At 41.2% G+C, this 288358-nt stretch overlaps 5 protein-coding genes, 3 long non-coding RNA genes and 1 pseudogene across 13 annotated transcripts; 4 read left to right on the top strand and 5 right to left on the bottom strand.

The window, feature by feature from the left end:
• The first annotated feature begins 162185 nt into the window (after positions 1-162185).
• LOC146491679 (uncharacterized) lies at positions 162186-164245 on the top strand. The gene is made up of 2 exons (XR_014872344.1): positions 162186-163056; positions 163407-164245. It is a non-coding gene; the product is annotated as an uncharacterized LOC146491679 (long non-coding RNA).
• A 1314-nt stretch (positions 164246-165559) lies between these two features.
• kynu (kynureninase) lies at positions 165560-179400 on the bottom strand. Its single transcript, XM_085151161.1, has 14 exons — positions 179269-179400; positions 175852-176046; positions 175648-175768; positions 175490-175572; positions 174354-174415; positions 174167-174238; positions 171988-172062; positions 171547-171693; positions 170262-170360; positions 168995-169068; positions 168641-168693; positions 168332-168417; positions 167273-167503; positions 165560-166772 (listed from the first exon to the last, which is right to left on the bottom strand). The coding sequence occupies exons 2-14, from the start codon at positions 176018-176020 to the stop codon at positions 166638-166640; spliced, it is 1407 nt and encodes a 468-aa protein (XP_085007287.1). The 5' UTR covers positions 176021-176046; positions 179269-179400; the 3' UTR covers positions 165560-166637.
• A 1100-nt stretch (positions 179401-180500) lies between these two features.
• On the bottom strand, positions 180501-184292 carry LOC146491677 (uncharacterized). The gene is made up of 2 exons (XR_014872345.1): positions 181961-184292; positions 180501-181198 (listed from the first exon to the last, which is right to left on the bottom strand). It is a non-coding gene; the product is annotated as an uncharacterized LOC146491677 (long non-coding RNA).
• A 1548-nt stretch (positions 184293-185840) lies between these two features.
• Positions 185841-224982, top strand: LOC146491676 (von Willebrand factor D and EGF domain-containing protein). Of its 2 annotated transcripts, XM_085151160.1 has the most exons (33): positions 185842-186574; positions 190736-190920; positions 191138-191366; positions 191631-191696; positions 191818-192050; positions 194907-194996; positions 195082-195223; positions 195659-195876; positions 196889-196962; positions 197067-197343; positions 197511-197713; positions 197835-198739; positions 198889-199025; positions 199097-199258; positions 199366-199470; positions 201427-201541; positions 202715-202986; positions 203111-203330; positions 203531-203668; positions 207589-208059; positions 209460-209630; positions 212639-212964; positions 213052-213553; positions 218355-218450; positions 218526-218621; positions 219455-219550; positions 219845-219940; positions 220024-220119; positions 220540-220635; positions 220810-220905; positions 221815-221910; positions 223001-223098; positions 224331-224982. In XM_085151160.1, exons 1-33 carry the CDS (start codon positions 186472-186474, stop codon positions 224349-224351), a joined length of 6231 nt encoding a protein of 2076 aa, XP_085007286.1. In that variant the 5' UTR covers positions 185842-186471; the 3' UTR covers positions 224352-224982. The 2 variants fall into 2 exon arrangements, with proteins under 2 accessions (XP_085007284.1, XP_085007286.1); XM_085151158.1 differs by having other exon boundaries at positions 185841-186574; positions 223001-224982.
• Positions 224983-225086: 104 nt separating this feature from the next.
• On the top strand, positions 225087-231677 carry LOC146491675 (transcription factor 15). Of its 2 annotated transcripts, none has more exons than XM_085151163.1 (2): positions 225087-228315; positions 229975-231677. In XM_085151163.1, exons 1-2 carry the CDS (start codon positions 227806-227808, stop codon positions 230179-230181), a joined length of 717 nt encoding a protein of 238 aa, XP_085007289.1. In that variant the 5' UTR covers positions 225087-227805; the 3' UTR covers positions 230182-231677. The 2 variants fall into 2 exon arrangements, with proteins under 2 accessions (XP_085007289.1, XP_085007288.1); XM_085151162.1 differs by having other exon boundaries at positions 229998-230160.
• A 504-nt stretch (positions 231678-232181) lies between these two features.
• Positions 232182-234962, top strand: LOC146491674 (uncharacterized). Its single transcript, XR_014872439.1, has 2 exons — positions 232182-232392; positions 232425-234962. It is a non-coding gene; the product is annotated as an uncharacterized LOC146491674 (long non-coding RNA).
• Positions 234714-244555, bottom strand: bzw1a (basic leucine zipper and W2 domains 1a). The gene is made up of 12 exons (XM_085151793.1): positions 244406-244555; positions 241902-241975; positions 241632-241808; positions 241451-241545; positions 241290-241355; positions 240195-240330; positions 239834-239943; positions 239574-239744; positions 239238-239384; positions 237613-237751; positions 236485-236607; positions 234714-235349 (listed from the first exon to the last, which is right to left on the bottom strand). The coding sequence occupies exons 2-12, from the start codon at positions 241963-241965 to the stop codon at positions 235318-235320; spliced, it is 1260 nt and encodes a 419-aa protein (XP_085007919.1). The 5' UTR covers positions 241966-241975; positions 244406-244555; the 3' UTR covers positions 234714-235317.
• A 4704-nt stretch (positions 244556-249259) lies between these two features.
• On the bottom strand, positions 249260-255097 carry LOC146491672 (xanthine dehydrogenase/oxidase-like). Of its 3 annotated transcripts, XM_085151695.1 has the most exons (11): positions 254975-255096; positions 254699-254890; positions 254389-254616; positions 253874-253969; positions 252615-252818; positions 252492-252544; positions 252300-252414; positions 252116-252181; positions 250453-250641; positions 250187-250354; positions 249260-249909 (listed from the first exon to the last, which is right to left on the bottom strand). In XM_085151695.1, the coding sequence occupies exons 1-11, from the start codon at positions 255050-255052 to the stop codon at positions 249859-249861; spliced, it is 1440 nt and encodes a 479-aa protein (XP_085007821.1). In that variant the 5' UTR covers positions 255053-255096; the 3' UTR covers positions 249260-249858. The 3 variants fall into 3 exon arrangements, with proteins under 3 accessions (XP_085007821.1, XP_085007823.1, XP_085007822.1); XM_085151697.1 differs by lacking the exon at positions 254975-255096; XM_085151696.1 differs by lacking the exons at positions 249260-249909; positions 250187-250354; positions 250453-250641 and adding an exon at positions 250819-250971 and having other exon boundaries at positions 254975-255097.
• A 3809-nt stretch (positions 255098-258906) lies between these two features.
• Positions 258907-275083, bottom strand: LOC146491671 (aldehyde oxidase 1-like; annotated as a pseudogene). Its single transcript, XR_014872254.1, has 23 exons — positions 274991-275083; positions 270819-270876; positions 270319-270415; positions 269023-269131; positions 268661-268787; positions 266496-266557; positions 266296-266374; positions 265421-265501; positions 265150-265295; positions 264876-264968; positions 264604-264755; positions 263113-263206; positions 262905-263014; positions 262573-262757; positions 262328-262490; positions 262174-262251; positions 261920-262077; positions 260277-260403; positions 260073-260195; positions 259785-259881; positions 259587-259711; positions 259320-259453; positions 258907-258994 (listed from the first exon to the last, which is right to left on the bottom strand). The product of XR_014872254.1 is annotated as an aldehyde oxidase 1-like (transcript).
• Positions 275084-288358: the final 13275 nt, after the last annotated feature.

The raw sequence follows: 288358 nt of genomic DNA, 5'->3' as shown, positions 1-288358 counted from the left end.
AAAATCCAAATGATGTATCTGTAGACAAAACATAAACAGATGTTTCAGTGGCTGTTAGGTGTCCTCACCGGGGATGTGGACAAGCAGGAGGAGAAGGAGGAGGCGGAGGAGGGGGTGATCAGTCGACATGTGTGGGGACAATGCCGCTTTAAAAGGTGTTATTATGGTTTTCGTGGCGTGTGCACCGGTAATGACGGCGGGGCCGGATTTTAGAGTGCTGTCACATCGGGAGAGAGGGAGCAGGGGCCGCGGACCGAGGCTAATGGAGGCAAAACAACCTCCAGCTCCTGCCCCTGCTGTCCAAAAATCGGCTTTTAGAGGGAAAAACAGGCCACCTCTCGGCGCTCGCGCAACACGATACATCAATACAAGAAGCAATTTAACCCCCCCCCCCTCCTCCTCATTTTAATATGCATCCTAAAAAAAATAAAAATACAAACCTCTCTTCTTCCTCCTCCTTCCTCTTCAGAGTTTTGAACCCCAACCAGATTTCAGCAGCACGGGGTTGTTTTTTTTCTTTTTTTCTTTTTTTTTTTTTTTGGGGGGGGGGGGGGGGGGGGGGGGGGTGCAGGAGGAAATTGTTGTACATTTCCTGACAAATTGAGTTAAACGGACATTAAGTAGGGCTTTAAGAAAACAAATGGTCGTCTTTATCACAGGTGGACACTGATGGCTTAATGGGGGCCTGTGAGCTGATCGTATCACCGCTTAATGGCTTGACAGGATGCATTAAGGTTTTTGTGTAAAGAACCGGGCGAGTGGGGGCCAGGCGGGATGGCGAAAATGCAGACCTGTCAAGTGCTGCGTGTGTGCCCCCTCACTCTTCCTCACCCTCCTTTTTTTTTCTGTGTGTGCAGGGAAGCAGATGTTTGTGTATATACGGTGGACTGGCAGAGGGAGGCCGGCAGCAGATGCCTGTACCGGTGCCAAGGTTCAGGATTGTACAGACGGTACATGTTCAGCGAGAGAAAGCTGCCCTCCCTCTGCCATAGGTGCCCCCCACCCCAGCTGAACGCCACCCCCTCCCCCTCCTGCTGCTTAACCACCACACAGTCCGACCCCTTTTATTTATTCATCTATTTGTTGAATTATTTACTCATTCCATCGTTTGTATGGCCATTTAACGACCCGCCCGGAGGCGCGGGAGAGCATTTACTTTGGGGACAGATGACCATTCGCTTCATTTATTGGGGAAAATAAAAACAAATGCTCGAACACTATGGGCCTTTATGGTGTGTGCTAAAGAGGTGAAGAGCCCCGGCCCAAATTATGACCCTCGGTTGTATTAATGAAATCCCCCCGAATTACAGTCCAAACCGCTGCTGCGACTGGATATTTAATATGAAATAACCAAAAATCAGAGAGGAGGGACACCTCTTTAGTCAGTTTTGGTGACTTTAAATGAATATTTTTCAACTCGATGCATTAAAAACACTAAAGAAGTGTCCTCTTTCTCTCAGTTTCTTTAAAAACACTTTAAGATTTTGCGTTTTTACGTGTTATTTCGTGAACTTTAACTCATTATCAGTCTGAGTACAGCATGTTATTCAAATCTGGATGTTATCAGCTCCATTTAATGTCCACATATCAGCTGTTATCCATCCCATACATCTTGCCATTAGGAGCCTTCCTCTACCTATTATCCTATCAATTCGCACACTCTCACACTTAACCCATACTAACCACGATGCCAGTGTCAGATTAACAAAGAATTTAAATCTGGTGACCTGATTGCTTCCATTTTCATACCCAGATCTGGGTTGAAGAGGGCAATGGTCTCAGGAGAGACGTCAAGGCCTCCTTCTTAGTCACCAGCTCTTCTGTGGGGACACTGAGGTGCTCCCAGGGACTATCTTAGGGTCTCCTTACAAAATCAAATTAAAAAGCTTTTGTAATTATTTCTTGTAACCACCCTTTCAGGGCCTTACCTATGTCCTATGTTCTCTGATGCACTCATGTCTGATCATGTCCAGCCTGGTCACTCCAAACCAAAATCTTAACATCATCAACTTCACATCCATCACACTCATCTCCACCCACTGCAACCTGCTGCACTGTCTTCTGCACTCTCATTACATTGGACGGTTGACCCCAGGTATTTAAACTCACCTCTTTGAACACCTTCCCGATTAGTTTATGGGCTCAGTCACTCGTTTTGGGCCTTATTGCTATTTTGTTCCTAAGGAGGACGTAGTATACTCTCTATGTGAGATGCTGTAGATATCTAATGTTCTTTGAATAAGTGCATACAAATCTCCATTGGTAAACATCATTATATCCTAGTTCACACAGCTCTGTGGTTTGTCTGGTGAGGTTTTTCTGACAAGCTTGATGCTTAAATGTAATCCAACAGCATGTGAAAAGGTAGGAAAGTCCAAAAAACACTAGTGTTGATTATATTACACAACTACAGCCTCCTAATGTGGACTTTTGTTGCCCTTTTTAACCTGGAAAAACACCATGTAGGTAGATCAGCTTGGATTGAATCAGGTGATGAACTAGCTGACAGTAACTGGAGGAGGCCTCATATCAACTGATAGCAGCCATTTAAAGCGTATAGAGGCAGCTCCTTTATTTGAAAGTATTTATGGTTTGTAGGGAGAACATAATATAAATCAAGCACGCTGGAATAAAGCTTTTGTTCGGGTCTGGCGTTCACCTTCACCCACACAAGCATCTTCCACTGCGGCGAGGTTCATCTCGTCTCCTTATTCTTTTGTTATTGTCATCTGTTGAATGAAAGCACCAAAGTGTCAGCGCAATAAAAAGAACACCTCAGCCTTTCATTACGAGACGCTCCTGCACGTGTAAAGGTGGCGATGCGTTTTGTCGACACTGATAATCCCTCTGAGCGCCTCTTGCTCGCTCTTACACGCCATTTCCCAACACGGCGGAGGATCACAGCCTCTCCTCAGACGCCTCCCTGTAGTTTTGACTTGAAGGAAGAACTTTCTTTTTTTCCTTCTCTGGCTTCCCTCCCCTCGTCTTCCTCTTCCTCTCCCCCTCCCGTCCTTCACTCATTTTGCTTGCCTGCTTTGGAAGGAGAGCGAAGGTACAGCTTGTTTTATTAACATCAAAAGCGCCTGTGGGAGACGGTGGTGATCAAATTCCCCTCTAATTAAAATGAACCTTGGTTGAGAATGTTGCGCTGTTTAATATGTACAGAATGGTGCTGATTGCACAAAGCGGCTCCTCCTTTTGTTGGCGCAGATAATGCGGGCCCCTTCGAGACGCCGACGTGGGCGGAATGAGCGTACCTAGCGCATCCTCTCAATATGGGTGATGTCCTCATCGCAGCGTGATGTGAGTCTGATGTCAAATCGGGCCGGTGAAGCCTGAGCCTCACCTCGCCTTTAATTTGCAGGGTGATTGATGGACCTGGAGGCAATGTTGCAGAGCGATCAACTCTCGTCTAAGGTTGCCTCCTCGCCCTTTTACTGAGCCAGCGCTGCTTGGCAGCCTTCCCCTTGTCCTTCGCTCCCAGGATGCTTCCAGAGTTTCAGAGAGTTCAAGTTCACTTTGCACTTTGTTCTTGTCTTGTGATGTGAACATCGCCACAAAGGGTGAAGTTGTACTCCTGAAAGCTTGCATCGTTTGAGCTCAAAGACTAGGCATGCCGTTGTCTGAATTCAGGAGTAGGCCGCGTGTTTTAGAGAGCATTAAAAGAACAAAACTAATCTACAGGAGGTCGAGAAATGCTGGCCATCCTCTAGAATTTCAAGTGATGGCTTGAGGAGCTGTCATTTCCTGTTGTCGTGCTGACATTCTGAATGTTTGAACTCTTAGCTACGGACAACAGAAATCGAGCACTGAAAAGGCCACAGAGTCAACAGATCCGCTGAACTCGGTGCCAAACCACATGTGACAGCTAAGTTAATCTGATTGTAGGTGATGTCATCCAAACTCAGAAAAGCAAAGAGGTTAAAAATCCATATCATTTCAGCTCCAGTAAAATGATCAGTGTGGCTGTTCTCTCAGGTGTTTCAATGAAAATATTCATGGAAATGAGGATTTACAAGTTTAGCAGTAGGCTAACTAGGTAGCTACAATCTAGAGGTGATATAGCACATTATGACTGACTTCTCTGAGAGTGACCGGAGTGGACATGATTAGAAATGAGTGCCTCAGAGGGACAGCTCAGGTTCAGCAGTTTGTAGACAAAGCAAGACTGAGATGGTTATACAGTGGGGCAAAAAAGTATTTAGTCAGCCACCGATTGTGCAAGTTCCCCCACTTAAAATGATGACAGAGGTCAGTAATTTGCACCAGAGGTACACTTCAACTGTGAGAGACAGAATGTGAAAAAAAAATCCATGAACTCACATGGTAGGATTTGTAAAGAATTTATTCGTAAATCAGGGTGGAAAATTGGCCCCATTCATTCTGTCCTTAACACGGATCAGTCGTCCTGTCCCCTTGGCAGAAAAACAGCCCCATAGCATGATGTTTCCACCCCCATGCTTCACAGTAGGTATGGTGTTCTTGGGATGCAACTCAGTATTCTTCTTCCTCCAAACACGACGAGTTGAGTTTATACCAAAAAGTTCTACTTTGGTTTCATCTGACCACATGACATTCTCCCAATCCTCTGCTGTATCATCCATGTGCTCTCTGGCAAACTTCAGACGGGCCTGGACATGCACTGGCTTCAGCAGCGGAACACGTCTGGCACTGCGGGATTTGATTCCCTGCCGTTGTAGTGTGTTACTGATGGTGACCTTTGTTACTTTGGTCCCAGCTCTCTGCAGGTCATTCACCAGGTCCCCCCGTGTGGTTCTGGGATCTTTGCTCACCGTTCTCATGATCATTTTGACCCCACGGGATGAGATCTTGCGTGGAGCCCCAGATCGAGGGAGATTATCAGTGGTCTTGTATGTCTTCCATTTTCTGATGATTGCTCCCACAGTTGATTTTTTCACACCAAGCTGCTTGCCTATTGTAGATTCACTCTTCCCAGTCTGGTGCAGGTCTACAGTTCTTTTCCTGGTGTCCTTCGAAAGCTCTTTGGTCTTGGCCATGGCGGAGTTTGGAGTCTGACTGGTTGAGGCTGTGGACAGGTGTCTTTTATACAGATGATGAGGTCAAACAGGTGCCATTCATACAGGTAACGAGTGGGGGACAGAAAAGCTTCTTACAGAAGACGTTACAGGTCTGTGAGAGCCAGGGATTTTCCTTGTTTGAGGTGACCAAATACTTATTTTCCACCCTGATTTACGAATAAATTCTTTACAAATCCTACCATGTGAATTCATGGATTTTTTTTTCACATTCTGTCTCTCACAGTTGAAGTGTACCTCTGGTGCAAATTACTGACCTCTGTCATCATTTTAAGTGGGGGAACTTGCACAATCGGTGGCTGACTAAATACTTTTTTGCCCCACTGTATGTATGTATACTGGACAAAGAGTGATTAAGATGGGGATGCCAGGCAGGAGGAAAAGAGGAAAACCTCCGAAAAGGTTCATGGATGTAGTAGGAGCACATATTGAGGGTTGGAAGATACTAGGGATAGGGTGAGATGGATGCCTGATGATCCGCTATGCCGGACTGTAAAGGGAACAGCTCAAAGAAGAAGATACACGTTTAGACTTCTCGAGCTTGCCTACATTTAGCCCATGGTCAGCATAAATTTCATATGTTCATGTTCGTGAACACAAACTGAGATGCTTTTTTTCAACTGACTGTAATTTTTCTATAGGAAGTATATTTTGCATCTTTATCCCGTCTGTTGTCCAGATTCTGAAGCTGGCACGTGGCACCATGGTAACCGAGAAAACTGAGTTGGAAACTGAGTCGAAAAAGTGGCAGTCACTTTGTTTTAACCTAAACCATGATGCCTTTTCTAAACTTAAAGAAGTAGTTTTAAAGGTGTTTATAATGTTTCTGTTATGTGGAAGACTCAAACTCAGTCTGTGGTATAAGCTCGGACACAATACGTTTCCGTGTCAACCTCTCAAACACCCAGATTGGGACATTTTCACTGGAAAGTATTAATTTTGTGTCCAGTCACACCGATCAGTAGATTAGAGGTCAGTCGCACAAATTTCCATGATGCAAGACTGCAAGCTGCTTTGCAACCCAGTTCCTGCTTTTCATGCATAAAACTCAATCTTTGTCATGCTTTCTGCAATTGATGTCTGCTTTGTTCTGTGCTGGGGTCGATCTGCTCTTCAACTCCTAAACAGGACAGAGCCAACCACCCAGATATTTTGACTAAAGTAGGCTTGCCTGAACAGTACTATGAGTATGAAACCAGTTTGATGATAAGCCTTGCAAACCTCTCTGCATCATTAATTAGGAGTCGTCATCATTACATCATACAGTCCTGCTCAACTGTGGAGATTTTGATCTTGCTTGTCCATTAAAGTCAGTAATTGTGATGAGTCACTTTGGGTCTCAAGGAGTTTCTTCTACGCCTGCAGTTTGCTCTACGTTCACACAGTTTAGCCGCTCCTTGTGACAAGAAAGTTAGATTTTTTTTTGGACTGAATATCGATGCTCCTTCGTCTTTCTGGACGTCACCTCCCGCTCAGGGGCTTAAGATTCAAGTTTGGGGCTCTAGTTATGATGGTGCAGGGTTTGGAAAGGGGTGAGACGAGGGATACAAATTCAATTTAGGTGTTGCTGCCGATCAATGACAGCAATCCAACCTTGATCTCAGGTTATGAATACCTGAGCAGATGTTGCATGTGACGCATACAGATGACGCGCACAACAAGTCAAAGAAATCCAACTCCTGGTTTGGAGATTTAGTTGGAAAGCATCGAATTAAAGTATTTTGTTATGTAAAGTTAAAGGCACAGCGTGGCCTTTGACCCTTACGCTGGCAACAAAAAACACAAGAGGGGACACTGAGAGTATATGTATATAGATATATATCTGTGACCTGCAGGTTGCTGTCAACCGATATTGATCAATCATCTGATCATTTGCACACATATCAAGGTTAATTATTCCAACAAGTAACAGAAAATGATTCTACTTTCTTGGCAAGTCCTTGTTTATAAGTAAAAAAAAAAGTTACAACTAGGCCCGAGAGTTAGAAACAAGTCTAAAAAACATGAACTGATAGGAATACCAATATAATCTGACAGATGTTTACTTTACCCACATCATTTTAGGCACCATTTTCACAACTGGTATGATCGAAAGCCTTAGAGGACTCTGACAAGCATGTAAACACACACATGGTGATTTACACAATTTGAAGTCAGAATTATTTGAATTTTAAACATAATTAGCCTAAAAACTCCACTAGAACCTCCACAGACACCTTCATCGGGTGTTTACATTGTTTTTTTTTTTTGTTTTCTTTCTTTTTTTTTTACAGAAAGACAAATAATTAAAGATGCCACACAACTTTCAAAAATAAATAAAAAATGTACAGAAAAAAAGTGTAATAGAGGAAAAAGCAACACCAATGACAGTCTGATGTGTTAGTGTTTACAAACTAAGACCCTCATGGAAATCTATCGTGACAACTGAGGCAATACTAATCTGCAGCATAGACTGTAAATAAAATATGGACAGACACTATGAGTCACTCACTGGTCGAACACCTGCTCCAAAGCTTCAAAGTTAGCATACTGGGTACCTCTAAGTTGGTTTACTGGATCCAAAATGGCCACATGTGGACTTGATGGTGCTGCACTGAGTTATCAGCTAGTGCTACCCACCACATGGCCCTCACCAGATCAGGGTTGGCATCCATGTGGCATGGGTTCCAAGCTTTTATATGCTAAAGTAAGCATCTTCCTCCACGCTTTGCGCCTGCTGAGGTCTTGGTTGGATTGCTCTTCGTCAGGCTCCTCCCCTTTGACCTTACTGCCATGGTTAACTCTACCAGGAAGACTGTATTCCTCCTGGGATTTCAGGACCACACAAGCTTCTCCTACACAACAATTAGCACACACTATTAAAATGCTGGACTTTTTCGCACTTTAAAGTACAAAACTTTTTCGAAGCCACAATTGGAGCCAGAATCGACCGTCCCTAACCCTAACCGGTTGAGTGCTACCATTATTTGACAGATATTGCTATTACTACTATTAAAATTGTCCAGAATGCACCAACACCACGAACATGGTCATAAGGTCCAGTTAAGTGACAATCAAAATCAATCAAAGCCACACCAAGAACAAAGTCCACTCCATGTAGTGCTGATTACTAGTAGTACTACTACTACTTTGGTACTACAGAGCAGATTAACTACAGAGACTCTACTGTAATGTGGGACATTTTTTGGATGTGGAGTTTTGGAGCCAGCCTCAGCTAGACACTGGAGGAGCTGCAGTTTTTGGCATTTACCAGGCCCTAGAGGCCCACATAGAGGTCAATCCACAGCACCTGGGCTCCGTTGCACGAGGAAAATTCAGTGGCTTGCTCTAAAACCCAGAAGGCTATAGACTCAAAGGGATCCATCGTGAAACTGCAGAGAATTTTAATGTCAGAAACCAGCAGCACAGCTATCCAAGACACAGATTGGACATTCTGTATTTGATTAGAAATGAAGGATAATTTCCAGGTCATCCAGAATCATTCTGGAAGAAAACTCTTTGTTTGTGTTTGTGAACATTTGTTAAATGTGCAGCACATAATCGGCACACATTCAGCCTGAGTGGATTCCTGCAGCCTCAAATCCAGGCTTTGCTTTTTCTTTTTTTCTTTTTTTTTACAGCCGTCTCACCCTGCTGTCAGACTCTGGAGCAGGTAGCCTGCACTCCATTAAACAAACACTGTGGCCCCTCACTTTTATTTGACATTTTATTTGGCTGTGACAAACGAGCAGCAGTTGGATTATAACATAATTTGTCTCCTCTTTATTACCGGCACAAAGGACACCATTCATTAATTATTCTGCCGTTGCCGCTCAACACTAACTGGAAAGGTCCCTCTTTGGACAGATGGCGAGGACAATGTTATTTATATCAATCAGTCCAAAATGTTCAGCGAGGATTACTATTCCTTGGACCGCTTTGATTTATGTCTCTGCACCTCACCCCATACCCAACCTCACCGGCTCCTGCAGGGACACTTTAATCGAATGGGAATTGAAAACAGACTCGCGAGGCAGCAGTGTGTTTCGCCATGTTTATTTATACATTTCCCTTTTCTGGTTTTTTGCAGCACAAATCTTCTAAACTAAACTAGCCTTTCTGTGGTTTCTTATCAGGGAAGAGGTACTTTCAACCTGCACAGACTCAGCGAGTCCGTCACTAGCACCTGCATGGGGATGAATAGCAGCTGTAGGTAAGTGCTTTTTATTCATGCAGAGGCGTTTGTTTATTTTAAAAGATATCACAATGCCTGTCACAAAAGAATAATTCAATTTAAATAAGACTGACTTCCAGGGCCATACTAACTAAATTCAGGGCCCTAAATGGCCCCCGCACCCACCACACCCGAATCTGGAAAGAAACAAGGGAAAAAAGAAACCCAAAAAACAGGATACAGTAAATTTAAAAAGTTATTGTTGAAATAATATAGAAATGCCTGAGGTTGCATTTTCTTTAATAGAACCGTTATCTCTCTGCTATGCTTCACATTTGCTAAATAAAGCCTTCTCTAGCTTTTCATGTAGCGCTGGTGCCTTTTGGACATTTTAATGTATTTTACATTTAATATGTTATGATTAATAACATAAGTGAAGGTAATTGTGCTAATAGAAAGTCCAAGAAGTCTGAGTTTCAGTTTTACTGAGCGCTTTTTCTTTGGACATCTGGAAACTGCAGTTCCTCTAACGGTCACTTGAAGCTGCTTCCAAAAGTGACGCGATCCCCACAAACCCCCATTTTAAAATGTTCACACTTACAGTAGAAATAAATACGTTTGCAAACTGTTGTTGTAAATGTTTTTGGCCTTTACAGCTAAATTTATGACAGTTGTACTGTGGGTCGATTTTGTTAACGATTAAAGTTAAGTGTGTAGCCTGCTCATGGAAGCTAATGGATGCTAACCAGACTTAGCATTCCAGCATTTCTTCCAAATATAGTTGCTTCTGAAAAAAAAAAAATTGGTGGCAGCCAAAATGCTAAATAGATCTGACTTTGTTACATGAGTGATAAGAGAGATAAGATAAACCTTTATTAGTCGCACATGTGGGAAAATTTTTGGTCACAGCAGAAAGTGGACAGTACAGTAAGTTAAGAGCAGCAAAAATTAAGAAAAAAAACAATAGAATAGAGTAAGATAAAATAGAATAACATACTATACAAAACAGAATAAAATAAAATACTATATAGAGTAGAATAAAGTACTATGCAAAATAGAATAAAATACTATGTTGTACCAGAAAAACTGCACTTGATAATATTGCACATCAGGGAGACGGGGTGAAGGTTATCTTTGTGTATTAGATATGTGTGTGTGTCTGTCTGCACATGTGTGGTCATTTGCAAAGTCTTTGTTGTAGAGTCTGACAGCAGACTCTATAGTGACATCATGATACGGTGATGTCGCCGTAGTTATGTCCATCTTTTATATACAGCCTATGTTATTGTGTCAAGAGTGTGTGTTTTGTATTCTCAAAGAGATGAGGATTACCCACATTGCAATACTTCACGCTCTCACTTTGATAAATCCCATTTACACTGACATCTTTTGGATGGTTTGCGTTTCCAGGCAGCATTTTGGCGGGTTTTCACTTGGAAACGCACCACTCACAGAGATTCACAGAAATGCTATCCTGATGATTGTTGTGCGTTTAGAGTACCTTGTTTTGTGTGCTTGTGCATGCAGTCGTAGCAGCTGTCATTATGGTTTCTCGTACCAGATTCACAAATTCTTGTTTTTGCGCTGTTGACCTTTTCTTGCATTTGTCAGGTAGCTGTATCTGATTCTGATGAGTTGAAATGTAAACCCACACTCAGCAGCTTGTAGCAGTTAGAATAATAAATCTCGGCTGAATAACGTGCTCGTCGAGTACAAACAGAGACAGCCAGGTCTGGCACTGACACCGCCTCCAACAACTCATCATTACCTTTCTTCTCTGCATGCAAACCAGTCCCAGAGCAACACTTGGTAGCTGGGCGCCACGATTTACGTGTCTGTGTGGAAAGAGAGGAGAGAAAAAAACTATATTTTGTAATGAATACCATTTACGGAGTAATTAGTTTTATGCAAACTAGTGAAGATGAAAGCAAAAATCTTTATAAATTATGAATCATGTTATAACTTATCAGGGGTGCTTATCATCGAGTTAACGCACCTCCCCGTTAATTAAAAATGTTCACACAGAGTCAAAGGAGGGAGATAGTTTGCCGGCAGACTCATCAGGTAGCTGCATCTCCCAGAAAACCAATTCTGAAGGAAGTCTTTGTTCTTGCTGCCTTTCAAATCTCAGATGAGGGCCAGCGCTGGGCCGAGAGAGGTAAACAACACAAGGCTGCAAGACGGGAAGACCATCGCCGAACGCTGGCGAAACGTGGGCAAAATTTCAGCCTGACAGAAGCCATGAGCTCTAGGTAAAAACCACCCATTTTCCTTCCCTCCTCCCCCCCACGCCGCCTCCCCGAATCGACATTCTTCCAAACATTTGCCCATTGACTAGAAAAATCTCCCCGGGCCCCTGATGGTCCCTGGCTCGGTGTGAGGATGCCCAGGCGCTACAGCAACGCTCATAAAAACTCAATTCATCAAGACGAGTGTAATTTGCTCCGAACGGAAAGCGCCACAAAAGGGGGCGAGCTTGTCAGCGAGACAGGTGGCTGGAGATCTCGCTCTGATACTGAGCGATATGAATAATAGATTCTGCTAAATGTACGCCAGGACCCGGGCTGTAAACACAGCTGCCTCCTTTCCCTTCCAAAAGAACAGCTTGGCTGGATGAGAAGCCCGAGCGCTCTGCCTCCACCTGAGGACTGGGAGGTGGTGGTGGGGAGAAAGGGGGGCGATTAACTAATCAAATGCATGGGCTAAATAGGAGGCAAGGAGAGAAAAGAGGAGACAGACAAAGGGAGGAGGTCGGGGGGGAGAGAGGTGTAAGTCAGAAGGTTTGGCCTCGCCGGTTTTGTTCGAGCACCGAGGAGCACAAAGGATGCTGATTAGTGGGAAATTGATGTCAGTCTAAACATTTAAAGTATGAACACTGTGTGAGTGAACAATGGACTGTTTTACTTTAAAAACTAGACTTTTAATATGAGCTGTCAGACCCCTGCAGTGTCCCGTCTGATGTCAGCTTTGTAGCTTTCTTGATTAATCCCAAACTTCTGCCACACAGAGATCCACAAACTGTCGAGTAAACATCTACTATTAAGTCATAAAGTCAGATAATGAGCAGGAATCCTCCTCCACATTCAGTAGGTCTGCGTACCTTACAGAAGCGGCAGAAACTAGTGGGTCATTAGTGCCATTCACTGAGGAAAATACAAAAATAAAACAGGTGGGAGAGGCTGTAACATTCAGAGAATAAGAGAAATTGTCAAGATTAAAATGATAAATTGAAGAAGAGACAACTCAAATGTGTGAGGACAAACTTGAATATTTTGCTAAATTATAACAAAATATTTCCAGAAAAAAGGGGAAAAAAACCACACTTTACAATTTGTTTTAATCACATTAGAGTGCAACGAGGAAAACTGAGGGTTGCCCGAGGATTGTGTTACATTTCTTTACATTTGACAAATGATTACAAAAGTGTCAAAGAGATGACTCAGTTTAGTTTTATTAATATAGCACAAAATCGCAACAATAGTCAACTCAAGGTGCTCTATAATGTAAGGTAGAGAGAAAACAGTGGTGAGGGAAAACCCCCTTTTAACAGGAAGAACCAGCCGCAGAGATGGTCCCAGGATTGGTTGCTTGGGGTGGGGTGGGGGGGGGGGGATAAAAGGCACACTGTGGAAAAGAGAGGTGATTACTAATGATTAAATGCAGTACTGATGTATAAAACACACAGAGAGTGAAAAGAGATCCATGGAGAAGAAACAGTGCATCATTGGAAGCACCCCAGCAATTAAAGTTTAAAAACTTTATGATATTTATATTTCCTGTCATTAGTCTATCGCAGGGAAATAGACCATTCACATCTATGAGCAATGACTGCATGTACCCAGAGAGACACAAACAGGGAGAACATGCAAACTGCACAAAGAAATAGTTTATATATATATATATATATATATATATATATATATATATATATATATATATATATATATAAGACATTACATCTCTGTGTTATGGGCAAAGACACAGGAGTTTAGACCAGGGATGACAAACTCATTTTGCATTGTGAGTCATGTTGATCATATGTGGGCCAGACCAGCAAAACTCCTCTTTCTGTTAGTGTAAAGAAGTTTAACTACATACTTGATCTGTGAAAAAATATAATGTAAGGAGAAAAAAAAGTGCAATTTCAGTAATACATGTCAGTTTTTTTCTGCATGCTGCTTTGGGCTTAATTATAAGAAAAAAATGTGTAAAGTTACAGAGAAACTTCTGTTATTGTAATTATAAAATGTATTTTTCGTTAACTGACAAAAAGCCTTTTTCTTAGATACTGTAAAAATCATATATTTATACATTATACGGTGAAAAAATTGGAACTTTCTGTTATTTCATTGTTTGTCTGTGCTGATTCTGGACCTAGGGCCTTATGTTTGACACCTGTGGTATAGCCCCATGCACAGCATGATTAATCGTGTTTTTATACACCTGCAGCACATTTACACATTAACTCTAACTGTTTGTGGAAATCACTTCAGTGTAGAAAGACTAAAACAGACAACTGACAGTATTTAAATGTAAACTTTATATCCAAATGGCCAGGCCCTGCAATATTTTACACTAAGAAACTGTTTATGTGTCATGACACCAGTTTACAGAGTGTAAGGCAGAACTAAAGACTTGACAGTTCAGACTCTGCAAAGGTTTTTTTGCACAGACTTAAGAGTGACAAGAGAAACTTGGAACAGCGGAAGCTTGGGGAAATTGGTCAGGCCTCTCAAGCGGGCAACTCTGGGAGAGAGGAGAGGATTAGTCTGGGCCAAGTTTTGAGATGCTTAATTGTACTGGTGAGAAGTGTTACTAAGAAGGAGTTGAGATGGAGATGATGGGGGAGGAAACTGGTCAGGTTTCTGTGTGAAGTTGGCACCGTTGGAAGAGGAACAGACATGTGAGTCGGTGAGTATCATCCAGATAAAATGGACCAGCTCAACAGAAACAGGTATGTGGGTCTAGGAGGGAGTGTGCTCTTCAGCCGTACAGAAATCACTGGAAAACAAGAGAACAAGGACAACAGCACTGAGTGAACTCCCAAAAGCACTAAAGCCATGGAGAAGCTTGATTACCTCTCTATTCCCACATAGCAAGCAGGTCTGGCCTATTTATGTTCTATTAGGAATATACAAACACTATTTATGTTCCTATTTTCCTATTTTAGTCAGAAGACCCAAATGCCATGTTGCAATACTATACTGCTATGGTAGCCAATGTTTCAAATGCAGGTTTAACAGGTTTGTGAGTGTACACTTTATCCAAAACCTAGTGAGGGTTTACTCATGTTTCCTGCTGGGTGGCTGTAGCTCAGGGGGTAGAGCAGGTTACCTACTTATTAGAAGGTTAGTGGTTCGATCTCTGGCTACTCCAGTTTGCATGTCACGAGTATGAATGTAGTTAGGAAGCACTTAGTTTAGAGAAAGTGTGTGATTGGGTCAATGTGGGCATGCTGTATAGAGCATCCAGGAGAGTAGAAAAGTGCTACATAAGAATCAGTCCATTCACTGTCTGAGAAGAGTTTTGTCATGTTGCTTTTGCACTATTATGTTCCGGCACCTTTTGTTACTACATTGCTTGATTAAGGTACACATTAGGCAGACATCTGGGGCCAGAGCTGAAACTGTTCTGGGCCAGCACAGGGCCAGCAGTGTGTCTGCAACTGCCCCGTGGGTGCACACAACTTACACATGGCCCCCATACTGCAAAGAATGATGGCCCTTTGGTGGCCCAGATCAGGTTTGCCAGAGGTAATCCACGCATGGGCCAGCACTGGACCACCAGTGTGTCTGCAACTGGCCTTGTGCTGGCGTGATGCTGTCACGTCAAAATCTCTAAAGGTTTCTAGCAACTTGTTGAATCTGTGCAAAGAAGAATTAAGGCAGCTCTGAAGGCAAAAGGGGGTCCAACACAGTACTAGCAAAGTGTACTTTAAAAAATGACCTTTGCTCCTTTAATCTTGCTGATCTTAAAGTGTCAGTTCAGCTACGTTAGAACAAGGAGAGATTTATCTTTACAAGATAAACAAGCAGACACATTCCAATAGGAAAATAGTGAGATGAATGATTTAGGTGAGCTAACTCTTTACAGGTCTGTCCTTTAAGCTGGTAACATGAGAGAAAAAGGAGGTATTAAGTGTACTGCTGTAAGGACTCCTGTCTTATGTTGGGGATTGTTTACACAGATTAAAGGATGATTACGGCATTTATTCAAGAGGAGAAAGTAAATCTTGACTTTTTCCCTCCTGTCCTTGTGTTTCATGTCAAACGCTGTGAATAATGCGGCGGCGGCGGCTGCTATGAATGGTGTTTGTTTTGGCAGGGACTTTGCGAGCCACAGTTCTGCGGGTTGAATTCGCACGTTGTGAGGAACATCGTAGCGGTTTACTCACCGACGTGTTTACTCATGAATTATCATGTGCGTCTCGCCATTGACTCACTCGGTGGACTACATTTTGCTGCTGATGTAATTTTCCTGCGCCAACCACCACCACCCACTCGCTGACACTTCATCGACGGCTGCTCCTCTGCACATTTGATGACTCCCCAGATGAAATTTAGGAGGATTTTGCCCAGCTGAAGGTAATTAATTCTTCAATTAAAATGTTGTTAAACATTTTTAATGAGTAATTGGCACTGGGGAATCGGATACAAAACTATGTTTAACTAGAGACGTGCAGACAACACGGATGTTTCAAAGTTGGATTCTGCAAATCTGTTCATTGACCCACTTCTTTTTCCTCCCCGAGTATCGCGCGGCGCAGAAATATAAATAAAAAATCAAATGTGAAGCGTCTCCTGGCACAGAGGATGTGTCCTTCATCTCAGGTGACTACTGCTTCATTTGGCTGTCTCTCACTCTTTCTTTTTTTTTCTCTAATTAGGACACGAGACGGCACACAACAACCTGAGATACAGAAATATGGCATCACAGAGCAGGAACATGATCCACTTAACCTGATTTCTCTTCAGTGTGAACAAAGACAAGGACACGCAGGAGGAACAGAGCATGTTTCATTCATCACTAGCAAATGACACAAATAAAAACCACGTTTTAAGGATCTTTTTTTCTTTCTTGGAAGCACTTGAATATGACTTTATTACATTTTTGTGTGAGCTATTTGAAAACGAGCCCTCTGATTTTTGCAATAACACTTACTCAAACTGATAGTGAAGGTACTTGTGAATCACTGTCTCTTTCATCATTTGTGCAACTAAATTTAAACTTAAAATCATATAATGCCATGATGGGATAACGATACGCAAATCTTCTCACAACAGCAGATGCTTTGTAGAGTGAGGTACATCTCCAGTGATCAGTGGCCTGTAGAGGCTTAAATGGATAAGGTCATGAAGGTGGCCAACTTTTTATGCTGCATATCCACCTGCTCTGAGATGAGATATCCACACATGTATCACCACACTATACTGACCAATCAGCTCTCTCAGTGTGCAGATAGTAAGAGACTCTGAAGTCTTTGTCCGAATGTGAAAAAAATCAGTCCAATCACCAGGCAACCACTGATTTTCCCTCATCACAATCCTAGTTTTTACTCTGGTGTGTCATAAAGATATTCTGGCTATGTTAAACGTCATAGTATAGATGACCCCTTAAGAGCAACAATTGGTGATGGTGCCGAGGAAGTGACGTCCAGGAGAATCAGGCTCTGGGAGGGGCAGCCAGCAGCAGTGATGGGTATGAGGGGAACGAGGAGATAGAAAAGAGTAGCATAGATTTAGGACTGCATTGTTTCCTGGTATCAAGAATTAGCTTGTTGTGTTTGTATCAGTGATGTGATTTTAGCAGGAATCAACGTCAGGCAAAATACATACTGCCCCAAAAAAGGCTTTTATTTAAAATAAGCATATTTGTGGCAACTTTTATTTGTAAAAATGTTGTTAGCTTGCTTCAGATCCTGTTTTAGCTTCAGTCTAAAAGTTGCAATGCTGACACTGACTTAAGAAAAAGGTGTTCATTATTGGACTATCGATTATCCTTTGGCTCCAAATAAACTGTTTCTAGTTCATATTTGCTTAGTTAGAGTCGTTTTTGAAACATCTCATTGCACCTGCTCAATTTGTTGTTTTCAAACTACTAGAGCTTAAAAAGCAAGAGGCCCAAGAAATGAGCCTTGTGGAACGCCACTTTATTCTTTTTTATTTTGCCATGGAAAAATCTATCCAGTTGTCTAGTATTTTTTTATCATTATACTCTTACATCTAATAATACCGAGACTGGAAGAGCCTTAAAGATGCATTTAGCCAGAAGAGGGCGACTTGTCTAGTTGCAAACTGAAGACATTTAGAAACACAGTTCTCTACAGAATAATGTATCTATTTCTTGTCTAATTATGACCTCTGTAAATTCTTTCCTGATTAGCTTATGGCTTCAATCACAAGTTTGAGGCAATCATTTATATACAGTGTGTGTTTCCCTCCCTAAACCTTTTTCACAAAGATGCTCTACATTCTTCTAAGATTTCATTTTTAACATTGATTTTGCTTAAAAATTACAAGCTGATAAAAATGTGATTCCCAAACCATCACTTTAAACTATTTACATCATATTAAACATCGTATTAAACATGCATCCTGTAGCATCTGATGTGTTTATTCTTTAACATACAGAGTGACATTATTAAGCACATTCTGCCAAATTAGACTGAAAATGACACATCCTGTTTCAGCTGCTTGAATAAATCCACTTAACTGGAATCTACAGCAGTTTTTCCTTCAGCCCTCCACTTCAGCCTGCTGCTGTCTGCTTTCCATAATCCTCTGTAAATCAACACAAGCACATCTGTATCTCGAGGAGTCCCTCTTCCTCCGCAGCCAGAGTGTTTTGTTGCGTATTCACGAGCCGCAACGTTAGCTAATCATGAAGCTAGTTCAGGGAGCCTCAGTTCATTACAGCTCCGCACTCTCTAGGTTCCTGGCATTGTTCTCTCAATTAGAGACTTGTAAATGTGTTGCTTGCTTAATCACCCAAAAACTGGCCCCTAGGACTTCCCCCTAATGCAACCCCATTAAGAGGGGCCATCAAAACAAAAGATCTGCCTCTAATGGCAATAATCCCTCACTGCTGTCACTCCGGAGCCAAACTTGTATCTTAAATGAGCGATGATGGATGAGAGCAGGCCCTTGTGTCAGAGAGCTTTATTGCTGGTGATGGATGTGCCGGGCATGCCGCACACCAAAACTCGACCGGGCCCTGTCGCCGTCAAAGCCGGCCCATCCCAAGTGTGTCCATCCCGGCGTCTCTGGAAGTCAGATGGTCGCTTGTGTCGCTGAGGGGTAATGGTGGAAGGAGTAAGCGCTTATCCAAACAAACTCATTAGCACAATTAGCGCTCGTTTCCTGCCGATGGACCCCTGGAGCTCTCCTAAAGTTTGACGAGTGCAGGGCCGGGTTGGAGTGTTGAGCCCCTGATTTTACAAGCCACAGATATGTGATCTTGAAGAGTTTGGAGAATATTTTAATTTAATGGCAGTGCGTTTGGGTCAAGTGGTATTTATGTGTTTTGCTGGTGTATTTACTGGCTTTGGCTTAAATGCTGGCATGTTTCCAGACAGGCAGTCTGAGCATAATTGGACCACATCAAATCAGAGTTAATCAGAAGTGATTCAATTAAATCTGTCATTCATTTTGTTATGTTCTCTGCTTTCAGTGTTTCAGATCTGAAATGCACCTTTTTAAAAAAGTCTGCTGTTATACAGTTCCAGATGCAAAAAAGTAAAACCAGTCAGACGGCAAAAATGGAGCCATAGACAGAGAAGTGATGCCATGATTTACACACAGAACAGAGTTCTAGTCAGACCATTTGAGAAATACCGACTGTATTACTGTAATGAGGGGATTAAATACATCTGTCTTTTTTTTTTTTTAAACAAAACAAAAGAAGGTGTTCAGAAATTTAAATGACATCTTATTTAGTTACAAAGTGGTTGAGAACCAACAGTCAGAGGACGTCCAATCCACAAGCACAGACATGTATAATAATAATTATTAATACAAACAACAATTTTAAGTTATTTACATTCAGTGTTTGGTCAACTTATATGGTCAAATGGGATTGTACAGGTTGCCTGGTAACAGAGAACCTTTCTCCAAATAATTGCAGTGGGGCTCAGACTAACTGCAACCACTCTCAGACAGATGGGTGAAAGTTTGCAAGTATTTGCCCTTTAATTTATAGTCAATCTGAGTCAGTCTGCACTGGTTAGAACAACTTGTCTGTGACACATGTCTTTGCAATAAGGGATTTGACTCAACTTTTTGCCAACTGGTTTTTGCCAACAAATTTGCATTGATTTGCACAAACAGATTGCACATAATTTCTAACTTGATGGTTAAATCACAGTCCGTCTTGTTTTATCACTGTCTTGATGTGCCAAAGTTGGGTTGAAGATGGCATCTGACTCCAAGTGGTTGCAGCCATTTCAAATGCAACAAGATTGGAAGTTCATTACACACGGTCATTCTAATTTTGGTTGTACTGCAACCTCCAGCCACTGTTTTACCTAACATGACCCTTACAACCTGCAGTGGTTTGAGAGGTGTAGTCAACCTTGTGACGTAGCCTTTTCTTTCTTGCTAGAAAACAAAAACGTCAAGGTGACCCCCAAGTGCTTCTGTCTTTGATTTAGAATCTGTTTTTCAAACATGACTACACATTGAAAAAATACTTACAGCTGATGGTTGGTTGTTAACCATTGAAAAGTTTGCTGGATTTTTTCCACCTGCCACTCATCAGTCATACCAGGCCTATTTCAGTGTTTTCCTTACTTTAATCCTTATCTGGGACTTTTTGGAGGCTCTCCTGACTTTTTTTCTTTCGTCTCATCCCTGCTGATGACCTCTGCATATAGATGCTCATCTCCATGCTCCTGCTTTTGGGTCCTCTTTTTGTGTTGTTGTGGCCACTCCTGTCTCTTTAGGTTACCTTTCTTTTGATTAGCTGCTCTTTACAAACAAGGTTTTGTCGCCACGGTCAGAAAGAGCTTCCACAGTTGGATAGACAATAATGAAAAGCATAACTGGCCTACTTTAGCAAAATTTAAAAAGACACACACATCAAAAAAAAAAATCTTGACCTTATTAATTTGTTGTGCTTCTCTTTTCTTCTGTCTTAAACCTTCTTGTGTTCTCTATGACCTTTGACCTTTGCTGTATTCACCACTGGGCCTTTTAACCTTGTCTGTCTATGAACTGGATCTTCCCTCTGCGGTTGCACTCCATGTTCTCATCCTGTAAGAAAACAATCTTAAATGTAAATGTTGCCCGTGTTGAACACTTCTAAAGAAAGCCTCCTCTTTCCCCGTGCGTCGTACACCAAGCCGCCACCGCATTAAGGTGCAGCACAAAGACACATAAGGCCTCTAACGTTGTATTCTTCTTAATTATATATGGAAGCCATTATATTCCCCAGATGGCCCGGTATATTTAAAGAAACCAGAGTCCTTCCAACACTTCTCCTCTCAGGGATCTCATACTTAACAGGAGATCTGCTCTTAAGGGAGCCTCCTCTGGGTATGCAGGCTGCAAAAAGCCAATCACAACCCCGGCACTGCTACACTGTGCCAACGCCGCCCCAGCACTCAGGCTCATTACATATATTTGAAGAGCGACTTCTGCAGATGTGCAGAGAGAGCTTTCTGTTAACATTCAAGGCAGCGGAGGATAAATTGCTATTTGAATTGCTAAAATGCCCAAAAAAACATGATCGGTTTGAGGTGTTCATTACTTTAAGGATGGCATTCAGTACTTCTGAATGTACTTTAAAAGCTGCCACTCGCCAAATTAGCTTGACTTGGCTACTGGCCAAATTAAAAAATTAAAAAATTCACAATAAATTCAGTTGATTTGAGGCCTTGCAAATGAGATTATCCTGACTTCTGCTGCATATTTGGGATATTACACCAAACACAAGTTCACAGTGTTGTTTCAGCTCTTTATATTTTGAGTTTTACACAAGAAATATCTAAAACTCTTGGGAATAATAAGCAGAGCCTACACTGTGTGCTATGCTTTAGCTTTGGCGCATAGTTTCTTATTCTTAGATCGCAGGAGCTGCACTTTGTGTGTGTGCTGATCTGCTGAAACGGTCAGAGATGCTCTTCTGCATACCGTGGTTGCAGCAGTTCTTTGAGCTACTGTTGCCTTCTTTTCAGCTTGAAGAAATTTAGCAATTCTCTTCAAACCTCTGAGCAACTTGTAATTTTCTCTCAGAGAACTGCTGCTCTGAATAATTTCTACATTTTTAGACCATTCTCTGTAAACCCTAGAGATGATTATGTGGAAAAATCAGTAGATCAGCTATTTCTGTTCTAGTCAGGAATCACGCCACTTTCGGAGTCGCTTAAACCTCCATTCTGGTGTTTTGCTTGAGCTTCATTCATCTATACATGCCTAAATGCATCTAGCTGCCATGTGATTAGCTGATTAGATATTTGCATTAAGAAGCAGCTGAACTGGTTTACCTGATAAAGTGCCCATGAATTTTGGAGCAGACAGAATTTAAATTCTCAGATTTTAAGTGACCAAAATGTGCACTTCTTGTCTCAGTTGTTTCGCCTCAACCTGACATGGAAGATGGCTGCAGGCCTCTTCCTGTTAAAAGGCAGTTCCTCTATACTGTCACCAAGATACGCTCATAGTGGATCACTGGATTGCCTGGTTTCTATCATTAATGTTTCAGGCCTTTTACTTTATAATATAGAGCACCTTGACATAACCAGTGTTGTGATTTTGAGCTGTGCAAGTCAAATTTAACTGAACTGGATATCAGCTGGTGATGCCGGAAGCTTTGAAATATTGGCTGTCGCCCCCAGAGGCCAAGTCATCAGACGATCTGGGTTCCCAGTTTGGCACCAACATAATACCAGAGAGACCGGAACGCAAAAGTCCTGGCGACAAAAAAACTCAGACATCCTGTTCTGACCCACTTTGATGTGTTCAAAGTCATAAAGAAAGTTAGACCATCTTTGTCTTTATCAACACGAGTATAGTGACACATTTCGGAGCGAAACGGGACATGAGGAAGGACTTTTAACTAGATCGTCCAAAATGCAGATCTACAGGTCATAAATTAGAACTAACACTTTGAAAATGCAACGTTTTTGATTACTGGGATCCAAATAAACACTTCCTGTTATGATGGAGGTGAACAGTCACCCCAAATTGCATTCATTTTAATATAAATTAAACACATTTACCATGTGTTCTCTAGAAATCCAGAGACTCTGAGCTCAACTGTGGAGTTTCACTTGTAATTGATGTAAGAATTCGTTCTAATACGCAGCTTCGTGTGAGCCAAGATAAACTGTTTTCCCTTTTCACCTTTAAAATCAGCCGAGAGTTGGTTCAGATCCGAACTTCTCAGGAAGACAGACACCGGATGAAAGGTAGGAAACCCCTCTCCTTCCAGCAGGAAGTGCCTCCACACCTCTCCCACTGTAATTAAAGACGTCGCAGAGCGGGGCTTTCAGCCGCATTAGCAAGCAGTGACAGGTAATAAAGCACATCGGTTAATTGCAAATGAGCGCACACACCCCAGTTCCATTAGGCATAAATAATTTGGCCACTTGGGTATGTGCCTCCCAAATTACTTATTCTTTTTGTGTCTCAAATTACCTATTCTTTCTGATGTTGCCTTTTAGTTGATTAGCGAGCTACGCGCGCGCACCACTCGCCATTGGCTTTTTCCAGGTTTTCAGCCCGTTTTTCATTTTTCATAAGGTGAAGAAGAGCTCAGATCGGTCCGCCATGGATTTGTTTCTGCTTTTGTTTGTGCACACACGCTTATATTACCGGCGCAGATGATAATTTATGCAGTTATTCCCAACTTTTGCACTTGTGGTGTGATTCTGTGGCGGGCCTTTCTTCTCACACCTTGCACAGTTCTTGCTCGGGGACGTAGGATGAATATTAAATACAATGGCGGTGGGTTTATTGCTTTGTTTTCATCTAGCACACACATATAGGCGCATTTCACATTCATGAAAGATTTATTTTTCATGCATGTCTCTGGTATACATAAACATTTTCAGGACAAAGGGAAGTGCTTGTTTTTGTTACTTGCAGTTGATCCTGGTCATCTTAAAGCCAGAGTTTATGCTTCTCTCGATGTCATTAGATGTTTTTTATGAGATAATGAATGTTTAATTTTAAACAACTCTGCTTTTGAAACTCATAGATATTCATGGTTTGTATAGACGTTGGGGGGAAAAAAGGACCTTATGAGTTCCATTTTCTAAACTCTTGTCCTTTCCTCTCTGGCATTTTAGGGCAGATCTCATGTTATTTTATGAGTTTTGTCCACTTTTCATAGTTTTTTAATCACTTGACTTCACAATATGCAAATGGCTTCTAATAACCTGCAGGCATGGCAGAAAACTCTGAAGTCTGGAACATGCTGCGTGTCAGCAATGTGCATGCTTGTCATTCAGAGATGTTAGCCATCTCCTCTACATTCATGTGCAAAGGCCTGTTTTTCCACCTTTTGATACCACAGGGGTCATTCCAGGAAATAAAATAATCTGTGGCTCCCACCTGACCCTTTTTATGTACAATTACTTTCATGAAGCCATGCAAAATTGTACCTTGATGCTATGACTGTTTTCCAAGTTACTGTCCCTTAAACTGCAGAGAGATGCATTAAATTTGGTGTTTTTAACTACTTTTTTCCCAGCACTTTTATGCCTTCATAACTTCATGACAGGGTTAAGTCTGATTTACCATCTGACAGACGCGGTTCAGCTTGTGGCCCACATAATGCATGCTGCAGACATTTCAAGTAGCATGGGTAAAGAATTGAAAAAAATATACACCCACCAATGAGGCACTATCAGTAATGTGCTTTTGCATGTTGGTCATGTGGTTGCAGCACCATGTGATTCTCTCTCATCCTTTCAGACACTAGCTGTTGACTAGCACTAAATCCCTGGAGCCCAAAAGATGATTTGGGGAACAGTCCTGAATGTCCCATGAGACTGATGTTGAGCAGCAGTCTCTGTGTGGCTTGAGGCACCTGTATTGCTTGGAATGCCATTTTAGACATTATTGCAGGGCTGGTTTTCATAAAAACCCTGTCATATTTATGGTTTGGATGTTGACATGAGTGGTATTTACATGTCAAAAATCGGGAACTAGGGTAACTGCCTGAAATGCATCACAGCTGGACTTTGTCCTGGTTGGCTCGTCTCGCTAACGGCTGACTGAAATCGCTCCAGCCAGGTCAGTGTGTAGCTTTTGAACTGGAGAGCCTCCACTCAGCACGTTCAACTAATTTGGACTGGAGCAAGTGCTCCCCAAACACCCGATGAGCATTGTGATGACTTAACATTCGTTTACTTTGCACTGCTCCTATTTTAAAGAGGGAATTATTAAGAAAAGTTCAGTGTGTGATCCGCCGTATTAGAGCCTTCTGTGCAGATTTAATTTCCCCCCCTAAATATGCAGCGAGACTTTCACCAGTCAAACTCCCAGGAGGTGTGATGGTGACCAGGCCACCCTCCCATCCTCCCACTCGCCCCCCGCCGTGTGAGCCCGCATGCCGTCCCCAGGTTGCGACAGCCCTAATTAAAATGTCCTTCCTCATTATCATCGATTGCCCCGTGCATTTTGGAAAACAACTGCAGCGCTGAGCTCTGGCAGTGGCGGTGACGCCGGCCAAATATAGACATGTGACACTGGTCTTTAGCCCCGTCAGATGGTCCCGGTCCGACATGAGAGCGAGGAAAGTGGGGCAGCAGCCGAGTCTCCCCAGTGGACGCTGGACTACAGCTCACACACACATACACACACACACACACATAAGACCACAGATGGCCAGTGCCCCATTCCAAGGTTCATCAGCCACAGGAAGAAAAAACACGCACAAGAAAAACAAAACTTGCAGTCATTAACGGTATGATTTATTCATTAACAAGTGTGTGTGGACTAGAAAGTTTGTCAAATCTGTAACGGTATTTAAAAATGTTGCTGAAAGCAGAAACAGTCATGGGTCAGTATCACTCCCTTGTGTTAAAGTGCTTTGTTTTAAATCTTTAAATGACTGAGTAAAAATGTTGTTAGTGAAGAATTCTTCCTTATTTTAAAAACTGAAAGATAGCTTAGATAAATTCCCATATAGACATAAGAGCTTTTTTTTTAAAGAGAGAATTTAAGGTTTGTCTGTCCATCTGTCAGCAAAACAAAAAACTTGCCAAGCTGAATTTCAGAAAACTTGGTGGAGTTGTACTGCACAGGCAAAGGATGAACCTGTTAAAACTCGGCGCAGACTGAGATCACCTTCTTAAAAACTATGAAACGAGGGTTTGGGATTGGCAGAGAAGTGTACCAATTTACATATAGAGCACATTTAACCCGCTATACCCATATTGAATTCTATTACAAAGAACTACAAAGTCATATATATATAATATACATATAAACATTCTACACAAAATAGCTTTTAAAAAAAACTGCTGCACAGTGTTAATTATAAGTTTTAACTTAAAGATCACCCTCCCAGACAGCTGACAATGAGCCAGCTAAACAACAACAGCTGGTTATAAGCTAATGTTATGGTGGATAATGTTTGGCAGGTGTGTCCTAAAAATCATACTTTCCCTCTGATAAACAGTTTGATTACATTCTCACATTGTATGAAAGTTTATTCGCAAAGTGTCCAACAATCCTAGATCTACTTTAAAGACAGTTTCAGTAATGGAGTCTAACAGAAGCTGACAGTAGCTGACAGAGGCTAACACTAGCTAACAGCAGCAAAAACAGCAATGCTTACTGATAGAAAAGTTCCGGAAATCCGCAACAACTCACCTTATTCTGGCTGTCCTTCATCAGAAGTGTGCTTCCTTGTGTGGTGTAAACTTGTGATTTCATTGTTTCCGAAATGGTTGTTTCGAAGACGATGACCGAGGTTGCGACCACTAGTACTCAGATGCCATCTTCAAAGGAACTATGGTACATGCAAGACTATAAAATAGCAATATTAGCTTGTGATTGAATAAGTTGGCAATTACATGCAATCCGTCTGTTAAGTAATTCAGTGCCACTGGAACCAATACTAATGAAATGCAGATTCTGAACTAAAACAGTCAAGTTATAGATCAGAAACCCAAAACACTCAGCTGGAAGGCACGAAAACCTCTACCCTTTGCAATTTTCTGTACATGAAGCTCATTACATATTTCTTAAATGTCATTTAACCCCTTTATGTAAAAAATGTGAGCTTTAAAATTAATTGGGGTTTCTAATTGACCCGTACATTCAGGTCTTAAAATATCCAGAAACTGTAGAAAGGCTCAGAACAGCAACATGTTGCCATCAATCATTCATCAGCCAACGTGGGCACTAAAACACGTCACCCAATAAATGATTCATGGGAACATATTGCTTTCCATGGACAGTTTCCTCGTTAATTTTAGATATTAGTCCTATATTAAGAGACTGCATGTTGTTTAAGAGAACAAATACCTCACTGCCCCTTTAAAAACCAGTGTCCATTTTTATAACTGAGGCTTTGGGCTTCTCCTGCTTGACGGACAGATGGACGGACGAATGGACAGACTGCGATGGGCAGACAGACACACAGGCATGTCAGAGGAGGCACGATGCCGGCTGGCGAGGCAGGAGAGAGGGAGCATCTGCCGGCGGGTTTGAGGAGCAGCCATGGCTTCTGTGAATCAGGATCTCCCCTGACGCCGGTGGCGGGCCAAGAATGACCGCATGAGTGCCAGTGGGTCAAGGGAATCACAAATGGTTCAAAATATCATCACCTAAAAGGGATGAATTATTGAGACCCTCTGACATACATTTAACAAAATAGTTTCCTTTAACTTTTAAGTTACCCAAATTACATTTTTTTATTCATAAAATACACCATCATTTAAAGGCATTTCCTACTTGGTCTGTCTAGACAAATCATTTCAGATTTTGAAAAAGAAAATAGTTCTAAAAATCTAAATGAATAGAAAATTGTATTAGTGCTTTGTATTAGTTGTTATAAGTTATCTTATTAACCAAAAAATGTTTGCCATTAATGCTACAGTTCCTACACATGACCACTTTAAATGCTTTCTATCATAAAAAAGTCTCATTCAGGTGATTTGACCTTAGAATCAAGGCAACCTGAAGGTCCAAACTCTGTACTACAGTGAGATAAACCAGGTCTGACAGCCTTACCCTGCATTCTACCTGATGACCAGCAGGGGGCAACTCCTGCGGTTGTCTTGGTCTATAGAAATCTATGGAAAAATGACCCTATTTGTCACTTGATGTACAGCCTCTGAAAATGCTTTTCTGATTAGGTAATGGTCTTAATCACTAGTTTCAAGTCTTAAGTAATACAAGTTAATGTTTATTTTCTAAACTATGTCCCTATCAGAACTAAAATAGACAATAAAGCAGGACTTGCCTGAATGGCCAGTGTTGCTGATTTCTGAGACATAGTCATTCCTTCCTATTTGTGACTGGAAGAATTATAGTGCTATATAAGTCTGTATTCATATCATACTTTAACCTTGTTACCTGGTTAAACTTGTTAACTAGTCATAGTTCCTTTAAATTTAACCCTTTATTACTTTTGTATCATAACCAGCAATGCAAGATATGGTCTAAGTGTTAAACGGCCCAAGCACTGACTAAAATACAGTGGTTAAGTTGCCACATTTGATTTAACAATATAAACAGACCGTATAAGAACTGCATGGAAGAGCATTCAGCTTGCATGCTTTTTACCACCATGGGGCAATAGCTGTGGTCACAAAAAGTTCAATAAAAGTGTGAGCTAATGGGTTCAGTCATAGATTTTGGATCAGATTGAATTTTGTTCATTTTCACCTATTTCTTTGCTCTTTGTGCTTCGTTTTATAGTTAATAATTGGTTGCCAGCGGTCTTTCCGGGCTCTGGTCACCTAGGCTAGGTCAAAGGCCTGAGTTCAAGTTGACTACAAATCATTTCCTGTATGTTTTTCCCTGCTTTTCTATCAAATCTCTCTCATTAAAAAAAAATTGTAACTCAGGCCCTGCCCACTTTACATCACCAGCAAATATTTTAACTGTAGTCGCTTTACAATTTAAAACTGTGCAGGCTGCAACAAAGTCCACGTCAGGTTACATAGCTTCAACACAGATTATAAATAAAAAAGTATAAATCCAGGTCAAGGTCCTGAAGCAGCAAAGCCTTAACCTTAACTGAGACAAGCGAGGGCTGAAGTTCTTTAGATGTTGTTCTGGGGTTTTTTTCCCACTGGGATGAATCTTCAATGCGCTCTTGGAGTCATTTTTTGTAGGCCGGCCACACAGACTGATAGATGTAAATTACTTTGTTTCTCAGTTTTTTCTTTAGATCTGTGGAATGATGTGTTAATTTTTTAGATCTTTTAGGCTACATCACTTTGTCAGACAGCTTCTACTCAAAGCTGCATCCAGACATAATCTGGTATTTTAGGCTTTGAAAAACTCCTATCAGGGTGAATGTTATCGAAAACTCAGTTTCTGTATTTACACCTGGTCAAGGGAAACAGAGATTTTGTCTCACAACGTTGTGCATCTTTATCTTTATAGCTCTTGAGATAGTTTTTTTAAAAAATGTTCACATGGATAGTTTTCAAAATGAATTTGGGAAAATCCCAAGATTCACAAACAATACCCATGTACATGCGGAAGTAGCCTGATTTCTTGATTCAGCAGGTCTGACACAAATCAGGCCTGGGTGTTGAACTCCCCTCTATTTTCCAAAGAAAAGCTGCAATTAAGCCCAACAAATGAATGATTAACAATATTTAACAATTACCTTTTCACACAGGCACAGGTAGATCTGGATAGCCTTTTTCCCCCTTAATACATAAAATATTTTTTTAAAGCTGTGTTTTGTCACTCGGGTTATCTCATTTATCAAAAAGTCTTATCATTATTTTTTTATGAAACATGTAAACGTGACAAATATGCAAAAAACTAAGAAATACATAAATACGTATACGGTATTTGTTCCAGCTTCCCCATGCACCTTTAACAGGTACTCACGATGCCCTTCAGAGGCAATAAAAAGATCTCTCACACTTCCTCTTTAACTGAGGAGACTTTCTAAAAAGAAGCCTTTAAGGACAGAGTGCACACTCGTCTGAATTCCCCACACCCGATTGCCATAGCTTGCCCGAGTGCATCTCCTCCTCCCTGCTGGTTATCTACGGAGAGCTACAGAAACCAGAGCAGTGGGGGCTTACCAACCAAACACAGCCTCAGCCCATTTGACCACAGGGGAGGCCTGTCAATGGCCCAGATAGTTCTGGTAATTTCCCAGCGTTGACTTCTGCTTCTGCTTTTACATATTCAGAGAGGGAATCAAATATGGAGGGACTCCCTTTGTTCTGGCATGTTTGTGTGTGTTGGATCGCCGGGGCAGGGGCCGTACTCTCCTCCGTGGAAATGCCTTGAAGTGGAGAAAGGCGTTAGGTGTATTTGAAATACTGAGGAGACAGGGAAAAGAGAAGTAAACAGGATTAGTGTTATCAGGCGCACTTGCGAGGGGACACGCTCACAAACACACACGTATCCGTATATGTTTGCAAATGCACACGCTCACACAAGGAATTGCAAATGAAACATGAATAAGTAAAGCAATAAAGCATCGTCTTGATACGCTGGCCTCAGCCGGAGAAATATTACCCCTCTCGGACCGTGTGGGCAAATAAGTGTTTTTCTTAATCTAAGTAGTCGAGGGGTGATTTCTGAATGGAAGGATAATTGACCTAAATGGTCCCCCTTTCTGAGCGCGGCGACATCGACTCATGGCTCATAATGGCATGAAAGCGCAGGAGGGGAATATGAGGGAGGCGCCGATGCTTCAATTGCAACCAAACAAGCGATCGGTTAAAATAAAAAAGTGCGCTCGCCACTCCAAATGTCAGGAAAATGAGTGGGGTGGAGGGGTGGGGGGAGTGCGTGTGCGCACGCCTTCCCCCCACGGCGCGCTGAAGAATGAACGTGATTTCCTGAAACTTGTTTCTGCGTGCTCTCTGAATATCACATATTAGCCGGGCCGTTATTTTGAAAATCTGCCCTTCCTCCCCCTCCTCCTCCTTTTTCTCCCTCTCCTCTCCAGTGCAGTACAAGCGGCGGATGGTGCTAATTTCAAAAACATCATCTCCTCCACGCCGAGTTCAGGAAGTTGATTTATAGACGGTGCTCGCGGAGTTAATTGCGGTGCGCGACACCAATCAGTCTTTGGGGAGATTTCTTAGGCGAGCGGGGATTAAATCGACACCCAGCACAAATAAACAAACAAACAAACAAACATATTCATATGCCCCGTATTTATTTATCAATGTTTTAGATTGCACTCTGCCTCCGAGATTGCCCCCTTTTTTCTGTCACAGATTCAATAAGTTGACAGAAACATTGTCAGCACCGGGGTGTCGCTTTATATCGCCGCTGCCAACAAATCTGTCTTTGGGAAAATGGAAATGTATGTGTTAAGCACGCCCAAGTGATACAGGAGGGGCCCGCCACTGCCACCACCACCACCGCTGCCGCCGCCACCCTCCCAGCACCCCTCCCTTGTTGGATCCTCGAGAGTTGCTCCTCCACAAAATGATCGTCGTTGTGCTCGGAAGCATTCATCTTGATTATACAGACAGAAATGCTTTGATAATGATCTGCGGGAGACGGTCGTCAGAAGTTTGTCAAAAAACACTAAATGTCAAATCCCCGGCGGTGGTATCTAACTATCTGTTGGTGTGACACAGCCTGTCACGCACACACACACACACCTTCTCCTCCCCTCGCAGCCTTAGCCAATGAGACGTATGCCTCTTATTGCCTCCCATGCCTCCTCACTGTATTGCACTGCCATGGAGTGGAGAGCACACAGCTGCAAACCAACAGCAGCAGCATGTTGGTTTGCAGCAGAGAGTGTGCATGCATGTGTTCACATGTGTGAGGTCATCTGGCAGAACACGCGTGTTCAATGACTCAAAAACACTGCAGGAAAACCAAATCTGAGGCATTAGTTTGCGAAGCCGTCAGAGCTGTTTGTGTGGTTATTGTTAACATTTGTTAGCTGTATTTCTGTCACGGTTTAGTGTGGTAAACGTGACAGTGGTGGAAAACGGCTTTTGAAAGGACTACATTCAACAGTATATGAGCTAACGTTTCAGCTGTTTATCCATGCCTTTAGCTTGCTGTGAAACTAGAACTGAATTATATTGCTAGCTAACAAAGCTGCACATAATTTACCGCTAAGAATTTCCAACATTCTTTATAATAATTCTAAATATTGAAACATTTTTCAGCTCCTATATCCACTCATCCATTTTACATTAACAATTAAACACTATCTATACTTTTTATAAGTAATTTAAGTTAGCTAACCTGCCACTTTTAACAAAAAGCTAACAGTTTCTATTCTACTGGATAACATTTTAATAATTTAATTTGAGTTTTAAATTCACAGTTTTAGCTAGCTATTAGTTTCTTCTTCTTATTAGTTTTTTCTAATAATTTAAACAGCTTATCAGTACTTTTAACAACATTTATAGTTTCCATAGCTAGCAAGCTAATTTTAACAATGTATCTACATTATTTGCTAACAAATTAGCTTCCTAACGAGTTTCAGCAAAATTTGACGCCTTTATAAGTAGCAGTTACTGCTAAACAAATTTTAACAGTGTATCTGCAGCGTTAACTAATGACTTGAACTGTCATGGCTGGGGACATGAGGGAGGGGGGGAGGTTATAGTTTCCATAGAATTAGCTAAAATTTAACTGCTAGTTATACATTAAGCTAGTTACTTTCGGATTTTATTCTCAATTTTAAGTATTTTAATCATCGGCCACTTTTTAGAATTTTTTTTAAGAATTTTGAAAAATCCATATTTATTTTAACTCTTAATTCAAAACGTTTAGAATTAGTTTTATTTTAGTTTTATTTGTTGGACTGTATATACTTTAGTTTTAATTAGCAAGCAAGTTCATATTCATATCACATTTATAAATCCATATTAATTCTGTTTATGTTTAGGATATCCACACTTCAAAAAAATTGTTCTGAAAAGTGCCATTACTATTTTCTTATTGTCTTTCTATTATCATTACTACTGATCATGTTGAGTTGTTTGGAGACAAAGTTAGAGAGGCAAAGCTGAGATGGTTGGGAGAGGTTAACAATTATGTTAACAATTTGATTTATCTATCTGTGTTTATAGATTTCAAATGCCAGCTATCACTTTAGAGAATAATCTATTTTATTTAGAATAATCTTTCTCCATAGGCTATCCCCCAGTCACTGCAGACAAACCCCAAGGGATCGCTACTTGCACCCTTAACTGGGACTCACTGATTGACAGTTACTGATCTAAACTTTCTGCATTAAGACAAACTGAGAAAAAAAATGTATCCAAAGGTTTATATATATTCATACATGTAAAATACAGCTCCATCAGCTTTTGTCTGTCTACAGAATCACTTTGTCACACACACACACACAACACACACCGTGGAGCAGCTTTATAATTTAAATGTTAATGGCATCACAGGTTTCACTACCTCCGTCAGTGGCTTTAGAAAGAGGCGATCGCACTCACAAATGCCGACTGGCAGGTACTAAACGGTAAACGAGTGGAATTCCTCTTTAAAATGCTAATCAGTGCCAGCTCAGATCTGAGCGTGTGTGTGAGAGAGAGAGAATGAATGCACTTCACAGTCAGGCAGCCACTGTATATGCATGAGTGCTTGTGTATGCATTTGCAGCTCTAAATGAACTGCCAGCTTTCAATACTATTATTCCTTGTGACCTTTTACAGCGACTGGCATAACGCACAGGATTCAGTTCATTACTGAGCACCTCCACACGACCCGTGCTCTTATTGTTGACAAGCGAGATCTCAAGAAACCGCAAACAAACCTGTCGAGTCAAGTCGAAGTTACAAATCTGTGCAGTTTCCTACGCTACTGTGAATTTGTTATCATGATACCCGCCTTCCCCCCCCCCCCGTGTTTGTTTTGCCGTGCCTGCCGCCATGCCCGCTGCCGCCGCTGACAGCCTCCCTGGTTTCCCGGTGAGCAGGCAAACATCTTGAGCGGGTACAGACGTGGACCGACCCTCCCTTTGGCTGACGTCCAAACTCTGTCTTGCGTCTTCTGGGAGAACAAGAGGAGAAATGGAACAACTGGTTTTAATGAAACAATTACAAGACACTAATTATTATGTTAATGTTTTGCTACTATCATCAGCCACCGCTAACAGCCTCCTGCACCTAGAGGTTCAGAGCCTGCCGTGTGTGAGTGTGCATGTGTGTGTGTGTTTTCTTTTCAGCTAGGTGGGAAGATGAACATTTTTCAATAGGCAGCGGCAGGAATGTGTTGAAATGTAAAAAGGGCCACAAAGCGCCGGCTGTTGTCATTGAATGTCAGGTACATTAATTCCCATAATGCTCAGCGCAAATAAATTAGCAGCAGGGTTGCCAGTGATTCAAAGCCATCAGTTTTAGGTGTGTGTGTGTGTGTGTGTCTGTGTGTGTGTGGTTGTGTGTGTGTGGTTGTGTGTGTGTAAGAGAGAGAGAGATGAAGAGGAGGAGGAGGGCTCAGGAGACAGGCCTGGAGGCGAGAACACACACATGTGAAGCACAAAACACACACACACACAGAGACGTAAATAAACACATGCATCATGCAGACGCATGAATACACACATGTAAACACATGCATCACAGGCTCCCTCTCCCTCCACACACATGATAAGCAGCAGCGTGCTGCCGAGGCCATTGTTAATGCAACAGCAGTGGTACATGTGTCGTGCATTAAAGGATAAATCCGCCTTCCTGCTGTTCAGATAATCAGGTAAAAAAAAATCTTCATATAGCATGTTTAGATCTGCATAGTAACATTCATTTTAAATAAAAAGTGATTAATTTAGTAAAAGTTTTCCTTTTTCTCTCTTAAGGATGATGAGAAGTTCCTATGTGATGTCCTGAAAAAACAGTAGAAGTCCAGCATGGGGGTCTGATATGCTAAGACTCTGCAACAAGTCAGAGAAAAGGTTTATATTGGTAATGTACTCACCTCTAGTGCCATCTGGCAATTGATACCCCAAAAAAGCATCCACTGCCATACTCCCAAAGTTGGGGGGTCATTTGTTTTGCCAGGTTGTTATGATAAGTCATCCTCCATCTAAGACACCCATAAAAAGGCTTTTTAAATTTGTAAATATTTGTTTAGTAAGATGTGCAGCCTTGTGCTAGATAATAATTAAATGCAACTTGATATGATAGTTCACAACCTCCCAAATGCCTGCATCAGTACTACTGAGCTATTTATCAGTCATGCCTAGTTTACTTCCCCAAGCGTTGATCAATTAGAGTAGATCTGTCCTTTTTGCTTTGCACAAGCGTATTAACGTCCTTTTTGATTATGGGAAATTTGAGGTGTTTCACTTCACCATGTCCTTTTCACATCCAATAGTTCCTTGTGCTTGGATCAGTACTAAACTGAACTTCATTGTAATCTTTGTTCTTTGCTTTTAAGATTTACATGACATGGTGTCATTCAAGGTTTTTCAGCAGTAAAGAAATGTGCACCATGTCTGACAGAATACAGTTGCTGACTGGGTGACTAAGTGATTGGATAACTGTTTTTTCAAATGGTTTATGAGGCTATTCCTATTAAATTGTAGGCTCCTCTGTTATTATTGCTGTTTACAATTGTGCTTCAAATCGATAACTTCTATGAGGCAATGCAAACATTTCAAAGTGAACTAAATGTACTTGCCCATATGGAAAAGAAATAGTAAAAACTTATATGATTTACTCATGAAAGTGGCCACTTTCACATTACTTTCATATATTGTTTTATTAAGTATCCAAAACATACAAGTTTCATTTATATAACTTTTCAAAGGATCTTATATCTGTTTTCACTCTTGTATGCTTTTCATACAAGTTTCACACAAGACAGATACAAACTTTATAAGATTTATATATATCTTTTCCATATGGGTGGTTTAGCCTTTAGCTTACTATTACAACCACTCGTCCGTTTGTGTAGCTTTTATTACATTTATAGCTACTCATTATGTTTTGTGGCCAATTTAAAGAATTTATTCGTTATTTGTTGTTAGCTAACATTTTAACTATTTGTCCACTCATTAAGCTAGCTGTCCCAGTTGTTAATCAGAAATATGTCTAGCATTAAATTGTTAGCCAAAGTTTTAACAGTTGTCATGTTATTAACTCACTTAGTATATGGCTAGCAGTTTAACTAGCCATACTTTAAGCTAATAACTGTACTTTTAACTGTTAATCTATACTTTGAGCTAACAGTTTAAACTGTTAGCCTTACTATTGGAGAAATAACCTTTAATGCTCTATTTATAATTTTAGCTAGATCATTTACAATGTTCCTCTAGTACGTGTAGATAATTATTTATTTCTTTTTTAATCCTTTCTTATAGCTAATAATATGTTAATAAGTGTGAGCTATTGTTTTAGTAAATGAAATCACTAAATGTTTTACTTAAAATTTTAGTTAATTGATCAATTATTTTTCCTAGCTAATAATTTAAACAGTTTGGCAATACCATCAGCCAACAATTCAAATTGCTAAACAGACTAATCAAGCAATATTTAATTTGTTTCCATACTTTTAGCTAACAATGTGTTATAACTTAATTGAATATAAAATAGTTAATAACATACCACTAAATATTTTGATCCATAATTTTATTAATCATTTTTACCAAGCAAGTTTAAATGTTTAGTTGATATTGTCAGCTAATAGTTCCATTGCTTTAAATTCAGTGGAACTACTTAGTTAAACTGTGGCTAATCAAACTGCTAACCACATTAAAGGGAATTTTTAGTTAATTTGTAGCTAAATGAGCGGTTTAATGTTCAACTGTCTGTCCATTGAATTTAGCAATTTTTTTCCTTTATGGTGTATTGTATATTTCTATTTGACTTTTAATATCTGCTGAAATACCCTCTTTACTTCTTGTACCCCAAGATAATCAGTTGTTTAAGGCATTCAGAGTCTTAATTGTGAGAATTTACTACTAAATTTCATTTTGTTCATTTTGTAAAATACATCTGTTTCTTACTTCATGAAGTACAATTTTCTTTAAAGTTTACCATATAAAAGCAGTTGTTTCTGAATTTATCTTTATTGCTAAGGGTAGGTGAGAGAAAGTTTTTGTATTAGTGGTGACCCTTTAATTACATTATTTAACTTGTGAGACGTACATTGTTTGTTGCAGTGGTTGCGCTCTGAGCCAGGTCTCCCTTTGAAAACTGTTTCTTATTCTCGGTGGGACTACCTGGCTGAATGATGGGTCCATGAAAGGAGTAACAATATCCCAGACTGTTTGCCATAAGTCAGTGAAAGAGGTGATTCATGAACAGTGGGCAATAGGTCTTGGCTCAGACTCTGTGATTGAAACCTGTTTAGTAACAACTGCTAATTTCATTACATGGTGTCAGCGCACACTGAGCGGCTCCGAAAAGGCCCGCTTTGAACTCTCAAGGCCCAAACAATGACACGGGGCAGTCAGGGGGCCTGACGGGAGTGTGACAGGTCGGTGGTGGGTGTAAAAACAAAACATACCCCCTCCTTAAAAGAAAAAAAAGAGAGCGAAGGTTTTTCATAATGCTGAAGTCTGTCAAATATTTTGATATGTCCCACACACCATGGTGCAGCTCCTCCTGGGCTTTTTGCCTTTCAGTGGGGGAACAATTGACTTTCTTCACGATCAAGTCGTTCGCCTCCCCGCCTCCAGGCGAAACCTTTCATGAGGAGCCATGGCTTGCCGTTGCAGCTGTTCCGCTGGGGTTCTTCCCATGGACACCGGGGATAAAAACTCTTTGAGGAAGCTACTTCAGTTGTGTGGCCTCGCAGGTTTCTCTTTTTTCCCCCCATCAAAATGTTGGCTCGCTAGAAAGTTTTGGGTTGTTTTGTCTTTCTTGGGCTGGGGTTGGACTGGGGTGAGCTTTTTTTTTTTTTCTTTTCCTTTGTCTTTGTCTTTTCTTTCCAGATATGTTCTCACCATTAGCTCTGTCATGTTTTTTTTTTCCATTTGACATATCTTTAGTTAAGCAAAATCTTGCTCCAGGTGTTTTCTAGAAATGAGGGTTTCCAGAAAAGGCCAGAAAGACGGCTTCCAGTTTTAAGGATGAACCATTTTTTTTTGCAGTGTGCACAGCTTTTTACAGTGATTGAACTCAGAGCTGCAGACTTTCAGAACATGCACCATGAAGGTAACTTTGTAAAGTTCACTGCGGATAGAGGAGACGTATGAATATTCATGAAAAATTACCCCAGCTCGCCGTCCCTGATAGCGGGCCCTTTTCTGCCATGGTATTAGGCCTGTAAAAGAGATGAAAGGCTTGTGAACCATCCCCACTTCCTTGGCCTTATACTGGGACACAATGGCCAACCAGCCGCTCAATTAGTCTGCCATCTTAGACTGACTGTTTGACAGGTCTAGCTAATTGTTAATCCCGCCATAACTGTTGCTTAGAGTAATTAATCATGTAACAAAAGGGCTCTCAGTGAGGCAACCCCACCAGTGCGGATGTGTCAAACCAAGAAGCGCGCACTAAGAGGGAGAAAAGGCATCCGTAAAGGTTGTCCAATTTACAGCTGAGGTTGATTAACAAATATTTAATCTTCATTTGCGGCACCTTCGCGGCAACGAGCACCCGCGCCCTTGTTTTTCCCGGATGTAAACAGTCGAAAGCGTGAGATCTCCTGGCTTTATGTAAATGCCGTGCCGTGTGAGCCCCACAGGAACAGGTTCCAGGGGTCAAGTACCATTCATCATGAGATGGAGTGTCATTTTCTCCACTTCATACGCAGGCAGCTGCTTAAGAGGAGGAAGAGAAAAGGAGGTATTCTTTGAGGGGGAAAGAAAAGGCAGAGCCGAGCACAATCCAGGCTTCAGAGACAGGGGGTGGTGGTGGTCGGGGTGGGGTGAATAGAAACACAAGGTGCCACTGTGTCAGAATTCAAATGTGAACACAACCGGTGATGTCATTCACCTCCCCAACCCCACCTCGAGTCATAAGACGAGCCACATTCCTGGGAACGGGAAGTGGACACAAAGAGCCACCGTGTTTTGCAGTTTTGCAATTCTAAATCATTTTGCTGTGACCCATGAGTGATTTTTTTTTCTTTTCCCCTCGGTGTGTCCAAATGATGATTAATATCCGTTTTCTATCTCTGTGCCGAATGGTTCCAGCAACAAACAAGAGCATCTCTTGTTCAGATGAAAAAGGAATTTTAGGCTCCCGGGCTATGGGAGCTCATAAAGGGCAAATTGGATAATTTCAGGGGAAAATCGACAGAGGTCAGAGCTCATCTCCATCTTTTTTTTTTAAGAGAGGGAAAAACTTAAACATAGTCACGCAAGAGATATAAGGTTCTGACACCTTTTGTAGGCCTTGAATTAGAAGATCAAGCACCAGGAACAAAAAAAAAATCAGAAGTCAAGGCCGATTATTTGCCTGATTTTTTCTCTCACAATCAGCAGTCCAGCACATGAAAAAGGAGAAAACCTGACGATTCAAGGAACAAAACAAAAGCCTCCGGGGAGACCCTGGCTGTCCCGCCGGCCGGCCGACCCACCTCCGCCGCCACAGAGGACCAAAGCACAATACCGCACACAAAAACCTGCAGACAATAAACAGAAACAGTAGGAATCCTTCCCTAATTTGACTTGCTCCACAGGTGGTCACCAGCTGCTTGCGAACAGGTTACTGCGGGCCCCAACGGAGGAGCTGGGATTTTCATTTTAAGTGGAACAATGGGCAACTGCACAGGTCCCCAAAACCAAGAGGTCGTTTCTTTCCCTTTCTTTCTTTCTTTCTTTCTTTTTTTTTTTATTTGGCAGTGCCTGGAGGTAAGTCGGAGCTCCACGGCAGCAGACAGTGAGGTCTTTTGTCTCAACGTCTGCGAACAGAAATGGGGGCTATCAGAAATTCCCCCTGTCTTAGTTCACATGATTCAATGAGAGCCCTGTGTGCCACTCGGAGGGCTGTTCTTTTCTTGTCTATTCATGTCGTACACCGGAGGGAAAGACCCGGCTACACTGACGGCTGAAGGCCTGCTTTTACTCATTCGACAAGACAACACCCTCTGCAGAACTCCGAATTCATTTAACTCATAATTACACGGCTCTTCACACAGAACGGCCCTTCAGTTCAGCCAGATATGTCTGAAATGGACATTGGTCATGCACGAATCCTTGAAATGTCTTAATGTGCGGCCAAATCCTTTCGTGCAGATTGCTCTTATTACCTCCAGTGTCCACAAAAACAGATAAAATAAAAGCCTTCTGTCTGTGGGCTTAAAATGAAGATTCAGAGGCAGGCACGTGGTCAGATTTAGAAACCCCAATCCTCACAAATGAAAGATGAATGTGGGCTGAGGATGTCTTGGAGGCAGAAAGGGGTTTTTCCCAATATTCTTTGACTAGATCCTCCTGAGGCGAAGCAGAAGTCTGACCACCAAATAAGAGAAAGCAAGTTAACATAAGTAATTGTAATTTGAGTGCAACTTCAACTAACAACATGGGAAAATGCTGGAAGGAGAAAAACAAATACAAAGAGATTTTTTTTCTGAGGATGCTGATTTTTAAATTCACAGCATTAAATACAACACATCCAAACTAAATCTACTCTCAACTTCTGGTATTGCAGAACCAGTACATATCTGGCGCTTGAGTGAAACAGACAAAAATTTGTTATATGCAAATTAGAGCTGATATTGTCCAAAATTAGAGGGACAATTGTTGAATTTGTCATTGAAACAGCCTTGGAAAGAAACTGTTTCTGCTGGCAGGAACAAAAACGGTGGTTGCTGGCACTCGGGGGACTCTTCTAATACCCATTCTGCTTGATTTAGAGCAAAGTTTCTGTCTGATCAAACCACACATCTTTAAAGAGTGAAGGAAAACAAAGGGGAAACCAAAGATGGCATTCCTTAAGCTGAATGAATTTTATTCACACAAGTTGTCTTACTCTGTCTTACATGTGAAAGGGTGTTATTATATTTTCCTAAACCTAACCAAGCAGTTCTGGCACCCAGTACCACAGAAAATCAAGAGATATCAATGGCACATAGGACTCAAACCATCATTCTCTTGTATAAAAGTCCAGAATTTGACTTTTGCCACCATTTTCACCATTCTCCACCAAGTCTGAACTTTGGTTGTATAAAAGATGGATATAGTCTCTGTGATGCCACCAATCAGTTCATGATGTCCCAATTTGATGCTTCAAACTCATTTGACCAGGTGTCATAATATTTTCCTAAACCTAACCAAGGAGTTTTGGTGCCTAGTACCAGCCATGGTCTGGAGATATTAATCCCACATAGAACGGGAACCCAATTGTCTTGGTTTAAAGTCTAGGATTTGACCTTTGTTTCCACCACTTTCATCATTCTCCACCAAATCTGAACTTTGGTTTTATAAAAGATAGATATAGCAACAGGATTTGAAGTTTCAAATTAAGTATTTTGGTCCAGCCATCTTATCCTTTTTTTAAATTGGACGGGAAACCAAGAAAACTGGATGTAAAATTGTGACAACCACTCAGTCGATGTTTCTTTAAAGTAGAACTCAGTTTTGTTTTAAAGCAAATAAGCAACAACAGTTCGGAGGCCAGTAGCTACTTTAAACATACAACAGAGTCAATAGGGACACCAATGTGAAGGTGTCCCACAATAACTGTTTGTTCTGTTTTTCCCATAAAGGTAACATTAAGATTTATAAATGCTTTTTAAATATTTCAGTTCTTTTGTTGTAAAAGGCTTTTAAAGTGTAGAATTGGCTAACAGAACAGCTGAGCAGTTTCAGTTGTAGTTTAATGTGACCGATAGGCTTTTTTCCAAACTTCACATTGCCACAACAACTTTAAGGCCTAGATTACGCTCTATCGTGGACTTGGACAGCTGGAGGCACCACAACCAAGTAGTGAAAACTTCTTTGTCCAGCACTGGGGTGCATGCATAGTTGGTGCATTGTAATAAGGTCTCTGCAGGCGAGTCCATGTGGTTACGCAGATTAAATTCGCATCACTCGTGCCTAAGTGGACCTGCAGAAACCTTAAATACCCTTTTAAGTAATCAAAATGATGGTTTTCACCAAAGAATCCAGTTTGTTCTCTACTGGTAATGTAGTCATTAGTTACTCCAGTTGTGGAAAATTTAACATTATCTGTGGATGTTGTAGAGCCATTAAAATATTATTGCTTCAGAACTTTAGGCTTCTTGGGTAAAATTCACATTTGCTTGACCACAAGACCTCAACTTTTTAATATTTAATTAGTCAAGTCCATTCACACATGGCTGTTATGATCTTTGGAGGTAGTGAACAAAAGTTAGTCTGGATGGAGATTTTTTAATAAGACAAACTTTGTTTATTAAGTGTTTTTGCTTGTAGATAACACAGACTGTTTGTAACGTAGGAGGAGGGGTGTATGACTGTTCATCTGCATTATTTGGATTACTTGTGTTACATGCTGGAGAATAACCAAGACATCTCAAAGCAATCAGCATGAGACCTCAATGTAAAAGATCTATGATTATGCATGTTCCCTAAAAACGCATGGTTTAAACTCTTAATTTATGTATTTCGTTTTAATGCACTTTTATTAGCGCCTGTGCTCTTGGCGCCCTAAAATAAAACTTTCATCTCCCTCGTCATTGCATCCTGAACTTGCCCCCGCGTCCCTTCATTTACATTCACACAGCTGATGTTTGTTGTGAACAGGCGCTGTCAGAGAGGATAAAGAAAGGTTACCTGGTGGCTGGGATGCTTTACACCAGCAGATTTATCCACACTGATGTTTTGATGTCACCACCGGCCGCTCCGGGCGCTTTGCTGTTGCAACGAACCAAACCCAATCAAATCTTTGAAGTAGTCATGTATGCATAAGCGCCGTCTACCTTAATGCTAAATAATTAGCAAACGAGCGCGTGGCTCACTGGGATTGCTACCTCAGGGCTAAACTTGCTTTTCCTGCTTTGATCATTACGTTAATTAAATCTGGCTCCCTTGACAGGTCGAGGGCTAAAAAACAGGTAGGTGTCATAGGCACCTCGGCGCAGACAGAAGCACCTGGTGTGTGTGAGTGCTCCAGCTGTCAGCGGCGATGCCTTGAGAGTCAGATGGCGCTGGCGTTAATTTGAACCGATGTCCCAAAAGGGAAGGGAGGGGAACAACTCAATCGTAAGACACCCCGATTCTCCGGTCTGGAGGCGGGCGAGGCTGCAGCTTTGCGGCAGCTTTGGCCAGAGGAGGAAAGAAGTCATGTTGTCAGACCTCAGTGTCAGCTCGCGTCATAACCAGCGCCTAGGGGACAAATTAGAAGTGTGTTTCGAGAAATGTGTCAAAAGTGTTCTCGGTCCACATCACAGCAGAGGAATCGTGCGAAGAGGGACCTAAACCAAAGTCAAACGCCAAAGGGAGTCAGAGGAGGGACTCACCTATGATTTATTTAAATCAAAATGGCTCCAAACTATGAATAATTACACATCGGTGGATTCATGTGCAGTCTCTTAATGCAATTATTCATGAAAAGCTCTGCTGGCAGGTCAAGACAGACTGTAAGCACCTCATGGAAGAGCACTAATCACTGTTAGTGCACAAGCAGGGCAAGAAAGGTCAAAGGTTTAATGCAGTATTTTAAGTCAAACTCAACTATTTTCAAGCAATTTTCTGCACATTCACATGTGTTTCCATATGATTGTGGCCATGTCTAACAAAATAACTGTTGTACACCTGCCTGACCTTCACTTTTATCTTTCAATTCAATTTTTTTTATATAGCACCAAATCACAACAACAGTTGTCTTAAGGTGCTTTATATTTTAAGGTAAAGACCCTAAAATAATACAGAGAAAACCCCAAAAATCAAATGACCTCCTTTGAGCAAGCACTTGGCGACAGTGGGAAGGAAAAAAAACCCTTTTAATAGGAAGAAACCTCCTCCAGCAGAACCAGGCTCAGGGAGGTGCGGCCATCTGCTGTGACAGGTTGGGTTGAGAGGACGAAGACAGGACGAAGACAGGCTGTGGAAAAGAGCCAGAGATTAATAATAGGTAAAGATTAAATGCAGAGAGGTGTATAAACACACACAGAGGGTGAAGAAGGTGATTAAAGAAGCAACACTCAGTGCATGTGGTAAGCAGCCATGATGCACTGAGTGTTGACCTATTGCAGGAGGAGTCACCTGATCCTGCCCTAACTATAAGTGAACTATAAATGTACATGTATGTACTCACAGCAACAGATGACATTTGTAACTATTAAGGCCTTGCAAAACACAACACAAAATTCCAAAGTTTTCAACGCAAACTGTAACGTATACACACAACAAACACGTTGTGTTTTTGTGGAAATTGTCGTTAAAACGTGCACCATGAAGAAAATGGAGTCGACATCAAGCAATGATGAGCTGGTCCTGATGTTTCTAAGCAAGAAAAGGAAGAAATTAAGATTTTGATTTTATCCAGTTCTCGCGAGAAGGCAGCAGCAGGGAGAATTTCATAGTTTGATCCAGGAGCAGAAGCTGTATCACAGTTTTCAGAATGTCAGTGTAGAAATTTTGGCTGTTGTTAGCAGAGTTGGGACAACATCTGATGAGACAGACAAATAACGTGACGCACAAACAATCGTTTCGACTCGATCAGCGATATAAAACAACTCGGTTGTTAGCTAGCAAGTTTTTGCAGACAGATCCATGTAAACTATGGGCAACCATGACCATCTGCTAGAGACCAAAGAAATCACAAGGAGGCTGTTGGTGCAGCACCCTCTTTGCAACCTTTGTTCACCTGTGAACCTCCAGGAGCCACATTTTTCCCTAGCAACTTGAGACCAATCTCTATGCCTGTATGACTGAGGCCAAAGATTTAAAATTAGTTATTGAGACCATAAATTCATTTAAAAGGGGATGACTGAGATGACAGGGCAAGGAAGTCTCAGGGTCTTTTTTTCCCTTAGACCACTATATAACTGGACTTCTATGTACATCCAAAGATCCCCCCACCTCGTTGGCCAGTAAAAAGAATGCAGGTTTACAAGCGCAGACGATTCCACATGAATTCAGCCTATTGTAATAGCTTGAAGCATTTTTATCACTTGGACTCATCTAAAACATGACATCAGATTAAATCTGCTTCATATTTTAAATGCTGAAAGCCATAAAAAGGCATTTATTCAAAGTAAAATAAGCTTTAAACTGGATGTGGTTCTCCCTGTCAGTGGCTGCAGGGGAGAAAAGACTCCCCATCCTTGATGAAAATAAGGCAGATGACATTAATTTCTTATGAAATAATCTAGATTGTGTTTGTTGGATCTGCTCAGATTTTTAAAAACCACAAAAAGAAAACACTTTCTGCCTGAGCCCAGCGGCCTTTCCTCCACATCCTCATCCAGCGCCCCACACCACAGAGCGTTCAGTAGTAATTAGTGTCTTCAATATGTTTAACCATCCCACATACCTGTTTAATCAAACCATTTTCTGGGCATGTATTCAACCTTCAAAGGCAACGTTTGAAAAGGACTCGGGAAACACAAAAGCGACTCGTCTCTGAAGCTCCTTTTGATCTAGATCATTAACGTTTTGGAATCAGAAGTTGACATAAGGCCCGGTTTTGTTGCCGCACTCCTGGATCCGTTTCTGTGCAGTGGAAGTTGAAGATGTTTGGAAAATTGCTCCGATTATAGTGTTCATGTGCCATTTGATACTGGTTCCAAGAACAAGGGGAACTGCAGCCAAACCAGACTACACCAATAAGAGCTGGCGGAACTGGCCGTCCTTTCATAGACCACATGGTCTCTTTACCGAGTGGACACATTTTATTATCATGGTAATCGACTTTGTAATTCCAGTGTGAGCAGCCCCACCCTGCTGCATTTACAACTGAGAGATCTCAACACCGATGAAAGCGGAGTGCATCAAGCAACAATGGTTTACTAGAAAGGACAAATGGAGTGGAGTGATTGTTTTTAAAGGCTGCGAGTTCATCAAAAACTTCACATCGCAGAGATTTAAAGGGTCAGTTCGGTGCATTTGAGCTCGAGTAAACCTTTAAATTACACTGAAAATCCTTCTAGCGTTGGCTGTGCGCATCAGAGACCGATTCCACAGTGGAAGTTGTTGCATCGAGGGATGCATTCAAAGCAAGCCGATGGGAGTTCTTCATCACTCTCCAATGGGGGAACATCAAATGACAACACAATACGTTCTTGGACTTCGCGAACAGACAGGGACGGGCCACCCTCCATCTCCAGAACCCTTTAAAAGTGAGCCCGTCCTCATCCAACCCTCTTTTTAAAGAAAAGCACTCATCATCTCATCATCACATCATCACGGACTCTCCTGCTCTCTCTCTTTCCCAGAGCATCGAAGCGGCGATGCCTGCACCCGCGGGCAGCGTTTCTGAAGAATCACAAGAAATTAATTTCCTCCCTGGATGGAAAATAACAAAGGCATTCCTCATGACAGGCCTCTCTTCCTGTCATCTGCCGGCCACAAGTCTAGTGATCTATTATTAGAACACCCCCACCCCCTGCCTCTTCTTCTTCCCTTCTTTATCACAACCAGACTGCAGAAGTCTCATCAGGTGATTTGATTAACAAATTACAGTCGGACAGGAAGTCTGAGGGTTTGGGCAAAGGTAAAAAACAGACAGGGTACAATCAGTGTGGTTTTTGGGGGGGAGGTGGGGGATTTTGTGGAAGTATACACCATTAAATATTCAGTTTGATTACTCTTTACTCAGTAGCACATTTCTGACCTAGTTCAGAGTAATTAGGTTTACACTGTTCAGCCACTTTGGTAAACAGGGATATTTTCCTGGTGAGATAACTTCGCAGCAGCTCTCTGTATCATGGTGCACGGTCCCAGCAGGGATTATCTTCGATCTGAAGGAGATACCTATCTGCTGTGTTGATATTCCAGTCTTAATATGAGCAGTCTGTCCCACCAGAGGAGCACAGAGCACGCTCGCTTGAGTGAGATTTTTCACCGTTTTCACTCTGCATAAACTTTATATGGTGGAGCAGGTGCTAATTTCACCTCTTTGACTCAGTTATACCATCACAAAAACCGAAATGTCAAGCATTAATTAAGCACTTTATTATGTTCCCTTGTGCATTATGTGTCTTTTGGTTGGTTTCAGGGTTTGTTAGCCCATTGAATGGCAGTTATTGGTTGGTTTGGGGCACCCTCCTCTATTTTCTGGCAGGCCCGGTAGGCTGTTATCATCCATTATACTTACTGCAGGTTTTTGCACATCAGTTCTGGACAATAACGGGAGAATCAGTCTGGGTTCAAGCGGAAACGTCTTACAAAGGAAAATTAAGAAATACCAAAAACTGCAGTTCCTCTAGTGGCCACTTGAGGCATGCTTCAAAGGGGAGTCAATCTCCATACTTTCATGTTAAAATGTGTGACTTTAACGGCAGAAATTAACACATTTGCAGCCTGCCATAAAAAATGTTTTTGGCTTTAATGTGTAGTTTTCCTCCATGTGGAAACTCTTGGCTGGGTCATTTAAAAACAAAGTCATCCATCGTGATACTGCAACTGTGGAGAGACTGGTATCCAATGGGCCTCATGTCTCCTAATTAGACCCCCTGAACTGGACCTCTGCACCATTTTTGAGGTATTGATACCGTTCGGAGTGTTATTACCAGTGTTGGGTAAGTTACTTTAAATTAGTAACTTAGTTACATTACTAGTTACTTCTATCAAAAGTAACTCAGTTACTTCAAGTTACTTGTTACTTTCAAAGTAACTAGTTACTAGGGAAAGTAACTTTGGTTTTACTCAGAATTCTCTTGTTAATGTGTTGCTTCCGTAACTGGACACCCAGCAAGACTGCCAGTCTTCTAGCTTGCTTACATGTTAGCACTATCCTGCCACAAGTGCACTGTGCCACCTACCAACAGAAAGGAAAAGATAATGTGCATATTTCCACGAGAGAAATCCCACGCCTGGACCATCGTTGACCGCCACCATGATTCTAGCCTACGTCACAGCGTCATGTGCGCTTTTTACATCCAACACAAAAACTGCAGTCGTGGTGCTTTCAATTGTACTCAGAACTCGAAAATTCTGCCTTCCGAGTAGGAAGATGTAGGTAACACCAGACTACAGATGAGCTGCATACAGGGCTGGACTGGGACAAAAAAATCGGCCCGGGCATTTTGACTAGAGACCGGCCATTATAGGAAAAATCATAAAGCCTTTGAATGAAAACAAACGCTGTTGTGACAGTGATGTACACTGTCTTGATGGTATATATGCATCAATGTATCAATCGTTTGTCCAACAAACATCAGCTGATACTAGAAGGTAATATAAAATGAATTCTAAAAACAGCTGATCAAGCTTAAATGTGCTGCTGTTGTTTAACGCGACCTCCGCTGGTTTCTTCTTTCTGGCGCAAAGTGGGCAATAAACAAACAAGAGAGAAAAGCCGATCAGCTGATCATTGATCAGTTTCATGATTGAAGTAGCAACAGAAGAGGGGTGGGGGGTGAGAGAAGAGGCAGCTGTGCAGCATAAAGACAGAATAACTCCAGCTTTGTGTCTTTTTCATTGTAGCTGAAGTCCGGGACAAACTGTTCCTTTTCACTTCAATACAAAAATGCGTAATATTTTCTCTGAATATGAGACCATTCCATTTTTTAGGGGACGTTGGCAACTCTAATAATTAACCTTATGAACAAACTAAAGTTCAACATCATTAACATTATAGCACCCACCCAGCTGTATAGAAACTCCGTCATGCTAGTACCCAGTACGAAAAAGTCAGCATAACGAAAATAAACTCCACCTAAACTTGGTTTATATCTGACCCAGATAGACTGCAGGTCATAACTTCTTACCTGAAGTTCAGTTCACCTGACACTTGGACTGGCGGCTGCCTTGGGTCTCTGCTCCTCCTCCTGCCTCCGCTTTCCCTCATCCACCTGCTGGCCTCCAATGCTTGCTAATGTTACTGAATCTGTGGAAGCTCCGCGATAGCCACCACAGGAAGTAATGAGTAATGAGCCTATCTAAATCCCAGTAACGATTAACGCCTTCCTGATTTTGGCATAATAACTAGTTACCGTGCTCGTTACCACAATAATAACGTTACTGTAACGCGTTACTTAATAACGCGTTAGTCCCAACACTGGTTATTACTGAAATTTCCTGACCTATTATGAGCCTACTATGTGGTACAGCCCATTTAAGAACTTTGTGCTTCAGTTCTGATAGGGGAAGGTTTCAATTTTCTAATATTTAGCAATGGCATGCAACTGTCAGCTTGACCACATTCAGCAGACAGAAGATTGCAGCTGACCGAGTGGTTGCAGACACGGTCCCCATCTTCAAAGCAACCATCTCAAGGAGCCGGCAGGTTAACGGCAATCAGAATGATTTCAGGTCTCACATGTCTGAAAAAGGTGTGAAAATGACCACCGAGAAACAAAAAACAGAGCGATTATGTAGCTGTGTCACAGTGTAATCTCAGAGGGTTATTGTTGTTGTAAGCCAGATGTGCCTCATGTTGTCAACGTGTGTATTTTCATCCAACCTGTGACCTACAGTAAGTGTTTTTGGTGCTTAGATCAAACCAAACATCTTGCGAAAATGAGAGAACCGCAGTAAAGTAGACATAACAAATTTGTCTCAAACTCTTTGTGTACACAGTCGAGAACTGAATGGATTAATTCACAATTCAAACCTCTAAATGTGGATTTGATAACAGTCATTCAGTGGGCTGATAACTTGCGATCTGATTTGATAGTTGCCTGTAGTGATATCTAACCGTGCATGAGTTACATCAGAGGGAAAAAAGTGCGGGTTATTCTCAGAAACAAGAGCATGTGGTTGGATTTTTAAAGCATTATTTCCGTCGCTAACAGCAGTTTTATATTATATTACAGGAAATTGAGGTATTTTTTGATTTAATTTAGGTGAAACAACCTTTTTGCCAGTCAAATCAAAGCCAATTAAGGAAATCTGATTGACTGCATAACCCAATATGTGTGTGTGTGTTGTGTGTGTGTCCAAAAAAAAAGTTCAGGGACGGCAAACAGAGATTTAGTATTCATATCCAAATGTGAAATTAACCAAGCTCAGCAGAGTGTGTGTGCTCTAATTTAAAGTCTTCACTTGATAAACGACAAATCCAATCTGTCTTTTTCATGAGAAAAATGTCTGGGTGTTTTCCTGTGCAAACACACGTGAACATGACAGAGTCTGTGCTGCGAGATGCTGCATTGCACCCATCACCCTCAGACATACAGACAGACAGACAGTCAGTCAGTCAGTCAGGTCCATCACAACAGAATATTGTGCACTAATATCTCGGGGCATCGACAGCTATTCCAGAAGCATAACTAACAAGTTAAGCCCAAACATTGGGTTTGCATGGAAGCGGAGTTGGGAGGGGGGGTGTTAATGAATGTCTGTGTATTTGTGGCAGGAGGGTTTGGGGTGGGGGGGGGCGCATGCATACATCAAACAGAGATGGTTGGTCAATATTGGGGTATGGAGAATCAACACGCTTTTTTTAAAGGAGAGGCTTATGCTCAAACATCAACAGTGCCAGTTGCTGGGCCCGAGCATTTCCTGAGGCCCGGATCGCCGTTTCTCATTTGTTGCATTAGCGGGAAAGATGGTGTACAAATAAAAAATTTCCCTAAGCAAAAAGGAAAAGGTGGGGGGGGGGGGGGGGGGTATCTTTGCATACAAACAAGGCTGTGTGTAATTTTCAACGGGGGGAAATGGAAGCAAAAGAGCAAGAGGGGAGAAATATTCACCGTCGGCGAACAAAACCGGGAAAACAACATTTAGGAAATAATTTTAAGACGCAAACTGTTTTCCGGGTTAAAAGTAGACACGAGAAACCTTTCTGGTTTAACTTCAAGTTAAAAGCCATTTTTTGTGCTTGATTTTATTCAATTAATTGTATTAAATTTATTTAACTCATTAACACTTTTAGGAGAATTTGGACCAGACATTGGAATTTTTCTACTAATTTTCTAATGCTACAACTGTAATTCAGTGAATTAGGACTGTGACTTTTGTTTTAGCAAAGAGTCTAAATACTTGCATCACCACTGTAGAACAGTTACCGATACAGAGCAATTTTCATTCCCCCACCTTATTTTACACCCCCCCCCCCCCTTATGCCACCTGATTTTAGAGATTCTGGAGACGCCCCTGCTCATAATTAATTCAGAAGTGCACACATCAGTCGGTACCATTCAGTTTCCTACAGCAGAATAAAATGGCTCATCCAATCATCCCTCAGCCATCTGAAACAGACTCTGCTTTAACTCACACTTCATTTTTAGAAGCCCAGTTGAGCTTTATTGGCCATTCCCAGAAGCGCAAATGTACACAAACAGCCATGTCTCTTTGAAATATTAGGACTCTGCTCTGATTGCCACCACCTGCGTTATTACAAAGGCTACCAAACAGATGCAGGAGAACGATCTTGGTGTAGAAATCACAGCTGAGACGTGGCATGAAATCTGGCAAAATGCTAAAAGAATCTGTTTGAGCAGCAGCACAGAGAAATATTTCCGCACTGACTACACACAGTTGAAGACATGAAAATGCATCTCTCTCTGTCTCTGCCTGCAGTGTAAGATGACAGCAGGCATCTACGTCCATTGCATGTGGTCCAGCCACAGAAACGCACACTGCTGCTCAAATATAGTGCAGGATATGGAGTGTTTTTGGTGTCAGTTGTGGCGTGAATCATATCGGTCTTGTAAATACAAGATAAAATTAACATTTTTAGATATGTAGCATGGTTTCATGTTACACTGAGGTACAGTCACTGTGGTCAAGCTGCGTGTAACCAAATTGTTCCAGTCTTACTTCTGAACCATAGACTGTATATAAAAGATGGTCATAGCGACCCACTGGGCTTTGGACTCTTCAAATTGCAGTTTCAAATTGGACATTTTGGCTGCACCATCTTGTTTTGGAGCCATAAGTGTTCATATTTGAATGAGATGTTGGCGTTCTAAGCTATCAGATAATGCTAGCTAGCTTAGTTAGCAAGCTAACTAGCAAGCTACGTCAGACGTCTCCGAAAACATCCGAGCACGTTTGGAAACAAGTGATGTCTTGATAAATCGAGCAGATATTTGAAGTTTACAGAGCTACATTCCCGCCTGAAAATATCTTAAAAGTTTCTTTTGTGACCCAGAAAGAGTAATATGAGTAATATTAAAACTAAGTAGCTGCCGCAATTGTTTGAAACTGGAATTTGCTGGGATAGGTTGGCCCACGAAGGATACACCCGGCCCATCCTTCAAATCTGGGGAAAAGGAGGACACATTTGGAGGAGTCTACGAATTTGGAAAGCCTTCGTCGCGTCGCTGTTACGTAATCGGCCTACAAATGCGGCCTCAGGAGGATACAGCCTCTGAATTTGGACACAGCTACAGTGCTAATGAGTGCTAATTCTTGTATAAATAAACAGATAACGAAAACTAGAGTGCAGACATAATGAACAGTCTGCTAATAGAAAATTGCATAAGGATAATGGGAAATGGTAAAATAGTGATATTTGAAGGGGATAATGATATTACTGAGCACTGTTTTATCGGGAAATGCAGTCTGCAAGCAGCAGCATTTCATAGTGCAAACAAAATGAAAGTCACTGATGACGGACTACATAGTTTGAGGTGTGAATCTATTGACACACGTTGGCAACAGCAGTTTTTGAATCAGTTGCTAAACAATATTTAATCATGGCACTAGTTGCTCTTTCTGTCATGTGGGTGTAACTAAGAGTGTTCCAAATGAGTAATTATCTTTCGCTGTTGGGTTTGACTAACAGCCAGCATCTCCTCCTTCTGCCCCCTAGTCTGGTTTATCTTCACCCGCTCCACCCTGCCTACACGTTCTTCTTCACCTCTCTTGTGCTTTGTCCTTTGCTTTCAATAGTTGACCCGGATATTTAAACTCGTCTACCTACACCTGTCACCTTGTCATTCACACATTCACATTTATTCTGTCTCTACTGACTTCCATTTGTCTTCTATTCAAGGCAAGCCTACACCTCTCCAGGCTCTCCCCCACCTGTTCCCTACGCTCACTACAGATCACCATGTCATCTGCAAACATAATTAATCTACAGAGACTACTGCCTGACTACTGCCCGACCTCATCTGTCAGCCTATCCATCACCATTACAATCAAGAAGGGGCTCAGAGACAACCTCTGATCTAATCCCACCATCATCTTGAGCCCAGTAGTCATTTCTACCTCACACCTCGTCCATGACTTGTTCTTGATGATCTGCATGTTTGATTTGGCAAAAGATTTTATGCCAGATGCCCTTCTTGACGTAACCCTAACCGCTTAAGGAGGCGTGGGTCTGGCAGTGGCTTCTGTTGTAAAGTTGGACATTGAACATCACTTTTTGGAGGCAGCACAGTACCTTGATCAATACCTACTCAAGGCTTTTTTAGGGTAAATCTGAGGAACTGAAATTTGAACTCACCCTTTCAACAAGCATGGTTTTAATGACACATTGAAATAAAACTGGACTTTTTTTCTGATTCTATATAAATTATATGTAACCTACGCCAGGTGCTTGCAAGCATTAGATTGGGATTCATCTGGGGTGCTACGGGTTGTTTAGCTAAGAGATTATTTTCCCTCATATCTGCATCTTGCAAACGGAGAAAAACCCAAAGACAGGAATGCAGGATGCATTGTCTTCAAAGAAAGCGTGGTTTTGGTTATTTGCAGATCAAAACCGAGCCTGATTAAACACGTGGAGTAGGTAGGACTTGTTTCATCAGGAAATAAAGTCATTCAGCTGCTTTTGAAACTGATGATTTTGACGTGACTCACAAGCAAACAGTGCATTCTTCTGCTAATTTTCTTCATTTGTCTTTTTCCTTCTCTGAGCATTTCTCTTTGAGTATTTTCCACCTTTCCAGCCTCAAATGAAAAAAGCACAAAACAGCTCACAGCTACAACCTGTGGTGAGGTGACGAAATTATGAGTGCAGCGCACAAAGTTTGGCAACCACCTGATTATGTTCCCGCTGATGTTCAGCCAAGTTGAGCTAGTTTTCCTTGGATGTGATTTGACCTACAAGCCATCAAAGCCTCAGCGCGTAGCACACTGAGACGTAGGACTGATGCTCTTGTCCTACGTCTTCACCTCCTCTGTAACTCACCTTGCAGTCAGCTTTGGACACATAAAAGAGGAAAAAGTGACTCCTCGCTGTAGATCTGTGCCGCTCGGAGCTCCACTGCCCGTCTGAAAGGCAGCACGCTGCCATGAGTGAAACACTCTTCCTCCACCTCTCCCTCTTGTCGTGCCAAATTGTGTTTTACAGCATCTGTTCATTATAGATGGCCGACATGATGGATATGGTCATAATATTAATGTAAGACTGACACAGCAGAGACATGAATCATGGCTGACTTTATTTCAAAGCCGCCGTTTCATTGGACCACCACTAAAAAGTGATATATAAATGTCAGCGAATGGCAGCTGTAAAGCATTATGAAGTACATTTGATGGTGCATTTTCACCGTTATCAACCCACTGTTATTTACTAATGTGTCTTTTTCATGTGACAGCCGCTGTGTCGGCGTCATTTAGCGCTTCTGTGCTTAAAGAGACTACCTTTTGTCTCCCTCAGGTGCTGTCTCAGCAGGGAGGAGATGAAAAGGTGAGTGCCGACTGGGATGCTCTCATATGCAGCGCTGGCCTTTGGCTACGGAAGTCAGGGGTGGCTTTAAATTGAAAGTGTTCAATCAAATAGAAATTTCATTTCCCGTATGTGCATGTGTGATATATGGCAAGTAGACATTATTCCTTTAATGTATATCTTTTTGCTGCTTTTTAAAATTGAAGGTGCCGGTTTTAAAAATGCAGTAAAACAGATAAAAGGTGAAAAATGTGATGTAAATAAACATTATTTGGGCCAGAAACTGTAGGTAGTTTAAGCAGTATTTATTTATATAGCTTAATTTGCATTTCTATTATTAGAAGCATGTATAATGAGCTGTGCTGGTTGCAAGTGGAGCTTGTTTTGCTCTTAAAGGAAACATGACATTTACAAAATATGGATACATTTCCAGATGTCTTTTCTCCATCGTTCCACCGTCCTCCATCTATAAAACCAAAAAACAATCCCAAGATGTACATATTTTTTTTAAACATAATAATAAATAATAAAATCCATAAATAGAGAATTCTGCATCAAACTGCCAAAATGTATTTGAATTGAGCTATTCAAATGCTAATACATAAAGATAATATATTTTCTTGTTGCATTTATGTAAGTCATTACCTTTTAGGAATTTACCAAACCAAATTCAACTTGTGTTAGCAGTTTCAATATAATTTCTTCTCTTGTCACTGCTGGACTTCTATATATGGGCTTCATATTTATGAGCTCCCCAGTGCTGGGCAGTGAGCACGAGGTCCACTAGAGGACGTAGGGCCGCAGGCCCCCTTCACAAAGTCTGTTTGGTCAGGGACATTCACACCAGGTTGTTTTGTAGCTCTGGCAGTCCTCATCCTATTCCTCCTTGCACAAAGGAGCAGATACTGGTTCTGATTATTGGTTGATGTCCTTCTACCGCCCTGTCCAGGTTTCCTACAGTAACTACCGGTCTCCTGGTATCTCCTCCATGCTCTGGTGACTGTGCTGGAAAACACAGCAAACCTTCTTGGATGGATGTCCCATCCTGGAAGAGCTCGACTTCCTGTGCAACCTACATGGGCTGTGAGTTTCATACTTTTAGCAGTTAAAATTTCACAAACTTTGTGTTGTGACACTTGATGATCGACCGTTAACTTAAGTTTTTTAAGCATTTTCAGTTTGGAGTCTATAGCAAGGCACCTTAGGCACCATTGCTGCACGTTATCTTTCTTTTATTTGAAGCCATCCACTGTAAACACTCTGCCAAATCAAACATGTAGAGCTACCCACTGTGGTGGCTACTTCTTCCTTTTTTTGGACCACACTCTATCAATAACAGCAACAACAAGAAACACAATCCAGAGAACTATATTTTAAATTTAAGGTGGGTAGATCCAAATATCAATAGTATCGATACCAACACTAGTATTGGCTTTGGATCAATACTTAGCACAATAGGGTCAATACTTTGTTTCTATCCTCTAAGTTCTGTATGTAGCACACTGAGTTGTGTTAAATACATTATTTCTTCTGTCAGGTCTATTTTGTTTATTGCCTGTAGCACGTTTGCAGCAGAAGTTGACTCAAAGTGTTTTAGAGACAAACACATTTACATTCCAGCTCCCCAAAAAACTCAGTTTCTAAATACATGAAAAGGTGAAAGGTGTGTTTTTATTGTGTTAACTAATTATTGTGTAAAGTAAAAATCACAGTGATTTAGTGGTCATTAAAATGTGTTGAGAATTAGAAAATTGATGATGTCTCATCTCATAAATCACGACACACTGCTCTCCCCTACATAAGCGACTTTTATAGGTTAAAAGTATCGGTGTAGGTATCAGTACGATACCAAAATTTGCAGTATTGCACCCCACTATTTTCAATAGCATCTTTTAAAGAGAAAAAAAGTGTATTTAATTATATTTTTTAAAAAGTCCAAATGTAACAATAGAGTCAAATAACCCAGCATTCAGTGTTAAATTGCTCACTCACTGATTAGCATTTGATTCCTACTAATCAAATGTAAATTAAACCTCTTTTTGAGGAATTTAAAACCCCAAATAAACCTTGTGAGAAAACCTAAAAAAGTAGGCCTTTAATGTTGTTGTTGCTTTTTCTTTATAAATCAGGTTTAAATAATTGTCAAACAAATTTCTCTCGTCACTTTTGGACTTCCGTACAGGGCTGTCGGTGGTAGCAAAAAAGGAGTTGTTTTATGGGCTGAAGCATGCCAGGGGTAACTGTGTGAATCAGTGTCAGTGTGACTTTGCATTTCAACAACACTGAGGATGGTCTGTGCGTTGCAGATTTCCGCCTGCATGCTTTCAGCTTTAACAATCTGGACGCTTCACCTCTGTGCGGCAGCAGATGCTCGAACAGCTTCAGCTCCAATATTTGACACAGACTTTCCCTCGAGCCCACTTAAACTTTGCACCTTTGCTAATTTGAACCGATTGTTTACCTCACTGGAAAGGCTGACTCCTGTACCTTCTCCACCTCGCGAGCCTTGCCTGGCTGCGTGAGTGCGCCTCTTTCTGAACAAATCTGCACAGATTAGCGACTACCTGCATGTAATTGTAAGCAGGCATGTAATCCTCTGAAATAGTGACAGAGCCGTGGAATGCGATTACTTTCATACAGTTTTCGTTTATTCTCCTCGGAAAAACAATCGGTTAGAAATGCAAGTTTGATTAATTCACAGAAACCCCCAAAAAAATGCTTGATGTAGAGTCTTCAGATCAATTTGAATATGAAAAAACTGAAGACAAAAGGAAAGAGAACTCTTTGTATAGCATCTAACTGGTGCTGAAATGATTAATTGATTAAGTGATTTAATTAACTTACGGAAAGATGAGAAATGTAATGATTCTGGTTTATTTTAGTTGATTATTTAGGAATAATTCTGTTTTTTTGCACTATGAATTGCAAATCTTATGAAACATGCATTTTAAACAAATCACTTTACACCTTTTTTTGCATTTTTTTTTTTGATATTTAATAAATTAAACAGTGAAGCAAACTGGTGCTAGTAAAGTTCCTGCTGCGCTACCTTTAACCCTGAAGTATTTCAATAATCTGCTCTGAGGAATTCGCAGCGATAGTGTGGTCAAACTTTTCCCGCTTTCCCCACCCTCATGTAATGACAGATCTGGGGAATTACTGAGCACACAGGCAAAATTGAAGCCATATGAAGAGGTTACATACATCCCAACACCTATTTTTGCTTATTTTATGGTAATAAGACCACGAGGAATGGCTGAAAGTCTTCACATGGATGCTGACTGCAGATATGGGTAAATTAAAACAGGATTTCTTGTCCCGGTTTCATTCAGAATTGTCCGTCTCCCCGCTCGTGATTGGCTGCCTGTGCGTGACGCTGAGAATTGGCTGAAGGTTCATGTCAGTTAATGGCATAATCATTGCAACTTAAGCGGTCAAGTGGCTTGTGAGATATGTATGTGTATGTTTCTGTGTGTGTGTGTGAGAATTCCCTTCATCCTGTTACTGACTGTGGATAACAACAATCTTCATCTAATATTTTTCCATGACATCAAGTAATGTAAATTACAGCGGGGTGTTGGTATGTAGTCTGTAATTACACATCACCCCCCCCGACCCTCCTTCTTTCTCTCCTCCTCCTCTTCTTCACTCCGGAGCGTTTGTGGATCTTGTGTTCGGGCCTCCTCGGTCTGCTCTGCCTCCTCCAACCTCCAGCTCTCTCCTCGGCTCTGGCTCGTCCTGTTTGAAAGACGACTGCTGCACCCTACAGTTTAAAAAACGTCTCTCACCGTGGCTGCTCAGCCTCCAAACGCTGCTCGCACTCTCTGCTGTTTAAGATTAAACTGACACATGTTGACTCCCTATAATAAAAAAAAAAATCACACATAAAGGCGCCTCCTCGAGCACCACAGCGGGATAAAAACATAACAAACCCGGGATTTTTGATTCGATCTTAAACACGGATATGACTGAATACACAGCGTCACTGTTATTCTGTAGCTTTACAGTCCTTCCAACTCTTAAATAATTTCACCCGTGGAGGATTTTTAGTGTCCGACGATGGTATAAATTAAATATCAAAGCTTTTTCTGTCTTGATGAGGAAGAAAAACTGGGCTAAACAGTGAATACTTGGAATATTTTGATGAAATTTAACAGAGCTCATAATATGTGAACTAAAAATGAACTAACACCAACCTTAAAAGATGTGTTTTTTATCACCATTAAGATCTATTATTATAAGGATTATCTTTATATTTTTAAATAATAACTAAATACTATGATAATGACTTTATTAATGCTGTTGAGCACCTTAGAAATAATTTTAAGGTGCTTTGAGAGACAAGCAGAAGAAGGATAAGGTCATCAATACAAACTAGACGAAATGTAAACAACTGTCAATAAAAATACCAATACAATAGAAATAACAAGCATTGAAAAGTGACACACAGAAAGTCTGCAAAAGTTTTGAGATGGCAAATTAAATTAAAACATCCAGAAAAAAAATCTCAATGTGTTCATTAAATACCAATAAAATAACAGAAGCAATAAAACAGTCAAAATTTTAAAAACAACAACAACAACACAGCGCCAGTCAGACATTTGGACACACTCAGTAGAGTGGATTTTGTTGTTTTGCACATTTTACAGTAACAATGAAATGACATCAACCCTCCAGAGTTCTTCAGTGACCGCTGATGGCAAAAGAGAAGATTAAGTTGAGGGAAAACATGAAATAAATATCAATATTGATTAAAAAAAATCAAAATGATAGTGACAGTAAAAAATAAAAAAGACAACTGAGAAAGAAAAAAACAGTAAGAAGATGTTAAAAGATAAAAACATGTTAAAAAAAAGGCAAGAGGTAAGATTAAGTTAAAGCAATGCCAAGAAAACAATAACATCAGTGGAAAAGAAAATGTCAACACAAGTCACAGTAACAGTCAGAGACCTTTAAAAAAAAACACTAAAACTATAAAAACTCGATCCTAAAACACAACATCAAGCAAAACATGTCTAAATTTGTTTTATGATGGCCGAGGGTAAAAGTATGCAGCACAGGTACAAATAAAAAATAAGAAAAACAGTTAAAGGAGGGAAAAAAAAGACTTGCAAGGAAAAAAAACTAAAATTCTGCAAATTAAAAACAAAGCTAAAGAAAAGATAAATAAAGACAAAAAGCTATTTTTTTAAAGAAACAACAATAAATAAATAAAAGTAATAGCAGCATTCGAAGAAGCGAAACAACAGAACAGTAAAAAGTAAAACGACATTTGAGGGGAAAAAAGCTGCTAACATAAGACATGTGACCTAAACGCAAGTCTATAAGAATTTTTTAAAATTGGCAAAAAGGTAAGATTGTGTTAAAGCAACAACAAGGAAGAATAAAAGCAATAGTGGTAATAAAACAAAAGATAAACAAGACATATAAACATAAATAAAAGGTAAAACCTGCTAAAAGACAACATCGGAAGCTTATAAAAATGTATTTTAAGGAGGTTGAGGTCATCCTCGGTGAGATCACCTTCTGATTTAAGCCCCCTGGGGCCACACCTGAGGCTCTAAAGCTGCAAGTTGGTTCACTTGGGGTCAATATTGCTGCTCTGTAGCTTGGAGCCAAACCTGGACGTGCTTTAAAAGTGATCAGTGAAATGTTCAAATCAATACAGGGAGCCAATGGAGAGAAGCCAGGAGGATTGTGGTAGTGATGCGAAGCCGTCTGCTGAAAACCAGTAAGAAGCCTCGCTGCTGCCTCGTGAACTGGTTGGAGGAGGTAGAGCGATTATGCACCACCACAGACTCGCAAAATTTCACTCTCGTCATCATCTGAGTGAAAATCCACAGCCTTGCAAACATGTTTCCATATTCATAAGTGTACATAAGGATATTTACAGTAATAGAGTTTAATATAGACGTGTTTCCTTCTCAGAGATATGTATATTATTTTATCTAAAAGTTTGTCGTCCCATACGATAGAGCCACGTGGCTCTACGCTGATTTTCATGGAAAGTATACACCACTTCTGAGGTGCAGTTATCAATAAATACAACAATTTTTAAAGTGAGGAATACCAACTTTAGCTTTGGGTTATATAATATTGTGATAAATGATGCTTTACAGGGGAATTGCACAATAAAAGCAGCCATAAAACAACTACTAATTGTTATTTTTTCTCGTATTTTCTTTTATGCGCACTCATTAGAGGTGCATACGAGTGCAATTTGGGGTTATATGATGCATGAATGCTGCCTCTGGGGAAACAACGGGACTCGCTTCTGACGTTTCAGGTGTAAGAAACCCAAACGCTGCCTCTTTGCACTCGTGCCGGTCAGTCTGTACGGTCTGGATCTCCTCCCAGCAGTGGCAGCGTCAACCAGGGGGCTTTGCCTCATAAATCCCACTTGAGGTAGCTGCCCCCCTCCTCCACACACACACACACACACACACGCACACACACACACAGACTCTTCCTGACAGCCAAGTCTGCTCTGAGCTGAATTTCCCCCAAAAAACCTTAATTGTACAGTTAGACCATCAAAATACAAAGCAGTGCAGGAGAGGAAGCAGCTTTAATTACCACAAAACCCTTCAGTGGTGGAATATTTGAGCTTTTATTTATTTTTGAAGGGGAGCTGTGACCTTAGTAGTAATAAAAATAAAAAGTAATAAAGTAATAAAAAGCATCAAAGGTTTTGTAAAATGTCAGATTAAAGCAGGTACTTTGTGTCAGTTTTGCCTGTTCAGTGGCGCAGGGATAATCAGTGCTTCTACACAGATTATATTTCACTTTATACAACCTTAAAATATTCTGAAGGAAGTGCTGAGTATTTCCACCTGGATTGTCTTCTCAGATTTGAACCTTTTAGCCCATTTTTGTCACTCTTTAACTTAATTGTACATTAACTCATCAGCAGAGGCTTTAAACACCTAATCAATGAGCTAAAATGACTAAAACATAACTGGAAACATGGAGGAAATACACATTCAGACCTTTGGACTATACACCCACCTGTCAAACAAAGCAAAACATTTATTTCCAATGTTATATTTATTTCCAAGTTATTATTTTTTAAATGTACTTTTAGGTCCAAAAACGCATCATATTCAAAACTATAAGCACATAATCCATAAAAGCTACATCTAATTGCACATATATATTTAAAAACATAATTTAATATTCAAATCAGTGACACAAATTTATTAACATATCGGATTATGAGTCATCTGCATGCATAATACGCACACATTATATCACTATTAACATACATATGTAGAGTATGCACTCATATGTCTGCCTGTGTTTATGCAACGTCATTTATGTTTTGTTTTTTTTCACGCGAGATTGCAGCGTGTTTGCTTTCCTAGTTTATTTTTATTTTTTCAAACTAGCCTCCTACCTGATGTCGGGCTTACGCCAGGGCTGAGACTCGGATTGAAACGTTGACGGGAGACGGGGTCAGGACGGAGAGGTTGCCACGACTGCTGCTGATACGGAAAATTCCAGAAAACAGAGAAAACAGCGTTTATTGATGTTTTGCTGCTGGGTTTAGGTCGAGCACATAATTAGAAATCAATTGTATGTGAAAAACAAATTAAATAACATACATTTCAAGAATTCACCAATTAGCAGCAGACTGTGTTTAGGAGTTCAGTCGTGTAAAATCAAGGAAAAATCTAGTTTTAAAGATTTAATATTTACCTCTAATCATGACATTATAGTTGCATTATAAACAGTGTAGATGGTTTTTTGCATGCTGCCCCCGAGGTCAAATAAATTACTGAGGGTTAGCTCAGTTTTACAGATCTCTGACTTCATCTTACACCAGGATTCAGTACCAGTCTTAGGATGGTTTGTGGTTTAAATTTATTATTTTGGTCCCTGCAGACTCTGGTTGTATTTAGTTTGAGTAAAAAAACAAACAAACAAGATTGTATCAGTGTGTTATAAATTCTCAAGAAAGGAGATCATGCCTCCAACAGTTTGTTCTTTTCAACCTTTAACAAGGAATAAAAAAAGGATGCAAAGTGAATTTTATTGAAGTAAAGTTCTGCAGAAATCTCTCTTTTGTTGAATTTTCCGTTCGTAACTCACATTAATTCAACTTTCTTTCACTCTGGCGACTTCACAGACTTAATCTCCGGCATGTTACCTGCTAAATTGCCTCCGTAGGGCTGTTTTTATCTAAAATCACACATTTTTCAAGTGCTAAAGTAGCAAATACGAACTGAAAGATGCATTTATATGAGTGAGCTTCCTCCAAAATAAAAGCAGCAGCTTGTGCACATTCCCAGCCCCCGCAAAATGTGCTCTTATTTTGTTGATTCAATCACTGAGCCTTCATTTTTTGTTCTTTACTAAGCAGCTTCCTGTGATTACCTGTCAGCTTGGAGGAGTTTGGGGTTAAAACATGATCGTCTGCTTGTGCTCAAGTTTGAGTTTAATCCAGCCTCAGTGTCTGAGGGAAGTAGGGGAGGAGGTCGTTGAAGCACCAGGATGGAGACGCTTTGACTTATCTGCGGCCGCCTTAAGTGAAGCCGTTTGGAGATAGACAGAGTAAATAGAAAACGGCGATTGTCGTCTCGCTCTGCCTCCCTCTCCATAATCTGATTGGGCACGTTCCCCCGAATCGAGGGCAACGCCAAAACAAAAGATCACCAATCAGATAGAAGGGGCTCCCACTGAACTTCTTGGCATGCTATGAATGCTTTGCCCTCTCATGTGCGCTAGTATCTAGCAGCGAGATTCCCCGTGTCGCTTTTATGTGTTAATCGTCACCGCTCAGTGAGACCATTGTGCTGTCTGCATCGCTGGGGGAGGAAACCGCAAAAAAAAAAAAAAAAGAAGAAGAGTTTATATGGGAATGAATGCGAGCAGCAGATACTGCCAGCACCGTTTCACACGAGCACAGAATCGCCTCATCCCCCTGTTGACGAAGGTCCAAGAGTGCAATGTGGTGCTCTGCCACCACAGACATCTCTAATTGGTGGGAAAGAAAATGCAGAAGGAGTGAAGAGTTCATTTATACGTTGAGGAAGGAAGGGCAATTATCACCTGAAGTGCTCCCCCCCCCTCCATGTGTAGATGTAGAACAGTCAGATGTGAACACCGCTGACTCAACTTACCTCTAGAAGTGCCCTCGATCTCACAAATTTATACTTTAATGTCCTGTGAATGTCGTCAATTCCCCAACTGCTCAGCAGACCCTCAAATCAGCTGTTAAAGTTATGTTCCATTGCAGGAGCTTATAGTACTAAAATATCTTAAAACTGCCAGTCTGGGCCACACTTACACAGGCCTACATACCATGGGGATTGCAGCAATCACGCGCAGTTTGCACGGAAGCCACTGGCTTGTCTGCAAACACTTGTTAGCTGCTTAATTCAGACTTTTACTTTGAAGGCACGCCGTCTCCACCTCTGATTATTATCACATTTTTTACAGTTTCCCTATAACTTGCCAAGAAGTTAGTGAATGTTTGTATCAAAGCTGGAACTCAACATCAGTGGGTGACCGAGGCAGTCTGCTAGCAAACTCAGCAACCAGCTTTACCTACTGACGGCAAACTTTTTGGGGAATACGTGTTTCTTCTTAGCAACCTGTGGTTGCTGGGGAGCCACTGACCAGGCCTATGTGCCCGAGGACTAAGGTACCGTAACCTCACAGTAGTAAGATGCAGTATTTTATTATATTATATAATTATTTTTCCATGGACAAATTTACCACATGTAGAAGTGCTTCCTGTTCAAAAGGACTAAAATAGTCTGCTTAAGGTGGCGGACTTCGAACTAAGGTTCAAATCCAATCCAGAGTTTTGTTTTCAGGCACTGTTTGGTGAGATTAGGAACAGCATAATTTTATTAAAACAGCAGATAAAGGTTTTCAAGTATGAGATTTGCTGCACAGTTTAAGACTGCAGTAATGGATCTATTGAAGGGTCAAAGAAGTTGAAAAGGTTAAGGAGAATTTAAGTTAAGTGCTTTAGCTGCTAAAAACAGAACAAACACACAGAAAGCTGCTCGGTTGCAGCTCTGCTCTGAATGCTAATATCTCAGCTGCGTGCGTGTGTGTAATGTCTGTGTGGGTGTGTAAAGCAGATGCCATTCTGCTGATCTCAGTCCACATCCATCCGTCTATAGCTTAAATCTTCCCGAAGGCCGGTTGGTTCGAGCCGTCTGTCCTCGCAGCCTTTTGTCCCCCCCTCTGCAGGTTGAGCAGCGTCTGAACCTTTTCATCTCGTCTTGCAGGTTGACGGCCGCGTGACAAAAAAAACATCTGCCCACCAAAAATTCACAAGCTGCCGCAGACACAAACGACAACAGTCGGTTTGTGTTCCTGCTGCCACACGGTGTCGTTGACAGCGTAGAGTGTAGACGGATCTGTTGTGCTGCTGAGTTAGCTGCACTTCTGTGTGATCTGCTGGGATTAAACAACAACAAATGGGGTTCATTAAAAAATAATGTTGTGTAATATACACTGTATTTATACAGTGTATAAATACAAGAGTATAATTTGTATGAATACAATGAGATACATTGTGTAAATTTAAAGAGATACATTGTAAACATCAAAGAAGATTCACTATATAAATACAGGGGCTATATTGTATAAATACAGTTTACAATACAGTTTACAATATTACATATTATATATATATATATTATATATAAATATACTGTTTTAATACAGTGTGTCCTGTCATACTTGTTACATAGTTGTTGAAACTGTAATTTCTTTTGTTTTTGTTTTTTTTGATAATTTTGAATACATGAAAATAAATTCTGAAAATGTCATAATTAATTAGTAAAATTAATAAAATATTAATATAACAAAGAAGAATAAAATGTGTAATTGGTGTTAAATAATAATATAAATGTAAGAAGAAATTTAATATATTCAAACTGAATATGTTTTATTAATAAAAGTTCAATATAACAAAATATGGAAAAACACCGCTTGTTCGTTTTTTTAAAATGCAGTTTTTTTTCTCATATTTTTTGCAAGCTAATACTACAATACAAACTGTATTCATTTTGACTTTTTTTTCCTCCACAACTTTTTTAAAAAACTAAAACAAAAGAGCTCTTTAACCCTGATCCGCTGTGTCTGATAAACCTAATGATGATTTGGGTTTCTCAAAGCACCACCATGTTTTGGAAATGAGCTCTAAAAGCAGGATCTGCAGAAGCAGAACAAAGACAAGTTTGGAAAGGTTTAAAGGTTGCCTGGACTGTTCGGAAAAGCGCAGCTCGTTACGGCTCTAGCGGCGAGCGCGCTCATTTGCAGAAACAACTGTGTGGAGGGTTTAAAGGTTGCATACATCGAAGCAGAGATGTAGCGAGAACATTTGACTTTCCTGGATCAGTACAGTCAATATTGTGAGAGGCTTTAATGGTCAAACATATGCATAGTTTCTGCTCGAGTCCTTCTGCTGTGGTAAAGCCTCAAATACATTCGGTATCATCTATCAAACGCAGGGAGGGGAGGGGGAGGAGGAGGGGTGAGGAGGCTGGAGAACAGAAGTTGGGTTTTGCCACGGTACCGAGCAGTTATTTTATTGACGTGGGAAGACACAGGAAACGAGCTGCTTTCACTCTTGCATGTCGAGTCCTTCTGTTGGCGCGTGAATCCAAAACAATTTCAGATTTTGAGAAATACGGGGGCAGCTGGCGTTCCCACAGCCGTGCTGGAATTAGCCGTTTATGCGCTGCAACCCTATCTGCTCTGCACCTGGGCGGCTAGCATAGCTGCACCTTTGACTAGAGAGCACAGGCCACCACGGCGCATGAGAGACAGACAACATGTGCTGCGAAGGAAGGGGAAACCTTGGCCAGCACCCTTCCAGCATGTTTTCCCACTTTCTTTTTACTAGCTGGGCGGTGCGTTTGGTGTCATTTAAGGTGGGTGTGCATGATTATAGGGCCTCAAAAATTGCTCCCCAAGCACAAATAATCTGGCAAAATCATACAGAAGGTTTAGATTCCCAGTGAACACATGCACATTTGCAATATATATAGTTGAGATTGTGACATTGTGTGAGCAGGAATTACAAATTCAACAAGTGAAAGGAAAAGAAAAATTGGTAAAACAAACATTTAATGCACTATTTTTTTTTTTTTAAGAAAAAGCTGTTACAAATGTTCAAACACGCAATGCATAGCCACACATTTTCATCATGACCGACTACAGCTACACTGGAAGTCTTTAAAATCTCCGCTGAATGACTGTTTAATTAGCAGGACTTCATTAGTTTGAGCTCCTGTGGAATGGATTTGGGGCTGTTATACCGAAATCATTCCCTTTATTGTACCTTTCCCGAGCTCGTACCGCCGGGCCGGCGGCGTTAACAGGCAGGCGCGGCAAAACAGCGGTGAGGAGTGAACATGTTGTCGCCTGTGTTGAACATCTGACCTGGCTGGAACCTGCGGCGAGCGTCACAGCTGAACAGGAGGCCGTCTGGATGGGAGAGGATGGAGAGGGAAGGGGGGGAAGGTTTGGCTGTACATGCTTGGCTCCTTGCCCCGGTCCCATTGACCAGACAGCTGAACTAGCGAAGGGAAAGGGGGGAGGAAGGGAGAGAAGGCAGGAAATGGATAAAGCTTCTGTTTTTTTTTTAGACGTGAGAAAATAATAATCTGTGCATGCTGCTTCTATCGTAGATGAAGGTGTACCTGCACCTGTCAATCAGAAGATGCCTCGACTGAAGGACCCAAGACCTGCTAACCCTGACATATTTAAGTCACATGAAAACTTTACAGTAAAGTGAGGAAAAGAAGTCCACAGGTCTGGATTTCTCAAAAATCGCGCACTACTAACCTGCTGTGAGAACCAAACACCTCTAACCAGACCTCAAAAATACACTTTGATAACTCTGTAGGACACTCATCAACAGCGCGGCCCAAACATACAAGTTTATGTGTGTTTTGTAAGTGGCATAAACATCCTTTTACAAGTTTCTGTTTCACAGATGAAGATTAAAGAGTCCAAATGAGCTTAAATCTTAAACTGTGACATTTCTGATTCTGCTTCATGGCTTTGGCTTCATTTTACCCTTGCTAAGTAGACAGCAAAAACACATCAGCCCTGCAGAATGGTTACTGACCCCGTGGCAACCAGTGATTGCTGAACTCAGCCACAAACTCTGATCAAAGTGCACTGACATGAGTGGAAGGAGCCTTTGACGAGGATGGGATTTGAACCCTTGTGTATTTTTTACACACATTTGGTGTTTCAAAGCTTCTGATAGTAGAAGTGCGAGTTTCTTTTCAGATCACGTGACTTGGAGGGACAAACTGCAAGCTGATTGCTGATGTATCGACACCACAGCGCTCATTTGGTTTTCTGCTGAAGAGGGACTGTACATCTTTTCCGACCTGGGACCCCCGAGGTGGAGCTGGAAAATGTTGCTGATATATATTTCGTACCTTGTAACCATTATTAATCCCAGTGGGGGAATTGCTTTACCACAGTCAATTAAAATATAAATATAAGTGGTGCTAACCTTGATTTGGTTGCCATCAGGTTGAATTAAAGCTACACTTTTTATTGTTAATTAGTGTCTCTTCAGAGATACAGACTAATAAAAATATGATTGGTGTAACTTTTGCAGTACCAACAAAATAACATTAAATAAAAATGATATTTTTTATCTTAGTTATTTTAATAAACCGTTGGTTCGTGTATCACAAAATTAGCCATATAGAATGTTGTTGTGCCAAAACAGAATATATTTGGACTTTTATTGTGAAAAGAAAGAACAAGCAGTATCCCTTTTGACCCACGAAACACTGAGACAAAACAAAACAACAATAAAACTGTCATGATCCTGGGTCTTTCACCCAGCGTTTTGTGTTTTCTATTGTTGTGATATATTTTGGTTCTGTTCTTCCTCAGTTTAATGTTGAGCCATTGCTGTCTCTGTTTTCTTCTGTGTAAAGTCCGTGTTCCTTAGTCTGTGTCTTTGCATGTGTGAGTTCCTGTTTTATTTTGCAGGTCTGCGTCTCTCGTTAGTGTTTCTAGTTTCGCTTCCCCTTGTCTCGTTATGTCCAATTACTCCCAGACGTGTCTCCCTCCTGTTTCCCATTCCCTGATTGCCCTGTGTGTATTTAAACCCTGTGTTTTCGCGCATGCATTGCTGGTTCATCTGTGTGTCTCCCTCTGTTGTCTTGCTGTGTGTCTCTCTAGGTTTCAGGTTTGTTTTCTATGCTTAGTTTTCCCAGTTTAGGTTTTACTCATTTTTCTTTTTCGCCACCCTCGCCTTTGTTGTTTGAGCACGCTCCATCGATAAAGCTTCCTCACCTCAGTTGTGCCGCATCTTGGGTCCTTTAAAAATTCCATATAGCTCGCCTCGCAAACCGTGACAAAAAACAACATTTTTTGGCCTTATTTTCTCAAAAGTCAAACAAAATTTTGAGATAACCCAAAATTCTGACTTGTGTATGGCAGAAAAACAAATAAATAAATCAGAGCCGTAAAGAAGCTCCCATAGACCGTAGCACCATTTCTGGTTAAAAGCAGATCAAACTGACTCACTACACCATCTTGTGGTACAAACTGGTATTACATGAAAGTACAGCCTGGCCCTAATGAAAGATGATATCACTTCAACACAACACACACGTTTTAACATGAGGTCGCAGCAGTAATTACTTCACATTCTGCTAATAACTTTAGTAAATTTTGCAATGTTTTGAGCTAATTTTGCACAATGTTTTATAATAAGTTCTTTATTTAAATGATGACTTGGCTCTGCCTTCTTATTACCCAACCCTCCTTACCCCTTGGTTCCACTAGCTGCTAAAACTACTTCCAAAATGTCACATAATTTCCACTTTTACACATGTGTGCTACTAAAGACATGAAATCAAGAAGAGCCCAATAAACCTTCCAATAGCACATGTTTTATATATCATCTTATATGTCTTGACACATGATTTACTGATGAAAGCTTGAACATTTTTCTCAGATAATACAGGATTTATAAGACACAAACCTACTTATTCTCTTTATTTTGAACCAGTGACCCCAAAGCAACAGCAAAAACTTTATGTTAACGCTGTGGCGGATAATTAAAAGTTAGGTCAAGTTAATTTGCTCACGTGGTAATTTTTGCTTGTAGGCGTGCACACTGTGCGCACGTGTCCATGTTGTCTCTGTCCACGACTGTCACCCTGGTGGACCTGCCCACTCTGACTTGGTTCCAACCAATCAGGTGCTAATGTGCAAAAACAGGAGAGGGGCTGCGCTGACAGATGGCAGGCTGACCTGGAAAACCTGCCCTCTTTTCAGGGTTCAGCAGTCGGCAGATGACAGGTATTATTTCATAACCCAAAGACTGAAGAGGGGTTGTTGGTGGCAGACACACACACACACACGCAACACACACTTTTGCTGTCACTTTGAATCATTAACTAGTTGTTGACATGCTTCCTGTTCAGTTTGGTCATTGGTACTGTTATTAGTTTTTAGCTCAGGAAGCATCAATTTTGGATTAAACTTTCTCTTTTTTCTCTTGATACATGATTTATTTAAACACTTCATGCTTCACAGATAGATACACATACTTCAACCCGACAATACATGTTACACGTTTTTCTTGGGTTTTTTGCAGCATACAGGCCTACATATGTCAGTATGCACAGGATTAAATCAGATTTAATCAGGCTGTGAATTCCCTAAATTAAAGTACAAATTACAAGCTTCCAGCTCACAGAATTTTACCCTAAGCCATTAACGTGCACATACACACACCTATTTATCCGACTCTCCAACCAGCCATGTAACTCCAGTGTCAGGGCAGATCTGTGTGGCAGAAAGGGCTTTCTGATGAAGTTGTTCATAAATTTTAATATGACATGTCAGCTAACATGATGTATAGACTGGCTGCTCATTCATATTTCAAGCAGTCTGCTGTTGAGAAAATAGCACAGTTGTACCTTGCTCTACCTTCAAGTGCTGCGCGGTTACAGCTGTCAGAGCCAGTGCAGAGAAACGCTGTTAGCGAGTCTCTGACTGTTTGGATTTTTCTTTTTTTTTGGAGCAGGGATTTTCTCACAAATCTGCCCCCATCATGGAGGACGAGTGGGGAAAAGAAGAGCTATCTGAAAAATAACCTCCAGTAAATCAAGGAAAGATTATACAAATGCTCATGCAAGATATCTGTTAAGGGATAAATCATTCACTTGTACTGAATACTTAGTTCAGTATGCTTTTTTATGATGCTTGATGTCTCCATTCACAATGATGACCAAGCAACTCTATAGTCCATAGCCATTCGCAAGGCTAGCATTGCAAATGGCCAGCCATGTGAAAGTCATGTCTTAACTGGGTGACAGAAATAATATATTGCAAACAAACTCTACATTTAAGAATAGAAAAAAAGACAAATAACAATAAAGCACCAAACAAATGTGCTTACAACATGTCTAAAATGGTCTAGCCTCTGTATTGGTAAGACATGACCATGCTTTTAAATGTTGGTTAAAAAGTGAACAGCTTGGAGTCTTTTGATGTTTTAGTTTGCTATAGCCTCTTCGTATACCAACAAACCACAATACTGGTTGTTAGCAGCACATTATGCTAATTCTGACTAATGCATGTCCGTTAGTACTCCAGCATCAAGCAGTAAATTACACACACTCTAAAACTAGCTTGCTAGCAGCAGTTTACACAGATTTGGTCAATTTTGACTGTAGTTAGTACTCAGGCGTTAGAATAAAGCTGTAAATTAAGATGTAAAGTTTTAGGCTAATAGCTTGTTAGCAACAGTTCCCACAGATTATGCAAATGCTAGCATTAGCTTTGAGCAGTAAATCACATTTTAGAGTAATGCTAATTTGTTAGCAGATACTTTATGAGATTAGGCTTATGTGAATGTTGTGTATTTGTTGGATACTAACATATAGAAATTCCCTGCTAAAGAGCTAATTTTAGTTTATTAGCGACAATTTACACAGATTAGGATAAGTACAAGTTAGCATTAATGCTAACTTGTACTTATCAGTATTATAGTGTTAACATCAAGGAATAACTTTTATATGTTGTGGGCCAATTCAAATTACTACATGTCGCTAAAGCCAAAATACTGGCCATGAAAAACACTCATCCAGTAAAACTCTGAAGCTTGCCTCAAAACTTTCCCTTTATTCTCAACCAAAGACTTCTTGAAGTGCTACAGATGAAAGATCTCAATCATTAAGAGTTAAAAAAAAAAAAAAAAAAAGAATATCTGAACTAGACAGAAAAAAAATCCCTTTTGCTCTGAACAGCTGAGGATCATATCGAATTCTCCTCCACATAACTTGAACTGATGCCTGCCTTGCTCAGTTGAAGGTAGCCAATATCTGATTTTTCCCAACCTAAGACTCTCGCCTTGTATGAAAATGAGACACATTACCGGTCCATTAATTGATCTGGGTGCTGCTTTGAAATGTGGACCTTCCTGAGAAACAGGAATTAGGGCCGACTCCGGGGCAATTAGGTGAGTCTTTGCCGCGTGTGTACCGGCATTTCAATTAGTCCAGACCGTCTGCAGGTGAAATGCCAGACAGAGTCGTCGGTGGCTGTCGTGAATGCTAAAGGCAGGTTAGGCGGCAATTCATGTCCAAATCACCCCATGCATTCAGCAGAGGGGGGCAGAGGCTAATAGACGCTCATTGCCTGGTTTTACCTTTCCTGATCCTGCGGCTGCCACTAAACATCAATGACTGATCTGAAACAGGTTCTCCACTCAGCATGTGATACCGCTCTTTACCTTCTCTGCCAATAATAGAGGCAGCATGTCTATGAATAGCAAAGAAGAAGAAATGGTGGTGTAATTATCCCTCTGAGAGCACCCCTTCCTTATCTGGTTATACACATTTGAAGATGTAATGCACACTGAGTGACAGGATATTCCTCTGATAATATTTATATGTTTATTGATTTACCTAGAGACATTCTTTTCAAATATATATCAGCCATTGGGAGGTTAGATGTGACTTAATATCATAGTGTACTTTGAATATGTTTTTTGGACAAGCTCTTTTTCTACACCAGAGGTTCACCCTAAACATAAAAATATACTATAGTAAAAAAAGCAGTAACTACACATCTGGCCTTAAAAGTTGTTAAATTATTATCTTGCTATAATGATCATAGCATATGTGTGAATGTCTTAACTCCTCCTAGACTAACAGATCTTCACGGTCTTTGACTCTCTGCTAGCCAAACATAATTTGGAAACATGTTTATCCTGCTTACTGAATCTACTTTTTTCATAAGCTGAATGAATGCTGCTGCTACTAAGTAGCTAAATCAAAACTGACAATAATATAACTGATAAAGTGCTCGTGCTATAAGCTAATTGTTGTAGCTCAACAGGTAAGCCATATTTATAGCCTTTGACAGTTATTTACTTATTAAAAGGTCTTAAATTGTTCTAAAGTGTTTATTTAACTCAGGGAAAGAAGTAACATGTAGTCAAACTTTAGCTAGACTGAGTGACAAAGAGTTTATATACGAAACAATGAGTCAGGAATGGGGCTGCTCAATTAATCGAATTCTAATCTCGATTACGATCTGGGCTTTCAACGATCATTAAAAATGACTGAGCCGATTATTAGCACCTCCCTCGTGCTTTACTCTCGCGCTGCTCCGTGTGGCAAATCGAGCGCACCTCTCTGCATTTCGAACACGTGTCACAACAATTAAGATGAGCTAACAGAGGGAAGCTCGGAAAGCTAAGCAGAAGTTATTTGGAGAGGAGAGTGACTGCAGTTGGTTGAAAAGAGAGGTAAAAAAAACTTCAGTGGTGTGGAAACATTATGGGTTCGCTGAGTCAGACGTGGATCAAGTAGACATAGTGTGTAAACTTTGCTACAGTGTCGTAGCTGCACCACAGAGCAACACTGCAAAGTTCACTAAACAGATGTTTACATTTTTCATTTATTTTTTATATTGCAAACATTTGCACTGTTATCAGTATTTGCACACTATTTTATATTATTTTTTGACAATCTTTAAAGTCATTATTCAATACATTGTTATTGTTAAATAAATATCGTCAAATAATCGAGATCTCAATTTCAGTGAAAATAATCGTGATTATCATTTTTGCCATAATCAAGCAGCCCTAGTCAGGAATGAGTCGGGGTTTTTATTGTCAAAATCAAATACAGTAGGAAGAGCTGGAAATACGGAATATTTCAGGTCAGAGATCATATTCAGTCATTTTTTATTTTTATTAAACAGATAGTTAAATTATAGCATGTGGGAGTGCCAAAATAGTAGTAGTCTTATTTACTTGAAATTAACCTGAAAAACCAATCACGAATAAATTAAAGTAGTTATAATAAAAGTAACGAGGCTGAAAAACCTACATTTAAATATTGCTGCGAAAACATTTTTTTAATATATTTTTAATTTAATGCCTCATTTTTAAAACTACTCTTTATTACAATAAGGAATTCTAAAAATGTAACTAAGTTACATTGTACTTAGCCTGTGAGCCACACAGTATTTGTATTTATTTTTCTTTTCTTCATAGAATTGCCCATTTATTTACAGCCACTTCTCATTTTGCCCATACTAGTGCTAATTATGGCTGCCTGTCTGTCATATTTCAGCCATGTAATCCCTGGGAGCGGCTGACTGGCTGACCATGTGCTGTGTTCAGATGTGTCCTGCCACTCTAAACCCTGTTGTAATCCCGCGTTCAGCCAGCGTGAGCCTTAATTGAAATAATCCCTGCCGATGAGCGGGGCGGTGCTGCACAAGCCTGCAGCCGGGGCCAGTTTCATGATGGGTCCAGTTTAACCCACTGTGTGACTCTGACCTTTCCCTCGCTGCTCGCTGGGACCATCTGAACCCGTCCCAGTAAGGACATCTGGTCGGATACTGGGGAGGTCGTTTGATCCGCCTGCCTGCTCCCAGAGGCCTTTCAGACCCTCTCAGACTTACAGTACAGCACTGAGCGCTGCTCGAGGGGCGTATGACAGCCGCACAGCAGAACAGTTTGCTATCAGTAAGAGAAAGAAGCAGCTTTTACTGGCAGATTTTTGAGCACTGTACTGAGTTAGTGACTGAAACAGAAAACGTCCTTCAGAGAATAAACAGAGCTAGCTGAATAAACTTGCTTAAAACAGGTTGCAAATCAATATTTTCATTTATAATTATTTAACAGACATGTTTATGTCAGATAAACGGTTCAATTTTTAAGCATTATTACATTATTATTATTATTATCTTGCTACGTTTTAGGAGTATTTAAGTATTCATTTGGGTTGAATTTGTTTAAAAATGTCAATGTCAAAACTGTGTCGAACACATAAGCACCATGCTTATTACAAACAGCAAGCAGGAAATATGCTGAATCATTTAAATTTGACCCTTTTTTGATATTTACCTTTGTTTGCTTTCAATAAATTAAAATATCTGCATGCACAGTCCACAAGGCCAGATTAGCCAATGGGCAGCCTGGGCACTGACCCAAGCGTAAACACTGAGGAGGCTTGTTGAAGCGGCATATGGAAAAGAAGATTTGACTCTTTAAATTTAAAGCCTGATGTTTTGATTGCCAGAAAAAGTACATATATAATGACATAATTGCTATAATGCAGTTGTGTATATTTTGAAAGGAGAAGAAGGAGCAGGAGAGGAGGAGACAGACAGACAGACAGACAGACACAGGGAAGCCCCACAGGAAGTAGACAACAGCAGATGTGTGTGTCAGGACACTTGCACTGAACACGAACATAGAAAAAGCTCTGGCTGCATCAGTTTCCAGCGTGTCACTCTTTTGGTGATTGTGATTGCACATTGCTCTCCGTAATGACTTCAGGTCCAAACGATTGTGGACAATAACTTTATTCCTCTTCACTCCAACACAGTGGGTTTAAAATCAAATAGTCAAGATGTGATTAAAGCATGAATTGCAGTCGTTTTTATACACGGTCAGCCAGCATCATTTTTAAATGTAAGGATTGTTCTTAACATTAGGATTTTAAATTCTAGAGCTTGTGAACTTCACCAAATACTCTGTTTCCTCCTCTGACGTGGCCTGTTAGACCTTTACTGCTGCCTTTGTGGGTCCCTCTGCTTTTAGTTTTGTCTTCAGTAACCTGAAAAGCACGCTCTGTTCAGTTCAGATCAGGTGGCCGACCTGTCCAGTGAAAATGATCCCATTTCTTTGCTTTGAGAAACTCTTGGGTTGCTTTTGCATGCTTTGGGTCATTATCCATGTGCACAATCAAGTGTTGTCTGATCAGTTTTGCAGCATTTGTCTTAATCTGTGCAGAGATTATAGCCCTGTACACTCCACAGTTCATCCTGCTGCTCCTATCATCAATAAACACCAGTGACCTGATTCCACTGGCAGCCATACGTGCCCGTCCCATAACACCGCCTCCAGCATGTGTGGCAGATAATACGCTATGCTTCATCCTGGTTTTATCTGTGAAACTCTCCGGGCTCGTTTAGATGTTTCCTGACAAAGTCTACTCCGGCCTTCTTGCTCCTGAGTGTATCATGTGGTTTGCAGCTTGTTGTAAACCCCCTGATTCTAATAAAAATCTGATAATGACCCTCCTACCTCCTCTGGAGTGTTTTTGGTTTGGTTAGATGTGGTGAAGTAATTTTTCCTAACCATGGAAATAATTCTGTGATCATCAACTTTAGTCGTCTTGTGGTTTTTCAGAGCTTTTGGCGTTCCTGAGCTACTCAAAACATTCCTTCTTTTTAAAGATGTCGTTCGTTTTCCCAGCCTAATAATAAGAACAGCTTTCTTTACTTGCACTGACATCTATTTGGACATCATATTGAGCGTTCGAGTGAAAACATTTGGAATCAAATCTTCCATCAGCTGAATTTGTCTTGAAATAATGAGGCAGCAGGCCTCACCTGGCCATGAAACTGCTTGCTAGTTAGGTGAGATTACATTTCTTGTAGTGAAAAGTGTACGCTAAAATAAATAGATTCCAGGGTTAATTAGCACACGATACATGTGGCAGACTTACATGAATCCATTAGCAAGATAAGAAGCTAACAGAAGAAACTGTGGTGTTGTTTTAAACCACGAAATGTGCTCTTACAAGATGTTTTAAACACAGAAACTTAAACCAGCAATCGTGCAGTGAAACCTAAATATTGTCTGTTTCCAAAGATTTTTAAACAGGCCCATTGTGTTTAAACTGCAGCGTTTACAATGCATCACCTCTGAATTATTGCCCGCCGCGCACTCCTCGCTAATGAATGTGTTTCTCTCTCTGTGTATTTAGTTATTCTGTGTCTGAATGGGTTCGTCTCTGCCTCCTTTTTCCTGCCACTGTATCTAAAACAGTGCATTAACATCTGCAGCCCATTTAGTGCTGCTGACACAAGGCTAATAACAGTGTGTGTGTGTGTGTGTGTGTGTGTGTGTGTGGCTTAAGCACCAGCCAACAAGCACAGCTGAAAGGTGTCACCGAGGCTCCTACGCCTCCTCTAACAGTTACTGATTCAGGAGGCGCTTGGGTTTTTTATGTGTGTGTGTGTGCGTGTGTGGCCTCAAACTACTGCCTTTAAAGGAACATGCTGCAGAAATGTTGTATTTGTTGGCAGAAACACCTGAGGAGCATATCTTCAGGTGATAACGAGGCTGGTTTGATGCTGGAGAATCAAAAGAAAAGAAAAGAAAAATCACATAACGCAGCGTCCGTGCAGCTTCCACATCCCCATCTCTCTCTCTCTCTCCTGCTCTTTTCCTCTGCATTGTTATTTGTCCATTTCTGATTATTGATCTTTTACAAATATTTTTCAAGGTATCTTAATTACCCGCAAAAGAAGCGGCGCCTTGGCCGGCGGACAACACAAATAAGTTAATTTGCATTTCTGTGTTGTGAGTGTTTTGGCAGGCACCGCACCGGTCCAGATTGTAACCCCTATTTCTGCCTCCAAAAACCTGCCTTGGAGGAGCGTCCACGGAGGGATTAGGGATTTAGTGGGGAAGGTAAGTGTGACTACAAGCTTTGGCTCGCCATCTGCTCCCCAGCAGAGTTGAGGCCAACCTGTGCAGCCTGCAGCAAAGACCTGGGCACTGTGCTAACTCTGGCTCGAGCCAACCTGGCGCCCGCGGCCCCAATCACCAACAGTCTGCTGATTAGTTGTAAGAAGCACTCCATATGTAGCAAAGTTTTTTTCCTCCTCTCTCTCTGTCTGTCTGTCTCCTTTCCTTCCTTCCTCTCCTCCTTCTGTATCCTCTCGCCGCATTAAATAAATATGGATGCATGGATTTTATTTTTTTTTTTAATCGCCTTCGGTGGTCTGTTCTTCTTCTCGCTCACCTCTGACAGAATACCAAGCCAGGGGAAGGAAAGGAAAAGAAGATGAAGAGGGTGAAGAAGAAGAAGAAGAAATCCTGGCTGTTCTCCTCTCCCTTCTTCTCCTTCCCCTCCCTTGCTCTCTTTTGCCTGGCAGCGCCAGGAGACAGATGACAGGGGTTTGTGGCCGTCTGATCACCCCTGGGTGGGTATTTTCTAATTTATTTAACGGCAGCTTATTAAAGAAGAAGAAAAAGAAAACCAAGATGAAGAAGAGGAGGACGGAGAATAAAGAACACAGGAGGAAGGCAGGTCTCTTGCCCCAACGCTGCCCAAAGAAGAGGAGGCAGCGACTCCCTTGGTGGAGATACCCGAGAAGATCAAACGACACCAGAGGATGAGAAGGAGGGGAGGAAAAAAAGCACAAGAAACATAATGCTCATTATTAAATTGCAGCCATTCCTGTTGCCAGGAACCTATTTCTCAGTATTAATTATTCATATTTTATTTCAGTAATCCAATACTCAGGTGAGAGCGGCTGCTTGTGATAGAACGTGTAATTTTGAAGCTTAATGGCAGTGGGGCGGCCCGAGCAAGGGATTAGAAACAGAGTATAAATCACTAATGGCTGCGTGGACGTACGGCGGCTTGAATCCGTCTTGCTTTGTGTTTACTTGTGTTTTATTGCGCCACGACGCTCCGAGGGAAACACTTCGCCGTGACCTTTCTCTCCCTCCCCAACCCTGCAAGAATGTGAGAAAAGAGGAAAAACTAGTGTCACACTTTGCAGGGGAAACAATTTTCACGCTTTGTCTAAACAAAGAGTTCATCTTGTTCCCCGGCTGACAGTGAATGCGCAGGAAGCAGAGAGTGGAGGACGTGTTTGCAAATGCGCACAAGGCCTGATTCGTACAGATTATGTTTTTCAAGCAGAATAGCGCCATCACTTACTTTTGATCCGATTACTTTCCCCCTGAAATCCATCTTCACGATAAGAAGAAATTATGGACATTTCAGGAGTTTTGGGGAATATTATGAGCATTTTTTTTCCCCTCGCCTTTTTTTGTAGAGCCCGAGGTCCCGCCATCTCATAAATGTCTCTGTCATCACCTTCGCCATCGCTCTCAGGCGGGCTGACAGTGCAGGAGGCGTTTGCTCCTTTGCACCCATTTATATCCTCTGTTACGCTGATGAAAAAAGTGAAAAATACGCAGGCATATTTCTAACCCAGACACAGATGACTATAACTGTCCTGCATGTTTAGAATAGGAGTTGAAGACACATCTTTGTTTAAAGCAAAAAATTCTTGTTTTTTTTTTTCATTTTTGAGAAGTCTGATACCACTCTGTTGGCACAGCTACGTTATAGCAAGTAGGCAGTTAGCTTAGGCTAAAGAAAGGAAACCAAGTAAACTACAGATAATATGTATGAGGTATATGTAACCACCATAATCTGACTCATTTACATCTTGATGGATCAAGTTTTACATTTCGGTGATTGTCATCTTGCCTGTTTTTTAACTAAACAGCAGCCAAATCAAATTCTGGCTAGCTAGCTTCATTAGTCAGTTGTATACACCCTGTTTTAAGCTAGAATGCTACATTATGGCTAGCAAAAAGCAGGCTTAGAAATACAATGTGTATAAGAATGTAACCACCATAAAATGAGCTACATAACTCTTTTGGTGGTCATAATCTTGTTTATTTTTTAACCAAAATGGGTAGCTAAAGCTAATACTGATTTGCTAGCTTATTTAGCAAAGTGTATTCACTGTGTTTTAAGTGAAGCACTTTGTGACCTGTATTTTGAAACATTTTAAGACTATAGAAGAAGTGCTTGCTCATAGGAGGTCATATGATTGTTGGATTTTTCTCTGTATGTAATATTGTAGGGTTTACCTTACAAAATAAAGTGCCTTTGAGGCGACTGTTGTTTTGATTTGGTGCTATATAAATAAAATTGTAAAATTGAATAGAATTATACATTTACGGTAAGTCTTCTGCAAACTTTTAATATCTTCTGTACATTTAGGTATGTTTACTGTAAATGTTCTATAGCTACTGTACAAGTTTAATGAAAACATTCTGTATCTGCTGTACACTGTAAACTATCTATATCTACTGTACGTGTATTGTGAATGTTTTACATTTACTGTAACTTCATGGTAAGTTTACTGTAAATGTTCTGCAGGTGTGCACTAGTGATGAGTTATTGTGACATCCATGCTTATTTTTGATGGTGGTGGTACTTGGGAGCTTTTGGCCTTACAAGAAAAAAGGCAATTAGGTCATAGAATATGCACACATCTTGCATGCTCTGTGGTCTTCCGCAATTTGGTCTAAAAAAAAAAAAGTAAAGGTCAGCCACGTTAGTCAGATTGCGCTCGACAAATTCTAAAAAGGCTCGCTGGTCACGCTGAATGTATTCCCTGCAACATAATTAGCCCCCTCAATTCCCTGTCGTGCCAGGCTACCCGGTGTCTCAAAAGCCCCACCCCTTCCCCCAAAATGCCTTTCACCTCTGCTTGCTCTGCAGCTATGCCCCCTCCTCTCCTCTCCTCTCCCCTCTCACCGCTCTATCACACATTGTTGCTACCCTAAACTTGCTGCAGATGCGGTCGGCTGATGCATAAATTAGTCATCAACATTAGCATTAGCCGACGCATGGCACCCGGTGCCAACTGCTCTCCGAACGGCCATAAAAGGTCATGTTTTGATGACTGAATGCCACACAGGCACCTTGGCTCCCCGGAGGAGGGTTCCCCAGGTGCACGTGAAAGGTTAAAAATTACCTACCCGCCACCGCCTGTCTCTGGCGAAGGAAATAATTAGGGGGTTTTTAGGGAGCGGCAGAATGCCTCGCTGTCAGATGACAGAGCGTTACCTAATGGTCGTATCTGGGGAAGAGTCAACCGGCCTGTCATTCTCTTGACAGGACAAATGAGCATAATGGTGGCAGGGAAATGGGCGCCTGTTCCCCCTTTTTTTCCCAGCCAGGGAGGTGGGGAGGAGGAGGCAGAGTGGGGGTGAAATGGCAGTGCCTGAGCAGAATAACACCAGCAAGTTAACCTTTTACATAAATCTGTTAACACGTGTATGAGTGCTGTAAAAGTGAGGCTTGATGCTACGCTGCTACAAGGTAGCACAACTCCATTTTTTTCCCCTTCTGGTGCTTTATGATGGAATGAGCTTTTTAAGATTTTCATTTTGCAGATGGAACATCATCTTTCCTGCAAGACAGACGGAAACCCATTAAGTTCCCCGATTTACCTCAACAATCTCCACCTCCTACAGACATCACTTTTAAAGGCCCTCAAGCTAAGGGTGAGGAACTCTTACGAAAGTTTGGAGGTAACAATTTTTCTTGTTATTGTTGTTTTATAAAGACTTACCTTGAATCAGTTGAAAGCATCTGTGGGCAGGCATGTTTACAGGATTTATTTTGAATGGAGTGGCACACGGGGAACCGAGAAGAAGGCAGGTCCAACAGAAATGTGTGTTGTCCTGCCGTAAACACACTAACACACTGCCAGTGCAGTAAAAGCATAAAGGTTGTGCACCTTATGTATGAATTCTGGTTGTGCTTACTGACCTTGAACCGATTTTATGTGGTACACGGCACTCAGAAATCTGCCAAAATTGTTTTAGTATGACTTTGGTAAGCTACGAAGCTGCACGGCTTGATGGATTGTCGGAGAATTAAGGCTACCGTAATTGGGAGCCTCGCGGACTCGGATTAATCTGGGTCCAAAAGTCCATCCGCTTCAGGTCCCAAAGTCAAACGAACAATGCAGCATCACTGAGAGTTGAAAACTGTCTAAATTCCTTCATCTTTAATAAAAAGATCAGCGTTGCTGCTTTACCAGGTGTAACAATTAAGTTTAACATCCATGCATCCATGAAAACAGAATTTATTAAATTTAACGGAGTTAGAAGTTAGCAGGAAGTTAGCTCGCTAGTTTACGCCTAAACATGATATAGCATGTTCTGACTGAGAGATTTCTGAAAAATTAAAACATACAGCTCTGCTATCACTTCCAACATAAATGAAGACAGAAAACTGAACAGCAGTGACTTTTTTAGGGTTGCTGAAGTTGGGCTAGCTGGTATATAATGATATGGTACGTGATCGCTAGCGACACAGCTATGTCAGCATAATATAAACAGTGAATGGTGGAGGATGAATGCTAACTTTTTCCACTCTATAAAAGTTAACGTGACGGTTCCTGATGGTTAGGGACAAATGCAATCGCATGGCAGGATGCTGTAAACGGACCAAACTTCAGTCAGGAGAACAACTGAGATAATCCATCCACAATACGAGGTTAGTCATTAACATACGGCAACAACATGGGAATAGAGCGGCTGCGAGAGAATTCAACAATGAATCAATAGTACGGAAGTGGAGGAAGCAAGAAGAATGAGTTGAGTAAAGCTTGGCTTATCTGACTGTTTTGTTTCGCTTAGTGCCCCTTATAATCCTTTTGTATGAAAACAGACTGATTCATCGACAGTGCGCCTTATGGTCCGAAAAATACAGTTACAACTATTATTTATATATATATATATAGATAGATAGATAGATAAAATATTTCCAGTACAAACTCTCTTATAGTCTCTCTCTATCTCTGTCTGAATAATTTTCCTGGACCACCACACTGCCAGCTTGATTTTGTGACTATGAAAATGAGCTGTTACTTTCCAGTGATTTTACACTGAAAGGAAACAAACCCTGTGTGTTTGTGTATTAACCTGCTGATTAAAAGCAGGATGTGTACACAGGTGAGTTAACAGGGCTCAGGTGCTGCTTGGCGGTTCTTCCTGCCTCCACAAAGCACATCACCTGCTTTCACTGAGTACTCAGGGTTTGTTTTCAGTGATATTTCTGTGTCGGTGTTTGGGGACCTGCTGTAAAGAAGCGGCAGAAGGATAGGTGTTCCTTACCTCGATTGTTTGAGTTTGAGTCACGCTGCCAAATGCACCTGCAGGAATTCACTGAAGTTAATCCATCAGCTGGTGATGTCTCCATGCTTTGCTTTTCTTCTTCGTCTGTTCATTTTAAACTCCAAGTGGAGCCATTCCACTTACTGTTGGTCTCATTGAACAAAAAATGGTTGCAATTTAGTTTGGAGAGCAACAGGGGGTGCTCACGAGGCAGTCCTCAATAATTAGCAATAAATGAAGCTGTTGTTTTACACCTAAAATGACAGCTTTTACTTCGCTTTTCATGAATACAGCATTTATTTGTGTTAAAATAGAAATTTAACAGCACCAGCCAGTCGAGGTGGACGAATCGATCCGAGTATCGATAATATCGAAACCAATGCTGGTATTGGTATTGGACTAATACTACCACAATAGTACTGATACTAACTAATTATCGTGTGTGTGTGTGGGGGGGGGGGGGGGTGATTTAGTGGTCATTAAAATGTGTTTTAATAACCACCAGAACTGGCAAAATGATGATGATTCATCTCACAAAGCATGACCCCCTACATAAGCTGCCTTTATGGGCAAAAAGTATTGGTATCTGTATCAGTATCGGCAATACTGGCCCTATCTTTATTGGTATTGGATCAATAACAAACATCTGTGGTATCACACAGCACTACTGGCAAATTTGCTCATAAAATGTGATAATCAGGGATTTCTAAATTGTAACTTGATGTTAGAAGTTAGAAGGTGTTAGAAGGAGAGACGTCCCTGAATGTTCCCTGAATGCTTTGTGAGTTTCCTTTTCTTAATAAGTAAGACCTGAAACTAGAAATTCAGACCATAAACTCAAAAAAGTGATAACTGCAGTTATAGATCAAGTGCATAAAAAGGGGGCCCCTTTTCCAATAATTCCATATAATTTGACTTCTTTTTGAAACAGCACGAGTCGCCCCCTGGTGTTGATTGAAAGAATGCCGGCTTGAGACACCCTTGTAGTCGTGCGCATCCTTGAGTGTCGTGCCTGCGCAGAGTAAAATTCTGTTGTATTAATCCAGCAACACCTTAAAAACGACCACACTAATAACAGTTTTGCGGCGAGGTCGATCTAGGATTCGGCTCTTGTCCCCAGCCTGCTGTTCAGCTCCTCACACCTCAGATGTGCAGTGGTGGTGCAGTTTAACTCTCCCCCCTACTCCCCCCCTCCACCTCCACGCACCGGCTTCATCTCTGTTTTCTTCCTGTGCCACATCCTGCATGCTAACAGAGGGGTTATTAACACAACAAACTTAAATGCCCTATATAAATAATACGTTCACGGAGATGCAAACCGGCTCAGCTGACACTGTTTAGGCAGCGCCTCCAACATCTGTTTATGAGCACTTTGCCTAATGATATCATCCGATATCATTAACTGTGGCAGTGCACGCCGCAGCAGCAGGTGCAGCTGTTTATGCCCCCACCACCACCACCATCGCTACACCTCCCTACTACACCAACACCTCCCCAACACACACACACACACTGGAGGAGAAAAGACTTTCGCGGTCTCCTCCAACAGCGGCACCAACCCTTCCCTCCCTTCCACCCCACAAATCGCCAAACTACTCATTAGGACAATTTTCCTCAACAAAAAAAAACAACAAAAAACAGCCCCTATGATTTCAATCTGTATATCACCTGTAATTGTAGTTTTTAGCGAGTGTCTGATTCCATACATTTAGCCGGAGTAAACGGCGACTGCGGGCGCGAGCGTTGAAAGCACGCCTCTTGCTGCCGCCGCCAGCTGCAGAGGCTGTTTTTAGATGGCTCTCTTTCTGCGGGGAGGCTCTCGCAGGCCTCTGAGTGCGCTTTCTCAGGAGGGAGGCGGAGCCTGGCGGGCCGCTGCTTTGTTTCCTGACTTGGTTTTGCTCTGTTTAGATGCTGGAAATTACAGAAAATTATTGAAATTATTATTTCTGGCATCGACAATCAGGCTGCTTCCTCTTCCTGACCGGAAAGGCCGCGTTCGGGGGTCTCCACAGGTTCTCCGGAGCCCGATTTGATCGTAACACTGCCGCAATTAGTCAGATGGTGGATTCAAATGTTGTGCGACACTGAGCTACATGTTGCATTAGCACCGTACCCGAGACAATTACAGTGTTTAGAGATCCAAAACAAACAATACGTATGGCAAAATGTTCACTGGCTCATCTTCATGGTTATTTATAAAGAAGAGAGCGCTCGGCTTTCGCCTGTCGTGTCCTCCTTTAAAATATTTAAAGGACCACAGCGGCAATTTCTCATGCTTTGTTTGAAATGAAACGCTTGCAGGTGTCGGAGAACCTGCCACAATCGTCTGGAATCAGGTCTGCTTTTCTTCTTGACACAAGCCTCAGGTTTGTGTCTCATGCTGTAATACAGCTCCTTAAAGCCAGGGAGGGGGTCAGACTTACTCAGAGGCAGTAAGTGAAAGGACACGCTGAATTGAAATATGACAAACAAGGTGCTGGGAAGGTCGTAAAATCAGTCAACTTGGGTAGATTTGGCAGATTAATTTAACACAAGACTGGATTTGTGCTCAAAATGAGAACTTTCTGATAGAAAACTTTGATTTTTCCGTATTAATCTGGCATACAATCAACTTAAATCCTGTACTGACTTTTAAAAAAAGTATATTTACAGTTAGATCTTTAGGTTTTTGGTCGGAGAAACTTTTGGCACTGTGTGCAATGGATTTAAAATCCAACAATCCAGATGTGAGTCCTGACCTTCAGCTATAATTCAAGAGGTTTAACAAAAGCATTGCATTAAATGCTGAGGAAATACAGCCATTTTTATACACACTCCCACATTTTAGAGGCTCAGAAGTGGTCAGACAATTGACTAACAAATGTTTCCCAACCAGCTTCTCTTCTCTCTCGCTTCTTCTTCATTTAATGACAAATTAATCAGGTATGCAGACCTGGTTGCTGCATGCTCGCAAGTTGAGTGGAGCTTTCATATTCCCGGTGGAAATCGGGTGCCTGGATTTCACTGGAACATCCGCACAGCTCCAAAAAACCCCTCAGCATTGCAGACCCTAAAATGAAAAGAGCTCTTAAAGACAGAGGCAGAGCAAAGGAGCTTCTGGTTGTGGCTTCGAAGGAGCTGTTCACTGGATCTCCCAGTATGAGGTCCAAAAAGATCCAAGCAAGGAAGCCACCATTCAACAGAAGCAACTTTACTAAAACACTGCGGTTTGCCCTCAAACTAAAAACTAGCACACATGTGACACTCACTAATATTTGCCTCTTATGGTCAAGGAGATGGAGAGAAGAAGTGAGAGTAAGCTGCAGTGACATATTTTCACCAACTCACCAAGAAGTCGCTCACTTTTCTCCAACTTCTCATTTATTTTTTGCCGCTGAAGCAAAGCTGAACCGTACAGCTCCAACTCTTCCTCCGCTTCTGATTGCCAGAGGTGTCAGGAGAATCCCAGGTGATGGGTCTTCATGACGCAACATGAGGATAATTCTTCTGCTTAACTGTCAACTCGTGAGAACTTGCCATCATTTCACAACATCACAAAGACCTTTTATGTAATCAGGAAAAGCAAAAATCCATTGTTACACCTCTCAGTAACAGTATTACAGGGTAATAGATCCACCATATTCAGGAGCTTTAATAGTGGACACAGCTCACGTCAGCAAAATGAAACACTGAAAAGGGTAAAACCAGGTCGAGCCAAGGATGCTTGTGTCAGCCAATAATAATATTTTCGGTGTTTGATGCAGGATTAGTTTGAACTGTGCGATTTGTGCTCAAAATGTAGGAAAGAAAGGTGTTTCTGCTGTGATTTCAGAGAGACGGAAAGGCTTTGCAGATCAGAAATCTAATATATTTTTAATTCTATAAGTAAATATATGAGATTCTTTCATTTACTCTGATTCGACTGTCAGTTTATCTTTGCTATTTTTTGAAAGTGTCCATCCGTCTTGTGCATTTGCTCTCCTGTGAGTCTGAGGCTCCTCATTCTGACAGTTCCACCCTAAGACGAGCGTTCTGGCACCCAGAGGAGGAGTTTTTATTCGCAGGCAAAGACCCCGACTCTGAACCCGCTCTGAGCGCTGAGGGCCAGCAGGGGATACACGCCGACCACACGCAGACGCACACAAGATCCTCCAATAATGCCGAGGAAACACAAACACACACACACATACGACAGATCGAATCTGTCTGAACGTGAGAAAACACATGTACACAATGAGCACACACTCCTCCTCCTCCTTCCAGCTGTTCTCTAAATGTTGATTACACAAGACACCAGGGGGGAGACTCCTCCTTCTCCTGATGCCTCCTCCTCGATCCGGTTGTTGGGCGATTCGCTCACAAGGAGGCTGAGCGGGCCCGGCTGACCTGAGGTGCTCAGTGACCCGGGGTTGGGGGTCCAGAGAGGGCCACGGCCCCGGGGCCTCTTGGCTGGGCTCCCCTTCCTCCCCTTTCGCCTTCCTCTCCCTCCGCTCCGCGAGCGGCTCATCTCGGGACGGGAGACATGGGCAGAGACAGCAACGGCCTGGGGACAACTGGCCGAGGAGGAGAAGATGAAAAATTAAAAGCATGAAACTCCTCCTCTGTTTGAGATGCTCGGGTAACTTTGTGCCAAGTGAGATGAAGACGAGAGGAAGGAAGAGAGGGGGCAGTAATCAGATGATTTTAATCCAAGCTGATTTTGTTCAGAGGAAATTTGTACATTTTAAGGCTTTTTTCCAGCAGGAGAATGAGATGAAAGTAGAAGAGGCAGCATGTTTATGTAAAAACTGAGAGGAGTGGGTATTCCTGTTAGAGACGAGGAGAAGCCGTTAGATAAACCAAGAAACGAATTAAAGGTAAAAACCTGGACTTGTGCAGTGACGGGTTGCTCCAACAATCCTCAACAGGCATTCCAGATATCCTATCCTGATCTCATTCCATAAATTAATGCTGGTATGCACGCTGTGTCCATGGTTGTAACAAAGTGGGACTAATCAATTACTCTCAAATAGTTTTTTCCTGTTCCTCGTGAAGCTAACAAAGTTTTTTAATAGTTTTCAATGTCTACACCCAACTAGTGTGTGAAAGTAAAAATAAAGAGTGAGACAATGTGAAAAATTAAACATTCAAGCAGGGACTCTAACCCCGGCCTCCTGGATCACTGTCCTACAACCTATCACCAGTTTTGAGGTTGCAACTCCAAATGTATTGTGACCCCATCCTAATCAAACAGCTAACCAATGTTTTAGACAATTATCTGAATCAAAAACTGGATCTTTTATTAGGGAAAGGTCTTTATGGCCTTTCCAAGAGCTTTCCCAGAACTTGACTTAGACAGTTTGTGATTCCTTACTTTAATTTGTCGTATTTTATGTGACGATTCCACTTAATTTCAATTACTGAGGTTCTCAAACCTGGAATGTTGGTTTGGACCAAACTGGAAAGTCTGAATATGTGAAACAAAGGAGATTTAAAAGCACCTCCAACCGGTCATGGCAAATGGCTCCACCATTCCTGAGCCTGCTTCAACCAGAGGCTTCTTCCTGTTAAAAGGAAGTTTTTCCTTCCCACTGTTACTAAGTGCATGCTCAACTGATTGTTGGGGCTCTCTCTGTATTACTGTAGGTTCTTACAGTTAAGATACAAAGCACCTCGAAGTGACCATTGTTGAGATTTGGGTTATATAAATAAAACTGAACTGAAACTAAAGAGCCATACAGTGTGTCAGGACGGGAACTCGGAGACAGCACCTGCTGCAAAGCTGACTTGTGCCCTCAAACTTTGTCAGAGACACACATCATTGGAGTGTTTTATAAAAGATAAAGTTTGAAAAGTCTGGGCTTGAAGCAGACATTGGATAAGAGGCATTCACCCCATCAGGTGCATCTCAGAATTTTCTCGGGTTTGGGACACCCAAGTGTAATAGCTTTAGACAGAAATGAATGTATGACACTTTATTTGAAAGGTAACAAAACCTTGCTCCTGCTGTAACCAGTTCACGGTTTGCCAGTGACTTATTTGATGCTGATCTGGCAAACATCAGCTTCAAATGGGTCTGGGAAACGTGGAGAAGGTGCAGCAGAAATTAATATAACTTCAGCATTCAGTCCTTCCATCAGCTGTCTCTGAGCCTGAACTTCCTGCTGGGTAATGTATGCTCGCTGTGCGTTTGCCGGACCTGTCTGAAGTGATTTCTGACGGTCTTGTTTAATTAGCCGGACGCGTGTGTACTTTTATACATATTCATTGGGCACAGATTTCAGGACGATTGATGTTGTAATTGATTCAGAAGGTTTTATAATTCCTGCAGAGGCACACCAGGAATTTCAATGACTTTGCGATTTGGGGAGCAAGAAAAGAGTGAGGAAGGGGAGGGCGAGGAGATCTGAGGGTGCCGCGTCTACACCTGAGGAAACGTTGACACGCCTCGGTCGGTGTGATTTCTGTCGCTTTTCGACGGGGGAAGAACGCGACGAAGAGGGGGATGTCAGCTGCTTTCTTCTTCCCTTTTCACAAGTAAATTACACATTTAGGATTTATTAAGACACGAAACAATTTTCAAATAGCGAATCTGTGGAGCCTCCACGGAGATGTGCTCATTACTCTGTAGCCCAAGGCCATGTTCACCGCCTTGAATGCATCCTTTTTTTCCTCCTCCTCCTTCTTTTTCTTCTTCTTCTCCTCTTTTTTCCCCTCTGTCTGTGTTTTTTTGGCCGAGCCTGATCCCGTAATGTCACAGCGGTTTGTTCAAAGCCGCGACAATGATTCAGGCTCCCAGCAGGTGCCGCCCCGATGTCTGTTCAATTATTAAAGTGAGGGCCACATGGATGCATTACAGCCGCCGCGCCCATTAGATAAAAAGACGACAGCTTTTGACGTGGCGCATATTTCCTCTCTGCCTCACAAAGATGCCGCCGCTGCGACTCTTTCTTGTTGCTTCTTTTTGTTTTATTCATCACCGTCCTCGTGATCCCCCCCCCCCCAATCCCCTCCTTCTTTTGCTATGCATGGAAATATTAAAGAGCCATTTGTTCCCTTTCAGTGTTGTGGGCACAAGAGCTATCGTGATCTTTTTGATTCCTTCTCGTCAAACTGAGGTCGTGGCTGTCTTTTTTAACTTCCCCGCCAGCCCCCCCGCCGCCCCCAATCTAGCCATGAAACTCCCGTCGACTTGATAAATAAATCATTCAGTGGACACAAAGTCAAACCTCGTTCGCAATCACTTCCAGCAGGCGCCTTCTTCATCTATTTCGTCCTCCTCAGGCGCTCAGTTGTTCCTGCTTTGAAATCGCCAATCCCCACCCGAACAAAGTCCAACAAGATTGATGGAATCAGGTGGCATCGACTTGGGCCGGGCGCCCTCCTGATGCAACCTTCCTAAGGGTTTTGTGTCTCCTCTCGGGCTTGAACCATGGTAGGCAAATGTGCAAGCCACTACTATTTGGAGCCGCTGGCATCAACTCAACTCCCCTCTAAAACTTTTTTTTTTAAGTCTGAAAAGAGTTAGAAAATGCAGTGACAGGGTCAGATCCACACGAGCTGCATGGGGGGTTTTATGCCAAAACCTTGTGCGTGGCATTTCGGTGACACGTAAAGATGGCGCGCCTTCGGGAGAAGGCTGACAGGCAGCAGAGCGTCAGAGAACATGAGAGAGACCTTCAAGTGGCCCTGGTGCTGCTGTGCCGGTGTGTTAGGGTGACATGATGCTCTGCGTTTCGAGAAGAAGAAAGAAAGTACGACATACAGAAGGCTGAATGTGAATATGCTGGATTTTTTTGCTTCTTTTATAACAACAGGTCTGCACGGCACTGAAAAGGATCCTGCATTAATATCTGTGGGAGACTTCTGCAACTATAAAGATGGGACCTTCGGGGGGGAGAAAAAGAGGCTTTTACAAGTGATTTACTTAAAAAAAAAACTCACATGAGACCAAAACTGTTCATGTAGCAGGCTGGAAGAGAGTTTATTTCCCCTGTAAACTTGGACATTTTAACATGGGAGTCTATCAGGATTCCGGCTCCATTTGTTTATTTTATTAAGTAATTTTTTCCTTAACAATTCCCTAATTTTTCACAAATTTTATAGTCTTTTTGTATTGTGGGTTAAAGACTGAGTGATACGACTTGCATCTAGAACGAGGAAGGTTTGGTGATCAAGTTCCAGTTTTGGGAGCTGTTGTATGACTGAGGGCCGCTAATGCAAATGCAAACATAAGAGTGTTTTCCAGTGCATCTGTTTGGTGGATGGCAGGTTATCAATCATTCATTCGTTCATCATTCTAGGAAGAAAGTAGCCAGGAAGTGTTTGCCTTCGCCTTGCACCTGGTGATCCAAGCTTTGGATGCAGCTGCTCGGCAATGGAAACACTTTCCATAAAGCTCTCTCTCTGCGCTGTTCTTGAGCTAATCTAAAGGCCACATGAAGTTTGGAGGTCTGTAGCAGTTGACTCTGCTGAAAGTTGGCGACCTCTGCTCCTCACCATACACTTCCTGTAATTCCAAATCACTTCCACTTTGTTTTAAACCACTAACAGCTGTGGAATATTTAGTAGTAAGGAAATTTCATGACTGGACTTGTTGCAAAGGAGGCATGGTACCATGCTGGGATTCACTGAGCTCCTGCAAGCAAGCTATTGTTTCACAGATGTTTGTAGAAGGAGCCTAGATGCTCGGATTTTATAGATTTTATATACATGTGGCAGTGAAAGTGATGGGAACACCTGCATTCAATAATTTGGATGGCTGAGTGAATACCTTTGGCAGTATAGTGTAGTTTAGAGTTTCCAGCATCGATCATTCTACTCTGAGAGTCAATATTCCTCAAGTCACACCACTAAAACATTAGAAGCACCCTGCTCAGGTTCAGTAGTTTTCTGAACAATGGAAATAAAAAAATAACCACATTAAACAAAAAATTAATGCTAAAAAACCACCTGAAAACACCCCGACTTTAACCTGTAATAAAGAAGAGTCTTTTTTCACTGGAGGAAGTTTTTACAATTGATCCGGCCAGTCCGGTCTTGAAGATCCAGATAAGTCATAGTAAAAGACATATAACACGTATTAACATAAATTTCATGCTACTATTCGGCTTGATTGCAGTTATATTGTCTCTCTTTTTTACATTTTACGATTCACATCGATATTTCTAAACCAAAAATTCAAATATAAAGCATTATTTAAAAAAAAAAAGCTTCCTTCCTATCTTTTCAAGTAAAGAAAGAAGTACAACCTTCCACTCCCACACCAACAAACCCAACCTCTCCTCCTCCTCCTCCTCCTCCTCGTTTCTTCTTCTTCTTGTGTTCTGTACATGCCAACAAATCCTAATTGCACCCCACACTCTTTTCTTCCCACCGATGCTGCGCGCTTCGTGCCACCAAATTCCTTGTGTGCTAATTAGGCACGCAACCACGGTGGATACACTCCTGACAGGTGCTGCTGGCCTGCCGGGGTCACACACACACAAACACACACATACACACGCACACAACGAGAGAGAGAGAATGAGCGAGCATTAAAAATAAATGGAGAGAGGAGAATAACGAGAGAGGCAAGACGTGTTAATTTCTATCTTCCATCTGTTATTACATAAGCACTGCCAACAACTACGCATCTCTGGAAGAACAGAGAAAGGGGAACGAGAGGAGGAGAGGAAGATGGAGAGCTGAAAAAAAGACAACAACAGCCATGGTTGAAGTCCTCCTCCTCCTGCACGGAAGAAGAAGAAGAAGAATTCCTCGGGGAGGATGGCGAAGAAGAAATCAGATTGATCGAGCAAACACCAAACTTGTAGATTTATTCGGAGGGTTTTGGCTTCCAAAACATTTTGAATGCATAACCTGGTGTTCCATCCTCGAAACGTGGCAGAAAGAATGAAAAAAATGTGGCGTCAAAAATGTTTTTTTTGCTGTTTGACAAGTTAAACCCCCCCGAGGGCTTGGAGCCTCAGAAATGTTTAAAAGTGAGTCTTCTTCGCTCGCATACAAGTTTTCTAAAACTTGCAAGAGTTTCACGTGGGAAAGATCTCGGATGTCACAGTCACACTAAGCGTAGCGCTTCTAGGCCTTCAGGTAGCTTCCAGCTCATGTTTAATACAACGCATAATGTTTAAAAGTGTGTGAATGTGTGTGTGAATGGGTGGATGACTGGATATGTAAAGCGCTTTGGGGTCCTTAGGGACTAGTAACGCGCTATATAAATACAGGACATTTACCATTTAAATGCAGAACAAGCATGTTTTTGTCTTGTAATCCAAAGAGGACTCACATGAAGACTGCGGCAGACTAATAAAAAAGTGAGCCTTTTTTTGTTTGATTTAAAGGCCAGAAATACACAAACATCCTCAGTCAGAAGGCAAATAGGTACCAAAGCAGACTAGTGACACAGAGGAAGTACAGAAGTTTGTTTCTGCCACTGAAAAACATTTTTCAACACCCAAGTCAAAGTTTTAGGTTGTTAGCTCTTTTTTAAAAAACTTGAGGAATCCTGGTTTACTCAGAAGTTTGAGTGAGTCGAATTTTTTAGTCACGGATGCCAAGAAATTATTGAAGGCTGGAGGTTGCAATATTTCTCTGCCATATCATCATCACCATTGTGGTGAACATTAGGTCAAACAGGTCTCTCTTGGAAATGAGTCTCAATGGGACTACATGTATAAATAAAGGTTGAATAAAAAAACTAAATAAATTAGACCACCTCTTTTACCTGTTACTTGTAATCGCCTGCTTGTAATCTCACTTCTTTTACTTGCCTGCTACATGCACCCACACAAACCTCGCTTACCTGTTGCTTATGGAAACATTCAGCTCTACTTACCTTCCAAAGGAAGGACTTACCCGCTCACCTGCCTCCCCACTCTCCATCAACCACCTCCACAAACTCTTGGATAACTACCAGCTGCCTACGAACTACTTCCAAGCCTCTATTCAATCTTAACTCAGCTAAGGCTGTTAATCTGTCAGGATATCCCACGTCAGCCATATTCTACTCTTGGACTCTAATTGCTAATGCTAATTCCCCATCTCCTCTCTGACAGAGCTTCTGTGTGCAAACCAGTATAGCTGTTGAATGGCTGTGCCAACGATCAACACTTCAAACTTGCTAGCTGTTGGCAATCTCTACTCTTTGGTTCCATCATCTCATTAAAAAAATGAGACACAACTGAAGAAACCAGGTAAAATAAATCAATGACAATGAGACACCAAAACAAAACAGACACTCCTAACACGGAGATGAAGACTTGACAACAAGATAAAAGGAGACAGTTAAAGTAATAACTACCAGAACATGAATTAAATAATTCCAACAGATGTGAGAGTAACCATCGAAACGATAACAAAACGTAACCTTAGAGGAACTCAGCTCCTCTAACGCCCACTTAAAACATTTGAAATACAGTGAAATAAAAATGTTTAGCACCTGGTAGAAAACCCAGCTTTTGTCCCAATACATATGAACACAATAGCATGGGTTACTGGAGTTTGGGGTGTGGCTGACTGTCCATCAGACCTCACCTCTGCTAATTTAAGTCATTTAACTGGACCTCAAAAGCAACCATGTTGGTGCTCTTGTTGCCTTTCGAAGTATCTTAATGGAATTAATGTTGCAGTGACTGTGAGGGACAAAGCATCCAAGACATTTGTTCTTCACATGTGGCAAGTGGAATTTCAATAGTATATTAGTCTATTACTTAGCACTAAGTAACAGTTAGCTGCATGACTTAATTGAACTCTGTCTGTTTCCTATGTGTTTTTATATGTTGTAAGTGACAGCTCCTCATTGCCTGCGCTGTTATTCCTGCAGGCATAACTGCAGCAGAACAGCCCTGCTGTTCATGTACCCAGGGTAGTCTTGACTCTCTTGTCAGGAACTCTAAGTACTGATCTGCAACATATGGCCTTGTGCCTCTTCTTTATATTGAGAATATGGACGTTTGCTCTTCCCAAATTCACTGAGAACAAAAAAAAAACATCTGCTGTGATTTTGTGATGTTTTCTCCGAGCCCGACATTTTCCACGAGCTCTTTCCAGCTGAAGCTGCCCTGTAAAAATAATCCAGTGACAGGGAAGACGTACTGTTTGTCATCTAATGAAAACATTTTCTTGCCTGGGGAACAATGGGACAAGCGGAGAAAAAAAAGCACTCCGAGGAGTGACGAGCAACTCCTCCAAAGGGGCCACCGGGGTTTGGGGAATCTTTTTTCCGCAGATGCGGCTCTGAGGCCCGAGACGTGTTGATGTCCTGAGGTGGCGCTCGTTTCGGTGAGTGAGGTGCGAAGGGGCGAGAACCCTGCCTTTGTTTTTCTGGACAGAAAGACACCGGCAAAGGATTCTTTCCCAGGGCGGAGGGACGGGACTGTCAAGATGCTCGCTGCCAGAATACACACAAGCCCGCCATAGATCTTTGCAGCATTTCAACACTCCTGCAGTGTTGTGCACCGTGCTGGAGGGAAGCTAAACAGCACAAAAGCCCGTAGCTGCTCTGCTTCTAATCGTCAGTGTGGGAACACACATTATAATTGTTTCTTCAATTATTTTTCTTGGACGCCGCACCTGCACCTCACCAAGTGAACTCCTGAGGCCAAAGCGCAATTAAGCAGCGCTGACGCCTGTTTAAACAGCGAGGAGGGAGTCAGATAAATACCTTTTTAGCACTCAAGGTAACAAGCACAGGGTGACAGTGAGAAGGCTCACAGGGAGCAATTTCCTATTTATCTGTCTTCTGATTTGACCTCTCTTGACAAGGTTCCTGGGCTTATTACTGTATCTGTCCTACGCTCTAATCATGGCCCATTACAAATGTTCAGCAGGCTGGAAGTGCCAGATGTGGGCGAAGGATAAAGGAAGGCAGCAAGTCGTGCTGACCGGTGTCGACACCCTCTGAAATGTTTAGTGAGGTAGGAAATTTCACGGATAAGTAGCTCAGATGTTTGCAGAAATTGTAAATTGTGTTTTCTGACCTCGGCTGGCCACTTTAATGAGAGTTCTTTTTTTGCAGAGGGAAGTGCAGAGGTGTGAAGAGAAAAAGTTCAGCGCTTCAGTGAGGACGAGCCCTGCAAAGGTTCATGCACGAGAGAAAATGAGCTTCACGAAACAACATGAGGCAAAAGAAATTATAAAGATATATATATATATCCTCCAAACTGCACCTCACAAACACTAACACTCATATTTCACCTAAGACTGAGACTCTGTAGTATTTGGAAGATGAAGAGGAATATCTTAATTTATCACACTAGCATTATAATGAATCCCCGCAGAGACCTTGACCTCCCATAAGTGCTGGACACATGAGAAAAATAAGCACCTCTCCACCACATACCTCCTCAGGTTCACCAGCAGAAGAGCTGCACTCTATTAATGAAGTGTTATCCATGCATCATAACACAGAGCAAAACGGGTGGCAGCTTTGGATACTTTCTCTTTGCAGACACACCGCTGCTGTTTAGGAGGGAGCACCGTATCGCAGTGAACCTCATTCATATAAACCACTGAGAGATTTAGCCTGCAGAAACGATTGCTTTCTTTAGAGTTCTGTTACAACTATGCACGATAATTGACCAAGATGAAAGTTTCAAACGATGTCTGTGTGATGCACCCGTGTAACTTATGGATACAGCTTGCTACATGGAGAAACAAAATGTCTACTGGAGAAAGGTTTTAAGGTCAGACGAGGCAAAGATTGAGCTGTTTTGCCATAATTACAAGGTGAAGATGTATGAAGATGAGGCTTTTAAATCTAAGAGCACTGTACCAGCTGTTAAGCATGGTGGTGGTAGCATCATGCTGTTTTGCTGCTAGTGGTGCTGATGCATTGAACAAAGATGTGTGCTGTGCAAATTATCAGCACACCCATGCCCATGAAGAGTGGATCGAAACTACTGGTCACAACTATACTTCCAAAACCCATGTAGCTATGTTTACGTTTTGCACTGTCCATGTTTCAGACAGAGACAGACTGCTTATCTGTACCGGGCCTGCAGCCTATCCCAGTACAGAGCAGGCAAAATGTGGGGTACACACTGGAGAGCTCACAGGCCCATTCAGTGTAAGGTGAACAAGGATTAGTTTAAACTTTCAATCATGCAAAGCTACTCTAGTAGAGTCCAAGAACCACAACAAAGAGTTGGAAATAAGCAGGTCCACTTTAAAACCTCCTGTCATAATTACTCCTACTTGGGTTCAACATTTATACTCCCTCGACACAGTTGCCCTATTTATAATAAAGTACTGCATGCAGCTCTAACTTATTGTTTACAAACGTGGCATGTTTGAACCCACCCCGACATCTGTGCAGTTAAATGGAAATATGTGCATTGCATTAGCATTAAATATGGTTTTTCTTACAGAAAATACAAATACTACAGAAATGAAGCATTTACTAGACGTTGGAGCTGTTTATGTATCATTTTGGTCATTTACAAAGTCCAAAACACCAAACATCCTCAGATTCTAGCTTCTAAACTTCTGATTGTAGTTCTTTTCGTTTTTCCCTTTTTAAATATATTTGTCTTTTAGATTATTAGCTTGACATTTTTAAACTCGATCATGCAGTTTATTTTAAAAAAATGAAAGCTTTTCCTAATAGTTAAGTTTTTAATTTACTCTAATGAAAAGTCTTAATTTTTTTTTTGCAATAAAACCATTACTTGCTTAACGTTTTTGGCATCCGGACTCGTCACTTTAACCATCTTTGCCCGCTGGTGTCACTGGGAATGACCATTTACATTCACAGCGTATTTACTGCTGGCAGTCGGCTCATTCTGCACAAAGATGCCAGTCAGAGTTTTATAGCTTGCTCTGCTTTACACAGCGACTCTGTCTTCAGTCACACAGCTATCACCCCAGCCATGCATACCTCACTCTCTGCTCGCCATGCTCGCCGCCCTCCATGCATTATTCACAGCCACATTAAAATACCGGGCCGAGAGTGAGAGTTGCATGTTAAGGCAGCTGAATCGGGGAGGTGCCGTCACAACAGCTGAAAGTGTCTGTCACAGAGTTATAACTTTTTTTTTCTCCCATAGTTCCCCGGCAGTGCAGCTGCCTAAATGAGAGGGATTAAGTTAACTCCCTGCTTAGAGGAAGAGCAGGCCCTGGATTAGGGCACTGGGCATGGACACAGAGAGCATTCAAGCAGGAGCCACCGCTTTTTAAAAAAGAGACGCGGGGAAGAGAGGAGGCAGCGGTGCACAGCCCTCGCAGGGACCTGCGGCCGAGTTGCTTGAACAAATACATTGACAAGTGTAACGCTGCGCCCGCAACATGGAAAAAGGGTGTCAGGGCAAAGAGGGGGAACACTGGCAGACACGCCGACGATCACCAGTTCTTTTTTTTTTTTTAATTCCACCTTCCAATTTCACCCGCTTCACCCCTCTCCATCTTTTATCCTAAACTAACACACTGCATCTCCAAGACATACATACAATAGCAGACGTATTCCTTACCCAAAGGCATCACTAGCTGCATCTAAAGTAATTTATTGTATGGTAATAAATACCTGACTGTAGAATTTGTGCTTCTCTTAGTGCCCTTTAAGAACTGTTTTAATATAAGCATAGTATAATATAATATAGCATATCTTAATATAGTACAGTGATACAGAGTGGCTGTTAGGACGTATAATGAATTATAATTATAGAAACTGCAGTTCCTCTGCCGGCCACTTGAGGCTGACTTCAACAATGAGTCAATGCCCATAGAATTCCATGTTAAAAGTTTAACTTTACAGTAGAAATAAACATGATTACTCCTACAGTCCAGCCCAGTTACTAAAAATCCAATTGACATTTTTCTTTTTAATTAATTAGCAGCTATCTTTGTCAGCAAAGGCAGACACACAACCTATAGCTAAGTTGCCAGTGCTAGACAATGGGAAGCTCTTTTTACTATGGCATACTATTGCTGGCTAAGAGTAAAAATAGGACACCAACCTTCTTGTGAGTAAGAAAAATCAAAAAAATGCTTGTGTAATTTATAAATGCACACAGACTGCTAATATGTTGCAATCCATCTGACTCTGTGTGCGCCAATGGGCACAAATCTTTGACCTCCAATGTTTTTGTCCTTAAATTGCTATCATTCACCAACTATGTCACTATTTTTGACTTGAATTTCTGTTTACTTTACATTTAATATGAATTTTATGTGTATGCAGACAGCAACATATTTACAATAAACAGCAACAGATTTGTCTTTTTTTGGCAAATTTTCCTCAGTTATTTTAATATTACAGCAGGAAATTGCATATAATTGCCAATTTGATCTTATTGCCAATTAGCGACATTTTAATGCACGAAAGTTCTCTTTGAAGACAGCAGGTGAATGAGATTGAGGTTTCAGACCTTCTACCTGTCTTCCAAGCAACAATTTCATAATTCAATGGGTTCCCAAGGTCATTGCACGCAGTGGAAATAATGTGGTCTCTATTTTGTTAGTTGAGCGCTGGCTTCAGCTCCAGTTAATGGCCGAAATCAAAGTTAAATGATTGTTTCAGTTGACATTTTGTTTGTATTTTGCAGATTCCTAAAATGTCCAGGGATTAGTTATATTAGTACAAGCTAAATTAAATTAATGAGAGTGGCAAGAAGGGGGTGAGCAGGGGCCCCAATAATTAGTATGACCCTTGGCTCCTCATGGCCATGTAGATATATATTTTTTTATTAAATATTTTTTTATTATAAGTGGGAGTGATCATACAGGCTTGACATAAACCACAATATTCTCGATGTGGATTCATTTCACAAAGCTGTGACATTTATTATTTTTATTTTTATTATTTACCCTTATAATAGCAACATCATCCTATAATAAACACAAGGGTGTGAAGGCAAAAATAAAGTTTTATTTTTTCTTAATATCAGCCAAAAGCTTAATGGTAACAGCCAAGTTTTTTTATTTTATAATTTTAATCACATTTTGAGTCGTGCAGTAAATATGTGCACACCCTGATCTGTTTTCTGAAGCATTCACAGAGGGGGGAAAAAAACCTGGGAAGGAGTGTAGATGAGAACAGGTGGTGAAACAGTGTGAGAAACGCGAGGGAGAAAAACAACAGACACCTGCTCGTGAAACCCAACCTGGTTCCTCCATCACATTCCAGCAGAGTTCAGCTGACTGAGCTGCTCAGACAGCGGCTGGGGAGGACACACTCGGCCTCCAGCAGTAAATTATACCGTGGACCGTACACTCAGTGTGACAGCACGGCTGACACTGCATTAGCGCTGCACAAATCTCTGTATTTTTGCAGGAATACAACAGTTTCTTTACCCTGCACTACCACTAGCCTTGTATGTAATGCCTGGTAACTATAGGAACAAGTCTTACACACTTACTTCACTGTAAGGTCTTTACCTTACAATGTAAAGCGCCTTGAGGCGACTACTGTTGTAAGTTAATGCTATATAAATAACACTGAATTGAATGGAAGTAGAAATTACTCTGGCTTTGCAAACAGTATCAGTTTGTGTGCATAATACATCAGCAGGATGAATTCATGCCTTGGTTAGTTTTCTAAACTGGGATTATTTTTTCTCCAGTGGAAGCTATGCTTCTGTTACTCACTGGATCACAAATTATCTATGAATGTCACCAAACTCTGTTCTGGATAAATGCATCTATACGTGTGGAGAAAAAAGTCACACAAGATTAGCCAGAAAGTCAGTAAACAGTCAAAACTGAGGACTTAACAAGCTAATAACATTAGCTTGACAAGCTAATAACAAGCTAATAACATTAGCCTGTTAAGTCTTCTGTTAGGTGAACCGAAATATGATCCTAAGATCCATCAGCATGCCTGTCGGGGAACGTGGAACCTCTGAAGAAGCAATGCCAAACTTTATTGAGACCTTATTTCCAGGTTTTGGTTGAGAAATTCTTATCTCACTGGCTGGATTACTTCATACTAAAAGTAAAGAAAAGCGAAGCCCAAATGGTGAGAAAGAGAAACACCATTTTATTGCATTGCATGTTGTGTAGATCGACTGACTGCGCTGCTTGGTTACGCCAGAGTCGACAAGGAAAAAGCAAACAGTGTTGGAACAGTGAATCATGGGTGAACCTGACTCAAACAGGCTCTCCTCCACACTGTCCGCATTTATAAAGTACTTTAAAAGCCCTAAAATGACTAATATTACAGGTGGATTTCCTATTTAAATGGAGCTAGCTAACAAAATACTTAAGCTACAGAGAGAGAGCTTGAAAGTGGACTGTATGTGTGTTTTGTAAAATTCATTGTTGTAGCCAGGGGGCAGTACAGTTTCTTTGATTTCCACCTAGTTACAGGTTCTGTCACAAGTTAGCTAACATAAACTAATGTAAGTCTTTTAGCAGTAGCCAACCAACCAACCAACCAACCCGGTGACATCAAGTTCTAAACTGTCACAAAATGGAGATAAACATGTTCTAAAACTTTAACTTTAAGCACTCAGGGACAGAGTTACATCTATGTCAACTTTTGAGAGCGACCTGTTCCCCTAACTAACTAAAACTAACCCGAAATATAGTGTTAGATTAATAAACTGTTTGGCCACAGCTATCATCAGACTTTAATGAAGCTACATAAATCTTAAGCTACATAAATCTCCGGTGGGTAGTAGGACAGGAGCCACTGACGTCTAGACTCCGGTGGTGGCAGACGTGAAGCTGGTGGATGAGTATCTCTATAAAGCCAGTATGAGGTGGAGATGGCGAGGAAGTGGGTCACATGTATTAAAGCCTGAGATGCTAAGACCACAGTTTTATAGATTAGTAGCTGAAAGAACCCAGGAATGCAGGTAGCTGAAAGATTACAGATATTCTTCATTCATCAGAATCTATCTGAAACATTAAAGCTACAACTGAAAATGATTCTGAATTTAATACAGGACTATAAGCATCCTAGGGTAGTCCTCTGGAGAATTTTATTAGCAGATCTTTTGAGTTGTGGAGCGAGACAGTTTTTCTTTCCATCTCACACTCTGCCTGACTTAATCAACATAATTTCCTTTCTAAGTGATCATGAAATGTTTGCTCATCACCGTTCTTCTTGTAGAATTGAATAACTGATGGACACCTGATGTAGCAAAGCTCTGTAACTGAAGCACTGTTGCCACGCTCTCACCAGCGGTCAGATCAACCTGTATGTTTGAGTAAACCATTAACCCACCGCTGATACTCTCTGTCTCCTTCTGGCTGCAGGGTAGAGGAACCAGGCCTCAGTCACGTCAGCTCCGTGACATCGAAGCGACCGTGACACCGCGGCAAATAGCCGATGACTGATGCCTTTTTGTCTTCTGCAGTCAGGACGGATCGCCCGCCCCGCGGACGACTGTAATTGGACCGACAGGTGACACATATGTGGAAACCAGGAGATGATGGCGAAGACGACTTGGATCACGGGACCTGCACCTCACATGCCTCCTCTGAGCAGTGTAAGTGCGTGAGGAGCTCCACTCTGACACTTGACATGACATTTAGGAAATGAAACGGTGCCCTTAAAATCAGCAATAATCTACACGTTAAAGGGCAAACATTGTCCTCCTTTCACCACCAACAGAATGTCTTTACTTACAGCTCGGCTGCTGTCTTTGTTCCACCCGCTTTCTTCCTTTGGACTGTGTCACTATGGTAAAATAGGCCATATTCATCCATTATCTTGGGGGAAATACGCAGTCATAATCAGGACCGTCTGTGTCCTTTAGTTCGAAATGTTTCCATCAGGGTAAAGTTTTTTAAGCTAATTTTAAACCTTTTCCTGATGCTTCCAGTATGCTATTATTGGATATTTAGGTATTCATGTATGTATATATTTTGCTGGAGTACAGTATGCACAGGGACATTTAAATTTATTTACCTGTAAGAGCAACCGCTGCACCGTTCCCTCGACTCGTTGTTGCGTCTTCAGTGCACCTGCTGCCCTTTTCTTTCGCACCAAAGCAGGTGAAATGGACTCGGAGTGGTTTCTGTTTCCTAACGTGACGCATTGATATCTCTAAAGTTTAACTGGTTTTGTGTTACACTGTGATAATCAAGTGTTCCCATTCTTCTTCTGGTAACAGACCAACATCGCGTTCCTAACGCCTATAGTTTAAGGAGGCTCCTCCTGAAGCAACAGCTGAACTTCTAATCTGTCCTGAAACTAGAGAACGAGCGGGTGACCAGCGTGTTCTTTAGTGCGTCACATCAAAAGCAGAACCATTAGACGAAGCCCTGTCTCTGATGTAAAATGCAAACGTCACTCTATTATTAAAACTGTCACTTTGCCTGCCTATGCAGCAGCGTTGGACGCTTCTTTTGTTCATTTCATATTTCTCTGAGATGCTGTCAGATGTTTTTAGATTTGTTATATTTATTTAAAAATGCAGCAGAATAGCTTTTGCTGCTGGTAATAATGGATTAAAGAAAACAGCAGTTATTACAAATGAAAAAATGCTCACTTCAAAGCTGAAGTTAAATATTTAAGCAATTCAGTCTCAGACTGACAGTAGGCTCCATGTGATATTAAGCATGTATATTATAGAATATACTGCATAGTCTGTATGATAACATACCTGAGACTCTATTCTTGTTTGGTAAATGTGTCTCTGATTGCTTTTATTCAAATTCAGCTCAGCTTTATTGATACTGACCTTAGCAAGTGCTTTAAAATCAAACATTTATCTTGTTTTCCAGAATTTTTTTTGGTCTTTCAAAACAATAAAATAAGTTTTTCTCTCTGTTTGCGTCTTTTGCTGCCCTACAGGAGGCAGGGTCCAACTTCTGACCCACTTACATCTGATTGGCTGCCAGAGGGAACTTGCTGGTACTGAAGGATTTAATCAATGTTTCTGTTGTAGGTGAATCTCATTATTTGTTTTTCCACTCACTGCATATCTGTCAGAGGGATAGCTTGAGAGTCAATTATAGTAATGACTATTTTGAAATATTTCTCATTCATAATTACACTGATAATCAAAGGTTATAGCTGTGTGCTTGACGTTTGACCTTCCAGTTCATCAGCTGCAGTTCCTCTAGTGGCCACTTGAGGCTGCCTCCAAAACTGATTAATTGCCACTAGACTCCCATTTTAAAATGTCCAAATTTCCAGCAGAAACAAACATGTTTTCAGGCTGTTACAGTAAAAGGTTTTGGTCTTTATGGATAGTTCCCCCCATTACAACTACTATAAAAAACCTGGATTGTTATAACATACTTCAATTGTTCATCTAAATATGGTCACTTCTAGTTCCATCCACAAAGACGGGGCTTCAAAACACGAGACCATAATATGAAAGGGGATGTTGTTCCTTAACTGAAGATAAAGAGGACAGTTTGTACATTGCTCTTTGTTTCCTCCCTTAAGCTTTTTAGGTCTATTTGGTACCAAGAGGATCTGGACCTGCCAAACCCCAGTCTTGGGCCTTACCTTCCAAACTCTAGCAATAAACTTTGTTTAATTGTATTTGAGGCAATGGGGAGTACTTAGTATGATGGCGTCCACCAACATAAAGCTGAGGCTTCAAGATGTCCACCAATCAATGTGGACATCTTAATGGTGATGTCATCGCTTATATATACAGACCAATCAAGTTGCTCTAAATCATGTTGGAAACCCATTTCTGTCACTGTGAGCCACCCTGGCTACGTCCACAAATCTGTGGGTGACACCATGAGCTTTACACGTCTTTACAGAGCAGTAAACTGTTCTGCATCAAACTGGAAGACTGTTTCTGTCACATTCAGATGTAAAAAGATAGCTGTGGCCACATATTTTTGTCTCTCATCTTAATTTAGTTACTTTGGATTCCAAGGAACATAAAATTCCCTATCTATAAAAGCAAAAAAACACAAAGGGTGTACGGAGTATGGGTGTCCATACTTTTAGACATGTTTTCCTGTTCCTACAGTCTTTGTTTTGTGTGTTTTTTATACATGTTGGAGCAAAAGATGAAGGCTTCCTTTTTTATAATGAGACTTGTTTGTTATGTTTTCTTTTGGTTTCTAAGGTAAAGTTTTCAAATCAGGCACCTTCAAGCCAACTCCAGCCTCTAAGGAGAAAGTTCCTTATAGCGATCAGTGAAATGTCACATTTTAATGCTCTACCTTCATTCAGCGCAACCTAATTACGACCAGTTCCCCTTGAATTATTCTTAAAGCCCTGACAGTGGGGCATCGGTGTAAAGTGCACTGTTTGAAACAGATATTTGTATTTTGCTTGACAAACTTCAGAGAAACTTTTTAGAGGTCTTTGTCATCTGTGGCCCAATTAGCAAAGCAATATTCCAGCAAACAGTCAAAAGAGGAAAAACATATTCTTGTAGGTGGATCATTAGCTGGAAATGAATGAAAATACCCCTCGATGCTGAGCCCTCACACCCCGAGTGTTTCAAAGAGCAGCTGTTTGTTTTGTGCTGTCAAATCCCCACGTTGTTTATTAGTCTGGGCATCCTCGACGGGCGCCGCAGCACCAAATCCCAAATCTTTGCCCTGGCTTCTCGTCTCACACACATCTAAGCTCGGTGAGGTTCGTGATAGCCCTCCTTTTCCTCCAAACGGAGCAACAGGCCCACGGGCCGGCGAGCGAGCCTGCAGCTCGGTGAGAGCCCAGGGGAAGCTGGATCGAGTCCTATTTGTCAGAGCTTTCCATCGTCACTATTCATCAAATGGGGTTGGCGGGGAGGCGGCGGGTTTCTCTAATGTACTCATGCCGTTTTCTTCCCCGCATGAGTGTTTTCTGTTTGGCTGCTGTCACTGGGAAAAAAAAGGGCAAATAAGTACTCGCTCTGAATCTTTTCACACACTCTTTCTCCCTGAAACACACACTGGGTGGACGGTGCGATGCTCTCTCCAGGGCTGAGAATTTCCCCTCTCTGTCTTTATCTGCTGGTAAATGTTGACAGACCACTGAACCCTGATGTCGGATTGTGACAGGCTTAGCTGTTTGTAAAGTGTTGGGGTGAGGAGGGGGGAAAGAGAAACAAAGGAGGCCTCTGGTGTGGTGGTTAGCCATCATGGCTGCTCAGCTCACACTGAAAGGACCTCTAACACCATCCCAGCTGCAACCCAACCATCACAACCGCTGCCGCCGCAAAGGCAAGCACTCGGCTGTGCCCCGGTCAGCCGGCTCGCAGACCATTAGGGAAATGGCTGAAGGGTTCTCGCCTTTCAAACCCGGCTGCACCGTTCAAATTAATGAGGGGATTGTCAGCATATCAGAGCTGATGGGTGTGAAGATCGAGGCCCCAGTACAGATCCTGAAAACAAGAACGCTCAGGACAAAACCCACTTCACTGGAGAGTGGCTGTTGTCTTTGGCCTAGTTTGAGCTGCACTTGTTAACTTCAGTTTGCAGAGCAACGCTTCACCACCTGAATCTATTCAAAAAGAGACAAAGAGACTTTGCTTAGGTCACAAAAATCCTACCAAACTGCAAGTTAGACTATGTTCTTCTTATTCAAGTCTACAACTGTACAAAGTACTGGAAATCATTTGAAGAATTTAACAAAGACTAAAGCACCACTCAGACTGGATTTATTTCTTCGGCTGTGATTTGGATCTTGTTCAAAGTTTTGTGGATTTGAGGTAAAATGATCCACAGTCTGTTTTTGAAGTGGACAATCAAGATAATGACATATCTGTGAAGAGTGGTTTACAACCCAAACTCATTTTAATGTGCAAATGTAACCAAGTTGTTTTAATGTGTAAATGTAACGCCTAAACATAATCAAGTCCCAGTGGATAAACTTAATGCGGTTTTAATGCGTAAACGTAACCAACTAAATTTATTTGTTCAATGTATTTATACTTAATTACCCTTTTAAAACTTCTACCAGTGATTTTTTTTAAATCTTTGATATGAATGACTTGTGAAATGTGTGAAAGGCTCTACCACTACGCTCCAACCTCCTAATGCAGACCTCTTTTGCTTTTTGAAAATGGAAAATATTAATATCGTGGATGTGAGAGCACACTGATGGGATGTCAGTGTTGGGAAATTAGAGAATTTTATGTCTATTTATGTTTAAAAACTATTGTGAGAAAGTGTAGTAGTTTATAATAAATCAGCAGTTTTAAACCAGTCCATGGGACGGGAAGTCTTGCCCTTGATAACCACTCACTACACTGGAAGCCCCAAAAATATATGGTCCCCAAGTCGCACTACACAACGTAGCTTTCTTCTTTTGGCTTCATCTCATGGTCTGTCTGTGTCTATAGTTGTCTTCTGGTGTGGCACATATACATAATTCCCCACCTTCACTTCAATCTTAATTCTAAATGAGCTCATTGTCCTCTGTGGCCCAATTAGCAAAGACAACACATTTTTTTATTTAAAGCAGCCCCACATTATCTGTGCCACAATTAGACGCCAATATGTGATCTTTATCTGGTCGCATTGTCTGGGAATTTACGTCTGATTGGAAGCATTCTAATTGATGCTAATAACCATCTCTAAATCTATGTTGGCTGTGCTGGTGGAACAAACATGGCATCGCATGTAAATGCAACCAGTATTTAATTTCATTTTATTTTTTGCTGAAACGCCTGTCAAGCTAATAATTTTTCAGTCTTTCCATCACTGTAAAAAGGTTACTCCTCATAAAGATCATAGCAACCACATCCACAGCTTTTCTCCTCAGTGGTTTCAAAGTTGTTGGAATTATTTAGTATTTAAAAATCTTTTATATTGACTTTTTATATATTTAGTTTTGTTTTTAATTGACAATGTTTGGCTTCCCTGCACCACCAGTGGCGAGCAATGCTAACAAGTTAATTTTAGCTTAGAAATGTGTGTCACTGACACAAATAAAGATTATGGTGATTTTATGGATGATAAATACCAGTAATATATCCTGCTTTTCACTCGGTTAAAATGTAACTTTTAAAGTACTGCACAAAAATGTTAGGATTAAATATACAGCTAATGTTAGTTTGGTTATTTTCCCGCAAAAGCTAGCTCTGTTTGGCAGCATCTACTAAAATGTAGTCTAGGAAGAAATAAGCAGTTCACTTGTTGAGCTATAAACGCTGGTAACTGCTGCTAATTTGTAATGTCCCAATTTGACCACTTTCTGTTCAAATTATCAGTTATGCATGATAAAATCGAAAAGTGTTTTCAAATTACTTTGTCAGCTAACAATGAGAAATATTTAAAGTAAGATAAAAAGATAGGGAAAATAACAAAAACTTGTCGATACTTATCAACTGTTAACTAGCTAAGTAGCTTTCTTGTTAGCTAATGTTCTAGCAAAAAATCAAATAGTTTACCAAACTACTACAGTGGCTTGCAAAAGTATTCGGCCCCCTTGAACTTTTCCACATTTTGTCTTATTACAGCCACAAACATGAATCAATGTTATTAGAATTCCACGTGAAAGACCAATACAAAGTGGCGTACACGTGAGAAGTGGATGAAAATCATACGTGATTCCAAACATTTTTTACAAATAAATAACTGAAAAGTAGGGTGTATATTGTATATACTGTATATTTGCAAATGTAACTTATTATACAAATTATTATTGATTTATTTAACAATAAATCATGTAGCAGTTTAATCACTGTCTGTAAATCTGGCCAAGAGATATGAGACAACACAACTGGATAGCAGCTAGCAGTAACTTGGCTATAAGATAAGGAGTACTTTTTTTTTTATACTAACCTTTATCTATTCCCAGGTTGGGAAATGACTATTACATCAACCAAAACATGAAAAATAACATGGTAAAAATTTAAAAATCTAATAAAATAAGTGAAAATAAGTGATGAATGTAGTAAATAAAAAATAAAAACTAACAAAAACACATTTAAAAATTATACACAAAAGATATTAAACTAACAAAGGTGCTCTATTAAATAGAAAATATGAAATACTGATAGTGCTGTCACACCAAAGTCTTATGGATAGCCTTTAAATGAAGAGTAGTTTGCCAGAAAGCCATGTTTGAGCAGATAAATATCAAAATCTCCTCTTAGTTGTGAATCACTTGGCTTGTGCACAGATGAAGGACTGAGCTAGCTGTGAGGACTAATGTGAACTGTAGGACACACTGATCATCAACACCTTGAACCCTCTTTGTGTCCCCGGCCCCCGATGACGATGGCCCAAAAAACCATTTACAGTGTTTGTTTTGATTGAAACAATCTGAAAAGGGACGTCACAATGAGGCGGTCCCTCTTTTTAGCCTACACTGACAGAAGATATCACTCAGCTTCCAAATGTGAAACGTACTCCTGAACTCTGAAAATAAGCAGGATAAAGCGATAACAGACACATCATATCAAATTCAACATGATATGAACATGTGGAAGAGTTCTTATAAATCCACCACCAGCTGCACTTCATCGTGCTGCTGGAAATGTCACAGGCGCTCACCTCTCCTTGTTTGACATGCTTCCCCTCTATCTTTTTTGTCCCTTCTCCACTTCCTGTGGGAACTGCGTTTGTTGAGCAGTGTTTCCCCTGATGAGCCAGAGCGGGTCACATCTGAGCGACCCACCAGATCGACGCTACACAAAGACACAAAGGTGAGGACAGACAATGAGGTGCAGCGTTCGCTAGGTCCCGACCCACCGGGGCGGCGAGCTTTGACGGTGACAGCGCCTTCCGCCGAGGATGACACATCAGGAGAAACAATGGAGGATGTAACTAAGCAAATTAAATCAGGGCCATGAGGGCTTCTTTGAATGAAGATGAAAGTGTGTCACACACCTCTGTATTGTAGCTCTGTGGCACCAACACGGCCTACGGGGACTCGAGAGAAGATTGGATTTCAAAAGCCAGCATTTCATTGAAGGGGAAATGAAATATGTCCTTGGTGCCGCTGAGCAAGACATCAGCTGCCTGTCCTGTCATTTTAAACAGCATTAATGCAGAGTTTTAACAAGAGGAGAGGTGAAAAGTTAGCAAAACTCCCAGAATTACTTTATTTCTTTTTTCATATTAGCCGTGGGAATGATAATTTTGGAGCCAAGCGATGTAATAGTTGCTATTGTTTGATAGTAGTTTTTGCATCTTCTGTGTTTTGAACACGTGATCATTAACCACTTGGCTGGAGTGCAGCAGTCCAGGTTTGAGCCTGCCCACTTTTATGTCAATCTTCACGGCTTCACTATCCAATAAATGCAAAAATGTCCCCCAAAAAACTAACGTTAAAAAAATGTAGCATAGAAGAGGGAACACTGGAAAGGAGCTGGACATGTGTATCAGATAACTGTTTTTTAAAGAGCTCAGTCAACTGAAAGTCACACTCCTATTGATTATAGTACAAAAATCTAAGCATTAAATTACTCTTAAAGTATATGCATATGCAATATGCAGAACGATAGGTCATATTTTTTGTAATATTTACTAGTTTATCAGTTTAATGTTGCAGACGGGATGATTTTAATTGCTTTACATACAACTGGGCAGATGCATTGTAGAGCATAAGACAATGGTAGACTTCCATTTTAATACTGGCTAAATGTTACCATTTAATTATGGAATTGAAGATTTACTGACATGTGATCAATAAGCAATCAACGTTACCTTGTCAACCATCTTGGAGATGTGAGAATCATGTTGACAGTGTATTGAATGAGGCCTCAGTCACACAGCCCTAGAGACCGATACAAGACCAACTAGTAATCACTGGTTTTGGAGGAAAAGAAAAAGTATTCCACAACCAACCACAAACTGAAAAAGTGACTTCCATGAACCAGGCCTATGGACCAATCACTTACTTGGCAACCACCTGTTGCTAGTTAAAAATGTGTATTGGTAAAAACATTCTCGTGATTCCTTTTGTCATTAGCATGTTGTTGCAGTCGTAGCTTGAATGGAAGTGCTGGCCTTTTCTTCAGACATGGTCCACCTTCTCTCTGAGCTATAGTGAAATCATGAAAAGTGCAACACAAACGGAAATGGAGACAGTTCGCCTTCAGAATAAAAGTTGCAACCTTTGAAAAATGTTGGCTGCAGTGCTGAGGCACAACTTTTATTTTGAAGGTGAAACTTCTCGATTTCTGGTATATGTTGCACTCTTTTTAAGTTATTCACTAGTAGTTAGTGTGAAATACATTAAACACTAAACTACAGGCAATCCTGGCAACCTGCTAGCACCAAAGCTACCAATTTCCCTCAGCAACAGTCAAAAACCTCCAGGAACCACTGCTAGCCAGTCGGGGAATACATGTTTCCCTAACAACTAACCGCTATTTTGTGTCCAGTGGTGGACAACATTTGTGTAATGTGAATATGACATCACATCTACCTTTTGGTAAATCTAACATATAGCATGTTAAACTTAAGCTACTTCAACCAGTCTACAATTGCTGTTTCTGCAAGCCACTTTGCAACCCACCTTCAACATCCAGCTCTTTCCAGCTGTAACTAAATCTAAAATATTAAAGAGTAACAATACATTATATTACATTATCTGTTAATCAGCAACCTATAGATCATAGCAAATGAAGTCATAACATTTTTGATGTATTCAGTTTTGTTTGTGGTTTGGTTCTTTTGACTCATGACTATCTGTCCCTTTCAACTTTATTTTTGTGGGACTCGACCCTTGTTTAATAGTAAAGAAGCACACAGGAAGCCCGGGTAGAGAGAAAGAGCTGACATTTATTCATGTTTCTGGTAATTCTTAAACATAAAGAGGAAAGAAAACTTAACCATTAACTGTTGAAGATGCGTCCAAATTGTGCAGCGGAATATAAATCCATGTTCACCATTTTGTTGGCTGGAGCTCATCTTAATTGTGTTTCAGCTAACATCAGTAAAAACTTGCCTCTCAGTAGGAGGTGTGTTATGAGTCAGATATCGAGGCTGGCTGATTAGAGACAGCTGAATGCAAAGTTAAATGTACAGTAATGATCCCTCGGCCTGTTTGATGTGAACTCGCCACTTGTGCACTCGCTGTGGAAAAAACATTCAGGTCAGTAGATAGTTTTCACACTACTGATTAAACCAAAGCTGAGCTCATCGTTTCTCCTCCACATCCTGGAGGAAGCTGTTTTCTCCTCTCGTCCACTTGTTTCTCTCTCCCTCTCTCTCTCTCCTTTCCCCTTCCATGTCAGGGAATTCACTTCACTTTAATTGTTTGACAGTCTTTTCCTGCCTTTATGCCACGGCCGCAGAAGGTGCCGAGGATTTTTTCCTCCTCTTTTGAGGCATTAATAACATTCCGCTCGACTGATTCCCTGGGGCACAACCTCATTATGGCTTATAGGCAGAAAAAAAAATAAACTGTCTGTACCACCTGGCAGCTTTTTCCCCTCCTTTTCACAGAGAAATGAGGAGCTGGTGTAAAGTGCCTGCTTATAAAACAGTCTTCTTGTTGCTAACTAAAACACATGTCCAGGCTGTTATCTGTTTCCGTGGCAGAAAGTGACTGGCTGCTTCTCCTGCTGTCTGCACTGGGTGGCAGCACTGTGGGTGAGATTAGAGGAGGACGACTCTGGACTCATTTAGCTTGTGATAAACCATTTAAAAGAGGCACAATGCAAAAGCACTACATGCAACCCTACTTCTTCTATTTCAAACGATTAAATTCAATTAAAAAAAAGCATATAGCAAATGGTTCATAACACACCACAAAGTAGCAGTAAACAGGTAGGATTTTTTTAAGGTGTTTTCCAATAGACTTAACTATCTTATCCTCAAATGATATTCAGAGCTCATAAATAAGACCCAGACATCAAATAATGTGCACAGAGTACAAACATTATATCCAACCTATAGCAACTATAGTAACACTAATACAATACATCTAGACATTGGCCTGTGGAGGATAATGGTATAAACTAATTGACATATATGAAGTACTGTGCAAAAGTGTTGAGCCACCTGTCATTTCTTTATATTTTGTTTCCAAGGAGGCAGACTTTGTTTTAATTATTAAAGTGCTCTTGAGTAAGTTCTCCAGGCTTTCTGAAGGTCTTTTGACGTTTTTCTTTGAACACTGGCTGCTTTTCACTCATTTTTAGTCCAGTCTGTGTACCTGACCATTTCCAGAGGAATGTTAGTTTGTCACGCCACTTAACACTGACCTATGAGTCATTTAAGCATTTAAAAAAGACTCAAGGGATGAATCAATGTTGTGACTACACATAACAGACAACTTAGCAAAGAATTCATTTAAAATTGTATATAGGCACTTAGGTACTAGCTGCCTATCACAAAACACATCTTTTGTTCCAATTTCTTGTATGAAGGAAATGTAATGCAGGAAAATATAAAGAAATAAAAGTTTGACAGACATAAAATAGTATTTATGTACCAGCAAGGTGATTCTCAAAGAGCTATTACCGGAAACTTGTGATATCTCAGCCTGCTGTGCAGGGTGTCCTTAAAAATCTGAGAAAACTGGACAAGTGGAGGACAAAGGAAGAAGTGTCAGGAAGCAGTGTGGCATCATCTTGACAGAGAACAGAACAAAATGCGGCCAACATCCGTAGAAGAGCTTTGAATGTCCTAATGTTAAAATTTGTTTGATGGGCTGAAACATGTAAGTGTGAACAATATGCAAAAAACGAAGAAATCAGGAAGGGGGCAAATACTAAAACCACACGACTTCATCAAATATGCTAAACTTACTGTGCAGAAAAGATCAGCTGATTCTGAGGAGGTCAAGTAGAAACGTTTTGGAGATTTAAGCAATTTTATATGGAACCTGTTTAAATGTGTCTCACTGCAGTGTGACCTTCACAAACTCTTTTGAAGTTGCTGCCAATAACCTTTAAGAAATTTCTTCAAAGCCACAGCTGTGATCTTCAAAAAGGAAATAAGCACTCTCACAGTCATTTATTTCTACTTAACATTAGAGGAACGGTAAGTTATTGTGCAGTGGTTCCAGTTCAGGTGTATGTGGCCCACAAACTAAAATCAGTCCCTCGTACAAAGATTGTAGAGGTGTCATCCTGAGTTTTCTCTCATGTAAAAGATTAAATGATAAACTAGAGTTTAGTCGAACACAAAAAGGGTGAACAGGCAGCTGTAATCAATAAGTAAAACACTATATGTACATGTACTTAGACATGTACATGTCTAAGTAAAAGAGCCAGAAAAGACCAAAGAGTTCAGCATATAAAATTAAGTGTGAGGCACTAATACATTAAAAAGTGAGGAAAGTACAGTGGTCTTTTTTTGAAGGCATCAAATCATCTGAGGGCAGAGAAAGTGCATTGGAATTTTCATCTCATACAGTATATTCAAACTGGAAGCTGGCCAGTCCTCCACTGGTCGGACATACAACAGTCTGAGGGTCAAGTGTCTTGCCCAAGGGCAGCTGGGCAGCAGTGGGTTGAGCCGAGGACTATGTCCTCATTGACATGAAGAACAAAACGTTCCGGATAAACACTAGAAAGGCCAAGACGTGCGGCTGACTGACAGCAGCTTTGAATTTCACAAGTGAAATATTTAAACTTGCGGCTGTTTGGAGAAGCGTGGTTGACTCTCGCCATGACCTCTCATTTCTAAAGTTACTACACAAAGAGATCGACTCGTATTTAACTTTAAAAAACACAAAAAGAAGCGTTTTTTTATCACATACTTGAATTTTTTAAATGAACATACTGCTAATTTTATGTTGTGTATTAAAGCAGGGAGCCTTTGTCTTGACCTTGTGGAATAATACAGAGTGAATGTGGAGCATTTAGTTAAGAAAAAGAGAGAATAAAAGTGTTAAGAGAGTTAAAACCAATACCTCCACGAGCCTTTTTTCTGACTCCAGTCACTCAAAGTTTTTACTGCAACATTTACATATGGTTTCATACTGCTATTAACAGAATTCATTATATTTAGCTGTAATTATTCCTAGTTTTATTTACTTTGTTGCACAGCTCTTTGTGACTAAATCTGTAAAAAAAAAAAAGTTCCATAAATAAACTTGTTCCATAAAAAATCTTCCTTTTTTTATAATGAAGATAATTGTTAATTATAATAGGAATTATACAAATTGTTAGCATGTTATAGTGCATTACTTTGTCATTTATTTGTGTTACAGTGATTAACAAATTTCTTATTTTTTATTAGGCAAACAATAAACCGAATTCAGGTTTTTAAACCCAAACTTGAGCCGGCACATTGGAATTCTCTGAACATCAGAAAAATAGTTAAGCATAAAATTCATCTACAAAAACGAATTTTTCAGTTTGGAAATTTAAAAGCAATCACTCTAATTTGGCATTTTAGCCGACATGTTGGTCTTTTGGAGCCAAAAGTGATAATATTTTAACAGGTGGTGCGCTATGCTATTAGCTAACAGTAGCTTGCATTGTTAGCAAGCAAAATCCATAAACTGTAAAAACGCACAGTGCTGTAAAGATCAACTAACAACCCCAAAAACTGAAGTTTAGTCTTTTTCTACTCTCTGTTAAGATAATTAACTTCATATCAAGCCACATTAGTCATCAGATAATTCCAATGACGTGATCCAAAAGGCACCAACTGTGCAACCACGGTCAAGTGGTCCAGTTCAGTCACTTGAAACAGCAGACTGGCTAAAGACACCAACCACCAGAAATTAACTAATAACACCTAAATATAATCTAAATTGGTATGTGTATATTTTTAAATTGTCATGTAGAAAGTTGTTATGAAGGGATTGCAAACCAATTTTCTGACTGAATTAAAGCAATTCTATAAAGAAGAGTGCTTGTTAAAAGAAGAGGGGTCTGCACAGTGGTAAACATGGTCCTATCCCAACATTGCTGCCATTAAATTCAAAATGAGCTAATACTTTGCAGTTTTCTATTATTATTATTTTTTAAATTTACATTGATTTTTGGTATTTTTCCAAATAAAAGGTCCTTTAAGGCAATACTATCAGTCACATGTGGTCTGATCATGTATGAAAAAGTCAAATGTATCCAGATGTTTCCCTTCAAAATGCAAGCCTGAATACTTTTTCATTATTTTTTTAAATTTCTTTTCATTTTCATCCACTAGACAGGACCAACACAAAATGACAGATTGGATGCACAGTTCCTCCTCCTCATCATCCACTTCAGCAGCAGCATCCACAGTTTGCTGCTGCCTGCACACAACTCTGTATAAAGCAGATTAATCATACACAGTATACCATAAAGTGATGGACAGTCGGCCTTTTTTGTTGTCCGGTCTCTTTTCTTGTGCTGTCACTATTTCAGTGTCTCTGCATCTTCTTCTTCTTCACCGAGACAGATTCCTCCACACTTAATGTAGATTCTGTTTCCAAAAGCTTTTCTTGCACTCAATTTATATTCATTCAGTTAAATTAAGGGTTTGTTGGAGAGGAGTTAAGCGTCAATACGACTTCAATCAACCGGCATGAATTTCAGGGCGCATCCAGGCAAGTTCTGCATCAAATCCCACTAATGTGCCTCCCAAACAGATTTTAGCGTTATTGAGTGAAGGGTTGTAATTAAAGGCAGGTTCACATCGATGAATGTGGGTTATTCAGCTCAAAAAGATAATTTCTGGTGATGCTTTACATAATCCTTAAAATATACAAGGAAGCCCTGCTCCTGAGGAGAAAAATATAAATTAATGGAAAAGCTAATGGACATGTTGATGGCATTTCGGTAAACCTAATAAGAATTGATTCGTGGTTGTGAGAACATTTTCATTCCTCAAACCTCAGCCCCTCCTCCTCGCTCTCCCGTGCTTTACATGTGTAATGAACCTGCCCGAGCATTGATCAAAAACAAAAATTGGGGGAGTAAATCTGCTTAAAAAGCCTGTCTCCCCCTCGTCTGCCTGGGCTTTGTCCTGGCAGCGGGCTGGCCAGCACTTATCGAGGTGCTATATGTCTCTTAAATTACTAAATTGCCTTCTGGCCCCAGCGCTTTTCTCCACCGGCGATGGTTTGCGGGCATTAGTCGAAAGTTTTTCCCGCAAATATTTAATCCCCGCTGTGACTGACAATGTTGTCAGACCTCTGGACGGGCTTTACGGCGTTATTACAAGCGCTCCTCCGTCCGTGGCACTTTGGATTATTCAAGATTATGTTGTAATCCTTTTAATCCTCATTGCATTAAGATTTCAGTCAAAATACTGCAACAGTAAAGTAGCACTCGGAAGCAATGAGGTCTTAAGCAGGCGTCATGATTGGGCGGCCGCCTTCGTTTCCTCCCTGTTTTTCTCTTTATTTAGTCTCCAGTGTCTCTGCATTGTCAATAAGCTGAGCAACAGATATTTGCTTTTCAGATGCTGCCATGATTTATTCGAGGCGGTGAAAGTCATCTCCAATCACCGCGGAGGAAAACACATATTTGCCAGCTCGCCGTGTCAAGGCAAGGCAAAGACAAACTGAGCACGGGGCGCGTTCACAAGCACTCAGTTTCCTCCCGCCTGCATCGGGGAACTTTTCTGATGGAATATTTGTCTCCGGCGGTGTGTCCTGCGGTTACTGTTCAACTATTTCTCCACCAACTGATGCTCTCCCGCTGCTCCATACAGCCCTTATCTCTCCTCGCTTGACTTCCCGCCATGCCACAGAGCCTCCGGTAGCCTCCAGTAGCCTCCTGTCTGCGTCTGGAAGCTACATGAATAAAACAATGTTCAACTTTCAAACTATTCCTTCTCGTCTTTGTAAAAAATAAAAAAATACAAAACTAATCCACATCGTGGAGATGCATAACTCTTTGATGCGATGCCAATCCACACGGAGGCGGCTGTGGGATGAGCTGAAGCCACTTTATTTACAAATCGCAATGAAAGCATTCGGTGTAAAAAAACAACAAATACCTAAAGGCAAGGCCCGATCGGGCGGCTCCAAGCCGAGTCGACCCATATCACCTCCAAGTTTATCGGTTAGTTTGAGAGTGAGCAAAGTTTCCAGAACCTCATAGCAGAACAAAGAACACGGTTGTTGCACTTTGCCTTCGCTCACTTCTCTTTTGACCTCAATTTGACCCTAAAACAAAGATGTCAGATCTCACACAAACAGTTTTGCTTCAGTGTAAAATAAAAACTTTGCATATTCAATATAATGTCTGTTTCCAAGATGAAAATAAACATCATCAGCCTCAAATCAAATACACATATTTTCCTATTTATCCATCACGATCAGGCTACACTACAATCAAATTAAAGAAGGTTCCAGTTATCATAAAGGTCCTAACAGTTGTCAAGTAAAAGAACGGAAAAAAAAAACTATTCAACTCAATTAAATATTTCACCTATTTTTATTGTTATTATTTATTATTAATAATAAAACAATAATATCTCATATCTTATTTTTTCATTTCAAGTAAAATAAGTCTTGTCTTCAAAAATAAAAAGCTTTTCAGAAAACGTCAACAACTTCACCCTGCATTTTCACATTCGCAAAATTACTCTTACTAAATGATTTGATTGGCTGAGAAGCTCCCCGTGGAATGAGTGCAATAGTGAAAACTTCAGAAAGTGCAACATAAACTTTCACCAAGTAAAAGCCGTCCCTTACTGCTGCAACCACCAAAGTCACAATCTTTACTTTGAAAGCAACCAATTTTGGTTTTTGGTTTGCATCACTCTTGGCGAGTAGTTTGCAAGCGCTTGCAGACAAGTAGCCATCTTCCTTGCAAACTATCTGCAACTACAGCAATGTGCTCACAATCACAAACAGATTTCCAGTACAGCACTGTGCAGTAAACCTATTTGCAACCAGTTTCGTGCTTGCAAACGTCAGCAACCATTTGCCAACTGGTTGCAAAATACACATTTTGAATATCCAACAAAATGCATGTAACCAGACTTGCACCTCCTGATAAATGTAACTGCACGTCGGGTCGACATGAGGTTACGGCGCAGGGTTAAGAGGAGGCTCCAGTTATATCATATAAGCTATAACATAGATTTCCCACTGAAGCATAATTCAGGCCTAAGCTGAATGTGGTCACTTCTAATGTTGAAACTTTAAATGTCGGAGACCAGAAAGTAATACATACCATCATGTTGGACAAACATAGTGCCCCTCTTTCCTACTTTTGACTTAACTAGTCATGGTTCTGGAAAAGGGACTGCTCCTGAGCTAAATAGATAATGAAGGAAAAACATGCACTTTTTAACACAGACGATAGGAAAAATGTTCAAACTGCACATTAAACACACGTTTCTGCACAGGAAATACTTGCGGCTGTTACCCTGTGTCCACACTGTATTTCAGGCAGTTTGTAGTTAAGTCAATGATTATGATTTTCAATGATTTACTCCAGTAAATATGTGCTAAACACAAACCATCAGTAATTTTATTGTTCAAAAAAATTCTTGTAAATCTGGGGATAGGTACAAAAAGTTCAAACAATCTAATTTTAAATATAGTATAAATATATAAAAAAAGAGTGAATTAAATAACTTCACAGAAATTCTTGTGAATCAAAAGTGGATGCGAAGTACAAATACACCCATTTCACTGCCTGAGATTCTTTTTAATCAAAAATCCACGTTTGCAGGATGCAGTTCACAGTAAAAGTCCATATCTCCGCTCTGCATTTCTAGCTCTCTGGCGCTCTGCAGCAAACAGCTCCTCACTTTCTTAATATGTTCTGCTTGTCATCTTTTCCTTTTTTTTTATCAGTGCTGACATGTTTTCACCGGTAGAGAAGAGCTCGAAGGCAGAAGGAAACGAGTGAGATCAGGTCTGAGGGAGATTTTTAACAGCATCATCCTTAATGTGATCACTGACCCTCCCCGAACACAAGAAGAAACCACGTCCGCCTCCCTCACAGTCGCTGCTTCTTCTTTTTCCTTCCTCTTTCTTTTTCTGCCTGATCTGTGAGATACTTGACAATTTTGCTGCTTTGTTTCGGGGTGGGGAGAAGAAACGCTTCGAGGTGAAAGGAGAAGCGGGTACTTGTCGGTGCCGTGGCTCTCGACTTCAAACCCTATAAGATCTCTAACGCGCCTTAGAGTCAAACTTCAAACTGGCAGCAAGTCATTGAGAGGGAGAAGAGCAAGATGATCCTGAGCAGAGCAGATCTCGTTCTTGGTGCTACAGGCCAGCCGTGTCTCTGCTTGTGAGTTCATGCTGGTATGTTTGCAATGACTTAAAAGATGGTAGAGAGGTCAGCGCGGTCGGGGGGTGGGGGTGGGAGCCTGCAGGGCAACAGAGCGGCATGTAGAGGAAAAGCTGAACATCCTCATCTCCTCTATAGAAATCCTTTTTTTGTACCGATAATTTGATTTAGAGAAAAGAGATACCTAAAAACCTGGCAATCTGACCTCCCACACCAGTGTAGTAAATGTTGGGGTGCAGCAGTGAAACTGACCACTATGTCTGACAGCTGCTCCTCTGTAGTGGAAGAAAAATCAATGCTGCTTCCAAGACACCTCATAACACACAAGTAGAAGATGTTGTTGACCTGCAGGAGCTCTGTTCAACCTTCAGTGAGGCAAGGAGAAAGAGAAGTAAAGCCTATCCCAGGCATACATTTAAACCACAACAACTTAGGAAACATCGCAATGTCGAAAAGTCGCAGGGGTGCCAAACTCATTAGAAGTTACTAGCAGTCATGGCAGATGAAGGGGAGCTCCCTTTCCCGAGTCTGGTTCTGCCAGAGTTTTCTTCCGGTTAAAAATCAGTTTTTCCTTCCCACTGTTGCCATGTGCTTCCTCATAGGGTTCTGTCTGAGTGTTGGGGTTTTGTGGTGTTCTAGGGTCTTTACCATACAATATAAAGCACCTTGACTGTTGTTCTGATTTGGGGCTATATATAGATACTATATAAGGGGGACATCATTTTTGAAGAAACATCACTTAGAGGTTAAGAAAAAGGGTCATAATTTTGCCATATCTCGGCTTTGGCGTATTCAGTCATTACATGCACATTACTTTTAAAGATTTTAATGTAAAGTGGAGTAATTGATACAAACCTGTCCTGTGGGGTAAACTGATGACTGAGTGTTAAACACAATGAAAAAGGTTTTGGCCATTTTCTGTGGTTTTTTGATTTTTAATTGAGTTTTTATGCCTCTTCTTCTCTGTGGTAAACTTTACTTTGGATATCTGATTAAATTTTTGTCACACTTTTTTATCTCTCTGGTGACCTTCATTGCCAATCAGCATTCAACGGGCATCTCTGAATCAAGGTTATTATCGTTAACGAAAACTAACGAAATAACGAAAACTAGAAGTGAAAAAACATTTTCGTTAATGGAAATAAAAATAAAAACAAAAAAAGGAAAACTAACTAAAACTGGAATGAGTGTTCACAAAACTAACTAAAATTAACTGAATTTATAGCAAAAATGTGTTTAGTTTTCATTGATGTGTGCGTGTCATACAATAGTCAAGGGTGAAAATGAAGTTTAGTTTCCAGATTTTTTTCTTGCTGTGTCTCATTATGCCAGCAGGTGGCAGTACGTTAGTCGAGTCCTCTGTGTCGCTGCTCCGTCCACGCGCAGAATCATGTCAGGAAAAGTCGGGAGCCAGAGTCCAATTTGGGATTACTTTGAATATGACTGTGTTTTGGATAAAGCAAGTGTCTTGTAGTGGAAAGAGACAAATTATGAGGGACATTTTTAAAGGGAATAAAATCCCACAAACCTTAAAGTGCACTTGAAAAGCTCACACAAGAAGGCTAACCTAGCTTAGCTTGAGAAGGTAAGGGAGCACACTCAACCCTCATCCCCAGAAAACAGAAGCTAACCCCAGGCAAGGCAGCGTGATGCATCCCGAGACAACAGGACGAGGATATCTACACAACTGTGTGAGTCAATTACCTTCAAAAAGTTTATCAATTCACTTGAACCAAAATTACGAACACCCGGTGCTGCGAGAGTTAATAGTCTCATTGGGGCCAAGATATACATTTTATAGTTGCCTGGTATCAATGGTTGTTCATCTTTCATTTATTTATTTATTTAAAGAACCCATAGGTGGGAATGTGAGTTGTCTGTCTCTGCATGTTAGCCCTGCGACAGACAGGCGACCTGTCTAGGGTGCAGTATGGTAGCTGGAATAGCAACATACCCAAGGATAAGCAGAAGAGAATGACTGATATGATGAAACTGGGATTTTGTTACACTTAATTATTGCAAACACAACTAAAACTATAACTGAAACTAATCAAAACTAAACTGAAACTAAGGATTTTCAAAAAATAAAAACTAAACTAAACTAGCAAACAATTGGTAAAAACTAATTAAAACTGATATAAAATTGAAAATCTGAAGTCAAAACTAAATAAAAATAAAAACTAATGAAAATTGCAAAACTATTAAAACCCTGCTCTGAATTCACTTAAATCTTTTAATCCTTCTCTTCTGCCAATGTTGGACCATAAATCAAATTTAAAACCAAATGATTGTCTTTAAAAGTGCTTTGAGTGCTCAGGTAGAGTAGAAACATGGGCCAGGACCAGTGCACCAGATTGTTCAGTCCAGCCCAGGTGAATTAGAGAAAAGGCAGGGCCTAATTGTGACCTTCAACAGAATCTGAAAATAAAGACCCAACTGCTGTGCACTCATGTCCATAACATCTGTATGTAGTATTGAAGACATATCAACAGAAGCTGGAGTAGAGTCAGGTTGTACTTCTATAGCAGCTTTGGAGATAAACATCAAAAAGTGCTTTGATAAAGCAAAACGAAACGCAAGTCTACAAGATGGTGCAGCGAGTCAAAGTTAGAACACATTTTTATTTACAATGATGTCCTTGGCAAAAGGTTAAACAATCAAAAGATGAACCAAAATGTTGCTGCTACTGTAATCTAGCAGCATATGAGTATGATTTATACAAGAAAACGAGCCTAAACAATCAATCCTAGATTTGTTTGAACAGATTTCTGTTCATACCAAACTATAGTTCTGTTTTTCTGGTGCTTTTTTGAATCTTTTTGGTCTGTGATCAGTTTTGGGATCTAATTTTTTTCCCTTAAAAGTCTGCATTAAACTTTAAATCAGCTCCACGGCATGGAGACACCTCTCTGTGCGTAAAATGTATACTTTAGCAGCATTTATGCAAATCACACCAACACTGCAGGGCTGAGGGATTTGAGCCACCCACACTGAAAGTGAACGGCACTGTGGGAACTCACGGGCACTTTGGCAGATGCCCTAAAGTTTGCTGAACTACCTCTTGTGTCTTGTGGCCTTTTGACTTTGCAAAACATGCAGAACATGAAGAGTGGGATCCGTGGCAGGATGTCTGATTGGTGAGCTCTGTGTGCGGTGTGCGTGTGTGGGGGGGGGTGAAAGTAGGTTACAGTTTGCTTTTAGGACATGTAGCTAACCCTCTGACCCCTGGCTTGGATCCTGCTCCCAGACCCCTTCAGCAGCAACAAACACACTTTTCCCTGACGGCCTCCGGGACTCGGATACCGGTGTCAAAGTGCACGGGCAGCCCGGAGAAGCTTTCACATAGTGGCAACACTCAAACAGCCGCCCGTCCGTCCCTCCACCTCCTCCTCTTCCTCCTCCTCCCAAACGCCACCCTACAGATGTGTTTTTCTCCAGCTTGTCCCCGAATTCGGTCCCCGTAACAACCGTCATCATCGTTGTTGTCATGTCGGTTATGTCGCAGCGAGTGCGGGCTGTTGAGTCAGAGCTGCGGTGAAGCCTCTGATGCCACTGACGTTTTTTTTGCCTTTGGATGACCCGGATCATGTTGACAAAAACAACAGCGGCGGCTGCACCTCACAGACAAACAAGTTACCCTGAAAAACGTCCCCACAATCATGCTCGGGGCTCAAACTGACATGCAGACAACGATCGAGTGTGTTTGTCCCCCATCTGTCCAACTGTGTACCACGAACGCTTGGGGTTGAAGTACGTTTATCCTTCGGTTTATGATGGGTCATGTTTTAGCTCAGCAGGTCTTTTTGTACAAATGGTGAAAGCTTTCTCTCAGATACACTACGAAAGACCAGTTTTGTCTTTAATTTTGTCCTTTAATTTTATTATTTGTGCAAATATGATCAAAATAGACCCAAATCTGGGGCAAATCAGCTAATATCTGACGACTAAGAAGCAACGTCCAATGCTTTGGGGCCTCTGACGTAGCCAATGAGAACAGATATCCAGGCCAAGACTTATTTTATGTATTTGTAAGTGATGATGACGTGTTTTATGGGCAGAGCTGGTTACATAAGATGACAGTTTCTCATTGGAAAAACCCAGCGTCTATGCAAAAGAAACCGAAAAATGCATGAATCTCTTCATTTTTGCACTTTACAGTCACATCCAGAACAATTAGTTAGTAATAAAAGATTTCCTGATTGATTTTTGTGTCCAAAAAACAAAAAGGTAAGAGGTGAGGATTTAAAATTCAGCTTTATAGTAGTTGAACTGACTCTGCCTTCAGTAAAAGAACAGAGTCAAAGAACATAATGAGGAAGTGTCTATGGATTCACAAAACCCACACTAACATCATCGCTCAACACACAGTTTGTGTTCAGTTACAGCACAAAATAAATGTCATGATTAAGCTTAAAACTATTCATCCATCCATCCATCCTGGCCACATCCTCTCAGCTAGCTGAGAGACGTAATCTTTCTGGCATGTTCTGGGTCTCCTCCCAGCTGAATGAAACACCTCACCCAGGAGGCCTCCTGGGTGAGGTGTTTGAGTCACCTCAACGGGCTCCATTTCAATGTGGAGGAGTCTTAAGCTGTGTCCCATTTCAGGGTCTGCACGCTTGAAGTACGCGCACTACGCGTACTACGTACGGTGCGTACTATAAGTACGAGAAGTGCGGAAGTGAGAGGCTTGTGAAATGGGACAGTATATGCTTCGTCGCGCTGTTCAGGTTGCCTAGCAACCATGATACTAACCACGAGACACGTTACATACAGCTTTGTTTGACATAAATGAAGGAGAAAAATGTTTTGTTGGTCATTCAGTTTTTGTCATGACATCACTTTGATTAGTTGAGTATCTGAGGCTGAGACCACAGGACTGTAAAACATGATTGTTGGGCTTCATTTCTGTACTGAACAATCATTTAAGTAAATAATAATTAGTTAATGTTGTTCATGAGACTAAAGTCATCTCACTATGGTAATGTAAATATCATATGGCCAATATTATAGTATTGTCAGATTATTATCTATTTATCTATCTATCTATCTATCTATGACTGACTTTAATTATCCATAAAATCATCAGATTCTCTGTAAGATTAAGGTCGACTATATATATATTTAGAAGTAGAGGCTTTAAAACCAAGTTAATGCTGAAAGTACAAACATCACTAATGTCACACAACTTTGCCGGCATGTGGCCAACAGCAATGTTTTAATGTTCTTTGTTATTAAACATTCGCACATAAATAAGTGACGTCATATTCAGTACTTACTTTTGACAGTTCACTCTTCGGCCGCTCCCTTCTTGCGGCAAAATTATCCACACCCACCGCCGCACTATGAATTGTGGGATATATGGGACCACGAAGCGTGCACCGGACCACGCTTGATATTTGGGGAAATCGATGGCGCATTTGGAGTGTGCATTTCAAGTACACTTCGAATTGGGACAGCCGTCGTCGTGTGGCGGTGACGTAACCGCACTTAAAATGCGTACTTCAAGAGTGCAGACCCTGAAATGGGACACAGCCACAGTTACTACACACAACACAGCTGTTTGATCAAGCTTGTAGTTAGTGCTGGATCAGGTGACCCAGGCGACCAATTGGCTGAGACTGCTGGTAGACTACCCATGATGCACTGAGCATTTCTTCTCTACTCCCCTCTTTTACATCCCATGCATTTATATGACAGTACTGCATGTCTTTAACTCTTTTTTTCTCTTCTCTATGTTGTCATCCCCCTTTTAACAACATTCTTCCTGTAAAAAAGGTGGTTCTTCCTTCCCACAGTCACCAAGTGCTGCACATAGCAGATCGTATTGGTTAGCCTGTGGCTCTCTTCTACACTGTTTCTTCTGTCCTGTCTCCTTCTTCCACCCCATCCACTGGTAATGGGAGATAGCTGCCTCTCCCTGAGCCGGGTTCTGACAGAGATTTCTTCCTGTAAAAAGAGAGTTCTTCCTTCCCACTGTCATGAAGCATTTGTTCATAGGGAGTCATCTGTTTTGGGAGGTTTCTCTCTATTATTGTAGGATATTTACCTTAAAATATAACACTTAATGACTCCTTGAAGTTGATTTAATTACATCAGGAGACAAAATCTGGCAGTAAAATCAAATTATTTCAGTTCATGTCCAAAGCATTTTAAGACAATTCTAGAAATGTCTTGAAAACAGTTTGGGTTTCTTTGTTCAGTGTCCTGTATAATTCAATAATATTGAGCTACCTACTTTTTTTCAAGTTTTTGTGATTCAAATGGTGTGGTAATCTGTGAAATCTTGTGACTTTTTGCATTAGTTTTACTGAAATGTTGCAAAAACACTGCAGATGCGCCCTGCCTGCCTCCCACAGGGTAATGCTGTGGGAGTGTAAATCATTATCAGTGAGGACCAGTAACCCTGTGTTCTGGAGAAAAGTCAGGCAAACCTGACTTTTCTGGGAGAAAAAAGTAACAATTTTCACACATTTGTCAATGAAAATGTTTATTTTTATTCCCGTGATTGCCAGGATTCGACATATTATGATATCTCGAGGTTAGGGGGTTTATCAGCATGCCAGAGAGCTTCCGGTGAAACAAGACACAGGTCTTTTTTTTGTTTTTTTTTCTAAAAAGCTCGTTGTCCGCAGAATTTTCCAGGGAACGCTTGCATAAAATGAGCGAGATGTTCCCGTCAGCGCACTTGTGTTCCTTTTCTAGTTTATACGAGTCGCAGTACACACATGCCATAACACAGAAATATTTTGTCAATAGGCATATACAAAGCACTCTCTGGGCCACAGGAGAGCCATGAGAGAGCGTCCAATGTTTTTAAGAGGTCGATTCACTGTTAAAAACAATGGGCAGTAAAAAAAATCCCCTCGCTGGAGGAAAATAGCCACTTTCACCGCAGCTCCCAGGATGAGTGTTTACACATGCTCAGCTGGATCCATTGGACCCCACCTCGCCGCCGACCTGCGCCGCCGTACAAATAAACAGGAAGGCCGCAGGCACTTGGACGAAGGCCACACTCATAATTCACCAAAAGCAGTGTATTTTACACAGGGCCAGGGCGCTTTGGTGTGGCTCCAGCAAAAGGAATAAACTGTTAATCCATAAAAAGGCTCGGCGGTTACGCGATACAGCACTTAGGTGCCATCTGAAAGCTCCATATCCTTTTTAGCACTCGCCCTCTGCGAGCTGATTTGGATGGAAGTTAAAAGAGAACATTTAACAATGGGGATCGTATAACATGGATGTTAGGGCTGTTTGTTCGAAGCATATTCATGTGAGAGAGGAATACTGAAGTTGGGCATTTTATTGGAGGGTAAAGAACACGCTCCAAAATAAAAATGTCCAAAAACAGCTGGCAGCTCAGTCAAGTTCTCTCCACAAAATTACCATCCACTGCTCACTGTTACCACACGAAATGTAGCTAAACCTTGAAATACGACACCTTTTGGAAGTCGCTCTGATTGACACACAGTGTTTATCTCGTTAGCGTGGAGACAATACCAGGAAATTGCCGCTAAAGCTGCCATTTTCAGATGCTTCAAGCTGTCTCGCAGAAGCCGAACTCCTGCCTCACAAAAGAGGAAAAAAGAAAAAAAAAAGCAGTCCAGATCTTCTCTGCAACACTTAAACGCTCAGATGAACATGAAAAGCAATCTTCAAAAGCTATCTTTATCCCCTCCCGTGCAGCTTGAAGTGCTGAAATTAAAGTTGCATATGGATGCCATCGAGATGCGAGCCACTCGGGGAGATTAACGACAACGCGAGGCATCTGTGCATTCCTAAACCATGTGTGTCCTGCTCGTATCCACGCGCAGCTGACAGGGCCGACACATCCACACAGATCAGGCCACGATAATCTGAAATTGCCTCTTTTCAAAGATCTCTAAATCCAGCCTGGGATACAGTACGGAGTCACGGCCGCAGCATCACGTGGACAGTGATGCTGGAAGCTCTGAACTGCAACGCCAGTCAGCATCAAAACCAATTCATACTGTTAAAGACTCTCAATGTTAACAAGATGTTTCTTAAGCAGATTAAAAGCTGTAAAATGATCAATATCGGACTTGTAGAAGTTTAACTTTGTGTTAGAAAGCAGCCTACGAGGGGACTGTTGACGCTGTTTCATGCACAAAATAGTTTTTTAAAGATATTTGTTGATAAGTTTAAAATCTCCATCCCCTTCAGTGCCAGCACCATCCAGGTAGCCTGGGTATGACCTTGATCAGGCCCAGGACTCATCCTAGTTCTTATCTCTGCAGGACCTGGATGAGTCTGCAACTCAACAATTAATACAATCAGCATTCATTTTGTATGCAGCTTTAAGGCTTCCATATAGTCCTATTTATATAAGCGGTCAGATATGAATAGGCTTTATCAGCAAGCAACTGTATAAACTCCATCTTTGGTCTTTATGGATGGATTTCACCTTGATGATAACTGTAACATTTTTTTGTTACAGGCGCTGCTACTTTAACCAATCTCGTCTTTTTGGACAGTATCTGCAGGTCAGTTACCACGGGTATGATAACAGACAGATGTTTGCAGCATCTGCTGTGATGAGGATGTTGCACCAGTCTGCTGTGGTAAAGAGAGTGTGGCTGAGTGTGAAAGTAAAGCTGTGGATTTACTGGCACCCTCAGCTACGGCCAAGAGATTGCAGACACAAGCAGCAGAAACAAGCTTCCTCTGATGGGTGTATGGAGTCTCACTCAGAGATAGGGTGCAGAGCTCAGAGTCCAGGATGTGCCTTCGATGCCTTCTGGATGCCTTCTGGATGCCTGCTTGGTGAGTTGTTTCTGTCATGTCCAACTGGGATAACATGCTATAATGCATGGAGCACATGCTATGTCTCTCAGTTGCTCTCAGCTGCCTTTGGACAGGCAATGGGGTGAATAGTGTCACCCCCAGAATCTACAACTGTAGAAGGAGATCTGGGCCTCTCTGCCCCTGCAACTCAGACCCAAAACAGCTACTCTTAGTTGATAACTTAACATGTTACCCACTCATGCAATTATTTTTAAAATAAACAACACAAAAGTAGCAAAAATGCTACTTTTGCTACTATGATGTCTATGAGTAACATGACTCAGACAAATGGATTCTGGGGGTCATAAAGACGATATTTTCCTAACCCAAACCAAGGCATGAGAAGATATGACAAAAAGTTTTAAGTATTTTGGCACAAATACTTTTTCAAAGTGATTTGTTTTGTGCAGAATCATCTCTCAAAGACATTCAAGATACCAAAATACCCTAGAAGCGTGTCTACAGATATATTATGAATGTATATCAAGATTGGCTGTTTGCTGGTGTATCGGCATGATAAATTCAAATTTAAAAAGCAAAACACAGATGGGAGAAACACTCTTTAATCATGTCATGAGTGTTGATATTGGATAGTTTGTCCTCCAGGGGGCACTCTGCAACTTCTCTGCTGCCAACGCATGTTAGGAAGACAAAAACCAGCAAATCCGCTCAAAGTTGGGCCGCACGTAAACAAGTAATCCACGATTTGTTGGGGCACTACAATAAAATGTATTGGCCAATGTTATAAAACAGATACACTATATAACTGCTGGTTATAACAAATATCGACATCGGTATCAGTCTTACAAATCCTATACTGGTAGGACCTATTAATAATATAAAAAGAAGTGCTTACAAACTTAACTAAATGATACCAAATGCTGCGATTCCCACAGCTGAAGGTGCATTCTGGGTTATATTAGGCCATCAGGACACACCGGCTGGTCACAGGAAATATTTCACAATTAAATATACAGCAGGGCTTACAAAATACACCTCTTTTGCAGTATAAACAGGGTTTTTGTCTAAATTGTGTACACAGCCGCAATAGTTCAGCTGGAGAGCCTCAGGTCTTAGCTCACTAATATGGCAAACAGCATCGATGCAGATATCACTCACAAGACCCCAAAGTAAATACAACCCGACCATTCGTCCAAGGTAACAATTGAGGTTGTGTACGATATGATGGAATGCACAAAACCCCCCATTAAAGGCTAGTTCAAATATTTATATTTCTTTTTGGTATAAATATAACAGAAAGTTTCACAGTTCTGGCATTGTTTGGAAGGCCAAGGAGCCCGCTCGTGTTATAAATGAGAGCTCGGTGACAGGTGGCGATGCAAAAATGAAGAGCGTCGGGGCCTGAAGGTAAACAGAGAGCTGTAACAATACGGGGCTGATGTGTTTGGAAGTGGAGCAGCGGACCACAGCGGCACTGCTGCATATTTCACGAGATTGAGTCAGAGTTTTATTGCCTCGGTCAGGCCGTGAAGGAGAAGTCCACACACCGAGGGAACGGCTCGAGTATCCTGGATGGATTTCACCGTTTCAACAAGTTTCCTTTTTTCTCCTCCACGTCCGCAGATTTAAACATTTCCAGCGGGATGAATGTGTGTGTGGGATCCCGCCGAATGCACGCACACCGTCTCCGACTCTGCAACTCGATCACCCTCCACTTGCCTTGATGTGTGGCTCATGCCGTTCAGACCCAAACAAACTTCTCACCCTCACAGACACCAGCGCACAGATGGATTTCCTTCAGTAGGTTCAAGCCGTCATTACACACTCCCGAAGCGCACACATCTGAACCCAAACCCATGTCACAGCCCTGTATGACTTTAACTTACTCAAACCTTAAACTCTGAAATGGGTGTTGCTTTTTGTGCATTCGTCTTGTTAGCAGTAAAGCTCTAAAGCCAGATGATGAATATGGATATGGTCCTTCAGCTGCTAAATTTCCAGTTCTTCTGTCATCTGAAGAAAGACACACAAAGAATAATATCTCAACAGAAAATGTTTTTTGTCGCTGTTCAAGCTGGATCCTCAAAAATTCAGGAGAAAAATTCATGACTAGTTTTTAGATAGAAGTGATGATGAATTTGTGTCACCCTTTTTTTTAGTAGTTGGTGAGTATTTGCAGACAAACATGAGAAACAACAGGCAACCAGTCGGAGCTTTTTGGTGCAGCACCTTCTTTCCAACCGATTTCACCCAGCAAGAGCCGGAAACGTCCAGGAACCACTGCCAGTCACTCGAGATTAGACACTTTCATCTGTGTGCTTTTCGTTCACAGAAGTGCTGACTGTTGAATGACTAACTCGATGGTGTCGTGAGATTAGTTACATGAATTAGCCAGTAAAATAAATAGCCGGCTAGAACATTGGTGCATCAGTTTCATCACAGCAAGAAGATTCTGGGGTTGAACCTGTCCAGAGAACTGCTCCACAAGTTAAATTGCGAGTCATTAGACTCGTCACATCAAGGTATTAATGTGACGGTAAATCGGGCATGCCCCACCTCTCACCTAATGTCTGTGATATACACCCACAGACTTTATCAGCATGCCTGAATGGGAGAGCCAAGGGTAAAGCAGCCTTCATTTATCAAATGCTTGAAATGTTTGTGAATAAATTAGCACCAAATGAAAGTCTGACGCAAAGAACTAAAACAGTAATCCCTTTACCTGCACAGCGCTGTACAGCTACAGCAGCCCACATCTAACTGTATAATTATCCAGTTTTACTTGAAAGGAGGACGCTGTGAAAAAGATTTTAGATTAGAATTTTAACATACTTGTGTTCAACGTGAAACCTCTATAAGTCATACAGTGGTTGAAATTCTGTAGAAAAAGGCCATTTTCTAATCAGAAATCAAACTTTTTTGAAAATCTCTGCTACTTCTTTTTTGCCCTCTACTTGTCCGGTTTCCTCAGATTTTTTTAAGGACACACTGCACACCATGCTGAGATATTCAAAGTTCTCAGCTAACAGCTCTTAGTTGATGAAAAAATACTTTTTTATGTCTGTCAAACTTCTGTCTTTGGCTTTATTTTTGTAGATTTAACTAAAGAATTGGGAACAAATTGGTTCTTTGCTAAGTTTTCTGCTATATGTAGACACAGCACCTGTTCATCCCTTGAGTTGGGAGTCTTTTTTATGCTTGAATCATTCACAGGTCAGTGTTAAATGGCCCAACAAACACAATAAGCATTCCTCTGAACGAAAATGACTGAAAAAGCAGTTGATGTCCAAAGAAAACCTCCTGATGACCTTCAGAAAGCCTGGAGAACTATTGCTCAACGCCACTTGGAAGCAAAATTCAAAGAAATGAATGCCATACATCTGCAGATGGAAGCTCCAAATTTTTCCCTCATTCCTCACGTTTCTATATTCATGATAAAGATATTTGGACCTTTAAGGCCACGTTTACAGCAAACCAGCTCAGGCCGAGGGGTGACATCCTGACAAGTGCTTTCATGGTGCCTGGTCCCCATAATGAACCAGAGCGTAAAAATGTGACTTAAAAAGCCTGCATCTTGCTGGCCGACCCCGCACGACAGCGGCGATCAGTAGGTGGGGGAAGGTTTGATAATTGCTCAGCGCTTCATTAAAGGCACAAGGGTGCCGCCCCCTCCCCTTTTTCTTGTAGCGACGGGGCCACATCACAGGCGAGATTTTTAAAACACACACACACACAGATGACAAAACTTCTTTCCTTCTCTGGTAAACATGTTCTGATTGGCTTTAGAAGATGAGCGAGGTATCAAAGCTGGGTAATTTGCCCAGTTGGAAAATCTGTCAACGCTTAGAAAACCTTAAGGAGGAGGACACTGTCGACTTAAATACGACATGACACGTCCAAAAGCCATGACCAGCCATCTCCATCTTGCAGAATAGCGCATGTTCCCCATATAAATTGGCTTTTTGTGGCTCGAACACGGCAGCAGAACCAGTGTAATTAGCCCCAGTTTTCCTTGAATTGTCAGAAAATTAGATTTCACTTGCTAAATATATATATATATATATATATATATATATATATACATATATATATATATATATATATACACATATATATATATATATATATATATATATATATATACATACATATATATATATATATATATATATATATATATATATATATATATATATGTATATATATTAGAAAAACCTCTTAATTATGCTCGCTGCTATTGAAATGAGGTTCATTAAGGTTTGATGTGACTGGATAATCACTCTTCAAAATATAAGCAGCACTGGTAAACATGACTTATCAGGGGAGGCGGAGGAGTGAGGAGGGGGGAAATCCAGGAGCACCAGAGCAGCAGCAAGACCTCATTTGTAATGCAAAACTTTAATACTCTCAGCTGAAGAGGCTTGACAAGCTGAGGTGTAATGTCAGCTATCGATTAATCGGCGGTCGGGTGTCTCTGTGTCAGACCCCATTGACATTCTCTCATCTTACGATGGAGGGAACTTGTTATATCTGTTTACGGCTCTGTGGATGTGCCAGGAATTCCTCGTCTCGCTCTTCTTCTGCTGCCCTTTTTCTGGGAAGGAATCGTAACGGATCTTTCAGGGTGTTAGCCGCGGCTCGGGCTGTTGACTGTAAGTGTCGAAGCAACCGATCACCCTCCTCCCGCCTGAGACATGTTCAGTTTAATAATCACGCGTGCAAACAAAATCGGCGTGTCACCTTGATAAACCTGAAAGCTGTAGTGAGTTTGGGTTTCTATGCAGGTGCGGGTCTGTGTTAACAGCCTAATGTGGAAAAATGACATATACTCACAGGTTTAGCCAAGAAATCAATTCACTGCAGCGTAAAAAGGCGGTTGTATGGGAGCCTGGAAGTGCCAAGACAGTTCTAGAAGTTGAGAGAAAAAAATTGTATATTTTAAACTTAATCTGAACCTGTGAACCACTCCACGGCACTAGGTCTTAGAAATGAAAATATGGCATATATTTAATAAAATTATTTTCTGAAAACTCCAGAATTTTGTTCATTTCTCATTAGACTATCGGTTGATTTATTGATTGAGTGTCACAGTTGCTCAATTCAGTTTGGAAGTTTAATAAAAAAATTATTTTCTTCATTTTTGTGACTAAAAATTTCATCTGGAATTGTATTCCACATGTTTTATTTTGCATTATTGTGTAACTCGCCTATATACCATTCACTAATTATCACTTGTTGTCTTTTGCAGTGTGCAGGTTTTTGTTATTGTGTGTGCCAATACTAGACTTTTCAGGATGGGTCAAATTTTCTATAGTTTAACCAGACAATAGTAAATTTTTTAATATACTAGAGCTCCTAATTTATTTTCATGATAAAAAAAAAAGCAGTGAAAATGTCAGATTTGATTTTTAATTAGTTTGTGAAATTGTCATATCATGTCACCTCAGATTTCAATGTCCGAAAAAAACAAACAAACAAAACAAACAAACTTTTACCCATTATTTATTTAAAGAGAAAAAAAAGAAAATTAATTGATATATGAAGCTGAAATTTCATATGCATGTATTGAATTTTATGCAGATTTTACGCAAATTGGAGACTGTCGTGCAGAAAATGTTCTACAAATTTGCTGGTTTCATTTTGGACTGACCTTGTGTCAACCACATGGTAATATTTCCTTCCTGGCTACCTTGAATAGTTTTGAGGCCTAAAACTTTAAAATAAATAGTGTAGAATGTTTTTCATAGTCATATAATTCTTCATTTTTTACCTTTCATTTCCAGAGGAGGACCTTAATTCCTCTTAAAAAAAAGAAATTCTTTGGACGCAGACCTACCACCTTTCATTCCTCTGCTTGTTCCCTACATCCCCGCCTCCCTCTCCCCCAAACGCTGATCTACAGTTTATCACATCAAGTATCACACCTCCAAAACTCGCTCTTCATGCATGCATGCACGCCTGCACACGGTGCATATGTATTTTCTCAAAACAAACTCCCGAACACCCGGAGCGAGCATGTGTTGTTAGGTTAGGTGACAAGTCACCGCCTCCGCCCTCTCTGTACGAAAATAAAAACACACAGAGAGGTGGTGGGAGCATGTACACCCCCTCGGTCCATCGCTCTCAGCAGGGGTTATTGATTGTGACGTGCGCTCGCAGTGCACCTTCGCAGTCGCCTGTCAGCCAGATGCATGCTGGCAGGTCCGGTCCCCCCACCTCCTCTTGACAGCTCCCGCGTGGCAGGGAGGTTGTAAGGGTGGCAGTGCTGCTGGAGGAGGGAGCTGTTTGTCAGGAGAAAAACAGCTGGCGGGGCCCCGGCCCTTGATTTCTCCCCTCCATACTGTCGCTGCAGAAGGTGAACCTCGACCCTGCTCAACCCCGGTCTCGTTCCCATCGTCCTGGTTGCTACAAGGTGAGCGTGGCTGCCTCGATGGCTTACCCTCCATTTGAGAATCCTCAGGTCTGTCAGAGTGGCTCTTTTCTGGGTTTTCACCACTCAAAAGCCCCTCAGGCGGCATTTTCCACAATAAACCCTCCCCTACCCTGTGACAACCAACCCCCCCCCCCCCACCCCCCACTCAACCATCCACCTGCGCAGCTTGTTTAACGCCAGCGTCTCCAGAAGGTGCATCCTTGCAAGCGCCCGGCGGCTGAGGCAGGTAATGAGTTAGCTTGGGGGAGGCCGACATGACTGCACGCGTGTGAGAGTGTGAAATTACCTGACACAGCTTTCATCAGCGTAAGGTGTTTTACCCCCACTCCTCCCCATCCGTGTGCTCACAGCCGTGGGATTTATACACACAGATACAGAGAGACAGAGGAGGGGGGAACGTAACATATGCCGTTTGGTGAACACTTTAATCCAAAGCGTCTAATGACACTGTGAGTTTACGGAGAGGCCTTGCTGGCAGCTTGAAAAAGGCCTCAGCGGTAAAATGAACAGATACCACGATTTCTGTTTGTTTGCACGTGAGGCTTTCTAAATATAGAGTTCAAGAGAAGAAATAAAGGAGTTTTTTTTGTATCCTCAGCAGCAGAAACCACCTCAGTACAAAGTATGCTTCACAGGGTGTAAATCAATGCCAAACATGGGGTCAGCTCCTTTAAATGTAGGTATTTATTATTATTATATGATAGATCACACATGGGCAAAACAGGGCCCAGAGGCCAGGACCAGTTTATTAAATGTGTGATCGCATCATGCCAAATATACTTTGTGATAATAATAATAAATAACAGAGCAAGCATCAGTGGAGAGACTTTAGGACTTTTCTTAGTAAAGTCCACTTCTGGATATCTTAAGCCAGTTTCTTTGTTTATCCGGTGTTTTGAGGATTTTAAACTCAGTGTTTTTGAGCTTCTTGGACTTAAAGTTCTACCCAGCCATCTTCTCACCTAATTAAGGCTGCCAGGGCTGGGCTGGAGGCTATCCCAGCTGCCATAAGGCAAGAGGTGGAATACACCAGGACAGGTCTCCAGTCTTAAACTAACCCCACGAACTTTGGACTGTGGGATGAAGCTCGAGTACCCACGCAAGCCCAGGGAGGACAGAAACCTGTAAAAGACTCACCCACTTTACAGTTGTGATAAAGGGGGAACTAACACAGACTGTAAACATGTTCATTTCTCCTGTAAAGTTGGACAAATTTAACATGGGAGTCTATGGCGTTGGCTCACTTTGGAGGAAGTCCAATTTCTTCAGTTTTCACCCACTTGAAAAAGATCATCTCTGTCCTGTTATCTAAATTTGAAATGAAGTGTTCACATGGCTTACACTGACCTAATCTGCACATTTCACTAAATGTTGTCATTTCTTGCTGATCCTTTCCCAAGCAGCACTGCATAGTGTTAAACAACCTCCTGGTATCAAAGCGTTCTCAGAAAGGTGGCCCGAGAGTTATAACCAGCATGTGTTGGGACAAGCCTGAAATACTAAATGGATCATAAGTAATAATCACCCCGGGGTTGTAGACAATAACCCCCACCCCCTCTCCTCTCAGTATCTCCATCCATTCATCTTGGAAAAGGAAATTACTAAATCCAATACAGTTCGATAAAAATCTGGCCTGTCTGGATCGGCTGGTGGAGGATAATGCAGCCTGATAAAGGCCCTCGTTTCCGGCCGCGCGCCATCCGTCATCCGGGGGTCGCTCCCCTGGTCAAGTTGTCGGCCGCTCCAGTAGATGACTGCAGCGACTGCGGCGGCTCGGCCAACTCGTGGCCTCTGCGACCTTGAGGTTACAAAGTTTGGATTGTTTTATAAGCTGCATGCTGAGCTGGACTAACTGTTGGAAGTACAAGTAAAATAGAAGTGTGTGAAGTGCCAGAAACACACAAACAGCCAGGATACTGCAGAAATTATAAAGCTGGAAAGTTTGTATCCTAGTGATAGGTAGTGATCATAATGTTGAAGGAGCAACAGCCTAGTTTACAGTTCTGTTCTCTGGAGAAGAATCTCACTTATCCACCTTAAAGTTTCATACAGCACACATCCACACATTTCTTCTACAAGCCTTTACAGGTATATGTTTCAAGTTGTATGTTCCCTTTTTGCCCACTGTTTTAGAATTTTTATTTATATCCTCCATTTCTGGGAAGTTTTTCTTCTATAAAGCACTTGATTTCTTATGTGGAAAACTGCAGTACAGCTTATTTTCTGCTTTAAGTTGAAGCATCAAAACTTAAAGTCCAAAACCAGGGGCTGAAAGCTGATGCTAAAATCCACAGCACCAAAACCTGCAAATCCTACAACTCTCATGGCCACTTGAACCCGCCTCTAAACACGAGTCAACTTAAAGTGTCTAAATTTACATGCATGACTTCTCTACAGTTGGGTTCCCCCTTCATAACAACTGTACATATTCACCTGGAAATGGACATTTTCCAAGTCACTTAACATGTTGTGTCCACTGGGCTTGCACCTTTTGGAGCATTTCAGGGATTATCTGACTTGCTGTTAACTGCAGATAATCTAAGTGTTTTAGTTGGCAGCAATTAGTAGATGTAGGCCTTTGTGTCTGACAGATACAGCAACTTTCTAAAGTAGAAATAGGACAGCAACTTTGTTGTAACTAGTAAAAATATTTCTTGTAAGTAGTAAAAATCAGTGGTTGCCTGGTGATTAACCATGCAAGGCCCTCAGCCTTTGGGCAACCACTTTAGATTGCACAATGGTTGCACAGGATCCCAGCTGTCTCCAAACAACTGCAGCCCAGCTTGGGCCAACTTCAATGACTTGCAAACTGATAGGGCAGGGGTGGGCAATTCCAGGCCCCGAGGGCCGGTGTCCTGCAGGTTTTAGATCTCACCTTGGGTCAACACACCTGAATCACATGATTAGTTCGTTACCAGGCCTCTGGAGAACTCCAGGACATGTTGAGGAGCTAATTTAGCCATTTAAATCAGCTGTGTTGGTTCAAGGACACATCTAAAACCTGCAGGGACACCGGCCCTCGGGGCCTGGAATTGCCCACCCCTGCGATAGGGCAAGGTTTGCGAATAATTGCCACCTAAGTTATAAACACAGACAGAGTGCCAACAGAGGGCTCTTTGCTATAGGGAACTCAGCTCAAGTGGTTGCCAACTGGTTGCATTCTGGTTATATTCCTACGTAAAAGTAACATTGTTATTGTGAATTTCTGACAGCACACAGTTATCACAGTTCATTGCCCCATTATGACAAGTGGACCGAATGGAGTCAAGCTGGCAATTCTATTCAATCACAGCCTGATCAAACGTGACTCTGTCCTGTCGCCACCTTGATGCACCAAATTCACTTTGAAGATGGCAACGTGCGAGTGTTTGCAAACCCGGTCTCTGTCTTTAGAATCAACCAAATCAAAAGCAATGAGACTGCAAGTTCATTGCAAACAGTCGCCATCCTCTCATCCAAATACAGTACCTCCTAGCTTAATATTATCCAAAATGCCAGTGCCCAAAACAGTCCAAAGGTTAAACCATAAGCTCTTAACAAGAACAAAGTATCAGATAAAAGCCTGAAAAGGAAAATGCACTTTCGGCTTCTGTGTAATATATTTTCGTACTTTTCAGGACAAGTCTGTCTCTATTTTGCATATACGTTCCCAACACGTGAGTGTTTTATTGCTACAGTGATGTGAAAGTGAGAGCTTCAGAGCTGGAATACCTGAGATGTAATGTAATCGCAGGTCAAACTCCTCACAGCTGCAGGCATGTGTTGTTGGCAGGAGAGCTGAGAGAGCACAGACACACTCTGAGTGAGGACTGAGGGGCTGCAGACTCTGAAAAATGCAATTTAATCAGGGTTAACAGCCACTCGACACCTTGAATCCCTTAAATCATTGTGGAGTGACTCCTTAAGGCAGATCTGGATGTTGGAAGTATTGTCTCCTCTCAAAGTCCTTTTGCTTTCTTACAGTCCTGAGAAACCCGAAGCAGTAGGGAGCTACACCAGTGCGCTACTTCAGTGTGCATAAATAGGGCACAGAAATGAATGCTAATCGCCTATTACGATGCAGATTTGCTTAACAAGTCTCTCTCTGCGGCCTGAGGGAGAACAGGATCTGTCGTCTTTTACTTAAGGTGCTGCACGACCTCCACGCGACCTGCTATTAAAGAGGGACAAATGTTGCTGCTGTTAATGAGCAAAGAGCAGCGGAGCTCATAAAAAGATGTAAATATTGGGGCACTATGAGAGACAGAGAGGGGAAAGAGAAGAAAATGTTAGCAATGGAGATTTTAAGCAGCTCTGAGGCGAGCGGATAAAGCAGCTCTGAGGTGTAAATGACGAAAGCAAGAAGTCAACATCTACATATAATTTTGTGCATTTTGGTCTTTGAGTAAAGACTTTATTTGATCTGGGTCACTGGAGTAAAGTATTCATCTCTTAGCACAGCTGAAAAGGTTGACTTAGTTTTGCAGTTTACTGATGTGCATGAACATCAGGCTATACTGAATAATAAACATGGGCCAGTGCTCCAAGTTTCCAACATGATGGGTTAAGTTTTAATAGCGGCGCCTGAGATGCATCCAATGGATCACAACAACTGTTTGTTGGCAAATTTTGTAATAATTCAATAAACCAATGAAATCAAAATGTGTCCAGAAGCAATGATGCCATTATGAACAGATTAGTAAAATACTAATGACTCTAATCATGAGTTAAATATGTCAAAAATAATGATGGAGCCAATCCCTCATTTCTTTATATGTTGCTAGGAAAATATGGAATAGGTGAAGCGATTTCAACAAGGAGTTGAACATGATTTATTGATATACTGAATTAAATTCTGAATTCTGAATGACAGGGATTTGGGCAGAACCGCCGGAATCTAGACGCTGGTGGTGGAGATGGAGACGGAGGCTTGGATGGAGTTCTGAGTAACATGGGCGAGGTGAAGATGGGGGGGAGGTGGGTTACACAAAGGCATCTGGAAGGAATAAAGATACGTCAGCAGTGAGATTAAAAGTTCATAAAGTAGAGCCTGATTGGCTCGAAGAAGTGCTGGCAGAAAGATGATTGGACTAGACCAGTGATATGCTTGACAGCGTGGGAAAATGGAAGTGACGTAAAGCTGATATTAGCCCCCAAACACATGGGAAGCAGACAGATGTAGGACTACAGATCTTCCTTACTAAATGTACACATAACCTTCGTTAATTGAAACATGTGCAAACATACATGTAGATACAGCATATAAGGCAAAAACAGGGTTTGCACAATTCTACTGAGCTTGAAAGTCGATATCTGGTGTGACCACCTTTAATCTTCAGGACAGTCTGAACTCTCTTAGGCAGCCTTCTTCTCATTTCTTTCACTAGCTGGGCCCAAGTCCTCATTTTAGGATTGACAGCATTTTAGTAGGTAAAGGTGAATGCTTGGACATGAATTGAGCTGCGGTTTGGGGAAGGCCTCGAAGAGGACTGGCGACGGCTCCCGGGCCGGGCAGATCCCCATGTACTAAATAGAAGTGAAGAAGTTAAAGAATCCCCACAAGGAGGGAGGGAGGGTGGGGCACATAAACGAGAATGAACCGTTGCAGAACTGGGGGGAACCTATATAGATCGCAACCAGAAGGAGCGTGTTTAGAGGCGTGGTTCCGCTCCTGAAATTCAGATACATAATCTCCAATTAAGTCGTCTTCAGGAACAGTTCTCCAGGCTTCTTGAAGGACATTCAAAGCTCTTCTTTGGATGTTTCTTCCTTTTGTTCTGTTCTCCGTCAACATGATCCCACACTGTTTCAATAATGTTGAGGTCCGGGCTCTGGGGAGGCCAATCCATGACTGATAGTGCTCCACTGTGTGTTTTTCTATCTAGGTATGATTTTACTGCTTTGGCAGTGTGTTTGGGATCATTGTCATGATGAAAAATTAAGCCGCCGCCAATCAGATGCTTTTCAGATGGTATTGCATGGTGAATCAAAATCTGATAGTACTTTTCTGCATTCACAATTCATCAGGTTTGACAAGATCTCCAACACCATTCACTGAAATGCAGCCCATGACAGAGCCTCCACCATGTTTTACAGATGGCTATAGACACTCACTGTCTCCTGATTGCCTCCGAACATATTGATGACAATTTAAAGCAAATAAAATGTCAAATTTTTAGTCATCACTTCATAAAACCAGTACTTGTTTCCATACCTCAGCCTTTTCTCCCTGTTTCAGCTCCTTAAGAACAGCTTCCTGAAAGACACTCTTCCACTGAGACCATTTCTGATGGGGCTTCACTGAACAGCAGATGGATCATCTGAAAGGCCAGTTGTATCTCCCAGGTCCTGGCTACATTAATATTGGAAGTAAAATAATATGAGTATTTTTTTCCCACTTTGTCTGCACAAAAGAAAAAATCAGTACAGTGTGGGGTTAACGTGGGTGGTAAGAATCACAGCTCACAATAATTTCTATCCTCCACTAAACTGCTGAGTATTTTAATACCGCAAGTATAGACCTTGTTTGTTTAGCAGGACATTTTACAACTTCACATCATATATTGCTTAAATATCTGATTTTAAAGGACATTACATGTAAGCATCAAATGTCCATTTATCAAATGTCCCTGAGCAGTCTTTGCCTTTAATTATAACCTTTCTTCTTCCTTCCTGTCCTTTCTTATCTTTCTCCATCTCTGAGTGAAGTAAGCTCTCATTCTTTTCTGTCCCTGTGAAATACAGCTGCTGCACCTTGAGATAGCAGTCACGCAAACAGTTTGTGTGTTCGCTGATATTTGTTGAGCTGATAGAAACATTTGAAATTGCCTGCCACTTAAAAACGTTGCTCCTTTTCTGCATGCTCTCTTCTATAGCGCTAGATGCTAAAGTACCACGACCACAACCTATGGACATCCACACTCCATTAGGTCCACTTTAACTCCAGAACATAGCACTATACATACATCAGATCAGTTTGATGTTTGAAGATGCGCAGTGATTTGAAATAAAAATGTCCCTCAGATGTGTAAACCTAAAGTAACAAGCCTGTTTGAAGGTGTGACAAGTAGAAAGTACAGATATTTATGTGGAAATGTAGGAAGTAAAAAAATAACATACATACTTACACAGAAGTACAGATACTCCAAAATTCTAAGTACAGCAACAAAGTATTTGCACTTTGTTACTTCCCACTTCTGATGCAGAGCAATCATCCAATCTTTAAGGAACATCAAACTGACTTAAGAAGTTGATGTCATAATCAGACTCGCAGGATAAGAGATGTGAAAGTTAAAAATCCGTATTTTTCTTTTGCATTTGTCACAGAGCTGATCCTGTGGTCCTCTTTGTTTTAGTCAGTATAGCCGGCATCCTGAGCTATTTGACTCTAGAGGCCACTCTGGTCACCCGCAATAATGTGCGGCTCTCAATTCGATCCACGTCCCTGCCACAGCATTTCAAAAGACACTTAATTTCATACTTGTTTACAGCTCACTCTGAAGTTCAAAATCGCATGCATTTTTAATTCCAAATTAAGCCAGAGAAGAAGAAGAAAGAGGAGGAGGAGGTGGAAGGAAAATATTCCATGTTCACTTCACCACATTTTGACAAACATGACCTCCCCTCGCTGGGGTGGAGGGATTATGTGGAACAAAAGTTGGCCCACTCGCCGTACTAGGGCTTAAGGCTATTGGGGCGACAGATTAGAATATCTTTCACCCTCTCAAAGAGATAAGACAGACACGACCATCAGAAAACGGTGCAAAACATAATGAACCCGTGATCTCCCTCCACCAAGAGCACGTGTGAAGTTGATATTCATAAATCTTCAAAACAGTAATGCAGATTTGTGGATTTTTTCCACTTCTTATGCGTCTCCTAATGCTTAAAACATGATCTCGGTTATCAAAGGCTGGAGAAATCTTCCTGTTCATTGTCTTTTACTCGGAGTCCAAGCCAAATCTATCCGCTCGCCTGTTTTTGTTGCTGTATTCCATTTCTTATTATCCCAGATAATTACAAATATGTCAGATGTGTCACCGTGTGACGTCCACTGACGCCGGCAAGTCAGCGGGCGTTGTGGCTCAAATGACGCCGTGATAGATCTCACCCTCTCCCGCTCTCAATTAGCTCCCGGTGCTCCAGGTTAATGGAACTTTTGATTGGGGAAAACTCTGGACTTCCTGGATGCCCAGTTTCCTTGTAGATGGAACGTATGAGGGGGGTCGACCCCATCCTTATCTGCTGTTGCAGAAAGACGAGTTCTTCTGCTGCTCTTAAGTGTGATTTCCACTGTGGAGGAGCACCTAAATGCACCCAACATCACTGACTTTTTAGCTGGTTTCCTCTGCATTTTATGCTACAGCTCCAATATGGAAAACAGTGCCTGGAGACCGTAATTGTGTGGAATAAATTCTAATTTCTTGAAGATGGGGACCACATCTTCACATCTTCAAAGCACCCTTGTTGTATCAATATGTTGTTAAAATGGCAAAAAGAGTGAAGTCTCCTGTCGGTTTGTCTGCAATAACATGCAATCTATAATAAAACAGCGATTTACTGTAATAAATCGGTAAAACATACACAAAAAGTCATACTTCAGAGAAATTCACATTATCACTGACTAATAACCAGAATACAGCCAGCTGAGCCAAGGCCCTTGAAGATTAACTGCATTTACTGATGCAGCAACATGCTGGCAATCTGCCTGTTTATAAATCAAATGGCTAAATTATTTGCAAACCTTTCCTAATCTGTCTCAGAATGATTGCAGTTAATCTGAGTTTATTTAGAGACATGGTTGCCTGGCATCAGGTGACCTTTGCAATCACCTTGCGATCAAAAGTGACATCCTCAACTTCTGTTTGTCCAAGTTGGTTGCCAGAACTACGGTTGCGGCAAAAACAAAATACAGCCTCTGTCAATTCTAAGGTTTTATGTGTCAGGACATAAAAAAAAGTGTTTCTCACAAAATGTAAAAGTATTTATATGCACATTTCAGATGAACAAAATTAAGTCAAAAAGCAGAATAATATGAAAAAATAAGTACATCCTATGTAGGGATGGGAATTGATAAGATTTTCACGATTCCATTTTCGATTCGGTTTAACAATTTGATTCTTTATCGATTCTCCTATCGATTCTTGTTTTTAAAAAAGGACAACACTAAGGTCGATTAGCTTAGAACTTTGTTTTATACCTTCTCTTTGAACAAGATAGAAATTTAGGAGTAACATGGCCTTACAAACCCAACAGTGAGATCTTAAGAGATCCACAGCCTACGGCTCTTCAATGGGGTGTCACGGGATTCCCAGAAAAAAAAATTGTAAATGTAAAATAATAAAATAAATATTCTCCTGTAGCAATAACAAAGTATAACATAAATTATTCTGTAGCAATTACACAAGAATATCCAGTAATGTCCCTGCCTACAATTAAACACGTTCACTTACCAAAAATCATGGCCATCTACTGTGGCAGCCTTTGACTCTGTCTGTCTCTCTCATCATGGTCACCTAAATGCACAGTAATGGCAGGTTTTGTAATAAGGCAGATCGCGCTAACATAATATGCACTGTTAGTTGATTATTTACCTGCCGCATTAACGGGAGAGGACGTGCAAATGTTATCGCTGCTGCTGGGTTGAGATTCACGAGTCCGGAGCGGAATTAAAAACATGACATTCATTTAAGGTCATCGCGTGTTTTGTGAGCAAATGCTTTTACACTTTCGAGAGTTTGTGCCGCTTAGGCGCTGTGTTTCCTGCCAGGTAAATGACGCTCCGCAACGTGGTGACGTCATTCGGGGCGACTGGAATCGATAAGGGAATCGTTTGTAAAAATGTCAAAAAATTCCAAGGAATTGAAACTGTGGGAACCGGTTCTCAACAAGAACCGATTTTCGATTCCCATCCTTAATCCTATGATTCAGGAGCTTGCAGAACCACCGTTAGCAGGAGCAACTTGTCGTAATCATTTTCTGTATGACTTTATCAGTGTCACATTGATGTGGAGGAACTCTTTTTTACAGCATTGCTTCGGTCCATTGAGGTTCATGCACAGCTCTCTTAAGGTCCCACCTCAGCATTTCAGTCAGGTTGAGGTCTGGACTCTGCCTGGGCCATTACATTATCTTAATTCTTTTCCTTTTGGCCATTCTGTTTTCTGCTGTGCTTCAGATCATTGTCCTGCTGCACCACCCAGTTCACCACCATGCTTAACTGTTGTTATGAGGTGTTTGTCCTGACATGCTGTGTGGTTTTCGGTACCCCCCCCCCTCCCGTTTTGGGGGACTGATTGAAATACAGGGAATCACTAGACAACCAACAGTTTTTCTTAGTCATAAGAGAAAGTGCCATTCTTCTCTTTACGCTAGTGTAACTGAGACATTATTTCTGTCCTTATAATGAAATCAAGCTGGGTGTACACTCCAAAAACTACATGTAAGCCATCTTAGGTAAAGCAGTAAATCTCAGAGCTTCTACATTATAGTCAGATGTAACAAACTTGCTGTCTGAGCTGATAGCTTCACTAACTGCACTGAAGAGTGGTTACTGTAATTGCATTGCAGTTTTAGAGTAAGCAATTGGTACTGCAGAAGCAGCTACAACTATTTTTTTTGTTTCTCTTTACTATATTTGAGTTGGCTTTTACAGATTCTTTCATTCTAGTCTTTTCCAGTATTTGAGTATTTATGAGGCTACTGTACGTCTTTGGGTCATTCTAGCATTGTAAAGATGGGTGCAACCAGTATGACGTCACCCACTGAGTGGAGCATTTTTCACCAGCTTGGTGTTTTCAGAGATCTGACTTTTTGGAATGACCATAATTTGCACAAGGCCTTCATTAAATATCCAAAATGGCACTACTCTTAGGTTCACCAAAACGACCAAAAAATAACATAAAATGTTTCCACTAAAGTACATTAATTAGTTGTTTTTGGGAGATTTTTATTTTATGATCCTGAGTGACCATTTAACTCTAAACACAGAGTTTAGAGGGTAAAATATGGATTCCGGTGTGTCCCAGCTTCGCCAAATGACCAGCAGAGAGAGGAAAACCTCAGCCTCACACTGTTTCCTCCTCGGCGGTTGGGCAGGGAGGTCAGCGAGATTACCGGACTCGCAGTCAGCCTCGCGTTCAACATCCCTTTGCACAAACCACCTCCGGCCAAACAAAACCCGCTATCAGAGGATGACACGAAACACCAACCCGCCGGGCATCCTCCTCCTCCTCCTTTTCTTCCTCCTTCCTCCACTGCTCTGGAGCAAACGCATCAGTGAGTTTCACTGCAGCTTGTTTGCGGCCATGTTGGAGGCAAGGTGACAAGAGCAGTACAAGAGAAACATTCCTGTAATTTCCAGAAAGAGCTTAAGGTGGAATTGTTCTCCAAGGAGGGGGAAAGCTGCCACCTCTCTTTCTTCATCCCCTCAGTTTACCTAACCTGCCAACAAAACAGGGGGAGATTTACCCACAAACACACACACATAGACAGACACACAAACACACACAGCTCTCCCGAGGAATGGCTGGCGAGCAGGGAAGAAATGCGCCCTGACAATCTCCCCTTCCCTCCGGCAGCTGGATGCCAGAAATGAGCGCTGTTTCTTCCGAGAGATCTTTTACCGAAGATGCCAGGGATTAAGAAAGAAAAGACTGCAGGACACTGCTGTGTCACCTAGCATTAAACAGTCCTAAACTCTCCGGTTATGAGATACTCTGCGCAAAATAGGTCAGGCTGGGCGAAATCACAAGGGAAAAGCAGAGGTTTAGATTTCTTTTCTGTCTTTTTTTTTTTTTTTTTTGCTTTCCTTCGAGCCCTGCAGCCTCTGGACTTTTGTCTCAGTGGATGGTGAATTCGCACACGCACATGCATGCTGCACACTGGCAAACGACACGATAAACAAATCACTTTCCTTCGATTTTAAACGCAGAGGAGCTGAATAAGTTTAATACGTTATATGTAAAATAATGAAAAGACTCTGGACTGAAGCCTTAAAAGATCACAGTGTTTTTCAGAATCACTGTAAACGTTAAATTTAAAGTTTTGAAGATGATCCAGAATGTTTTTGAGCATTTAAACAGTTTGGTGTCAGAATTTAAAAAGATGAGTAAAGATGACTGAAGGATAAACTTTTTTAAGTGTAAAATTTTAAATATTTGACATATTTACAGGTTTTATCATTCAAAACTAAAGATCAGGTCTAAACTGGGATCTTCTAATGCAGGAAAAAAAACACCACAAATCCTTGGATCTGATTAGAAGTGGTTCATCCATTAAATCGTTTCAATTTTAAGGTTTAAAAGGCTGTAGTTGGCAATTTGCTCATCGTGTCAAAAGCGTTGTATTTTCTTACTTGCTGCTGAACCCCATTTGAAATGGACAACTTGCACTATTTTCTTTTAAAATATCAGCTACAACTTTTGTTTAAGTTTCAGAATGTGAAAGGAAAATCTGTGCCCTGTAATGCCTGCAGCAGTGGAATAACACAAAATCCCTCTACTGGATATTCTTTAAAATCTTTTGTGTGTAAAACTCCAGAAAATATTTAATAATGTGCGCTGCAATCTCCTGCAATACAAATGAATCCTCTCACAAATCTGATCAACCACAGAGAATCGAAAAAGATGAAGTAGGACAAGAAAAAAAACTTTTTTTTTTTTGTTTTGTTATTAAAATTACATATGTAAATTTGCTTCTTTGATTTTTACATTTAATTCATGTGTAATAACAACAAATTAGGCCCTTCTATCAATATATACCCTAGTCTATTTCACGAACACGAGTTTACAACAAAAGTCTGCTTTCATTGACACGAAATGTTACATTTCTTCATATAATGATGTGTGGAAAGTGAGATTGAAGGACTCAAGTTTGTGTCAGTGGTATAAAAGCTGAAATAACTTACTTTACTGCCGCTGCTCCAACAGCTAAATGTGGACTTATTTGTCTTTGAATTAACGAGAAAAGACTAATGAAAGATCATATTTTATATGTTGAGAAACATGACAAAAAAATAACTGTATGCATTAAATATTGTAATTATATGAGACCAGGTCGCATTTTAGGTTCAGGTTAAAATTACCAAATTTATGACAACATGTTCGAACATCCTTTACCTTTTTATATACTGCCTTTACATGATGGTATACTGTGACCTATAAGACCAGGCACTTGTTAAAACAGCCGTATGGTGTAATGCAATCAAAAAGTGTAAGGAAAGTGAGCCAAGTTGATGGAATTTTGTTGATTTATTTTTTGAGAACTTTACGTGGGCAAAATTAAATGTAAACCGTTTATATCTTACAGTGTATTGATTGAGGTATGTAAGACCTAAATAATACCATTTGAAATGAAAGGAAAGCATAAAATGATACGTGCTTGGCCCATTGCTTGAATCAATTAGTTTTAAACATACTGTCAGGTCACGGGTCTTGTTGATGGCTGGATTTTCAACTTTTACAGGTAACACTTGAGGTTTAAAAGTTTGATCCTCAGCTTTCACCTGCTGATTTGTCAGATAGAGACGCATCAGTCTGGATGTTTTTCAGTGCACTTTATTTGCATTTTTATTCGATTTTTTTTTTTAAACTCAGACATGCTAAAGAAAAATTAAGAACAATGGTTTTAGGATGCTCTAAAAACATTTTTTAGATAAAACCATCCATTGTTGTTCTTTGTGGCTCTTTAAAGTAGCTTGTGGTCTTTACTTTTTAAAAGAAAAGCAGCCCGAAGTTTCCTCTTTGCGTTCGGCCCACTTTGAATAATTCAGCGTCTGCCTGGTCGGATGCAAACAAACGGAATAAAACATAGATAGTTATCAGGCCTAAATATGAACAAACAGCATCTAAAAGCATTAAGGAAACAGAGTGTTGGGGCTTTGGAGCGACAGATGAGGACAGCGTGTTTGACTGTCTGGACAAAGCTTCCCCCACTGCATCTACTTCACCTCCCACTAATGATGTGAGGCCTGTCAGATACATGCAGCCAAATTACATTCAGGGCTACAAAGCTTTCGTCCGAGGTTTTCTCTCTGTGTGCAACACCCTGCAAAACAATAACTGGGATTCAGCAGCTGCAAATTGCACTAAAATTTCCCAGTCTCTTTCTGTGAATTATTAATGAGAGCCAAACCAAAAAAGACCAAAAAAAAGAAAGAAAAAAGAGTGAGACAGAGAAGAAGGGAGGGGGCGATATCTACAGCATGCCCGGGCGGTGGAGAATGCTATAAAGCTGTAATTATGCCAGAGAATGAGAAATGGAACAAAGTTGTTGAAGCCAGAAAAAGGCGATGCAGAAACTGAAACTAAGAGCTAGAAATTTAGAGCTCAGGGGGTGAAAAGAAAAGTAGTTTTATTACATATGCAAAGAGCCAAAGCAGCAGGATCGACACAATTAAAACCCGGCACGAACAACAGCATTTGCATCCGTCAGGTTTTTTCGATGAAGAATGTAAAGTGTAGAAAGAGGTCAAAATATACAGTCTCCCATAACTGCAAACAGTCCGTGTCCACTTTTTCGTAACGCAGAAGGAGTTTGAAAGCGCTCCCAAGACTGAAGCGTCGGATGATCAAAGCAAAAGCAGCAAAACACCATTTTGGTGACTAAAACGGAATACAGCAACTAGCAAAGTGTGTAGAACGGGATGAGTAAGACTGACGACTTTAACCCCCCCCCACCCACCCCCCAAAAAAACAGATTGTCAAACTCAAAAATTGTGATTCTAATAATTAGAAATTTAAGAGAAAAGTTGAGTGAAACAGTAAATTTGGCCTGATAAATAATGAAGTGTGATAGAAAAGAGAATACAAATATTTCATTTTTAAAATATCCTGTATTTATTTTATTTTGCAGATATGAAAATTATATTTAACATTTGAATTCTCTGATTTTCTATAAGGAAAAAAATACAGGTTTAAGAAAGCAGTGTAAATACCATACATTTCTTTGTGCAGCTCTTTTCCGTATATATCCTTGCAAACAGAAATTGGTTTTCAGTTTTATTGGTGTGTATGCCCATATGGAAAAGATATAAATAAATCTTATCAAGTTTGTATCTGTCTTGTGTGAAACTTGTATGAAAAGCCTACAAGAGTGAAAACAGATATAAGATCCCTTGAAAAATTATATAAATGAAACTTGTATGTTTTGGATACTTACTAAAACAATATATGAAAGTAATGAGAAAGTGGCCACTTTTATGATGAAATCATATACGTTTTTACTATTTCTTTTCCATATGGGAGGCTTTAAACATGATTTAAAGCAACACTGGGGAAAAAAAACAAGATAAATTAAATAAAGCTACTATTTAAACTCTCTTATCTCCATCAGAAGGTCTGTTTGTTTTGTTTTTGTTTTTTACCTATCACACCACATCTCCTGTCATGAGCTACCATTTTATAGCATAAAAATATTCATAAAGATAGCACAAGTGAGGTGCTAGTTCCCTCCCTTAGCTTGTAAAAATAAAAAATGCTAAAGGGTATTACGGATTTTTGCTTCTTCACACTCTGGAGCAGCTGCTGTGTTGTTGTATTTGTATTTCCAGTCTAAAAGTGTAAACTAGCTTGTGTTGCTAATAGCCCTTAATTATGGTAATTGACTTTAATGCTTTCTACTGTTAGCACTCTCTTTAATCATAATTTAACTCTGGTTAAGAATCACCAAAATAATCAAACTTCTGTATATGACATCAGTTAAGTTTTAAAATTTGAAGATATGCAACAGCGCTAACGTTACTGTTAAAAAGTTCTGCACCATCACAGGAATGCAAAACACCTAGAAAACCACAAATATGTTATAATTGGTTTCTTTATTGAAAATCCGCAGGATTTGTCCCATAACATTTAACACTTTGGAAATCCAAAGCTTTCACCTTCTTATTTTCAGAACGACCAGCCTGCCATGCTAATACTAGCACAGACTAATGCTAAGTTGTTGTTTAGCACTAAGTGATGTTAACCATCTCTTTCTGAATTGAGTCTGAGTGTCTGAAGATGGGTTCTTGAGAAATCTCCAAAGGTTGATTCTGTTCATCTGGACGTAGCGTTTTCAGTGGGAGAAACGTTTCATCACTCATCCAAGTGACTTCTTCAGTCTCAGCTGACTGCAGGTTTCTCCAATCTTATAAACAGTACATTTGCATAATGACTGAAACCAGCCCACTGAAGGAACAATGGGCTGGGAGGTCAGTTCCTTCACCATGATTATGCAAATTCTCATTCTTTGTCCAGATAAACAGAATCAACCTTTGCAGATTTACTTACCTGGATGATTGAGAATGCATCAAGATGTTCTTGAGAAATCTTTCACAGATTAATTTTTTATACTTTTATACCTAACATCATATTTTACAGCAGGCGTACTTATTTTGAATCTCAATTTGTTGCTACTTCATCAGGTACACCTGTTCAGCCGAATGTGGCATTGTTGTTTTTGCTGCCAGACAAGCTAATCGAAGTTATTGAGAAACTGCTGGTCTACTGAGAATTTCCAATATAGCCATCATTTGGTTTTACAGACAATGGTCTGTAAAAGAGTAAAACTACAGTGAGTGTCAATTCTCTAGGATGAAAAAATGGCTTATTCAGAGGTCAGAGAACAGTAGCCAGACTGCTCTAAACTGATATGAAAGCATCAGTAACTCAAACAAGCACTTGTTGAAACCGAGGTATGCCGAAGAACATCTCGGTAGCAACAGAAGACCACAGCAGGTGGCACTGTCAACTCAGAGCAGGAAAGAGAGGCTACAGTTCATACAGGCTAACCAAAACTGGACAATAGAGGACAGAAGGAACATTCCCTGAGTCTCAATTTTTGATGCAACATTAAGATGGTAGATGGGTCAGAATTTGGTGTAAACAATATGAAAGCATGGATCCATCCTGCCTTGTATCAATGGTTCAGGTTGATGCTGAGGGTATAATAGTGTGGGGGTTATTGCTACACTTTGGGCCCTTTAGTAACAACTAAACAAGTTTAAACACCACAGCCTGCGTGAGCAATGTTGCTGACCAAGTAACATGGTGTCAAGGCTTTCCACACTTAACATAATGTCACATTTCAAACATGACAATGAGTTCACTGTACTCAAATGGCCTCCACAGTCACCAGATGTCAATGGTGGAACGGGAGATTCACATCATCGATGTGCAGCCGACAAATCTGCAGCAATTGTGTGCTGTCGTGTCAACATGGGCCAAAATCTCTGAGGAGTTTTTCCACCACCTTGTTGAATCTATGCCAAAGAATTAAGACAGAATTAACTCTTAAATCTGTCTTAATTAATGAAGAAGCAACTCAGGTCTGCAGGCAAAAAAGGGGTTCAAACCAGTACTAGTCTCTTTCTTTTAAAATACAGAAGCATTAAAAAATAAACACAGTCTCTATGAGAATAACACAGCCTTATTTTTGAGCTTTAAATTGTTCAGATTTGCAGACAATTAGCATTAGTTTTGGCCTTTTAAAAGTCGTGTTGTGCAGCATGAAAGCTGAACTCTCCTTGCATTGTGTTTGCATGAGCGCATCTCCACACACAAACAGACACGCTGTTTGGTCGTCTTTTGGCACATGTTTGAGAAAGTGCCAGCCAGAGTTACGTCTGCACAAACACACACACACATCTACACACAGGGTTCGACCGAGGGCCTGGCATGGATCCCCCACTCACAGGAGGCAGCGGCGTCCCTCAGGGATCCATAACCAACCAAATAGCTCTCAGAGAGAGCGAAAGAGCAGGAGCAGCTCGCTCACCCAGCTGGGCCTCAGCACTTTCTCACTCTGTGTGTGTGAGAGAGGAAGAGGAGGAGGATGGTGGACCAGATGACGCAGGCGACTCTTAGAATACAGTGGATGAAATGAGGTCGATCAGCTGATCTGTGGACAGAATATGGAGTCTCTACTGTATGGCGTTTGCACTATATGACGTGTTAATAATAATGCTTCCAGGTACAGTCTTAAAGCCTCTTTATTGTCCCACTTTATTTGTATTCCTAATCTCCCAGTTCCATAAATTGAGACTAGTTAACAAGCTATAGTTCCTTCTTAAACCACAAGCGCTAAAGTATGTTAAAAGGTTATTAAAGATTTTTTTCCTCTTTCTTTTTGTGGTCCTTCAATAGAATTCTTATTCTCTAGCAACCCCTGTGCTGATACACCTGTGTTTTCAGTCTAAAGGTGGAATCTAGTTTGCCTACTTTGCTAATATCAGTTACTCACTACCTACCATTAACCATCTTCTTCTAATTTGGGTACAACTTTATCAGGAGAGGTTCTTGTGCTTTAAAAACTTGTTTCAAGAATAAAATCTCATACACGTAATATCAGCCCACCCTTAAAATCTAAAAGCATTTATTCCTTCACAATATTAAAAAGTTTCAGTAAACTGCTGCACCATTAAGTTTGAATCTTCAGTCTAGAAATGGAAACTGTCTCATATATTTTGCTAATATTAGATATATTTATGCTACAACTTAGCGTTACCTATCACTTTCCAGTATTAGGTTTACTGTCAGGAAGAGTATTTATTTTGAAGCGTCACCTTCTTTATACAGTTAAAAAGGTGCTATTACTTTTAAAATTCCAGTCCAATACAGTAATCTAGGTAGCCTGCTTTGTTAATAGTAATGCTGATTTATACTTTAGCGCGACCTTAAGTAATTTTAAAACTTGTTTTAAGTATAAAATCTTTTACATTTAAAATCATCCAACCTTTAAAATGATACATTTTACTACAGAACTAGCATGCACATCAAAAAATCTAAACAAAGCAACATAACACAGTAAGAAAACTTAGTATTTGATTAATACTTAAAATATATTTATTTTAAAAAAGAGTGACTGGTGGCTTGTTCCTTTGAAACATTCAAAGGTCTGTAGAAATCATTGCGTTGTTTTTAGTCTAAAAGTAGTCACTGGCTAGTATACCTTACTAATATTAGCACAAATTCATGCTAGAAGATATTTAGCGCTACCTAGCATTAACTGTCTCATTCTGATTTTAGTTTAACTCTGTCAAGTGCAGTTATTGTATTTTAAAAACGTATTTGAAGTATCAGGTCTTATACACTTAATCAAAGAGGGGCAGTTAAGTTTAAATTTTCAGTCTAACAGTGGAAGCTTGTGCGCATACCTTAGCGCACATCTATGCTAGGTGACGTTTAGCACTACTGAGAGTTAACCAAATTGTTCTCATTTTTGTTTGACCTTTTGTAAGAGGCGTTATTGTTGATATTCAGCATCACTTTAAATGGCAGCTAGACCTTAAAAACTTTGAATTTAAAGTATTTTTTTATTTTATCCCTTGCATAAATAACATTTTACAAGGGCTTGGGCTGAGGTATTTTCAGACTGTTTAATGTTTTTTTAGCTAACCTAATTTCCTAAATTTTGCCATTGTTAATAAGAACATGTTTTTTATGACTTGCCTGGTTAAAAGTCACATTGATTCATTGTACTATTATTTGGGACAAAGTGCTATAACATGAAAGTATAACCAAGGTCTGCTTCAACTTTAATTGATACCTCTTCAACACATTAAACAGATTTTAGTAAATAAAGCCATAACAGTTTTTTTTCCTTTCTGTTGATAGGTTAATTAATTTGGAAAGGTTTTTGCTATTATTTTTAACACTAGATTTTCTGATTAAGGACCTTTAAATAAATCAAACAGGTAAAATAACCGAATGTAGAAAGCAGTGCTTAAAGACTGTAAGTCAATAAAAAGAAATGAAGCTTTCAGTTTGCTTTGAAAAAAAGTAAAATCCTCCCGAGTGAAGATGCCGAACCTGACTAATTTGTGTGTGTTTTGGAGTCTGGCATATCAAAATCTCAGAATACCTCTGAGCTTTAGTAACACTTTGTGCCCCAGATGCAAATCCAGCCCAGTGACAGTCAACCTCACAGACATAAACATGTTTGGTATGTGAGCATACCAAAGTCCCTGATGTATGAGGGTTTGTGCAGTTGTCTACCTCCTTTATTTACCCAGTCACAGGATTTAATGTTCCTGGGGGTTTCAGCTAGTCATCACTTTTCTCCAAACTAAATATCTTTGGAAGGGTGTCTGCAAACTTTTTTGTCATATAACGTAAGTAAGTTAATTAATAAATGCCTTTGGAAGGTTGCTGTATATAGATTGCTGAGTTGAGGTATGTTGAGATTAAGATAAACAGTGCATAAATAGGAGCATAAACATAAAAGAATAGAGAAAACTGGCACTCGTTTTTCAAATCAAAATGATTTAAATGGCAGATTTAATTTTAATGCCGAGCAACTTGCTTCTTTCTGTCTTTCTTTTTCTTTTTTTTTAATCAAACAAGGACACCAGGGTTTAAAAGAAAGGACTGACCTCCACAGTCAGGCTTTCATTTCCTTTTAAGAGAAAGTGACTTTTAACAGTTCAAACTGAGCTGTTTCTGCAGCTCTTTTTATGGAGGCTACAGTGATCTGGACTCATGTGAAGTGTCTTTGTGAATCAAAATGTGATATTTGATCATTGTAATGTTATCTCCAGGAGTCTGAGGCTTCTGATATTGTTTTTATTACAGCTGGGTGTTTTTAACGTGAGAAAAATCAGAAAGTTAAAAAATCAGCAGCACAAAGTTCAAAGCTTAAAAAGAAAAAGTGTGGGGGGGTTGTTTTTTTGTTTTTTTGTTAGGAAGGATAGAGCATCTTTAATAACAGAGTAAAGGTAACGGTTCTGAGACCAACAAGTTCCCTGTCATAAGTTCCAGCTGATCGGGGTCAAAGGTCACATAGAGCCTCTGTGAGACTCCACTTTGAAAAAGGTGGCTGCTGCTGGTTAGAGTTGTGTGTTTCCTGGTGCTGTCCTGCCCTCTACTGGCTGCTTGGTGGAAGTGTTGCACATGAACTTCAGAGGGAAACTGCTGATTTAAAGCTGCATGTTTTTGCTTTCCTTCAGCCCTTTACCGCAGCATTTTGCATGTTTTTAATTCAGTTTTGTGTATTTTTGCATCATTCTTTCCTTTTCATACTGCTTGCTGTCCTCTTCAAAAACGTTTAGAAAAAAAAAAAACAGCCTTTAAAGAGGGTTAAAAGGGTCACTGCAAAACATGTAAACCTCCTTCACGCCCAGGATATGTGTCAGGATGTAAAAACTTTGATGATTTAAAGTAGCGTTAACATATTACGAAATACTCCACATCTTAAACTATGTAAAATATATATTTGTGTAAAACTATGGTGAGAACAGGTAAAAGTGCTCATTATTGCACATATGTATAATTTATATATGTTTATATGTAAAATAAGCACTGTGCAGCTTTAGGTAATTGTAAAATATTTTGTATAATTTTCCAGTCAGATGTTACAGCAGCTGTTCCCCATTTCTGTGAGTGTAGTGGAGTAATATTCAAGTAAAAGCATCAGCACTGAAAAGTTACTTTGGATCTTGATATTTGTAACAACTCAACTTTATAAAATGTGCTACAGGTATAAAAGAAAAAGTTATTTTAACTGCTGGACCTGACATCTGGATTTGTTATAATAAGCTTGAACCAAATATTTTTTATCTATCTGGGTACTCCAGCTTCCTCCCACAGTCCAAAGACATGCATGTTACCTTCACTGATGACTGTAAATCAGGACACCAATGCGAATAATATACAGCACATAGTTAACTCAGTATGTTGGTGTCTGCGGCTCCAGTTAGGAATGGGTATCAAAACCCGGTTCTTGTTGAGAACCGGTTCCCACTGTTTCAATTCCTTGGAATTGTTTGCCATTTTTCCAAACGATTCCCTTATCGATTCTAGTCGCCCCGAATGACGTCGCCACGTTGCGGAGCGTCATTTACCTGGCAGAAAACATGGCGGCTTAAACGCTAAAGTTTGGTTATACTTTACGAGAACGGATGACAACAAGGTAACTTGCAATACTTGAAAAGTAGATATTTCATTTAAGGGAGGAAACACTACGAATATGCAAAAGCATTTGCTCACAAAACACGCGATAACCTTAAATGAATGTCGTGTTTTTAATTCCGCTCCGGACTCGTGAATCTCAACCCAGCAGCAGCGGTAACGTTTGCACGTCCTCTCCCGTTAATGCGGCAGGTAAATAATCAACTAACAGTGCATATTATGTTAGCGCGATCTGCCTTATTACAAAACCTGCCATTACTGTGCATTTAGGTGACCATGATGAGAGAGACAGAGTCTGGCTGGCTCAGATGCTGGCAGTTATTGCTGCAGTCTACCGGTAGTGTCTCCTTTCAGGCCAGGATAGACGAATGTCACCGAGCAGTGACTAAGTTTGTGGTAAAAGACTTGCACCCATTTGCCACAGCAGATGCCCCGATTTTTGGTAAGTGAATGTGTTTAATTGTAGGCAGGGACATTACTGGATATTCTTGTGTAATTGCTACAGAATAATTTATGTTATACTTTGTTATTGCTACAGAAGAATATTCTATTATTTTACATTTACAATTTTTTTTCCTGGGGACCCTGTGACACCCAATTGAAGAGCCATAGGCTGTGGATCTCTTAAGATCTCACTGTTGGGTTTGTAAGGCCATGTTACTCCTAAATTTCTATCTTGTTCAAAGAGAAGGTATAAAACAAAGTTCTAAGCTAATCGACCTTAGTGTTCTCCTTTTTAAAAAAGAATCGATAGGAGAATCGAATCGTTAAACAGAATCCTGAAAATCTTATCAATACCCATCCCTAGCTCCAGTGTTACACTTTGCTCAAGGATCTCAGCGTCTGCTCATCTGTGTTGATCGTCCAGCTCAACCTGTTGTTTATGTGGTTACTTGTACTCCTCCACGGTTCCTGTAGTGGTCTCCTGAGGTCGATCACCGTTTCTCAGAAGCAGATGATTCCTCCCAGACCACTCCATAAAAATCATCCATTAATGCCCCTGCTCATCACCAACTAATACAGTCTATCTCATATGCTTGTGTTGGTGTTTTTTGGTGTCCAAAAACAAGGGGGCGGTTAGGGTTGAGGGTTAGGATGCTAGTAAAGGTTACAAACTGTGTTACCTAATCTGTCATCTTATCTTTTAAGAGTACATCCTAGTCTTCTTTATTGCATAGCCTCTATGATGTGGCTAGTGTATATTGCTAACTTAGAGAACACGAACAAATAGCTTTTCGTGAAAGTTTCACGTTTTGCTCTGAGACAAGTTTGACAATTCACTCAAATCCTTACGTGAAAGCACCGTGGTATCACTATTTTTATATTAATTCAAACTGCGTGATCTTTTCTTATAAAACAAAAAAAAATCTACTGGAGTAAACAGAGAAAATCTTACAACAAAATACAGGCTTCAGACAGTAATAAAAAAAGTTGTGCTCACTATTACAACACACGAGACTTTTTTTCGTGACTTTTTTCACGTGTTGCTTCAAGACCGGTTTAAGTTTTTACTCTCAAATAAACCCCTTAATTAAAAGTACTGTGGTATCACTATTTTTACATATTGGACATTGCTGAGTCTTCCATATTGATTTAAAGCTGGACTTTAAGTAAGTTTAATAATGTAGCACATTTAAGCACAACAGACACAGGCCTAAGTGCTGCAGCACAAGTAAAACAATCAATGATAATACAATAACAGATGAAGATAATACAACTTTTTACCATGAAAATTATGATAAAAAGTAAAATAACAGTAGTTAAAAGAGATGAACTGGGGAAATTGATACAACAAACTGAAAATAATCTGAAAATGAAAAAGTTAATAAAAAGATGTTTCCAATTGAGATTTGAATACTGTGAATTGAGCAAGAGGACCTAATCTGAGGAGGAAGATAGTTCCAGAGTTTCAGAGGTATGCCTGGGGATTCCCAGTCACCTGTAAAAGTAAATCTGGAATTTGAATTTGGGACTAGAAGTTGCTGATAAGTGGGCCAAAGTGAGCGGCATGGGCCTTAGGATTGTAAAAGATATGATAGATTAATGTGAACAAGTCTGTGCATTATCCTGAAACTGATCCTGTACTTCACAGGAAGCCAGTGAAACGATTCAAGAATGGATGAAATTCAATCACACTTCCGTGTACCTGTCAGCAGCACCATTTTGAACCAGCTGCAATCGAGATGTGAGTGTTTTGCTCAGTCCAGTATATGATTAATTTCAGAAATCCAGTCTGGATGTAATAAAAGCCTTAACTGTACTTAAAAGTCTTAACATTTATTTATATTAACTTGAATAATAGGAGTGTTTTGTTATTCTGTATATCTTTACTTGGAAGCAAACACTTCACGGAATCAGCAACTTTGATTATCAGTTGTAAATTTGAGGCAGAACGCGTTCAGAAAGATTACGTTTAACCGATAACTCAGACTTGTTTGGTCAGTCAGGCTCTGATGAAACACAAAGTCACATGTGTGAATACTAGTGTCTCCAAATATCACTGGTTATAAGCTTTAAAAAAGGGTTGATGTATATTGAGCTCACTGTTCTACCCTGAAGGGAGGGAGTTTGTAATTGGGTCCATTTTTTGTCTGTCTGTTTGTTAGCGGTGTAGCATCCACAGTTTTCAAGATATCATGTTCAAATTTCGTGTGATGGTAGATACCAATAACAGTCCGAGCTGATTTAATTTAGGTGAAAATTGGGTTAAGGTTGCACCAAATGTGAAAATCATTAAAGCTTTTATATTACCCACAATGTTTTATGGATCATTTTCAACCTTCATAGGCCTTGGAGGATATGACTACCTAGGTTAGCTAAGTATTTGAATTTGACCTTCACTTTTAGCACTCAAGGTCAAAGCTGGCCTCGAAAAAACGTTTTAAAAAACACAGTAATAGATCATATGAAAGCGCACGGAGGCGTCATCGCAGTGTAATAAAGACATCATAAATAAATCAAAGTTGTAGTACAGCCCTTGACGTGTGCTCACTTTTAGTTGGAAACTGTTGCTTGAAATCTGAACTGAACCTCTGCCCTGGCACTCAAATCTCCTCCTCCTTCCACCACTTCCTCCAAGAGTTCAAGGTCGTCGTGTGGCTATTTCCAGCTCGTCTCCGCTTTGATCCGTGTCGCAAAATGACAAGGTAACGCAACTCGGGGGGTCAGCTGTGTTACAGGAACGTGTCCACGGATCGAGAGAGAGGAAATCAATCCTGCCTGACAGTGTCTTCAGGATACACTGACCTGACTGAACCATCGTGCACACACTCATGCTCGGATAAACGCGCGAGCTCACGCAGATGTACACAAACAAACACTCGCAGTTTAAATATAGCGCTCACGCTCTCTCCAGCTGTCTGTCAGCGTGACACAGACGACCTCTGTCAGCTCCGGTTCGTCTGTCGTCTTGTAAAGGTGCATCGGAGAGACAAGGTGTCTGCACAACAAGTTGATCTCAGACTAACCGTGTCTGAAAAGATGTTTTCAGGGATGAAGGGGGGCAAAAAAAGGAGAAAAAAAACAGAACAGCTGGGATTTAATATAATTTCAGGCTCAGATTAGAGACACTAAGCTTATTTCTTATACCAGGCTGATATCAGATGAACTGGTAACAGGGGACTTCCCCTCGCTACTTGTTCTGATTGGTCCCTACATGTTTCCTACAGAGGTGGTACTATATGGTATTATTTTTGTTTATTTTTACCACCTGATGTGACAAAACAACCATAGATTTATTCTTTCTTTCTATGTTCTTTATCTGTCTGTTATCTTTTCATTAATCCTGTCACCTTGTCTTTGTTTCTTTTTCTTGATTCTATCTTTCTCTCCTTTGTATTTCTCTTTCACTTTCTCTTTTACATTCCTACACTTTCTTTTTTACTTAGTTTTATTTTGCTTTGTGTCTTTATCGCTTTCATTTTGTCTTTGTTGCACTCACGCTTTCTTTTTCTACTTTTCCTTTGTTCTTTCTTCCTTTCTATCTCTTTCCCCATATCTATTTTTATCTCTTTTTTTTTAATCTTTTTCTCTCCTTGTCTTTTTCAAATTTTTCTCACATTTTCTCTTTTTATTTCTTTTTTTTCTCCATTATTCTTTGTTCTTTTCTGATTCTTTTAACCTCTTTTCCTTCTAACTTCATCTTTTTCACTTACTGCTTCTCCCTGCTTTTCTCATTTCTGTACTTTTTCTTTGCTGATTTTTTTCTCTCCTCGTGTTTTGATTTTTCTTTCCTTTTCTGTCTTTCTTCGTCTTTCTTACATTCTTACTTTTTTTACTCTTTATGTTCTTGAACTTTCTTCCTTTCTTCTTCTTTTCACCCCTTTTCTCCTCCATCTATCCCTTTCCTTCTTTGTTTCTCTCTCTTTCTTTAATGTTTTTTCCTCCTGGCTGTTCTTACTTTCTTCTTCAATCAGTCTGCAACATGGGACTCTCCAACTCTCACATGCTCAATACATGGTAGTAAAAAATCTGCAGTAAACAGTCAGAGAGCAGCCTCGGGTCACCTGGTTGACAAACATTAAATCCACCGACAGGTGAGGCAGACAGCTTCTTCTTAAAATCCAATGTTCTGCTGGGAAACCTTGTGAAGGTCTTACTTTGACAGCTATACCAAACTCTCCAACAGAGCATAAGAATCCTCCAAGGCCTCAACCAAAAACTCCACCCTCCTGGTGCTACCCACTGCTGGCGACCCCCAGAGGTCCCATGTGGGGGTCTACACAATATAAGGCTATATTTTGTTTTAGTTCTTTTCAAGAGTCACACTTTAAAACAAGCGATCTTTCGTGATTAAAACAAATGCAGTGACTCTGATCTAGAAAGGTCTGCACAGACGTTACAATCGAAACATTGCTGAAGTCTGACAAGGTTGCACAATCCCATCATGGAAAAGTGGTGCGAAAAGCCTTTCATGTACCTTTGTACTTGCATTCCCACTCTCTACCTTTCCATTTTGTTGCACACACACACACCCCATCAGCAGAGCTTCTGTTGTGTCTGCAGCCAAAACAATATCCGTGAGCAGCGGACGCCATTCGACTCCCCTCACAGGTCGCCGAGCACTCCCTGCTAGCTAATTACAACAGGGTGCGTGTGTCTGTCTGCACCCCTCCCTCCTGCCTGAAAACACAGGGCATCTGCAGAGGACGGCGGGAGGGTTGCGCCAGGGTTGCGAGGGGGACGTATTTCTGACAAATGTGCCATCTCCATAATTAGCTGGAAAGCAACATATGAAACATTAAACACGCCGGGCGCTGACGACAATCAAAACATTTCATTTGTTGTCAATTATTCATTACTTTGAAGGTTCTGAAGGGGTCGTTAATATGGAAATAAGCTTGCGATGCTAACAAGGTTGTAGTATCTGATTCCAAATCATCTGAGCACAGAGCGCCCCTTCCCTTGCTTCCTTTCTTTTTTCCTTTTTTCTTTTCGGCTAATATTTTGCCTTTTTTTCTTGTCTCTATTGTGATTTCGTCTCTTATTCATGAAGCCTGCTCTTCAAACAAAACCCTTGAACAACAAGCTGCTTTTATCCACTTTAAACTCCATTTGATGGAATTCTTTGATAGCTCCGAGTTCAGCTCTGCCTCAAATGAAGTTAAACCACCCAAAACTAATCTAGTCCCATTTTTAAATTTTTTTTTATTTCACCATTTTCATTCTTTACCTGACTCTATTAGTGGGTGCTTCCCCTCGGCGGCTGTCACAGCAGACCTGCCAAGAGAACGGTCAGTAAAGTTCCCGTCTGTAGCTTTTCACGGTTTAGTTGCTCTACAATTAATTAATGGGATGAAAAAGTCCCACACAGCACCTCGCCGCCTCTGGAGCAGCAGCAGCTACCTTTGCCAGCTGTCAAATTGGAGAGACGTGGACTGGAAAAATAAGCCCGAGGCTGTGGCTATTTAAGGTAATTAGTTCTGATTCATGCAGCTCTCAATCCCTATTACCTGTTAACTACTGCCACCATCAACCAGCGTTCAGCCTGGGGAGTTCAGCTTTGCGTGTGCGTTCATGTGAAGACTGAAGGCACGGAAAGCAGAAGGATGCCAGAATCCAATCAAAGGTTTGGGTTATTAAAATATGACCAGTGATGTTTTCTGGGTGAGGCAGAAGTACAGTCAACCTGAAATAAAGGTCGATTGTGTTTGAGTGAACTTTTAGGAAGCTCTTTTGTTGAGTGCTCTTAATCAAATTGGATTCTGAAGCTTCCTGTTCCTAAAAATGTGACATTTATGGGATAAAACAGCCGAACATCACGGTTTAAGTTTATTTTCTGCTTAACCAACCCGCCAGGAGACATTATAAAGTGTTGTTTTTTCTTAGTTTCATTCATGGCATGTAGTACTGTGCAAAAATCTTGAGCCACCCCACATTTCTTTATATTTTGCTGTGAAAATGAGACGCCTGAATTACAGGTAGAGGTTTTCTTGTCATTTATTTAGTTCTCCAAGCTTTTGTTGTGTTTAACAAGTAGGCCAATCCAGAGAGAGTTGACAGGAAAGCAGGATATTAGGGAGGGGGGAATGACACACAGGACGTGGGTGAACTTCAAACTGGGTCATTGTAGTAGTTTTTGGCATATGGGATCCATAAAATATCTTTGTATGTGATAACCAATATTAGTTTGTGCTGCAATTTTAATCATTTGGCAAGATTTTTTTATGCATCCCAACTCTGACTTTTCTTAGTATTGGAAGTACTATTCAAACTCACTATACAGTATGTTGATATAATCGACATACAGTATAGTGCTGTATAATCAATGTGTTTGTAAAGATTTAGAAAATATATGCATTTACCCATTTACTCATACTGGGTACCGGTTAGGACAACTTTAAAACAGCCAATCCGTCCTCTGTACTTTGCCACACTTGGTATAGTCCTGCGCCCTGAATACAACTGCCACTTCCTGTTTGCCATCCTGGCCTTTTACCTGGATTTGTTTGGGTGAAGCACAAGGAAACAAAACAATTTGGGTAAGTATGAATGTGAATCTGAAGTCGGTTTGACTGAATGTGCAGCTCGTTCATTAACTTATGAAATTTATTAGAAACTTAAATGTTTAAAAGGTTTGCTAGAATAAATGCTACCTTACAAGTTCTGTTGTTCAGCTGAAGATTGCAAATGAAGTATTTCTTTCACATCTGAACCTATTTCTGCCTCTAACACTCATCTACATCCGCTCCACCCTGCCTGCACTCTCTTCTTCAGTGGTTGACCCCTAGTATTTAAACTCGTCCACCTTCAACTTTCCACCTGTCTGCTTCTCATTCACACACATGTATTCTGTCTTGATTCTACCGACTTTCATTTCTCTTCTCTCCAGAGGATACCTCCACCTCCCCAGTCTTTCTTCCACCTGCTCCCTACACTCACTGCAGATCACAGTGTCATCATATTCCATGGAGACTCCTGTCGGACCTCATCTGTCAACCTGTCCGTCACCTTTGATGGGCAATGTATTAATATGTCATCGGCTACATTGCCACGGGATAATGTAATGTTTTTTTTAAGTACAGCATTTGCAAACAATGTTAATAGTTCATCTACGGCTTCAGTACTTGGCAAAGTAATTTTATTAAAAGTCATCCACAAGTAACAGTAATAGTTGTGTGTTTGCAGAAAACCATGTTCCCTCACCTATCAGGTCAGAGGTTTGATCTGATTTCTGGCCAGCTTGCAGTCTTTCATTTGGATGTTAAACTCCAAAGGTCGTTTTTGTCTCTAAAAGCCAAAACTATCTTTTTGCTCTCTGACCTACTAAGCCACACGCAAGCAGCTTTTGGAGCATTTTTTACTTTGGATATTGGACTTAAAAAGTTATGTTTTAACTGTCAGTGGATCACACAACCTTGAACTCCTGCCAGACCACACCATGCCCTAGCTTTTCTTGGAGCTGTGTAATTTTCACAGAGTTGAGCAGTACACAGAATTCACTGGCTCATGGTGACATATTCATTGAGAAACTGAGACTTTATAGTGTGAGTCTTTCTATATTTTTAGTGCTGGACACTACAGTTTAGAAACCAAATTTTAACAACAAGTTTAAAACTAACTCGGGAGATATTTTTGTCTTGGTGCTACCCAAGCTAAGCAGTTTTTTGCCCCCTACAGCTTTCAGTCTTTTTCTGAAGCTCATCTAAGAAAACATGTTAAAAACAAAGAGTACTGAAGTATCTTGACTAAAACTCTGACCTGAATTGGAGTATTTAGAGGTGTAAATATCTCACTGTAATGGCAAAATAGCTCTGTAACCATTGGAGCAGCTTCAGAAATGTATTTTAGAACTTGCAACATTGGATCTCTTTATTTTATGTTAATTCTCCTGAAAATACTTCCTTAACTTAAATACTTACATTTGAAACTTTCATATGTAAGTCACTGTAAGTTAGATAGTTATACGCTGCCCTTCCTCTAGGGCAATTTATTTTAGCAACAAATTACAATCTACTGCAATAATTGTAACTTTTTTTTAATTTTAGGAAAGCTCAATAACATGTTGGAAATACTTTTTCTATTACACCCATGTTTTCATGTTTAAAAATGTTTTAATCTACCCATAAGTGCTTAGATTTAGGGTATATTTCTAATCCTCCTCTACTGATCATAAAAAACCTTTCAAAAGTGCCACAGTTTGTTTTGCCTAACTAAACCTTACTTTGCCCATTCTTTGATCAAAACTGTCCACTTCCCTCAGCAAAGACGGAGCTACTTTGTATTTTTTTTCCCCCTGCATGTGTGTGTGAACCCAGCAAGCCGGCGGTCATCATTAAGACAGTAAATCTGCATATTCCTTCTCTCGCTCTCTCTTTTTTTTCTCCATTTTACAGTACAGTCACTGTAAGGTTAAGTAGCCCCAGGAAAGACAATACCAGCCACTCTTCAATTATTTATTCTCACATCATCCCAAAAAGATGACAAATGCTAATTTTGGTCCATTCCCCAGCTGGGCATCCAAGTGCTCATTAGTTTTAAAGAAGGTTAATCCATTTAGGTTTTGCATATTGATATGCCAATTATGTCTAATCGTGGAATAGGCATCCGTCAAGGTAATAGTGCATAAACACATGCAAGAACATTAGGGAGAAGTCAACGTTATAATAAAGTAGGTGTTAATTGGTAAGGGGAGGACTGTCGGCTAACTCATGTGTGTAATGTACAGACGGGTGAGGAAGAGAGAGGGGGAGAAAAAAAGGGTTTCATTAGATTCCTCCCTCACAGCCCAAATGAAAAAAAAAATGCTGTAATTTGCAAACCTCATGCTGTGAGCTCGCTGGGTGTTGTGCCCAAACGCTGCACCGAAGAGGAGGGTCACAGGGGTGAGGGGAGTGAGAGCTACGGCAGCATTCTGACACGGGCTGTTCAAAGAAAATGTTTTTGCAATCATAATGTGGGATCTAACTTTTGTTCAGTATAACTGCATCATCGTGTTTCCCCATGTGCTGTTGCGCTAAGCCATGACAATAAGAAACATGTCCTCCAAATTTAAAAAAACTAAATTTTAATTTGCCTTTTGACATAGAAATCACTCATCAATCATTAAATTATTAATAAATTATATATAAGTGTACAATAAACAACCATGGGATTGTTTCTTAGTTTTCTCCTACTTATACAAATAGTTCATTATTTGAATAGCATCGAACTTTTGAGAATTGTCACTTTTTTAATGAGATGTTTATGATCATTTATATAGAAGAAATATACAGAAATATAATTGGTGTGACACCGGTGTTAGCACCTTAACACTAATAGTCTGTTTAGATGTGATAAATACTATCTTTAATTATGATATAATAACTACGAGAAAAGACTTGCTGAGGTACTGTAAAAACCAGCAGTTAAAAATAGCGATAATAATAATAACTAAGAAAAAGGCCTTTCAGAATGAGGGACAGTGAAACAAAAATCATTACTGATGTTTTTAAATGTACTTTTTCACACAGGGCCAGGTACTTGAGTTATCCTTGTCTAATATTACATTTTGTTTGATCAAATAGCAACAAGCTAATAAATCAAGAATGGTTCAAATACTTTTTCATACTTTTTCACACTTTTTCACATCACTATACGTATAAGAAAATATATTAAATATCTATTAAAATCAAATGATTTATATCCAATTCACTATTTTAAATGCAAGATTACATTACATTAATACATTTCACATCGCTGTGGTGTCATAAAATTGTGTAAATACAGTTTTCTTGCCATTATTTAAAGCCACAGCTTTAAAACTGAAGGTTAGTTGTCTCGTAGCATTTGGTCACATACCGATTTTGTTTCATTTCACGAAACAAAGACCAAGGGAACGTCAGGGTTCTCTCTCAATCTGAAGGCTGTTCTCAGCTTTATTTTAAACTGTCAACTAAAAATATTTTACTTCTGAGAATTTCTCTGCAACAGATAAAAAAAAAAAAGTTTAACAATACAGTGAAGATAATGAGGCTCAAATGGTTCCAAAAGGCAGAAAATGAGAGACCTGAGGCGTTTAAAGAAAGCATAATGCTTTACAACTTTTCTAATAATCATGAAAAAACACAGGAGTTTGTAGCAGTCAGTTCCTCTCCCAATCTTGCTTGCTGGCAGCCAGAGCCTCTCCCAGCGCTCTGATGAAGCGATGGACATCACTGAAGGAGCTGTACATTGGCACCGGAGCAACTCGCAGCACGCTGGGCTCCCTCATGTCACACTATGAGACAGGAAATGACAAAAGAGTTCAAAATGGTTCAGGTGGTCATTTTTTGAAGCACAAGGAATTAAAGTGCCAAAAACTGGAGCTCCTTCAATAGCCACTGGAGGCAAGTTACAAAAGCGAGCATGTCGCTATAGTTGGTTTTATGAAGTTAGTTGCTAAGATCATCCACCAGTCTGTGCTCTGGTTTTAGCGAGTTAAATGCTAATGTTTTATTTGTATGTACTTGGCACTAGTTATCAGGTATCGGTTTATAAAAACAAGCTGAATTCACAAACTTTGGACACTTCTGGCTCCAAAACAGAAAACAAATACAAAACTGAACTGGCTAAGATGCCAAATACCTGACCAACCCCTTTTCTAAATTTTTGATGATAACAAAACAGAACTTAAAATAAAAAGACAAAATTTACAATTTGATGTTAAAATTAATTACATTCTTGTATTTTTACCCGATTAGGCTCATACTAGAAACAGATATCGGGATTTATACTCACAGCGACGCCCCTCTTCTCCAGCTCCTCGAAGACTCTTTTGATGGGAACAGAGAAGGAGAGCGAAAGCTGGCAGCCTCTCTGCTGAGGCTCCGACGGTGTGATGATGTGGACGTGAGGTTTGTGAGGCTGAGCCGGGTCCTTAGTGTAGTAGTGCTTAATCAGATACTCCAGGTAGCCGGTTAGTAGGAGGGACTTCTTGCGCAGAGCCTGCATGGTGGTCATGTTAAACACCTGGCAAGATTTAAATCGTGTATGAGGAAAGAAAATGAAAAATAGATGTTACTTCAGGCAAGACTATGCTGATATATTAAGGAAGCCTGAAAACAGCATTTTTCACTTCCATAAGACATGATTTTAGATCTCAAATTTTAAAAAAGGAATTTTCTCAATTTTTCAGTTATTTACATAAGTTTGAGCAATTAAGGCGAGATAATAACCCAAATTTTTAACTTATGTATGGCAAAAAATGCTTTTTTTCAGTGGCAGAAACAAGTTTCCATAATAAATAATAAACTGCTGAAATAAGCAAACAATAAATAACCATTAAATAGACATGTACAATAATTAAACAATGAAAGAGATGAATAATGAACACATATAGTTTTTTCAAGCTGTATATTCCACTTGTAATCAACTACAGGCACTATTAGCATCACTGTTTGATAAACACTTACTTAAAGATATGCATGACAACAATTCCAGCTACCCCAAAGTGCCAGTGCACTACATACATACATTACATACATGTAATGACAAAAACATACACATAAAACTTGTAATGTTAATAACGGACATGTAACTTCAATAACCTGCACATAACACACATGTAATGTCAATGGTTTGCATATAATGTCCACAACATACGTGTAATTTCAATGGCGCGCATATATTGTACACGTAATATAGCTGTTGTTTTGAGATCATTTACTACACAAACTACATATAATTTGTAACAATTCACAGTTCCCGAAAGCTAAATAGATGCTAATAATCCTTGAACCTTAGCAAGCTTATAAAATAAGTTTCATTCAGGTCGATTAACATGTCTAGAAGGAGTACCTCCAGACTGGCCTGCAGTGGGCAGACCAGCAGGATTGGTTGGTTCGACAGCCTGAAGCCGCTCACTCCAGGCTGCAGCTCCATCACTAAAAACAGAAGGAAAAAGTCAAGAACCCTTTCAAAGCTTCAGGATCCACTCAGTTCATATAGAGCCTGAGAGATAAAGGTCTCCAAATAGGCAGAACTGCAGGTGTAATGTTCACATGAGACCACAAGATGGAAGCAAATAGCAACTCTAAGAGCACACAGCAGGCTTGAGAGAGGTACTGAGGAGGCAGAGGTCAGTGAGGAATCTGTGGTGAGTTTTACCGTTAGTCATCTGAAACCGAGACTTCAGGTCATGTCCCCACCATCCCATCAGCCTGAAGGACACAGGAACAGAGAGCTGTGTTACTTCATTTAATCCAATCTTTAATCCTGTCTATTAACGTATTTTGACTAATTTAAGAGAAAGATACTTGAGTTTAAAAGTTTGATATATTTTATACTTTGATATTAGTTTCACTATCCTAGATGTCCCACATCTGGCCGTGACTGACTCAAGGTGTCACTTGCCAGTGCTGTGACTGAACCAAGAGTGTCAAAATTAGGCCAAAAATATCTGGGATACCCTACCAACAAAAATCCCCACCAGCTAAAATGTCTGTGAGGAGTGTTTCTTACGTTGGTTTGATGGTGTGTTTGTGTTTCTCATGGATAAACGCTCCAGCGAGACCACCAGCACCTGAGTTTATATACTGCAAACAAAAAAGCCACAGTCATCACAAAGCATTTCTCATTTATACTTTTATCTGATAATTGTACTGAAATCGCCTGCAGTTCATTAACAGGGCAGTTAGTGAGCAAGGTAATCCTCAGTAAGGTGGAGTGATTGGTGATAAGGAGATAAGTATTTACTGCTGCCTTTATGATACATGAATAAAAAAGTCTGTGAAATTTGTCTGAAATTAAGATAATCTCGGACATTTTCACATGCCCCGTTCTGTCCTTTTAAGCTGTTCGCTCTGCTCTTGCATCAGTTTCTCTTTCAAACTGTCCTGGATTACATGTGAAGGTTTATGGCAGTTAACAAGCAGTTTTCAGTTTAAATGATCCATAGTTTTCAGCGATGGCGCTAAGGTAGATGTAACATCGCTGCTGCAGAGAGATCAGAAAGTAGCACTACAGAAGTTATTGAATGGGAGATCAGCCGAATTACCTAAGGCTTTTGATCTTCAAAGGCTCCTTCCATTGGTTTTTGATAAAGACATCCCCCATGGTCATTCATAAACCAAAATAAATAAGTAATAAACTGTTAAATGACAGGTAGTTCCAGTTTTTTCAGTATCTGTTATAGAATTGCATGATTTCTTACTCTTGAGTTCAGAAAAATCTAACCCTGATAGGTTTGTGTGGTTAATTTCTCTCATGAGCTGCTTTGTGCATCCTGGCAAAACAAAGAAATATTCTGTCAATTAATAAAAAAAACCCTTTGATTTTATAATAATTACATAATTACAGGACAGTGTGGACAATGAGATACTAGAAATTTTCTGTAATTCATTTCTTTAACTTTAAGCCCAAAGAGTCATGCTGCCAGACTTCTTTCCTTTACTACAGCACCATTTCTTTATCAAATAGAAAAACAGATCTATTGTTGAAGTTCTTTTTCTTACATTAAAATATCTCAGGGATTAAATGTGAGTTTTGCTGGTCCGGCTCACTTGAGATCAAAGTGAACTGTATGTGAGCCACGATGTAAAATGAGTTTGACACCCTGGTATAAGCGTCTAAAATCGGAACTGGTTGTATTGTCTCAACCTTTGCCAGAAAGAACATTAATATTCCTCAGAAAGGACATTTGTCCTACAGCTCCACAGAGTCTCATTCACTCTGGACTGTGTCTGGATGATACAGTGAGCAGGACTTTAGAAGTCTCCTGTCAGCTGACCTTGTAGGAGCACCAGCAGGCGAAGTCGACACCCCAGTCGTGCAGTTCCAACTCGACGTTTCCTGCCGCGTGGGCGCAGTCGAAGCCGACATAACAGCCCTGACAGACAAACAGAGGACACAGTAACAACTTAATATACAGCACAGAGCAAAAGTCTTGAGAAGGCCCTGATTAATTTTTCTTTTGCTTTCAAGGTAACAGACTTTCTTCAAATTTTTGAAGTGGTCTTGAGCAATAGCTTTCCAGGACTTGTAGAGATCTTTCAAAGTTTTCTTTGGACATTGACTCTTTCCACAACTCAAGGAAACATTTGGTCAAGCTGGAAAGTTTCACAACTGAAGAGCTGCATCAAGAAATATGGGATTTATTGCAAATAACACCAATATTTCATAAAATGATGGAGAGATGGGGTGAAAATTTGAGATGAAAATGGGGAAAAGATTTGGGTGTAAACACACAATTGGAAAAAGGGAATAGCGTTGTTGTTAACGTTGGTCAGTCAGAGTGGGCAAAACTCACTCAGTTAAAAATTGTGCATCAGTATTATTGTTGGCCTATCAAACTTCGCAGAGTGGGTGTGATACCCACCAACTCTAGCTGGAAATGCAGATCTGCGATTGGTACTTTTCTTCATCTTGAACTTTTTTGTAAATAAATAATGAAAGCACTGGGAGCAATCATATACATGCTTTTTTATGTAACTGTCAACTCTCATTTAAGCAATACAAGAAAATGGGGAAGGTTCTGGTGACTGCAAGGCCTCATTGAAACATCATTAAAGACTTTTATCGGAGTATTTTGGGTTACAGCAGTGGTTTACAAACTCTTTTTGCTAGGCCCCCCTTTGTTCTACAAGAAAATCTGTAACTTTACTGTATAAAGAGCTAACATCTCCAAAATGTCAGTAGTAGTTCATCATTATAAGACGTGTTTGTGAACTAATCAAGAATGTGGGATACTGTTTGTCCGTGATTTGGACAGCCCAGCGCGTGCTCCCAATGCAGGGGAAACAAACTCTGCCGGGGAGACCTACCTTGGCACTTGTGCAGGTGAAGCCAAAGGCAAGATATGCTTCATCATATTTTCTAGTCTTTAGCTTGGAAGGAAGTTGGTTTGGAAACATATTTGGCGATGCTTCTTCTGCTTTGCGTTTGTGTGGGAGCCCCGTCAAAAACCTGTCCATTATGCTAGCAGTGTCCAAGCATTTTTTTATTATTCACACTGGGCCCCCCAGTAATGTGCCCCCCACTTTGGGAACCACTGGGTTACAGTATCCTCTCCTCACCTTCCTCTGGCCAGCCTCAGTGATGCGGGCCATGTCGAACAGCTGGCCGGTGTAATACTGAACCCCGCTAAACATTACCACTGCAATAGAGTCGCCCTGCTTCTCGATCACCTCCAGGATGTCCTCGGTTTTCAGGATCTCTTCTCCCTGAACACACAGAAAGGAGCATCAGTGCTCAGCATTGTCATTTAAACGGTGTTTAGTTTCTAACTGACACAGAGCTACAGACATGTTTGTTCAAATAACAGCATGAAATGCACTCGATAGGTCGGCAACTGCTCCTTATCTTTGAAAGTTAAGATGCTGTGAAAGTTTTAGTAGTGATATGCTAACACGTGACGTGAAGTAGATGACCTGAGGATTTGCTTTGGGGAGGAAAACTACCCAGCAATTGTTCCGTCATGGAGAAATTAGTTTAGATAAAAGTGTACAGTGTGTTACCGGCTTGGGTGACAGCAGCAGCATGCTGTCCTTAGGATCGAGTCCTCGCAGACGGATCTGAGACTCCACAGCGTACTGAGGAAAGAGATTCAAGAAGGACACTGAAGATTTAACCCTCCTGTTATGTTGCAGGTCAAATTGAACCATTTTAAATTGTAAAAATCTAAAATAAATAGTTTAAAGTATTTTTTCAGTATGAAACGTCTTGTGCTTGGCTTCATAAAGGTAATCAACATATAAAATAAAAATTGTGCATTTTCACATATGTACAACCCATGTGTTACCCACATGTCCCAGGACAAGTGGGTAGGACAGGAACCTTTTATAGGCAGCATGTGATGCAAACACCAGCTATACACTAAACATGCAGGTTAACACTGGGAAGCCAGCTGGAGGAGCCCCAGAGAAGAATCATGTCACAAAGCTTGATATGCCACAAGATCTCAGGGGCACAACATAACCTGTGACTACAACTTGGTTCAGGAGCTTCTAAAGAGAAAGCTCACGATGGTTAGAACAGTCCGAAAGAACTGAACTGAACTCCCTGCTGAGCTGCTGAAAACCAAGAACAGGGCCCCTCAGTCTTCCATATTTGCCTTCACAGACACTACAGCCCTGGTACCTTATTGCCACAAAAAAGGGAAAACAGTTGTGCTCATGAGCACTTTGTACAAAAATGCTGAAATCAGCACACGAGAGGACCAGAAACCAACTATGACTCTAGACTACAATGCCACCAAAGGGTGGGTTGACAACTTGGACAAAGTCACAGGGTCCTACAGCACCAAGTGAATGACTGTACGCTGGCCACTGGTCATCTTTTACAACATCGATGTATCAGCCTACAACACATTTGTCATTTGGGCAGAGATCTTCCTGAGTGATGAAATGTCCCTCATGTGCTGTGTAGACACATGCACCTTGTTCATTTCCACCTATTAATTTTTGTGTATTTCTGGTTCTAAACACTGGATAGTGTTTACTATTGCAACATGTGACGACATGTCACTTGTGTGCTGTGGAGACTCACAGACACACGCACTGTGTTCATATTGCTATCCCTTATCTTTCTAGAGTTTACTTTAAATACAAATCCTCTTGAGTCATTAGTCTTTATTTTAAGTCAGTTTGACCCAGAACAGAAGAGATGTCACATGTTACTTTCTCTACATCACTACATACAAAGAAAAAAAATGTAAATTATAAAACAAAATTTTAAAATAATCAATGTCATGTAAAACTATTGTGTTTTATATGCAGGTCTTTCTGATGTGCATTAAAAATGTTTTAAAATGCATTTTTTATGAAAAACAATTGAACCACGATTTGTGAGAGGTAAAAAAAAACACACCACTACACCAAATATTGTTCGAAATGGTTAGTAACAGAGTTAATAATCAGATATAAACATAGTAAACATGCCCTGGGTCAAGTTAGCCCACTAACGGTGTTCCTGAGAAACTAACATAACAGGTCGGTTAATGACCAACTTGAACTGAGGAGACAAGAGATTATTTACACCATAGACAAGTAAGAGAAACACTGAGTGCAGGAAAAGACTCAGTTTAAGCCCTTTTAGGACCCTTTAGGTCCAGTCTGCATGCAAAAGTATTGATGGGCAAGATACTGAACCCCAAGTTCCTCTCTGATGCATCCATTAGATTATGAATGTTAGATAGAAAACACCTAGGTGTAGAAAACATGTGCTTGTATGGATGGGCGAATGAGGCATATTGCATAAAGCACTTTGAGTAGAAAGTTGAGTGGAAAAGTGCTGTATGAGAACCAGTCCATATGTTCAACTATAAATAAAATATGGGTTTATGAGATTTGCAAATCCCTGCATTCTGTTTTTATTCATATTTTACAAAGCTTTTTCAGAAATGGTATTGTACTTAACAAACTTAGGGTTAAGTGCATCTCTAATGTACACTCTGGACAGATCTCAAAAACCTTCCTCCTTCAATTAATGTCAGTTCTTTGGGCTAGAAATGTTTCTCAAGTGTTAAAACTGGTGAGAAACACAAGATCAAACCCCAACTAATCATCCAGTGAAGTTTAATTTTTCTTTTGAGTTAGACAAAACTAGTAAAGCTTCATTCATTCATGGATCAGGGAAAGAAAAATCCCCAAAGGGAGGATTTGAGAGAAAAATGTGATCATGAGTGGATGTACTCACGTGATCAGATGGAAAGGCCTTGTCCTCTAGAAGAATTTTATGTCGAGTTTTAGTGGGTTTGTAGAAGGAAAGCTGCCGAATAATTGAAGGACATTACTGTTCAGTTCGAAAGTTGTTGAACTATGTGTGTTATGTTTGTATATCTCATCATTTAAATGGGGTGAAACAGTAAGTGATTGTATCATACCAACAGAAGATGTAAATTTACTGTCAGACCGTTCATCAGTGCCACTTCCCCAGTTTTAGCTCCTGTCAAAAACAAAAGAAGAAAAACAATATGAGTCATGTTCTTAATTAATATGTGAATATTTGAGAAATTTCCCCAAGGCTTTCATTTCATTTCAGTAACAGCAGAAATGAGGAAATCCGGGTTATTTAAAGCATAGTAGCCTTTGTTGAAACCTTCAGTTCACAAAATGGTCAAACTATAGTCATCTTTATCTGAAGGACTCAAATGATCACATGTATTATTGTCATTGTCTTCCTCATCCAGAACTTGCGAATGAAATCACAGATGCACTTTGCACTCTTCAAAACAGGCCTGGATGGAAAGGTGCAGTGACTACCAGCTAAGGTAAATGGGACAGACTGTTTTAAAACTACAGCTGTGTGTGAGCATCACAGAAGAACACACAAATGTGAAACTCTAGATCGAACCATCCAAGAGTTAGCTCAAGTTGACATGGAAGCTTTAGAAAACATTTTTATTAGGACCACTATGAGTATTTTCAGTGAAAAGGAGACTTATTTCCAACTAAAATCGTTGGAAATAACAGTCTTTCCTTTGGCAGGTTCTGCTCTTGGACCTCTCGAGTCCTTTCAAAGACGCAGAACTGACTGTTGCACAAAACAGAGCAAATTGGCAAAAATAGAAAGCATGGAAGAAGGGGCTGGCAGACGTGGGTTGTAAAGCTACTTGCAGAAGACCTCCAACGGTGGGCAGGCTAAAGCAGCTTAGGTCCTAGTCACACGGGCCTAGAGACTTGTCAGTGACCATCTTTGAAACCCCTGGTTGCTAGGAAAAAACGTTATTCCTCAGCTGTTTGCTGACTGTTGCTGTGAAAGCATTTGCTAAAGCTGCAATCACACTAAATTTTCTAAATTTACTCAAGGGTATCAAAACTGTGAGAAGTGCAGTGCTAGAAAGTTCCCAAACCCCTTCAAAAACACCAATTGCCTTTTGGGTTTTCTTAATCAGTCAACTGTTACAGCCATTGTCAGACTAGTTCAGGTGAGCCAAAATTTGGAGCTTTGGAAAACATCGTGTTCTCCAAAAATCCTGACCTACTTTAGAGGGACCAGCCAAGCGTCAGTGTTTCTTACCTACAACTTTGGCCATCAGTTCCTCAATGTTGTTTTCAGCCCATGCCCAAGGTCTCGCACCCATTGTGTGTCCATGGATAGCACTGTAAAAGAATACATCAATACATGCCACTGTGCCTCATCCTTTGGTTAAATATCAAATGTAAGCATTAACGTACATCTTGGCCCACGTCTCCAGTTCCTCTTCCAGGTACTTCTTGACATTTTTAGGCTGCAGCCCCAACGAGTTGCCCGAAAAGTAGATGCAGTCCTTGGCACCATTGACCAGTGAAAGATCAGCTAAAGAAACATCAACAGAATTAAACAACTGCTAATAATAAATATTCTTCTCCATCAACCTTAATGAGACATTTTTCACTCACAAGGCGGCAGCTCTGTAATTTTCGGTACCAGAAATTCCTCCCTGAGATGTCGCAGTTTGTCATGTTTGTCGAAGTAAGCAGCCACTTCTGCAGAGGTCGGACTGCAGCCCAGAGAGTCAGACACTCGTTTCACAGTTTCGCTGGGAGTCAAGCCGTCAAACTCATCCATTGTGGAGGGATCGGTGGGCTGCTGACCTGCAGGAATAGCATCAGTTAGGGAAGACATTTTATCTTTATTAGGAATAGGGTTGCAGTCTCTGGGTGCGTAGACTTCCAGATCTGTTTTTTAGGTGTTTACTGACATTGTCTGACCTTCCTCCCGTTAAAGCTAAAAGTCTGCCTTCAGGGTTTAATTTAAAATCCTCTGTGGTGGTGTTACAGATACATGTAAAGGAACAGCAACAAAAAAACAACAAAAACCCAAGTCTGGTGTTTCTGGTAGTTCAATTCAATTCAATTCAATTCAATTTTATTTATATAGCGCCAAATCACAACAAATGTCGCCTCAAGGCGCTTCATAGATACAGAGAAAAGCCCAACAATCATATGACCCCCTATGAGCAAGCACTTTGGCGACAGTGGGAAGGAAAAACTCCCTTTTAACAGGAAGAAACCTCCGGCAGAACCAGGCTCAGGGAGGGGCGGCCATCTGCTGCGACCGGTTGGGGTGAGAGAAGGAAGACAGGATAAAAGACATGCTGTGGAAGAGAGACAGAGGTTAATAACAGATACGATTCAATACAGAGAGGTCAGTTAATACATAGTGAGTGAGAAAGGTGACTGGAAAGGAAAAACTCAATGCATCATGGGAATCCCCCGGCAGCCTACATCTATTGCAGCATAACTAAGGGAGGATTCAGGGTCACCTGGTCCAGCCCTAACTATATGCTTTAGCAAAAAGGAAAGTTTTAAGCCTAATCTTAAAATTAGAGATAGTGTCTGTCTCCCGAATCCAAACTGGAAGCTGGTTCCACAGAAGAGGGGCCTGAAAACTGAAGGCTCTCCCTCCCATTCTACTTTTAAATACTCTAGGAACAACAAGTAGGCCTGCAGAGCGAGAGCGAAGTGCTCTAATAGGGTGATATGGTACTACAAGGTCATTAAGATAAGATGGGGCCTGATTATTTAAGACCTTGTATGTGAGGAGCAGGATTTTGAATTCAATTCTGGATTTAACAGGAAGCCAATGAAGGGAAGCCAAAACAGGAGAAATGTGCTCTCTCTTTCTAGTCCCTGTCAGTACTCTTGCTGCAGCATTTTGGATTAGCTGAAGGCTTTTCAGTGAGTTTTTTGGACATCCTGATAATAATGAATTGCAGTAGTCCAGCCTGGAAGTAATAAATGCATGAACTAGTTTTTCAGCGTCACTCTGAGACAGGATATTTCTAATTTTAGAGATGTTGCGCAAATGGAAGAACGCAGTCTTACATATTTGTTTAATATGTGCGTTGAAGGACATATCTTGGTCAAAAATGACTCCAAGGTTCCTCACAGTGTTACTGGAGGCCAAGGTAATACCATCCAGAGTAAGAATCTGGTTAGATACCATATTTCTAAGCTTTTCAGCGCCGAGTACAATGACCTCAGTTTTATCTGAGTTAAGAAGCAAAAAGTTAGTGGCCATCCAAGTCTTTATGTCTTTAAGACATTCCTGCAGTTTAACTAATTGGTGTGTGTTATCTGGCTTCATGGACAGATAGAGCTGGGTGTCATCTGCATAGCAGTGAAAATGTATGCTATGTCTTCTAATGATGCTGCCTAGGGGAAGCATGTATAATGTAAACAGAATTGGTCCTAGCACTGAACCCTGTGGTTAAGCTCACATGTAGACAGACACTGTGTGATTCCTTGTTTGACCAAATGTCCCGAAAACAGCACTCACTCTAAGGGCAAGTTAAAGTTTAGTCACAGGTCTCTTAGTTTAACCTCATCTGTGGTCTGAAATACACCCAAAATAAACTTTAAGTGTTCTTAGCAGAACATGTCGTTTGTTTGTATTTTCTTAGAGCTCATGTTAAAGGTCCAAGTGCAAACTTTAGGATTCGTCCACCTTTATAGGGGCTTATTTTTAGCTACTCTTTAGAGTGGCTAGTAATAAAGGAATAAACTGTTTCAAGGGTCCTTTTTTTTTTTTTAGATCTGATTTCTGTAGAATTGTGTAAAGATACAAATTAGTTTGGGTTGTCCTATAATCACAACACTGTTACTCTGGAAAGATTCATTATCCACATGGGATCATTTGTGTTGTAAAGGACATTTTCAGTCTTTCTTTTAAATCTCTTTCTCTGCATCATTTTAATATCTTACGAACCCCAAACCCGTTGATATGCGAATGTTATGTTTTAGTGATTGGTCTGACTGGTTATTTACCTTTGTACATCTCTATATTCAATGCACATGCTACAAGTGACTGATGCTGACCAAGGTCGGGCTGCTGGCATGCTGGATTCAATTGTGAGCTGTACCTGCAGCCATTAGAGTACCATCTCTGATCGGACTGCTCTTGGTGGAAATCTGACTGGACAGAGGCACTGAGATGAGGTGCTCCAACCTAAAATAGTGCCATTCTTGCAGCAGCACTCCACCCTGTGTCTGTACCTGCCGCCACATATCCTCTGGATTCTGGGCATATCCAGACATTTCCCTGGCCTAAATTTAGTCCCAATATGTCTCCTATGGAACACAACGGGGTTATGCTGGGTTAATGTGTGAACACTGGCCAGTAATGGAGAGACATACGTCAACAGCAGATCAGGACAGAAGATCCATGCAAAGACTGGTGACTACTTGCACATCCACGAAGCAACCATATTAAATGTTGTATGTTCATATTTTAAAGTGTTGGTCTGTCAAATCAATTTAAAATACAAACTCGTATTTCCTTCTGTTTTTCTCTTTGGTTTCTTCTGTCTATAATCAACATCCATCAGCTGAATCACTCAGATCTTTTCAGAGGGCTTGTCTGCCATATCCTCCTAAGAAAGCTAACATAGACAGAGACTTTTGATCAAAGCTGAGATCATTAGGCTCCAAGAGTCCTCAAAAGAACAAAGTAGACAATATATAGGAAGAAATGTAATTTTTGATCTTCCAGAGTTGTTTCTTTATTTTTAAACCACATTTTTTAAAAAACCTTTACCAGGATTTTCCTATAACATGACATTCTGCAAGATTAGTACACCCAAACACCTTTAAAATGTTTTGTTTCACACTGTCTAAGCACAAGGCAGCTTCCTTTTAATATGCCTGATAAATCTCTGCGTTCCTTATCAATAACACTGCAGTTCTTTTACAATTAAACACTGAGTTTAAAGGCTTTTCTGCTGACAATTGTTCTTGTTAAAGCATTGCATGCCTCATTATTTATTCATTCTGCTGTAAAGTGGAAGTTATCGAGCTCTGAAAGCTGTAACTCACAGTTGGATCAGTTGGTCTGCAGATGAGCTTCCTCTATGCATTCAGCAGTCAGACTGAGTGAATCGTGTCCTCTGCAAACGCTCTTTGAGCTCTTTGTTTGCACTATCAGGTTAATCATTGTTTTCATGAACTATGGCACATACTCAAACATGCTCTTTAATATCCTGTCATAAGTTCGCCTGTGCACACACACAAGGCAGAGCAGGAAAGACTTCCTCATTTTGTGGTTTCTGTTTCATGTATGAAAATCCAAACTTACAGAGTGAAGTTCCACGTGAAAACAGAGCTGGCCATGTGATCAAAAGACGATATACTGTAGCTGCATCAGTGTCCGCTCTTCTGCTTTGAGACTTTCCAACGGATGCTAAGCCAGGCTGTGTGGGGATTTACTCCCATCCAGCACCGGGATCAAACTGTAAACATTCCTTTATTGATTTTGTGTCCATGCACAAAAAAGATCTTTATTTCTTCCTTCAGCATGCTCTCAAACTGCTGATTTACACAAGTATAAACACCACCAAGTTTGACTTGAGTTGCAGGGTGCTGAGCAGGAGTCTGTCATTCCTTTTCTTTCAGGCTTCTGCCATTTGTCCACTAGATGGCAGCAAATCATTATTAACAATATGTCCCATGTCTGGTCCATTCCCTTCAAACTCTGACAGTAGTGAAAGTTTAGTCACAGGTCTCTTAGTTTGGCTACAGCAGCGTCCTTCACAGCCACTGTATTCAAATATGGTGGAGCAACATGGCTGCTTCCACAAACTGCAAACCTGCTCCTGTGTATTATTCATACATTGATTATAAGTATTATGAGAACTCAGTTGCTGGGAGACATCATTAAACATTAATCTGTGTGTATATCGGAGTACAGAATTACTGACTGTACCTTTAAGATGCCATAAACCATTTTTAAAAAGTGTGTGTGTGTGCGCGCATGCGTGTGTGTGTGTGTGTGTGTGTGTGTGTGTGTGTGAGAGAGAGAGAGAGAGAGAGAGAGAGAGAGAGAGAGAGAGAGAGTTCAAAACTTCTGCTTTTCTTTATGCTGCCTCAGGCCAATGTTGTGCAGTGTTGGGAATTTTTCCACACATGCTTGCTACCACTGTTTTTGAATGTTATCGCATGCATGTAAAAATTATTTTACTGGTTTTAACACATTTTGATAGAATAAAATGGACACAAGATTTTTGTCTGGGAGAAAAGAGCAGACAAAAAGTGAGGACAGTGAGCAGAAGTGAAAAAGTGATCCGGGTTTTAATTACTGATTCTCTGGCTTTGTTAACTCAATCAAATCTGTTGACTGATTTTCTGTAACAGACATTCTGCCAGCATGTTCAGAAGTCTTTCAAATGATAGATTCATTGAGCAGAAGGAGTTTTTTAAACATCTCTTATAGGCACTACACTAGTCAAAGTCACCTTGCACTGGCCTGTGTGTCACAGAAAGGGTGCTGGCTGGACAACACTAAGTCATGTTTTAAAGGTGCTAAGTTGTACACCTCTGTTTCACTGCAAGACGCAACTTTATTCTTGAATCAAATCCAACATGTAAAGATGTTTGAGGTGGGTTTTTCCTTTTCACCTAACAATCAGTTGGTATTTTTAGAAGATTTTATGATTTTTTTACACCTTGCTAATACTGGCGTGAATTTTCTGCCAGAACTGTTTTAATTCTTCATTATAGATTCAATGAGGTGCTGGAAAACACTTTAGAGATTTTGTCTCTAATTATGTGATGACATTACAAAGTTGCTGCATATTTGTCAGCTGCACATCAATAATATGAATCTCATTTTTCACTCCCAGATGTGCTGTATTGGATTGAGATCTGGTGACTGTGGAGTACAGGAAGCAGCCATCAGAAGATGGGTACACTGTAGTCACAAAGGTATGGACATGCCCCTTCTGAGCCTGGCTCTGCTGGAGGTTTCCTCCTGTTAAAAGGGAAAAAAGGGTCTGAACTGTTGATGCAAGGCAGGATGGATTTATGCTTTCATGTTGTTTACATCAGCGGTCCCCAACCTTTTTTGCGCCACAGACCGGTTTAATGTCAGACAATATTTTCACGGACTAGCCTTTAAGGTGTTGCAGATAAATACAACAAAATAAAATGATACGACCAAGAAAAAACCTGTGGTATTTTGTAAATATAATAATAAACACAAATTCACTGTGTAATTGTGTAACTTCATTAGCAGCGTCCTCCTGAAATGTGCCAACAACAATGAGAGTAACATCCTCCTGTCTGCCCCTTAATGCGCTCTGGTCGCTCTGGTCGCTATGGTAATGCGTAAATATTTCTTGCAAAATAAGACACACAACTACAACACGGGAAAAGACCCAGGGAAACTGAGTTAACGATAAAACCCCTGAAAACCATACATTTCACAACCGAGCCTCAACTCTCGTGGCCCGGTACCAAACGACTCACGGACCGGTACTGCTCCATAGCCCGGGGGTTGGGGACCACTGATTTACACCAAATTCTGACCTACCACACAAATATTACACCAGAAATCAAGACTCATTAGACGAGGCAATGCTTTTCAATCTTCTATTATCCAGTTTTGGTCAGCCTGTGTGAATTATAGCCTCAATTTCCTGTTTTTAGCTGACAGGAGTGGCACCCAGCTTGCTCTTCTGCTGTTACTGAGATGCTGTTCTGCACTGGTTTTAACAAGTGTTATTTAAGTTACCTGTTATTTAAGCAGTCTAGCCATTCTCCTCCAACATATCCAAGGCAATTTCTCCCACAGAACTGCTGTTCACTGGGTAGGTTCTCTCTTTCAGATCATTCCCTGTAAACTCTGGAGATAGCTGTGTGGGAAAATTCCAGCAGATCAGTAGTTTCTGAAATACTCAGACCAACAACCATGATACAGTCAAAGTCACCTAAATCACCAAAATCACTTAACATTGTATCCTTGTTACAATCTCTTGGCGGCTTAAAAATCACATCAGTTCAACTCAGACAACACCTATCTCAAGCTGATTGACCTCTGACCTGAGATGCTGAACAATAACTCTCTAGTTGTGATCGTTTCCCCAGCGCTACGATGAAACGCTTTAGAAAACGAGCTCCTCATTTGTGTTTCCCACAAGGGCTGGAGGCAATAATTGCCAATTAGCTTGTCCTAACTCCTCTAACAGATGTAAACAAAGCAATCAGTGATCGCGTTTTCCTCTCACTGCGCTCTTAAAAATTATGTAAAGCTTTTGATTCTTTCCCCAACAGAAAAGATGTAATCTGGTGTGAAAAACATGCCATGTTTAGAAGTAGCCAAGCTTGAGTCAGACTAGCAGACGTGTCGAGAATGACTCACGTTTTTTTTAAGAGTGCAAAAGCGGTATGGTTGCAAGATGTTTGGGGGCACTGTAGCTCCAGACAGGCCTCCAGTATGTTCTTCCCTTGTTTTTCTCACAGTAAAAGAGGATTTGTGACATCTGGAAGTGCTCAGAAGGCAGGAGCTCGAATCCCCCCCCTGTCCTTTCTCAGGGCACAAACATCAAAGGAGGCGGCAGATAATGTTTTCTAACCCGCCAGGAGTTAGCCACCACCGGTCTGCAGTCTAATTTGGATGAAATGTCTCCAGGACAGGTGTGAAAAAGATGACTTACCAAACAAAAACTGTGTACAGTATGTTTGACAACATGCTGTACACAGTGATATTACTGGTACTTTAAATGTACTTATGTCCTATCTTGTTTTAAAAATACATAAAGACCTGTAAAAAAAATACCTATAACAGAATTTAAAGAAAGCACTGAGACGTCTTCATGTCTAAAACATCTACGTGCTGCAAATTAGTGCCGGGCTGCACTTTTATGCAATACCAATTTCTGCCACAAGGTGGCGCAGCGATTTACTGTTGTATTTATTTAATCAGACAAGTTGCTGGAAGGCTAAAGAAAACATCAACTACTGTGGAAGATTTGTTTGGGCACTGGAAAAAAAGTCATCCATTGTTCAGAATTTCGAATTAATGAGTCAAAATTTCGACTTATTGCCACCAATCAGATGAATAAATGTATATTATTTCCTTGTTACCTGAAAGCAGAAGGCGGAAGGCATCAGCTGTTCAACAGTTTAGTATTCAATACATCTCGACAAACATGCTGGTAAAATGCTGCCCCCTGGTGGATGTTAATGTCTTTTGCCATAAGCATTAAAATATTGAAAACACCTGTTTGGGCACATTGTGACTTTAAATGTATTTTTCGAGTTTCTTTGTCTGTTTTCTTCTTTAAATTGATGTCACACAAATGAGGCAGGATAAACAGAAAATAACAGGCAGAAAGACCTCAACAAATTTCCTCTTAAAGCAGGTTTTGTGTTGAAGGAACGTTGTTGGGTTGAATCTCAGCAACCATTTTTAAAAGGTTACTAAGTTAAATGTAATACTTCACTGCTGTAGCACCATATATCAAATAATACGTCCTTTCTCCATCTACACAGAGACACAAATTATTCAGTTTTCACAATGTTTCTGCTACAAACATCTACCCCTGTGAGTCTGAAAGCTAAAGATCTGAGATTCTCTCACAGAGCTGAAGTCTCAATGAAAGGGGGACTGCAGAACACCTGCTGCTCCTCTCAGCTCTTTGATTTAGTGGAAAGGTATGTCGTTCTGTCTCCACGGCCTCCAGCACCTGATATTTACTCTAAACTCAGGAGGGCGACCTTCTATGTTTCTGCTCTCTGGGTTCATGCTTCCCCCCCGCGGCGAAATCATCTCAGTCACAAACTGTTTTTAGTCACATGAAGAGATAATGAACAGAGGCTTTCCAGTGGCTGCTGGTCAGAAGGGCTTTCCTATCATGTGGCACACCAGAAGAAGAAGTTGAAGGCTTTTCCCACATAATTCAATCCCTTTCATCTGATATGTGTTTATGGGAAAGAGAATGAAGAAAATACTAAGTAAAAAGAGCATCAGAGAGAGTCTAGGGGTTTCAGAATAACGTAATTCAGTGCACGAGCTCCACATCCACAGATGCAAAGGTAAAACTCAAAACAAACAAAGAAAGAAAAGAAAAAGAATCCAGGAAAGTCACCAACTTCTCTGAGTTTTTCCTACATTCAAATAAAGAGCCTTCCAACAAAGGAAAATCACCAGCAATGATTACGATTTTCTTTTTCTTAGATTTTATTTAAAACAATTATTTACACAATTTGTATTTTACTCAGGCATAAAATACAAATTTTTGTATTTTTATTTATTTTTTTAAATCAGCTGGTTTAGTTAGTTACATTGTGACTACTTTGCTTGCCATAAGACTGTCCGCCATAAATTTCATGAAACTACTTTCTAAGATGTAGAGGAACTGTGACGTGTCTGACGCCTATGAAGTAAAAGTTCCACCTTTTGAAAGTTGTTGATTTCACACTTTTTCAAGATGCAATTAGTTCAAAATCCGAATAAAGAGCATTTTCTCGGTATGCAACAATAGACCAGGCTTTCCTTACAGACAGCATGGTTATACAGCTTATCCAATGAAGTTCGTTGGTGACCAAAACTTTTTCTGGTACTTCTGACAATCCTGTTCAGAACTGCCTGTTTGTTCCTAATTGCCACAGTCAGGTTACCATAGGAGACTGGGATTTTAAATGCTTTCAGTCAAGCTGAGTTAAACTCTTTCCAAAACGTTGTGGGTAACTCCAGAGCCTCTAAACGTCCTGATAAGAAATAATCTCTGATTCGTTTTCTTGTTGAAGGAATCAGTGTTATCCATAATCTGTGGCATCTACCAGCGAACTCCAAAACTTTGGAAATACAAATTTTTTCCTAGCAACCAAACGTTGCTAAGAGGTTGCCAAACTGTCTCTAGACCTGCATGACTGGTCTTAGCTAACATTGAGTTGTTAGCTGTAAACTCTATGCAGACTAGGATTGCTTTGGTATGCAAGTCAACCCCAAAGACCCACTCTGAGCCAGGAAACCACTTATTTAGGTGGACTGAGCTGATTGCTGTGAAGTGGAAAACTAATAAGACGAGAGGGATGATCTGACTTGTCATCAGGTCACGCTTCAAAGCGCGCATGCCAGAGGTAACTTGCACATCTGCGAAGGCACCATTAAAGCTGACCGACATTTATCCAGGTTTGAAGCAATATGCGCCGTCATCCTGACGTTTTGTTTTTTTAACAGAAGGTCTTCCTTAGTCCAGCATATTTCCTGCCAAACTGGCCTTCATGCAGTCCAGACTCAGGGAACAATGTAAACATTGCAAAACAAGAAACATGACAAAACAGGTCCTAAAATCTGATATCAATTAAGAATGAGAAACATTTTGGGGCTCTCATGTGCCCCCTGTGCCAACAGTTCTGAAGCATTTGCTTGGATATATGCTTCTAAATCAGTGCATTCTTTGTTTATCTGCAGTGTCTGCTAACAACCTATGAGTTATGAGTAACTCTGTTCATTTCTCGTGCTTCATTTTATAATCCTGTTCCTCTAAAGTAAAGCCTGACTGGACGTTCACTTCCTCCGCAGCTGCACTCGTGCTCTCACTGCATGCGCTGAGTACATACAGCTGCACAGGAGCGCACATATGCACTGCAGTTACACAGTGTGCGCGGTCTGCTGCAGAGATGTTGTCTCTGCGAAAATTTGTGATGTTTTTGCTCAAAAATGCGTGTTTATTTCATCCATGTGCAGAAAGCGGCAAAACACATAAAATGGGATTTAAAGACTTAAAAGTAATTCCGCTGTGGTTGAGGAGGAGAACGTTGCGAAACATGCACATGTTCTCCCTGGTGGGCTTCTGTGACGCTTTTTAAACTGTTGTTTTAGTTTCACTTTGCTCACACTGACGCACAGCTTTGCGTCCCCAGGCTCTCCAGCCGTAGGTCTAAACAGCCGCAAGGAGCACGGCGTGTTTGTGCAGCTCTGATGAAGACGAATGGGATGGATGATTAATTGATTTGTGGCCACGTGATGTTTCGGGGGATTACAGAGAAGAGGACCCACCTACCATCTCCGTGATTTACTCTCACTCCCCTCCCCTCCTCTTCTTATTCTCTCTCAGTGATCTAAAAGCCAGTCTCCCGCGAGCGGAGCGCAAGCTTTTCTCTAATCACCAAAACGCGAATGCGCGGAGGAGAGACAAAGTGCACTTTGCGCCACTTTCGCCACCTTTCTCCAAACTTTCAATGGGACCCGTGGACTGGTCCGAGCCTGCTGCATCTGTTTAACCTGGAGCCGCAGTCATGGTCTGTTGCGCATTTGGTTCAGTGCGCCTGTCGTTCTTTGGATTTTTACGCATCGCTCTGCTGCTGGGAGTCGTGCAATTAGCAGCAATAGCGCAACATGGTAAGTGCATGCCTTGTTCAAGCGGACCGGGTTTTTTTTAAAGACTAGTTTGAAGACTTTGCCATGATCTGAGCTGAAATAGAAGCAGATGCAAAAAGCGAGACTGAAAGCGGACTTCGAAATGTGTTCTTAAATCGAATGCAGAGATGAGAAAGTGTTACGTGTAAAAAAAAAGAAAGAAAAAAAACTGCGTGACTTGGACTGCATTCCCATCACTCGTCTCCAACACTGTTAAATGGACCCTTCAAAGGCACCAGGACACAGCCAAGCCAATCACAAAGAGACAGAGAGAAACAATAATTAGATGTTTAAATCTGGAGAAAAGATTTTTTTTCTCTCCTTCTGATCTAAAGATGTTTTTAAAAGATTCTTAATTGGTGCAGAAATTGTTATCTGATCACAAGTTTCTTTTCTCTTTCATGCAATGGGGTTGTTTTCCCGTCATTTAGAGATAAAGTCGTGCATGTGTGGGCTTTAATTCACCAACATGGAGCTGATTATCATTTGGAAAAATGTGGCAAGTTGAACCCAAATGGAAATAAAAGTGTCAAACTTGTGAAGAGAGTCAGAAGTTAAGTGGTCATAATTGAAACAAGATCAGAAAACAGAGTTATGACTCATTAAAGAGTATAATTCACTGTTACTTAATATTATACAGTAATTTCAAGGGATTGTTGCTCTCCCTGGTCTTCTTCCCTTGCTGGGATTTCAAAGAGGACTGTAAAAAGGTGCACATAAAGGTCAGATTTGGTGAGCTGCTGTTTTCCCAGCTGTCAGAATTTAGGATGGGAGTGAATGCAATGACCAAAACAAAGAAAATCTTGGAGCTGCAATTGTGCCGATTACGAGTCCTGACTGTAACAAAAATGCGCTCAGTTTACTCCAACCTGTCACCCTGTCTTCGATCTTGCTCACATCTTTGTCTGCAGGGCGTCCAGCAGCAGTTCAAAGCACACCATTGTAAACTTTAAGTCATAAAATGAAACAATGTGGGGTCCTCCCAGAGGTTTCCAGGCATTACTGTGCCAAAGCAAAGTTTACCACAATTTGAGCACATTTTGTCCTGCTGACAGCAGCCTTCTATTGATTTGTACGTGACATTCAGTAGTAAAGAAAAGAAAAAGCTTATCAGGTAAAATAGTACATTTAACCTGCTGACCTTGCAGATGTACCATGAACAAAAAGTGTTAAAACCAGCTGAACCTCCAACAACCATGCCACATTTAAAGTCACTTAAATCAACTTTTTTTTCCCCATTCTCATGCTCATATTGAACTTGGCTACATACCTAAGTGCATTAAGTTGCTGCTATGTAATTAGTTAGTTATCATTAGCTATATATGTGAATTATAAGTCTCAAGGTTTTTAGCGCGTGTGTGTGTGTGTGTGTGTGTGTGTGTGTGTGTGTGTGTAGGTGTGTGTGTGTGTGTGTGTGTGTGTGTGACAGAGAGAGAGATTGGTCCCCTTTATGGATACAACAGCATCACTGTCCAGTGATAAAAAAGTTTTACAGGTGTGCTGCTCAGAACAAAATGAAGGTTGGGTTCAAAGACAGGTGAAGGCCGACCTGTGAGTACAGAGGACTCGTGTTGTCATGTAATAATGTCCTAATGACTACCTGTTCTTTACACAACTACTTGTCCTCATCCTCTTCCTGAAACATCCTGTTGAAATTCCTGTCTTTTAAAGTTCTTCCTCCCCAAGACTAACTAGAGATTAACAATCCAACACAATGAGAGACTTCTTCACTTTCCCTGAAGTCTGAGGTTTTATTAAAGAGTTTCGGGGTCTGTCAGTAGTATAAATGCCACTTTCCAACCTCTTTAAGGAACTTGTGGCAAAATATGTATTTTCTGGTTATCTATCATTACTGCTTCAAACCGTGTTTTTAAATAAAGACAATGAAGCATTCTAAGTGTTACCCTTCACAAAAATGCTTTCATCAGTGAGAGTAACTCATCATCATCCTATCATTTTAGCATTTTCACGTTTCATTCAGGCTCTTTCCCCTTTCTCTGGTGGTCTGACTGTGTAGTTTCTGACTGTGGGCCCTCTGGGAAAAAGGCCAACAACTCCCTTGGTGATAACACAACACTTTTGCTGAGAAACTGTAGTAACTGGAGTATTCCCAGTTAAGTCCCTGCACATCTGGGCTCCTGAGGGTCTTCCCTCCCAGTGGGATAACTCTAAACCCCCCAGGGGGGCTGCTCATTTACCTCCCCCACTTCTTTGTAAACTCATTAAGACGCCAATTGGAACAGTTTAGCCAGCAGCACCTCCTTCCTGAAGCCCTGGTTGTTTGGACAACCTGTGACCTCGAATCTTGTCAGCGGAGCTTCCAGACGAGGTGGACGCTCAGACAGGCGACAGTGTAAACAAAAGCATTTGGTTTCAAGAGGCTGTCAGCACGCAGACCAGCCGGTAAGCCCTTGTTTAGGCTTGGAATCACTGGCGGCAACTTTACCTTGCCCAATCATGCCTTTGTGGCTCCTAAAACCTCCTAAATACCCTGAACATTTGTTTTCCCTGATGTGACTTTACTCATCTGCCTCTAAGGTTTGTTAACAAAGACCTCTGCTGACAAGTTTGACCTATTTCACTCCACAGATGTAGAGCTTTTGGGAGTGTGGCGGTGTGGAAAAGTACGTGTTTGGTGGAAATAATTTCTCCGGTCTTCTCAGCTTCCAGCTGCAGGCAGTGTTCAGAGGCCTGTCATGTGCCGTTGGTTTTAGCGTCCTTTCCTGGGGCGAGTTAAGAGAAGCGAGAGGCTCACTGGAATTTCTGTTATTCTTGGCAATTTAGATAACCTGTGGGGGTGAGATGTTCAACACCCTAACACAAAACAGCAAATTGTTTCTGTTTGTCACCTTTTCCTTTAGACAGCTTTGAGTTTTGGTCACTTACTGGTTCGTCACATAATTCTTCTGTTATAATAAACACACTGTTTTCTCACTCCTGGGTTTAGAGATCAAATCAGAAGGTCATACTGAAGTTAAAACTAAAGGCTGCTCAGTTAAATCCTTCATCCTCAACTTTAAACCGAGGCTTATGTCCGTTTAGTGTATAACTGATTGTTTTTTTCACCTTTTTGTGGCTTTGCAAGACTGAGAATTAATTAACTTTGATATTGAGTGTACTTTAGTGTGCAAAAGTCTTGAGTCCACTAGTTCTCCAGGCTCCTTGAAGGACATTCAAAGCTCTTCTTTGGATGTTTCTGCCTTTTGTTCTGTTCTCTGTCCACATGATCCCACACTGCTTCAATAATGTTGAGGTCCGGGCTCTGGGGAGGCCAATCCATGACTGATAGTGCTCCACTGTGTGTTTTTCTATACAGGTGTGCTTTTATTGCATTGGCAGTGTGTTTGGGATCATTGTCATGATGAAAAAAGAAGCTGTTACCAATCAGATTCCAGATGGTATTAGATGGTGGATCAAAATCTGATGGCACCGTTTCTGTGTTCATATTCCATCAATTTTGACAAGATCTCCAACACCACAGACTGAAATGCAGCATCAACAATGACATAGACTCCACCGTGTTTAACAGTTGCCTGTAAACACTCACTGTTGAACATTTGCATTTCTTATAGATCCAACTAATAAAATGGGAACAAACAATGTGTTTTTCTGAAAAGCTGCTAGTAACATAGTGCCTAAAGATACATTTTAAATCAGTTTCTTTTTTTTTTTTAATTGTCTATTATGCATAGATACAACGCTGGTTCATCACTTGAGGTGGGGCCTTTTTTATCCTTGAATGATTCATAGGTCAGTGTGAAGTGGCGTAGGAAACAAAAAAAGAGTAAAAGTTAAAAGTTTTCACCTAAAGTCTTGTGATTTTGTTTTGTCTACCTCTGCAATGTCTGTCTTTTACACAACTAAACAGCAGGACTCTGACACAGATAAAGACCTGATCTAATCATGTCCAGTTTTCATTTCCTTTAGCTCAAAGCAGATGGATTGAGAGGAAGGGGTTTAAGGTTTGAAAACACTGCTTTTTTCCTGCAGAGGCAAGGAACGCTCTCTGTAGCTTTTTGTTTAAGGCATATGAACAAATTGAAAATGCCAAAGCGCAGTCTTCTTTTCCACATTATTTTGGCGTCTTTACCCCTTCCCTTTCACGAGTTCTCAGTTTGACATCTTTGTCGTTCTTGTTCTCAGCTCCAGAGTGTTACCCGGGAGGTCATCGGAGTTTGAGCAATCCTTATCGAAGTGTCGACTTTGACTCCACTGAAATCCAGAACACCGCCATCCAGGATCTGATCTGTGACCACTCGCTGTCACCAGGCTGGTACAGGTTCTGGATCAACAACAAGCCAGCAGAGATGCCGACCACCTGTGTTGAGGTAAAATGGTCAAAATGACAGGCAAGTTCTGCCACAGAGGTGTCTGTGCTCACATTTCTTCAAGTCTCTACACTGACGGCTTCCTTCACTGCCAAAAAGTACCATTAAATATCTATCATTCAAACAAGTGATATAATAGACACCTCCAGTACAGGTGCAGGATATAATAACCACCTCTATAAAGGTAATGACTGTTTCTGTTTGCGGCCTCCTGCAGATGAACCGCTGTGGTACCCAGGCTCTGGTGTGGCTGTCACTGAAAGACACCTCACTGCCACGTCCTGGCGAGATCCGCCAGCTCTCCGCCTGTGCCACCTGGCAGTTCTTCCACGGAAGTTCCAAAGACTGCTGCCTTTTCCATATCCCTGTCAAGGTGCGAAACTGTGGAGAGTTCATGGTTTATTACCTGCAGCCAACGCAGGGATGCATGGGGTACTGTGCAAGAGGTGAGCATTCATCTGCTTTATTTTTGCTGTAGAAGTTCAAAGTTTAATGAAAGTGTTGGAGCTGATGTAGATGGAAATATCAGCAAGACCTTAATAAAGGAAACCTGAGGTTGGATGGTTTGGCCAAGCCACTCTAAGGGATTCGTTTGGACGAGAAAACGAAAACCTCACTGACTTAACTTTATTCTTAGATTACAGAGATGAATTATGGTATATGTTTTTAGCCTAATAGTAGAAAGATATTTGATGAATCTCATCTTTCAGTTGCTTCAGATTTGGGGCCCAGGCTATGCCCAGCAGGGGAGGTGGAAGTCAACGGTCAGTGCAAAGGTACAAGACTCTATGTGTTCATCTCTGTATAAAGAAGGTCCCTGCATCCACAATTTACTGTAAAAAATTAAAAAGAAAACCAATTAATGTGACTTCAGCAACTGCCCAAATCTGCTTTCAGAGGCCGTCCCATCCCTGGCCTCCCGACCGGTGATCACTGCGGAGCTCATCGGCCACAGCGTCCACCTGAGGTGCTCCTTCGTCTCGCCACCATGGAGCCAGACGCTGGGCTTCCAGGTGGTTTGGGCCAGACACATCAGCCATAGCATGAAGGCCGAGATCAGACAGGAAGCCACGCTGAAGCCCTTCTCTGTGGTGGAGATGGATGGCGTTCGCTTCAGGCTTGGAGAAACGGTAATTCCTGCCAGACCGTGTTGGAAGTTTTGGGGAGCACATGTGGTGGGTTTGACCTCCTCGAGTGGCCCATGATCATGCTGAACTGATTTTTTTTTTTTCATGAGTTCAGGCTCACAGAGAAAAGGCAGAGAAGCAACATGTGTCATATGCAGTCGAGAGAATGCAAGAAAAGGGTGGGGAAGTTAAATCAGTTGCAGGTTGGAAAATCCTTGCTCCATATGTGCCCCATTTAAGCCGATCTCCATTCACATCTTCACAGTGAATTCTAGGAAGTTATTTTTACATGAACCGACGCACGTATATAAAATAAAGCTGTTTCTTATGTTGATATCTTGGCAACTCTTCATTCATGCAGTAGTGTAGCTGTTCTTGCACAACGATACAGGAAGTGTTTGGGATATAGACATTAAATCTGGATGTTTCTTGTGAGATACCATCTTGTCAGCTGTTTGGATGATGCCTTCTTGCAGACGAAGAGAAGTTTTGCATGTTATCATTTGCCTAAATCCCAAAATGTGTATTTTCTAGTTCCAGAGTTGTCCATGTGGCTTTCCTTTTTCAAAATTCTCGGGTACTTGGGTTTTGGGGCTGCCAAAGTTTTGCTTTGTTTGTTTTTTTATCCAGTTTCAGCAGACAGATTGCATTACACTTAATTATCTTGAGAAGGGGAAAATGGCTTTGAAAAATATCACACAGAGGCAGACCTTATACTATCATTGCACACCAACGCAGGGTACCCACTGGCTTGTCTGGCTTGTCTGCATCTTGTAATCAGGTCAATTCTTGAGGTTTGTGACATAGCCACCAGATAGGTGGGTCAAGATGTCCTCCTGGTCATTGTTTAAAAATGTAGATTTTTTTAAATGGCAACAAAAAGCCAAATGAAAGTTTATGATTTCAAGCAGATTCACAGTAGCACGAAAATACCAGATACATTTTATGGTTTGTTGTAGTTCTGGGTTATTTTCAGAATGCTCCAAATTATTATTAATAATCAAATCAGAATGGTAGCAGCTTTATTTCTTCACCAGGTTGCCTTTAGGGCGATGGAAATAGTTTATTCCATAAACCTTAGCACGTGGATGTTCTTTGACGTCATCTTTGTGTCCTAGGAGGATCGAATTTAGCTTTGTTTTGAAAGCTCAGTATGCAAGACAATAATCAGAAGAACTGAAGATTTACCAGGAAGAATAATTGCTAATAGCACTAAAACCAGACAGCAGCAAAAGAATAAAGAAATCCAAAGATTGGTTAAAATGACAACTAAATATGAGTAGCTGTCGACAAGATTGCCTTCTTGCAGCTGAAGCTGACGCTGAGTAGCTGCACTCCTGCCCTGCACTGGAGTAAAAACTGTTATGATTGACCTTTCAGCGTCTTTCCAGGATGTCAACACGCTGCTGCACAGCCTCATTTCCATACAGCCAGACTGTGCAGGCTGCTGATAGCTTTCATTTCCTTGAGAAGTGATATGTTGCTAGGAAACACAAAGTTATTCGATTTTTCAGCGCAATACTATTTGACACCGAGGTGATGTCACTCCCAGTTTTTGTCATCTTGCAGCTGTGGACCACGTTGCTCCCATGTCTGGACACCAGGGTTGTGTTAGTTTGGTCTAGCAGATGTTACGGAGGGCTGGGTTTGCTCATGAGGCTCATCTTTAGCGTGTGTTGATATAGCAGCTGGGCAGGGTCAGAGGTCATCTTCATTTCTTTTAAACCATGAAAGAGAGTTAAATATTAGTGCTTTTGGAGCATTGGTTTGTTGTGTTATGAGCTATGGAAACATTTTGATGAATCACCAATACAGTGACAGTTGCACATTGCTGGTCTTTTTCATAACACAGTGTGAAAAGGTAATGCACTCTTCCACTCTCGTTTATCAACATCAGTTGACAGTTACATAGCTCAAGTTTGTTTGAGCAATCAAAATGTGAAAGGTGGTTTCAAACTACAGTATACCTTCATCTTTCACTTCTCTTAGATCAGTGATTCACAGAAAGGGCTACAAGTACCCCATGAAGGACAAATGTGATGATGGGACTTGAACAGCAGAAACTGTAACTGAAAGAAAATAAATGGATACATGAGTTAAATGAAAACAATTATAAAGTGAAAATACGTTGGACTTGGTCACTAAAAGAATGCTAACAGCTGATATTGCTAGCTAAAAATATGAAACTAGCAAGTGTGTAAAAAACTACAAGCAGTGGAAATCAGAACGGCGCATTTAGATTTTGAGCCAAACATGCACGATAAACAACTGAAAAACTAGCTAAAATGTATAAAATGTTAGACATTATTAGGTAAAATTATTAGGTGATTTACTTAAACATCCAGATTTAGTGTTTCTCAGTTTTCAGATTCATAGTTTAACAAGCGATGTTTGCTGATGCTAACACAAAGCTAGCCAAGAACCCAGACTGAGGTTAAAGTATGAGTGAATGCCGACCTCTACGTAGACTCACTGTAGCCATCGCTTTAAAGTCTCTTTGAACTCGTTTTCATTTTTGTTTTTTGTTGTCCATTATCAGTATCTAGCATGTTTAGGTTTAGAGACATAGTCCAACCACTTTTGCTCATTTTTTGGTTATTTATCTATTTGATGCATGCGTTTATTTGTAGCTACAGTTTCTGCTGTTCATGTCCCATCATCATGCTTGTTCTTCAGTAGCCACTAAAGGTAGTGGATAAATGGTTTAAATAAGAAACCAATAGTTATGGATAAAGAGTTGAGATGGTTTCCTAACCATAAAGGGGTTTTGGGGTCTGGCTTTGTTGTTAAGTCGGATGAAAAAATGATTTAAAAGCAGCTGATTCAGACTTCATGCCTCAGCTGATATTTCCCCTGTAGTTCTCCTGCAGTGTGTCGACTTTCAGAGCCAACTCCAGCCACACAAGATCGACTTCAAAAGAAAGTGAGAGTTTCTACGCTGGACTGAAGGTAAAGCTTCCTCTGACTCTGTTTTAAAACCCCATTTTAGTTTCATTTCTCAGTGAGAACCTCATAGACTCTTATTCCTCCTCAGTTCTCTCCAGATGTGCTCCACATAGCAGAGAACAGTAAGGAGCACGAGGTGACCGTCCACAGTACCGTCCCCATCCCCTGCTTCACCTCCAACTTTGGCCACCAGTGTGGAGTCCCTCTGGCTCTGACTGTCAACGATCCAGGTCAGACCTGTGGGAAAACAGGAGATAGAGTCTGTGTCATCACCTTTATCTTCAAGGACATAATAAAGCTACAGCTTGAGTATATTTAAGGTTAACCTGCAATTTAGTTAAGTACTGCCTGCAGCAACCACTACAGTTGGACAAATATTACCCCTATTTAAGCATTAATGTACCCGTTATTGGGTAGTTAACAAAAATCACCAAACACAAATTAGAGCAGCTGAATTAACTACTGAGGCCACAGTCTCGCATTAATAAAACAATCGAAACAATTTCAAGCATTTCTCATTTCCTCTGGGATCTTATTATTGTTAGTCCCAGATTCACCTTGTACATCATCGCATTGAAGCCGGCTAAGAAAGACATCATTACAGTTGTGCAGGCAGCTGTGTCCTGTCTGTTAACATTAATTTACTGCTGTGTTGACATCCACAGACAGCCTTGGCCATGAGGTCTCCAACGTGGTGCTGTCCGCCTGCCAGGTGGAGCTCCAGCCAAACACCTGCAGTGAAGGCAGCTGCGGTCGGGCAAAGTTTTTTGTCACTGCTGTGACTGATTTCACACGTGATGGGAACCGCATGAGCCTGATCGGTGCTTCGCCTGGACCCTCTGCACCACGCCTTTGGAGAAGCTACGTCCCGACATCCCTCAAAGTGAGTGAGGTCATTTAGAACGACAGATTGTTTGTGTGGATAAAAACAGAATAAAATATGATTATATGAAGTTTTCAAATCATTGCATTGTGTTTTTATTTACATTTTATATAGTGTTACAAAGTTTTGGAAATGGGTTTGTTTGTGTGGTGAATGCAGAGTCTGCTGGGATCTGAAGAGCTAGAAATTGCAGCTACAGTTGTCCTACACAATATCCTTGAGGCAGATTGAGAGATGCTTGATGATTTTTCCACTTTTGAAATAAATTTCAAACCATTCGTGAGGATCTTGGAAGGAAACCCTGAGGAGGTTTGGGCGACAGCTGGAATCTGAGGCATGCAAGTTAAATGTGGCATGTGGAGCAACCTTAAGAGGACTTTCTTTTTTAGAAAAACTGTCACACAAAGGCTCTCCTCTGGCCCTTGAGGAGCTTTTAATAAGATCTATAGGGTCACTAGTGGGTAAAAGCTGGGTTTGTGGCACCATGGACGCTTTGTGCTAGGGTCCTACAATAAACACAGTCCTTAAATGGGTTCCTGGACTTATTCAGGATAAATAGAGGGTCTTTAAGTGGCATTTCAATGGATTCCATTATGCCTAACAGGAAGAGAGGACCAGCTTCTAAAGCTAAATGTCGAATGAAAGTATTACTTTAATTAAAGAGAAATACTACAATGGCTCCAAATAGCAGGTTTTTCCATCATACTGTTTACACATACACACAATTATACAGTTCTTTTTAACACTGAAGGAGAGGTTGTGGTTCAGGACCAAACATGCACTCGTTTGATGGTTTGACATAATACTTAAAGAGCGCCTCTCTAAGCGGTCATTAGTTGTGTCCATACAAGCGGTGACATTATGTAAGATGTGATGTCAGCCCTCCAGACACTCTGTCTCTGAGGAGCTTTTTCATCTGTGTTCAGTGAAAACATCAAAGCCTAAGACCACAGGGTCAGAGGGTATAGCCCCCTTAATCTTTCTTCTGGTGACCTCTACCTCCCGCCCCCAGGTCACGGTCCAGGATATTCCCACTTCCACGTGCTACTCTTTGACTGACCCGCATATCATTACACTAGATGGCAGGTAACTTACCTCCAGCTTTTGTTAAATGAATCCATTTATAGGGCAGTTAGTGCAACAGTTAAAGTCTTCAAATTCTTATTAAAAAATCTGCATTTCCTTCTCAGGCGTTACGAGAACCACCAGACTGGCACATTTGTCCTTTACCAGAGCCTCTCCAGGGAATTCGAAGTCCATTCTCGCCAGTGGGACTGCAGCAGTCGACACTACTCCGTTGCATGTAACTGCGGCGTTGTAGTGCGAGAGGGGAACGAGCTTGCCATCTTTGACATGTGCAATGGGCAACCGCAGGAAACGAGGCCACAGCTTGATCTTAAGAACCTCGGTGACAGTGAGGGGAGTCGGGTCAGGGTGCTGGAGTCCCACCAAGGGAAGAAGGTCACCGTAGGTATCTGGACATTTGGAAACTGGTGTCTAGTTATTTGGCTAAATTCATGGTAAAATCATGCAAGAATGATCTGTTCTTCATTCAGATCTGTCATATAAGTTGAATTTTTAATGCATGAGGAGACTATGTTAACTAGCTGTTGGATGTGACTCTCCTCTTGTAGTTGATCTTTCCTTCCGGGGCCTTTGTTAGGGCTGATGTTGGTGATTGGGGGATGAGCCTGTCTGTCCGGGCACCTAGCGTGGACTATGGAAACACGCAAGGCCTCTGTGGCACCTTCGACCGGAACGGCAACAATGACTTCCAGGCCTCCGACGGTGCGTTCTATGGCCCTGATGACTTGCACAGCTTCATAGAAACCTGGAGGTCAGTCTGGGACACAATGTAGATTTCTAATTTTCAGAATTATAATCTTTCCTTATTGCCACCATAATTCAGCTGAAGTCTCCACAACGTTATTTGTTTTTCTTTACTTTGTGTGTGTTAGGATAGCTCCTGGTGAGAGTTTATTTGACAAAACACCTCCTGGTATGACACAGGACCTCAGGAGGCCTTTCTGTCGGTGCCAAACAGGATCCAGCACTTCTCAGGAAGCTGGAAGGGGGATGAGAAACTTGTACAATCCCTCTGCTCACTCAGACTGCATAGCATATGATAATGTGGATTACACATCTGTGTTCCCCTCAATGGACACAACAGTCGAATACATCAAGAGCCTGGAAAAAGAGGAAAGCATTCTGGATATATCTGCCTTCAGCAGTCACCCTGTCGAGAGGCGGCACCTCTGGTTTCACGGCAAGAATAATCAGAACAGTGACAGGGATCCTGAACTGGACGATGAGTTCAGAAAGGATCTTCTGCTTTCTGTTGACAGGCCAAAGAGACAGTCGTCATTCCAGCCTGTGTTAATGGCACAGAGCCTAAGCCAGGCTGATCTGGAAAGCTACGCCTACTTTTTCCCAGAGGATCACCAGGTGGAAGCTCGACTAGAGGTGCAACCCCAGTGGCCCACGCCAAGTGGTCTCACCTCAGCCAAAGCCCTTGAAGTATGCCAACTGGCTTTGGTCAACTCCACTGTTGGAGCAGTGTGCCGGGAGCTGCTGGGACGCCGCCTTGGTGAGGCAGTGGATCTCTGCATGCTAGACCTACAGCTTAAAGATGACCTGGGATGGGAAGAGGCGCTGTTGCCATACCTGGAGAATGAATGTGAGAGAAAGCTGCTGGAAAATTTGACCCACAGAGCCTTGGAGGTGGCCAGTACACCGGGAACGTATGGGGAAGTGATTACTGCGCTGCGATGCCCCAATTTCTGCAATGGAAATGGAGAGTGTACAGAGTGGGGCTGCCAGTGTTTTCCCAACTACAGCTTCCATGACTGCAGCCTGGCTGTCAGTGAGTATCAGGAACAGTTATACATATACCAAACGTACAACTACAGAGTAAAGTAGATTAAAAGTCACACTGATACTAATCTCTTAAAACTTGAAGTTAGTTATATCAAGTCAAAAAAACTTGCCTTTGACCAGTCTCTCTTCTAATAGGCCAACCGGTTGAGATAACCGATTTGGAGAACAGTGGCCTCTGTGATATTCGAGTTTTCGATTGTCGCAGCATTCGGGTCTTTGGCCTCGGTTTCATTGACTCTCCTGACCTAAGCTGCTATGCCACTAGACTGAAGGTGAGGCTAAGGCTAAAATCAATTAAGAAAGTTCAAGTGCTGTTTTGTTCACCTTTGAATTCCTTCTGCAGTACATAAACAAAGCGTGGGTTCCAGGGGAAAAACAGCGAACAAAAGCCACCTTCCTCAGCTCCAAGGCTTTAGACTGTGCTGTACCATCTCTGAGCACTGCTGCCATCAATACAGAAGACTTCATGATGGATGACAAACCATACGCACGCTGGGAGATTAAGGCAAGGCTCATTATCATTTTAACTTGGGATTAAAATCTCTTTTGTTAGGTGTTGACTGCTTTGTCTAAAGGTCTTTGCGTTATCGCCTTCCTCTTCTTCTGTACTAGGTCAGCAATGACGGCTCTCAGTACAGCCAGGCAAAGACGCTGACAATCTACGATGGTATTTGTCAGGTCTGTGAGGCCTCGCGCTCTGGACTCTGTAAGTTAAAGGTAACTTGCATGCAAGACGGAGCAATGTTTTTGTTCTTGGGAAGCTAATAAAAATAATACTTTTCATTAAGATGGATAACATCTTAATGAAAAGTATTATTTTTATTATTATTCATTATTAAAATTGGCATAATTTGTTTGCCATCTTTATTTTTTGTTTGTAAATCACTCATAAAAGGGTAGGGAAGTGGAAAAAATGGCACAATATGGATGTTTGTCCATCTGGAGCCCTTAATTTGAGAAATCCCATTTGCTACTTTTCACAATTTTAAAATTCTTTATTTGCCCTGATGTCGATCATAGGAAACAGTTGCTTTATTGTAAAGTTTCAGTCACTATATACACTTCAGAAGTTTTAATCTTGGTTTATATGCTTTCTACGGTGGCCCCTAGAGACAAAGCACGTACAAAAACCAAAGCACGTACAAGCTCCGAAGCACGTGCAAGCTTTTGTTACCTAGTGGCTACACAAGCCAGGAAGTACCAACGACCGGATTTGGTGTGTGGTAGTAAAGGTAAATGAACAATTTTTTTAAAATTATTTGAATATATATGAGTGTGGTTGTTATATCCTTGCAGGTGTTTTCCGCCGGTATCCAACTCCATGTGTTTGCAACAAACTTGCCGGGTTTTTTTGCAAATCAAGCTCAACACTGCCCCTAGCATCCTGGAGCACTTCCGTTCTGTTTTGGAGTTTGTACGTGCTATGTCTCTAGGGGCCACCGTACTTTTATTGTAATTGAGTTACATTTATAATTTAAAAACTTCTTGTTATTATCTTGTTATTGTTATCTTGTTATTGCAAATGGCCAATAGGCTTATATGTTACCCATTGACCAAGTGGTCCTATGACAATTCTGGGTGGACAGTGCTTGCAGGTCAGTAGATCACCCTTTGAAAGCACCATATACATCTTGGCAACCAGTTTTATGCTAGCAACTGCCAGTAATCACTCGTTAACCGGTTGAGGAATTTGCACTTTTCCTTAGCAACCAGTGGTTGGCAAATCATTGCTAACTAGTCCTTAGGCCTGTGTGATGGAAGCTTTAGACTTGAAACCAGCAGTTAAGATCATAAACATGTCATAAAATGTTTACTGTGGTCATGGGTGGATGGATGGGTCAAGTGAGACGTATGATCATTTTCTCTTTTGTTTACGAAGCTTTCACAATGGTTTAACTTCTTTTTAAAAATCAAAATCTATACCCTTGTTTCATTTACAGTTTATAAATAAGACTAACCATAGTGTGTAAGTATCCACAAAATTATAATTGCTAAAATAAACTTTGTTCCGAGCCATCAGCTGAAGAACGGCAAAACACTCTTGTACTAGAAGGGCACAGTTGTTAGGCACTGGAGGAGACAATAGGCCCATAAATTAGGCTGTGAGACAGCCTGCTCTGTTTTTGCTGGTCTGTTTTTATTCACATGGTCTCAACAGGTGACATGTTATGAAAACCTGGACACTCCAATGTTTGTTCGTGCTAGTAGGGGATGCTGATTGAGGATGCAGATGTGATTCAGTGGGTGTTTAGTGGAAAAGTGTGATGAGGCATTTTACATGCTTTGGGGGGGGGGGGGGGGGGGTGCGAGACGGTCTGCTGCTTGAACGACTAAAGCAGCAGCAGCGGTTGGCTATTTAAAATCTTTACATTCAGTGTAAAAGAGGTACGTGAGGGGTCCTGTTGTTCCTGGAACTGTGTTTTATGGGAGACAGACAAACAGCCCAGAGCAAAAACACACACAAACAGCTGTAGACAAACAGTATGTAGACATGTGGCTGCCAAGACTGAGCTAAATTGAATTAACTTCAATAGAGATGTGTGTTTAGAGCTGATTTCCTGTTCATCACTAAACAAAACACCTGAAAATGTGTTTTAAAATGTGAACACATGCTAATATTGAAAAAAAAGTGAGTACACAAGCAGATCTGTTTTGCTTCTCTTTGTTTGTCAGGAGCGGACATGCAACATCGATGGGATGTGTTTTGCAGCAGGAGACTCCAATCCCAGCAGTCCTTGCCTCCTCTGTGACCCAGACGCCTCCAAATTCACCTGGTCTGTGAACCAAGGTACACACAACTCGAAGTGGATCTCACCGTCTGAAAGGAGAACAACCTTTTCTACCTAAACAAACTCAGAACCATCATTAAATTCTCCCCGTGTACTTGGTTTTCCATCTGCCTTGCAGTCCACTCGAGATGAACAACATCAGGGAAAAAAGGCATTTATCTCACCGTGTCAGTGCAGTGGTAGCCATCCAACTGTGGTCCTGTTTGTCTCCATTAGCAGATCAAAGGAGCAGAGGTTTAGGTTTCCCAGCATGCCCTGACCTGCCACTTAACCACTCTCGGAGCGGGAGTAAATCACATGGTTGGTTTCCACAGCAGCACAGAAAGGCAAGATTCATGCAAAAAGCAAAGGGACGCTGGAATAAATGACCAGCGTAACAGTTAGTCTTATTTTAAGGATTAAAACGTATAAATAGATTTTATTTTCTCAGTTTTCACTTCTCACAACTCAACTACAAAGTAGAAAACAGAGGAATAAATGCACAAGAATAAAACACAATATACAGATGAATTTGAATGCATCAATAAAAATTAAGCTGTATATTCATCTTATATAATAATGTGTTTGGGATCATTGTCATGATGAAAAATGAAGCTACTGTCTATCAGATGCTTTCCAGATAGTATTGCATAGTGGCTCAAAATATGATGGTACTTTTCTGTGTTCATAATTTATCAATTTTGAGAAGTTTTCCAACACCACTGACTGAAATGGAGCCCAAACCATGACAGAGCCTCCACCATGTTTTACAGATGGCTGTAGTCACTCCCTATTGTAGCTCTCTGCTGACCTCCTCTGTACATACTGACAATGATTTGAAACAAGAAAGTCAAATCTGGATCTGTCACTCCATCAGACCTGTTGCTACTGATTTTCAGTCTAGCTCTTGTTTAATGTGGCATACCTCAGCCTCAGCCAAAACATTACTGGGAAATGAAGCTGAAAAGAAAAGAAAAGCTCAAGTCCAGAGGTGGACATGCGTGCTTACAATGATTGTTCCAGAACAAGCCTGGAGGTGTGTTTTTGCCAAACCAGGGTTCCCTGTAAAGAGCTTATTTCAGCACAGGAAGCTCCTGTCATCAAACGTTTGTAGTAGGAAGACAGTAAATAGTACGGTGGGAATAAGAGGTGGGATGAAGTGCATCTCAGTCTGTTTTTGTCTGCATTATCAGTCAACAAGCCTCCGACTTTCCACCGGCCTCAAAGCGTCCTGCAGACATTCTCCAGCGAGAACTTCGTCTTCCAGTTTACCGCATCGGACCCCGAGGGCTCGGCGCTTCTCTTCCAGCTGGAAGAGGGACCAGAAGGTGCTGTCCTTTCCCCTGCTGGCCTCCTTATCTGGAGGGTCCCATCAGTTCCAGAGAAGGAGGGGCTCCGGACGAGCAGCTCTGTCCGATTTACGCTGTCTGACGAGTGTAACGCCCAGAGCACCTTCACTGTGGAGGTAGAGTGGGGATAAGCTGCTAAGCAGTAATCTGCTGATGTAAATGTGATACACTGATGTTGTTAGATATTAATAAAATCCAGACATTCCTCAGCAGTGTCTGTGTTTCCCATCTGCAACACAGATTGTCGTGGTGCCGTGTGGCTGCCAGAATGGAGGCTCATGTGTGACGGATATTAACTTTCCCGCCGGCAGTGGGAAGTACCTGTGTGTGTGTCCCGAGGGTACTCAGGGCGAACTCTGTGCCGACGACATAGACGAATGTCTGTCGGCTCCATGCTTGGGCAGCAAGTGCCTCAATGTGGTCGGTGGGTACAGGTGCGAGTGTCCTGCAGGGCTGCGAGGTAAGAATGATTAAAAACCTAAAGATTTTTAATCAAAAATAAAAGATAAAATAACAAAATAAAAGCCCTTGATGTTTAAGGCTGTTTTGTTTAGACACACTGGGCTGTTCTGACATCACATGTTTGCAGTCGCGGAGGATTAATCCCAGTGATGGTTTTTGATTACAGGATCAACATCCTCTGTGTGTGTGTTTTGGCAGGTTTAACGTGTCTGGAGGATGTCAATGAATGTGAAAGGAAGCCCTGTTTTCCGGGAGTGCAGTGCTTCAACAGCTTTGGATCCTATGGCTGCGGCCCCTGCCCCAAAGGAATGGTGGGAAATGGGACTTTGTGCACTGGTAAGTATGGGCTTACTGCATTACTGCTCATAGGCAGTTTATAAAAGATGGAGCTCCACTAAGAGACACTCATTCGTGAGCCTCTGCTCCTTCACATTTAAAGGAGCCATTGAGGTGGATGCCTCCTGCATGCCTGCTAATTGAGGTTTTCCCAGCATGTCCAAATGGGAGTGCACCCCTAGGCAGACCTGGTGAGATTATGTCTTTCAGCCGGCTTGGGAATATATCTGCTTCTGCCCCCATAAGAGAGAGGAGGTGGCTGTTGAGAGGGAGGTCTGGGCATGCCTGCTTAAACTGCTGCCCCTGTCACCAGAATAAGTGACAGAAAATGAAGCTTCTAGGTCTGGAAATATTAAGGCAGTGTGGAAGTTCTTTAATTGTGCATTATTTATAAAACCCAGCAGGGGGTGACCCCTCTGGTTTCAAGAAGAAGCCAGATTGTATAGAAGTCTATGGCTAACTGACCCTAATGCAAACCAACTCTTCCATGATGAGTGGTCAGATAACCAGATTGAACCAGAAGCTTGGTTAAGGCTACCAAACGCATCTGGTCAAGGTGCAACTTGCTAAATGACATAATGGACCCGACAAAATATTAGTGGGAGTGTTTGTCTGTATTTTAGCCTGTATGTACACTTTTGGCCCAGTGTGGATTAGAGATAATCCAACATAACTTCAAACGTGTGCGCCCAGTTCTTGATTTTTTTGAAGTCATTAACTGTACAGTGCTGTACAGCATTGTCCCATTGCATGCTGTGCAATCATTCCACCCCGGAAAAAGAACAGTTCAAAGAAATCATTAAAAGCCCAACATTTCCGTGACATTCGTGCCCATGATGAGTGGATGTAAACGTCTGACCACAATAGTATATGTCTTGAGCAGAAACTGACAGGAAGCTAGGCGTGATTAAGTAACGTCAGGTTAAACACACGGCGCCCAAACGAGACCACTTATTTTCCTATAGTTAATCCTGCTTTCCAAAACAGCCCTGAGTTTATCAGATACTGCTGTTGTCTGAGAGGGTGAAGCCCCTCTGTACAGTTTACAGCCTCACATAATACAAAAATAGTCAATTTCTCTGTTCATTTCCCAGCAGCATTTATCATATGTTCATCTGTCTGTTGCTGTGATATTGGTTCGAGCATTCCAGCAAACTTGTAGCTAATTTTGTTGTTGTTCCAACTACATTTAAATTAAAGCATCAGCTATCCAAAAAAAGGGTTAATTCGTTCATTGGAGCCGTGTGTCCCGGAGGAGCACTCAGCAGTGAATGGAAACCAGATGGCTGATAGTGCTGCCTTGTACTGTGACCGCTCACGTTGTTTTGGAAATACTTTTGGCTTCCACCAAAACTCAGTAATTATATAAAAATACATGCATAATCTGGTAACTTCTGCTGTTGCGAACCTGCAGCTTGATTTGTTTCCTTTATATTGTTGCAATCTGTGCCAGTCGGTGGGAAATGCCTCGATGTTGAAGCACGCTTTGTTTTATGTCAAAGAGGGTGTTCCCAAAAATTTCAAGGCTAATGGCTAATCAGTTATTATTTTTCAGGCATGCAGAGATTGTCTTTTTTCTCCAACATTCAAGGAACATAACCGTGTCTTTAGGCAGCTATGGTGACGTGACGAAGAAATGCTATCTCAATTAAGATACTTGTCACAATACAAATCCTGCCATGAACCTGCATTCTATTCAACCAGCTGTAGTGGGCAATTCTCTCGGTTACAATGAGACTTCTGGGTGGAACGAAGCCTAATGTAAAATGGCCCTCTGCTTTGACCTCAGATCCTGATGATTTTATGGTGCCGACCTCTGGTTGTGACTTCATCTTTTATTTTGAAGTCATAAGGCGTTAGCCAATGAGTGTGCAGTTTCACAGTCAGTGTTAATTAACAGACCACTAAAATACTAGAATTTTCCTCAGCAAAGCTGAACCATGTATACTGGTTTCTACTTCACAGCTTGATATTTATTACATAATTCCATTAAAATGCAACAATAAACTCGGCAGACAAGTCTAATCTAGAGACATCAGTTAGTGCACAGGTGTCGAACTCCAGGCCTCGAGGGCCGGTGTCCTGCAGGTTTTAGATGTGTCCTTGATCCAACACAGCTGATTTAAATGGCTAAACGACCTCCTCAACATGTCTTGAAGTTCTCCAGAGGCCTGGTGATTAACTAATCATTTGATTCAGGTGTGTTGACCCAGGGTAAAATCTAAAACCTGCAAGACACCGGCCCTCGAGGCAGAGTTAGGCAGAGCAGCCACGTTCCTAACTCCAGGATTTATGGGTGTCTACGGGAATTGTTTCACTTTTGGTTCCTGGATTTTAACTACAAAGATATTGTTAACTGAAGAAGAGAAGTTAACAGCATGCTACGAGCACAACACTGGTCCACGTACCCATACTTGTCAAGGTGAATATTAATACAGGGTTAAATTAGTTGCTTTCACAATCTAAAGAGAAAAAAAGCCCCAAAATTCTCACCTAAAAGACATCATGTTGATCCATATTCAATTCAATTCAGTTTTATTTACATAGTGCCAAATTAACCATACAGCCTCAAGGTGCTTTATATTATTTGCTTAAGTACTGGGCCTGATGTTGCATTCCTGCAGTCACATTATCCTTCCAGTAACAGAAGAACTCTGTGGTGTGTGTTTACAGGAGTTTCTGCCCCTAAAAGGAAAAAAAATCTGGGTCTACAGTAAAGCACAGAACATTAATTAAACTCAGCAGCATATTATTTGCCATTTTTATGGGACCTTGTGGCAGAAGATTCACAGGGACAGATAGTTGCATTTCCTAATCCCCTTTGTTCTTTAATCCTCCACATGTCCACTGAGGGCCTTCAGCTTGACTTGTTTGACCTCTATGCTCAGTTCATTTTAAGATGCATAACTTTGTGTGTCAGTGGAGTTGGACAAGGTCCTTAAATTTTAAATGACAAGCAGGTGGTGATGGATGCTCCTACGTGTTTTTTTTAGATACAGTTGCGGTCACAAGTTTAGATCCACTCACCATGGGCATGAATGTCATAGTAAATTTGGCTCTTTTAAGGAATTCTTTGAAATGTTCTATTTCCAGAGTGGAATAATTGGACAGCATATGTCTTTAAAACAAGAATTGTGTGCAGAAGTTTGAATTTATTTTGGATTTTTTATAATCCAAAAAGGCTCAAAGGTATACATACAGGCTTAAATACATTCATAAACTCACTTCAGTCTTTTAGTATTTGATGCTGAAGGTTCCAGATCATCAGTTGCACAACACTTGCACATTAAGTGCAGGTTATTCAGAAAGAAAAGAAACTTAGCAATACACACCCAAAGCTACAAAGCAGTTACCTTGAGATTAATGAAACGAACTCTTTAAACCCTTTAACCTCTCCAACTAATCAGTTGTGTTTTGACAAGTCAACCGTCACTGGTAGTTTTGACAAGTCAACCGGGCAGAAGGAAGTTCAGTCCTAATGAAAAAGTTGAGAAAAGTCCAGTGTCAAAGGTAAAGGTTTTGGAGAGGCATTCAAAACTAGACTCCAAAGTCTTATTATCTGCCTTAATTCTAGTAAGTAAGAAGTCTTTGCTGTAGTAAAGCAGGATGAGTCAGATTATTTGACCTGCTGCCATGTCTGAAGCCTGTTGAGGTATATCTTAGAGATATCTTTACACAAACTTGACCCAAGGTCTTGTCTCTTGCTGGGAGTCACAGTTCTTTAAACGTAACCTTTTGAGCCCTTCCAGGTTTTCTGATTTACAGCAACCTCCTCATCCTTCACTGTACCATCTCTCTTTTTTGGTCCTTTATTATTGATTTAATGCAATGTGTTCTGAAGTGGGTGATCTTGATGCTCAATTGGACGTAAAAATTGAGGATAGCAATCCAGAACATAATTAGTGGCTTTCTTATTACAGTATTTCTCAGTCCAGCTGCCTTCCCTTCAACATCTGCTCCTGATATGACTGGCTACAAGACACCAGATGTTCTGCTCCAACCACCCAAAATAAAGACAGGCGCTTTCCTGAAGACCTCAAGCGGTAGCTCCCCGCAGATGACGGCTGAGGCCAGGAAAACAGTTCCAAGAACTGACCCACAAATAAAGTCAACCACCTGGAGAAGGACAGCAGGAATTAGCTCCAGCCCTGAGGTCACAATAGCAGAAACCAGCAGACGCAAAACACCAACCATTCCCCAAACAAATATTGATTCTTCACGGGAAACTCAAGCAGCTAACCTAAACCTATCCAGGACTAACACAAACATGTTCAAGAACCTCTCAGAAATTGTGCCACAACGAGTCAAGCAGGAGCAATCTAAATTCAGAAACACTACAAGCAATCCTCCGACTGTAGCTTCACCATCAGATCATAATAGACTAGCTGCAGGTAAGCCCCAAATTTCCAGTAAATTCCATTTAAGTTTTCCTTTATGTACGAGGTATCACACTGTGCTGAGCCTCAAGCAAATATGAAGACAAGGAGACTTTAAAAGGGAACATTCAGTCATTCTGGCCGTAATGTTTTATCACAGTCATTAAAATAAGTACCAGGAAAATAATTCACATACTGTAGTATACATTTTTTTTTTAGTTTAGCTATAAAAGCTGCCCTAAGGGGATTCAGGATTTCAATTTGAGAACACTTAAACAGGTTGTTTTCAGATGTTAGGAGCAACCGACCAATGTGATCTTTTTTTGGAGATCTTACCACTGTGTGTGCTTGAACAACCATTCAGAAACAGGGAAATTCACATAAAACAAAAACAATTTAGACAAAAAAAATATTGTTTTTTTACTCTGTATTCAGGAAAACTGTAGTTCAATGATATGTTACCTACAGAGCTAATGCTGCAGTCACAATAGGAAAATCAGTGGAGACCATGGCACACCCAAGATCATTGCGATCGTTTGTGAGCAACTTTCAATTTTGCTGCTTCTTGAAATGGTTGTTTCAATGAGTCATCAGTGCATCAAGATAGTTATAAAACTAGCAATAAGATCAAATCAGGCTTGTTTGCAATTGAATGGAGTCAAGTTGGCAATTACATGCGTCAGTTACTTACTGTTTATGATAATACGGTGATTAACTGTGATAAACTGACCAAAAAATGCAAACCGGTTTATTTCTACATACACAGAAATTCACATGAACTATTTACATTTAGCATCAAGTGAGAACCTCATAGTTGCGAAACAGAAATTCAGAAAATCCTTCACAATTATTGACTCTATTTACCTGTAAGATGACACAGGTAACGACTTAGCAACCTGTCGATATTAGTGCTCCATCGGAGAGGAAGTTGCAGATTAATTGCAGTGTAGGCTGACCCATTGGCAGTCCGTCTGCATTTATAAATGAGTTTGCAACTATTTGTAAACCTTCACCAATCTGTCTGAGAGAGGTCAGTCCGAGTCAGACTACGACTGTATGGAGACACGTTGCCTCCCACAAGGAGGCCTGTGTGCCTTGTGATCAAACGTGAACGCCGACAGGTTGGAGGTGGAACACCGTCAGTGTAATCGTTGATTTTTTCCTCATTGCCTATTACTACTCTTGTCTGATTGAACCATTACAGAGCACACAAGGATATTTGTAAGTATATTAATATTTGATACTTGTAAGACTATAACTAATGAAAGAAAGCAAAAATGAACTTTGCAACAGTTTTATTTGTATGTTTTCGGAGATGTCAGATGTCAGAGATGCAGATTGTGTTTGCTTGGGAAAGCTACAATCCGAGCCTTCTTATACGACAATGATTGATCTCATACGACTTTATCTCCCAGGATCAGTGAGGTCTTTGGCTGTCAGTTTATCAGCTACATGCGCCAGCAGGCCCTGCTTTCCTGGGGTTCAATGCATCAACCGCAGACCGCCACATGTGGGCTATGTCTGTGGCCGCTGCCCACCTGGACTTTATGGCAATGGTCGCATCTGCATGAAGAACTCCAAGGAAGGTGAGGGAGTGTTTCCATTTAATATTTTAATGTGTTGGGGGATAAGCTTCCATGATTTTTAAGTCTTGTCAGGGACTTTGCAGGAACCAGAGTGATTATAGAGTTTTTCACAGGCCTTTAGGACATTAAAAAAAAAAAAATAGCAGTTAAATGCAGTTGAAGTTTCCTTTAACCTTAAACTAACTAATGCTGTTGACTCAATTCAGCCATAGATCTACTTACACTGGCTGGACATCAGGTGTTTCATAACCTTTGGGTCACATATAGCCCCACACATGATTGGTCAATGCTGTAATTGAGTCACAAAAGCAGCCCAAATTGGGGTGTCTGCTCTATATAGCATATTCTTCCTATTCTTTGTACAAAAACACATTGTGTTGTCTTTCAAAGGAAAAAATAAGCATTAATCTGATGAAAACATCTGTCAGTAATGTGCATCCTTCCATACACTGTGGTCTGCTTTTAAGAGCTTATTTTGCACTCGTTATATTCTGGTTTCCCTGATGTTGCTTTATGTGTTTTTCTTGATTGGAAAGAATGTCATTTATTGCAGGAGATAAATCAGCATAAGTGGTTGGAGACTGCCTGAAACAAATAACCACCTCTGGTGCATTGCTTTTTGAGTCGGTTCCACAAAGTTTCTACAGCAGATTCCTTAATGTGACTTCACACAAGGGGAGATGGTGGGGGGGCTCACAACTCTAAAGAGACAGTCTGATTCCAACTTAAATCCCTTTATTGTGGACTGTTTGTCTGGAAAGTCACATCACCACAAACAAGACATTAATCGCTTAAATTGCTTTGCTGTTCTTCTCTTTACTTTTATTTGTCCAAGGACAGAAAGCAGACATGCTTTTTTCCTTCAGCATGTCATCGTTTGACCAGATGTTCTGCTTTTCAATTTTAGTTTTATTTTGCTGTATTTTATTATTTAATGCAGCGTTTTGCAGATTCCTGTCAAACCTCAGTGTATCTGTTAAGCCTGTCAAGCTGTGTTTAGTACGCAGCGACACATACGCGATACACAGCAGAATGACATCAGTGGCAGCTTTATAATGACATGAGCTGTAGCACCCAAAGCTGCTGCTTTAGCATATTTTAGTAATCTAATGCTTCTCAGTAAAGATTCCAAAGCTATGACTGGAAATTTACGTTTTGGGGTAGAAATATGAATTTCTTAGGGCTCAGTACCTCAGATCTAGTTGCTAGTTGACATGGTAACCATTGGCCGCTAGGGAAAAATTTATATTCCCTGACTGGTTGCAATGAAACAGATTGCTAAAATCTCAGTTATGCATGGCTAGAGACCAATCAATAAACCCCTGCTAACCACCAATTAATAAACTGCTTGGCATGTCATTGCTGAAGGTTGCGAGCTGTTGCTAGGTGAAATTGGTCACCCATAACTTTATAATGTTGCACTGAAATCCTCCTTACAATTATTTTGGTCACTGGGACGCTGGCACTGTCACCAGTTGTTTGTATGGAAGATGCTGTCTACAAATACTTACCAACTACTCACAGAGTGGGGGGACTGTGAAAAATCCAACATGAATAAGAAGTGGCAGTCATTTGAAAAGTTGCACCTTCTAAAATGTCTTGGTTGCAGTTTTTACTTTGAAGTTAAACATTTTCTGTTTACATCTTGAGTCAAAAAAATTTCATAATTTCACTAATTTTGTGAGCAATTGCATACTGTTTGCAGGCAGGTTAGTGTCATAAGACTACATGTGACTGCAGCAATCTGCTAGTGGCAAGGTTTTTCATACTGCACTCTCTTTGTGACCACTTTCACCTACAGACAGCTAGCAACCATTCACCAATCAGTTGGGAAAATACACATTTTTCCCTAGTAACTGGTAGTTGCAAGCAGCTTTGTGACTGGCCTCTAGGGTGCGTGACTGGCAATCTATTTCACAGCAACTGCCAATAACCCCTCACACCAGTCTGAGGCCTGTGTAACTGAGGCCACTCTGCTGTTCTACTTAACTCTAATTAGGGCCAAATCAGATCTCTTTCTGTAACATATTTTTAAACCACTGGAGATGACCAAGGTGTTGTCCATACCACTGTGGAGAACATAAATAGATCGAAAAAATAGAAAGAAAGACAGAATACAGGATCCAGTTGTATAAAATCAAAATATAAATAAAATTAACAAAGGTATTCTAAAAACAAGACAGAACAGGAAAGAAATGTAACACTAAAATATAAAAAACAGTAAGAATATGTGAAGGCCATCAAAAACATGCATGTCTTTGGGGGTTTCGTTTCATTAGAGACTTAACATTTGATTGTTCCAGAGTTATCGAGTAGGCACTGCCAAATCTCCCTTATTTTGTAGAAAAACTACAAGCAGTTGATCTTAAAAGTAATACCTTTTGGCTTGATCTGGATTCTATCAGCAAAGAAGTGGATGAACTATTAGATTTCTGCAAGAGCATATGCAAGGTAAATAAAATAGGCCCTAAACTGGAACCTTGAGGCACACCATAAGTAATTGGGGCTGTACATGAAGAGAAGAACCCATTTTTCAGGACAGGGCCTTAGATGCTAGCCTAATCCTCAAGAGGGTTTGCAAGAAAGTAGATCTAAATCTTACTGGAAACAAAATGGCACAATTACTGGAGTTTAAAGGCAGCACGTCATCATTAAAAAGTTTGTGTAGAGCATATTTTGAGCTTTCATGAGTCCTGAGGCGTGATGGGAAATTTTCAGTGGCTTAGTCTAAAAAGGAAAAAGGCTGAGCATACAGCATTTTCTCCATGAATTCCATCATAGAAATATAAGTTCAGAAATAAAAATTACTTAACTCTTTTCAGGCAAGGTTATTTAATAAGGACATGGACTGCTTTGTTAGCAAAATTTGTAATCGGGGAAATTGAAGGTTCTGGAGTGTCCAAAAACTGTGTAGGAACAATATCCCAAGGGCAGTTATATAAATTTTATGTATGATTGTATCATCAATGTGATATACAAGCTAATATGACCGTTATCCCTTTCCTCAGCATCCAATCACCTGCCTCAGCAGCAGACACCAGGCAAGTCCAGCCGATCCTCCTATGGAAGTAGCAGCAGCAAAGTCATCCATGTCCACCTACCCAACTTGCCCAACAGGTATGGTGTCAAGCACCTGTCCTCATCCTTCATTAGGTCGCACCAAGTTACAGGATCAGGTAGAGAGGGTGGCACAGGAAGAAGAGAGGCCATCATTTCTGCTGCGAGGGATGTCGCTGCAAATACTCACATCACACGTGCCAACCCTAGATCAGACACTGGGACATACGCCAGTGCCTCCAGGGAGATTGTCATGCCCCATGTAACAGTCTCCAAGGTGAGTTGGTAACTGTTCAAAGCATTAAAAGAAAATTGTACAGATGGACATTAAAGTCCATTTACTCACTTTATGATCATCTTCCAGAAGTCTGAAGGAGCTCTTACTGGTGCCACGCCTGTTAAAGTAACTGCCGCTGCACCTCGGCTCTCCATTCAGCCTGGAAGAGTAACGGCAGCTAAACAAACAACCCAGCCTCAGCTCAACCACCTGACATCCACCCAGATCAAACCCTGGACTCCACCAAGACCTGCCCTCCCACTTACAGCAGCCCTCACTTCTCTGTCGTACTCACTTTCTGAGTCTGAGTTCTCTGCAGACGGGGATGAAACTGAGCCAGGATCAGAGATGCCGAAGATTGTGCCAGTACTGACCCTCACAACACCCGACAAGGTCTATAGCTCCCTGGCACAAAGATCTACATCCAGCCAGTCATCAACTGGAAGTGGTACACTAGCTGACGAACATTTGATGGCTTGTGCAGAACGGCCATGTTTTCCTGGTGTCCAGTGTGAACCAGCCAAGGATGGGGGCTTCTGCTGTGGAAGGTGTCCAGTAGGATATACTGGAAATGGGCATACCTGTAAAGGTAAACCTGTTCTCTCTTTGATATCCATTATTATTCATATAAGATACAGCCATGAAAAAGAGTTTTCAACAGGACTCTTCTGCAGCAACCTTGTGTTAACTAAGTACACCCCATGAAATAGCTTAGCAGCAACATCATGAAGTAATCATATATGACTTAATTTGTCATGGTCACGTCACTGTGGATTACTGTGTTTCTGTTCATTGAGGTTTGAAGGTTTGTTAATGCACGACTATTATAGGGTCTGGCAAAAAAATTGGCAGGTTCAGGTTGGGGTCTGGACTTTGACTATTTTGATTCTATTTCTTTTCCAGCCATTCTGTTGCTGCTGTGCTTGGGATCATTGTCATGTTAAATGACCCAGTTTTAGCCAAGCATTAGCTTTGACTCCAGAATTCTTCTGTATACAGAGGAGTTCATGGTGAACTCACTGATTGCAAGGTACCCAGGTCCGGGGGCTGGGAACAAGCCCAAATCATCACCCCTCTTGACAGTTCTGATGCAAATTTGCAAACCTAAAATTTGCAGCATGTTCAGTTGTATTATTGTAGGGTCTTTACTAGGGGTGCAACAATACTCGTATCGATATTGAACCGTTTGATACAGTGCTTTCGGTTCGGTACGCACATGTATCGAACAATACAAAATTTTTTATTTATTTTATCAACTTTTCTTTTGAGGATCCTGTCTGTGTTGAGCACTCAGTGGATCTGCGTTTGACTACTCCGCCTAGGCTGCACTGTCGCGTGCAGATTCACTGACCACAGCGCAAGCTAGCAAGACAGAAGCTAAGCTCGTTGCAACATGGCAACTGCCTCAACGCTACCCGAAATTGAACCTCCCCCACCCTGATTCAGATCTGGCGTTTGGAACTATCTCTTCCCAGGACCCCATGTACCAGCAAATTCACTCCAAGGTCAGACTGTGCAGTGCTCAGAGAAACTGCACAGTCTGACCTTGGAGTGAATTTGCTGGTACATGGGGTCCTGGGAAGATTGGCAGCTGTCTTTAATCTTTCTCACGTTCTAATGTAAAACAATAGATTTCAACACTTGCTACACATAAACTGCCAAAACTTCTGCTTTTATAGAGATGCTCACACTTGATGGTGAGAAGTTATTCAGGTGTATTTGATTACCAGCATCTCGCTGTTACTTACCCTCTGAGCTCCTATAGAAGTAGTAAGAGTGTACTTTGGTTTCAATTCAATTCAATTCAATTCAATTTTATTTATATAGCGCCAAATCACAACAAATGTCGCCTCAAGGCGCTTCATAGATACAGAGAAAAACCCAACAATCATATGACCCCCTATGAGCAAGCACTTTGGCGACAGTGGGAAGGAAAAACTCCCTTTTAACAGGAAGAAACCTCCGGCAGAACCAGGCTCAGGGAGGGGCGGCCATCTGCTGCGACCGGTTGGGGTGAGAGAAGGAAGACAGGATAAAAGACATGCTGTGGAAGAGAGACAGAGATTAATAACAGATATGATTCAATACAGAGAGGTCTATTAACACATAGTGAGTGAGAAAGGTGACTGGAAAGGAAAAACTCAATGCATCATGGGAATCCCCCGGCAGCCTACATCTATTGCAGCATAACTAAGGGAGGATTCAGGGTCACCTGGTCCAGCCCTAACTATATGCTTTAGCAAAAAGGAAAGTTTTAAGCCTAATCTTAAAAGTAGAGATAGCAAAGGACTCTATAGAGTTCTGTAATAAACTTTCTTCTTTACATGACTGTAGATCCAGTCATGACTTCATACAATTATACAAAAGAAAAACCAAAATATGGCATAAATGGGCACTGCTATCTTGTGCCATCAACATTATTTACAATTATGTTATACAATTTAATTATGTGACAATATAGTAAAGTAAAGTAAAGAAGTAAATGTAGCCCATTGGCCACCAGTGATGGGAATAACGGCGTTACTAACGGCATTACTTTTTTCAGTAACGAGTAATCTAACTAATTACTATTACGGTCGCGTTACTATTTTTCAACAAGCAGACGGTTGAAGCTGTGTTCAGCTTACCGCATCTTATATCAGTTGCACGGAAGTAGCTGTAATCTGGGCGCTACAGTTTTGAGCAGCTGCGCGCGCTCCCATGGGCGGCAATCAGTTTCTGGTAGACGATCACTTTTTGGTACAACACCTGGAGCTAAGGGGACAAAACAGCCGCACGAGTGCTGCTGTTTGACTGAGGAAGAATAAAGTAGTCGTGAGTAGTGAGCCAATCACATGACCACTTCAAGATGACAAAGCAACAAGGTGATATATACCAGTTTATAATTGTGCTGATAGGCCACGTAAAACCAGAGTCATGATAAACAATATGTACGCGGTGTTTTTTCCTCAATCGTTTCATCACGTTTACTGTGTAAGGACAGCGCTAGCAAGCACTCTCTGCTTATGAGCAAAAACTTTAAAAAACAAAACAAAAAACAGCCCGTTCGTTTTGGTGGAAAAATGCACCATGTCGACCAATCAAAAAATGATATGGCAACATGACATTTGGTTGATTAGGAATAGGGGGAAGTTTTAGGAGTGACGGCGAGAGAGAGACAGCAGAAAGAGAGAGAGAGAGAGTTTTGAGAGATTTGTGCCGTTTAGCGTGTTTGGAGTGTGTAGTTAATGTGTTGTCTTGTGTAGTTAGTGTGTAGTGTTGTGGATAGTTTTGTGTTGTGTGTCAGAACAATGAGGCGACTGCTGTCTCCAGGTAGAAACAGGAGTGATACACCTGCTGCTGTCAGACCTGCAGGTATCAGGCTGTGATGTTCTCTTTTATAATGGACAGAAATATTTGGAGTGGCACAAATAATTTGTGGCATCTTATTGAATGCAGAACAGCTGATTGTTCTGTAAATAGTTTGAAATGGTTATTAAAAAAGGGTTAAAAGGTAAATGGCTGCAAATAACTTTGTTGTTTGCAAAACTTGTGCATATGATTTTAAAAATGACAATTTATATTTGCATTTAAAGCTATGAAATATGATTCATTAAACATGTTTGTAGTTGTTACAGTAAAAAATATAACTTTTTCTACTCTGATTTTATGTTTTTGTCTGATTTTAGATCAATTGTGTTAATACAGTTATACAGCAATAGTTACTTTCCAAGTAATTAATTACTTTTAGAATCTTGTAACTCAGTTACTAACTCAGCTACTTTTTTGAAGAAGTAACTTGCCCAACACTGTTGGCCACAGTCTTGACTTGTCTGGTTAGTGCTCGTGAAAACTCCCAGTACTACAGCAAAACTACTAACTATACATGCCAGGTATAACCCCAAACAAATCTCTCTTTCTCTTTCTGTCTTGGTATGTAGTAGAGATGGACCGATCCGATATTACGTATCGGTATCGGTCCGATACTGACCTAAATTACTGGATCGGATATCGGAGAGAAATAAAAAATGTAATGATCCATTAAATATCAAAAAAGCACCTCACAAAACTTGCGACATGGCATAACTCGGCTCATAACCGTAGCACGTCAGAGCAGTATGCAGCACGTCATAGAGCGGCTGTGGCGTGCGAGACCTGTTGGCAGTCTGGTTGAGCATTTGGAGCCTCGCTGCCAAACCGGCATTTCATTTCCGAGAAAGTTATCCTAGAAAGAAGTAAAGCAAGTATGTAAGTTCATCTCTGAATGTTTGTAAAGCATTCCAGCGTTAAGCTTAACAACCGATATATGGAGTGACTGCCTCTTCTCTCTCTCTCTCCTGCTGCTACTTCAATCGTGAAACTGATCAATGATCAGCTGATCAGCTTTTCTTTCGCGAGTCCATCTTTCTTGTTTGTTTATTGCTCACTTCGCGCCAGAAAGAGGAAACCAGCGGCTGAACAACAGCAGCACGTTTAACCTTGATAAGCTGTTGTTAGAATTTATTTAATATTACTTTCTAGACCAGGATCTTTTTCTATGTAGCTGACGGCTGGTAACTGTGCAGGGGCGGATCTAGCAAAGTTTAGCCAGGGGGGCCAATAGGGCATTAACAGGGAAAAGGGGGGCACAAAGACATGCTTTTCTTTCTTATTCTCATTTAAAATGTCGAGCTTTTAATAAATAATTATCTGAATCTTACACCCAAAGTTTTAATCTGATGTGAAATGTATAGAAGTCCATTACTGTATATAGTAACTATTAAGTCTAATATACCCTAGTAAGCTATAGTACTTTTTCCTTTGGGAAAGTACCATCTGTGCAGTCTGCAATTCTGTTGAAGAAAGATGTTGAATCTATTTAATTATTCTTGAAAAATAATTGATTTCTGTGCATTTGTTTTGACACTGCATCAAATTAAAGTTGATTACGTTCATTAAGCATCATGAGGTGGAGGGTGGTTCCCTTTTTTATTTATTTGCTGGGAGTTTGTAACCCTATTAGTTAGGTTGCTTACTCTTTAAAATACCAGAATAGGGAGGATGGAGTAGGTTTAAGGTTATTAGATTGATCAGTATTGCTGAACTATGAAATATTTTGGGTGCAGTGTATTTTTTGCATACAGGTATAAAAGAATAGCTTTAGTGATTTTTTGTTTTTTTTTAACTTGAGTATAAACTTATACAAAATGCAGCAAGATATTTAAAAAACTGTTTTATTGATTAAAACACACTATATCGGATTCATATCGGTATCGGCAGATATCCAAATTTATGATATCGGTATCGGACATGAAAAATTGGTATGTGCCATCTCTAGTATGTAGTCCATATGCCACAAAAGAGAAACCAGTCTAATAGAAAAATATATGTAGGTTTAACATCTTAACGCTCCTCCCCATCTGTGCTTCAAGCTGTTTGCAGGCATGCATGCGGTAGGAACATGGAGTGTGCTGCGCCCAACACATGCCGCTGCAAACCAGGCTACACTGGATCTAGCTGCCAAAAAGGTAAAAAGCAATAGCATTAGAATTTATTTTTTAATAATTTAAGTCTAAAATAATTGTTTTCCCGTATTTTATTAGCCATCTGTGATCCGGAGTGCAAGAATGGTGGGGTTTGCATTGCACCAAATGTTTGCCAGTGTCTCAGAGGATACCATGGAGAGACTTGTCAGGAAGGTAACGTTTGCTTCTGTTTCCAAGTTAATCCAGTCAAGGATCTATTTAATGCGAATTTTTAGTATAACATACTGAGACAATGAATTAATTAAAGGCTTAAAACTTAAGAATGATTAACTTTTATAATAGCTTATAAATTCTTCAACTACCTCTGGTAGCTGCTATGAAGCTCACTTAACCATTAAGTAATACTGTAAATAGCACCACCTCATGTATACAAGTAACAACCTGAGGTGATGAAAAATGAAGTGACAAACACTACACTTCCTCTAATGTCCACTTGAGGGACATGGACTGTAAATCCAAATTTACAGCAGAAATAAAAATATTTACAGCCTAAAATGAAAACCATTTCTTTATAAGCAACCCAGTTAAACTGTATTAAGGCTTAAAATTACACAGGGTTCAGTGAATACAGGCGCTAGCCGTCACTTTAGTTAATCAGAGTCATTTAAGTGGACCTCTGTTTATAGTGTTGGTGCCTGTTGGGGCATTTTTAGTAGACAGGTAATATGGTTTGCTGTGCAGTCCCACATGTTCTGTGAATTGTCATTATTTTATCTTTTTGTTACTTAATGCTAATTAGCGGGTATGTATTTTGATAGATGTAATTGAACACCATGCAAGCTAGCTAGGTAGATTAGATTAATTCCAGCTCCACCAATACAAAGTAAGTGTGGGTGTGAAGCTAATATTGAGGCCTCAAAATAGGTCTTCACAAACCAATGACTGATGTCACAGTGGTTATGTCCACTTTTATTTACAGTCTATAAGAGCATGCACTGAAAATATATGTCGGTATTACATCTCATTTCTAAACTCCATGTGTGCAGCCTTGTGCAGGTCACCATGCGAAAATGGAGGCACCTGTGTGGGACTGCAGACCTGCTCCTGTCCTTACGGGTTTGTTGGTCCTCGATGTGAAACAAGTGAGTTTACTTCTTTTATATCAATATCAGTGAAGATCTTTTAAAACAGCAGTACATTTGTATACATTGTTCTTTTGTTTCTTTTAATTCTTTCTAATTTTACGGTCTTAATTTACAATATTTTTTTAAAAACGTTTTCTTTCATAACTGTTATTGTGGTCTCTTCCTGTTAAAAGGGAGGTCTTCCTCCCCACTTTCACTAAGATTTTGTGGCCTTGACACGTCAAGGCCACAAAATCAACATAAAAATTCACTGAATTGAATTAAATAAATGGTTTTTTTTGTTGGTTGCAGTGGTGTGTAGCCGTCACTGTCAAAACGGAGGCCAGTGTGCATCTCCAGATGAGTGCATGTGTACACCAGGCTGGACTGGACCGTCCTGTGAGACCGGTGAGTTGTGTTACTCATGCTGTAGGAGGCAAAGATCTGATTTAAGTTTAGGGTAAAGTTTAACTGCAAATTTTGTTTTCCAGCTCTCTGCTCCCCTGTCTGTCTGAACGGAGGTTTGTGTGTTCGACCGAATACCTGCGAGTGTCCTCACGGTTTCTACGGTGCACACTGTCAGAACGGTAAATCTACAGCAGGCTAGATTCAAAGCTAAAAGTGTCTTTTAAAAAAGCATCTACATTTGGAGCTATTCTGCTTTTACCTTTTTCAAAATCACAAAAATACTGTTTTAGTGGTTGATTCTCATATTAAACATGACCAGTTTTTCAAATAATCAAGTTATGTATGTTTAGTGTATTAATAGAGACTGTTTATCCTAATACTGACATTACAGATGTCTGTTGGTGAGGAGTAGCCAATCAGAAGAAAGCTAGCTTAAATGGGGAGGGGCTAAGAGGCCTTGTTTCAGAAAGAAGATGAGCTAAGGGGCCCAGTAGAAGATAAATAAGGATTATTTTGAGCTGTTAATCATGCAAAGCTACTGGAGTGCAATAATATAGGAAAAACAGGACTTTTACTCTAATATGGTTTTTCTCCTCCAGCTGTCTGCAACCCTCCCTGTAAAAATGGTGGTCTGTGTATGAGAAACAACGTCTGCTCATGTCTGCAGGGATACATGGGGAGACGGTGTGAGAGAAGTAAGCACTTCTTCTTCATCTCCTGGTCATCTTCCTTGTCTGCAGATGCTCCAGTTATTTTAATTATCACTCTTGTGTCACTTTAATTTCCAGATTGTGTGCTTTTACTGTCATGCTTTGGACAAACTAAAGAATTAATTGATTAAAACTGTCTCCCTCATTCCTCCTCTCCAGGTGTGTGTGAGCCCATGTGCATGAACGGCGGGCGGTGCGTTGGTCCAGATGTTTGTGATTGTCTGTCCGGTTGGCGAGGGAAGAGATGTGACAAACGTACGTGTAATGATCTGTAACGCTCAGGCAGACATGAACACCTGAACACTTCTTCTGCTCTCTTCTTATGTTGACCTACAGTCAGAGTACAGCCTCTTTGACTTCTAAGGTTTTACATGTTTGGGGATAAAAAAAACATCCTTAGCAGAACTGGAAATGAGGTAAATACAACCTCAGATGAAAAACATCATTAAATAAGAACATATTTTTGCTCAGTTTAAGGTCCTTGCTTCACCCATGCTCCACGTCTCCAATAAGTTTCATGAAATTCTGCTCTGTAGTTTTTGTGAGGTGACAAACAACACTGCAAATGTTCCTCGGTTCTCGCCTTGCTTTCGTGCCGACCTCCTGAGCACACGGCGAGTTTCTCAGACTGACCTGGAGTCATGAGAGCAGCTCCAGGCTCTGCTGACAGACACCTCCGCAGAGGTGCTTCACATGTGGAAACCATCAGGTGTAGTGCCTGCAAAGATTCACTTGACTGACCTTTGACCCTCGCAGAGTGGTAACAGTTACCTAAGAGACAGAAGTTCAAAAGAAGAAGAGATGAATTACAGATAAGTGTTACCTGCTGACTTGCTCAAGCTTTCTTAGGAAAACTGTTGTTACCCTCAAGTCCTACTCCGGTCGAAGTCATTTAAATATGTCATCAGAGTGAAGGCGGGGCTCTGTGTGGACTTCTGTGACCACAAAGACCACATAACACATCCTTCAGTTGGACTCCAGCTGTGAGAGCCGTGGCTGTGTGCTGTGATTGACATTGGGTGTGAGCACAGCCCTGCACCTCAGCTATTTAAAAATGTATATGTCAATTTGTTCATTTACATTATGTATTAAGTGAATGAAAAACAGAACAAATATTTGATGATGATGATGTTCAGAGCTTTCTGTCATCGTGTGTCCTCTCAGCCAGCTGTCTGCAGAAGTGTCTGAATGGAGGCGAGTGCGTCGGTCCAAACACCTGCCACTGCGCCCCAGGGTGGCATGGCACGCTGTGTCAGATCCGTGAGTATCAAAACCAAACACACACTCATAGGTACACTAGAGGGACAACAATAAGACAACCTCCAAAACAGGAAAGGCCTTACAGGTGAAGGACACTCACAGCTTTTCCTTCCTCATCTGCTTTTTTTTTACTACTTTTGCCTTTGGCTAGCCTCAGTGTCATTTCTGGTAGCAGTAGTGACACTGAGGCTGGACCTGGACCCTAAAGAGGTTGCACAGGTAGTCCAACTCCTCCAAGACGCCACATCAATACATGCCATTGTCAGAAAGTTTGCTGTGTCCAGGATCATGTAGGAGATCCCAGGACACAAACAGTTACTTTAGTTTAGGGTCTGATGTGTTATAGTGCAGGACATTAGGCTGCCTGTAACATCGTTCAGCATGAACAGCTTGGTGGTGGGTTAGTCATGGTCTGGGGAGGAATATCCCACAGACCACTGCAGGCTACACAACCGTACCCTGACTGCCATGAAGTCCTTGGACTGACTGTCAGACCATATAATGGCGCAGTGAGTCCCGGGTTGCTCCTGGTGCACGACAAAGCCCAGCCTCATGTGGTGAGAACAGGCAGGATGCATGGAGGACGTAGGCATCGATACCATTGACTCGTTGTCACACTCATCTGACATAAATCCAACAGAACTCCTCTTGGACATTATGTTTTGGTCCATCTGACACCACAAGGTTGCTCCTCAGACTGGGACACCATCCAAGGTTCCAGGTTGTCAGTCTTGCATAAAAACTACAGAGAACAGTTTTGAGTTGTTGCAATGAAATTCCAAGAAACGGGATCAGCCCACTGCATCATTTCTTCACTGATTTTCAGGGTGTCTTTGAATTCAGCCCTTGTAGGTTGATCATTTTCATTTCTGTCAAATGACGTGGCAGTCCATGTCAGTACAGATATGTTTCTCTCACAGGCCCACTAAATATAAAGTAAGAGCTTCTTTTTTTTTTATCTCATTTTGTTTCAGAAATGTTTTCTTTGTGCCTTGAATGATAAACTTCAGATGGGATCTTACAGAGAACGTTGTAGCAGGACTGATTTATTTGATCTTCTAACTGTGTATCTGTTGCTGTTGTGTCTCAGCTCTCTGTGAGCAGAAGTGTCTTTACGGCAGTCGCTGCATCCGGCCGAATGTCTGCGCCTGCCAGAATGGATTCTCGGGGTCGTTCTGCTCCAGGAGGGTAAGAACTGAACATGGAGCCTCAGTTTAAAGAGGAGAGGACCTACTTGTTAAGTGTTTTCTGTGTTTTGGCTTCTTATTTGTTCCTCCTTGTTTGGAGGAACGTCACTTTTTCCAGACTGTCAGATTCACAGATGAGAGACAGAAGACTCACATGAAGAAAAACAGAAACACATGAGTCCGGCCTCATGAACTGGCCACTTACAGACGATGATGTATTGAAGCTCGGGGATCAAAGCCAAACACTGCTCTATATGTTTGGATTTTACAAGCTGCAGTTCATTGCCACAGTCCAGCCTCACGTTACAATCACATGTCATGTATCATTGTTATTATTTTTCAAACTTCCCAGTAACTGAAGCTGTTTTGTTTGTTTTGCACCAGCTGGAGGACAGACAAAGTGCAGGAATTTCAGCAGAGAAAGACATACAAACGCTCTGCATGAGAATCTTTAAAGAGGAAGTCAGGAGTTAAGGAGGTTTGGAGGATGAGCAGGAGTGTTAGGTTAGGCCAATGGTTCCCAAAGTTTTTTTGCTGGGCCCCCCTTTGTTTTACAAGGGGAAAAAAAAATTACGTGTGGACGAGGAATACAGAGTTTGTCACACAACGTCAAAGTTATGTGCCTTTTTTCACATTTACATGAAATGAATTGCAGAATGACAGATAGAGACAAAATACTGTTACTGTTAATCTGACTATCTTCAGGTTTTACACGCTTACATATACACACGCAGTTACTGTCCCTCCATTTACAAAAGCAGAGGCGTCACGGTGTGATTATTGGATTATTATTGGAAATCAGAATGATAATTATTCCCAGGGGAAATTGTTTTGGTACAACAGAACTCTATATTTTAAAAAACATGTAAAAAAATAGTAGTGAAAAAGTAAAACTAAGGCATTCAAAGTGCCACGGTGAATTAAAATGAAATATTCAAAAGTTAAAACAATATTATTTACAGTATAGAAAAGATATACAAGATATAAAAAAACAGAGGAATGCCAAAAGTCTTAATAGAGACGATGCAGATAAAATGGCAGAAAATAGAAGTTAAGACAAAACAAAGACAAAAAAAGTACAAAAAGTGAAAATAATCAAGTGTAGGGAGATAAAACACCAACTAAAAGATACAAAATAAGGTTAAATTTCTGCTGTTTGTGTCTTTTTGCTTCTCGGTGATGATCTGTGTAGTTATCCAGCCTCGTGTTTTTTATTTGTTTTGTTTTTTCCAGCTGCCTATCACACGAGGCTGACACCAAACAGCCGGCGGTAAAACCCTCAGGTGATCTGGAAAACACCACGACGTAATCAGACTCCAAAGGTCACCATCAGCTGAGCTTAGCATGGAAACTAGTGATGCCGACATACAAGACGGAGAAAAAGGCAGCTTATCCCTCGTTTTTGTGCTAAGCTAACACGTGGACAACCTGTTTTATGTTTGTTTGTTTTGGGGAATTGGTCACACCGATGAGAAATTGCTCTTAAGCTGCAGAGGAAAACTATTTTCCAGACTTGATTAACATCTAAAACCTACACAACCTACACTTCAGAAAGGAAAAATCCTCACCTGAGGTTCAACATTATTTGCAGTCCCAACACTAAAAGATATTTTGTCACCCTAACACATTAACACGTCCTCAGAGTTTAACTGTGCTGACTCATTAGGTTCTTTCACTCATTTACAGCAGTTTACTGTAAATCTTCAGGGTTTGTCCTTTTCACCGTGAATCCAAACCTCAGTAAGAGTATTTATTTATTTACTTGGTTGTTTTATATTGTCACATATTTGCTGTTGTATATTTCTTAATCAGTGTATAATCTGTTATTTCTTATCAAAGCACTGGCTACTGGCTGTTTTGTAAGAAAATAAAGCTCCTTTAGAGGTACCGCTTCTTGTCCTTCCTAAAAACCTGAATATATATGGAAGCAGGGGCATCTCCAGGAATTTTTAGATGGGGTGGCACAGGAACTTGGGGGGAGGGGGGGGGTGTATTTATTAATACCAAACCAAATCACTTATATGTAATTGAAAATTCAGCAACTTGTAATGATTTAGACTGTGGACAGACTTCCTGCTTCTATAAAAATTGATTAGGTGTGGCATGTAACAAAATGGGTGGCTCCATATTTATATGAGTTTAAGAGTAAATAAGTCTACAGTTGTATTTATGGTGCATGGAAGAGAAAAAGGCTGTTTCCCAGAAAAAAATGACTTCCGGAAGGAATTTAGAGGAGGCACCTGAGGCCCTCCCCTTAGCTACATCCCTGGTGTATTTTTAACTTGATGATGCTTTTAATTTGTTAATTTCCTTACAGGTACCTTCTGTAATTAAGCTTTGTTGAATTCAAGATTTTGTTTTCTTTCTTTAATTTTTTAACCACGGGGGCAGCATTTTACCTGCTGCTTAACTTCTGGCAGACTTTCATTGCAAATAAGAACGTCTGAAAAGGGTGTCTGGCAAAATAAGGGTTTGCTGACTCACTGCACCATCTTCGGGTACAAGATGGTATTACATGAATGTACAGCCCAGCCCTAGTTCAGCTCTAGTTTTTATCTCTACAACACAACACATAGACACTTTGGAAATAAACTCTCCAGTTATTCCTTCACATTTTGCTGATTGTTTAGTTAATTATGTAAACTTTTAAACTATTTTTAAAGATAAGGCTTTACAATAGGTACTTTGGCTGAGAGCAGCAGCAGAGAGGCATTTGACTTTGCTGCAGGGGCCAGACAAGTTCACAGCCAGCAGGTCGGGGCAACAAAGGCTGCGAGGAAAGGAGGATTAAGAGATTAATGAGGTTGCATTAGCTCAACACCAATTAGGATTCCTCTCCTTCCCTCTCTCAGCCAAAGGCAAAAGAGCCAGCTGACTTTTCTGCTGTTTTGAGTCAATTGTTCCATATTAACTTTTTTTTTTTTTTAAAGTTATGGGGGACTTTTAAGTCCAGTATGTTCATTTAAATACTGTTTGGCCTCCTGTGGCAACAGGGCTACAGAGTGGAAATGATGATTGGGAGTTAACTGCCCTCTGGTGACAACAATACAAATATATCAAGATTATTTAAAAAAAAAAATCTGAGAAATTTAAATGTTTATGTTAAGATTAAATTTCATCAATAAGCCCAAACTCACTTCCCCTTTCAGGTCTAATCTGAATGAAAGTGATAGCCTGAAAGTGGCTGAGAGGTTTTTCAGCAACACACACGAATGTGTTCACAGATATTTATATCCACCGCCAAAGATGGCACTCGGCAAGGTGGAGGAGGAGGTGTGTGTGTGTCCATCGTGGTGGGCACAGACAGCGGGAAGGGACGGGACGGACAGGGAGGAAAACACCTGGACTGTTCACTCAGTGAAGCTCGGAGCCGACAGCCAAGCCAGGAGAGCTGCCAGTGAATACACACACGCACGCACACACGCACACACACAGTAAAGTTCAAAGTCAGAGAGGTCCAGACTGAATCTCTGTGAAATGGTTTCCTTTCAGTAAATATTAACATTGATAATTCATCCATGAAAAAGAAAGAAGGAAGAGAAAACGCTCCATAGTGGATCAAATAAAATAAAAAAATCCATCTGTTAAAGAGGCAGAACCACGTTTAATGTGTTTCTTTAGGCACCTTGTTACTAACAGCCTCACAAAAACACATCACTTCTTTTTATTTCTTTAGATAAATCTATGAAAATGACAAAGATAAGACAGATTGACATAAAATAGTATTTTTGCACCAACAAAGTGATTCCCAAAGAGTTATCAGCTGAAAACCTGGCATATCTCATCATAGAACTGGACTTAAAATCAGTGGCAACAGGTCTGATAGAGTTATGAATGCACCACAAACCTTTGGTCCAAATCATCATCAGCATGTACAGAAGAGGTCAGGAGAGCTACAACAGTGTCTACAGCCATCAGTAAAACACAGTCATGGTTTGAGCTGCATTTCAGTCAATGGTGTTGGAGATCTTGTTAAAATTCATGAATTATGGAACACAGAAAAGTCCCATCAGATTTTAAACCACCATGGAATACCATCTGATTGGCAACAGCTTCATCTTTCATCATGTCAATGATCCCAAACACACTGCCAATGCAGTAAAATCATCCCTGGACAGAAAAACACACAGTGGAACACTATCAGTCATGGATCGGCCTCCCCAGAGCCCGGACCTCAACATTATTGAAGCAGTGTGGGATCATGTTGACAGAGAACAGAACAAAAGGCAGAAACAAAGAAGAGCTTTGAATGTCCTTCAAGAAGCCTGGAGAACTATTCCTGAAGACTACTTAAAGACGTGAGGAAAATGATTTGCAGAATTGTTGCTTTGTTTTTATTTCCCATTAAAGTGTAAACAGATATTGGTGGACAGAAGCTTCAGTCTGAATCAAATATGGAATATGGCCTATTGGCCTTGAGGGGAGCCCCACCTCGGTGGAGCCTAATTTAAACCCATATCCTCCAGACCACAACAGGTGCCCCCCTCCTCCACTCCCTTTACGCTCCACCTGTCTTCTCTTCTCCGTGGCGGGCTGGCGATCCAGAAAGCAGCCGTCAGTCATTAGAAATGGCGTGCCGGCCCCCTAAGTCACCGGATCGGCGGCAGCTGCTCGACCCCCAGAGCTATTTTCACCCTCAGGATAAAGTGGTGTTCAGCGAGCCGCCCGCACGGCCCAGCAGCTCCAGTCACGCCGCAGCAGAGTCAGGATGAAGTCCACCGGCGGCGAGCGCACCGTGCAGCCAGACTGCTTCACCTCAGACCTGGAGGACCTGGACAGCGCCAGCAACAGCTCCGACGGCGGCTGCACGCCGCGCAGGGAGCCGGGGCAGGTGGTCCAGGAGGAGGGAGCCCCGAAACGAAGAAGGAGACGGAGGAGGAGCAGCGGAGGAGACGCGCGTCTGCCAGGCGTGAGCAAACAGAGGCAGGCGGCCAACGCGCGGGAGCGGGACAGGACGCACAGCGTGAACACGGCCTTCACGGCGCTCCGCACGCTTATCCCCACCGAGCCCGCCGACAGGAAACTCTCCAAGATCGAGACACTGCGCCTGGCCTCCAGCTACATCTCCCACCTGGCCAACGTGCTGCTGCTGGGGGAGGACTGCCTGGACGGACAGCCCTGCCTGCGCTACCAGAGCATCCTGCACGGCCCCGCCGCCCTCAACGCGCCCTCCCTGCGGCCCATCTGCACCTTCTGCCTCAGCAACCAGAGGAAGCTGGTGAGTGGCTTCTCACACCCATAGAGTCGATTAGTGCCAGGGACGTTTCTCGGATTTTGGGGGGGTGGGGTGGCACGTAGACATAAGGAGGGGGGCAAGAAACAGTTAGGGGGTGGTCAGATTCTTCTGTAATAAACCCAAAGCAAACTGCCCGCAAATACTCAGAACTGTGATCATTTTAATTGTGGGCACATCCTGCCTCCATGAATATGAATTAGGGGACGTAACGATATGGTGGCAACACAGAAGCATGTGATTATGCTACGAGGGAATTAAAGTAAAGAAGAAGAAAAAATTATGGACACAGTCTGGTTACAACCACTGTTAAGTTTGCCAAATAATATTTTGTCATACTTTTCACCTTTTGTTATGACAAGATGATAACTAAATAATTCAATTCAATTTTATTTATATAGCACCAAATCATAAAAACAGCCGCCTCAAGGTGCTTTACAATGTAAGGTAGAGACCCTACAATAATACAGAGAAAACCCCAGAAACCAGAAGATTGAGCAAGCAGTTGGTGACAGTGGGAAGGAAAACCTCCCTTTTAACTGGAAGAAGGGGTGAGGAGAACTAATAAATCATGCACGAGGACAAAAATTATAATGAAATTTATTGACACATTTATTAACAAAGAAAAATGAGATAAAAACATTCTGGAAAGGTGAGATCCAATCAGAACAATTGTGTAGAAAGGCGGGATGAGGTTGGAAGTGATCCAATCACAATGATTTTCCTCGTGCAGTAAGGTTAGATGGCACATTTGATCTGCCAAAGAGAAACAATACAACTTTTCAGCATCCAAGGTTGCTGGTGTTGTTGTTGTACAACTTCAATGTTCTTTGTTTCGCATGAAAACAAAATTTGCATTTGATGTGACAAATATTTACACTTTATAGTCAGTTTTAGGTTTAGTCAATTATAATCGTATTCATTTAGTCGATTAAAATAAATCAAAATAAACACTGGTTACAAGCCAAAGTGCTCATAATACACCACTTTAGGCTGGCTCAAAAACTCTCACATTGAGCCAACATGGCTATGTCCATCTTTTATATACAGTCAGTTAAGACATGAAAAAAAAGTTTTTTATTGGATGTTTTTAAATTTATTGGTGTATATAGTTATAGTCATGCTTTGAGGAGGTCAACACTGTTTCTTCCCATTGTCGTTTGATGTTACTGTACAATTGAAATCTCATTTTAAAGGACAGGGAGAATGTACCACAGATGCTTTTAGCCACATCCATGATTCCTCCACTTGTTGTTTGGGTCTGCTCAGGTCCTCAAACCACACAGATCTGCTCAATGCAGACCCAATGATGCACGGTCTTTACATAGCTAGTGGCACCTGTCTCCTTACTGACTGACACCACAAAATGAAATCAGGCTGTGGTGCCTTCAAAACCCCTTAACCCAGCTGCAGACTTTAAATTAATGATCTGAGCATCACAAATGTTTCTTTGTTCATGAAACATTTGTGAATCCGTGTGGGTCACAAGTGTTTACAGCATGTGTTGGAGTCTGGCTCGGACCCTTTACGGTTATAAATGCAGAGCAGAATCTGCCACAGGATCAGGATTATTATGTTACATTTAAAGGTAAAAGGTGAGGATCATGCAGTTGTTGTGACGGTGGTTTCACTGAAGTCTGTTAGTGTGTTTGTTTTTGCCTCCACAGCTCAGAGATGGAGCGAAACACTCAGCTGCTGTGTGAAACTTCTTGGCACCAGACAGGCGAGGAGTCCACCACACCGTGGTGTTGTTTACATGTAGGACTTTGTACATATATATATATATATATGAATATAAATATCTTTATTTTTGGACGAGACGAGAAAACTAAGGACAGATTTAAACACTGAAAAGCACTTTCTGTTCACGCTCATGTGCTTCTGGAGCCTCTGTGTTTTGGTTGAACTGTAACCTGAGCCGATGTGTAAAGTAGCACCTGACGTGGGGCTATTTTGGTCCCACCAATAGTACAAACTACCCCTTGGACACCCCACCACCCCATGTCTGACCTCTTAAAAAACAACAACTAAAAAATATATATAAATATAAATATATCCTCATCACCTTCCGTCACATGAAGGAAATTGAAGAGCAGCTGCTGTAGTGGTTGCTGTCAGTTCAGTGTTACCTTGCGCTTTAAAGGGGCATTAACTGATGTGTTGCCTTTAGTAGTGAACAGTGGGAACTGCAACAATGCTCACATACATGTGAAAAAAAACTGCATGTCAATATCTCAGGACTTTAATCCCCCAGAAGTACAACAGTCAGTGAAGATGTTGAAATTTACACACTGGATTACACTGCTGTTTCCTTACTCCACTCTTCTTATGTCTACCTGGTTAATTTTTGAGTATATTTTTCATAAAGTGAAAATGTTCAAGAAAACCTTATAATGAGTTGATCCCAGCATGCAAAGCACTCTGGAAAATCCTTTTGTTCCTTCCCAAATGCCACCATTTTAACAGATCACATGGAGAAAGCCATGTCTCCTAAAGGAAAAGTGGTCTGTTATTCATTTGACATTTTACAATAATAGACCAGATTATCTGAATAGTAATGATCTGAGTATGAGGATGTGTATCCCACCTCTGGTAGCTGGTATAGATTCCAGCTGCCCCACAACACTGAATTGGATGAGCGTACAAGAATGGATGGATGGTGCTTAAAATTTGCAGATCCTGAAGAAAAGTTATATTTACTGTATCTGAAGTGTCATGGATTGGTGCATCCCTATAGAATAAAATATCCCATTAAACACAAGAGTGTCGTTTAGTTCTATGGGAACTTAGTGAAGGATTGGTTGAGTTATTTTCAGCGTGCTTTGCATGATTTCACAAAATTGGGAGGTTAATTCCAGTTAATCTGGATACACTTAGATACTGAAGGACATTTAGCATTAAAATGGTTTCCTGAAATAAGCAGTATGTTCTTAATATGAAGGTCCAGTTGGAAACTTACTGGTAACTGTATCTGCGTCAGAAGTTATGTTTTTGGCCTGATTTCAAGATAAAGTTCTTTGCGTAAATGTTTACTTTTGCATTGTTACACGGTTTCTTCATCACTGTAAAAACACTGTGCGATAGGCCTCCTTTTGCTCTAAATTGGAGCGTATTTAATCCTTCTCAATCAGCTGGATCCATCGATTTTTATTGTTCCAGCACTAAACTATGACTGGGAGATGTTACACACTACCTCATACCTGTGGAGGCCTACCTCCAAATCCAATGAGTAAGAAGTACTTGAATACCTGACAACTTGTGTTCTTTGCACATCGCACATACTGAGAAGCTGCTCGAAGAGAAAAATGTATTTTTGTACAATAAAAATAAAAACAATGATATCAAAACTTCATTTGTCTCTCATTTGTGGGCCTTAAACTGTATGTTGTGCTTGTAATTTGCAAACTCTGCAAAAGCACGTTTTGTGTAACTTCCCAAAATGACATTAATCAGTCAAAAGAAAAGAAAAGACTGATTTATGTCTAAAGTGTCTTTTATTATGTTTAGAGATATCAACAGAAGTAAAATTAGGACTAGGCTGCACTTTGATGTAATGCCACTGGACCACAAGATTGTATAGTGAGTCAATGCAACCTTTATTTAAACAGATGACATACCAAGAGCAAATTTCTTTACATTGACGCAAATGAAGGCAAATGTGGAGGAAATAGGGGCAACAGAATTGGCTTGACAATAGGGGTGGGTTTTAATAATTGATTCATCGATTAAAATTGATTCTGGCTTGGACAACATGATATCGATTCAGGATTTTAATGAATCGATATCATGTTGTCCAAGCCAGAATCGATTTTAATCGATTTTAATCGATTCTGGCATTTTGGGCAAAATATATTTTGCCCAAAATGCCAGAATCTCAGGTGAAACGTCACAAAAATTTTAACAACCACCAAACATTTAAAACAGTAAATGAGAGCAGGAACATGGATTCTGCAATAAGACGTAAACACACAGCGCGGACCCGCGGATCTGAGGCTACGTACACGGGTATTTTTGAAAACGGAGATTTTCTGTTTTCGTTTTAAAAAATAATCCCGTCCACACGTAAAGGCAAAAATGAAGGAAAACGCTGCTAGGAAGATGCCAAAGCAACAGGTGGCGATATATTCCTAACCGTGCAGAAATGTTGGCCAATCAGAAGTCTAGAAGCCTCGGTGGGAAAAAGTAAACAAGGATGGGGCATAGAAGCAGAACCGAGTCGTATGTGTGGAGGGACAGTAACTGTGTGTGTATATGTAAGCATTTAAACACTGCAGAGAGAACAATTAACAGTAATAGTATTGTAGAAATTCATTTCACCGAAACAATAACGTGGCGCACAGTGTGACGTCAAAAAATGCGCACACCTTTGACGCTGCGTTTTCTCCGTTTTTCTTGTCCAGACGTAAATGCAAAAACGGAGTTTTCAAAAATATCCACCCTGGCCGGAGTTTTTAAAAATCTCCGTTTTCAGTGACCAAAAACGGCGTTTACGTGTGGACGAAAGGTGCAAACGCATAGAAAAATTTGCGTTTTCAAAAATACCTGGGTACGTGTGGACATAGCCAGAATCAGTGAGATGTTGCCTTTCTCATCCGACGGCACGGACACGGTCGGGGCTGAAAGCCGACAGCTAGCTGATTCTGATCTGTCGGCGGGTCGCGCTTTGTGTTTACGCCCTTTTTCCCCAATTCTAAAGTTGTTAGATTTATCTCTCTCCAAACAATATTTTTGTTATGGACACAGTAAAAATCAAAGATCTGAGAGACACGTTTGTAAATCCAGTTGTAAGAAAGGGTCAATTTGTTGATCTCCAAGGGATTGTTCCCAAGTATTTGGAAACCACCCTTGCACACAGGCAATCCTTAAGTTCTTGATACTTACATACCAATCGGGATTCTGCTAATTATCTAAGTAGCTGAAAAACTGATAGCTGATCGGTTTCACTTATTTAAACAGCGATTGTACTTTTTAACACCAAAATGGAGTTTAGTCTTCAAGCCAAACATTCCATTATTTCATAATTTTTACAGAAAAGGTGAAAGCATTTGAAACTGTTATGACACTGTATATTGTTCTCCAAAACAGATCATTGTAATTTTTCCTCTGCAAACTGTATATGGTTCAGGAGTTTAAAAAATAACTTCCACCATATTTAAGTGCGTACCCACAGGTGTTCCTCAAGGTTCAATCATAGGTCCTCTTGTTTTCTTTGTATATTAAAGAGTTTCCATCTGCTTGCTCTGGAGCTAATATGTGTATGCAGATGATGTAATAGTGCTGCTAAACAAGCGTTACCACGTCTGAATCATTCTCCTTTTCATTTAAATGCATCTAAGACAGCGTGCATCTTTTACCAAATCAAGTGGAAAAACAAAAATCAGGATGTTCTGAGTCAAATGTTTAGAGATCAACTCTAAATTAAACTTTAAGGCCCAAATTAAAAAAAAAAGATTTGTAATATAGTTAAATGTAATATTGACAACTTCAAATATATATGAAATATGTTCATACAGCTTAAGTTACACATATTTTGTCCTCCATATTATTTTAGTATTATTTTGTTCAGCTGAGTTTCAATGGGTTAAAACCTTTACTCTTTATATAATAGATGCATTAAAAACCCATATCACGAGTTTAGTGCATTTATCAAATACATGAATTCTTCGGATCTTTAATTAAATCAATTATGAAACAATATAGCTCCTCATTGATTTAGTTCATTGCCACCAGGGTAAAAAGAGACCAAGTTACACATTTGAATAGACAGGGCTGTATTAATCCTTTAAAGGATGTCTGGTCTTAATGCATTTTCTGTAAAGGCTGTGCAACAGTGGAAGATCCCACCCATTAGTTTCAAAGATCAGAACACATTTTCAATGAAAATTGAAGACTGTTGAATGATAATCTGTCAGTACTGAGCTAGTTTTACTTTAGCATGGGTATGTTCCAGTATGTCCCTTTTTCTTATATAAAATTGATGCGTTTTGATTCTAGTGTTCTTTCAAGACCCAAGCTGGGACTACAGCTGAAAATTAGCTCATGGCCAACACTGGTGCATTTTCAGCTTATTTTATTAACATTTCCCAGTTTTAAAATTAAATGTGTAAACTTATTTACACTGAAACAGGAATCTCACCCCTTTGGCCCACTTAAGATCAGAATGGGCTTTCTTTGCACAGTTAAGCCTCAGACATGTCTACAGACTGGTCAGCAACCCCTTTAAAGAGTGAAATGCTTTAAACTTGAGTCCAAATTCTAGTTTGCGTTCCCTAGGTGGTCACAATTGTCCCTAGCGACCTGCCATGGTTCACCATTTGTAGCTTCATAGTCCTAGAGACCAAAGTTACAATTACTGAAGTAAAATGAAAACAAAGCACAGGAAGAACAGTTTCAATAATCTTTATTTCATAAAAAAGTCAAATCGGCTTATCAGATTAAAGAAAGTAGAAACCAATAATAATCGTTAGCTGGCGAGGCATTTTACAGGGGGGCGTGTCTTCTGACAAACTGACCGGAGCAACCTCGACAGGCAGTACAAGTTTACCCAAAAAGTCAAGAAGGCGAAGTTTAAGACCGAACAGGAGCCAAAACATAAGCAGAGTCAATTTTAAAAAGAGAAAAAAAAAAATAAAGAGTGGGAGAAAAGAAAAGACTTTGGCTGTAGTCGCATGAAGATGACTTATGAGCAGCAGCCACTGAAAATCAAACACGTTTTCATAATCCAAATTACAGAGGGCATCAAAATGACCAAAGAAGGGAAGAGAAGGGGAGAATTTGTCATTTTCTGCTCCCACTGCGAGTTAAGGACCCGTTTTATTTGGACAAACTAAACGTTTGCTAGTGGTGGAGGTTTGTTTGCATTTGTGGATAAATAAACCGTAACAGGATGTAGAAGGAGGGAAAAGGGCAAAGACATTCTACTGCTCCTGCTCCTACTTTTTAAAAGAAAAACAAAAGAAAAACGAAGCTCGTCTGGCAATTGAGGTTTTAGTCCGCCTCCTCTTCCTCCGATTCCGACTCTGCCGAGAGAAAACACAAGAGGACGAATCAGTCAAGACGCTGATCACTTTACAACATCTTGTGAATGAGTAAAACGATGATTTGATTGTGATTGTCTGAGTACTGAAGACGTCCTTTTTCTCATGACTGTACAGTTATTTAAAGACAGACCCTCCCCAACTACCTGGTTGCCTCCAGCACCCTGTGCACGTGAAGAACTCGCCACTAAAAACCGAACAACATGCCGTCATCCTTTGCTCCAGTGAATACATCAGGACTAAACGCCAATCTGGTTTCAGAGGATTTCAAACAAGGAAAATACTCACTCTCCCAGGATTAGAGACTGTGACGCCTGGCAACCATCAGTCACTAGAGAAACTTGTATTCTGGCCAGCAACCGATGACTTTAGAGGAACTTTTTTGGACTTAGTTCAAGTTTCCCTGCCACTCAGGAAATAGTTTGCATCTTCCAAGCAAAGTACTAGTAACCAGGTTTTTGGTTCAGCCCCCTCTTGTGATCAATTTCGCCAAGCACCAGCTCGTCTGCAAATGAACATTTCTCCCTGGCGATTGTTGTTTGCAAGATTGCCACTTACCGTCTCTAGGGCCGTTTATAGAGGTATTTTGCATTATACTTTGGTGAGCAGCGCCATATTGGCTAAAGCTACAGCTTTAGCTAATCTCGAGTTTTATAACAAACATTTTCCTGATACACTGATACAGATGACCAACCAGATTATGGTGCTTGACTTCCTATTACATGGCCACACCACAGAGCATTTGTGGTGCTTCAACCAGTTGTGGACCGATCGAGCTCGGTTACCTGACATGCCAGCATCAATTACCATGTGGGTAGTAGTCATGTGACTGTAAAACTTATATCAAGCATTTCTTATTGACCTGTGACTGAATCAGCTAACAAGCTAAAACAAAGCTTTAGCAAATTCATATATTGTCATAAATACACTCAGGTACATGTCTATACATGCCTTTATCATACAACGTGACAGGTGCATGTCTAACTGGCCTGTTCAATGCAGAGCTCCTTTAACCTTTTAGTGGCCTTTCAGGTTTTGAGCATATGCCATCAGCTCTGAACACAGCTCCTCAAAACACACAAAACCCAGGAAGTGCAGGTTATTTCTCCATCTTTACCTTCCTCAGCATTCTTCAGCCACTCCACAAATTTTTTCATCTGCTCGAGGAAAACGCTCTTCCCCTTGGCAAGGTGGGCTTCAGTGTACCACTTCAGTATGGCCTCTTCACTCAATACATCCGCTGAAAGAGAAAACAGGACTGTGAGGAGGGCGGACACATTAAACTTTCACCAAGAGAGCCTGAAACCTTCGTAAAGATTCAAGAAACAATTTACTGATGCTTGGTGAGAGTTTCTCTATTAAAAACAATCTGGACTTTTGGGGGAAATCTAAGACCAATCAAAGCTGAAGCTGTGTGTAAAAAGGACAATGCCAAGCCAGACTTTCTAGTGTTTGGGTAGCAAAAAAAAAAAAAAGAGAGAGAGAGAGAGAAAAAAAAAAAAAGAAAGACACCAAGCAGATTTAGCAGATCATTACATGAGGGAACCTTTTAAGAAAACAAGCGCGTCCATGCTCACAGGTGTACACACGGGTGATCACACACACAAACTACACCCTTTTTGGCTCCTACCTCAATGCACTGTGCTGTCGATCTTACGTGCTGCACAATAATGTTTAATATTTAGTGTTTACTGTCATATTCTCATATATCATTGTGATGTTGTTTATTGTATTACTCTCGTTTTCTTCTGCTTGTTTTCTTTTTTCTTTCTCAACAGGTGATCCAGGTGATCGATACATGTATTTTTTTTTTTTTTCTGCTTATTCTGTTGGTTTTTGTTTTTTGCCCTTCTCCCCCGTCCCTCCTCTCAACTGTTTTTCTTTCCCTCTTTCTTTCTCCCTTTTCTTTCCCCCAGTCAAGTCTGTCCCGTATTCAGCAAGTGAAAATAAAATAAAGAATAAAAGGTGAATCAAATGGACCATTACGGCAAAGCTGGGATGGTCAATTTGGTAAAGAAAATCCGTTGGGCATCTTTCTTCGCCTTTAGACAATAATTCTGATGGCAAAAGAGCCAAACGGGACAGGCAAAAAAAAAAAAAAAAAAAAAAAAAAAAAAAGACACCAAGCATATGCAAGAAACAGCTTTTTAAAGTCAGGAAATGAGAAAAATGACCTTTCATAAACCTAAAAGACGACGAGACAAGCTGTCACAGCCACGCTTTTTCCTCCTGCTGTAGCACCAACCTTTATAGAGGAGCACCACGATCTTCTGAAAGGCCTTCATGAAGTGGATGTTGTCGTAGCAGTACTCCTGGATCTTCAGCAGCAGGCTGAGCTCAGACAGACCCTGGGAGGTGAAGGCTTTCAGCAGAGGGCTGTATTGCTGTGGAGAAAGAAGCCGCTAAATTAGAGCATGTAAAGCTGCAGGGAGCAATACTGTGGTACATGTGGAGCAGTTTCCTGCAGCCACATAGATGTCTTAGTGCAGTGGTCCCCAACCTTTTTTGCGCCACAGACCGGTTTATCCCCGACAATATTTTCACAGACCGGCCGTTAAGGTGTAGCAGATAAATACAACAAAATAAAACTAAAAAAGAAGCTTTATTCATAACACACGTGAAAAGACCCAGGAAAACAGAGTCAACGATAAAAAAACGATAACAAAATAACGCTAAAAACCGATAAGAACCCTGAAAACTATACATTTCACACCCGAGCCTCAACTCTCGTGGCCCGGTACCAAACGACTCACGGACCGCTATCGGTCCGTGGCCCGGGGGTTGGGGACCGCTGTCTTAGTGGATTCTGATTGGTCATTCAAAAAAAATAAATAAATAAATAAATATAAAAGCTGCTTATCATCTGCTATACCCACATGACTGAACTCACGAACACCATTTATATTGAATGGAACCCACAACTCATGCACTTCAGATTATTTCTTGTTGCCTCCAGGTGGCGCCGTCACCGACCAACAGTCTGGGACAGATTGATTGATGTACACGAGAGCTTTAACAGCTTCTCATGCAGCTTTGATTTTCTTGCTTAAAGTTTTCAGGTTGGTCAAACAGACCAATCACATTGATCCATCTAACTCTGAGGAGGTTCAATAGCAACCAAGATACTTGTAGACTTCCTGTTGGGTTTAGTAGAAGGCACAAGACACCTTTTCAACTTGGGATATTACACGAGGCCACTGAATTTCATGCAAGCAGATTAAAATCAGTGCTGGGGCTCCTTTATTGAACTACTGTAGGTAGCGCCATAGAGCCAATAAATACTACAAAACCTGCTTCTTAACTTTAAAATGCCAGCCTTCCAAAATCGAGTTTAGGGCATGTTTCCACGGAGATACATTTTGTCCATCTTGGGATGTTACACATGTATCAAATTTCACATGTTACAGTTTTGTAGGTGTGTTAGCCCCATAATAAAGTCTTCATTAGTCTTGAAGTTCATGGGTTTGAGGATGTTTAGACCCTTGAAAAGACGCTGTAATTTGGGGATTTATTGCAGTGAGATTGTTGCTACTGCTGGACTAGAGAGGCACAATAACTAAACGGGAGGCTTTTATTTTGCAAATCTGCCACCAACTTAAAGTTGAGTCATAGTTTATAGCATTGTTGATTTTAAAAAAAAAAATTGCATCTTTGCAATTTCTAATAAGTAACTGGATGCTTTGATTTTGAAAATCCTGTTCAATTCAAATATTCCAAGGCTTTTACTTTGAAGTAAGACATAGCTATGGTTGAGGGATAAGCCTTCAGCCGTAGAGTCGTGTTTCCTGTACAGGTTCATTAATTAATAATGATGAATTAATCCCTTTAAGTGCTTTAACCACAGCTGTGCTCCTCGGCCCTGCTGCGCACCTTCAAGTGTTTGATGGCTTGTTCGGTCACGAGCTCTTCCTTCTTGTTCCATTCCACGGAGCTCATCACACTGGTCCAGATGATGCTGATCATGGCCTGCTCAGAAAGGTTGGCCTTTTTCATCTCCTCCCTAGTGAAGGCGATAATCTGGAGGGAAGGCAGCGAGGTTAATCACACACACGTCAGTCACTAATGAAGCACACATCTGTTTCTGTGCTTTTTCATTCAGAGAAACTCAGCGGAGCAAAAACAGAAGTGTTAAAAACCTATTGTTCAGAGCTCAGTGTATATCTTTTATGATAAATTAGGCATTTAAAAGTCAGCCTGTGGCCTCACCTCCTTCAGAGGGTCACCTCGGGACATCTGCTCCTGGAGCTCCTTCTGCAGCTCCTTGCGGGCGCCGATGGATTGCTGGTTGCGGGCGAAGTCAGACAGCTCCTTCAGCCCGGCGTCGGTGAAGTACTTCGAAAAATGCTCGCAGCTCCGTTTGTTGGCCGGAAAGAGTTCCTGAGGAGGAGAAGGATGTTCACACACCAGTGAGACATTGGCAGCAGGAATGAGTCGACACGTGGCCCCTGACTTGTGTTTTTGCTTACCATCAGCCTGTTGTCCATGCCAACTTTGCGAAGACTGCCAGCAACAGAGTTGATGTCCTTCTCGTTGATCCATGACTTGAACAGCTTGACAGCGAAGGCTGCAGAAACGCCTGGACAGAGATGACACAGGTCAGAGCTTCTTCTGAACATGAAACCAACTCTTTTTAAGTTAATTTGACTACCCTAATTAATATTAAGCTTCCCAGGGAAGCTGTTGCACACAAGAACCACAGAAAGTGTCAGTGTTGCAGGACGAAACCACCAAACTGCTGCTGTCACTGATACCTGACCAGCTTTCTGACCGTTTCTGAGCCATAAATCTCTGCTGCAAACCCAGACTTAACAAGACGTTTGTCCTTACCTTCTTTGACGAGGTTCTCGTTGAAGAGACTGCTCAAGATGGAGGCTGATATGCTGCCGTTGGCCAGCAGGATGCCGGTCAGCATGGCGAGCTTGTTGCGCTCAGACTCAGTAAACCCCTTTAGAAACAGCAGTAACTACAAAGAGAAAGCAGACAAGTTTAATGCATGTTTAAGCTTGAAAAACAAAAACAACTGTGGGCATATTTACATCCCTAGAGATGTTAAAACTCCCTTCCAGACATGTTGAGAATAACCTTTTAAGCAAATCAAATCCAGGGTTTCCACACATTAAAAGTTTGCATTTTGAGCTTTTGTGGACGGTCAAGTGTTTTAAAATGTTTGTATCAGCAATAAACTAGTGTAACTTCATGGGGCTGCTGTGACACCACGCCTGGGATCACTGCAATGCCCTTAACATCATTGAAAGTGCACAGTTGTTTCCAAATCCCATTAGATTTTATAAATTGTGCAAACTGTTCAAGAGTTGCGATAAAAAGGCCCAACTTATCCCCAGCAACAGGTGGGTCGTTTCCCACAGAGCTGCTCGCATTTGTGGAAATGTAAGGGCACGTGAAGAAAAAGCACCTCCTGTGGTGTGAAAGAAAACAATGCACACCATGCAGCAATTAATTTCTTATCCCATCAGCTCCATCTTTGACTGCAGTCTTTGTGCTTATGGCACCAGTTTTCTACAGCAGGGCTTAAACTCCATGTATGGTGTCACACACCCATCCTACGCTTCCTAGTACTGTGCTTACAAGCATAAAATAAGCACAACATAATGATCCAGACTACACTCTGACAGACCCGACAGCCAAGCAGTCGCTCCCATTTCAGCTCTTTGAAGTGGTGCACTGCAACGCAAATTCAGGCTTGTGGACGTCACTCAGACACGAGCAGACAAAGTATAATCAAGGCCCAATCCCCAATTACTGGCAGTCAAAAACACCTCAAACTTAAAGGTTAAAGTTTGTTATCTTGAAAACAAACGAAGGGAACTGCAATCAACAGCTGGCAACCTCTGCCTCAAACCGTTCCAACCAGCTAAGCCCAGTTTGAACTTATCCCCTTATCAGGATCCGGTTATTGCTCACCTTCTTGATCTCCTCTTCGAAACCCTTCTCCAGGTACTTGTAACGCCTGATCAGCTTGTTAAAAACCTGTTTATGAGTCAAAGAGAAGAAACAGCCTGTGAGCATTACCTGCTTGTCACGTGTGCTTCATTTTTAAAACGCATTCATTAACAGGGACCGACCTGAGCATATGCTTGCATTGTCTCCAGGTCTTCTTGTGCCGTGAAGAGGCAGTACTCTGTGCGGGTCATGTCATCAGAGAGAGTCCCTCCTGGGGCTGCAGACACACATAAAAAGGTAAATATATACATGTATTACACACATTTCTGCACACGAGTGACAACAAAACATGTTGCAACTCACCCAGCATCCCGCCGGCCACCAGGATGTCAAAAAGTGTCTCTGCATAGCGGCGGTAGTCAAGCTTGGCGCCAGAGGCATCGAGGAACTTTGCGACCGCTTCCAAATCAGTGCCAGTTTGATTCAAGCCTTGTACGATACTTTCTTGAAACTGAGTAGGGTCAAATCTCTCCTTTTCATCTGTGGGAAGACAACGACACACAAACATTGAAATGAAAGCAGAATGTGGAACAGCAGGGCTGGGGATCAGTGGATCCAGGAATCAGCACTCACCTCTTTTCCTCGTTTTGAAACGCTGGCCTGTTAGCGTTGGCTTTTGCTGCTTTTGATTATTCATAAAAGACACCCTGAAAGAGACGAGAACACACAGAGTTAATGTTTAGCTGCGCAGGCAACTCATCAACGGGCCCTGTAATTATGGTTTCTCCTCCCAGCACCTGGGCGTAAGCCGGGTTATCTGCACGTCCTGTAACAATCGGCTGTGCAGAACGACTTTAGAGTCTGCTGGTAATTCAAAAGCTGGTGGCACCGATCTGAGATGAAAAGTTTTTATTGTAAGAACTTAGTTTCAGTTTGTGTTTTCAATCAGTTTACTCTCTGAGAGTTTCCAGAGTTGGCTTATTATTTTCAGTTTAGTTTTAACTTAAAACCTGTTCAGTTTCAGTCAGGCTTTTATTTCTCTCACTTTAAAGAGAGGATAAATTTCAAAAGTAATCATGAATATTTGAAGGACGCTGCGAGTCATACAGGAAGGCTCATGGAGTCAAATTATCAAAATGGTATTTTTGGAAATGCATTAGTTTCTATTTAACTAAAACACATTCCCCCTTTCATTTTAACAGGGTGTAAAAACCCTTAAAAGGTACAAACAATGAAAAGGCCCAACTCTTTGCCTGCGATGAGGTTCATTGTGAAAGTAACCACAGCGTTATCACAGGACGAAATGTTCCCTTGCTACAGCAGTCAAAACAAAAAAAAAAAAAAAGTGCACACTCAGCAAAAAAAAAAACAACCTTGTAGTAAGCAACAATTTCTTCATTTTAAGTAACTTAAATGTTTTAAAGTTTGAGTTCTTCAGCAACAAACCACAAAGGTCACAAATCACGCTTGTTAAACATGTCTTATTTCCAGACAACGATAAAAGTAACCACATTGTTCCTTTAATTCATGGATCTGTGTTGAAAAAGTAACACGCTGATAACAGTAACTATGAATAACACCCAGTTGTGATCTTTTTTTTTTGAGCCACAAACACACAGTAGCCTTTACACACTAATAAGCCACTGGTTTAAAAAAATAATAATAATACAAATTCTGGGACATTTCAGCCAGCAGCATCAGTTGTGGTTAAACCCGTTATCTGCTGCAGGATCTGTACATCCCTGAGAGAAACTGCAGTACTACACTGGCTGAGATGTGTGGGAATCAGTCAAACTGAGTTGATAGAGATAAGTAGAAAAAGAGTGCAAATTAGCCAAAAGCTTTAATTATGCCGGGGAAGAGAAAAAAGACCAGCCTCAAAGACTTCAGCTCGACATTTAGTCCCATCAGCTGACAAAACAGGGCAGTATATGTCATCTTATTAACAGATAACAGCCATGGGGCTGATATTTCTTGACGCTTTTCCCTTTCATGTCCAATTTCCCCCCTCCATTGCTACCAAAGAGTGTATACATGTTTGAGTATTTAAACCCATCACACCCCTTTTCTTTGCAGTGATGGCTTCATTTCCCTCCTAAATCCCAAACTCTCTTCTATCCAGGCTCAGGGTCCACATCGTCAATAGCTGAATTAATGTCAAGGAAACTCACTGTGTAAGTTATTTTGCTGTAACTGAGCAGTTCACCTGCCTCTTAAGATTAAACCAAGTAACGTGTATATCTGTAACCACTGCCTTCACAAACACAGAGAGGACGTTAGAAAGTATTTAACTCTAAGAGATGCGCATTTGGGAGTTTTAAATGGCAGTGTAGTTAACCACTATCCGCGAGCATGCAGTTGTTTAGTTTTAGCTGTTCTGACTTCATTTATCTTACTCCAAGGAAAGCCTCCTTAATCTATTAAAAACAGCCTGACATAATACAGATTTAGTTCAAAGTAAATTAAATCCAGCACGGCTGCTTTTCCTTCCCCCGGGCTTTGACTAGCTACTCACACAAAGGTGAAGGAGTACTCGGCAGACAAAAGACAATCTGCGGGGCTATAAAGGTGGATGCTGGGAGGTGGAAATAACCAGATGTATCAGCTCGACACTGCTTAATTCAATCACAGTACACAGGTGTGACCTCAACGCGAGCATTTTCCACGGATATTTCCCACGGATAGCTTTCCGCTCGCGAGCAATGAGGGATTTTCTGAGCAGCTGGCTAACTGTGGATTAGCACAGGCTAACTCGAGGCCTCGCCATGCGCCGAGCAAGGTAGCCGGGCCCGCTAGCACGCTAACCACGTTTGATTACCGTTCAGCCTCGGCTCACGCACGCAAGAAAATTCACCTCATCAGCACCTAATCGGCTATAAAACACAACCACCTGTCGAGCTGTCATGAAAAAAAAAACATCCATAACAACAACAAAGCAGAGCCGCAATCTGCTCTGTAATGAAGCTAATGCTAAGTTAAAATTCGCCCTCCGGCGGCGCCCATGATGGCAACATTCCCAGGCCGAAAACCCCCCCCAAAAAGCTTAATTTTCTGCCTTCAAACAGGCCACAGCAGTACACGCAAGGAGAGGACGGCGTGGGGACCGAGGCGAGGAGCCGGAAAATGAGAGTACTCACCGAAATTAATGCAGATAAAAAACGGTTGTGAAGCCGAGGAATGGAAGCAAAGTGTCGAGTATCTGAGCGGCCCAAACAAAAAGACCTTCCCGTAAGGACTTCCGCAGGCTCCGCCCGCTGCGCATGCGCTTTTTAAAGGGGATTTCCTTTGAACAAAATAGGACAAAAACGTTTAATTTACTGATACAGAAAGCTTTTTGTTTGTTTGTTTTGAAATACATTACAGTATATTTATGTAGCTAACCCTTGCGTGGTCTTCTATTTTTGTTACTCAGCCAGTGTTAAGTTATTGTGTTATTAAATCAGTGCATCAATAACAATGTATGTAAAAATACATAACAGATGTTTACCACATATATGGTTCATATTTCAAATATGGAATGCTGCTTATTTTTTGTGATAAAATTTAACTGAATAACAGATGTGAGTGAAAAAAAACATGTTTATCTTGAAAAAAATATTCTCAAAAAAGAACTTGATTAGGAGCAGATTTATGGCAGTCTATACAATATAAACAGTCTGGATATGCATTTCTTGCACTTTATCCCTATATACCCGAGATGTCAAACATAAGGCCCAAGGGCCAGAATCGGCCCATCAGACTCCAATTTGGGACCTAATTGACTGCACTGGAAAACACAAACGAAGGTGTAAAGTTTTATGTTTCATTAGCTTTATGTTTACTGATAACGACCTCCCACATGGCCATTCATGCTATGCTGAAAGAATTAGGTAATAGATTAAAAAACCTAACTGGTGGAAAGTTCCAATTTTTTCACTTACTACACATAGGGTAAAATGTGCCGGGATGCTGGGAGCACAAACGAACAGCAGGCCACGCAGGGAGAGGACAGAGTGAAGGGAAACAGTACCTCTATACTTTTATGGCATGAACACCACATGTGTGATATAAATGCATAAGGCTTGAAGTCTCTGAAAATGTGTTACTGGATTTGTTCTTGATGGAAAATCACCCAAAGGGAAGTATTCTGAGGCTAAAATAAAAAAAGAAACTATAATTTCCTTTTGGTAAACAGTGAAAATAGCTCACACAGACCCAAACACACTACATATAGGTTCATTTATTAATTTATCATATACATATATGCACACAATAAACATGTGATTGATATTTCCAGGTGAAATTACATTCCCTTCCATGTTCCCTACATATTCTAACATTTTTCCCTTTATCAGTGTCCGGTCACACCAAAACCTCGATTTTTATTTTTGCACTGGTGTGTTTCTGATCATTGTCCTGCTGCAGAACTCAAGTGCTCTTGATCTTCAGGGCATGAACTAATGCTCAGACATCCTCATTCAGGATTTTCTAGTAGAGAGCAGAATTCATGGTTCCATCAATTACAAAGAGTAGTCCTGAAGCAGCAGAGCAGCCCCAGACCATCACACTGTTGCTGTGAAGTTGTTTTATGAAATGGTTTTATGTCTGATGTAATGGGACTCAAACCTTCCAGAAAAGTTCAGCTTTTGCATAGTCAGTCCACAGGATATTTTTCCAAAGGTCTTGGGAATCATGAAGATGTGTTTTGGGTACAGGGTGAAACGAGCCTGTGTTGCCAATTCAGCCATATTTCAGCCTTTTAACATAATTATCAAAGAAATAATCCAACTTGCTGTGAGGCAAACACCATCACTCAGTGTTGGTGAATGAAATTCAATTACTGTACAAGTAATACTGTACAGCTTATGGATGCAACTTACCAACTACCTAGCTAACTGCTGAATAAAGTATCACCCAAATCCAGTGTTTTCTGGTGAAGAAAAACAAACAAAACACAGGATGGCAGCAAACAAAAAGCGTCAAAATGCAGAATTCAGAAAACACCCGAGAATAGTGCAGTTGCTACTTCCATCGTTGATATATATATCTAGATATAGATATCTCTCTCTCTCTAGATATCTCTCTCTCTCTATATATATATATATATATATATCTCATATATACATATACACATACATACACACATATACATACACACATATATATATATATATATATATATATATATATATATATATATATATATATATATATATATATATATTAGGGGTGCAACGATACACAAAATTCACGGTTCGGTTTGGTTTGATACTTCGGTGTCACGGTTCGATATTTTTTCGATACAAAAAAAATGTTCATGCCTCTTTATTAATTTGTCATTTATTAAATTTTCACAGCGCATTCTGCACCACATCTCTGTGCGTTCATCATTTGTTTGAAGCCAGCTCACCTCCTGCAACCACTTTTCCGAGAATACGCGCTTCTTTTGTGGTTCAGACTCCTTCTGACATTTCTTTGGAGGTGGAGGAACACCAAAGTAATTGCTTAAAGGAGCTTCTTCGACATCTTTAAGAGTTCTAAACAAATGTCTGTCCTCCTCCAGAAAATCTTATGTATGCAAACACGTGTTGCAACTTCTTATCTTGTGCGCGTTTTTTATTTTGACAGCGAATGCGCACCTGCGGACCACTTATGTGCAGCCCTGGTTATTTAGCTCGTCATATTGCAGCCACAGAAATTCTTTTGTCCATGAAACCATAAAGCTGCACTTTCTTTTTGCCTTATAGTCTGATTTGTCATAACTTTTCCGTTTTGTGGTAAGCTTTTCTTTGGCTGTCACTTCTTCACCCTGACCTGTCTTATTTGGCTCAGCAGAACTAAAATATATATCCTGCTGCTTTTACACACGCACTCACATAACGCTCAGCGATTCTCTGCGTGATTAACCTCTCACATGTTTAAGCTGCGGGAGATTTCACTTGTCATGTTTGCATAGTAAGCTAACGATTGATAAGATGATGTCAGAGGAATTGGTGCGCAAATTATCATCACTCACCAATCAGTGCTGTCGCTCTCTATACACAGTTGCACGATTGCAAAGTGAAAGCAAAAAACAAGCGCAAATTCAAACGCGATTTCAATATGTCACATATTGACAGTGGCTCACCGATGCCAATGACATAATTACCCAGCTACATTTCCGAAAGAATGCAAAAGCATTGACATATATTTTTCCTTCCTACGATAGGCCGACGGGCAGGGCAGAGATAGATTTTGGTAGCCCGACTGGAAACATCGCTAGCCCCAGGACTTCGGGCTAGCGATTTTGTGAGCCCTGTATCTGATTGAGGAATCACTCATCTTTGGAAAAGAGAGTTTATTACAGAGAAATGGCTCTTTCCAAAATAAAAGCTAAACTATACGCTTCTTCTGGGCTATATTCTCAGCAGCATATTAAACATATCAGGTCCCCATAAGGAGAATCATGTGCTAACGGCTGTCTAAATGACTCGGGTAAAGTTTGTAGCATGCCTGCTTGTTGTTTTTGTCTGCTTCCACTTGTCTTTGCACTAGGATGATGTCGGTGTAACTGTGCAGTCATATTCGTTGTGTTCCCACTAGTGCTGTCAGCGTTAATCTGAAATGAGGTTAACGCTACAACAAGGCAAATCTCCGTTAACGAGCTACCGCGGATCTCCCCGTGTGTGGGGCTGGACGGCCAACACGTTTATGAGCTAACTGCGCTAACACACTAGTTCCCACCCATGTAATTGAGCATTGCTGGCACATCCAACATACTGTTTTACTTTAGTCCATGACGTGCTTACCTTCAGGGTCATACACATGAAAACCAAAATAGTTCCAAACGCCAGATCTGAATGAGTGTGGGGGAGGTTCAATTTGCCATGTTGCAACAAGCTTAGCTTCTGTCTTGCTAGCTTGTGCTGCGCTCAGTGAATCTGTGTTCGACTACTCCGCCTAGGCTGCACTGTCAAGCGCAGATCCACTGAGCTCTCAGCACAGACAGCATGTCAGAAGGAAAGTTGATAAAATAAATTAAAAATGTTGTATTGTTCGATACATATGCATACCGAACCGAGAGCACTGTATCAAACGGTTCAATATCGATACGAGTATCGTTGCACCTCTAATATATAGATATCTATATATAGATATATAGATATATATATATATAGAGAGAGAGATAGATATAGATCTAGATATATCTATATCTATATATATCTATATCTATATAGATATAGAGAGAGAGATATAAAAATTCTGCTGTTCTAATTAAGTTTTAGCCAAAGACTAAAAAAAAAAAAAAAAGTTGTATTGTTACAATAAATCACAAGTGTCTTTGTGTTACATAAAAGTTTTGCCTTCAAATAATCCAGTAATCCACAGTTAGAGCGTCTGTAGTGAGTAATCCATTACAAATGTTATTCCGTAAGCTCTTTAATCGAAATACTTCACCCTAAAAAATGTTTTTTGTAATTTACTTTTACAAAAACTAATAAGATGCCAAATAACAGTCATTTACCTCCATTCCTAAAGAAAATAATTTTCTTAGAGGTTGAATGTTGTGCTTCACTTATTTCTCACACTGTGCCAGGTAAACTTTAGTAATATAACATGACTTCCGTTTGTTATTTACCTGATATACAGAAATACTTTAGTTATAGGCAAATATGGCAGAATTTAAAAAGGAAAAGCATTTGTATTTATGATAGGTTTACGATGGTTGTGCGGAAGAGCAGAGCAACAGCTGCTCAAATATGCAGAACCACACCACAGTCAAAGCCACTTACATACCATTTTGTCTCCATTCTGATGCTCTGTTTGGAGTCCAGCAGGTTGTCTTGATGTCCCTAAACATGCAGAGTTGCTGCCATGTGAGTGGCTGATTAGGCATTTCTTTTAATGAGCAGCACAACAGCTGTAGCCAGTGAAGATCATCCTTGTGGTGTGATCATCCTCATGTACCAGTCAGCATGGCCTTAGTCTCTAAAGTGACTGAGTTTATCCTTAGTTTTAGAGACACAAAAGGTGGATTTTCATTGCTTTATTAAACATAATTTATGTTTTCCCTTCTAAATCAAGCATTCAAGCACAAAACAAATCAATGCCTTCAGACAAAACCAAAGATCAAGTGGACGATCGTCTCACATTTCCCATAACACAGAATAAATCTAATTCAATCACAATGTTGATTCTTTGTGTTTAAAATTAATAAAAATGAGTAACACATCTGCGGGCTGAAACCCACTTGGGCCACAATTCTGGTTACATTTGGTAACAGAATAACTTAAAAAAAAAAAGATTTATAAAAGATTAAAAACTAACTGTACTGTGCATGTGGTGGACCACCACAAAAAAAGAAATGATCATCGGACTCTATGACAGATTCTGTGCAACAAGTGAAACATGCAGTCTTAAAGGAAACTCGACTGCACAACAGCGTTAACCATGTGTATTTGACTCAGTGGGCAGGTGTGACGTGTGCATCTCAGTGATTTGTGTTTAGCTTCTGAAATCTTAAATTCAATGATACAATAAAATCTGCAAAGCTGTTAAACACTGAAGTGGATTAAAAGCACCTTTGCCCCGCGGCAAATGATTAGTTTAAAATCTTTAGTTTGATTCAGTCTCAGATGTCCAAGGCCCACGGCTTGAAAGACCCTGGTTTGCTGGCTGGAACCTGGAAACAAAAATAATAGGAATTAATGTGTAAAGTTTTGGTGTTCAAAACAGTTCTGCACACCATCTAACAGCATTCCCACAGGTATGAGCTTCCTGCCATCACTCACGGTGGCCTCTCTCATTAATATGAGCTGAATGTGCTTAAAATTTATGTGACAGCTGAACTCCTCGACCTTTCCTGTCTGTAAGCATAAATTTACAGTTACAGGACCTGAAGTTTACAAACTGTCCCGTTTAGGCGAACTCCAGATTGTGTAGCTGACATGTATAGTTACCTTCTGAGTGAATGGGGAGGCAGAGGCTAAGCAGGCCCTCTCTGGTGTTGCAGGGGAGTTTAGAGAAAAGGGTCCCTTCAAACCAGAATCGGAGCGAGCAGCAGCCACGGCGTCTTTGATGGCGAAGAACACGGAACTGCCCAAGAAGAGGGTGGGTTCTCCAATACCCTGCACAGGAGACGAACATCAGCAACGCAACACACCAAGTACGATAGAAAACTAAAAGACTGAGGTGTTTGGAAGCAATCTTCCTCCTTGTGTCCAACCTTTGAAGAGTAGATGGCGTAGGGGTTGTCAGAGTCGGGCAGCAGGTAGACGTTAAATTGGAGCGGCACGTCGCAGACCGCTGGGATCTTGTACTGAGACGGTCCTCGAGTGTACAGCAGCCCGAAGGGAGAAAACTTCAGCTCCTCCAGAGTGTAGAGACCCAAACCCTGCATGAACGCTCCCTCAATCTGAGAGAAGGGAAGAAATCAAGGAGAGAGACGTTGTTAATTACTACTCTCTGCTAAAAGTTGTTTTTTACTGTTTACTGTTTTGTTGTTTTAAAAACACTGGGTGAAATGGGTGCAGCCACTTACTGACCCGTGCAAACGGTCTTGAGTATACATATCGATTGGGGGGGGGGGGGGGGGGGGGGGTTTGAACAGTTCTAACAAACCTGAAGGTCAGCTCAGGTAACTTTTGGCTCTGGACCTCTGGTTCCCCCTTTTTAAATGATTAATATTGCCAAGGTTTGGTTGCAGACAGCCCTCCGTGAACCTGGTTTTGCCAGAGTTTTCTCCCTGTTAAAAAGCAAGTTTTTTCTTTTTTTACACCAAGTGCTTACCCATAGTGGGTTGTTTGATTGCTGAGGGTTTCAATGCATTATTGTAGGGTCTTTATCTTACAATATAAAGCACCTTGAGGGGATTGCTGTTCTGATTTGGCACTATATAATAATTTGAACTGAATTACTTATTTGGTGTGACCACCTTTATTCTTCAGCACAGCCTGAACTCTTAGCTTTGTCATGTCTTTAATAGGGGTGGGTTTTAATAATCGATTCTGGCTTGGATAACGTGATATCGATTCATTAAAATCCTGAATTACAGCGCTGTTGGCCGCTGTTTTTTTTCCCTTTTACTTACTTCTGAAAAGAAAACCTAATTTCTGCCGTTCAATACTGAACAAATTTAAACTTTTTAAAATTATACAAAATGCAAAACGCTCAGCTGTGTCTCTAATAAAACTGCTGTAATTTCAGAGGTAATGTTCATATGTTGATTAATGGTTTTCTTTCGTTTTTGGTGCACTGCAGAATATTTTTTATAAAATCCCAGGCCAGGAAAAATCACCTTCATGTTTTTCTGCGTTTTATCCTCAGCTACAAAGGCCTCTGCTGTGATGCACACACCTTTAATAAAGTCTGGAAAGTGTCAGCTTCCTTTTTATAGATACAAAAGTATGTTAATGTACTGATCTGAATTATAATATTTCTGACTGTCTGAGGCAAAATTTCCCAGATTCAAATCTAATTGAATCGAATCGATTCTAGAAATCAGTGACAATACCCAACCCTAGGCTTTAAGTAGTCTTCAGGAATAGTTCTCCAGGCTTCCTGAAGGACATTCAAACCTCTTCTTTGGATGTTTCTGCCTTTTGTTCTGTTCTCTGTCAACATGATCCCACACTGCTTCAGTAATGTTGAGGTCCGGGCTCTGTCGAGGCCAATCCATGACTGATAGTGCTCCACTGTGTGTTTTTCTGTCCAGGTATGATTTTACTGCACCGGCAGACCTTCAGAAAGCCCAGAGAACTATTTCTCAAGAACACAAAGTCTGGCTCCAGTCTTTTACACTGCACATGCTGTTTACATTGTGTTGGTTAATGACACTGAAACAACTGCCAGGCAGTCATGCAAAGATGTAAAATGGCCGTGGGTCTGACCTGGCCCATGTCCACAGATGGGTTCACACTTTTGCCGATATCCACTACGATGTCAGTCCTCAACGTCTGCAAGAAGCACAAACATGAAAAGAAAACAAAAAAAAAAAAAAGATTCCTTTATTTTCTGGAAATATTCCTCTGTTTGCAGCAAGTGGCATTCAGAGTCGAGACCGTGCAGACAGACCCTGTATTCTCCAGTGAGGCAATCCAGCTCCACCTCGGAGCAGCTCACTCCGTAGGTGTAGTAAGCATAAGGCTGGCCCTCCATCTTGTCCCAGTCTACGTAAAGGTCAGGACCTCTGAGGACAAAAAGGAAGAAACAGTCACTCACTGCTACTTCATCCATTATGGGTGTGGGGGGAGATTTCTATCATACTTGTAAAATCCAGTCGCTGACAAACTGATCTTCTCCATAAATGCTTTTTTGGCCTGTGTTCAAAGAAAAGTTATGTTATTTAAATGCTCCAAATCTAACAACATCATTCAAGGATTTTCGTACCCAGCTCTCCCAGGTTCCTTTGGGGTTCTTCTTTCTGATTGGCTCCAGTCGCTGGTACAGAATCTGGCAGGCATCTTTGACTGCCATGCCGTTAGCATCGGTACCAAAGGACGCAGCAGATGGGCAGGTGTTGGGAACGGTGTTGGTGCTGGTTTCACTGATGTAGATCTTTGAGGACGGGATGTGAAGCTCCCGGCTCGCAATCTAACAAACAGAAAAAGCCAGACCCCGAAAGGCATAAATCTGGTGTTTTTCTGCATTTTTGTAATACTAAAGCACAAATCTGGCCAAAGACAGACCAATAAAACAAAAACAGCAGTGACACAAACTTTACAGTATTTCTAATGTTCATCCTCTTAACGTCAATATCTGCAAATATCTCAAAACTACAACCAAAAAACCAAAAATAGTTTACTGAACATTTCTGATACATAAGCTAATAATTAACACCTCTTGGCTATGGAGGGGAAAAAAATAAAATAAAATCCCTGCTCATTGCAGCCACAGATGTCCTGTGGTGCGACCTGGCCGGTGAAATTTGCACCTCAAACAGTGCAACTCTCGGGAACTATTTTCAGTGGCGGATAAATTAAAATTGGTGCCCTCTTTGCATTTGTGGCAAAACGATGGTGAAAGCGAGGGTAACAGGAGGTAAACCTTTGTAAGCAGGTAAAAATAAAAATTGTGTCTACTGCTTCACCAGTGTGCTGCCTTCACATGTTTTCAGTGCTACAGTTATCTCACGCAGATTATCCAAATATAATGGTGTTAAACATTAAACTGGAAGGCTCTAATGTAATATGCAGCAATACAGTTCAGCTGTTGTTTTTTAATCCACCCAACAATTGTCTTCTTATCTTTTAAATAGCATTAAAATAAATGCATTTATTGTGTGATTCTTTAAGTCTTTATGCTTATTTCTTGATTTTGATGCACAAAATGAATTTATTATTTAACTATTTTTAACATATTCCTAATTTATACATCCCAATGTCCTATTTTTTCCCCATGTACTCCATTTATACAGTCTAAATTTGACAATTGTATATTTACATTGTACATTTATATAGCTCAACATGTGTTTCTTATTATATTTATAAGATTTTTACATGCATACATTAACAGTAATTAATTTAAGTTAACCTTTGAGTTCATTTGTTTGTTTGTTTTTTTTTTTTTTTTCAATACTTAGACAAATACATGATATTTTGTTATATACACATTTTTTGTTGTTTCCAGTGAGGTGCTTCACACAGTACCTGCTGCATTTTCGTGTGGACTCCCTGACCCATCTCCGTCCCACCGTGACTCACCAGAACCGAACCGTCTTTGTAGATGTGGACCAAAGCTGCAGCCTGCCACAAACAAAACTGAACTAAACAGAAGCAAGCAGCTACTGAGCTGTAACAACTACAAAGAAAAAAACACAAAGACCCTGAAACAGGCTCTTGTCTTTACCCACAGGACTTGAGCAGAATTGGCTCTTTGGCTTCTGTAAGCTGTTAAAACCTAAGATATATTCTTGCAGCGTGTCATTCTGCAAGACTTCATGAAGTCATTATGACATCACAGGGTGTCATGCAGTGTTGTACAGCTCTCTCCATGCCCTTTTGCATGATCTATTACTAGATATGGCTTCTTTTTGTATGGCGCCAACAATGAATGCAAAATTTTTGCTGACTTTCACATCAGCAAAAACTTGTGAACATGAGCACAAAACTCTGGAAACAGTTTACATACTCCAAGCCTGCAGGGACAGAATAAGATCACAGACCTGATTAAGGAAGCCATCTGCAAAGGCGATGCCGTGTTTGATGGGGATGATGGAAATCCCCCTCTTCTTCCAGCGGTTCTGCTCGTTAAACTGCTCGATGGTGCCACGGCGGGCACTGTAGTCAGACCGGCGCTTGCACTCTTCCCAGCAGCGCAGCAAGTTCTCGGGGTTGAACTCAAACTTGTAGTGGGTGGTCGAAGGGCCCCTGTACATGTTCATCTCCCGAATCTGATGAAGGATTTTAAACATTTAATTAGATGCTGTTTTGTAAACCCGGTCGAGCTTGTGGCAGGAGAGGATGGAGGGGAACCTTGTCGGCGGGGCATCCCAACACCATGGCAACGTCGTTGATCATGTTCTCCACGATCAGCAGGCCCTGGGGCACCCCAAAGCCCCTGAAGGCAGTGTTTGATGGCAGGTTGGTCTTGCATGCGGTGCCGCGACCTCGCAGATTGGGGATGTTGTACGCGGTGTCCATGTGGAGGACCATCTTCCCAGCAATCTGCAAACACCACAAAATCCACTCTTACGTTCTTTGGCGTTTCACTTACTTTTATCTCCAGTAGCATTTCCTTTTTCCACTTACCAATGGAGACTCATCTGCAGTGTTGCCACTGTTGGCAAAGAACTGGAAATCTGCAGCAACAATCTTCCCATCATTCATGAAACCCACCTGAAACAAACGGCAGTCAACAAGTCAACAACGCCTTTAAAATTACACATCTGAACCAAAGAGTAAAACAGTGAAATGTGGATTATTAAATATTAGGTCTCTCTCCTCCAAGTCTCTGTTAGTACATGACTTAATAATTGATCAACAAATTGATTTACTCTGCCTTACAGAAACCTGGTTGCAGCAGGATGATTATGTTAGTTTAAATGAATCAACACCCCCGAGTCATTCTAACTACCAGAAATCTCGAAGCACAGGCCGAGGGGGCGGTGTGGCAGCAATTTTTCACACCAGTCTATTAATTAATGAAAGACCAAGACAGACTTTTAATTCATTTGAAAGCCTGATGCTTAGCATTGTCCACCCCAGCTGTGAAACTCAGAAACCAGTCTTACTTGTTATCATCTATCGTCCACCTGGGCCTTACACAGAGTTTCTGTCTGATTTCTCAGACTTTATATCTAATTTAGTTCTGAGCTCAGATAAAATAATTATTGTGGGTGATTTTAACATCCATGTTGATGCTAAAAATGACAGCCTCAACATGGCATTTAATCTGTTGTTAGACTCAATTGGTTTCTCTCAAAATGTAAAAGAACCCACCCACCACTTTAATCACACTCTAGATCTTGTTTTAACATATGGCATAGAAACTGAACATTTAACAGTGTTTCCTGAAAACCCTCTCCTGTCTGATCATTTCTTGATAACATTTACATTTACAATAATTGATTACGCAGCAGTGGAGAGTGGACTTTATCAAAGTAGATGTCTTTCTGAAAGCGCTGTAACTAAATTTAAGAATATAATCCAGCCACTGTTATCATCGTCAATGCCCTGTACCAACACAGAGCAGAGCAGCTATCTGAACGCTACCCCAACAGAGGTCGATTATCTTGTTAATAATTTCACCTCCTCACTACGTACGACTCTGGTTACTGTAGCTCCAGTGAAAACTAAGGTCTCTAATCAGAAGTACCTGACCCCGTGGTATAATTCTCAAACACGTACCCTAAAGCAGATGACTCGTAATCTGGAGAGGAAATGGCGTGTCACAAATTTAGAGGATCATCATTTAGCCTGGAGAAATAGTTTGTTGCTTTATAAGAAAGCCCTCCGCAAAGCCAGAACAGCTTACTACTCATCACTGATTGAAGAAAATAAGAACAACCCCAGGTTTCTCTTCAGCACTGTAGCCAGGCTGACAAAAAGTCAGAGCTCTTTTGAGCCAACCATCCCTTTAACGTTAACTAGTGATGACTTCATGAACTTCTTCACAAATAAATATTTTATCATTAGAGAAAAAATTACCAATAATCATCCCACAGATGTAATATTATCTACAGCTACTCTTAGTTCCATTGATGTTAAGTTAGACTCTTTTTCTCCAATCGATCTTTCTGAGTTAACATCAATAATTACTTCCTCCAAACCATCAACGTGTCTTTTAGACCCCATTCCTACAAAACTGCTCAAAGAAGTCCTGCCATTGATTAATTCTTCGATCTTATATATGATCAACCTATCTCTAATAATCGGCTATGTACCACAGGCCTTCAAGGTGGCTGCAGTTAAACCTTTACTCAAAAAGCCATCTCTAGACCCAGCAGTCTTAGCTAATTATAGGCCAATCTCCAACCTTCCTTTCATATCAAAAAATCCTTGAAAGAGTAGTTGTCAAACAGCTAACAGATCATCTGCAGAGGAATGGTTTATATGAAGAGTTTCAGTCAGGTTTCAGAGTTCATCACAGCACAGAAACAGCTTTAGTGAAGGTTACAAATGATCTTCTTATGGCCTCTGACAGTGGACTCATCTCTGTGCTTGTCCTTCTTGACCTTAGTGCAGCATTCGATACTGTTGACCATAATATCCTATTAGAGCGATTAGAACATGCTGTAGGTATTACAGGTATTGCACTGCAGTGGTTTGTATCATATCTATCTAATAGACTCCAATTTGTGCATGTAAATGGAGAGTCCTCTTCACACACTGAGGTTAATTATGGAGTTCCACAGGGTTCAGTGCTAGGACCAATTCTGTTTACATTATACATGCTTCCCCTAGGCAGCATCATTAGAAGACATAGCATACATTTTCACTGCTATGCAGATGACACCTAGCTCTATCTGTCCATGAAGCCAGATAACACACACCAATTAGTTAAACTGCAGGAATGTCTTAAAGACATAAAGACTTGGATGGCCACTAACTTTCTGCTTCTTAACTCAGATAAAACTGAGGTCATTGTACTCGGCGCTGAAAAGCTTAGAAATATGGTATCTAACCAGATTCTTACTCTGGATGGCATTACCTTGGCCTCCAGTAACACTGTGAGGAACCTTGGAGTCATTTTTGACCAGGATATGTCCTTCAACGCACATATTAAACAAATATGTAAGACTGCGTTCTTCCATTTGCGCAACATCTCTAAAATTAGAAATATCCTGTCTCAGAGTGACGCTGAAAAACTAGTTCATGCATTTATTACTTCCAGGCTGGACTACTGCAATTCATTATTATCAGGATGTCCAAAAAACTCACTGAAAAGCCTTCAGTTAATCCAAAATGCTGCAGCAAGAGTACTGACAGGGACTAGAAAGAGAGAGCATATTTCTCCTGTTTTGGCTTCCCTTCATTGGCTTCCTGTTAAATCCAGAATTGAATTCAAAATCCTGCTCCTCACATACAAGGTCTTAAATAATCAGGCCCCATCTTATCTTAATGACCTTCTAGTACCATATCACCCTATTAGAGCACTTCGCTCCCGCTCTGCAGGCCTACTTGTTGTTCCTAGAGTATTTAAAAGTAGAATGGGAGGGAGAGCCTTCAGTTTTCAGGCCCCTCTTCTGTGGAACCAGCTTCCAGTTTGGATTCAGGAGACAGACACTATCTCTACTTTTAAGATTAGGCTTAAAACTTTCCTTTTTGTTAAAGCATATAGTTAGGGCTGGACCAGGTGACCCTGAATCCTCCCTTAGTTATGCTGCAATAGATGTAGGCTGCCGGGGGATTCCCATGATGCATTGAGTTTTTCCTTTCCAGTCACCTTTCTTGCTCACTATGTATTAACAGACCTCTCTGTATTGAATCATATCTGTTATTAATCTCTGTCTCTCTTCCACAGCATGTCTTTTATCCTGTCTTCCTTCTCTCACCCCAACCGCTCGCAGCAGATGGCCGCCCCTCCCTGAGCCTGGTTCTGCCGGAGGTTTCTTCCTGTTAAAAGGGAGTTTTTCCTTCCCACTGTCGCCTTGAGGCGACTTTTGTTGTGATTTGGCGCTATATAAATAAAATTGAATTGAATTGAAAACTAAAAAGTTTAAAGATCTTTTGGTCACAACCTTTCAAAACTGAAGATGAAATCCTTTAAAGCCCACATTTGTAAACCACCAAAAAAGTAAGAAATGTAAGACAACTCTTTACAAAAAAAATACTGGAGCTACCTCTCAACCTCCTAGTAGATACACCTATGGTATTGATTTAAAACTCCTACATCGCTTCTTTGAGTTACTGGAGTCACAAACTTAGGCATCCACGTTTCACGCCTGCTCGGTAGAGTGCCGACAATACCACATCAGTCTTTACAGCTGAGAGACAAACACAAACCTCTCTGCAGACTCTGCTGCACCTTGGTTTTGTCCTACATCACACTGTTTCTCACAATGTTTGAATAATTAAAGCGCTGGAAGGCTCCCCTCACACAAAACACTCAGAATCCTAACCAATAAATAACGATAACAAGTATATTTGAAATTCAAAAGTAATTTTCTTAAAAAAATAAAATCAAAACAGTGGGCAACACCTAAAAATTAGAAGGTATATCCTGTGTGCTTGGTTGTACCTTATATTTTCCCCAGGGTGGGATGTCGGCCTCCTGTAATGAGCATGTCCTCGCCGCGCTCCAGGACACAGCGGACGGCTCGATTGGTCCTTTAAACAGTTATAATAAAAGAAAACAAAATGTAAGAACTTTCCAGCTTCTTTTTCTTTATTAATGTCTCTTCAGGCCTCAGTAACACAGGCCCAGAGAACGAAGGTAAGCTACCCTTAGCAACAGCCAGCTGCTAAGGAAATTGTTGTATTCCCCACTAGTTGGCCAGTGGCTACAGAGATGGTGCTGAAACAAAAACCTACTTGCAATTGCTTTGGTAACGTAGACCTTTTACTTTGAAAGTGAACGGCCTCTGTCAGATATTTGTGTCCTGGAGGTTACCGACCAGCCTGTGTGAAAGACTTGCTAATCCTTTGGACTCACTTCCAAGCAGCCACCGAGGTGATAGAAGCCAAAACGGTGGTTCTGGTGATCTTCCCTCCAAAGGCTCCGCCCACTCTTTTGACATGACAAGTGACTCTGTTGGATGAGATGTTCAACGTCTCGGCAACAGCATCCTGCACAGAGAGATCCAACCCACCTGCAGCTCTGACTTGTCTTTTATGTTCAACATGTCAACATGTGAGCAGTGGTGAGCCATTAGTCCCTGAGTAACTCTCAGGTTCACTGACACACACCTGCTCCATTTACCTGAATCAAAGTTGGCCACTGACTGGAGATGTAAACGTTGAACTCCATCTCCTCGCCGACGGGAACCACCAGCATGCTCTGCGTCTCCATGTAGAAATGCTCCTGGCCTCCAATTCGAATCTCCCCTGAGGATAAAACATGCAGAGTTTAAAAAGAAAAAGCAGACGTTTCTTCCGGTTGTTCTCAAACAACTTTTACCTTCATAAACCCTGTCGACAGTTTTAAAGGCTTCAGTCACATCTCCCCTCTGAAGCAACCGTCGTGGTTCAAAGTAAGATGACTTCTCGACGGCTTCCTGTCACAAAAGGTGTGACGTTGAAAAGTTTACCCATCTGCACTTGTAGCATTTTCTCCAGTGAATTATCAAAAAACAGAGCAAAACATCCCGAGTATCAATGCTTGTGATGTAAAGGAACAGAAACAGTTTTACTACTCAAACTATAGTATTCCCCATGATGCAGATGCTCAAAGGGTAAAAAGTCAAACCTCGATGGTGAAAATGGGGTCGGGCAGGTCTTCGTAGCTGATCTTTACAGCTGCTGCTCCTCGTTTGGCGTGCGCCTTCGTGTCGGCGACCACCGCACATATCATCTGACCGATGCACGACACCTGCAGATATGGTGAGTGTCGTTATTTCCCAATTAGGGTTTAAATATGAGTGAAGAGCAGCGGGTGTGCAGAAGGCTCTACCTCGCTCTCGGCAAGCAGCTCCTCATCATAACCGCAAAATGTGCGGACTTTCTTCCCGGGAATGTCTTTGGTTGTGATGACGTCGACAACGCCGGGAAGCTGTAGGGCTTCGCTCACATCCAGCCCTCTGTCAGACAGCAGACATCAAAATATCAGCATGAAAACACCAGAAAGAGCCTCTTTTTCTGATGTAAATGCACTAAGCCTCGTTATTTAAAGATAATTTAATTCAAAAGCTCCAAAGTGCAGTTTGTCTATGTTGACTAGGGTGGGGCGATTGGATGAACATGGGTGATTTATTTATTTGCCCATGAGTGAGTTTGCTAAGAATGATGGAGGTTTAAAGCCAACCTCCCCCCCCCAAAAAAAAAAAAAACAAAAATCCACATTGGCGACTTTTCTTTTTTAGTGCTGTCAACATTAACGTGCCATCACCACGAATTAACACAACTTGATGCGATTAACAATTAACCCAGCTGGAGCGCAGACTGACTCAAAATCCCTGAAATGTCTCCATCAACGCATTTTGGCAGTTTGTTGAGATTTTGTTCATTCTGCACTCCAGATGGGTTGAGAGCATTAAAACTTTTAATCGTGACGACCGTGGGGGAAGGGGGGGGGGGGGTAATTAGTTTGTCAATGTTTGGACTTCTTCTGTGTTGTAAACACCCAAATCAGACCGTGCATGATTACATTGCTCCGCCCATCAAAAAGTCTGCGCATACGCGAATATATCACCCATGGGCAATTGTTGGACTGACAATTGCCGGTTGGAAAATTTTTTACATATCGCCCAACCTTAATGTTGATTGCAAAAGTGAAACCGACAATAATGCGCCAAACACTGCAGTTCCTCTAGTGACCACTTGAGGCTGACTCCAAGCATGAGTCAGTTGCCATAGAGTCCCATGTTAAAATGTCTGACTTTACAGCAGAATTAAACATCTTTACAGCCAGATACAAAATATAACTTGACTCCTTCATAACTGCACAGGCATGATTTTCTTTAACATCCCTTGTCCAGTATATCCACCATCCCTCCTCTGCATATGTGCAAACCATCATCTGCCCCCCTGATGCACTGACTTGTAATGTCAGTGACTCCCAATGAAAGTGTTAACATCGCCAGATCTGCTGCCTGTGTCAGTGACACCATCTGTCTTTGGAAACAAAGCACACACACACGCACACACACACTAGAGGTCATCGTTCAACTATCGCCATCTGGTGGTCTTTGGATAGAATACAGGTTTATAGATTGCTTCACATTGCTGACGTGGAAGCCATGTTTTAAGGCTAACGTTTTAAAGGTTAAGCAAATCTGTGTCCATCTGGCTGCATTGCTCTGCCTTTCCTGTCACTTCCTGCAGCTGATCATGGTCTTCATGTTTCCTGTATGGATCCATTATTTTGCATTTCTATTGTTCGCGCAAATGTATGTCACTCCACAGCCCTGTGGAAGTCCTGCAAGACAAAGCAGGAAACCTATTATGCAGTGCAAGCAACAGAAGAATCTGCTTTTTAGTGCTGCCTGTGTGAAGGGACCACAATTACTTATGCTGGTGGACAAGACACCTCCTGTGGCCATTAGAGGAACTGCAGTGTTTGGCACTTCCTTGTTGGCGTTGCCATTTAGTGCTTACGTGATCTTAGCGTGTGGTCGGGAGCTGGTGACCAGCATGAGGAAGAGCTCGCCCTCTATCTTTGGGAGGTCATCGCAGTACACAGCCTCGCCTGTGGCCTGGCTGATGGCGGACCGATGCATCATGGGACGCCCCACTGCATCGTGGTTACTCTGGTCCTTTGAGACAGGTTGATGAGGAAGAGGAAGTAGTCGGGTTTATGAAGAAAGCACATCTGTTTTTGAGTTAAACCATTCTGAAAGCCATTTTGTAACCTGGAACTCCTGCAGGCCAGGTTGGATCTCTCTGGGTAAAGGTTGCATCTTCTCAGGGACCTCGTCTGTGATCACATTCTGTAAAAACACATTTAAGTCAGTTGGATTTACCACATTACCCTGCACTATTTCTTTAAAGTAGATCTCTTTGTACCATTGCTTTGAGCTTGTGCAGGACCTCCAGGTAGAATTTGAAGAGCAGACTAAGAGTCAGAGACCTACGAAACTCCACCTTCCCTCCTGGAGCTGAAGGAGGGAGGGCCAGCTCTTCCAGAAGGATGTCGTAGGCTTGGCCGAGGGTCTCGTCGTCCCACGGCCTGAAGGGAAGAAAAGCAAATCAGCACAAGGTGAGAAAGTAATGAAGTAAAGTAGAGAACGGGGAGGGGAAAACAAAGAGACCTCCTGATGATGGCCTGGCAGGTTTTGGCTGCACTGACTGTGGTCGGGCCCATCCCTCCGTAGTAAATACTGACATCCTGAACCACTCTGGAGCTCTCTGAGAACATCACCCTCATCCCGGCTGTCACGGTGGCGAAGGAGGCCTCCTTCCTCGGTGCGTGGCGTAAAGCCTGAACAAACTCCCCCTGCAGGTGAGATGAGGTGCAGCACTAGTAATCGTTTTCTCTTTAGCACATAATCTATGACAGACGCTCACAGCCACACAGTAAAATGTATGTCACCACTGTGGAGGAGACGCATGTTCTTACAAATAAAGAATAAAGTTTGTGTACCTTTCTGGAAAAGGGGATGAAAACGGAGACGACAATCTCCTCCGGCTGCAGGATGACTTTCCCAAATCCCACGAAGAAGTCCTGATTCAGGGGAACCTCTCGTCTTCCTCCTGGTGAATTCATAGAGTTAAAGTTGCTTTTTGTTTATTCATCACTTATCTTTGATTTTTTTTTAAATACACTTAGCATAAAAGTCCTGGCGACTCACCACTGGAAATCACGCCGACTTTGCAGTTGCCGGCAGCCAAAATGGGGTTCAGATCCGAGTTGGGGTACGCACTCACGATGTTTCCTCCCAGAGACTAAATGCAGACACAGGACACATTAAACTTGTACTCAGAAACAAGAGAGGAGATTATAATCAGTTTAAGTTTTAATTCAAGGCTTTGAATTTTAGTTTCTTTGAAGCCAGCCCTCTTTTTGTCTTACAGTGCCCCCTCATGCCCACAGCGAAGATATTTCTTCTTTGTCTAGCTGATTTTTTGCATGACGTCTGACCCATGAGGAAATGTTCACTATATCGCAGTAGTATTTCTCATCATCTGCAGTAGACCTTCACTGGCTGAGCTAGCATGAGCGCAGCTGTGCCCTCAGCTTTGGCCACTCAGGCACCATTTAAACAATGTTAGACCGATGCATGAAACGTAACATCTTAGGAGCTTTTTACTTTCAGTTCTATGGGGAATTTGAATGTGGTGTTGGTTTGTTGATGTTGTGCAGCAACTGTTTGACTGGTTAACCGGTTCCTGACACACCAGTCACAGCCGTGCACGGCAGCTGCAGCCATTACAGATCAGCCCTGTAAAATGAGCAACGGGCTCCGAGTACCTTCTGGAATATGTGCAGAGCACTACAGCTCAGCAAAAAATGCTTATATGCAACAAAAGCAACACTTGCACCATCGCCTCATGGCAAGAAGGTCTTGCATTTGAATCTACAGTGGGGTCTTTCTGCATGGAGTTTGCTTGTCCTTCCCAAGTCTGTGTGGGTTTCACTCCGACTCCCTCCCAGAGCCCCAAAAACATGCACGGTGTTCGGTTAACTGGTGATTCTAAAGATGTCAATGTGAGCATGAATGGTCATCTACGTGTTGGCCCTGTGACATTGAAAACAGATAGATGGGTACAGACAGGCTTAAAAATCATTTAAAAATGGCTTCATTCTCATGCTTTAGTCAAGCTCAACTGGATGAACTCCAACAGGCTTCTGCACACAAGACTTCATCAGGGAGTTTCATATTTCACAAAAACAATGAGCCTTTTCTGCTCGCCCTCAGCTAAAATGCAACATGTGGTGAGAGGAACGCACCAGCACTGATGCACAGTGTCCACAAAGCAGCAGTCCACGTTATTCAAACTTAAGTCTATGTTCCATAAGCAAGAAACCACAGTACCAGTTACAAATAATATGAATACATCTCAAAGAACAAGGTGTATTAAATGTTCAAATAAATATGAGCATATATCAGCTGAGGATCCTGCATCAGGATGATGTTAAAACAAAATCCTATGAATACTTTAGATTTTTGCTCTTTGTAATTAAAATTAAATGGGACTCTTTCACAGTGGCTAGTTAGTGCTACAGCAAGGGTTAATTTAAGCAATGGAAACAGGATGTGGAGGAAGGGGAAAAATAAATCTAGAAATGAAGTAAAACACGAATAATAACAATCAATGGTACATGTGCGATTTCTCCTTACGGCGACGTTTCGGATCTGCACACTTCCCAGGTTCCCCAGCTGCCGGTTCAGTGCTCTGAACACCTCCGTCTTCTCCTCCGGGAACTGAGGAACCAGCTTCTCCAAGACAGAGTGAAGCTCTGACAAACTGCAGCCCGCTCCCACCCAAACGCCTGCAGAGAGGAAGCACATTAACCAACTTTTACCTCATGCACACCCTAAAATAAACTCATTGCCCGTGCATGAACACCAACAAAGGGCTGGAGCCTCAGGTGAATGTGTAGGTTACCCACCCTGTGGCGTCTGAGAGACCTCGAACAGCTCCTTCACTCTGGTTGGAGAGATGATCAGCGGATGTAGGATGCCTTTGAACTTCATGTCTGGACCTTCAGCACAAAGCAAATAGAGCGGGTTAAAACGATACACTTTATAAAAGCAGGAGTCTAACCAATAATTGATCTAGTTTAGAAACCTGAATTTGATCAAACAATGACAAAGAAAAATCTTTTCTCCATTTCCACTCTTTAAATCATGTTAGAAACACCTCAGAGGGTGTTTTCTGCTGACCTATGTTGGTGTTGCCCATGACCAGGGGAGCTTTGGGATGTTTGGCCTTGAGCTGGATCAGCTCCTCCAGAGAAACCGGAGACACCCCAGGTGACCCTCTCCCCATGAAAGGTGAGTGTTTGCGGGCTCGTTGTATCTGCCATCAGCTGTAGGGAAAAGGGACATTACTGTAGCATCAATAGTTTAACTGGAGCTTTAGATACTCCTGCACCAAACCAGGATGTAAGTGTGAATTTTAAAGACCTTCCTCTTGTTGCCTTTGATGACTTACAATCAGCTGTGGAGGGAAGATCAGCTCCTGTGTTGGATCCAATGGCAGAAGATCCAGTTTGTCAAAGAGCTGAGGCTTTTCCTGCAGACGAAAACACAGAAAAAAAATAAACCCGGATTAACCCCCGTGTGCCTGCATGCACTCCTGACAACCTCAGCATGCTCCTGAAGAGGACTGTGGTGGCTCAGGAACAATCTGTTCCAACTTCTGCAATCAGGCAGAAGGTTCCGCACCATCCAGGCAAGGACAAAGACTCAAGAGGAGCTTCTATCCCAAGCCATGCGGGTCCTAAACCAGAACATACAGCATTTTTACTTAATGTATATAATGTTCGAGGAGTGTGTCGTGATACATTTCACTGCATGCTGTACTTGTATAACTATGCATGTGACAAAGAATCTTGAATCTCCTCTGAAACCTAGGTAAGGCCATCACTGAACTCCTTAACTGTCTGTGGCTCCATGTGGCAGTGTTTGAGGCACTGACTCATTAAGTCTCTGAGGTTCTCACGTGGCTATTGGTCTGAGGAACGTGAAGGCCAATCAGTGCTTCGTCCAGGAGCTGCCTACACACTCTGGCCACACAAAGCCGGGCTTTGTCCTGTACTCTGATGAATCAGGGTCCCCTCAGCATAAAGATGGACACTGATGTCCTTGAAGTTTAACTGACTGTTACACTGTTGATCAGGTGTTCAAGAGCAGTGCATAAAAAGAACAGCAACACCAAATATAAGCTAATGGCTTGATTGAGCAATTAAAGGTCAGAAGAATGTGCTTCATTAAAAGCAGCATCAGTAAAATGAGAGGGAAAACAAGGAGAACCCCCCCGCCCCCCGCCCCAACAAAAAAAAACAAACAAAAAAAGCTCAGGTTCACCTGCTCAGGTTCATCACCATTTTTCTCTCCATTGAGGCAGCAGTTTTGCCGCACCATTGGCTTGGCAGCAGTTGGCTTCCTGTTGGCATCAACGTATCAATTTGTTTATACTCATGTTCTCACAACATTTCTCTCTTTTTATATAAATGTGTAAAAAAAAAAAATAATAATAATAATAATTGCCTAAAATTAGAGTGTACCTGACAGAAGGTCCTGCAGCCTTCCACAATGGGTCGATATCCGGTACACCGACACAGATTACCTGAAGAAACGCCACAGTGAGTTAATTTTACTTCGATGATAAATGTCATCAAAACATATCAAAGCTTTCCCCAACAAGAAGCCGTGAATTATAAAAAGACGTGCGACTCCAGCTACTCTTTGCAACCTGGCTTTGTTCACTACCTGCATATCACACATGAGGGTAGGAATATACATCAACCACAAGGCAGGCTCTTGTGCCATTTTCCACCCTCTCTCATATTACTGTATAAAACATTTTCCCTAACTGTGATGTCCAAGTGAGGTCTGACACAGATTTTCACCACAAGTTTTTAAGAGTAACTAGTTTGCTGTCCAGGCATGAAGCCGAAATGCCACGTTCACGGGAGAGAGAGGGCCTCAAGTACACCTGCAGATGCAACTCAAGACTTAACCCTTTAAGGCCCACCATAGAACCAAGTCCGCCAGAGTTTAAAAAAAAAAAAAAAAACCACAAACAAACAAAAAAACGCTGTAGTGCCATTTTTGGGAGCATTTCAAGTTGCTATACATTAATACAACCGTTATACCCAAATTTCAAAAATATGTATGCATTAAGTCCATAGTAACTACATAAATTGCAAAAAAAGTGCAATAAACCAACAAATAAAATAAATAAAATGAGAATCATCTTTGTTTTGTTTCGTTTGTTTTTATACATATTTCTAGTTAGAGAAATTTCAGAGATCTATCCCTTAAAACTGTAAATGCAAAAAGTTGCACAAAATAGTTTCCAACCACAGGAATTTATTTTAGTGGTTTTCATAGTTTCATTTTTGAGATAAACCAATTTTATATACTCCATGAAAATTATTATTATAATGCAAAATTTGCAAACCAAACAGCCCCCCCCCCCCCCCCCAAGCATGTGCATCAAAATAAACTATTTCCAACAGTGCTATTTGAGTTCTAAGCATCCCAGAAACCATACAGAAAGGCAGTAAAGTCAAACAACAATAAATCTTATTAAATTCCCTGTAGGGAAAAAACTATTTTCCCATGAAAATGATGTCACTTCTGGTTTGGCAGGTAATGGCGGACATGTGATAGTTCGCTCTGACATTTACTCCAGCATAGGAAGTGTTCTGAACAGCTGATCGGATTGGCAAAGCGTGTTTCTGGAATATTATGTTTTTGTTGCTGCAAGTGCTTTTTAATGCAATTTTTGCAAAGCCATATATGGAAGGAAATTATGACCTAGCGCAAGCTGAATGCATGAAATGCAAGTCCTCCTCCGGTTTTATGCAAAAAAAATAAAAAATTTTAAAAAATTATTCCCGCTAGCTTATGTGGTTGCAGTTCTACCGGGATTGAAAAATAGTTATGCAAAACGGAGCGTGCCCGCTTCGACCGGCCTTTAGTTAATCATCTTCAAATGTTTTTTAAAAATAAATAAGCTTTACACAAAAAGTATTTGCGTTTGGTGGATTATACCCATGGAAAACTTGCAGATCTTCTCCGTCAATCAGCTTGTTCTGCACTTGACTCTTGTTGGGTGTCATTTATTGGACTGGATGATTTAAGCCTGAAGAAACCAACTGAGGCCCCACATGGGGCATGTGGATGAACCATACACAGGGATAGCAGCCTGGCAACCTCCTCCTCATGCTGGTCACACACCAATGTGGGATGGCGTCCCATTCTCCAACCAGCATTTGTCAAAAGTCAGCTAGTGTGAGCCGAGTTAGTTATAAATAAACTTAATCTGCCAGCCAACACGCCTTACCTGACTCCTACAGTCTGGATATTTCTGTACTGCAAATCTTTTTTTATTCATCTCAATAAATATTCCCATAATTGATACTGGATTTCCGATTTTCATTAACTACAAGCCATAATCTTCAAAATTCAAAAGAGCCCTCAAGAAAAAAGTAGAAAATCTGAATGCTTTTAAGTCAGAGTGGTTACTCTCCTAGTTTATCATTTACTTCTCACCAGATTATGCTTAAACAAAAAAGTACTGTGTGTTCAGCTGACTGGAGAGACTAGGTGTACCATTTTACTGACAGGAAGGACAAAAGTTGGCAACACAACTATTCAACCGTTTCATGTGACAAACTATGACAGCAGAAAAAACAAACAACTCAAATGAGAGTGAACACACCAGCCAGAGCCTGGGTGATGTCGTCCATGGTGGGCTGCGGTTTGTTCCTCAGCAGAGAGTACGTGGACATCACCATCCCCGGAGTGCAGAAGCCACACTGGGAGCCGTGAGCCTTGGCTATTCGCTCCTGGAAGGACATCATAACCACAAACCTAACAGTTTATCTTGTGTTTGTAGTTGTTCCCCCCCCCCCCCCCCCCCCCCACTTGGTTTACAGTTTGTTTGCATGTAAATAAGTTGGCCTTTAAAATGTAATCACAGAATTAGCCAACCAACTCATCAGGAGGAATGATTTGGAATAAAAGGGAACTTTCCAAATAAACGTAGATGACATAAATAACAGGGGTGTCCCTGGAACTGACCTGCACCGGGTGGATCCTGGTCTTGGTGCTGCCAATGCCCTCCACTGTGGTGACCGCGGCTCCGTGGAGCTGACAGAGCGGCAGCAGGCAGGCGTTGGCTGAGTAATGGCTGACGGTACAAGTAAAGGTGACTTAAGGCAAGTATTAGCAGATTAAGCAGTAGTACCACTAAAACAACACTACATGCACCAGTACTGATTTCTAAAGCTTCTTCTCTACAACTATCTCCACAAAGAAAAGACCTGCACAGAACACCCGAACCCACATCTGACACACTGACCCTTGAGGCCTGGAGCTCCCCACCACTGCTTTAGACCATGTAATAAGGCTGATTGTGGACAAAAAAAAAAAAAAAAAAAAAATCCCCCAAACAAGACAGCTTTAAACTGTTTGGTTTTGTCCTTCATTTTAAAATCTCTGTTCAACATTGTTTCAGATTCCTCTCAGTGTGTGTCCCAATATCTCCTCCTCAGCTACAGGAAGGTGAATGAGTCAACAGACTGTATTGTTTCATTGTCAGGGGAGGGAAGTGACCATTGGTCAACACAGAAGTTCAGTGTGGTCATCCATACCAGGCTTGCCAAGCCAACACTTACACTCTCTCCTGTTTTCTGCAAATCTAATTTCACTTAAAGAGGCTGAGAGATCAACCAACAAATTGATTTTCCAGTCCTAAGGCTGAAGTTGTGCCCAAGGCTTGTGCCTGTCCGTTCGACAACCTCGGACCGTTCCAAACCTCCAACTTCCACCCCAATACCACAGGACTACGAGCCCACAAACTGTTACGGATTCAAATATTGGGGATGGATACAAGAGCAGTCTGAATCTTAAAGTTCATCTTAAACTTTGATATTTGCATTAAATATGCACAGACAGCCACAAAATGACAAAAAATGGGAAAAAAAAAAAAACGAACAATAAAAAACCAAAAAAAGTCAAATCCAGCTGACAACACCCCAGCAGTACAAGGTGGTGTGACGTCGGGGGGGTGGCTGTAGCTCAGGTGGTAGAGCGGATCAGCCCACTAACAGAAGGTCGGTGGTTCAATCCCAGGCTGCTCCAGTCTGCATGCCAAATATCCTTGGGCAAGATACTAACCCCATGTTGCTCTCTGATGCATCCATCGGAGTGTGAATGTGTATGAATGTTAGCTACTTAGCACTTAAGTTTAGAAGTGCTTGTGTGAATGGGTGTGATTGGGTGAATGAATTAGCTGTATGAAGCGCTTTGAGTGCTCGGACAGAGTAGAAAAGCGCTATATAAGAACCAGTCCATTTACCACGTCAAAAAGGATACATGATGGATTTCGTTGCAGGTTGGTAGCGCGACACCATAACTGTGCACGCTCCGCAGCCTCCTCCGCCGCAGCCGTACTTGGTTCCAGTTAATTTCACTGAAGTCACAGTCAAGGATAAAGACAAGTCCACCGAATGCTTACAACTAAGCAATTAACTAGGGCTGTCAGCTTAACACGTTAATGCGCTCATCACGATTAAATTTTTTTAAAACACACTCGACCCATCTGGAGCGCAGAACGGACAAACTGCCTGAAATGCCGTTGACAGAGACCTTTCAGGGATTTTGAGTCAGTCTGCGCTCCAGATGGGTTAATTGTTAATCGCGTTAGTTGTGATGACAGCATTAACGCGTTTAAACGCATTAACGCGTTAATGCCGAGTAACCCTTACACGGGCCCAATCTGCATTAACGCGGATTAGCCCGTTTTAACGCGGCTGACAGCACCAGTATTAACATTTAAACAGCGAAGGTGAACTGAAAACTGGTCTGAAGGATACTCTTCTGCCTGAGGAAGGGCAACAGCATCGTCTCCGGGTCGGCATGGTTCTCCGTCACCTGTTTTAAACAGGACCAAAGAAAATCAGTTCTTCTAACATCTGCATTTATTTTGCTTATACAGTGCTGGGCAAAAGTCTTGAGCCAGCTCTCATTTCTATATACTTTGTTACCAAGCAGCCAGATACTATCCTGTAATACTAAAGCACTCTTGATCAATATTTCTCCTGGCTCTCTAAAGGTCTTTCAAAGCTTTTCTTTGGACACTGACCCGCTTTTTCACTCATTTTCTGACCTACTCCCAGTATGTTCGTTTGGTTGTTAAGCCACTTAACACCAGCCTACAAGTCATTCAAGCATTTAAAAAACAAAAACCCACCGAACCAAGACAATATGGCACCAGGAGAACACACCGAATCGTTTCTAAAATCTCCACTGGTAAAACTTCATAATCCGTGTGGATTTGAATATTTTATTAACCATGTTCAAAGTCACATGTGGATCACTGCCTGTTAATCTAAGTGATAGTTTAAGAGATAGAAAATTCCATTTTATAGTCCCATTTGCGTCGGACGAGAGAGAGACAAAGGGCAGTTGTTACAGTGAATCTGATCAGAAACAAGCAAAAAGTGATGGCACGTAATCTGCACATGCTCATTAGGTTTCTCTCTCTGCCTGTGGAAGACGTGACGAGGTACCTCAAGCACTAAACGATCGCGTGTTGAATGTACAGCATGTTTCTTCTGCTGCCTACAGCTTAGATGACGGTCAGTTTAATGTTAGCGTTTTATCTCTAAGAAGAACAATAATATATAAGACAAGGTGTAACATGGATGGATGTAATCAGGGGCAACAGTAACTCTGAACTGCACCGATGACACTTTACTGTGAAACTGAAATATTCAACAAGTTTACATTTGACATTTAAAAATAATGTGCATTTTTATGATTAAATAAAATTAATCACCAAGCACGACTTGGCCCAGGTGGTGAGAGTTGGTAAGCACACCTCCTCATCACTCATCTTAAACACAGGTACGCCACAGGGTTGTGTGTTTAGCCCCCTCCTATATTCCCTGTTCACACACCGACTGTGTTGCTAAACACGAGTCCAACATCATCATCATCAAGTTTGCTGATGACACAACCATCATAGGCCTCATCACAGGCAATGATGAGACGGCCTATAGAGAGGAGGTGATGGCACTGTACGAGTGGTGCCTGGAAAATAACCTGACTCTCAACATCAGCAAAACTAGAGAGATGATAGTGGACTACCGGAAACGTACAGTAGAGAACACCAGCCCATCCACATCAACGGTGTCAAGGTCGAAAGGGTCAGCAGCTTCAAGTTTCCTTGGAGTCAACATCACCGAGGACTTCTCCTGGACCCTTCACACAGACACTGCTATCAGGAAAGCTCGCCAGCGGCGTTACTTCCTGAGGAGGCTGAGGAGGGTTTAGCCATGAACGCCAACATCACCTCAAATTTTTACAGGTGTGCAACTGAGAGCTTGCTGACGAGCTGCATCACAGTTTTGGTACGGAAGCTGCTCTGCCAGCAGCCGTAAAGCACTACAGAGGGTGGTGAAGGCAGCAGAGCACATCACTGGCACGAGGCTTCCTGCCATTCAGGACATTTACCTCCAGCGATGCCTCCGTAAAGCACACAGCATCATCAAGGACCACAGCCACCCAGCACAATCAGCTGTTCTCCTTGTTAACATCTGGCAGACGTTACAGGAGTCTGCCAGATGCTCGGACCTACAAGACGTAAAAACAGTTTTTACCACCAAGCCATACGACACCTTCAAACACAACACTTAAACACACACAACACAGCACTCAGAAGCTACCCTGCAGCTTCACAAGTACTCTGTTTAATCTGCACTGATGCATTGATATTTTATATTTTAAAAGTGCAATACTGTAATTTTCTGCTGCTCATTCCTGTGCAATATCCCATCTGCCCTCCCGTCATATTTCTTTTTCAAGATTTTCTTATTTAATCACTAGTGTACATATATTTATATTTATAGATACATACATATTTAGTCATCTTTTCTCTTTTACCATGTCTCTCTAATATTTTGCTCCTTACTATTTTTCTATTTTATTTTATTATATTTTCTCCTACTGTATCATGCTGCTGAGTGACTGGCATGCTCGTCAAACACATTTCATTGCAATGTTGACCCTGTGCTAACTTGCATATGACAAATAAAACTGAAACTGAAACTAAAAGTACATAAAATCTAGTTATAGGCTAAACATTTAAGCTAACTTAGATATTTCTACACATTATCACTCTGAAGATTGCTTTCGTTTTTGAGCTATAAGGGGTCAGCATGATGTATTTTACTGTCACATGACTTCTTGCAATAAAAGCATTATAATGTTGTCATCATTAGTGAACAACTATTCAGATTATTCACTTTATTGTAGTATACAAGCACAAGGAAATCTGCACCACTAATTTATGGGCAACCCAACAGCAGCTCGAGAAGTTATAGTTTTGTAATTTCTAATTAGTTTTTTTTTTTGTTTCATTTTGAGGTTCAAAAAAAAAAAGAAAAAGAAAAAGAAAAAGAAAAAAAGAAAGGAATTTAATTTCATTTGTCCAAAGTCTACTGTGAGGGTGAGTGGGGTCAGAAGTGATGCTACGTGAACACTGAATGAGGCGTTTCAGGTGATGGCAGGCAGCTGGGTGCCAAACAGTGCAGTCATCTGCTTTTACTACCTGCTGCAGAGCCCTTTGTTCAGGTGCAATACCACCACTGGTGGTTACAATAGAAGTCGGTGAGGTATTGACCTGTTACGACCTGCTCAGGAGGTGAATAGAATTCAGGGACTTCTTTGTCTTACAGGCGGTTTACAGAGACTCGTCAGATCCTCAAGGATTCTCCAAGTTACCTGCTCGCACCTCAGCACCACTGATGAAGACGGCGTCCTGTCCACTTTTCTTGACGTCCTGTAATCCACCATCAGAGTAAAGGTTGTTGGTAGAGCCCCATGCCTTCTAATGTTGGATCTCCTCTCTGCAGGCCACCTCGTTACTTGCCAGTCGACCTACGACTGATGTTGGATGGGTGGATGTTGGACACACGTGTCTAAATAAGAAGTGTGAACTGACTCGACACACAAACTTGAAGAGCACCTGTGCTTTGGTTGCACATCCTTCCAGCTTGAGGTATTGTTAGGGCGTTTTCAAACCTGTAGCTTGTTTACTCTGGTCCTAATCAGCTGATGAGTTTGTAAACTTGTAGCTTTTGGTTAATTTTTTCTCTGGTGAAAACAAAAGTGACCTCCAAGTAAACACAATTGCATCACTACAAACAACGTGAGAACACTGAGTCCGCTTCATTGGCCGGATGGTTTTGGGGCAGGAGCAACGAAAGTGAGAACAGGATGAGGGGGCTGTGTGAGAAAACTGAGGATTTAGGTTCCTTTCACAGCTGGTTGCTAGCCCGTATAGACCTTTGCCCATCTAAAGCACCTCCATGCATTGAGAATACAACGCATATGGGACGTTTTTAGCTCACATGTGTAATGTACACCTAACGATTACTGTGTTCACACCTGCATAAATACACTGCAAGAGGTGGAGAATCGACTTGACACCGCACGTGTGAAAGCACCCTGAGCCAAAAAGTCCTGCACCGAATCTCAGGATCTTGTTTTGAGGCCAAGATGGAGAGGTTTGAACGGTGTGGTACACAAAGAAACTGTCACTCAGCGTGAGTCAGCCAGATGTTTTCTCTTTGATTTGCAGAACTTGGCCTGCTTTCAGTTTTTTAATTGCCCATTTTGTTTCTCTTTTACAAAACCGTAATAACGTGAGGCAGTCCCTGTGGTGTGCTTGCACTTATTCTGCAAATGCACCTTACCTTTTCAAGAACCAATATAGATGACAGCTTTCTAAGAATGTCTCCTTCTTCCTGCATTTTTGTTCACTTCGCAACATGTTTGAAGGTCATTACAACTCCAACTTGCAAATGTTTTACTCAGCACTGCTGCTTTACTTTAACTCACCTGTGCTTGTCTAAAAATGATATTAAGAGTTTTGCTAACAGCAGCGCGAGGTAAAAAGTCACCTCGGAAATTGCTAACTGTGCAGATTTTATCTGTCAGAAAACAAAACGGTCGCTATGATAACATTAACTCTAAACCATACCTTTTTCCCGTTGATAAAGAAGCACAGAGCACCTCCTTGCTTTCCTGCAGACATCTTTCAAGTGCGTAACTAAAGGCCGTGACGACGACTTTTATAAGGAGGCAGCTCAGCACCCCTCAGCGCTTCCGTCTGTCTGACACTTTCAAAATAAGATGCTTTATTCTGGTTTCTTTGTGTAACACCTCTGTCGGTACTCTTCAAAAGTGACGTGAAACCCAATTAATTAAACTTAATACGAATAAACTAAACTCAAATTAATTTGCATGTAATTACTTAGTTTACAAATAGGACATAATAATTTTTTAGAAATAAAATTTTAACCGTTTTGAGCTTTCTCGGGTGTTTTGGTGAATTGCATAAGCAGTTGTGAAATTTTATTTTGTTTTTTTTTCCTTCTGGAAAAACAAAAAAAAACATTAAAAAAGAATAACTCAAAGCTTTAAAATGAAATAAGACTTGACTTCTATTCCCAAAAAGTGGTGTTTTTCTGAACCCATCGAGTTTCAACTTGCAGGACCTGACTTGTAACTCCCGAAGTATTCCTTAATTGTTAAGTTTCTTATTTATTTATTTATTTGTTACTATGAGCACCTTTTAAACACTTTTCTCTTGCACATCCAGAATGAAAACACGTGAAATATGATGGAAAAGTAAACAAGGCTGTAAATCAAATATTTTCTTAGGGTTGCCTTGGACTCTGGTCATAAAATGAGAAAGCAAAAAACTGTATCAGAATTTGAGCATGAGTCCAACACCAAACTAATAAAACAATCTGATACACATATAGCAGATTTACAAAAAAAAAGAAAATACTTTATACCCATACAGCAATGACTGACAGTGGCAAATAAACACCAGGTGATTCGTGACCTATCCTTGGCCCTTACATTTATTTCTGTTTTTGTTAATCATTTATAGATTGGTCTTTTTGCACAGTCATTGCTGTTAATACATTGTCATCGTTTCTCGGGAGGAGCAGATAAGAGAGGGAAAAACCTAGTGTTAGGTAAAGAGCACAAGAGGGCACTAGAGGTAAGGAAAACATTTAAAGAAAAGCTGCAGAGGAAAATCAAACGTGGACAAGTGGAAAGAAGAAGGTGAGTGTTCTGTCCACCATGTAATCGTGTTTTGTTTAAATAGATTTTCCCTGAGAAAGTTACTCTTTAGTGTCCCCTTCTGGCATGACCTGGTGTAACATGCACAAATCTGTCTCTGTTCTATGATGTCATCAGAAAGTGCATGCTATTGTTTGGGGAAAAGAACTCTCCTGTTCTCCTGTTCTCTGCTGTAGTGGCAATTGTCCTCCCTTTAGATGGGTCTTTAAGGGCATTGTCGGTATGTAATTCTGTTCCATCCTTACTAATGAACAATCTACTTGTAGAGATGTGATTGCCGGTGTTTACTTAATAGAAATGTTTGTAAAGAGAGGATTCGCTAACGCTTTTGGCTACACAAGTCATTTGTACTGTTTTTGTGTATTTGTCCTCATCTATGATTTCTAAGAGCATTTTATGTTATTTCTCAGTTTTTACCGCTACTTCAACTGGCCTAAGTAAAGGGAGTGAAGTCAAACCCTCTTGTCTGCGTGGTCATTTTGAAGAGGAGTTTAGTCTGAATGTCGACTCTAGCAAGGCGTTAGAGGCAGAGGACATTACAGTAAAAACGACAGCCTCTCAAAGACCAGTCTCGTGAGGAACTGGACAGCAAATAGAGCTATCCTCCAGAAACAGCTCAGCTCTAAGATTCAGCTGCAGATGTTGGAAAATCCAATGACAGCAACATGTCACAGAGATGTGTTGTTTTTAATTATTTATTTTATTTTATTTTCAGTGTTACAGACGGGACGGACATGAGTGAGGGATAGGAAAGGGAGAAAGAATAGAGGAAGGAAAAGAAAAACAGAAGGGGAGAGGGACAGTGAGAAAGGGGGGAAAAAATATCTCCGGGATCACCTGTTTGAGAGAAAAGATAGAAAAACAAGCAAAAAAAACAAAACAAAGCAACATACTATACACAACACCATCACATTGAATCTATCTAAGTGTAAACAGCAGTAAATACTAAATATTGAATGTTGTTTGTGCAGCACGCAGGACAGACAGCACACAATGTGCTTTGAAGTAGCAGCCAAGAAAGGTGTGATTTTAAGTCTACGAACAGTGAACACCCGTGTGCACACCTGTGTGGATCGGCGCGCTTGTATTCAAATGGTTTCCCCATGTAATGGTCTGCAAGAGGATGTAGAGAGCCATAGCCCTGTCCCCCAGGGCATGAAGCAGGCATGGAGGAGATCCAGGCTCCAGACATCCAGAGGCCCCAGAGTGCAAGAGCCCAAGGAGGACCACCGGAGGGGCATCCGTTGCCACCTTCATGGGAAGGGCTGAGGATCCCCAGACGAGGGGTCACCCAGTAGCCACCGGGCAGAAGCTAGAGGGGGCTGCACCGGCGTGCCCCGCCGGCTCCGCCGGCAGCCAGCTGTGCCAGAGTGAACCGAGCCGCAGGCACAGAGGCCGGAGGCCCGAGGGCCCTCCGCGCCCCGGAAGAGGCCCGACCGAGCAGCAGGCGCCAGGCCCCGCCAAAGTAGCCACCGGGAGTGAGCTGGCACATGACCTGAGTGCCCAGCCCCGGACACCAAGAACCAACAATGCACCGACCCACTGAGGGCATCAGTCACCGGCAGGGTGTGTGGTGAGGGAAGATAGGCCTCCACACTTGGAGGGTCTGGGAGGTCCCAGAGAGGTGGAGTCTAAGACCCGACCTGACATATAGACACAGACAAACAGGCACACACAGACACAGACATGCATTCCCACCCTCATGCACACATATACAACACTCATCAGCACTCACCCAACCTAGGAATAAACGTAAATGGACATGTACACACAATCCACTCCCCAAACATACTCTATACCCCGGGTCCAGGTATCCTCGCCCCCAGAGGGGGAAACGGCACCCAGAACCCAAGAGATCGTACCCTTCCCTCCGGGGTGGAGGCAAGCAGGACCCCGCACCCAGGCTCCGCAGCAGCAGGAGGCCAATCGTGACAGCAAGCATCCTCTCCCCAGCCCCCCCCCGCCCTGATGGCTAGTAGAGAACGGGGGTGTGTTAAGACCCCATACACTCCCTCCTCCCGCTCACAGTGTAGTGTTGCTGTGTGTTGCTCTAAAGTGTATTTAAAACAAGGAGAGCATGGTGCTGCTGCCCAGAGAGCAGCAGGTGTTAGTACGGCCCCTCCGGAGAACCCTCAATGTCTACATGGATTTAAAATTGAGAGGTGGGCACCGGCGCCAGAGGTAGGTTTGAATACACAGACCGTCTACTGGACGCCGTTAACGTGCCCACCCTCAAGGCCCTATTATATTATATATATATATATATTATATACAGTGGGGCAAAAAAGTATTAGTCAGCCACCGATTGTGCAAGTTCCCCACTTAAAATGATGACAGAGGTCAGTAATTTGCACCAGAGGTACACTTCAACTGTGAGAGACAGAATGTGAAAAAAAACTCCATGAATCCACATGGTAGGATTTGTAAGAATTTATTCGTAAATCAGGGTGGAAAATAAGTATTTGGTCACCTCAAACAAGGAAAATCCCTGGCTCTCACAGACCTGTAACGTCTCTGTAAGAAGCTTTCTGTCCCCCACTCGTTACCTGTATGAATGGCACCTGTTTGACCTCATCTGTATAAAAGACACCTGTCCACAGCCTCAACCAGTCAGACTCCAAACTCCGCCATGGCCAAGACCAAAGAGCTTTCGAAGGACACCAGGAAAAGAATTGGTAGACCTGCACCAGACTGGGAAGAGTGAATCTACAATAGGCAAGCAGCTTGGTTTGAAAAAATCAACTGTGGGAGCAATCATCAGAAAATGGAAGACATACAAGACCACTGATAATCTCCTTCGATTCTGGGGCTCCACGCAAGATCTCATCCCGTGGGGTCAAAATGATCATGAGAACAGGTGAGCAAAGATCCCAGAACCACACGGGGGGACCTGGTGAATGACTGCAGAGAGCTGGGACCAAAAGTAACAAAGGTCACCATCAGTAACACACTACAACGGCAGGGAATCAAATCCCGCAGTGCCAGACGTGTTCCGCTGCTGAAGCCAGTGCATGTCCAGGCCCGTCTGAAGTTTGCCAGAGAGCACATGGATGATACAGCAGAGGATTGGGAGAATGTCATGTGGTCAGATGAAACCAAAGTAGAACTTTTTGGTATAAAACTCAACTCGTCGTGTTTGGAGGAAGAAGAATACTGAGTTGCATCCCAAGAACACCATACCTACTGTGAAGCATGGGGGTGGAAACATCATGCTATGGGGCTGTTTTTCTGCCAAGGGGACAGAACTGATCCGTGTTAAGGACAGAATGAATGGGGCCAAGTATCGTGAGATTTTGAGCCAAAACCTCTTCCATCAGTGAGAACTTTGAAGATGAAACGAGGCTTGGTCTTCCAACATGGCAATGATCCAAAACACACCGCCCGGGCAACAAAGGAGTGGCTCCGTAAGAAGCATTTGAAAGTCCTGGAGTGGCCTAGCCAGTCTCCAGACCTCAACCCCATAGAAAATCTGTGGCGGGAGTTGAAAGTCCGTGTTGCTCGGCGACAGCCCCAAAACATCACTGCTCTTGAGAAGATCTGCATGGAGGAATGGGCCAAAATACCAGCTACTGTGTGTCAAAACCTGGTAAAGACCTATAGTAAACGTTTGACCTCTGTTATTGCCAACAGAGGTTATGTTACAAAGTATTGAGTTGTATTTTTGTTATTGACCAAATACTTATTTTCCACCCTGATTTACGAATAAATTCTTTACAAATCCTACCATGTGGATTCATGGATTTTTTTTCACATTCTGTCTCTCACAGTTGAAGTGTACCTCTGGTGCAAATTACTGACCTCTGTCATCATTTTAAGTGGGGGAACTTGCACAATCGGTGGCTGACTAAATACTTTTTTTGCCCCACTGTATGTGTGTTATGAGAGTGTAAGTAATGTGGATGTCTAAGTTGTGAGATAAAATTGAGGCACAGGTGGCCAGTTCTCCACCTCAAAAAAAAAAAAAAAAAAAAAAAAAAAAAAGTTTATTCTCCACCTATCCTATGTCTCTCCCCCACCTGCAGAGTGGACTCCTGCAAAGATGGAACAACCTCCCTGCCAGTTGAAGAGCCCCCGGGCTCTTCAACAGCTTGACCTTCTTGTGAAATGGCTAGGTAAGGATTCAGCTGAACATGCCAGACGAATACGATCCGTGTATGCGAACCAACCAAGCAAACGGACTCAGAGCTATGTGGGATAGGCTTAATGAATGCTATGGTGCACCAGAGGTCCATCGAGGGTGCCTTTTTGAAAAGATTAGATAACTTTCCCAAGATTCCAAACAGAGACGGTCGTAAGCTAAGAGAGCTGGGAGACTTTGCTGTCGGAAATACAGGCTGCCAAAGAAGATGGTGACCTGCTTGGGCTTAGTTATCTGGATACTCCTCGTGGTGTTACCCCTGTGGGCAGAAGCTGCCATTTTATCTCCAGGAAAAATGGCTTTTCTCTAGGCTTTAAGTACAAAGAAGATCGCGGGGCTCCCTATCCCCCATTCGGCTTCTTTGTGGACTTTGTGTGTCGGGAAGCACGGATGCGCAACGACCCTGGCCTCACACAGACCGCATTCCAGCAGGTGAGTTATCAGGCGCTAAGCAATCGTCTAAAGCCGAAGGTCACAAGGCTGTGGCAGTTTTTTAAAACGAGAGTCTCATCGGGATCCTCTGCCCCCTTCCAGCGGTACAAGGACTGTATCGCTTGGCACCCGATTTGGAAGTGAGCCATCCACTAGAGAGGATCCAGTAGAGTGCTGCCCGCTACACAATAAACCCCACATCCTTACCAAGGTGTCGTGGGTTTAGAGAGAAGCCAATAGAAGAAAGGAAAGCACTCTTAAAAAGGCACGGAATATGTTACAGGTGCTGCAGAGCCACACATTTGGCAATGGAGTTGCGAATATGACATCTCCTGCTCAGAGTGTGGGAGCAAGAGCCACATTGCAGTCCTGCACCCTGGATTTGTTCAATGGTCCACCAACACAGCACATTCCGCACCAGATCAGGGCGGGGAGGGAAAATCCAATCCGATTGAGACTGATGTTTCCACAGCATGCACTGAGGTCTGCGGAAACTATTCCGCAGGACGTTCCTGCTCAAAAATATGTCTAACCAAGGTCTACCCGACTGGCTGCCCTGACGCTGCAGTTACATTATACGCAATATTAGATGATCAGAGTAACAGATCACTTGCGTGTACTGAGTTTTTCGACTTATTCAACATTTCAGGTTCTCCTCCACCATACACTTTGAAGACATGTGCCGGAACACAAGAGACAGAAGGCAGGCAAGCACATGGCTTTGTGATCGAACCCATCAACGGCAGTGTCACACTTTCTTTGCCAACACTGATTGAATGCAATGAGATCCCAAATAACCGTGCAGAAATACCAACACCAGAGGTAGCATTAAACCACAGTCATTTGAAGGCCCTTGCAAAACACATGCCAAAGCTGGACTCCCAAGCTTCCATTCTGCTCTTGTTAGGCAGAGATATCATTAGGGTTCATAAGGTCAGAAGACAAGTGAATGGCCCACAAAATGCTCCCTATGCCCAGAAGTTGGACCTGGGTTGGGTTATTGTGGGAGATGTGTGCATTGGAGATGTCCACAGACCTACTGTTATCAGCTCTTGCTACACTAACGTACTGAAAAATGGACGCCCTTCTCTCTTTCAGCCATGCCCAAACAAGTACTCTGTAAAAGAGAAATACAGTAGTGGTGGGTCCCCTTCATTTCCCCTGACATGCAAACATCCCCTTGCCAGTGAGAAACGGGCCACTTTAGACTGTAATGTGTTCCAGACAACAAAGGACGATGACAAAGAAGCTCCTTCAATCGAGGACGGACAGTTCATCCACATCATGGAACAAGAGGTCTACAAGGACCAAAGAAAACAGGTGGGTGGCTCCCCTGCCTTTCAGATCTCCACGACCAAGGCTCCCTCATAACCACGAGCAAGTACTTGAACGTCTCAATCTTTACAGCGGTCTTTCAGAAGGAAGCCTAAAATGAAAGAAGAGTTTGTCTCGTTCATGGCAAAGATCTTTCAGAATGGGCACGCTGAAGAAGCCCCACCTCTGAAACCTAATGAGGAGCATTGGTACCCTGCCTTGTTTTCCGGGTTTACCATCCCAAGAAGCCCTCTCAAATAAGAGTCGTCTTCGACTCCAGTGCCCAGCACAAAGGTTTGTCTCTGAACCAAGTACTCCTAACGGGACCAGACCTCAACAACAACTCTGTAGGAGTCCTCCTTCGGTTCCGGAAAGAACAGATTGCTTTCACTGTAGATGTACAACAGATGTTTCATTGTTTCATGGTGCGACCTGAAGACCGGAACTTCCTCAGGTTCCTCTGGTTTAAAGAGAACAACCCAGAGAAAGAGATTATGGAGTTCCGTATGAACGTGCACGTCTTTGGAAATAGTCCTTCACCGGCTGTGGCTATTTACTGTCTTAGACGGCAGCACAGGAAGGCCGGAAGGAGTATGGGGAGGATGCAGAACAGTTCGTCACTCGTGACTTTTACGTGGATGACCGGGTTAAAGTCCTTGCCCACAGCAGATGCAGCTATTGATCTGCTCAAAGAACTCAAAAATGCTGGCTTGCTCTAACCTTAGGCTGCATAAGCTGGCTTCGAACAGCAAGGAGGTCATGAAGGCCTTTCCCAGTGAAGATCATGCCACAGACCTGAAGGATTTGGACCTTACTGCTGACACTCTGCCAGTGCAGCCTTGGGCTGTACTGGGACTTGAATTCAGACTGTTTTACGTACCGTGTACAGGACGAGAGAAAGTCATTCACTCAACGTGAGTTCTCTCAACGGTGAACAGCCTGTACGATCCTCTAGGATTTGTTTCCCCTGTGACAATTCAAGGAAAACTGCTGCTTCGAGAACTAGCCTCACAGGTCTTCGGACTGGGACACTCCATTGCCAGCAGAAAAGGAAAAGGTGTGGGAAAGTTGGAGAGATTCTCTGCAGGAGTTAAGACATCTGAGGATCCCCCGACCGTACTCAAATATGTCACCATCTACTGTCAAGTTAACAGAACTCTGTGTCTTTTCAGATGCTTCAGAGAAAAGCAGTAGCTGCTGTTGCCTACTTGAAGACTGTGGATGCAGATGGGGATGCTGCACTAGATTGGTTGCAAGTAAAGCCAAACTGGCCCCATGTCCAGAGCATACTATACCTCGGTTGGAGCTTTGTGCAGCAGTCATGGCAGTAACTCTGTCTGAGGTCATCACCTCCGAAATAGACATTGTATTTGACGCAGTCCACCTACTACACAGACAGTAAGGTGGTGCTCGGATATATCTACAATGAGAAAAGGAGGTTTTATGTATACGTGAGCAATCGAGTCCAGAGAATCAGAAGAAGCACAATGCCACAGCAGTGGCGATATGTCTGCACAGAAGACAATCCCGCAGACATTGCCACACGGTCTATCACAGCAGACCGCCTTGAGAACACAATATGGTTCTCTGGACCGGCATTCTTGTCTCGACCTGAAGGGGCGTCACCTGCGGTACAGAGGTTTAGACCTTTTGGAACCAGATCAAGACAGTGAAATCAGGCCTCAAGTCACAACACTGTCGGTCACAGTCCTCAAACATCTTGGCTCTGGGCAGTTCAAATCGCTTCTCATGCTGGAGTTCCCTCATAAGGACTCTTGGTACCCTTATTCACGTTGTTCAGAGCTTCAAAAAAGGAAAGGAGTGTGTCACTCAAAAATGTGAGGGTTGGCATCAGTGCAGCACACCCCAAACCAGGGATATCCTTGAACAGAGTAAGCTAGTCATTATCAAAACAGTTCAACAAGAGGTCTATAGAAAAGAACTGGAGTGTCTTGCATCAAACGCCAACATTCCCAAGAGCAGCTCACTCGTTGCCCTGGATCCTTTCATTGACTCAGACGGGCTATTAGGATTGGGGGTCGTCTCATTGAGGCAAAAATAGGGTTCCACGAAGAACAGCCACTGGTTCTGCCTGGACGGCATCACGTAACCACTCTCATAGTGCGTCACTTTCATGAGCAGTACGTCACCAAGGACGTCTCTTCACTGAAGGAGCTGTCCGAATCTGCAGGTTACTGGATCGTTGGTGCAGGAGATGCATTAATAGACTCGTTTTCGAGGTGTGTCACTTGTCGAAGGCTGAGAGGGAGGTGTGAAGTTCAAAAGATGGCAGACTTGCCACCAGACAGGCTCAGCATGGAACCACCTTTTAGCAACGTCGGCATTGATGTGTTTGGGGCCCTGGTCTGTATCAGCCTGTCGCACGAGAGGAGGCCACGCTGATAGTAAGAGGTGGGCTGTCCTCTTTACCTGTCTGTGTGTCAGAGTTATACACATTGAGGTAATTGAGTCATTGGATTCCTCCAGTTTCATAAACGCATTCAGAAGGTTTATGGCGATTCGAGGGCCTTTGAAAAAACATACGCTCCGACCAGGGCACTAATTTCACCAGAGCTTGCAAAGATATGGGGATTGCCCTCAAATCATGATGGGAAAAGCAATGGAGAGGTTTCTGTCAGAACACGGATGTACGTGGACCTTCAACACACCACATTCCTCTCATATGGGAGGAGCATGGGAAAGGATGATCGGCATCACACGTCGTATCCTGGGAGATGAGATGATCTTGCTCATTCCTCCAGATGACTGAAAATGTGTTTGACCTTGTCATATTCGTAGGTGAAACCTGCTGAGTTTCAGACGGGGAGTGTTCTGTCACCATGTAACCGTGTTTTGGTTTTAAATAGATTTTCCCTGAGAAAGTTACTCTTTAGTGCCCCCTTCTGGCATGACCTGGTGTAACATGCACAAATCTGTCTCTGTTCTATGATGTCATCAGAAAGTGCATGCTATTGTTTGGGGAAAAGACTTCTCCTGTTCTCCTGTTCTCTGCTGTAGTGGCAATTGTCTCCCTTAAGATGGTCTTGAAGGGCATTGTCGGTATGTAATTTTGTTCCATCCTTACTAATGAACAAATCTACTTGTAGAGATGTGATTGCGGTGTTTACTTAATAGAAATGTTTGTGAAGAGAGGATTTGCTAACGCTTTTGGCTACACCAAGTCATTTGTACTGTTTTTGTGTATTTGTCCTCATCTATGATTTGTAAGAGAATTTTATGTATTTCTCAGTTTACCCTACTTCAACTGGCCTAAGTAAAGGGAGTGAAGTCAAACCCTCTTGTCTGCGTGGTCATTTTGAAGAGGAGTTTAGTCTGAATGTCGACTCTAGCAAGGCGTTAGAGGCAGAGGACATTACAGTGAGTAATGATTATACAGACATGTTTTTTTATTTCCTGTGCCACACTGCTTTATTTATGTCTTAAAAGTGCCTCTGAAATGATGATTTGGGTTTCAGGTGGGCTTAAACTCAGTTTTTGTTTTATTCCCCTCTCATTTCTTTTCATGAACCAGAAACAGCAAGATCCCAAGTCTGGTGCACCAAGCTGCATTTGTTCAACCCAAACATCAGTCTGTATACAAATGCTTTCCTGGGTAAAGTCCAGACTTTCGTATAGCAGTTTTAGCTCTGACTCTTCCCAGATAACTGGCTAGAAAAGTTGAATTAAAATCAACTTTATGCAAGCAGACAGAGCAACAGTCCAGGATGAAAAGATCTCGAGTAGGAGGTGGGGATGGCTCGGACACCCTGAGAAAGCCGACATCCAGCAACACAAAACAGTCCCTGACCTCGAGCCCTTGGGACACACATCAGCATAACAGGGATGGGATGGGCGATAAAGGCAACTCAGGGACTGAGAGTGCTGAGGGCCAGCTGCCGATAGCCTCCGCTCCAGATGGTATACTAACACTACCAGCATCAGTCTGCTGTAGGATGTCATTACAAGTCTTTATATTGTGTTTTTTACCACCCTGCTTGCTTGTTGTCAGCCAAAGTACCCTCTAAGAAAGCCTACAAAGACGACCCTTATTAGAAAGCTATAAAAACAGTTCCTGTATAAGTACCCATAGTGAGACAGAAACAAAGCCAGTGATACAACTATCATGCTGTAATCACATATTTGAAAATTTCACTATCTGAAAATTTAATTATTTCCTTTTATTTCTTAAGAATATATATTTTTTTGTAGATGTGATATTGTCCCACATTTCCACTCCAAACGTCTCCAATTAATGGTGTTAAGCTAACTCTAAGGCACAGTGCAAAAAGAGGAAACCAGGCCGAAGGCATTTCTGTGCTGATAAAGGAGCGCCTCACCTCAGTCTGAGCGTGAGAAAGCTATCCCTGCCCCTGTTTGATCTGCTCTTAGCTTATTTACTCAGCTTTCACTCCAGGTTTAACATACACAGCTCTACCTTTTCCTCACTGACTTAAGTTTTCCTGACTCATGACAACAGGTAGGCCTTCAGAAGACAAACCAAACATGTGTTACTTTACAGCCCGGCTTTTCCACTGAGCCCCTGATCGGTGTGAGCCAAGGCCGATTTCTGTTTTGTGACCTCCAGACCTGGTGGGTTAATGTGCATATTTTCCTCAGTCTTGCAAACTGTTGCCACAGTTGGACTTGAACACATTCCTCCTGAGTCTGTCGGTGGGATTTGGTTTATTTACACAAAATCACAGCATGTGTAGTTGTAAGATTTACAGTTTCAGACGGAGCAGCCGAACCAAAGGCGTTGGGGCACCACAACCACAAACAGGCACGCCCTCACAGAGCTGAAATTCAGTTTCCATGCTCTTAAACTGCAGTGGTGTACTCACTGTGGAAAGTCTTTTCTACAGATATTCAACCGATCAAAGACAAATAAATCCAACAGAAGGAAGACAAATGGCTTAAAAATGTTGAGTTAAAAAATAGTGTTAAATGAATTAAATAGTTATAGAAATAATTAGCCAATAAAAGACATTTTAAAAGCCTAAATACAGAGTTAAAACAATGGTAATTAAGAGCTTAAAGTGCTGACTAAGTCATTGTAACAGGCGTAGTAGATTAAAAGCCAGTTGGTAGATAAATAATATTTGTATTAATAGATAATGGGGAAATGGTTACAGTCCTGTTGTCATTAAAGAATGACAAAAAATGGAATCCTGTTCAATAAATCATTTAGTTTTCACTTGATACACCAACCAAGGAATGCAGAAGGGCATCTCTGAAGGGCTATAGGTGGGCTATAGCAGCAGAAGACCACACCGGGTGGCTCAGGAGATGGAGCAGTTCATGTACTGCTGCAAGCCTTTTTAAGATTAGGCTTAAAACTTTCCTTTTTGCTAATAGCATATAGTTAGGGCTGGGACCAGGTGACCCTGAACTCCTCCCTTAGTTATGCTGCAATAGATGTAGGCTGCCGGGGGATTCCCATGATGCATTGAGTTTTTCCTTTCCAGTCACCTTTCTCACTCACTATGTGTTAATAGACCTCTCTGCATTGAATCATATCTGTTATTAATCTCTGTCTCTCTTCCACAGCATGTCTTTTATCCTGTCTTCCTTCTCTCACCCCAACCGGTCGCAGCAGATAGCCGCCCCTCCCTGAGCCTGGTTCTGCCGGAGGTTTCTTCCTGTTAAAAGGGAGTTTTTCCTTCCCACTGTCGTCAAAGTGCTTGCTCATAGGGGGTCATATGATTGTTGGGCTTTTCTCTGTATCTATGAAGCGCCTTGAGGCGACATTTGGTTGTGATTTGGCGGTATATAATAAATTGAATTGAATTGAAATTGAATCTGCTAACACAGACTCTAGTTCTCAGATACTGAATCCAAGGCTGCGTTAATCGGTTTTAAATTAAAGTTAAAAGTGCTTAAACACAGACAAAGATGCTTGTATTAATGTGTGAATGAGACTTGTAGTAAGAAAATACTTTCAGTGCTCAACAAGAGTAGAAAAGCATAAGTACCACTCCATTTAAACAGCAAACTGAGGCTGCAATTAACACAGAGTAACCAGAATGTTTGGAAAAAGTATTGTCTGGTCTCATTTTTACTACATCATTCAGATGGCAGGGTAACAATTTGGTGTAGAACAACATGAATGCATGGCACAGTTTGAGCCAAACTGAGCAACACCACAGCCTGCCTGAGTATTGTTGTTGACCATGTTAATCCCTTTATGACCACAGTGTAGCATCTCGCTTCCAGCAGTATAACACACCGTGTCACAAAACTCAAAATCATCTCAAACTAGTTTCTTGAACATGACAATGAGTTCACTGTACCCACAGTCACCAGATCTCAATCCAACAAAGCACTTTTGGTGAAACCAGAGATTCACTTCATGGATGTGCAGCTGACAAA

The sequence above is a fragment of the Neolamprologus multifasciatus genome, chromosome 23 (assembly GCF_963576455.1).
Source record: "Neolamprologus multifasciatus chromosome 23, fNeoMul1.2, whole genome shotgun sequence".
Taxonomy (NCBI): domain Eukaryota; kingdom Metazoa; phylum Chordata; class Actinopteri; order Cichliformes; family Cichlidae; genus Neolamprologus; species Neolamprologus multifasciatus.
Note: the sequence above shows the minus strand (reverse complement) of the source record. Positions and strands in the feature narration are given on the sequence as shown.

Bases quoted from the DNA above. Each gene is read 5' to 3' on its own strand.
- LOC146491676 (XM_085151158.1), top strand. From the start codon at position 186,472: ATGGTCTGTTGCGCATTTGGTTCAGTGCGCCTGTCGTTCTTTGGATTT. The intron at 191,367-191,630 runs GTGAGCATTCAT...CTCATCTTTCAG, and splicing joins CATGGGGTACTGTGCAAGAG to TTGCTTCAGATTTGGGGCCC. The intron at 197,344-197,510 runs GTAGGTATCTGG...CTCCTCTTGTAG, and splicing joins ACCAAGGGAAGAAGGTCACC to TTGATCTTTCCTTCCGGGGC.
- kynu (XM_085151161.1), bottom strand. From the start codon at position 176,020: ATGGATGAGTTTGACGGCTTGACTCCCAGCGAAACTGTGAAACGAGTG. The intron at 175,573-175,647 runs GTACGTTAATGC...ATTCTTTTACAG, and splicing joins CTGGAGACGTGGGCCAAGAT to TGCTATCCATGGACACACAA. The intron at 169,069-170,261 runs GTCAGCTGACAG...TTTTGTTTGCAG, and splicing joins CCTGCTGGTGCTCCTACAAG to TATATAAACTCAGGTGCTGG.
- LOC146491672 (XM_085151695.1), bottom strand. From the start codon at position 255,052: ATGAATGATGGGAAGATTGTTGCTGCAGATTTCCAGTTCTTTGCCAAC. The intron at 254,617-254,698 runs GTTCCCCTCCAT...ATCCTTCATCAG, and splicing joins TGGGATGCCCCGCCGACAAG to ATTCGGGAGATGAACATGTA. The intron at 250,355-250,452 runs GTTGGACACAAG...TCTCCTGTGCAG, and splicing joins ACGCCATCTACTCTTCAAAG to GGTATTGGAGAACCCACCCT.
- bzw1a (XM_085151793.1), bottom strand. From the start codon at position 241,965: ATGAATAATCAAAAGCAGCAAAAGCCAACGCTAACAGGCCAGCGTTTC. The intron at 239,745-239,833 runs GTAAGCAAAAAC...TCTCCTCCTCAG, and splicing joins GCATGGACAACAGGCTGATG to GAACTCTTTCCGGCCAACAA. The intron at 239,385-239,573 runs GTGAGGCCACAG...CCTTCCCTCCAG, and splicing joins GAGGTGACCCTCTGAAGGAG to ATTATCGCCTTCACTAGGGA.
- LOC146491675 (XM_085151163.1), top strand. From the start codon at position 227,806: ATGAAGTCCACCGGCGGCGAGCGCACCGTGCAGCCAGACTGCTTCACC. The intron at 228,316-229,974 runs GTGAGTGGCTTC...GAAGTCTGTTAG, and splicing joins TCAGCAACCAGAGGAAGCTG to TGTGTTTGTTTTTGCCTCCA.